Source organism: Falco rusticolus, chromosome 1, assembly GCF_015220075.1.
Source record: "Falco rusticolus isolate bFalRus1 chromosome 1, bFalRus1.pri, whole genome shotgun sequence".
In the NCBI taxonomy this organism is placed as follows: domain Eukaryota; kingdom Metazoa; phylum Chordata; class Aves; order Falconiformes; family Falconidae; genus Falco; species Falco rusticolus.
The window spans coordinates 57,966,040-58,254,397 of NC_051187.1; the positions used below are offsets into that span (position 1 = coordinate 57,966,040).

Consider the following 288,358-nt stretch of genomic DNA (forward strand, 5'->3'; position numbering starts at 1 on the left):
TATTCATACACACAATTTATTTCTGCTTGCCCATGGTCCATGCCTGGGGACAACACTCCCAAGCAATCAACCTTTCACTCTCAGCTCCTGACCCCATTTCTCTTCTCCTGTCCTTTTACATTTTCCAGCCTTCTGGCCATCTCCTAATCGTGAAATCAGCTTTTTTTGCTGGCAGAGCCAAGAGAAGAGGCAGTGGCAACGTGCCCTTATGAGGAAGAAATTGCCTCTTGCCATGTTTTCTACCTGCCCGAGAAAGTCTGCAGCTGTCTGTCCTCCTCGCCCTAACCTGCTCCGTTGCAGCTGCCCACAGCCATGTTTGTAAGGCCACAAGATGTGGCAAGCTCCAGAAGAACACCTCGTGGCTCTAGCTCACATCTTGTCAGACTCCCCCTGCAACTGCAAATGCACCCTGAGCCAAAAGCCTATTTCAAGTCGAAACCTAACCTACTGACATATAATGAGTCCAGCAACTGTTAATGGTAGATTTTGAAATTTGAAAGGTTTTCCCTGCACGTTAATGTTCTTTTCCCTCTACCTAATGAGTCCAGCTTCAAACTCCGTCCTAGAGAGGTGCTGAAAATAAGATACTGTGAGATATGAGCAAATCAGAGCTTCACCCATTGGCACAGCCCACGTGTTCCACCTCCCTCCTGGAGCTCAGGCACTGACTTCAGAGGTGGCAGGACTAAGCTTAGTGTTACTGCTACACTAGGAAAGTACATTTACATAAATTCAGCTTATAGCAAAATTATAAGAAAGGTTTTAATTCAAATGGTGCTATACTGGTTTTTCATCAGCTGATTTTCCAGCTCATGAATTCCAGCATAATTCATTTACTCAGAAATAATATTTAATTCTCATTTATATGTGAATCACAAAACTTATTTTGCTTCTTCCACATCAAACTTAAAAACAGGTGATGGGTTGCAGAGCTCTCTAAAGCTGAACACTAATTGCTGGCTGAGAAAACAAAAACCAAGAAGTTATCAACAACTTCTGGCTAATTTCAGAGGGCAAAAGGGAAGAACTTCATTCAACAAAAAAAAGGCAGCAAAATCCCAAGAGAACAAAGTAAGCATCTTTTTCCTCCGGTCAACATGCTTACAATAATTCCAGTCATTTATCTACATTTCTAGACTCTTTATTTATTCTGCCAGACATCGGAAATGAAAAATAAAATCAACTTTTGCTCCCCTCTGAACAAGCCACAGTGAAGTGCATGAGACGACAACCTGAACACACCTCTAGCAGGCAGCCAATTCCAATACCACACCTTTATTTATATAAGAAGGACAGCACATATATGTATATTTTATATATTTTAATATATATTTCACTTCTAAAAAATATGCTTACTTATATATTCAGGTAAAACATGTAACAAGGGTTGCTTGAGAAGTGCTGCCAAGGCTGCCAAGTGCTGGGCCACCGGGACCTCCTGACCTTCTCCCTGGGGCTTGCGGGGGGAGCAGGCGCTACCTAGGAAGGAACAACCTCCCCTAGTGACAGTTTTTCCCCATTTCACAGGTGCAAATCCTCAGCAGTTTGTCAGGCTGTGCTTGTTTTAAAAAAAGCTTTCGGTCTCCTGACATTTTAAAAGGGTTCAAAGAAACATAACATGAGCTAGTTAAAAATACCATGTGGAAGGAGTATACACCCCCACCCCACTCTAGAGCCAAAATCACAGAAAGCAAAGTTTGTACAGCCTAATAGCTCATCCTGCCTATCCCCTGCTCCTGCAGGACTCCTCCAAAACAGTATCTGCCCCGTTGCCTTGCCTGGTGGGCTATGAAAGCCCCAGCTGAACCCCATCTCCCCAGCAGGCATGCAAATGGTACCCCTGCACACGCCCATTTGTGGCACAAAGAGGCTCTGAGCTGAGCTGGGCACCCCCAGGTACCTGAAGTAAACAGACACTGCAGAGCTCACACCGCAGCACTTTTCCTGACCTTCAGCTAATTTGAAACTCCTCTTCTTGGGAGACCACCCAAAACGTCTTTGTACAGCTTAGGTTGTGTCTTAATCACCCAGCCAAACTTGTGTCCCGCAGCTCTTTTGATCTTTCCTGGTTAATCCAACTTCTCCGTCCCTTTGCCACTGTCGGTGGGGATTCCTCTCACCCCCGGCAGCTGCAGGGAGTGGGGCAGCATGGTAACTGCAGGCACCGGTGCATTCCCACACCTGACACTAATACAGCCCAGCGCTCAGACAGGGCTCACCAGTGGAGCACAGCAGCGCGAGCTGAGGTCCCGGTTGCTATTGCTAGACTGCTTTTGAAACTGGAACAAGATTAAGGTCTGTCTGTGCCACGATGCGGTGTGGACACACTGTTTTATTACCAAATCCATTCCCAAACATCAGTTCACAGCTGTGTGCCTGCTTTGTTCGTGGCACAGACGACATTAACTGCTTCTACAACAACTTTAAATGTCAGAGGGCTTAAGCACACCCAAAGCCCACTGCCAAGCCATTCGGTTACAGTCCTTGCTCCTCTTCCAGTTCATGCTCAATCTATTTCCCACAGCCTGGGAGAACCAGGGCCAGGGACTGCTTCAGGGAGAAGTAAAAATGATCAAGAGACAAATGACAAATAACAACATGCAGGTAATGCAAGTAAACCACCACGACCAGTATACAGGCTCTTTGCTGGGCAGATTCCACATATCCCAGATTTCCCCTAATGCTGAACAATTACACAGTGGCATTTTATATTAAAAAATAACATAAACTACACCACCAGTCCTACTGTATAAAATAACAGAAGGTTACAGACTGTGCACTGAGTAACCAGGCAATGAGGCTTCCTGCATGACAGCTCTGCCATATTTTGACACTGTGCCAAAGCCTGACAGAAGCCGTGGATTACTGCCTCTTAGTGATGCCTCCAGGCTGCTCCTCCTGCCACACAACTCATCATTGTCCTACTGTCAGCATCAGCATGCTCTGAACGCCAAAATACCAAGTTTGGGATTAGGGTGTGTTTCCCGCTACCTTTGTGCTGATGCAGAAGTGATACCATGAAGCAGTGGGAGAGGAGGCACTGAGCTCAGACTAGAAAACATCTAAAGAATTGATGGAGAAAATCCTGTAAAAGATTGTTTTTGGAAAGTCAATAGCGCCCAAATAGGTGATGCTACAATATTTAATACACTTTCATACTGTGCCATAGTGATCCATGAGAGATCTTACATGAGATGCTGTATGCACAGGGAGATTTGTGTTCAGGGGAATCCCACCTATTATGTCATTTGCTTGAACAGAAAAAAACCCTGAAATGGTGTTTTCTTCTCTTCTTTAGGTTATTTTTCATCTGAACAGATTCCATTCAAAGAAAGTGTTCTATGAAAAATGACTTAACCCTTGTAATACCCTCCTGACAGTGGTACAGTGCAATCCTTCAAAAGAAACTTTCCCCTCAGATGAATTCAGCACAGCCTGCTGACAGCAGTTAAGGCATTGCTCTCTTCATTGAGCATTATAAAATTGTCTCCTGAATACAAGAGTTTCATTTCACGTCCTGTCAAGGTTAATATGCAGGATAAATACTCTCCTCACTCATAATTTAGGATATGGGATGTTGATTGCCATGTTTTCCTACATATTACATAGCAAACTTCAGGTGTTTAAGAGAGCTCCCACTAGGCCATGTCAGACTTCAGAACGCAAGCAGGATTTTATTTTAGCTACTCTGTTCTTACTTTCCTCTGATACTAAAAAGCAGCAATCCTCTGTAAATCTGAGATACTTCAATTCACAACAGTGCAAAAAAAAGAACTCCGTGTTTCTTACAGGGATTGCTCTGAGCAGAGCTTTAGCTGAACAACAGCTGTCACACCAGCGTCCTCCATGAAAAGTGAAGTGCCAGAAACCGAGGAAAAGGAGGAAAAGAGAGCAAGAGAGGAGAGAGCAGGCAGCAGAGAGAGGAGAGCACGGGCAAGAGACAAGAGAGAGAACACCACCAGCCACCCCCCACCTGCCCCCAGACAGACACAGATCAATTTTGTCCCTCAGAATACCTTCCCTAAGAATCATTTTTCCCCCCCATAGAAATAGATATACCTTTAATAACTTAATAATAACACTATCAGTATTTATTTTTAACACTTTGCCACAGAAACTCTGGGCCACTTTGAATAGTTAATCTTTTCTCCAAATGAACCCTTATGTTTTCGTAGCAGTTGTATATGCCCTGATAAAGTACAATGACGTCTCTCTGAAATATAACTACTGTGCATTTTATTCGGCAAAAAGGTGGAATCTCCTTCTGGAAATTGTTTATAATTCGGAAATCTACACACCCCTCAACATATCTTGGTTACTCAAGTTCATAATGACAGAGAAGTCATTCATAGAAATAATCTCTTAAGCCCAGAGCAGAAAATTCGTACCTGAGGACATGAACCACCACATGCATGAAAAGACGACGCGAGTTTATCTTGGTTGGTCTCGCATCTGTATGGTTTTGTGTCAATCTGCAGAGTTTCACTGTCAGTACAGCTACTACTGTCTGCACTACCAAGCTAGAGCAGACTAATTAGGTCTAGTTAACTCTGAATCCTGCCCTCAATGTGTCCAACAAACCTCCTGACAGTTAGGGAAAAACTTGCCCATTTTCATTTTCAGCAGCAGTATGAGCTATTGAGACTTGTCAGAGATGTCGATATTTAAATATGCTTCACAAACTTCTGAGTTTTGGCTGCTTCACTGTATTTCCCGAAAGCATTATGCCTGCAGTTTTCCCCCTCTGAAGCACACAGCTCATCCATGTCAAAATAAATTTAACACCTATTAATTTCCATCCTTCTGCTGAGACAATTATTTCACACCTCCAGCAGACAAGGGCAATGCAATGGCAGGGCAGCAGGTTGCTAACCCAGCGTCACAGAGAGGGTTACAGCCCTTTCCCCCCACTGCACTGTGCACACTTGGCATTCCTCTGACTGTAGGTTTCTGGCAAAATATAAACCAGATCTATTTTTTTCAGTTTTGAGAGAGGTCTTCCCTGAGTTCATCGACTTGGGTGTCAACTTTACCTCTTTCCATTTAAAGAGGGATGCAGTTTTTCTTGTTCTGTTGTAACTGATGAAGGCTTTTTTCCCAAAAAACATTTAACAGGGAAGTTAAACCCTACATAGAAAACACTTCATAAATGATGAAAAGCTGTCACCTTTGATAATTCCCTTTTCAAGAGAAAACAGCAAAACAGAAAACAAGCATGTTGTAAAGGAGCAAGGGATAATTCTTAAAGGAAACTAAATCCATGGATCTGACACAGCAGCAGTACAGCTGGCTAGAGCTCCACTTCTTGACTTTCTTTCCACATCAAAAGTAAAAAAAATAAAACAAGACATTTTCTAGTGTGGAGTAACTCAATCTCTCACAGGAAAGCTCTCCATTTGATTAAAACCACTGCATCCTGTCTCTTAGCCAAATTAAACTCAGCTTTAACTGGAATTCTGCTTTACGTTGCCTCCTTGTTACAATCAGAGTGGGTGTATTTTTCCACGAGAAAGTACTGGCACAACTGCAAAGGAAGCGTAGTTATCATCATGCTTCTACCCCAATGCCTGATTAAAGCAAAAGCTGAATGAATTAATTGTTCTTATATTTGGGAAATCAGGTGTTCAGCACCAGCCCTCTCCATCTGAACATCATTTGACACTGCTGCCACTGGTCAGCGGGAAGCATGGCTGCTTACTGAACACTGCTCTGCCAGCGCAGCTCTGCAGTCTCTCACTCGGAAGACATTAATTTAATTAAGAGTATTTTAAAACAGACAAAAGGCAACTAAAAAGCCTGTCAGCCACTGCATACATTTTCCCAGCTTCTGTTCTTCGAATATATGAGCTCATCACAGACCTGCCACTGATACAACATGCAAGCTATCAGTCCTCTTGACTGTACAATGCCAGTAGCACACAACGAACCACCTCTCCACCTTGCATGTTACTCAGCTCAGTGGCAGCATCTTATCACCCCAAACTACTTTAAGGAGGTGGTTACTTTTTTGAAACTACCCAACAGACTTCAGACATGGTTCTTTTTAAAAATACACCTACAGGATTCCTTCTGTAGCATGAAAGAGGGTTAAAACCGTGGACACCTGGTGAACACAAGTAAAATCTTCCTTCCAGAAATCTAGGTGAGCAGGGTTTAGCACTGTTGGATGAAGAGCTGTGCTTTGTCTACACTTCTCATCCCTGAGCCTTGAAGGAAGGTGCTCCAGGGGGACCACGGGTGTAGAAGATACCTGTTAGCAGTACCTGCAAACCTGTATGTAGACATCTGACAGTTGAGGAACACTCCTCAAGCCACACAGAGCAAACGTTACAGCAGAACCAGTGATCTGCAACTAATTCTACTCTCACTTTTGGAAGCCCCACCCCAGGGAACTCTCCAGGCTGCTGCAGAGGGTCTAACAGCTCTTAGGCTAGACACACACCGAGGACCTTATGCTGTGATCATTACAATGGCAGCTGCTGGGTTTATATTTTTAAGTATTGTAACAAACAGGTAAATGTTTAGTTCTGGATCCCCATACAAATCACTGGACAATTTAATCAGCAATACTCTATTTCTCTGCATACAAACCATGATACTGATGCTGTACTAAGGTAGACAGTCCTCGTAGTCTCCGTTTACTGGAGTTACTAGGTACAGATTCAGCCCAGAAAAAATAATTCCATGATGGCTTTTCAAATATTGGTATTAAATGCCTTGAAACTGTAATTTATTCATCATTTGAACTACAACAGCATCTAGAAAATCAACTGCAGCTGGACCTCGCATAAGCATATAGGAAAACACATCCATCTCCCAGCTGGCATATGCTTTAAAGTCAGTCAAATCAGGCACACACTGAAAAAGGAAATTAAGTTCTAATTAAGTTAATTGAGCAGCCTCCACTTGGTGGCAGAGGCAGGAATAAACTTTCAGTCTCTCCAGAGCAGTTTTGTATCCATGTGTTCATGTTCTCTCACTGGTGGTTAAAAGAAACGGTGGTGAAACATCATCCCCGGCTCAGCACAGCTTGAGAAATATGATTCTCATAGCTCACACAAACATCAGTTCATAGCACATGAGGGAACTTCAACATTGCTTTTTAATGTCCAGTCTGTTAAAGTTTCATACTCAGCTAGCTCTGCCAAAATTGTGGTACCAAATGACAAATTATCATATCATCCCATTGATTTGCACTGGAATACACTCCCTGAAACATATTCAAGGAATGCACGTACCCAGAAGCTGCAAAAGTAAAAACCCCAGGAAACAAACAAAAAAAGGAGGTAACAATAGCAGAATTCATTGCAGGAGCAGCGGCGTATCAGAACAATGACAGAAAAACAAGTCTTAACAACGTACAGAAGTCATGCAGGACAAACATGACTGCTATCGTTGTGCTAGAGAGCAGGAAAGACAGACAGATGAAACACGAGCACACAGTCAAGTTTCCTCCTACCGTTAAGTATGGAAGTTTCTGGCCAAAACAATCTTATTTACTACCAGCCTCAGTATCTCACCTCAGTGTTCATTCAGGAGCAGATCAGATTCAAGCAGTTTTCTGTCTAACTGACATTTTTTGCTCACCATGAATCCTAATAAAAACCACAGGGAATGAGACACATCCAGAAAAAAACCCAGTATGAATTAATTCATTTTACTTTTCTCCTTCTGGGTCCCAATCTACATTGCTGCTCTTAGCAGATGCATCTACCAACAGGAGACAGTGACCAGCTTGGTTCTCAGCTAACAACGCACAATGATCTTCTTGAGTAGGACTATCAGATTTGCTCCAGTTTCAACAACAGACTAAGCTACTACTGTAAAGGTAGTAAATTTTTGCAGCTACTCACTATCAAGCTTGCTGCATTAATGTCAGAAGGTTTCCTGTGTTCAGTTTTAGCCGTAAAGAAATCATCAGGCCTGATCATGGACTGAGTGTAAATAACATTTATATCTTCAGAGGCAGTAAAAAGGAAAGAGAAAGGAGACAATAAATGGCAGAATCTGTGTCGCAGGGGAAAACTGGAGACTTGCATCCCTCTGTATTCTAGTTAGCACTCTGCCTTTCAGCTCCAAGCTGAATGCATTGCCACTGGGAGGTACTGAAGTCTTGCTCAGTAGCTGTATACAAATCACAAGGACAGTAAGGGAAACAGCAGGATATGAAGGCTGGCTAAAACCAAAAACCCCTAGGCACAGGGTTTTTGCACAAAAACCCTAGGCACAAAACCAACACAGTGCTGCCAGCAGTGATACATCTTGTAAATAACAACTGAAATAGCTGATGGTTGCTTGCAAAAAGGTGGGGGCAAAGACACTGGAAAAGACAATCTGCTATATTATATCAAATAAATGTCTTATTTCTCAGGATATCTTCTGTATGCTTAAGTGTGCTACAGTACACGTGCCATGTTAAATGACTTTCTGCAACATGTAAGTGCATATCTGATAATATTTTCTTTTGCTTTTATTTTCTGCATGTCATGATTTGAACATCTTCTGAGAACCTGAGCTGTTGGTTCACTCAATGAAAAGTGTACCTCGTTCACGCATGACTGTGCCTGAGATTTCACAAAGGCCAGACCTACCAGTGGGTCTCTGCAAAGCAAACACAGTAAAGACAGTAAACACGTGAATACCTCTTAAATAATTACACTAGCGCAATACTGGGAGAACAGATGCATTCCAGACTTGTACACAGTTCAGAGTTTCTGGATAACAAATTTGTTCAGCAGTACTTGACATTAATCCCTTTGTTCTCTGTACATATTAAGTTTCTCCCATATGCTTTTTTGTAGTTAGCAGATAGAGTACGGGGAGCTGTCTGTTAGCTGCAAGTACTCTGAATACTGAACAGAGAGCACAATTTCTACTTTTTTTTTAATGGCAAAAAGCCTTCCGTGCTGACAGTACATTCTGAATGCCTACACAAACAGTTTATTTGACTTTGCAGCTCTCCCAGATTTCCCATAGCCCTTCTTTCCCCTTTGAATGGGTCAGAAGTTCAAACTCTTCAAGTAATACCCAACTGTAACTCCCACCTGCACTGCCAATATTCTCCAGCTCTACTGATATAGCAAGAGGCCCACTGGGAGCCTGAAGACTCTGGATCTTTTGGATTAAGGTACAGTAAAATATTCCTTTTAATTAAGCATAATTCTTTATAATTAATCTGCACAGAAAGCATTAAGTTATCTTGCTATCTCAGATTTCCGCAGAGAAAAACTTTACAGTTCAGATGATCCCATATCTATCGTTATAAATCATTGTACCTTAATAACACAGCCTGCAAGTACAAAGAGCTTCCCACACACTCCTTCTAATCAAAACAGAAATGCTGCCGTATACAGCACACACACGAATTCCAGTCTTCAGCAAAAACAAGCCCTGCCACAAGACGCTCTGTAGAGCCAATTTGTTGGCATCGCTGAGGTGCTCTCCATTCACAGCTCTGGTGTTTGCCATATGTCAGCAACCCAGGAACCATCAGTACAAGCCAAGTCAACCGCAACCCTAGTGATGAGGCAGTCTAGTTTCCCAGACATGCCCTTTTTGGAAAACTGTTCCCTAAAGTCTTGTTCTTATCTATCAAAATCAAGGCTGTCTTCCACTTTTATTAAGACTGCGCAGGATTTTGCTTAGTGTACTTAAAGATGTGCAGTACACTGTGTGCAGAGATGCCCACTTCAGCACCAGCTTGGTTATCTTCCCTTGGAAGAGGAAAGAAGTACTCCACCATGATAGTAACTTGGGATTCATTTCATGCAGCATTAACAGCCCTCACCCATCCTCCCAATCCTGCTGTTGTGGTGAGAACAATTGCACCAGAGAGGGAGGACAATTCAGAATGAAATATTTAAAACTGAAAGCAAAAAGACATCTCAGGCCTTGAGCCCATGCTGGGTGCCATACATTTGTGCATTTTTAGGTTTTCTCTACCCTGCAGTCAAAGCTGAACACACGCACACAAGACACAGTCACAGGTTCGCAGTGTGTCACAAGCAGCGCTTCCCCAGCAGCTAATCTATATGAGCTGTAGACCAGACAGACACCTCCAGAATGATGTTTTCTTTCAGATAAACAGAAATGAACCTTGGTCTGTGCTGAAATGCTTCTTTATTCTTGCCTCTTAACTAATCAGTCACGAATTCTGAATAACCCTATACCATCTTTCCACAAAATAAGTCTGGTCTCCCTTATAAAGCACAGCGGCATAAAGAAGTAACTATTCCTTGTAGCAATTTGTGCTCTAAAAAAGCTCAGGAATTGCTGTCCATTTGGTCAGTATTTACTCCTACTAGCTCTCATTTGTACAGGCGAGAGCAGCACTTTTGGCAGGACTGTGTGTGTAACTTGCTGCTTTTAGAGAAGGGCAACAGCCAGTTACCCACAAGCACGCTGCTGTAACACAGGGGCAGCCGCATCACAGAAGGTACAGAAATAGTCTAACCACACTGTTACCTGGTTTGGTGAGGACACCAGCGTGTCAGAGATCAGCAGGCTCACACTCTTCGGTTTGTCCAGGAAATGGAGTTCCAGCATTGAGGGGACAATCCTGAAGAAATGCAGGGAATACGAAGTTCAGATTCCTCCTCTCTCTTTCTCCTGCACGAGAGTTTCAAATTGACTTTTGATTTCAGATAATTTTCCATTTATAGTTAATTGTTATGTCATTATGTCTGGAAGGATCCACTTAAAAAAAAAATAATTAGTTATCCCTGGGAATAACAGATAACACAACGTACTACGCAAACTCTCTAAAAGCACCATCTGGGCTTTCAGGAGCATACGTGCAGTTGGGGAGCGAGGCAGGGGAGGCAGGTAGGAAAAGACAGCCTATGTTCATGTACAAGGAGAAACCTGGGAGTATGCAGGACAGGCCTGAGAAGGAATCAGGGTTAGAGGTCGAGCACCTGGTGAATCATAATTTTTTTCCAAGTCTCAAGATCTTGACTGACCAACTGACAAATCTGGGTAGAACATCTATTATACTCAGTATCCGTCTTCTGCACACTCATTTGCTTTCACTGACATAAGTCTTCCAAACTTTTAATGACCTTGATGAAAACAACATAATTTCAACTTTCTTAATACTTCACTTTTAAAAGCTACAATAAAAAAAATGACTTTTGGTCTAAATCCTGTTTTCTTCTAAATACTCAAAAAACTGATGGGATAATTGTTAATGCTTGACTGCAAGCAAGAACAATCCTATCCTGGAAGTACCTACATATAAGAAATCACATGGTTTCTCAGTGTCCATGGTTATCACTAAAAAAACAACCCCCCAAAAAACCCTATCCACTTCTTTTAAGGTGGTAACAAAAAAAAAAAAAAAAAAGAGGGAGGGGAAAAGTACTTCTGAAATGCAGTATGTACATGTGCACTCATACACAAAACCTACCTACAGTATGCTCCTTCAGGAATTTAATGTATAGTTTTGGAGAGTTGTATATGATCAAATGTTATGAGCCTCTCCTGCAGTAACATTTGCCTGTCCTGTCTCTTCTGTGAAGCTCACACTGAACTTGAGTGTGAGGTGGGGTGGGGGGGCACGATTACTTACTGCTTTGTACTTTAGGTGGGGATTGACAGGCAAGCTTTCAACATCAGCCAAAAAGCAATCAGCAATTACAAACCGCATCGTGTGACGAAGACCATGCTGTACACATGTAAAGCGTTCTAGCTACGCACTGTCTCCTCACCAAGAGTTAATGAGATAATTTTCCTCCTTGGAGGCTACGCCACTGTTAAATCCAGAAGTAAAGGCAGCCTTTGCACAAGCAGTACCCCCCATAGAGCAGGCCCCTGAAACAAAACATTACCTACTTGCAGGCTGCAATTCAACTACTACAGCCAAGAAAGGCTCCTGTCTGACACTAACTGCTTGCAAGTGGGATGTGTTACTTGAACGTGAGAAGCTCCAGGATGTGTGTGCATACTCTCAAGGCTGTTTACACCCCTTCAAGACGTTTTTGTGGGTGGCCTTTCTCCATTTTGTTTTTGATTGTTACAACCCCCTCCTCTTTCCCTCAAAGTACCATCACTGTTATTACTATTATCCTAACTGCTAATCCTTAGCCTGATTAAGGCTCTTTGGCTATAGGAGGTATTTTTAATTTTGGTTTAATAAAACAATACAACAACACAGCAAAGAACCCCCAGGTCTTTGAGTGGATTCAGGCAAAGCTTGATGTTGTGATCATCCCTGCTAATTGCTTCTAGCCAGATCAGAATAAATTATTTAAGCCTATGCCTAACTTAAAGCTAGGAGTCATGACATGAACTTCAATCTGATGGTGCCTGTGATCTGCATAAGTATCTTGCTGAATCAGTAAAACAGTGCAGGAAAGCAACCTTCATACCTGCTAATATTTGAACTTCTTAAGGTTTCTTACCAAAAAGCACTCTGAAATCGGAAACAGGGTCAGAAGAGACTTTAAGAGAATTTTGTAGTCAGCCTAAGATTTCATGAGGAAAACAGAGGCAGAAGACAATTCAATTCCTTTTCTTTTTTCTTTTTTTTTTTTTTTTTCTTTCTTTTTTTTTAAATCAACTAAATGAAACCAGTAAGGACAAATCTCAGCAATCAATGCCCCATTTAGGCTTGTTCTATTGCACAGGCAGAATGGGTGGTCTGCAAAACAGGTTAACAATTAACACTAGATGGATAGCTCTGCCAGCATTTCCCACTGAAACTATTTACAGACTGTATGTAAATCCTCATCCTTATGAGGACAAATTTTCCAAGCTCAAGTCCAAATTTTTAAGTGTTTAGCCGTAAGTGTGGAGGCCAGATTTTCAGGAACTTGGGTCCCATTTAGACATTTAACAAAGGATTCGGATTTTAGCAAGTCCTTTGTGCAAGTAACCGAAGACTTCTGAAATTTGGCTGTGTTAGAAGCAGCAGTTTCTATTGCATGAAAATAACCTTTAATTAACCTGGTTCATACCTAGCAGCACAGACAGAGTCTGATATGTTTCTTGCACAAAATGGTAAGAGTCCAATGCTGTAGTAACCTATCAAGATGTTACACATCATGAACAGGTGATGCTCTGCAACAAGACAACATGGCATTACAGCAAGTGAACAGGTGTACACTGGAGATTACCCTAACCCTTAATGTAGTGGAACAATGGAGTAAACATGCAATTATGCCCACCAACTGGCTGGGACAAGCATCCAGTCCTTTTCATCTACTCCATACACCAGTAATGAGAGCCAGCTATGCATCCTTGGGACAGCCTACTTCAGCCAAGTTTTAGATGTGAATTTACACAGAGAACAAAACACACCTTGAACTTCCTCACACCAAGTCAAAACTCCCAGTCCCTCCTGCCCAGCTTCCCATTCACATTGGTGACCCATCACCTGCTGAACTTTCATATAGGTTGCTTGCTATGGATGACCAACCACACTCAAAAACTGTGTAGGATATATTGCTTGGGGGCTTCTTCAGCATAATTTTGTTCTCACAATACACGTTTGCCTGTGCTAAAAACCTAAAATCCTGAAAACACCAATCCAAACTGTGAGAAAAATTGCTGGACATGTTCTTTTGTAATTTGTAACCCGGAACTATTAAATGCTTTTATTGTTTCAACTCCAGTAGTAGTTGAAGGTCATAAAGAAATTAAGAGTCCCATGTGCTAGTGGCAAAGGGTCAGGGTGGGTACATGCTAACAGTGCTATCCGTAGATAAGAGCTTCTTAGCAGGCTGCCGCCCCCCCCCTCGGGATCTGCAGCACCAAGCTCCTGACTGAAGCTAACACCAGTTCTGAAAAGTTCAGAAACTCCTTACCTTTTACAGCATGTTTAACAGTGGATTTAAGCTCCAGTTCCTGCATTTATTCAGGGCTCAGTCACCATTTCCTTAGAAACACTTAAAACAAACGGGTAAAGGCTGCAATCTAAAGAACTAACGCTTCTTCCCATTTTCTTAGACTGACCTCACCTCATTTTTGGGGACATCCCCTTGACTATGTGCATGCATTTAATACAGAGAAAGAGGTAGATACATGCACTGCACTACATTCATCAGATGAAGGATTCTCAGTGTTCTTGGCAAATTTAATCCTGTCACCCTGCAGGATGAAAAGCCTGGTTGGGGGTCACTTGTCAATGGAACTTGGAGAAGAAGGGTTGGAACTGTGGTGGAAAGCTGGTTTTGGAAGAGCTTCGGGAAAGCCAGGCCTGCCCTCCCTCCTTCCTCAGGGGACCAGAAATACCCAGTGCTGCTTCTAGGAAGATCTCTCCACCCCCGAGAGAAAGGGCAGTTCTGGCTTTCCAAGACTGGCAGAAGGAATGTGGCGAGTTTTCCTGGACAACTTCTCCTTCTGCACTTTGGCAGGCCCTCTCCCTCCTTGGACACACACACATATATACAGGTAAGGTATAAAAATGAGGAGTATTCTGTTTACATACCTGTTTGTATTTGCACAAGACCCAAAGGGAAAAGACTTGTAGGGCTCTGTAACTTGCAAAATTTCCCTTTGCAAAACACTAACATTCTGTTTTGTGACATGGCATCCTAGTGACCAGTCTGTCACAGCCGGAGTGTGGTATTTAATCAGCCTTAATACTTCAAATTCTCAGCAAGTTTGCTGGGCACACGAGGTCTGTCCTACTGCAACCTTAACAGGACTCATGCAGTCCTAGATTCATATGGAGGGGTATTACAGAGAAGAGATGAGAAAAAATGAGAAGCTTGAATAAAGTGGAAAGTGAAGGAATGCTGAGGTTCCTTTTTGCTTTTGGCATTCACCAGATGACCACCAGAAACTCAGGATATCTTCAAGTTCAGTATAATAAATTCCTAACACCCATATTTAGATTACTTGCTACTGTGACAGTTTATTGCACAACTTTTATGTGCAGCACACAAAGTAGGGCTGCTGGCTTTTCTCACTGCCTGCCTTTTTTCCCACTACTTCACAAAAAAAAAAAAAAAAAAAAAAAAAGGAAAAAAAGAAAAAAAGGAAAAACGAGAAGACAAGGGAGCAGGGAAGGTAGCCACCTTATCTTTGCCAGAACAGGAGGTGACAGTTCATGCCACTGTCCCAGGATGTGATAACCCAAGAGCAGACACAGTCCATGAGGGATGTCGGTACTTCTGTAACAAGCAGTGAGCAAGAAGCAGTAGTCTGAAGCACAGCCCTAGGTGTCAGTTATTCTACCTTGTCAGAAAAAAGTAATTAGAGCATAACTCCCTGTTGCCTTCAACTCTCTCCTGCCACCCCCACTGGTTCTCATCCATCATCATGAAGACTTCTTTCAGTGATTTCATTATGACAGGCTGCCTTTCCAAGGGAGGCACTGAGAGGAATTTTCCACTTCTCCCTCCCTCACTGCACAGCAGCAATCTCATTTCATTACAAGCCCAGGATCCTAACGTCAGTGGCTTCGCACAACTGCTAATAAGGAACAAGCAGTTTCCAGGAACAGGAGTCACAAAGAGTGCATTAAACTCTTCCGAGAAGGAAAACCCATCACATGTTTCTGATAGGGAAGGTGAGCAGAAGGTAAGGGCCTGTGAAAAGCTGAATGAAATCCTGGAGGGAGGGACGGTGGGCCTGTAAAGTACACAGTAAAAGCACTATCAGGCAGGATGAAAGACAGGAATGAGCAATTAAAAAAAGGTAAAAAAGAGCAAATACTGGTTTGCCTACAGGACTTTAAGAAGAAATGCAGGGCAAATATATATTTGCACATATAGTACAAAGAGACGCAAAACATTTCAAAAGCAGTAAGAATATTTGACAACTGAGCTCAGATATATTGCAACAGCACTACTAGATTCTAACTCTACCCATTTTACTGGTTTCTCCTCAAAAATAATTGCAATCTCTCTGCTTGAAGTGGCAAGAGGACTTGGCTATTTTAGCAAAGCACTGAGAGTCATGTGTACATGCATGCAGTACATGTCTATACAAATATTTCAAAGGAGGATTTTTGTTATTCGAGCTTCACTGAGCTATTCTAGCTAGGTTTAGAGGGTCCTCCAAACAGAGTTGGCAGTTTTTAACAGCCTCGTCAGTTTAAAGAAAGCTGTTTGCTAACTATATTGTTATAGTTACAATATACATAGCATATAATTATATACTAAACTCTCCGTGTTCATTCTTCCAGGTACATACTGTAAATGGGGCACCTTTCCAGACCTGGAGAAGGTTGCTGAAGAGCTGCCATCAGATGTCATCTATTTCTTTGAAGCTGGAGAAACAACATTGCTTGAAAAAACAGCTTAACTTGAAATAACGGTTTTAAATCAGAGATATCAGCTCATTCAGGTTTTGAAGTGTTTGAGAAAAATTGCATGTAGGGTAGGAACTGAATTGAGGCAAATCTGACTAATTGACCTAATAGCAAGACAGTCAACACTTCTGTGGAAGCTGAACGTTGTGTGATCACTAAAAGTATGTTTCTGAACGTCCAGGTTTGAACAATATTTTTGAAGTAATAATTACATGGCAGAAGACAGACTGTGCTACTCTTGTGCTCACTGGTGCCAGAATTACATACTAAGATCCCAAGAAGGTAAAGTTCTTTCTACGGATGTGATTGAAAAAGAAAGTACAGCTCTGACTTGAGTCAGCTTGCTGTGAGAATGTCAAATGAGGGAAGCTTAAGGCTAAAAACATGTCTTTCAACAGCTGTTAAAACATGTCAGGAATACCAAGAGAATGAATGTATTCAATTTGTATAAGAACAGTGACAGTCTGAAACTATGGAAAACTGAGTAGTAACAGGATAACACATGTTAATTTATCTAAAATGATGACTTACTAGCAGTGGCTAAATGATCAACATGATCGACTGCACGACATTTAGTTCCAAAATTCTGGTCTAGATTTATCTGTTAACACAAATCCTTTGTTCCTTATCAAGTCTTTTTATTAGAGATCTAAATTGTAGAAAAGGTGGATGGGATAGGAAGAGAGAGACATCCAAAAAGTTTGAAACTTCCCAGCTTGTGATATTTTAGTGTAGCATATAAACACGTCAGTAACAGACCTCCCTGCTATACCTTCCTGCAGGCCTCAGTGCCTGTATTTCCCTGTTGAGAAGCTGTGAGAAAAATGTTAGCAAAAAGAATTTGGCATTTTACTAACTGCTGGGGCAGGCAGAGTTTTTATGCTTTAATAAGCCATAGCAGGGCACAAAAGCACTATACAACTGATCTCCTTCCACTCATAACTTTGTGCACAAAACACAAATTCACTTGAATTGCTAAAAGAGAAAAAAGAACTGAAAATAAAAAATAAAAATACTTTCTTATTATGCTCTGACCTCTGCTTTATAAGAGAGGTTATGATTTTATTGCTGGTACTCTGCAGTTGTAAAGTCTAGCGTTTGGTTAATTTTACAGAAGGTGCCAATCTTTTATCAACGTTAAAGAAAAAAATATATTTAGCAATTGAAAATACATCATATTTTATTACAGTCTAACTGCACCAGAGTGTTTGTTATACACTATTAACATGATTAACACTATTAACATTCAATGATGGAATGGCTGGCTGGGTAGATGAGGGGAGAGCAGTGGATGTTGTCTACCTTGACCTCAGCAAGGCTTTTGGCACCATCTGCCATAACATCCTCATAGGTAAGCTCAGGAGGTGTGGGTTAGAGGAGCGGACAGTGAGGTGGATTGAGAACAGGCTGAATGGCAGAGCTCAGAGGTTGTGATCAGCAGCACAGAGTCTGGCTGGAGGCCTGTAGCTACCGGTGTTCCCAGGGGTCAGTGCTGGGTCCAGTCCTGTTCAACTTGTTCATCAATGACCTGGATGAGGGGACTGAGTGCACCCTCAGCAAGTTTGATGATGATACAAAAGTGGGAGCAGTGGCTGACACACCAGAGGGCTGCGCTGCCATTCAGCGAGACCTGGACAGGCCAGAGAGCTGGGTGGAGGGGAACCTCATGAAGTTCAGCAGAGGCAAGTGTAGGGTCCTGCACCTGGGGAGGAACAACCCCCTGCACCAGTACAGGCTGGGGTTGACCTGCTGGAAGGCAGCTCTGCGGAGAAGGACCTGGGAGTGCTGGTGGACAGCAAGGTGACCATGAGCCAGCAGTGTGCCCATGTGGCCAAGAGGGACAATGGTACCATCATTGGAGGAGTGTGGCCAGCAGGTCGAGGGAGCTTATCCTCCCCCTCTGCTCTGCCTTGGCGAGGCCGCATCTGGAGTGCTGTGTCCAGCTCTGGGCTCCCCAGTTCAAGAGACAGGGAACTACTGGAGAGGGTCCAACGGAGGGCTACAAAGATGATGAGGGGACTGGGGCATCTCCCTTATGAGGACAAGCTGAGAGAGCTGGGCATGTTTAGCTTGGAGAAGGCTGAGAGAGGGGATCTTAGCAATGCATACAAATATCTTCAGGGCGAGTGTCAAGAGAATGGGGCTAGGCTCCTTTCAGTGGTGCCCAGCGAACAGGACAAGGGACAATGGGCACAAACTGCAACACAGGACGTTCCCCCTGAATATGAGGAAGATGGTCTTTACTTTGGGGGTGACAGCGCACTGGGACAGGCTGCCCAGAGAGGTTGTGGAGCCTCCTTCTGCAGAGGCATTCCAGACCTGCCTGGACGTGGCTTTGTGCAACCTGCTGTAGGTGAACCTGCCTTAGCAGGGGGTTGGACGAGATCATCTCCAGAGGTCCCTTACAACCCCAACCATTCTGTGATTCTGTGATTGCTGGATGTAGCTAACCAAAATTTATAACCAGCTTTGTAATATGAGGGCTTCTTCATCACTAGTGCTATATTCTTGATAGATGCCGTGAATTGTTTGTGGGAATGCTGAAATTCATTCATTCATATTTCCTAGAGAACGGATTTTTTAAAAAATTAGTCATTACAACTCATGTTGCCACCTATCTTTGGCTTCCCAAGGAAATGGTTTGTTCCTAGGAAGGATTTAGTGTTTGCATTGTCCTCATACTCACATGTTTTAAGTGATCATAGTACTCACTATATTTCTTTTTCCTACACTGAGTAAAATTAGGAAGTGTTATTAGCCTCACTTTAGTGAGGGGAACTGAGCCACCTAGATGATGGTAAGATATCAAAAGTTTATTGCAAGGCAGGCAATAATAGCCCCATAACTCGATACTCAATTACTGCCATAATCACTGCATCTATTTAAAACCCGTAATTATTCCACGTACCTGTTCTGTACTCACAGGACTTTTACTCCTTTGGCCAGCTCAGCTGGCAAGAGCTGATATCACCAGATGCTATGACTCTCTAAAATGACATAATGCCAGATAACCCTAGACAGACAAAGAAAAGACAAATCTAATACTGCTTCAGTTAGCAAATACTAATTAAAACAGTCATCCACAACTTTTCTCAGGATTGTTCCCATTGGATACACATTGATTACCGAGTTGCTCTACTGCATCTGTTCTTTCACATAGATTACCGTGTCTGGAAGCTTGGTGTTTGTGCATTATAGAATACAGCTACTAAAGCACTTAAGGACCCGTCACCACGAAAGTAAATATGTGAATTACAAGAACACATGCACTGGGGTCTCTCTACCTTTATGTGCAAGACCAACACCAGAGGTTAATCTGAACACTGATTTATATTATGGTTAAACACATTTTGGGAAAAAAGCTTTACATGAAATATTCACAAATTAGTTCAGTGGTAATAACACTACTGATTTTATTTTTTGGACCACTTCCTTTAAACTCTGCATAATACTGGTTTACTAAACGCTGATATGACAGCCACACTGCAACATTGAATTATGTTCACCCACATGCTTATGGTAGTGTGAGATGAATTTGTCAACCTAAATTAACGGAATACAGCCTCTGTTGTCACAGAACTCAAACTTGCCCACTAGGTGTTTTCGTGTTACTATTTAAAAGGCACCACCAGCAGCAAGCTTCAAGCCTCATGGTTATTTGAAAGGCAAACGAACCTTTGAGCTGGGATTCAAAGAAAAAGGAAATCTGTAGTTTTGCTAGTCAAATACACAGGTCTGATGTTACCTCAGTCAGCACAGATCAAGTTTCAGTACTTGCCCTGGAAAGAAACAGTCTTTTGGGAGGAATAATAATCTTTCAGTCAGTCTTCACTAGTTAGGCTTAGGAGAAGGAATTAAAAATAGCAAGATAAGACTGATGGCAGTAGTTAAGTTTCTAACATAACAGTGGGAAAGGCCAGTCTGACTCATCAGCAAAGAAAAGATAACTTGAAATGGGAGATTAAAAGGCCACACTCATTCTCACACAAATTCCCAGACCTTCTAGTAACTCACTCTGAACACTGTGGAAGCTAAAGATATAGCCAGCTTTTGTATTAACTGAAGAAACTTGATAAGCTACCAAAACTGAATATGTTATCTCTGGAAGGGATATTCTGGACAACATTCCTGCCCTGCAAATAAGAACAGTAGTATGTCTCAGGCCAAAAAACTAACAGGCTCTCACACCTCTGAATAATGACTGATGCAGCTGCTGAACAGCTCAAGTGATTACAGTTGGGGTTTTTTTTTTGTTTTGTTGTGTGTGATGCAGCTCTGAAGTCCAGCTAGGGGATACTCCAGTATCTTTCTTAGCTGGCTAGAACAGCAAGGGAAGTCTAAATACTGATATCCAGAAAGTCATATAAATAACATGGCACCACTGTATTATGCCTACACAGATTATATCAGGCACAGAGGAATGGCAACAAATTGGAAGTGTAGTGGTCTTGTCAGTTAGCCTAATAGTAGATTAAAGCCTGGAAAAAGAAATAACAAAAGGAGGGTACTGAAATTTAACCCTTCACCCACTCTGACAGATTATTTAGCCCTTCATACTTCTAAAGATTATTCAGGAGATTGGAAAAATAAATGACCTAAGTGAAAAAACACCTGTCTGCCAAGCTGCTACGGTTACTGTTTCTACTTCAGAAATATCAGAAAGACTGTCTACCAAATACCCTAGACTACTGGGGGGAGAACATAAATTGAAAGGGAAAACTCATGCTAAGTTAAAAAAAAACAGCAACAAACCAGAAGTACCTGAAATGAACCACGAATAAGGGTTCATAATGAAACCTACAGTGAAGTAACCACTAACAACTTCCCTCCTTTCTGTTACATAAAGTGAGTTGTTCCCATCCTGAACTGGGAAGGTACCACAGAAACGAGGATGACAAAGGGAAGTAAGATGGGTCCAGGAATGGAGATTCCTAGGACAAGGACAGTCTTTGCTCAAAAAAGTGGACTAAACAGGAAAAACATCCACTTGTATAAAACCCAAAAAAACAACCAAGAAACTTGAAAAGTAAAATAAGAATCTCAAAGGACTGTATCTTCTCTAAAGAAGGACACTATAAACTATAGTTTAACAGCAATTATTTCATAGTATGCAATGACACAATAGATCTGAGATTGCCAAAACAGGGTTTAACTCCTTTGCTCTGTTCTCCTTAGGTGCCCACCTGGGTACCTTGTGGGGAATGCGGCTGTCCTGGCAGGAAGCTATAGGCCCAGGCGGGTGGGACTGATTCAGGATGGTTTTAGAATGGTAAGACAAAACAGACTAGGAAAGGCTGCATTTTCCAGGCCAAACAGCGGGAAACATTTAGTTAGAACATCTTTCTGCTAGCAGTAGAAGACATCAGCATGGAACATTAACACTATTTTTTTTTTTTCCCCTACTAGATCTTTATGGTACCCAGTTGCAGTCTAAAACAGAATGACAATGGTACAGCTGGACAAACCATGGTGCTAGAAAGGTATATGTTTGGAAAACCCAGCCTCCAGAAATATTTCAAGTGCTCCACAAAACCTTGTAAGTGCTTGCTCCACTACAGCAGTGCCAAAATTGGTGGGGCAACAGAGCAAACACATTTTGATGCTCTACAACTGGGAAAACGCTGCAAAACCTAGATAAAATTATTTAATAAGAAATTACAGAAAAATGGAAGAATTTTCCTTGCCTATGGAAAAGGAGCTCAGAAGCTAATTTTGTGACTGAGTGCTTGTCCTACATAATTGAATTAAAACATGGAGGCATAGTATGCCTATTTACAGGCACAGTTTCAAAAATGCTGACTAAAGTAGTAAGTGCGGGTACATCAGCAACTGGCAGCTATAACCAGCTGTTAGCTACAGAACTTTCCAGGTAGTTTTATTTACATGGGAAAAAAATCCAATACTATTTAGCAGTTTTTGACATTTCCTGCTCTTACATCCTCTCTCACAATGTCTCCTGGAAAATACATGTAAACGTTATAATGTAAACTTTTACTTAATGGCAGCTTTTAAGTCTTCCGTCAAAAACATATCCATACACAAACGGAATACATAGGCTTTAAACCTTACTCAGCTAAACTGAAAGACTGAACTGCATTGTAGCAGAAATCTACAGATATTCTACATTTTAATACTAATATCAGTTGTATTTGTCAAAAAGAATTTATTGAAGCTGTTAAATATTAAGCATTTTTCACTCAAAAGTTAACTTGGCTTCTCCAAGAATGAAAATATCTATAGCAGATAGAGAATACTTCCCATCCTCCCTACCAAAGGAAGAAGTGGAGCGGTATTTAATTTAATATCCTGCTTTTTCAAAGGCATTCTGTTCTCTGTGCTTACTGTCCTTTTCTGAATACCTGTGTAAAGTAGAAGGAAATATCAAGCTGGGATTAAATATATCTCACCTGAACTACTGTGCTGGGTATAACCCAATATCCACTTATGAAGGGCAAATGCTTGAAAAGGGATTGCAAGAAACAGGGTGAAATCTTTCCCTAGTGTATTCTCCCAGCCTCTTAATCAACAGGTCAGGAAAGGCCAGAGTCAAATACTGTTTCTCAGCCATTGTGGTTAATAGTCAGTCAGAGACAGAGCTTTTCCACAAAGCTGCCTAATCCTTCTTTATGAGTATTTTTATAAACTGTTGGCCTTTTCTGGTGACAAATTCCAAATTTTAAGGGTGCACTTTCAGCAAAAGGTGGGATGTTCATTTTGGTTGCCTCTTCTTCCAAACTGAAGAGTTTCAGTCAACATGACTAACATCATCTTATTCTGACTCTGTTTTGTGTCCATTCTAATCCTGTGTATCTTTTTTTTGCATGATAAAGCACCTGTGCTGTGTCCAAAATGTACGACATGGGTTAATTCTCTGATGACATAACTTGTTTCCTTCCTTCCTTAAAATTGACAATATCCTGAGCGGCTTTCTGGCTGCTGTTATGCATTTGTAATTATGTCTTATCTGTCAATGAATTCACCGTTGAATACAGTTGAAACTGTCGCTCTCCAGAGCCTCACGTGTACCCTTCCCTAGTGCATCTCTCTGACATTGGGTATCAAAAGGTCTTTCTCATTCTTTACGCAGCCAGGCAAAACTGATCACTGTGAATGATTTTGTAGGTTCAGGAAGCCTGTTTAACTTCACTGCTCCTCTCCATTTCCAGGCCACTGTTATAAGTCAGCTGGGTATCATGGGCCTCAACACTGTTGTAAAAACCCTCCGCTAACAGGGGAACCAGATGATTTGTCCAGTTTCATTTCTGATCCCTTACTCGGTCACTCTGCCAGGCATCTTGGATTTTTAAAGTCAAAAACTTCTCGAAAGCTTCAGTATATTATGCTGACCTTAGTCCAAAGAAAGCCCATATATATATATATATATGTGTGTGTGTGTGTGTGTGTGTCAGCACGTTGTAATTCCACCTTTTGTTTGTTTGTTTAAAAAAAAAAAATCACAGCTAAGATAAAAGGAGCTAAAAGGTGTCTTTCTTCCTCCATATTCTTTTCCCCCATCATACTTTTCTAAGAGGGTCTCAAAACCACCGCTGTGGCAAGAGAATACCTCTGTGGAGACAGCATCTGAAGATTCAGGATAAAATCTTCCAGTCATCACACAAGGAAGAACGAAGACTTCCTCTTTCAGCATCGTCCACAAGGTCTTATTTTCCATGGTTTCAGTTCAAAAAAAGCCTTCTAAAACAACAAAATCCATAACCCACCACCATCACTAAAAACCTCCTACAGAACAACTGATCATTTTGCCCGTGATGTACACAGACTGTTCACAACCTTCTCATTGATCCCCTTTCTCTTCTCACAATTGTGTCAGTTTTGGAGATCTCTTAGAAGAAAAATGAAATAAAGTTAGATGCTGCATTGTTCCTTTGGCCAAACTAAAAACTACTCATGATATAAGGTCCTCAACTAAGGCATACGATAACCGTATCTTTCAGAGTAAATCCTCATTAGCCTAACACTGAGCTTGTATCGTGTAAACTGCCATGTCCCAGACGATGCTGTAATAAAAAGCAAAGTGTCAAATTCACAATGCAAGCTAATACGTTACTGTAAGCAAGTGAATAGATCTTTGGTATCATTTTCATTTTACAAAACACACTTTAATCCCTGCACTTCAGTGGCTATTAAAGCCTCTTACCATGCCAGTGTTTTCTAAAGTTTAAAAATGTAGAAAAGGAAATCTAGAAGTTTGTCTTCTAAAATAAAATCTCCCAAATTTCCATTTAATTTCAGAGCCATACTGTCAGTCTTATATTATCACAACTGGTTTTCCTGAATTAAAGGTACTATTTCCAAGTAGCATTCCTGAAGACAGATTCTTTTATTTTCCTAGCCTTTTTTTTGCCCCACATAATTTTCAGAATTATGGACCCAACATGCTAGCAAAGCTAACCTAGGATTTTGAGGGGGAAGAAATTAGGGTCGGGATTTTTAACACATCTCCTGAAAAGTAGTACTTACCTGAATCAAATTTATTTCTGGCTTCTTGGCAACAGAGAGATGCCAGTTCCTGTTCCTGTTGGTGCTTTCAATACTTTCAGCTTCTATATTGCAAAATAATTTCCATGTTTCTAGTGCACAGTCACCTTATGCCTTTTGTGGAAGCCTGCTTTCACTCACCTACAGCCCTTGCATCCAGTTTAGAAACAGGTTTGCTGCCTTGATCTGTCGACAGTTTTAAAGTTCATCTTTAAGAAACAGGAATTAAAAAGACGACTTTGACACCACTAGCTAGAAAAGTTGAGAACAAAGAGAACTTTGCATCTCCAATTCATATAAGAGTGATTACTTGTGGGAAAACTACTTTGGGACGGGGAATCAGAGAAAACTAGGACCTAAGAGAAGCATAGTATTACAGAAGCTTTTTAGGGTAAAATAAAGCTATCGCTTTCAGGTGTCACATGAAGAATCCATGAAGAGATGTCCACTGCTGAGCCAATCCTTGTGGTGAAATGACTTTCCTCAGATATAATAATCTCACTGTAATACCAACGCACACCTCCATCCCAAAGTTACCGGCCTCCAAGGTACTACTACACTGGGCACGTGATACCGATCAGTAACAACAATATGTATGACTAGAGTCACTCACACTCCATCTAAGTGTGAAGGAAATGGACTACTCCTGGACTGAAATAAGTCCAAAGGGGGCGAACTGTTGTCTGAACTCCCAAGTTACCCAATTCTGTTTTAGTGTTCACTAAGTTAGGTCATGCTGACCCACTCTCTAAGCTGTTGTGAATGAAGGCACTTCTAATCAAGGGAGTCAGCCTTGGGAAGGATGAGAAACAAAGAACAGATAGTGAAAAGAACACTGTTACCTAAGTTATGTAGAAAGAAGCCTTCAAGTGAGGAAAGTTCTGGCTATAAGAGAAGACAGGCTGATAAGGTGTTGCAATCCACTGATATCAACAGAAAATCAGTTGAAAACAGGACAAAAATAATTGTGGTAGTGAGAGATCATGACCTCCAACTCAAATCGCTCCCCCTCCAAAGAGGGTAAAGCCCCACTTGAGGAGCATGCATAGTTAATAAAGAACTTCAGTTGTGCTATCTGAGGATGTGTACTAATTTGCATTAGAAGTGAGAAACTTGTAACCAATCCTGTGTACGATAAAGGAATATGCAATGTACTATGAAGGATAAAAACTGAACAGGTGAGGGAAGAAGTTAGGGAAGACTCCATCTTAACTTCTGGGATCAGTCGACAGGCTGAACCTGTCTTCTCCCCTACAGGGTCACCTGCTGGGTAAGAACTTTATCTTATACATGCTAAAGAACTCATGCTACCTATTATTAGTGATTATAGTTTGGTTATATATCACTTCAAGTTTTGGGTTTTTTTTGCAGACAGCCCCCTACCACTGGCAATCACAAACCTTAATTTGTCAGTCTTAAATTAATAAAGACCGTTATTGTTAGTGTTAGTCCTTCATGGGTGCTAGCAGTTGCTGGCAGCAGGTAATATATTCAAGCAAAGTGGAAAGATCTGCTGAGGGGTCCCCTTTATGCTGTTGGCATGTTTTCCTGGAACAAGTCAGTCCAACTGCCCTCCGATCCAGCAGGACTGTTCAGTGAAGGGTCCCTATAACGGGATGCTGACAGACTGGTCAGGCACAAGGGTCTCTGCTTTCCTGGACCACCGATAGACAGGTCAAACAGTAGGGGTCATGAAAAATCTCCCCCCCCGACACCTTCATGTGACATTACTCTAGAAAGTTTTCATATGAAAATTCAAATTGCATTGTTTCTTTTTAAGGCATGGGCATCTAAAATGGAAAAGCACTATTATTTGCAGATTAAGTAATCTGTAGTCGTAAGACATGGTATTGTCAAAAGCCCACCTTTCTGGTAAATGTAATTGTTTCAGAAATCGTTGCATTTGCTGTGTTCATAGAAACAGAATGTTAAGTTCTCCACAGAGGGAGGAGTAGGCCTTCTCCACTTCCGCGTGATATGATACAGTTTGGATTGACTCAACAGCAGCTCTTACAGTGACTTCCAATCTTTATTTCCAATCCAGACGAAAAAACGCTTTCTCAAAAGGAAGGTCGGTCACAAGATACAGCAATGATTCTTTGGAATATTAGAGAACACACTTTTTCACAGGGTACGGTTTCAGCTTGTTACTTTCAATGTTCACAGTAAACTACTTTTTGAAAAGTAATCTATTTAAGTGCAGCTTAGAGCTGTCAAGTGCCAGTTTATTTTGTTCTACAGAAATATTTGTAAGATACCAAATGCCAGCTGAGTTACTCTTTTTGTGTTCAGACTTGCTCAACTAGTTGTGCACTACAACAATGCTGAAAGAAGTTTCTTAAAAAGCTTGAAGCTTCACAGTTCATTCCAACTGAAGCTCTGTATCAAAGAATAAATGCAAAGCTCCTGTGCTCTAGATCTGCAGGATAAGACACTGATCATCAGGATAGCTTGTACAGTGACGATGCCATAATGCCCTTTGGGTTCAGGATATCCCGGTTGTACAGTAAAACTTTCCTATTCAAACAGATTGTCCTGAGTGTTTACAGTCACTTAAATTTGTGGAGAAGGAACAGTGAGGAGACCAGTTGGCTTGATCTTGTTGATCCCTCCATCTAAGATGCAGACCCTCGGGTACTTGTATTTCACTAGATGAGCTGCAAACTGAAACAGATACATTGTTAGCACACTGCATATTATAGCCCTTAAATCGAAATTACTTTGTGTTAAGTAAGGCATGTTAAACAAAAGAAGAAAAAAAAGGACAAAGTTTGTTCTTTGAACCAACTAGTCTAACACAGGAACCCAGGCTTGTCTCTCAAAACAGCTGCAATGAATTTGATGGACATGAAAGTGTCACACTGATAACCCTGAACTTCATTTATCTCTGTTTAGGCAGGATTTTACCTCATTCTAACAGGATTATTTAATCTCAGAGCACTCACTGAAACCCCTCTTAAAGCACGAAACAACAGATATTTTTCTCTGCATTAATTAATTCCCAGCTGTTTTCTGTAGGTTCCCAAGTGTACAAGCATCACAGTTTGATGCTATAGTCATTTGCTTACCTGTCAAACTTGTCTGACATGACTTTCACAGATGTCGGATAAGAATTTGTGGTCTAGTAGGTGTACTCCCCCCTCCCAGTCTGCCCACAGGCAGGTTACATAGTGCAAGCACACACACCCCTACACAACCCACCGCAAACACCCACCCACAGTCCTTGAAAGCCTCTCTCCACAATTAATTCATTCCATAAACCAAACACAGCAGTTGCCAGTTTCCATGTAGCAACTTAATGAAAAGTTGCTACACTGACAAACTATATTTTGTATATAAAAGCAAAACCCAAATCAAAATAGCAAAAATTATGTATCAAATACCAAAATCCAAACCCAAAGGAACACTATTTTGTGTATCACATATGAAACTTCCCTTTTAAATACCGATCATGATACATTCAAAAGCAAGCCATCAAAATGGATTAGTCAGAGAGAAACTACAATAGTTTTTCTTTATTTCCAATAGCTGTGAGAAAGACTGCTGTGTCACCAGTCTTTGAGATTGTTGCTTTATACTTGATTGACAAATCTGTACCATTTCTAAAATCCCCGAGTGCTTCCAAATGGGCTATGTAAAACATTTGTAATTCCTTTTTTGACTCTTTAAAACTATTTCTGATACTATTGCAGAACCCTGTGCAAGCACGATGTCCGGATAACTAGCTTTGCATGACCAACTAAATTACCAACTCAAGAACAGCAGTAGACACCCCATCCAAACTTAGTACATGGGATTTCTTTTTACATTTACATTCCCTCTAATTACCTGTGATAGTATAACAGATATTAAGGCAGAACAAGATGTACTACATGATTACCTTATCAAGTACAAGTACTGAAATAATCTCTTTAACATGCAAGAGTTCATATCAGCAAAGTTTTAAACTCCTTCCATAGCCAGAACTTCTGCTTCACACTGAAGGGATTTTATATATGCAAGGAATTTATTTCTGTCCACTCATGTGTCAAACACAGCTACTGCATTCCTCTCTCTGTGCTTCAGGATGGATGTAACCAGGGAGTGAGCAACTAGTACATTATCAGTAACCGCTGCAAACTTCTTGAGGCAGGGTAAGAGGTCAACGTGGATCATTCTGGACATTTTGGCTGTTACGTTTCTTTCAGGTACTTGGTTTTTAAGGAAGACCAAAAGAAAGTTCAGTCATCTCTTCCCCCATTAGCTTGGGTCAGTCAGTGCAGGATTCAAGGGATCAAACTAAAAAATCCCCACAACCAACCAAACCAGCTCATAGGAAAGTTAGACCATGTATGTATGCCAGTTTTCATGAGAAAAGTAGATGCCATGATTTGAGAGAGGCTCTCTGATACAGGTGGTGTAATATGCACAGAGACATCACCAGGAGAGTCCAATTTCCTCTTGCTATAATCACAGTCCATAAAGACGTGGTGTATAGTAAAATAGAGACAAAGATATTTCTCTTGTCAAAAATAGCACTCAGCTGTGCATACCATGAACTACAAAAATAGTATATATTCCTAGTGAAATACTCCCACCAGACAGCTTTACTTCATATGTTGCTCTCCACCTATGACTAAAGGGTAGCACTCTGTCTTGGACACCGATGCTGCTTGTAGCTGGCAGAAATAAAAAACAGCAACAAGCATTCAGATGGGCAGGAAGCAGCATGTTACTTGCTGAGTACAATGTCCCATGTGTCAGCAGAAAGGTTCCACTCTCCATCTACTGATAATTTTACACTTCTGATAATAAACTGTAAACTCTGCTCCAAGTTTTTGGGTGTCCTAGCCATAATATAACTACCATTCCATGTAATCTGAAAAGAAAATATGCAAACAAATGCTTTGTATTTAGGATTTGAGCATTAAGGCCTGTATCCTACTGTATTATAGAACGGCTTCAGTAACCAAGGTATGGCTGGAAATAAATTTTCTTCACTGCATATGACATGAGGTACCTTTGTAAACTTATGGTGAGGAATCTCTTGCTTCTTGCAGGGTCCCTGCAAAGCAAGCACTGCAGAATCTGTGGCCGCTAGCAAATGTCAGGAAGAAAGCACAAGATGAAATTTTTTTTTTATGTTGACCTAGAACTGTCTGCAGTTGTCTACATAGCTTCAGTGAGAAAGACTGCAAACACAGTTCAAATATTAGATCTGAACATCCTGGACAGGGAAAATCCAGTGAGCAGGGAGTGTACAACTATTGATACCTCACTACTGTGGGAATTAGAGCTGCAAGTCAGGGATACAGAGGCATATATATTGCCATAAGCTGAGAGCTGCCATCAAACTCCAAATATCAGCTTCCAAGAGCTTTGCACATACATCTGTCTCCACACAGTAAAGAAGAAAGAAGTCAAGGCTTAACTCATAGGGTAATAGGATTTGGTATGATTAAAGGCATTCCTAGTTTCACCTCCTGTCTTCTCACATTGTGTCACTGAACGTAGAAACATAACTTTTGGTAAAGATTTAGAAGTAGTCTCTTACTAGCTTTGCAGTCTTCCTAATTAAAGCTTTGACTTTCTCTAGTTCTGTTCCTCAGTATATCTGTGCCTTCTACTCCCAGAGTCGTCCATCCATCACAAACTAGAATGGGAACTTGCTCACCATGTTTCTGCAGACATGGCTTAGTATCTTTCCCGGCCAAAATACACTGTATGAAGCTAGTATTTTAAAAACACATTAAAGTGTTATTTTTGGCATGTGCACTGATGGAGGGGCATGAGATAGAAGAATATTTGAAATAGTTACATATATTTCCTCCCCAGTGTAACCTTCATTTCTGTTCAAATACCAGTAACTTAAATTCAAGAAATTAAGACAGATCAAAAAAGAAATAATGTTTCCTAAAAAGTTCAATAAATCAATGATACAAAAAGAGCAAAATTTCATGCTTCAAAAAGAGCCCAAGGTGCTCTTCTGAATTAATGCCACAGACTTTCTACAGCAGAAACTGCCACCTTGGATTTCACACATGGGCTCTATTTCCTTTATAAATGCTATCATAAAGCGTCAACTAGAAGTTTAATAACAGGCACATGAATACGTAATGTGTAGTCCAATAAATACCTGAATTTACTGAGGTGCTCTTAAGACAGAAAATAACATGGTAAGGAGATAAGCAAATGGGCTATGTCATCCTTAGTAACCTGTAAATCACCTACATTTTAAAGAGGTTTATTGAAACATATAAAAGTAGGGCGCAATTAAATTTCCATTATACAGGTTGATTTTAAATAGAAATGAACCTCTGTCATTTATAAGGTGATTATACTTTTTCAAATTTATCAAATGTTTGTGTTGATATTACTTCTGAGATATATCTGTTTTCCCACACCACCAATGGATCACAATCCTCCCGTAATGCTTCTGTTTTCATTTAGACAACATTACCTGCAGGAAACAGTTACACTTATCTGAGGTAGAGGATTAAAGGGATGCTACAAGACTAAGTTTCTTCCTTTCTGCTGCAAGTGGCCTTTCCTCAAAATGCACTTCCCAAGTTCAGTTACTGTGTTTTTACTGGCCACACCTAGCATTTAAATTGCATTTCCTCTTGCTACTTTCACAGCAAATATTACCTATGAAAGTATCAATACATGAGCAACTTGTTTAATGACTATGTGACAGCTTTGGTGAACACTTCGGAAATACCGTTCTTCTATTAAGTAATGCATCAATCGATTCCAGACAAAACACCCTTCCTGGTGAGGATAACTGAGCCAGAAAACTGTAATTTGCATTTGAAAGCAGTCAGCTAAGACTCATGCAGATACAAGTCAGGCTCTCAAAGACAGACAAGATCACAACAAATACATCACAAAATCTAGGCAAATATTACACATTTTACCCTGTATTGGCTCTCAATACAGACAGCAAAACAGGGCTGCTCCTTTAAGTACCATCAAGAACCTTAATAATCTGCACATCACAGCATTTATCAAAATGTTTCTACTACGCTGTTCCAAGCAGTAAAATCACAGCTTTCAAGAGTGCTGAATGAATTACACCAGGGACGCCACATTTTTAGACTGTGTACAGCAAAGAGTCTAGTAACACAATAGCTTGAGCAGCATTGCTCCCAGCAGCCTTTGGGCTAGCCATCAGGTTGCTATGTACACATTATTCACTTTCACAGACATTCTTGTGACAGGTTGTAATTAAAGGGCAAGTTGGAAGGGAAGGAGGAATAACATACTGTACCAGAATACCAAAAGACTGCTGTGACAAATGTTACCAAGGTGTAAATGTTCATATCATACTCTGGAACAGCCAGAAAAAAAGGAGATACTTTAGAAGCTGGAGGAGAAATATCAACCAAATTTTGTAGTATACATCCATTGCCACAAAATTATTATTAGTTTTTCATATGTAAACACACGCTACACAAACCTTTCAGGAGCTGCAGTCCGTTTTGCAGTATGATTTCAGTCAAGAGTTCACCACTCTGAAAGCACACCATAGCCAGGCTGATCAGTCTAGAGCTATTTAAACAACACTTTCCATATGCCACAAAGACCCAGCACACAAGATTATTTTTAGTCAGCTGCTTCTTACATTAAAGGGTTCTAGAAACATGAAATGACACTTTAACACTAAGGGAAAAATAGGCACCTAAAGCCCCCGTAGCAAAACAGTGCCTAGTTAATGCTTACAGTATTAGCATCAACTGAATGGAAGTATAAAACACAAAAAGCACAACCTTGTGCAAACACATAGTATGAAAAAAAATATTAAAAAAAAAAAGCATAGAACTTATTGTACTAACAAGATCAAGGAGAAAAATCCTTACACACAGACTTGGCCAAAAAGGAGCACTTTCAATCAGTACAAAAATACAGCAGTAACTTAAAGGACTTACATGCAAAGATTGCAAAATAAGCCTACACAATCAGGTATTTAATAGCTGGTTTCAGAATAAATTTTACTGAGAATTAAAGTAAGAGTAAACACTCAAATTTCTCCAAGTAATAAACTTTAAAATAAAGTTTTAAACACCTGCACTTTTAGTTTTGCACTTAGAAAGTATATATTAAAAAAACACCCAGCTAAGAGCGAGCATTTGAAAATGAAAACTCAATTGCAGAGATATAGCTGTTCTAACACAGCTAATTTGTACTGACCAAAATACACATTCCATGCACCCAATACAGTTGGATGGATTATAAAATTAAAATGCAGAAAGCAACCCTATTCTATTTTTTATTCAACAGAAAATAAAAAAGCTGTTAGTGAACAGAAACAAAAAAAGAGCTGCGTAACATTTGGCTTGAATATAAAGAAGAAAGCATGAGTCTTTCTGAAAGATTCTACCACTCTTCAAGTCTAAAGATTGACCTAGATGTTGAAAAATGTTCAAAGAAATACCTGACAGTGAAAAACTTTTCATTGTCATTTGCAGTACTTTTTACTAACACTACCCAAACTGCCAGTTTGGTAACGTTTCTTCTTGAACTCCAGGACAAAAGCCTTTGGACCTCCTACACAATGGACACATTCCCTCCTGAAGCAGTCAGCCAGCCAGTCCTCTTCAGAAGCTGATTCAGATATAGTTTAGAAAAAAGCAAAACAACATTGCTAAAAGACAAGCAGTATTGATACTGGAACTGCCAAATTCACCAACATCATTCTAGCTGGCAGTATCTTTACACAAGTCTCCTGCACTTTTAACACACGTTTATTAGTTCATTACCATCTCTATTTCAGTTCTCACCACTATCAGATTCTCTGATATATATATATATACACACACACACACACCAGGAAATATAAAAGTAATATAAAATGTAAAAGAGCTGAAAAACAGCCCCAGAAAGTGATAATTCTATGTTATAATGCAGCAGCCCTGAGTGATATGCAACCAACCTAATCCATACAAGCTCAGGCAAGGACAAGGGTACTCTTTCCGAGGTGCAGCCCACAAAGCCAGTATAACCACAGCCAAGGCTGACATGCCTGAAGGAAACTCTAGAGCCTGACAGCACCACTCCAGGATTCAGGTTCACCGTTTCCCATCTTCCCTGTCCTTACAGATCTCCCAGGTGATCAAAAAGAGCAGAGATCCTACTTGCAGGATCTCTCAGAAGTCAAGCATATTTTGATAGGTGAAGCTGAGGGCTCCGCAATTCCTCATCTCAGAAACATCCAAACCTCTGTGTAGTAAGGCACACAGATGGGCCAAACAACGTCTACATCAAACCACCAACTAAAATTTCCAATGACTGTAACTATCAGGTTTCAGCAAAAATTAGAAAAGGTAACCTATTTGGAGATGTAGAAATAGCTTGCTTTCCTTTGCACCTACTTCAGATGAGGAAAAGGAACACTCAAATTCTGCTCCTGAGCCTCCATCTTTTGTTTCCCCCCTTTCCTCTTTCATACCTAGCTGGAAAGGGGAAATATTTAGGTCATCAACTGGAAAGGGGTAAATATTTAGGTCATCTCTGCTGTACCTGAGGAATTCAGTGTAAACTAACCAAAGCCACTGACAGGTGCAGAATTACAACAGCGTAACACAACTCCTGGCTGGCAGCCCAAGTGTCTTTCTCATGCCATGTGAAGAGCAATGTACTGGCAACAGCAGCTGAGCTACTTTCTGTTGATGAAGGAAAACATACATACATGTTACAATAATAAATAAAGTAATATAGACTTTACAGAATAATGAAGAGTTGACCATGTCTTGGGTAGAGTTACAATCAGTAGGATTGTTGCTGACTGACTAAGCCTTTCAATCGCTTCAAAATACAAGGTTGATCTCTTCCTTTTTAAGGGCAATGAAGAAGTGGCTGATGATTCCAGCAGGCTCTGAGTCTGAATGCGGAAGGGAGGGTGGTGCCTTAACAAAACAAACACAAAAAACGCCCATTCTGGGAATCATAAGGAGCTCCTCCATCCTTACAAAGAGAAAGCATCCTCAGTTTTCATTCTACTTGTTCAATCACTTTTCTGCAGAGAATATTTACACAGAAATACAGAATCTAAAAAGATTTATGAGTGGAAACATCTCAAGAAGTTTATTGCCTAACTTCTATTTAATTTCACTCCAGAGGTTTCATTAGGCCCTTCTAACTAAACATTATCTGTCTTTAGAAGCATGAATGCAGCTGCCCTTTATAATTCTACGCAACACCTAATCTTAAGATCACCCTATGAAATTTCATGGGTATCCATGTTTTTAAGACAGGTTTATAGAAAGAAACCAGCTTCAGGATGCAGGGGCTTGCTTCTCTGGCAAGGCCCTTTTAAAAGGCCTGAGGAGGACGACAACAGAATCACAAATTCAGTGGTAACTGGACACTTTAACCTATGTGTCTCAGTCTTCATATAAGAAAAGCATTTTTGACGGTGGGCTGAGAGAGAGAAAATGTTAATTTCATATAGCTTTTGTTTTTTCCCAGGCTAAGAATATGTTATACAAAAAGAATCTTGAACTTGACCCTCTCCCTCTTGCCTTGAAAAGGGTCAGAAAGATCTCAGAGAGAAATCGGGACTGCTTGTTTTTGCTTTGGAGATAACTCATATATTTTATCTATTAGCTACTGTGATGCAATAAGAATTATTACTTTGCTTCAGTAACTTGTAGAAATTGCCTAGACAATGTATTTATAGCAGCATAACTTATCCAGGAAAAAAATAATCAGCGTAACAATTAGAAGTTACCATTTAGAATTTACTTTCCTGCTATAAAGACAGATGTTTTTATAAGCTTTGACTTACAGCTTATCTTTTTCCAAGGTAAGAAATAAATGAGTTGCTAATTATTAAACAGATTAAAGTGTCCTGTATACTTTAATCTGTTAAAGCATTTAACTGACAATAAAACACATGTATTAAACCACTGGGGAAACACATATGTATTAAACAACCACATCACACAAGTGGAAGTGTGTCACTGTCAAAATTGAGGTACTGGAGCATGTTAATATCAGGTAAGGTATTTCTCCTGTTCTAATTTCAGTCAACATTGCAGTAATACAGACAAAAAAATTGGAAACAGAAACAGGTAATGTCTTAGCACGTCAAAGCTGAGGGAAGGAGAGGAGATGAAGTAATGTCACCCTTCCAAAAAACAGACCCAAACCAGTCCTCACCCTACATATGCGTAACTATGATCCACCTTTGCACTTGCTGTATCTCAGACTTTGAAAGTGACAAAAATCAGGAGACATACTATTTGCAATGCAAAAAAAAAAAAAAAAAAGGAAGAAAAAAAAAAGAAGCTACAGTTAGGCACTCGTTGCATATTTAACTATTGTACTCCCAACTGTAATGATCCCTTGCCCATACTGGAATTTGCAAGGTATATATTTATCAACGGATGTGGGAAAGGGGAAATTAATTCATTTAAAAGATGCTGCACTTAACATATTTAAAAGTTAAAAATCAAAACAGAATCTGATTGATTAGCTCCAGCATAATGACTTTTATGTAGAGGTTTCTTGCTGTTTCAAAGACAAACAAGTATCTGCTCTGTAAACAAGTGCCCAGAATCCCCCAGGAGAAGAAAGGCTGGCGCAAAGTCGGAACCAGTCTAAAGGAAGCAGTATTCTGCAGAGAAGTGTGAGCCAAGCACCACCACACCATGTCCAGTGCAAGCGCCTCTTTACAATACCTTTATGCTGTGAATGGCACATTCAGTAAGGCTCTTGTACACCGGCCAATCTATTCATTTAACTTTTAGCATGAGCAAATTAAATGGCTTAACAAGCAGGATTACCCTGTTTTAATTCTATCCTAAGACTAGAGCCAGAGCTCTGCTGAAGCCTGCTGCACAGCTAGCTTCCTTTGCCTCCTGCTGCAACAGTGCTGTGGTAAAGTTTTCAGTTTTCCCTCTCACCTATCGAGTTCTAGACAGCATTTTCTTGCCAATTTAAATGTTTTATCATCTGGCACCAAATCAAGTACAAAAGATAAAAAAAAAACGTGTGAAAAGGGGACAAAGGCTTTTTCTACATGTCTGTTCAGTACCTTCAACTTTGCCTTTTTTTAAAAAAAATTTTTATTTAAATGATGCCAAGTAGGCTACTAATACAAAATGCAGTTGAAAGAGCCAATCTTCTAATTACAAACAGCACCATAAATAATCAGTTTTTCACACTTACCCCAACTTTCTCAGTCTTGTAGAAATTTAAACCGAACATCTAACAGTACTAATCTCTGTATTTTTAACAGAGTAAATATTAGTAAACACTTCTGAAAAATCTCCTTTATGGTGGATGCTACAGTTTGTGGGTCATTCCTTTCCAGTTGGAAATACATAACTCTGTTTAGAAAAAAATACATTTTAAGCTGAACAACTTATAACATTTCTTTGGACAAAACTGTTTTTGTTTCCACACATTCACTTTTGCAACTTTTCAAATGATTGGATTACCTAGTAGAATTCAAAAAGTAACAGCTCTTGTTCTTCTCAAGCCTTAAACTACATAGTTTTGGACTAGTTAATTAATACTGGCAGACAGTTCTATGTAGCCACACAGAGTAAAACTGAATTGGCCTTAAAAAAATAATCCACAAAACAAAGGAATTTTATCACCACAGTCAAATTTAGGTTGGTTTTTTATGTACTTTAAGGTGTGACAGAGGTGGTGAGTCCCTACTAGCATTTAGGCTCCAGTTTAATTTGTGATCAGACTGGTCAATCCAGTATTTTGCTACTATTTAAAACTCTACACTCTTTAGACAGACTACCAAGAACTCTAAAAGCAAATAAAGAGACAAAGCACCATTTCTCTTTTAGGGAAACCTATAATATTGACAATTCCAGGTAAACCAGGTCAACATTGCCTCAGTTGCATAAAGTCTGCATTTAGAGGATAAGGCAGCACCTTCTCACATGACTGAAGTACTTGCACTTACTAAGCACACTGCAAGTTTTCTTTAGCTGCACTGCAAAGCAAACATTCAATTTTCACTTAACAAAATGTTAAAAAAAATAATCTCAGTTTGCAGAAGTGTCACTACATTACAGGAGAAAATTGTGTCTTCTTAGCTATGGTGTAACACAGAATTTGCACTGTAAACCTCTGCCCTTTCTTTCCTTCAGACATTTGTTTCTTTGTTCTGTTTTAGACAGAATACTTACAGTGCTCCTTTGTTTCAGATAAAACATTTCTGCCTGTTCCTGGAAAACAGCTCCCAGAAAATGACTTGGTAGTATGTGGGATGTCTCCCATAAAGACACTCATTAGTGAATATCAAAGCACTTTTTTTCCTGTTCCTGTTCCTCAGGAGGTTAGTGAATGGTTAGGCTCTTACTGGGATAAATTGGGATGTTTGGTGTTTTAAAATGTAATTGTTAAAAGCAGCTGCATAACCCACCATCAAATGTGTAAAGCACCATTTAAATCACCTCCATTTGGCTCTTAGCATTTAATGCATTTTGCATTTACTCCTTTGAGGGGGAGAAGATACACATTCAGCATTTAGTGAGTTATTGTGATTATTCAAGTTGATTGATTTCATGTTGAAATACTTATCATGAACTTACCCGGATCTTACGCACAAAGCTAGATATTCACTGACTGAAACTATCTGAGATATGGCTATACAGTCTCCTTTATGCCACCTCTGTTACTACATAAGACACGATACATATCACAAGTTGATTTTCTAAATGATGAAACACAAGTTAATGAAAGGGATTTCTCACACTACTTACAACTCCCTATATGTATAAAAAACTGCAACATGTCATGCTGATGCTTCTGCTGTCCATAACAAAGACCTTTTAATGGTTCATAGACCTCCTTGTCATATCAGGATTATAGTTCATGCCCCTGGAGTAAAACAGGCTTAAGAAACTGTGGTGAACTAACAGTATACCATACTTAAGAGTAGGTCTTGAAAAAAACCCCAACAAAATCCAATCAAAAGAACCCTCAAAAACCACCCCCCAAAAATTACTTTCCTTCACCTGAGAGAAGAACAGCAAAAGAATTATACTGCTGGTCCACGACATCAATTATTTAGTTATAAAAAGGAACGGGCAAGTCTGAATATTCTGTCTAGTGAAGAATCAAACAGAAGTTAACAGTAGGAATATTTCTGCACTTCACTGAGCACAACTGCATGAGCTAAGTTATTCTAAAAACCCCTAATTAATAGATTGGTTTTTATTACCTAGAATATGAATTATATCTTATTTCCTTTGGACTTCATAACACATCTGTCCCCACTCCACTTACCTTGTGTGCACTTAACACCACAGAAATTAAATGCCAGTCAGTTTTGAAAACCAGGTATTACTGATGCACGTTAGAAGTGCTGATGTCACTTCTATGACATGCCAAAAAAGAAGATTTTAAACCTGAAAAAGGTAACGTTAAATAATTTCATTTCAAAACTTCAACTGTCTCAGATGCTGATTACTTGAAGAGAAATATGTCTTTGTCTGGAAGCAGAAAAGAACAACAACAAAATCACCCTAAAACCTGTCATCATACCCAAAGTTACTAATCTGAATTATCTAGACTAGCGTTTATTTACTACTGTCTGTATTCATGCCATTGCTGTATTTCTAAGAATAAACATATATGTTATAGCAATATACTTACGGCAGCTGTGTTCTTCACTGCATTTCCTACAATCACCACAACTCTTCCTCTAAAGCTCTGGAGCATGGCAGTTGCTGGGCACTGGACAAGATCCCCTTCTGCAGTAAATGCTGACGCAAATGGAACATTGATGCTGCCAGAAATGTGGCCACGGTTAAAGCTTAGGAAGATCAGTTAAGGACATTTGAAAGGCAGAGACATCTGTGGTAGCCTGTAGGATGAACCTGCTGTAGGATGAACCTGCTCTTCACCCCGGCTGTCACGATACAACAGTGTTGGTCTTTCGTGCTAGTATATTTTGACAAGCCTCATTTACAATTTAGTCATATAGAGAAAATAACTTCTGACACTACACAGAAAAAAAAAGGACAGAAGAGTTGTTTCATAAAGGACATAGCACACCACTACAGAAACTGACCTGCTAAATGAAACGCTTAGTGCTAAAGAACCAGTATCCACATACATACGATATACATATTTCTGTGGATTTTACTGCAAATCAACTCTGACACAGGAGCCAAATACCAATAAGCAGCTGGAGCACCTCTTCCAGAAGAGTTTTATGTAAAAGGAATGAAGCACTTACAATGAGAACCAAAATTAAACAGGGATCATTGGGAAATTTCCTTAAACCTTCTGCCAACCCCCATAAGCCCCCTACACTTTGATCCAAACTGAAATTCTAATGTACATGCGCTCAGATTCCCAAACAATGAGTATCATATATATTATCTGGAGTCCCACTAACAGTGAGCGTATATTGGGTCTTGAAAAGCAAGCAACAGGTGAGTGCCAGCAACTCTGATATATAGTTAGTTGTGCTTCACTTTCATAGGATGATCATTCCATGGAGATTTTATGAACAAATATTGAATGTGAGTCTCTTCAATAAAATTAAGTTGGACCACTAGTACCTAGCTTCTCATGAATTTGAAAATGCACCATGACCTACACAAACTTCTGAATTACTTTCATAGACTGTACACACATGCCTGGAACACTCCCCCAACAATAAACAAGAATAGCATTGAAGAGATGGGAAACAGCAAAGTTCTGCAAAAATAGACACAATATAAAATAACCAGATTAGTCACTCTTTATTACTGTACTTGCAGAAAGCTAGTTTAATTTATAATTAAATCCCAGGCTCTTTTTCAATATAGGAGCTGCCTTAAATAAAGGTAAGATTTAATTGACTTAGGTTAATACTAGCATTCATTTCTCATGATTTATGTAACAGTTTCAGCTTTATGATCATCATTGTTAACTGTGGGAAAAATGTGGCTATATATAAACATTTGAATGAACAAAATATGATCATGTACCATTCATTTGTGTTGTCAGTTTGCTTCTATTTTGAAGGCGAAAATTATGACACCCCTCCTTCACTAATTTGTGTCAACCTCCTTTTCCCCAGGGGAAACTACATCACTCATTGCTACTAACGAAGGTAAAAGTTCTGAAACTATCACAAGACTGAAAATTACTTTGGACAGATTTAGTTGCTCACACTCATGCCATTAAGAATGCTTAAATGCTCAGAGAAAGTTGACTTAATCTCTTAACAAAGACATACATTTGATATCAATAGTACCAAACCAGATAGATCCAAAATGTATTTGCTGTCATTCACATTCTCCCTAATCTTAAGTGACCATCTTAAGCATTCCAGTACTAAAGACAATTAATGAAAAAGCCAAAGTTTTGTGCTACAGACTGAGAGACTGTAAGTATGCAGCTTAGCTATATATATGTGTGTATATATATAAAGCCAAATAACTTTGCTAACAGGTATGGAAGGCTGCCATGTTTCTGCTAACATGCTTAATGAAATGAGCCTTAGATGAATTGCTGGCCAGAGACACTGCTTTGAGTATATTACCTTTTTATTAGTCTTCTGTTACAAAGTTGTCTATTGGGAAAAAGGGCTAGCAGCTCTCAGCCTTGCAACGTGAGCTTCATTACAAAACAATACCTTAGCTTTCAACTGCATCCTAGTATGAAATATGAAGCATGTTTGATACATGTTGAAAATCCTCTCATGCTTTTTTCAAATCACACTGAAAACAAAGTGAGAGTGAAGTTTAGCATGACAGGCATCGATGATGAGGAAAAACTACTGACAAAAACGATCACATTTTTGAAACGCCTCATAGTGGTCTGTCACATTTTAAAACATGCCACAGTAACATACAGATTGTCTGATCCCATTGCACAGTTTGTTGAAAGTTTGTGACAAACACAAAAACTTTCCTTACTGCAAGAACGAACAGGACACTGAACACAGTATTCCTATGGCTTCCCATGTACATTCAGAACTGCTGACAGCTTAATAGTTTTCTATACATCGTGTTTTCTTTCTTCTACAACTGACATACAAGCCAGCCCACTCAAGGGGTAATTTTACTACCTACCAGTCTTTTTAATAAAGACATTTCCAACCTACTAACACCAGATAGGTATTAGGATTTAAGTCCACTCTTACTTAAAGGACAGGACATTTTAGTCTCCCACAAACTCCAACCAGACCAAAACAACAGCAGCAGCCATCACAGTACACTGTTCAAGCTATGGAAATTTTCTCTCTGGCATACCTCCTCATTCAAGAGCTACAAATGGAAAACCTGATTAAAGTTTTGTAATATGAAAGGCAGCGCCATAAAACTTCACAACAGTCAAATGATTTTAAAATAACTGAAATTTTGAATCCACTCTGCTAGAGTAGAACAGGATTTATACAACAGTAGAGTAGAACCTATCATCAAGCTATAAGGAAAGCTATGGAAACATTTAAGCAAACACCTTGCCTTTGATCCTGATTACAATATAAATAAATCCACTATTATACACAGATAATAGCCTTTCAGTGCAATGATTGTAGTCTCAGCATTTTATATTACTTGCTGTCCTTCTGCATTCTTCTTGATTTCTAGGAAGTAGCTTAAATAACAACAGAAGGATGCATGTAGACACAGAAACATTTAACTCAGTAGTATCAAGGCCTTCTAAGCAGTAACAATAATGTTTTATAGTTTTTAATTCCAGGGACATCACTTTTAATCTGAAGTCTAAGAAGTATTATCTCTTGATGAAGAATTTATCTCCCAGAAAATAGGCTGCATTTTTACCATCTTCTGAATAACGATGACCACATTTTCAACAATTTAGATCCAGGAGTAAAGCAGCTGCTGGAGTCCAGAAAATAAAGAGTCAAACATCTCAGACACATGAATCTCTACTTAATTGGAATCCTTAACTGATGCATGAAATTAATACATGCAAGTAAAAGAAAAATTACTTTTTTGTGTTTCTTTGACCATTCTGTTTTATCTACACAGTGGATCACATCACAGGCTCAAGTCTGGCATACAATAAAATTATAATTCCTTGAAAATAACAGTATTAATTTAGAACAGTCCAATTATACTACTCTGTTTACTATGTAAATAATAAATTTACCTCTACATAGTAACAATAGTATTAATTTTTCTATTTCACCACACTTTGTCATAAATATTGCTAAATATTTAATAGAGAAAAATGTTAGTAGCAGTATTTTTCTGCATATACAAATATCTTTACAGTGGTATTTTAACAAACTAGGTGGAAAAAAATGAGGTCGAAACATTATTTATTTTTTTACTATGTATTTTAGCCCAAATACTGGCATCTGCCATTTCACCATTCACTTCACTGCCTATAATTCACACATTTCTAATACAAATGCACTATGTTAGCAACATTTGTTAAGACAGTGGAGGATCTTTTCTAATGATAAAGATGTTGGGAGCCTGTTGAATCTTTGTCATTGGAGTTCTTTAAGAACAAGCCAGAGATAGGCAAAAGAAATGATCTTCCTTTCTCAAAGAGGTGGACTAAACCTCATGAGTCTTTTGTTATTTTTCTATTGAGTACTGTTTTCCCATTAAGAATTATAACTTGTGACACAGTAAGGTGCTAAGAGTACATCTACAATAGAAACAACTACCTACATCACCTTTACTATTATGAAAGGAGCAATACTTCAGAAAAAATGATACAAACCAACAGCAAGTATTTTCCAAAATACTTGGCATAACGTTAAGAGTTACCTCTAATAAAACTCTTGTAATTATTCTCGCTTTTAGATGGATGTTAATGAAGATGTGTGTTTCTGGCAAAGCACACTTGTATGGACTCCCCCTTCTAAAACCTAACAAATCCAGCCCCATAACCACACTGTTCAGAAAAACAGTAAAAAAACCAATAATACTCCACAGGCAAAGAACTACGTATTTGATAAAGAACAAATGGGTAAGGTATAGACAGTGAAACAACCTTGATAAAAATACAGCTTCAAGACACGTTTAAGACTTCTCTGATTGTAAGCTAACTAAAGAATGTAAGTTAGGGCAGCTATATGGCTGCATTACCTGTCAGTAGCAAAAAGGTACTCAATGAGCATTCATTTTCCACTGAGGGATTGGCAAAACACATGAGCTATCAAGTCTTCTCTATGTCCCTTCCACTTATTTGGAAAGCCTCACACCATTTCAAAATACTGGTCATATTAAATGGGGAAGGTCTGCTGACAACACCTGTCACAAAAAGAGGTAGTATTAAAGCACTTACGCTACTGGTACAAAGTGGTTTCACTAGACCCACAGCTTAAAATGGGAAGGTAAAAATACATCTGTCTGTCCTCCTCTCTGCAAACCAGACCTCTCCACGACAAAAATCCTTCCACTGTGCCTCTACCACATCCCTTTCCACTAGTTACCATTCTAATATCTTACTGGCTGCACACCATGAGGAAGTAATGGACACAAGCATGGCTTGGCAAGGCTGGCACTCAGATTTGAAGGATACTCTTCACTGTTACGAATGTCTACCACCAGCAGCTTTGGCTTGCTAGACTTTGTTTTCTTCACAGGTGTTTTGGAATGACTAGGTCCTGTCAACTCACACAAATCAATCAGATCTTCTGCTGAAATGCGGGGTGATACCTCTGCCTTCAGGTCATCCAACTTGATGGAATCCCTAGACTTTAAAAGAAAAAAAATAATATTAGAGGTGACAATTACAGACATGGTGTTCTTTGAAACCTCTACTTAGTTGACAACCTCGAAGCCTAACAACCCAGTTAGACAGAAACAGATCTTTTCCTTGTAACTCTGAACTAGTCTGAGTTAAACTAGCCACACAGAGAAGCTCCAGTGCACTACCAAATGCCTGTCTTCCCTATTTTCTGTTGAAGTTGTTAAAAAATACAATTGGTTGATCATCTGTGCAAACTATTTTAGTTTGTAATTTCTTAATGAATTTTAATGAATTATTCACTGTGGTGAGGGGGTCATAAAACTCACAGAAAGTTTCTCAGCATCAGCAATTAAGTAAATGAGCTAGAAAGCACTCTCTGAAAGGCCTTGTGCTTGGAGGAGGAAAGAAGGGTAGCCATTGGAGACTTGACACAGAACATGCAGGGATGCCTCTGCAAGATACAGAGCTATCTAAACACCAGGCATTACCCCAGCCCAAAGACTAGGCATAAATCAGGACACCAGAAATGTAAGAAATAGCCCTGTATTATAACCCAGAAAATCTGTTCCTTTGTTTTGTGGGATGGGAGAATTGGGGGACACAACAGATAATGACAATGCCACACACCTGGTAGTACTCAAGCAACTAGTCTTGATAATACTTAAACTGCTTTTCATAAAAGAGCCTTCACTGTGAATTATCTCAGAATTATCTCTAAGTGCTAGCTTTTCTTCATTTCACATTCTTAAAAGCCCATGCGTATCTAAGTTAAGGAAAAAAAACCACCAACAAACCTTCCTTATTTTTGTGAATAACACGAGAATGCAAAAATCCCGTATTTTCATTAATTACCAACACATACAAATCTCTGAATTGCAGCAGAAAAAGTAAAATATGGTCACCGTAAGACATTGTGAAGTGTTTGAAGGCATGTCTCCACCTTCCTTCAGAGGTTTTACACTGCTGAAACTTTTAAATGCCATTACAATTATACTTTCACCCAAAAGAATTAGCTTGGCTCACTCAAAAAAAAAAAAAAGCATAAGGGAAACCTTCAGCTCATTCATTAGGGTAAAACTCTGATTCTTTATAAGTGATAGGCAAGAAGATCTGCAGTATGCCCTAGGCTTTTCTCCCTGAGAACACTGCGTTTGCAAAACCAATGTGAAGATCTGAAAGCTGAATGACTGCTAGTCACCTTTGCTATTATTACATATGCAAACATGAGACCTTTTTCTTTATGGTCTAAGCTACCCTGGTGGAACTTTCCAGAACCATACTTACACTAAAAGGTCCTCATATCACTTCAATTAAATGTTGAAAGTACTTTTTTTTTTTAAAAAAACTTTCATACACTATGTAATTAAAAATACATTAGCATGCACAGTAAAGTTAAGGAGCTAGTAAGTTATGCTTATTTATAGCCTTCTGCAGCAAGAACTTTTTTTTTTCTGTTGGTGTCTTTGCCATCACAGGTAGATTTTTAAAGCAGCTTGTTTTCATTATACTTTAATTCAGCAGATACAGAGTTAACAGATTGGTTACATATGCAAAAAACCCCAAAACATTATGGAACTCAACTTACTGCAAGAGTTATGACGTCAAAGATACATATGTACATCAAAGATAGAGCTTAGTCATCTTAAAACAGAACTGGCTTGTCTTGTGCAGCCACTGTGCCCTGTTCAGCAGGAGGTCAAATAAAGGCAAAAGTTGTTTATAACTAAGTCCACAGCTGTTTCTAGTGAGTTATTCTGGCTTGTCAGGAGACAGGAACAAACAGAATAACTAGGATTGGTTACAGGGAGCATCTTGTGAAAGATCTTCAGACTGTTTAGATATCTTATCCTTGAGGAAGAAGGCCTATATTACTGAAAAGGCCAACCATTTCATCATAAAGATTTGCTTGTGCGCTCTGCAGTTGTTCAGAACGAGCACAGGCATAGAGATGGACTACAGAAAGTGAAAAATAAAAAGAGCAGATAAACAGAACAAACAGAATGAGTCTATACAGTGCAGTCAAAATATAGGTCTTTTCTAAGAGCATCACAGTAGCAAATTTTCTGCTTTGAAAAAATATTGCATTTCTGTCACCTTCTTTTAGACTGCAGTGACCACACCAATTCAAGACACTATGTGCTTATAATCCATGAAACAGATTCAAGAGAACAGGAGTAACACACTGAAGGAAATGGAGGCATTACTAATTTGTATTAACCCAACTGACTATTGTTAGCTCTAGCTTTTGTTTTGGCTTCTAAACATAATAGTTTGTCATTTAAACTGAGGACTATTCAAAGTTTAGAGAACATGCTAGAAAGAATAGAGAGTCATACATATCTTTTCCTGAGTTATATCCCTGAAAAAAAAGACTACTTTGGCAGTCCTTCTGCAGTTAGAAATACCTCTGCTGTAAAGCTGGTTATCAAAAAGCACTCAAAATTAAAAAGAAAGCCAATAATTTTAATTCACGGAATATATTAGTCCACCAAACTGCCTTTTCCATTGTATATGATAATATTCAAAACAAAAGAATTTACAAATTGCTAGTCTTAGCATGTAATTTTCTCCCAAGTTCAGAATAATAGAGGTTGTGATGCTTTATAATCAGAAAAATGCTTGATTTTATGGATAATGTATTATTTGTTTAAACATAATAGATAATACTCAAGGGAGACCCGTTTCCATAAAAATAACAGTATGACAGAGGACACAGCCAACTCCCAGGTGCTGTCTAAAGTCACTTGGCAGCTGAGTAGCTGAATTTCCCCAAGGAGTCCAAGGAAATGAATTGCATCAAAGGGGAGGAAGAGGAACAAAGTAGTCAAAATCTTCTCACAAACTTCTGACTTGCCAAACAAATCTAGCAGTCCATGTCTAGGGGCTTCACAGCAGACACAAACTTGCAATATCCAAGAAAGGTAGTAATGTAGGTAGTGATTACCTAATTACACATTTGGCTGAGACAGCTTAATTTGCCTGGTGACTAAAACTGGCAGACATCACTACACCCTCCTGCCGACAGCTTCTCCCTCAGGAGAATGTTTGTGGAGCAGCACCGAGGGAAGGGAAGCAAGTCCGCTGCAAAAAGAGTTCAATCCTTGAAGCAGGGTCAGAGGATTACAGGGAATAATAAATACTCAGGTAGCAAAGTCAGGCATTATAAAAATGCAGACTATGCCAGTGAAGCTGGCTGAGATGACCTGAATTAAGTCTTCTGGAGAAACATTTACATTATGATGGAGTCTAGTTACACAACCACTTACTACTTTTATTTATAAAATTCTTGCCTAATTCAGCAGATGGGATGAATGCCTCAGGAAACAATAAAAGTTTAAGAGGAAAGCATGAAGTCTACAGCAGAAAACAAACCAGTGAAAACTCACCTATACTAATGTGAAAGCAGTTTCTCCTTAGCCAAAAACATAAAAGCCACAGGAAGTGCTGCACAGGTAGATCCTATTTGTCATGTCAATAGTTTTTAATAACCAGGACAAGGATTTTTTTTTTCCCCCCTCCTTTAACTGGGCTGAAAATAAGGAGAAACAGATTCAGCTGTGAATTTGAGAACCATCTTTGTTTTGCTTTAACCTAGTATGTCCAGATCTGCCTAAATGGTGTATGTTCAGTGACACAAAGCTGCAGCCTAAAGCTCCTTGACAGACTTGCAGAAAATAGAATTACTGAATAAATTATTTTAACAACTGTTTTATGAGACTAATTTCTTTCCTTGAAATTGCAAAGTGAAATAAGTGCATGCGCTTATAAGATCATCTTTCCTAACTACATTTAAAAATTTGACTTTATATTCTGTATCTGGTAACAACTATATTTCATGTCAGAGATTTTCTCACAGGAATTTTCCAATGAACTTTCATGCAGCACAAGCTGAACACAGCTAACACCAAGCTGTCAATCATTCTCCCCAGTCCTGCTCACACCTCCTTATCATACCACCATCCTGCTAGACATACTTGTAGTTTGGCATTGGACTTGAGTTCAGAGAGCTCTTGAGACGGTCATGGCCCCTGGGCACCCAAATCTTGCAACTTCTTTTGAAACTAACACCTTTCCTACTCCTCTCCGCAACAGTGTTCCAGCTGTTTTCTACTACCTCACTGAGTACTCTCTTTGCCTCAGCCCAGCCAAGTAAAAGGAGATGCATGAGATGCAGGCTGACATTTTAAGACAGGAGGCTTAACATTTGTCCTGACTGCTGGCTTCAATTCCCTGTTTAGGCTTTATTATGTCACTCCAGGCATTGGTTTCTGGCTGGGAAACAACAGGTGAAGGAAGGGAAAGGGCCCAATTTAAACCTAATCCTTTGAGTAAGGTTAGCTTCTTTTGGGAAAAGTTTATGGCACTGACAGTCTCTTAGTAATTATTTACAAACATCCAACAAATTGTGAAGAGCAAGTAGTATCCAACTGAGATTTTGAATCCAGCTAAATGAAGTTGCAGACAGTCACATCTCAGGACATCTGCTTACAATATCTGGATCAATTCCTCATCTGCAATTTTTTGTTTGTTTTAAATAATGAAGGGAGTATAAGGACTATTCTAAAAACCTGAACTTCCACACTAGAAATACTTACTACTTTATTGCAGGGTACAAACAGATCAGTTAACAAAAAATACCCAGGATAACAACTGGGAAAAGCTTAAGTCGAAATAGCATATCACATACAAAAGACACTTGTTTCTTCCCTTCAATTATCCTTCTCCTGTGATCTATTTACTCTTTTACAAGGCAAACATGGTATATGATTTCTAAAAAAACACCCCTTACTCTTTCTTAAAAAAAGGCAAAAGCTCTACTTTAAGCACAGTGCCAGAGGGTAGTTAAAAGTCCAGTTGCACATTTGTGTAGCGCTCCAACAGTTTAGTCAACGTACTCATGGTTTTAGAGGTAACGTAAGAAATTGTATACTGACTACAGCACTAATATTGAGAACTGTGTTCATATACAGAGATAAACTGTCATTACTTAGAAAAGGTAAGAATTATCAGAAAGATACACACACATTTTCACACACATGTACATATGTGCTAAGATACTGAGTTTACTACTTAAGTTGCTTTCTCTGTTTTCCTGCAAAGAAAAAAGACTTATTTTAGCATATCCTAACTTCAAGCATGAATCTTCCTTTAGACTAGTCATCTAGAAGTTGTTTATCAGGGAAGACTGCTTAATCAGTAGGCTGGAAATAGGAAAAAGAGTAATTAAGCTGAAGTCTGAGGTCTACTTGCCTCCTAAAAGTTTCTCTGACAACACCCTAAATTCTTTACTTTCAAAGTACTTATTCTTCTCACCCCATTAATTTTCAAATAGGCCTGGGAATTGCTAAGCCATATGCATTTACTGCTCTTAATAAGAAGAAACAGGCATTAAGAATTTAATATTTTTTTTTTTAATATTAAGAATTAAAGCTGCTTAAGCACTCTCAAATTAGAAGTCAAGCTTCGGAAAGATTAAAGCGCTCCAAGAACATGAGACTGGCACAATCATAGCTCCTATCTCTTGTTCCATTAGTCTGTAATCTCTTACAGGCATTTCATCCTGGCTATTAAATGGAGATATAAAAAGTTTTTTTGAGAAAATAAGCAAGTATCTTCAGTTCTGCTGAACCTGAACTTAACAGTCTCATCTGATAAACACAGAAGCTGTAAAGCAACTTTTTATCCATGTGAAGGACAGCTTTATCTGAGTTGAAGCAGGGTTCCCCTGCTTTTGTCTTTGAAGTTGGCAAAACTTAATGCCGCAAATATAATACAGAAGGAACTTCAGCCTGAAAGTCAGTATAATTAAAATCTGGGGTTCAAGTAAAATAATCTATTCGAAGCATCAAAATCCTTCATAAAGAAACATGCTTCATGGAAGATGTTATTCCATATTTTTGGAACACAATGTTTCATTTCTAAATCAATGTATGCACGTATACCTAAGAATAAGATGACAAAAATATTTTAAAGCCAGCTTAGAAGATAATGGTTTCAAAAGATTTCTGAAGAACTAATCAAACAGAGAAAGAGACAAAAGCAGATTCACATAGCAACCACAGACGCAACTCTGAATCAAGGGTCCACTAGCTTGTAACAGACATTGCTGTTTGTGTTTGGTTTTAGTTTAAAGAACCATAATGGAAGAAAACTAATACATTTTTTACAGTGAATTCCACCTAACATAATATTTAATGTCATGGTGCCATCATATAAGCTTTGGGATAAATATATTTATACAGAGTAGTGTTATTTTATACCAACTAAAATATAGCAGTCAGATGAAAACAACTGGTAGAAATGAAGAGGGAGAATAAGCAAGAACAGGACACTTCAGAACAGCTTTGTAGACAAAGCCACTGCTATCATGTTTTTATCAAAAAAGCAGTTTTTATGACAGGCAGAGTCAGTTTTCAGGAAGTATCAGAAAACAAGACCAAGGAAGAACACTGGATTTTACCTGCATCATCTAAAAGGATTTTATGACTGAAACTAATCATTACTAGTGTGTTTGCACTAGTATTTTCTATGTAAATTGTTTCGTTTATATCCTTCATAATTAAGCAGATGAAGGCAGCGCTTCATTCCCTAGGAACTTTGCATGTTTATTTTTGGCGGGATATTTTTGTTTGTTTGTTTTTAAACAAAGAGAATGACTCCCATTGCTCCCTTGAATTCTGATGGTCAGATAAAAAGTACTTAATTCCTGCACCAATGGAGAAAGAATGATGCTTAAATCTACTGTTACTGACAGAAAGAGGCCTATACAGGAAGGGAAGTAGTCTAATGATCATAAACAAATAAAAAGGAATACGTGTCTTGAGACACTCCCTAATCATATCCTCCCCGGCTTTCATGACTGTTATTAGCAAAGGATCACACAAAAAGGCTTCAATGTTTTCTGATGTTCAATCAAGACTACTTATAAAGTAGCAGCAGCCACATTTCCAGATTTCAGGAACTGGTTTCTCAATTTTTCAAACGCTCAAGAACCACTTCTCTACACCATCTCTCTAGCAAAACCATTCTTACACTTCAGATTCAGTCCTCCCTTGCCATCCTGTTCTACTTGTCACATTTCCAAGTGAAAACATTGGTGATTACCTTCTCTATGTTCCCTATCTCCCTCTACTTCCTAATTCTTCAGTTTGCAGTTTGCTCTGTTTCATTTTGCAAGCGGTATTCTTCCACCCCCTCTACCACCCTGACTCCCCCACAAGGTGCCCTGCTCCATAACCCACACCTTAAGGAGTGCACAAACAGCAACCTGTAGCTAATTATCATTCATAAATATCCTCCAAACATCTTCAAACACCATTGTAGGCAGTCTACAAAAATTTAAGTGAGCTCTGCTTGCCAAAGTAGCTCATTATTACAGAAACTTGTCTCTTTTCTCCCTGGAATAACATAATTGAGTGAATAAGCTGAGTCAGCAGAGCAGAAAGACAAGTTATTCCCTTTTGCAGCTAGGCAGACACGATGCGAAATGATAAAATGGGTAAACACTTCTCACCACTGCAGGGAACCATTCTAAAATACAAAGCTGAGCCATAATCCAGCTCTGCCTGAAAATACCCACAAGATGCTTTAACATGAAATAAAATGAAGTAAAATCAGCAGCATGAATGATCTTGCAAGCCTTCCCCACTTCTCATCAGTGCCTCTTTTTTTTCCTTGATAGATGCTCTCTCCTTGACATGTTATTACTTTGCTTTGAGAAAAAATACTACAGGATGTTAAGAATACAAACTGTCAGAGATTCCCTCGCTTTCTTCAAAAACAAAACCAACAGGAATTTAATATCACATCTCAATGCAAATGGCAACTGAAAAAGGAACTTCCTTTCCCTCACAATGTGATCATGTATGTCACTTGGTGTCAAAGACCTTGGATTTAGACAATCCATCTTTTTTCAGGATTCAATTGCAGTTGCTATTCATCCATGATTCCTGTTTTCTGAACAATGGCAGCACAGCTGAGAGTTATTTACCACTGTGAAGCCTGCCAAAGAGCAGAACGTACTGTTAAGGCTCTACCTTAACAGGTGACTATTAAGAGGAGTGCCGAATTTGAGCAACTGTCAAAAAGTTTGATAATTTGGTTAGCCAGACAGTTACACTGTAAGCTGTATGTGCTTTTCACATCAATCTCCTTGGATTTCTGTACCACTCTGCTCATTTTAGAAAACTGTGCCAAAGTTTTGGTGAGATACATGTAAGTCATCATTTTAGCATCAACAGAAACATTATGCCCATCTACTTAAAATGTGTTCATTCATGTGGCTCCGTGACTACCACTTGCTGCAGATTCACCTTCACAATCAATGCGTACTCTTTTTTCTAGTTATGCTGTCACACATATTTGAAAATCAGATTTTCCACTGGCAACAACGGCAGATGAGAAAATACATTTACATAGCCATAACCTTTTTACGAGCAGATGAAGATGATGACACGATCACATAGGCCACCAGCCAATTTGTACTAGCCCGTCAACTGCAAGAACGCAGCAACAGCACCAGGCAAAAGAGCTGTATTCAGGAAAGTATTTTTCATCATCTCACTGCACTTCACAATAAAGTTAGATCATAGTGACACTGCATCTTGACCCAACTGAGAAAATGCACAGCACTTAGCCTGGCCTGAGGTGCATTAAGGGATGCAATGGAATCCTGGATTCGAGGTTAGCCTAAGGTGGGCTCCTATAGAGACCTATTTAGAGGAAAAGAATAGGGTAGGACAGAGGACTACAGAGTAGAGAAAAAAAACACCTTAGGCCTTTAATAGAAATAAGTGTCTCCAACATAATACATCCCCACCCCATATGGTGAAATTTCATTTTTCTTATGTCTTCTCAATAGCACTGTTCCACAGCACTGTGCTCCAGGACATAACTTCCACAGCAGGAATATATGGCACACACACGGGATAGTGCATGCTGGAATTAAGAGTTGCTGTGAGTGGCAGGAGGTAGCTATGTCTGTGCACCTTAGCATATTTGTCTGTGAAATAAACTACTAAGATTCTTGAGTTTACTTCTTCTCCAAAACCTGACTTCAAAAATTTCTCCCAAACTCCACTGCCTTGTAATGCTACAAGAATACACATCAAAAATGTAATACCAAGCGGACCACTTGTCTCTGCAGTATCTAATTGTACTTAATGCTGAATAAAACATTAATCTTCTTAGATCCATGCTGATCCTAAACCTAATTTTAGCACACTCATTGGGTTATTCTGAGTGTTACTTTTCTCTTTTTTCACATACACACTGCACTGCTTTTTAATTTTCCTTTCTTTTTAGATGTAGGCCACTATTTTTTTTTTTTTTGGATAAAATATGGATTATTTAAGTATGAAATAAAACTATCACCCATGAAAACATACCAAGTATTTATAATGGTTGCCAAAAACTTATTTCCACTATAGTTCTCCCTCTCAAAGAAGTCCGGAGTCAGTGCTATAAGATGTGGGAACAAGCAAAATAACTGTGTCTTCAGCCAGACAGCCAGCTTGCAATTCAGGACCACAACAGCCTGAAATTGTTCTCTCCTCAGCAGCTCATGAGCTGATCTCTTGATGTATTTCTCAGGAGAAAATTCTAAAGCATCCCTCACAAAACATTAACTTTACATCATATTGTCAGGAATCCAATAAATAATTACCTAAGGTATTTATATATATATTTATCATTCATAAATATCCTCCAAACATCTTCAAACACCATTGTAGGCAGTCTACAAAAATATAAATATCCAATAAATAAAAAACACTAAGGTGTATGACTACATCCTAACATTCTCCATGCACTGTATGTGCATAAACAAAAACAACAACAAAAAAAAAAGTGTTTGAAAAATAGCTTACTGCTACTACTCTTTAGTGAGACAGAGCAAATTTCTGCTTGCTAAAACTTAGTTATAACGTAAGGCTTTGCTCCAGCTGTACTTATGGAAAGAAACAGTTGCACAACATCAAGCTTTTAAGAATGGAATGATACCACCTCACATATCACAGAGATCACCATCAATAATCAGTGAGAAAAACTGGCATCACTCAATGCAGACAGAAAAAGCACAGGTAAAAGCCACCGTGCTACTTTTGCAGAGCTCAGGATCAGATTGCCAGCTGAGTGTTGAGTACAGCTGGGCACATACAACACTGGCCAGAGAGAACTCAGAAATTCTGGTTTTCCTCCATTTTTCATTTGAATCTTCCAATAGTTTACTTTGGCAAGGACTGACCTCAGACCACATTACCACTACTACCATATGCATTTCAAACAGTGTCATCACACAGGATACCCTCCACAGGGGCTAAGATTGGGTGCAGAAAGGAAAAACAGAGTTGGCTGAAATCCAAACTATTTAACAGCTGTAGCAAACTTGAATGCACTCTTCTGTTGTGTTTATTACTTTACTATGGGTCCAAACCTCTCTTTATCTTGTAAACAGCTCATTTGTCAATAAATTCCACACATTAAAGGGTGGCAATGATAGCTGCTATATTTCTTACTCTGCTATATAGTGCCTACTGTTTATGATTTTTTAAAGTAAAACTTAAAAAAAAAAAAAGACAAGTGAAACTCCCAATATTTAATTGATCAATTTCACAATCTGATTTTAAACTCAGAATCTGATTTTAAAACAATTTCCAAATCAGGAAAAAAACCAAAACCCAAAACTGAAACCACAACATTCCCACAAGGTGCAGAGAAAGAGAACTGGCTAAATTTTTTAAAAATTAATTTGACAGGTGTAATTATCCTCACCTCACCCACCCAGCACATTCGTTAATCAGTCATGGAATCCCAATTGTAGGAGGTCAAAAAGGTCAAATACACCCCACTTTCAACTTCAAAGTGAGTATAATTGCAAAGACTTGTGAGGAAAGACTAGGTGGACAATCAGTGAATCCAGAACCTGAGCCTAAGGCAGCAGAGTGCTGTGGCTGCTCCAACTGCCCCACTTAAATACACCCCAGACTGACTCAGAAACAAAGTGTCTACAAGGTATGTTTACAAAATATGATCTAAGTGAGTATCTAACAAACTATTAAAGCACCATGTAAATAATATTTACATTATTATAAACATACTCTAATTCTGCCTCAACTAAGAAACAACACAGCACATTTGTTCCAATGAGTTTACATTCAATTAAAATAACTGGTATTTATATTACAACTTAAAAAAAATCACAACATTCATTAAAGACTCTTAAATTAATATTCAGGATCAGTTATTTCCTAAGCCATATATTTCTTGTTTTATCCACTCTGGTAATTTATTTAATACTTAATCTTCTATCAGAAAAAGTCCTAAAACATAAGAAGATACATTCACATTTTCAAAACCAAGCAGAGTAAAGAAAGTACTAAAAAAGGCTTCCTTCAGCTAATTTAGCCTGCAGAACCAAAGCACTGGAAGAAGAAGTTTCCTTACACTCCCCACTTCCCGATTGCTGGCTGCCTGGCTTATGAGTATTGTAAAAACTTAAAAAAGCTAAAAAATATACAGAGAAAGTTTTAAAGCTTGCAACAATTCCTAAAAATATTTGCTAGAACTTGGTGAGCTTATGACATGTCTAATTAAATAGTGATTTGTTTATTCACTCATAGGAGAATGACATAAAAGGTTTATTTTAACCAACCCATCTCAAAAATTACAAATAAACCCGATTTCTCACTCAAGCTGCTGGCAGCTTGCTGGCAGCTACAATCAGAAAACAGAAGCATCAGAGGCATGTGCAAAATAAATTAGAAACATAACTTAGATCTTGGTCAGTTAATGCTTTAAACAACATGAACTAAAGACATCTGAGGAATATCTTTCTGTTGAGGCAGTCATAAGACCCTTGAGGCAGAATATATATACCAGCCATTATGAACTGCATGGACACTGCACCACTGCACTTGGACATCTCCTAGCTTGTACAATGAAACAGAAATCTTGGTATACACTACTCATCGTGCTTCTTTTAGAAGAACAGATAGACTTCACACACCAATTATTTAAGGGCTTAATATAGACCCAGTCAATACATATGGACAAATATATCCTAGGTGCACACAGCAAATGAGAAGCAACTGAGTACTGGCATATTTATTGCACATGGGGCCGAATTCCCACCTGTAAGAAGTCTGTCATGCAAGCTATCCTTGATTATCTGCAAAGAAAAGTTAGCATCAGGAAAATTTGCTCATATCATTTTTGGTAAAAAGAAATGTTCTTCATGTTTGCCTTGTTTCATCAAGCCATTAAAGTCACCTTCCCACTTAGGTATTCATCAAAACCAAAATGATGAACTGGATTGGTGGCATTTAAATTGGCTCAAGGATCAATAATAGTAAGGTAGACTTTTCTCCCGTTGAATGCTTTCATTCCCCAACATTCATCACGAACTCCCACCCTTGAAAAGAGAATTGGCAGTAGAAGACCAAGATGAAGGCATAATTGTATCAGCCTCGGGATTTCTGGGAGTCCACCTGCCATACCTGAGCAGACATTGATAAAGAAACTGCATCATTCTCTTGTTTTTATTTAGAAAGAGAAAGAGTATATCTACCATGTCTATAATAACAGAGATACAGACATAGCAGAAAATCGTTACATGACAAGTGTTACTTGTCTCTGTGATTCCCTGACATTCAAGAATAACACTTTTGGAGTTTCCAGGGGATAAAGGTAAGTTTCAGAAAGAGTAAGAAAAAAAAAATCATCCATGTACTGGTCAAGAAAAAATTACAGACACAAATTTGAGTAGACTACTATTAAAATTCAGTAGTGAATTTAAAGAGGGTTTTCTGTTCTTATTTTTGACATTTTATCTTTCTCAAAATAAACATGCAAAACCACTTAAGATGTATATTCATTCTCTCTGAGACTATTTCCTCCTTGAGATTTTATCTCAGTAGAAATATGCTCTACTGGTTGAAAGAGTAAAAGATTAAGCAACACACAAGTTCAGGAGGGAAGACAGCATCCAAGCCTACTTATGAAGTTACAAATAGATGCCACTAAAATGAATACTAAGCAATGCTAGTGATAAAAAGAGTCAAAACAGTTCTGGTTTACTGGCTGTTGATTTAGGGAGAAAGCTGCTCACCCAGGGGCAAATACTTCTCATGTTATTATTAACCAAAGCACTATAACATGAAGATACACACAAATATTGAGTATCCAATAAAAAGCACTTAAACTGAAACAGTTTAGAAGGAAAATACAAATATAGGAGAAAGCTGGTGTTTAGATTTAAATACACTAAACAATGTTTCAGAAAGTCCTAAATTCCCTTCAGAAGCAAACCTACAGCTTTGGTTACAAAGGAATTGTTTCCTACCCTAGCCACCCTCAAATACAGAGGTGACTCACAAATATAAAACTGGAGACACAAGTATAGTGCAAAGAGCTTGTCCAAATAATGGCCAACTAAACAGGTGGGGAAACAGCAAAGTAATTTTTTTAAGAGCTAGACTGACCAGCAAGGACACAATGGTGTTTTAGGAAATCCATTAAAGGTTACTATGTGTACTAAAGATTGAACTCAGATTCTACAGCTTTCAAGTATAAAAAAAGTTCCCCCCCGAGGGACCACCAGTAGAGGACATGTCTGAAGAAACAGATCGATAGCTCAGGATTAAGGTTAAAAAAAACAAACCCAAACCCAAAAAACCAGATACCTTTGGGTGTAAATAGTGTATTTCACAAATACTTTCAAATTTGTTTTAGCAACATTGCTCAAACCCCTGAGAAACGTCATCTTATAAAGTCAAATATCCAGAAGTGCAGAACTGGTCACAAATGAGGAGTAACTTATCGGTGGCTCACATTATGCAGAGTTTTCAAAGTCTGAACTATGGGTCCTGACAGAACCATAACATACATTGCTTGTACGTGTCTGTCTCAAAATCCAACACACAAAAATACAGCACATGAAAGCAACCGTATTTGTAGACTATAACTTGATAGATGAATCTGCTTCCTTGTCATTCAGGCGTCCGTGAGATTACTCTGCTACAGAAAAAGTCTGAATGTGTTCACATATTTCTGATATCACATAGTGCTGCTCCATATGATGAGCTAAAAAACACCACTACAGCAGTACCCAAAAAGTGCAATACACTTCAGCTTCAAAAGAAATGAAACCATCAGATACACTGCAGTAAATGAAGAGTCCTTTGCTGTTAAGTAGAAAGAAGTAAAAATGAAAGAGAAGGCAACAGAAGTTACGTGGGGTTTTTTTTGTGTGTGGGTTTTTTTCTCCCCTTTCTCTACAACATAGCAAAAACATTAGCTTAATTCCTTAGAAATTATGGGATGGGTGAGCCTAGTTGCTGGCACCATAAACAAACACAACTTCTGGTATGTAAATAAAATTACTTTTGGTAAAAAACAGCCCCAAAATTTCTAGGAAATAGAAGAATACTGAAAGAAACTTTGCTTGACCCAAAATAATGGATTTTTATCTCTGCTACACATACAAATCTTTGTTCTGTTTACAGTTCAGTAGACATCACTGCTTTATCCTGTCTCCCTCCTTGCTACTTCCAAGTCCCTTCACTCTTGCTTGGACACAGAAAGGCACAAGCACAACCTCAGAACTGAGAAGACTTGTCTTTTAACTCTTTATTGTAACATTAAGAAAAGCTAGCACATACACAAAAACATTTTCACTGTGAGCACTGTCAGACATTAGATCAGGCTGCCAAGAGAGACTGCATAATCTCTTTCCTTGGAAGTTTTCATGACCTGATGGAACAAAGCCCTGGGCAACCCCATCTGAATTCAGTGTTCAGCCTGTCTTCTGCAGATGACTTCCTAAGGTCTTGTCTCAATTACTCTATGAATGTGCAGCCTTTAGCTCATTCAGAAAGTCTCTCCACATCTTTCTAGAACATGTTGCTCAGCAGCAATTGTATTGGCTATACTTCCTGTATGACAACAACCAGTATTCTTCTGTTATTTCATTTTTCTTCCCAATTGCCTTTCTATATCCACCTATCATTTCTTAAATCCTGTAAGCTCTTTGGAGTTTCCTTTTATTCTGCATTTGTATGTCTAACACTTTGAGTCCTGAATTTGGGCTTAAGGCTTCCAGAAAATACAACAATAGAAAAAAAAAATATCAAAGCTAAAGTAAAAAAAAAACAAACCAGAAATAACTGAATATCAGACTCTGGTTTAAGTAGTACTTAAAAAGTAAGATATGCTCAAGTGACAATACAGTTTTTAGTTTCTTAGTAGTTAGGAAAAACAGATGGGAAGACTAAAACCTAATGCAATTGACCAAATAGATATGGCAGGTCTATATATACTTCCCCTGTTATTCTGACATACTCACATGAATGAATTCTGATTGTAGGAAAAAATGGAAGGAAAAAAAAACCCAAATAAAACTGTTTACTTTTTAAGAGACTGACTAGATTTACACTGCTGAGAGGAAGGAAGGAATATTTTCAAATTGCCATTTATCAGGTAGTGTATTTGACAAGAGAAACAACCATCAGATTTTACTGGAGAGAGAAGCGAAAAACATTTTTGCTAAACCAAGTATTTAATGCATATATACTCTTAGCCACTAGTAATTCTTTGCCAAGACAAACACTAGCATAATTCACATACTACCTCTCAAAATAATTTGAGCCATACATTTAACCTAACATGCCAAGATGGAAAAAGCTGCCAGAGCTATCTGCATCACTTTCCAGTTACCTATTTCTCGCTGGCAAACTATTCTTTTTATTATTTTTCTCCTAAGATAAACCCTGTTTGTAGTTCTGCAGGTGAGTTTTGGACATTGGTCTGTTGTGGTAACAAACACCACAGAACCAAAGGAGCAGGAGTTGGGAGAGGCAGAAACAGGGCACAAGAAGAAATAATTTTATTGGCATGTACATCAAAGCAGCGGAGGTTCAAAGCAGCCAAGTTAAAAAAACCACAAAACTGAACAACCTTTCAGTTAATTTCCATTCATTGCATTGGATCGTTCATCAAAATTAATAACATGGCATAGGCTCTAATGCTGTGCACTAGCCAACAAGCAAACGTGATCATCAGATGAATGTGTCAAACCCCTGCACTTGGAAGTGACAACATAAATGCCAGTAACCGAGGTTTGGTGGGTATTTTCTTCTTGATTAAATTTTAAAGAGAAAAAACCACCTAAGGCAGGAGAAGCACACAATCTGAACAATTCCGCCCCCCCCCCCCCCCCCCCAATTCTCAGGTCACTTACTAGGTCACTTCGAGGTGTCTCCTGATAGTCTGCTGAAAAGCAGGACATGGAACTTCTTGTGCTGTTGCTCTCACTGGCTTGCTGTGGAGGCTGGGCATATTGCCTGTATGTAGCACTTTTTGGTGTCCAGCGAAACAAGTTGATTGACTCACGAACACAACGCTCAATATCAATCTCTGATCAGGGGTTTAAAGAAAAAACAAGAAACGCAAGCATGAAAAATCAGTAAAGCCAATTAATCTAGCTATTACATTGCTAAATATACATCCACCCATCCATAACTCTGTCCTCCCCCCTGCCCTAAAAGAGTATGCAGTTCTCAAAAACGTTTTCCCATTTGAAAAAAAACACTTAGATTTTTTTTTATGAAATGCTAGCAAAGACATTTTCATTATTAATTTTATCCCTAGTTACATAGGGAAATCTGTTTAAGAGAAGTGCAACAGAATTTTAACCTGCAAAGACAGGAATATAATCAAAACCTAGTCATTTTAAGGCATCTTCATTAAATGTCTTTGCAGATCAGGCTATTCACTCTTAAATGTAAGAGATGCAGTACATCAAAAGTACATTTCATGCAGTGTAGGGACATCAGGATTTTTGGATCATCTGAATGTTACTATAAAGCAGACTGAAAGCTTTCAGTTGTCAAACTTTGCGTGGCTTGCCATTTTAACAAAGCTACATGTTATCTACTTGGGAAAACAGGAGTTCTCAACACTAATTTGTGCTTGATGGCAAACACAATGTATTTGTTTTAGAGCTTTTTTCTGGTTTTTTTTTTTTTTTGTGGCGCAGGGAAGGATGGGACAGACAGACAGATGAAACCAAACCGCAAAAAACAGTCCAAAACTCGACCAGGCATTCGCAGTGAAACATTCTGGCTGAAGGAGTCAAATGTCATACGTGATAAAATATTACTCAACTTGGAAGCAAAGCAGACACCCATCAAATGGGAAGCATCCTAAAATAAGCTGTGATCAAATAAAAATTGCCAAAGCATAATGAAAAACATATGTTAAAAAAGAGTAAACTTATTACATATATAATTTTTACAACGCTAAGCATCCCACATGTATCTATACTCTAACAAGATGTAATGTAAAAACCATTTACTTTTCTCTCACTATAAAGAACTGGTTAGTTTTGCACCTCCTGTCTGCAGTTTCATGAAGAGAAAAAGTTATCCTAACTTGCATTTTATGACAAATTTAGTGTAGTTCATCAAACAACAGGCATATTATCACTTCTTGTGTCTGTCCCAAGCATCTTGGAGGATTCATTTCAGCACTCACAATTTAGAATGTTGAAGCATCAGCTTCTATGAAGGAAACAGAGGCACTCTAGCCAGGCTTCATCTGTAGATCTCAAACAGAATTTATGCATTGCCATCAATCAGGGAGTTTACTCCAGAAACCTCAATCATTACCAGGGTGGTGAGTGAAAGAAGCTGAAACTGGCTCTTGGGGCAGAGTATTTCAGTTGGACAGTATTATTTACTTTGTTTAAAATCGGAATTAATTATGTGATCTATTAATCTTCCACTCAAAAAGCTGCCTGTATTTAGGCAGAATACAACCTGCAGTATATACTTTTAATTCCTTGAAGGCAACATGCTCACGTGCTATCTTGCTTATGAAATTAAAAAATCTGGGACTAAAGCTGTATTTTACCTAATTTTAATTGTAGCTCTAAAACTTTTTTGTGGATGCGAAAGTAAAATTTTCCTTAACCATACCAGGCTCCCTAGCTACTTGGGATATACTTTTCAGAGAAAAATGAACAATGTGGTGACTCAACAGTAATTAACAGTTTTTCATTCTGTGATGAAAACATTAGATTTTTCATTTTGAATATACTGTAATGGAAGGTTGTCAGTTTAGTATCATTCCTTAGGAAAACCCATGCAGAGAATTTTACAGAATTTCTAAATTCAGGTAAAGACAGCAGATGCCTTTCACTGGTTATTATTCCTAGAGCTCAGAATACACTCCGAAGCATAGTCAGTAAAGCCACGCTTGCTATACATTTCCCAAGACTCATTTTATTTGGAATTTGAGAATTTCAGTTCAAGCCTGTAGGACATTTACGTTGGGTGTTTTTTGGGTTTTGGTTCCCCCCTCCCGCCAGTAAAGAGACGGCTGTAACTGTGAGTTATACCCCTGTCTGAGATTCTTAGCTAAGGAAATGTTTGCAGCACTTTTGTAATAGGTAGAAAGCAGAATTTAGCCAGAAAAAAAATAAATAGCTGAAACCCAATAATTAATAGCATGAGAAACATTTTATTGTGAGAGGGCAGAAAAGCCTACAAATATCGAAAATTGAAAACAGAAAAATGGGGGATGGAATAGGAATGCTATGCGCAGTAGAAAGTTATGAAAAAGCTGAAAGCAGAAATCAAGATTGACAGAGTTAAGCACTGAGACTATAAAAATATTATTCCTAGAAACAAGCTCTGTAATGCCAAAAGAAATCCATTTAGAGAAGTGGAAAATGCAGCAATGGCAATGGGTCTCCCTAAAAACAATAACCAGTTCTCACATATCCGTGTGTAAGTAAAATATTTAAGAGTCTGTTGTTCTGTGATTCTTGGCTGTTTGGTTTCTCATTTCTTCTAAGCAGCATTTCAGGAGGACAGTGGCCACGGCTGAAAATGAAATTCCATGGAACAAGAGGGAATTTTAAATGGTTTGGGAGGGAGGCCATCAAAAATCTAATACCCATTTACAGTGTGCTGATTATCTGATCTGCTTCTAAGTAACAAGGAATAAAAATGTAACAAGGAGATTGCAGTTTCCACAAATAGTAATAACATGAAAAAAAAAAAAGGTACACACACAGACACATATATGTCAATGGTCAACATTTATCACCCACAGCGAGACAAGACTATCAGTAGTAAAAGAATTTACTTGCATTCTTTTTTTTTGAAAAAAAATTAGTTTCAGAAAACTAGAATTTAGAATTACAGTAAACTGGTGTAAATATTTAAAGAATATTTGTTATCCACACTGCATGAACAGGCTTCACACTTGAGCAACCTTCAAGCCCGTCTTGAGAAAAATCATTTCCTGTCAGTAACTAAAATGCAATGCAATCTTTTGCAGCCTTGCTGAATAAGATCTTTTCTCCTCCTTTTGGCTAATAAGTAAGAGTCTGCTATACTACTTCAATTCAGATTTTTTCCCATGCCCTTTCAAATATATGACAAATGAGCCAGTCTCCAATCAAAAGTCCATCTTTTGTTATTGCATCAAGGCTTTGCATTTACACAGCCTTGTCCTGTTTGTACTCTTCCTGCTCCTAAGTTAACTGTTATCAGCCAGAAAACATTAAAGCTTACACATCGTTAAGAACATACTGTTGGTATGTCAGAAGTGTAAATATATCAAGTCAGTGCCTAGGTTCTTGAGCAGGACTATGAACAAACAAACAGAGATATCTCACCAGGATGCCAGACTACTTCATGTATGCAAACAATTTAGAAGAACACCCTTTCGACAAGAGCAGGCTCTGTATAAATCTCAAGGCATCAGCAAAAAAGTGAACAGAAACACTTAGAAAGGACAGGGATGGCCTGCTTAGCCATGGAGATGTACATGCAACATCTCTGTGCTCTCCAAGGTCCCAACTCTGAGGTATTTGTAGTTTAAAAAACATGTGCCCTTTGCTTTTACTCATACAAATTATTTTGCTGGAAAACCTGTAACGAAAATGTGCTGACGTAACATGGTATCATTAACTGTGAAGCTTGCATGGAAAAAATGCAAGCCTAACCTTAAACATAACACTATAAAAATAAGTTCTCATTTCAAAATTTAGTGTATCTTCAAGCAGTCTGGTTTTCAAAAAGTGCAGAGCACCTGCATTTCAAACAGCCAAAGTTGGCACCCAAGTACCCAGAATTAAAAATCACAAGTTTTATTTTAAAACACTGGTTTTAGGAGTTCTGGCTCAACTGAGCTCAAGTATTTCAGTCAAGCAGCACCCAAGCCCTACAGGAAACAATTCTATGGCACTAGCTAGTTAATCCATTTACTTGGCATCAAACGACATTTCCTGAGATTTCTAAACATGCAAATAATAGAGGAATTGAAAAGGCAGTGGTGGAGAAGTAAACAAAAAGTTATCTACCATGTGATCTTGCATGGCCCCATCCTAACATTAAGCCTATTGAAATGCTTTGCTCCTTCTGTTAACTAAATTTCCTGGTTGCTCTAACACATTATTCATTTTGCTTTGTTTATGGCAAATTATCACTCCCAACAGACCTCCTGCCTCCTTCTGTCAACAGCCTCAACAGAAAGGATGGCTCAGCCTGACAGAGCTGCTTTTTAAATTACATATGTTCAGTGTTTGTTATTATAGATACAGGAGAGAAGTAGATTGCACTTGAAACAGATGTTAAAAAAAGAACACCAGTTTAAATGCAATACACCTGTGACAAAAGCACATAGAATTTTTTATTTTTACAGCAAAACCGGACATGCATATGTTGTTCACAACAAGCGAAAGCAAGTAATGGAGGAAAATATAACACAAACTTTTTTTCTTGATGAAAATGTACACAGACCAAGTCTTTGTGTGCAGTTAATCAGTTCCAGAGCCCCTTCCTTGGGTAACAGGACACCAGTTAAGAAATTTGGCCAAAATAAACTGCTTCCGCATTTTGGAAAAAGCTCAGAATTATGTGCTTGGTTTGACCCCTCCATCACAAATGCCCTGCCAGGCAACATCAGCTTTCATCACACAGCCACATAAATAGACCAGAAAACCTCTGTGCTATAAAAGCTGGGAAGCTGAATAGGTCCTTCAGTTTGATCTCATGATTCCTGCTCTCAGAATAAATAGAGGTGAAAGGTCATATACCTTTTATTTTCTGATGACATACAGTAAGACATTAATAAGCCTAGATATTTACAAGGACAAATCTAGGAAGAGAAGTGACACTTCTTCTGTCCAACATCTCTATCTGTTGCTGCTAGAAGGTTGCTATAAATGGAAAGGTCAATGCAAAATTATTCTATGTAATTTATTTCATCCATTATAGGATAGTTGTGTTATTTCATTGTTTTGTGGATATTAATTTACTCTTATTTACACACATCACTATCCCTTTCAGTGCATCTTGGGCAAAATTTCAAAGGCCACAAATGTTAGTCATTAATTTTAAAATCCTTCAGCTAATACAACAGAATCCTTTGTTCTTTCTACACGGATGCAAAGTGTGCATCTTTCAAGAGCTGCTGGGAGGACAGGTGCTGTTAATCCAGGAGCCATCATACTTTTTATGTAATACAGCAGATGTACAGAAGCTGCACTTGGCTAGAAAAAAACAATTGGATGCAGAAGCAAAGGAACAAACAATAGCACTGTCTTCAGACAGATTTCAAGTTGCATGGCTGTAATAAGGATCAAAAATTTCAATGCTGCAGTGACAGGTGACCTTGTCTGACACATTACTCTACAATTCTTTCAGTATCTTGGAATAAAAGATTTCTCTAGACAGTTCCCCACAGCCAATATAGTTTACTACATCTGGATGACATTGCTGTTTTCAGCATACATGCAGCAGTTATCTTGCTGTTGGAAAGGAAAAGCAACAATTTAAACTACTCTTGAGCCTGAATGCCCACAAGCAGCAGTTAGCGCATCAAAAATTAAATGGTCCAGGCCCTTCCTTGGTAAAAGCACATCAACCATTTGTACCAGGGTTCAGAAATGCTGGGAAAAGAATAACTTTTGTTTGTATGTAATGAAACCAAATACAATGTCCAAAGAGCAGTAGTAGTTTGTGGTCTCTTGCCTTCATCCATAAATGAGATGTCTGAGGACTGAGAAATTAAGAATGCATCCAGATGAAAAGTTCTGTAGCAGAGGGTGTTATGAAGATACAATTCAAGTAGAAAGGGCGTATCTATGTGAGAACAACAGTAGGTGTGTTTGCAGCCTGTACATAAACAAGAGAAGCTGAGAGAGGAATTATGGGAAGTAGAACTGTCATAGTGCCTGTAGTTATGTAGCCATCTGGACCAGTTCATACAACACTTAAAGCAGGGAGCAATAGAGAGAAGCAGCAGTAAATACGGTGAGTTATTTCCTAAGACTGCATGAATCCTTTTCTTACTCATGACTGTAAAAATTGCTCTGACGCGGCAGTTTAGCAGAAAGATTTCATAAAAAATGCCTTCCTGTATGGAATCATGTTGTCCTGCACTGAAAAAGATAAGCAGGGAAGACACAGAATGACAAACGACTGTACAAAGAGTAAAGGTTTACTGCAAGTGAACTACCAAATGCCACATGCTATGTCTTACTGAGACAGACGACCAAATAGATTACAGGAAGACTTCAATGTTGGCCAAGCTCCGACAGTGAAGTGGGCTTTAAACAGTTTTATGAGGTGTGCCAGGGGTGTTTAACAGCAGACATCTCTCAAACTAAACAAAATGTTTAAGACATCTGGACTGGCCCCAACATCAGATTAGGATATTGGCCAATGACAGAAGGACAGGAATTCACACTATATAATGGAAATAGTCTGACGAAGGCTACTATGCAAAAACAGAGAGATACAAAACAATAAAGGAACAGACCAGCAGAAGACTGAAGATTATTTCATAGCTAGATGACAACCATGTATAGAAGATGCATAAAAGGGCAGGTTTACAAAACTGCAGTGATCAGCTTAGAGAAGAAACTTCTTAGAAATACACGGAGATGAAGAACTTGTGCCACCAACACAATGTCCAACAACATTCAATTTTTGAAGGAAAAGTATTTTTTTGGCTTTTCTATATTGTATTTTTTGTTAAAATCTTTCTAAAACAAACTCAATAGACATTTAGCAATCTCAAATACTAGTGAAACTTACCTCCTTTATCCTAACCCTGTGTTTCACAGAAGTAATATGCAAGTATTGAAGCTCAGTACGCATTAGTAAAAATCATGCTGTTTAAGTCTCTAGCTGGGTGGTAACTACAAGCTACTTCAGCTGTTTCCCAGACATAACAGGTATAAATTTGTAAAAAACCTCTGCCATCAGAAACTCTGACCAGACTAAATGCTTGCAAGACTGATCAGTTTCTAAAGAGCCATAATTAGAAGACCTGTGTATTAGCGTAGCCTCTTGTTAGCCTTCAGGATATTTTTAAGGCAATAATATGAATTAACTTAGAATTTCTGTTTTTGAAATAAGAGGCAAGTAACCTTGAAAAGGAGTACCTGTTACCATGAGAAAAGGATGAAAGCTTCTCATTTGACCTGTTTGTTCCTAGACCAGTAACAGAAAAACTTTGGGTAAAGCTTAATGTAGATAAGATACCTAGATCTGCCTAAAGAGTATTCTGAACCATGTAACACCCACAAACTACCCCAAAGAAAGAAACATATTATTCAAGACTGGAATGTTATTTATTTCCCACAAATACAGCAACCATAAATGGGAAGAATAATAACCATTTTGCTTATGTACCCATGCTTAAACCTGCTTTCATTTCTAAATGAAATTTCTAATAGATATGAAACATTCAGTGTTAACCGTAAGTTAAGTCTATGTTAGCATTTCACAGTGCAAAACTAGTAGGTTAAAGTATCTATCAGGCCAACCTTGTAAAAATAAACTTTTAAATGAGTTAAAGTTTGCTGTCTAATTAACGTACTCAGAAGTCGAGGAGAAAAGTTCCCTTATTCCATGAAAAAAACTTTCTAACAGCCCCCATCTGAATTTACACATGAAAGTATTTAAGTACTACAATCCTAAATACCCTATTTTTATAACAAAAAACCTAAACTCCCATCATCTTTAAGATTTTCTAGGTTTGTGTCATTTCAGGGTTACATTCCCAGCAGACACGCTTGTGGTTTATACTCTGTCAGCTTACACAATTGCTGAATTTGTTTCCTTAGAACTACGCTATGGTATGCTATGCTGGTGAGAGGGGAAAAAAAAAAAAAAAAAAAAAGTAGTGTTTTGAGGTTTTTTTTAAAGCATAAGCACTGAAAAACCAGCAAGAGGTTGTCTGGCTCCTTGCCTTACTCTCAAGCCAAATGATATGTGACTAGCCTATCTCCTACAGATGCTTGTCTAGACTTTTCAAATTTTTGCAGTGACAGAAGTTTTACCTGAAACACCCCTGATGGGTACTTAGCCCTTTACCACCATTTTCAGAATACAGACAACATTCTTCACATACTATGATAGCTTTTCCCAGTTAGGATACCTGTCCCTCCTGAACAGGTTTTACCCTTCAATGCTAACAATCCAGTTCTGAAATTTATTCCAAGCTTGCAATATCAACAAAGTGTTAGCTTTCGGTAGAAACACTACTCTAGCTCTCCATGTTTGGTTTTGATCATTTTGTTGATTTCTACTAAACTCTAGCTCTCAGTATATTAAGAACAAATAAATTTGGACAGACAGAATCAAATACATCATGCAGATTTATATAGCCAAGAGTTTAAGTTCTTTGAATATGGGAAAGTAAACCAAAGGGAACTGACAGCCATCCTGAAGTATGACAGCACTAAGGGTTCACTTAAACAGACCTTGTTTCTCAGCCCGTATTTTGAAAGAAAGATTATTCTAGCTCTCAGCCTACACTGCCATTCCAATACTATATTTAAGCAGGTAGGTGTATCTCTACTGACAGCACTGGAAATACACACCTACAAAATGTATCTTAACAGCACTGGATATACACACCTACAAAACGTATCTACAACCATTTAGAGATGTGCTGCTAATACACATTTTAATCAAGGGATTTTAATACTGCAGTGTTTGTGCAATGCATTTTAAAATCCTCCTCACTTAACAATTAGAGAACTAAAGCTTATTGAGAAGTCCATTTATACCTGTACAGGCAAACATGCACATTCAGCATAACAAAGATATAGACAGATATCCTATTAGACACCTTTCCCTGTCAGCAATATTTTTCCATAATTATAAAAGGGGAACCCCCCCCCCAAACATCTAGTGCACACTCTTGCTTTCTAAGCTGTAGTCTAATCCTGAACCAATTGTTATGGTCATAATTTTAACGAAACCAAAACCACCCCCACCCCCTACTCCCCTCAACAAAAAAACCCGACACAACCCCCCAAAAAAACCAAGAGGGAAATATTTTCCCAAGACAATTTTGTAAAGAGTAGAACAACAACAACAACAAAAAAAAGTGTAATTCACCAAATCTAGAAGCAAAGCTCAAATAAGAGTGGCCTGCTTTTTGTCCTTCCACCCCTAGAAATACTAGTATGTTTGACAGTCTACCTTCTTGTACTTTGATTTTATTCCAGTGTAAAGGTGTACAAAATCCTGTATGACTAACAGGTGGATTATTCTATTCTCTGAAGTCCCCTTTAGCTATTAAGAGTACCTACAGGTTACATCAGGAAACACAAGAAATAACCTGTGCATGACGGTGATCTTAAGACACGCACTAGGAAAGTTTTACAGAGGAACTCACGTTTTATGAACCCTTTTCATTAAATACCACCTGAGACAGACAATCCTTTACTAAAAGATATATATTTGATTTTCTTCTGTCAATGAAAACTACAGACTAGCAAGAACACTAATACGAATAAATACAGGATTTTGGCATTTTTTTCCCTTAGTGCGTCGCCTACCACAGCACTTCTCTTTAGTCTGAAGAGCGCAGAATCTATAAATAGAACTGTATTTTGTTCATGTCACTACAAGTGGAAATATATAATTAAAGAACTTACAGCTTCAGGTAAAATGACATCAACCTTACAATGTTTGACACTATAGAAGAGCCTTGGTGAGCAAGTGTGCCTTAACAAATTGCTCTGCTTCTGTACTGAAGCCAGCTCCCAAACCAATGGCTGTAAGCCAAGAACAAAGGAAGGACAAAAAACCAACCCAACCCAAAAATGTCAAGGGGGGGGAATTAAAAATGTAAGGGGAGGGGGGAAGAAAAAAAGAGAAAATGAAGGGGGGACAAAAAGGAAGATGGAAAAAAAAAAAAAGAAAAAAGGAAGAGGGGGAGGAAGGAAGGAAAACCCCACTTACTAACAGCTACACATTTTCTGCATCATAAATGACACTATTTAGCAACAATAATCTCCAGGAATTGTACTATGAAACACATCTGCATCTACAAAAAGCCATCTAACGTAGCAAAGATGAGGAATATGTTTTTAGACGATGTTTCCATAAATATCAACCTGACCTACATCTTTCAAGAAAACCAGAATATTTTTTTTTAAATTCTGTTGTCTTTTAGTATTTCAAATCCATTTTTTTTGTGTCATAGTTACAGCACCATTATCATGTGCATCACATGATAGACACCAAATTGCTGTTTTTCTTCAGCTATACGGCAAGTTGAAAAAGCAGTCCGCCTTCACTAACTCCATGATAAGTCACCTTGCAGTGTCACCTTCCATAAGGGACAGTTTTGAACTTGGGCAAGGTACAACAAAGCCACACATCAAAATTCCTTTGATAAAGTTATGAAAAATTTTCCTTTTAAAATTAGTGTTATAACTTCTATTCCACAGAGCCTTAATCTGAGCAACAGGACATTTTCAAAACTGTATGATAAAAAGTCAAACTAATAAAACCACCGTATTACCTTTGTTTGTCTACTGCTCACTGGCATATGGAAGACCTCACTATTATCTCCTTCAGCCTTTTCAAAGTTGGTGTTTTGATCTCAGATAATTTTCATTATAGAAGTCATAAAACAAATGAGAATGGGTAACAAATTCAGTGTGGGCTTGGTGGCCAGCTACTATTTCTTCCTCCTACCAAATTTTAATTAACTAAATGCTGAACCACTAGAAATTCTGGCACAATAGAAGTGTATGAATCACAGATGTGGGTAGGCAAAGAATTTTCAGGAAGAAAAACAACAGAAAATAACACACTAGCTACCTAGGGTCAGATACGTGTCTAAAGTAGAGTTCTCTGATGTGTGTAATTCCGTTGCTGTCAGCAGAAAATACTCCGTTCAAGACCTCGCTGTACAATTTTATTAGTGTAGAACTTCCCCTATTTTCTAATCTTTAATCCATTACTGAGCTGGATGTAATCCTTATAAGGATCACCATTATGGGATTCAGCATTTCTGCATGTCGCTACAATGGCAACCAATGTAACTGTTTCTCCCACGTTAGCAAATCACAGAACCATTTAGGTTGGAAAAGACCTTTGAGATAATCAAGTCCAACCATCTACCCAGGACTGCCAAGTTCATCACTAAACTATGTCTCTAAGCACCACATCTATGCATCTTTTAAATACCTCCAGGGATGGTGATTCTCCCACCTTCCTGGTTCCAATGATTGACTACCATTTCAGCAAAGAAATTTTTCCTAACATTCAATCTAAACCTCCCCTGCTGCAACTTGAGGCCATTTGCTCGTCCTGTCATTTGTTGTCCGGAAGAAGAGACCTACTCCACCGCCTACAACCTACTTACATGTAGTTATAGAGCCCAGTAAGATCCCCCGAGTCTCCTCCCCAGTTCCCTCAACCGCTCCTCATAAGTCTTGTTCTCCAGACCCTTCACCAGCTTCATTGCCCTTCTCTGGACACACTCTAGCACCTCTACGTCCCTCTTGCCGTGAGGGGCCCAAAAGTGAACACAGGATTCAAGGTGCAGCCTCACCAGTGCTGACTACAAAGGTACAATCACTTCCCCTATCCTGCTGGCCACCCTGTTTTGGATACAAGCCAGGATGCCATTGGCCTCCTTGGCCACCTGGGCACACTGCTGGCTCATGTTCAGCCGGCTGTCAGCCAGCACCCCCAGGTCCTTTTCCCCCAGGCAGCTTTCCAGCCCCTCTTCCCCAAGCCTGTAGCGTTGTGTGGGGTGGTTGTGACCCAAGTGCAGGACCCGGCACTTCTCCTTGTTGAACCTCATACACTTGGCCTCGGTCCAGCCTGTGCAGATCCCTCTGCAGAGCCTTCCTGCCCTCAAGCAGATAAATGCTCTTCCCAACTTGGTGTAATCTGCAAACTTACTGAGGGTGCACTCTATTCCCTCATCCAGGTCATTGATAAAGACATTAAACAGGACTGGCCCCAACACTGAGCCCTGGGGTACACCATTTGTGACCGGCCAACAGCTGGACCTAAGTCCATTTACTTCAGGCTTGGTCATCCAGCCAGCTTTTAACCCAGCGTAGAGTACCCCTGTCCATGCCATGAGCAGCCAGTTTCTTCAGGAGAATGTTGTAGGAGACTGTGTCAAAGGCTTTTCTAGGGTCCAGGTAGACAACATCCACAGCCTTTCCCTCACCCCCTGGGCAGGTCATGTTGTCATAGAAGGGGATCAGGTTCATCAAGCAGGACCTGCCTTTCATAACCCCATGCTGGCTGTGCCTGATCCCCCAGCTGTCCTGCACATGCTGCGTGATGGCACTCAGGCTGATGTGCTCCATAACCTTCCCCGGCACTGAGGCCAGGCTGACAGGCCTGTAGCTCCCTGGATCCTCCTTCCTGCCCTTGCTGTAGATGGCTGTCACACTGGCTAACCTCCAGTCTCCTGGGACCTCCCCAGTTAGGCAGGACTGTTGACAAATGATGGAGAGTGGCTTGGTGAGCTCCTCCACCAGCTCCCTCAGTACCCTCGGGTGGGTCCCACCCAGCCCCATAGACTTGTGCACACTGAAGTGGAGCAGAGGTCACTGACTGTTTCCTCCTGGGCTGTGGGGACTTCATTCTCCTCCTCATCCCTGTCCTCCAGCTCCGGGGGCTGGGTACCCAGAGGGTACTTGCTGGTCTCACTGTTAAAGACTGAGGCAAAAAAGGCATTAAGTACCTCAGCCTTTTCCTCATTCCTTGTGGCAATGTTCTCCTCCGCATCCAATAAAAGATGAAGATTATCCTTGGCCCTCCTTTTGTTTCTGATGTGTTTGTAAAAACATTTGTTGTTATCTTTTATGGCATCAGCAAGCTTAAATTCTAGCTGGGCTTTTACCTTTCTTATTTTCTCCCTGCATACCCTAATGATATCCTTATATTCCTCCTGAGCGGCCTGCCCCTTATTCCAAAAGTAGTAAATTCTTCCTCCTGCCTCACCCCTTCCCAAGTTCCAGCCAAAGCTCGCTCTTCAGCCACACTAGTCTTATTCCCTGCTGGCTTGTCTTTCAGCTCATGGGGACGGCCTGCTCCTGGGCCTTTAATATTCCTTCTTGAAGAATGTGCAGCCTTCCTGGACAACCCCTTGGCCCTTCAGGACTGCCTCCCAAGGGACTCTGTCAACCAGGCTCCTAAACAGGCCAAAATTGGCCCTCCAGAAGTCTGAGGTAGTAGTTCTGCTGACCCCCCTTTCCTTACTTCTCTGAGAATCTAAACCTCTCATTATTTTCTGATCGCTCTGCCCAAGACAGCCTCCAACCACCACATCACCCCCCAGTCCTTCCCTGTTTGTAAACAGCAGGTCCTGTGGGGCGTCTCCCCTGGCTGGCTCCATGACCAGCTGCAGCAGGAAGCTGCCTTCTGCACACTCCAGGAACCTCCTAGACTGTTTCTAAAGAAACTGTTCCTTGGATAATCATTTATTTTTGTGGTTGATCTTTGACTACATGTCACATCTTAAAGTTACATGCCTGTGTCTCACAAAGTAGAATTCTCTGTGTTTTCCACTTCAACCATTCTACTGTAGCTCCTCATTGCACTGGATTGCTTTTCCACAGCCAGTCTTTCTGGACTTCCTATCTGAGGCCAAGGTTCTCCCCTTTGAAGCTCTTACTAGCCTGGAGTCAGCAAAAAGACACATTCCTGAGGGTGCACAGCATCAAAAGAATATATTTCATCTCCTCCAAAATAACAGAAGATGAGCTTGCGTAAACTAACCTAAAAGGCTTATTCAAAGGTACATTTTTTCTCATATCTAGGCTTAGTGTTTCCCTATTCTCAAACAGCATCTGTCCCCATCTTTTTTTGTTAGCTGCCCTATCCCTTCTCAAGGCCGTAATTAATCTCTGTATGTCAGCGATGATATTGGCATGGATCTCTGGAGGAAGGTGTTTGCCAGGCCCTATACTGCACCCATTCCAGGTGGGAGTGAATTGGTCTGCGGGTTCCTTCAACTGTTTGCAAAGAGCTGTGCATATCTGGATCTTTCCTTCATGGGTTTGTTTCTAACAAAAGGTGCTGGCGACTTTGTACTATTTGTAATGAACTCAGTAATCAAGCCAAGCTACAGTAATCATATATTTTTGAGTTATATAATGTACATTATCACACAAACTTATGGCAGAATGCTAAAAGACTGAGCTATAAGCAAAACTGCAAGTTTTAAAGTAAAGTCACTTATACATTTGGCCCTGAATGAATGAAAGAGCCTTCTGGGCTGCAAATTTGCTGACATCTAAGAGGAAGACGTACCCAAACTGTCCTAGTACAAGTCAGTACTGGTCTGAAAGCAGGTTCCTTGAGTCCTCCAGGACTCGCATCATAGTGGTGCCACTCTGACCATCCTCATTTTCCTGCCACAGTCTCCTGCTACTTGTCAGACTTAGGCAAAGGAAAAACAAAGGGAATGCATAATGCATTTGCTCTCTCTGCATCACCCAAATGAGATGAGATTTAGTAAGTCTCAAAACTACACATAAAAATCAGCAATGACTGCAGGGCTGGTTTTGTTTGTCTGTCTCAAATACTACCTCTTAAATCTTAGCTCTGATATTTATATTGTTTGAATAAAGTTTATACTTAACAGAGATTCTTAAACATGAGAAAAAAAGATATGAAGAAATGAAAGAGAATACAAAACACTTTGGGGTAGTAATTTCCTAAACAATCTAATTCTATTTAACAGTTGCTTATATGTCCCATTTTTACAGCCCCATAAGGAATGAACCAAGACATTTGTTACTACAGCAAAGGGATTTTCCACTATTCTTAATTAACCAATTATTTTATCAAATACTTCAAATATATTTCCTAATATGCTAGAACCTTGTTAAAACTATATAAAAACAATTAAAAATTTCCAATAGGCCTCCTGAAAATAACAAGTAATGCCCAACTGTACTGAGTCTATTGATAAAATACGGCCAAAGCTTTGAGACAAGCATTGGAAACAGTTTTCAGAATCAAGTAATCAGCAATGGCACTGTGCCCCTCTTTTTCCTCACATCATTAACCTTTTAAAATAGTAACTGAAACTGTTACATGCTGTGAACTGGAAAAAAAGCAAAATTTTTTTACTTTTTAAACTTTTTTTTAGCTTTAAATAGACATTTTCAAAAATTGCTACTGTAAAAACAAGAATTCTTAAAAAAAAGTGTTCCGCAAGACTGCAGTAAAATAGCTTTATCGGTCTGGAAAGCAAGCCACTTTCACTGGCAGCCTGAGATAAGCCATTCCAACACACAAGAAAGCTCAAAAGCCACAGGAGTTTCAGACTGTTGAGCAACAACTGATTTTTAGATTGAAATTATCGCAAACATTTTGAACATCATAATCTCTTATTTGGGGTGACCCAGTTTCAGGTGAAGGTTGTAAATTACTTTCAGAAAATTCTCAGGCATGACACATGATTTATGTTAACCAAAATAACAGAAGTCCTGTTTGGAAGACAGAGGTGACAAAAAGCATAAGTAGTCAATACTTCTTAACCAGAAATAAGATTCAGGTCAGAAAGAGAAGGCACAAGGCTATGATAATTATATGTGAAAAATTACTGATTACAGATGTCTCAGCTAGACCAGTAACACTTAACTTTTTAGTCACACTATAATTGTCGTCCATCCTCACTCTTTTTTCCTTAGTAGTCAGTTTATGATATACTTTGGATTAATCTCACAATATTCCGTCGTGCCACTGCTGACATCCAAAATATTGCAGACATCACCAACACAAAAAAAATAATATATATTCAGAAACACCATTTTACCAAAACATTTCCTACCAGGGTATCAGCAAAGTTGTCATAAACTATAATCAGCAAAAAGTACGTATATTATAACACACAGATTTTAGTGATTTCATTTTAATATATAAAAAGATACATATTATGAGAACTAATGTGTTCTTACATTGACCTCAGCATAAAGTATTCAACTGCCAGTAAATCAGCTGGTTCAAGATAAATTTGAATACATAATTTAGAACCACTCAAGAAAAAAAAAAAAGGGGGAGAAATTACCTTAGGCAAGAAAATAAGTTAAATATTAATGAAACTATATCTAACTAAGACATACAGATCATAGAAGGGGGAGGAGGGAAGGTGGAGAAAGATAGTCTTTTAGTTTAGCACTCACCTTTCAGACCATCTGAAGATACACAGTTAAATTTAATAAAAGCATTTTAAATGACTCAGCATATAGACTGAAAATGAAAAAAACCCACACCATACAGAATGGCCTAATTAAATTTCTTATAACTTGAAAAATAGAGTAGCAATTGCATAGTATATACTAAACTGAAAATAGCAGAAAAGAAAAATTTAGAAATCTGGACATATGTTCAAGGGCATACAGTAAGAGACAGAATTTGTGACAACGGTATTTACTGAAATTACAGAGCTTCATCTGTGACAACTCACTGAACTTCTGACAGACTGACTTATGCAACTATGAACTTAGCCTCAGCCTGCTTACTACCATATCCTAGACTACTGCTAACCTCTGTAAACTCTACAGTAGTGGAGACTGCCACACTTAAGTTTTTAAGCTTAAATGCTCTTCCAAACTTTATTCTCTCATGCAGTTCTTCTGAAAAAGAATTACTTGGTTTAAAGGAATTCTAACAGAATCACAGAATGGTTGGGGTTGTAAGGGACCTCTGGAGATGATCTCGTCCAACCCCCTGCTAAGGCAGGTTCACCTACAGCAGGTTGCACAAAGCCACGTCCAGGCAGGTCTGGAATGCCTCTGCAGAAGGAGGCTCCACAACCTCTCTGGGCAGCCTGTCCCAGTGCGCTGTCACCCCCAAAGTAAAGACCATCTTCCTCATATTCAGGGGGAACCTCCTGTGTTGCAGTTTGTGCCCATTGTCCCTTGTCCTGTTCGCTGGGCACCACTGAAAGGAGCCTAGCCCCATTCTCTTGACACTCGCCCTGAAGATATTTGTATGCATTGCTAAGATCCCCTCTCTCAGCCTTCTCCAAGCTAAACATGCCCAGCTCTCTCAGCTTGTCCTCATAAGGGAGATGCCCCAGTCCCCTCATCATCTTTGTAGCCCTCCGTTGGACCCTCTCCAGTAGTTCCCTGTCTCTTGAACTGGGGAGCCCAGAGCTGGACACAGCACTCCAGATGCGGCCTCGCCAAGGCAGAGCAGAGGGGGAGGATAAGCTCCCTCGACCTGCTGGCCACACTCCTCCAATGATGGTACCATTGTCCCTCTTGGCCACATGGGCACACTGCTGGCTCATGGTCACCTTGCTGTCCACCAGCACTCCCAGGTCCTTCTCCGCAGAGCTGCCTTCCAGCAGGTCAACCCCAGCCTGTACTGGTGCAGGGGGTTGTTCCTCCCCAGGTGCAGGACCCTACACTTGCCTCTGCTGAACTTCATGAGGTTCCCCTCCACCCAGCTCTCTGGCCTGTCCAAGTCTCGCTGAATGGTAGTAGCACAGCCACTTCTAGTTTTGTATCATCATCAAACTTGCTGAGGGTGCACTCAGTCCCCTCATCCAGGTCATTGATGAACAAGTTGAACAGGACTGGACCCAGCACTGACCCCTGGGAACACCGGTAGCTACAGGCCTCCAGTCAGACTCTGTGCTGCTGATCACAACCTCTGAGCTCTGCCATTCAGCCCGTTCTCAATCCACCTCACTGTCCGCTCCTCTAACCCACACCTCCTGAGCTTACCTATGAGGATGTTATGGCAGACAGTGCCAAAAGCCTTGCTGAGGTCAAGGTAGACAACATCCACCGCTCTCCTCTCGTCTACCCAGCCAGTCATTCCATCATAGAAGGCTATGAGATTGGTCAAGCATGATTTCCCCTTGGTGAATCCATGTTGACTACTCCTAATAACCTCCTTTTCCTCCACATGCTTGGAGTTGACATCCAGGATGAGCTGTTCCATCACCTTTCCAGGGATGGAGGTGAGGCTGACAGGCCTGTAGTTTCCTGAGTGCTTCTTCCTGCCCTTTTTGGCTTCCTCCAGTCCTCAGGCACCTCTCCTGTCCTCCATGACCTTTCAAAGATGATGGAGAGTTGCTTGGTAATAACATCTGCCAGCTCCCTCAGCACTTGGGGGTGCATTCCATCAGGGCCCATGGATTTGTGGGTGTCAGGTTTGCTTAAGTGAGTCTCCTCAACCACGGGAAAGAGTCTTCCTTTCTCCAGACTGTCTCTCTTGCCTGCAGGGTCTGTGAATCCTGAGGGCTGGCCTTAGTAATAAGAGTGATGCAAAGGAGGCATTCAGTAACTGCTTTCTTGTATCCTTTGTCACCAGGGCACCCACCTCATTCAGCAGCGGGTCCACATTTTCCCTAGTCATCCTTTTGCTACTGATGTACTTGAAAAAGCCCTTTTTGTTGTCCCTGATCTCCCTCACCAGATTTAATTCCAAACAGACCTTAGCCTTCCTCATCACCTCCCTGCATGTTCTGACAACTTTCCTATATTCCTCTCAAGTGGCTTGTCTCTTTTTCCACCTCCTGTAAACTTCCTTCTTCTGCCTGAGTTTTTCCAGGAGCCCCTTGCTCATCCATGCAGGCCTCCTGCCTCCTTCGCTTGATTTCTTGCTCACAGGGATACACCAACCTTGAGCTTAGAGGAAGAGATGCTGTAATATTCGCCAGCTGTCTTGGACCACTCCCACCTTCTAGAGCCCGAGCTCATGGGATTCTTCTAAATAGGTCCCTGAAGAGGCCAAAGTTAGCCCTCTTGAAGTCCAGGGCTGTAATCCTACTTACTGCCCTGCATCCTCCACACAGGATCCCAAACTCCACCATCTCATGATCACTGTAGCAAAGGCTACCCCCAGTCCTCACATCCTCAGCCAGTCCTTCTTTCTTTGTTAGTACAAAGTCCAGGAACACACCTTGCCTTGTTGGCTCCTCCCCAACCTGTGTCATCAGTGCCTTGCAGGAAGCTCCTGGACTGCGTGTGCCTCCCTGTGTTGTCTTTCCAGCAGATATCAGGATAGTTGAAATCCCCCATGAGAACTAGGGGCTATGATCACAAAGCTACTTCCAGCTATCTGTACAAGGCCTTATCAACTTCCTCTTCCCGATCAGGTGGCCTACAGTAAACGTCCACAACAGTGAAACCCACATTGGCCTGCCCCTTAATCCTTACCCATAAGCTCTCGACTCATTCTTTATCAACCGCTAGGCAGAGCTTGATGCATTCCAGTTCTCCTCTCACATAAAGAGCGACTCCACTACCTTGCCATTGCTCCCACCGTGTCTCTGTAACTGCAATGAGATCATGGCCCTGTGACCACTCAGATCTCTAATCCTTCCTGTGTATTCCCCATGCTGCACGTGTTGGTGGACAGGCATTTCAGAGAGGGAATCAAGCACACAGGTTTCCCAGGAGGTGTGCAAGTGGATACACCATAGCCACGCACACACCCTTGAGGTGGCTGGCCTGCTGGTGCTTATCTTGGGAGGCAACTAAGGAACATATATCACTGCTCTGTTTGGCCTGACTTAGTCTCCAGTTGGATGTGATGGCATGAGCACTGCCACTTTGGGACCCCACTGCCAAGTCCTTCAGTTTAAAGCCTGCCTCACAAAGTTAGCCAAAGATTCCCTTATCTCTTCTAGACAGGTGGATCCCATCCCTCCCTAACAGGTCATAGTCATCAAAGCACGTCCCATTGTCATAAAAGCCAAAACCCTCACGATGGCACCAGCCACAAAGCCAGAAGTTGATTTGCATATGTCTATTTCTGGCTGCACCCTTTCCTCTAACTGGTAAAATGGAAGCAAAAATAACTTGGGCACCAATATTTTTCACTTGCACCGCTATGGCTTTATAGTATTCCTGGATTCTGCCTAGATTCTAGCTTGTGGCATCATTTGTGCCCACATTAAAGCACAGCAGTGGATAACCGTCTGTCCTTCTCACAGGTTGGGGCACCGTGTCAGACCTTAACTCCTGAACACAGCACACCTCACATGACTCCCTGTCAGGCCGGCAGGTGGATGCCTTAGTGCCCCTTAGCAGAGAGTCACCCACTATGAGCACTCGTCATTTCTTAAGTATGAATTATTGAATTGCACACATGGTGTTCAAACAGAGCCCGCTGAATCTATAATTAGCCCAACAATTACCCAAAAGTTACAGTTACTTTAAGAAAGTCCACACAATGAAAACAGTGTCACCACTTAACTAAGACCTATATTATGTTAGTATAATCCTGGGTTGGAGAGGGGAATTAATACAAGAACATAAGTATGTTCTGGGTGCAGTAGCCTTCCAATTCATATGTTATAGAAATATTAGTCCATCACAAATGGAAACACATCTTTCAGTTGACAGGGCTTACTCAGTTCAAATGCATTCTACTGACTCACTAGAAACTTGCTCAGAAAGAAGACCCAATCTTCATGGTTAACTGCAATTTTTTTTTTTTTTCTTTTCAACACTTGCTTTTATGGGTAGGTCAACTATCTCCCACTGAACAAGACGACAGAACTTCTGTGCAATGATCATGTAGCCTGCAATCCAATTTTGAAGGTTCTTTTGAAAGCTTTACGTTTTGAATGGAAACCAATTTAACACAGAACAATTCCAATAGCTTCTATACTGCTTTCCCTAATCCTTTTACATTAACTGTTTCCACAGCAAAAGTTTAATTATTTTTGAAAGGAAAACAGGCTAGCACCAGCATCAAAGTGGAAAAGCACTGTTCAGAACATCACTGCATTTTTTTCACTATGAAATCGCTATCAACTGCATTGTTTCTATACATTGCATGTCTACAAAACAGTTGCTTATGAATTATTTAAAATTGTTCTAAATTTCACAAGAAAGTGCTCCAACCTTCACCTGGAAATAATAACAAGCTCACCCAATTCTTGCTGATGACAGCAAAAAGACTTCTAACTTCATCAAGCTATAGTCACACTCTGACAGTTAATTTGCCTAAATCCATGATTTCAAAACACATGTAAGATTTTCAGTATATATTCATGTGCAAGTACATACTTTCTTCAGCAACACACAGGGGAAGACAGAAAAAGGGAAGAAATAGTTTTTTCTGTACCTGGCAAGTCTGAAAAAAGGAGAATGCATTCATTGAATCCATTAGCCAGAAGACGATCCCTCAGCTGTTGAAGTATTGCAACTCCAATACAGAACGGGAAGGAGGAATTTCCAAGCAGTAATGTATCCCACAAGTGAAAAATTTTGTGCAAAGGAAAGACATCTGCACAATGAACAAGCACAATAAAAAAACCCAACTCTATAAGCATATAAGTTGATAAAAACATATACACACACACACTTCTAAGGAGTTGCATATATACTTTTTTCCTCTCCAATTCTGGGGTTATTTCTTTTTTACTTGGGAGCAAAAAGGACTCAAGCTGTTTAGAAACAGATTTGCCTTCTATGCAGTTTGAATATTCTGGAAATCATCAGTGCATTCTTTCATGATTAAATACTCAGAAACACGTAGGTTTTCATATTTCAAACAAACAAAATCAGGCAATTTATTTTTCTTTTGGTATGGTGCAATTATACATTAGGATATGCATTTCATTTTTTCCAATAGTATAAAGACATTGATGAATTAATAAACTCAACTACTTAAAATTATGTAAAAAAACTTAACAAAATAGAGCAAAAACTGGCAGAATAAAGGAAAGACAAGGAGAAAGGCCTGTTAAAAATAGCAACACTTTATATATAAAGCTGAAGGTGGCTCTCCTAAAATAAGCTATCCTCCAACTAAATAGTTTTAACATTTATTGCAATTCATTGCCAAGGAAATCATCTCCTTGGTTTTCCAAAGGTACTGATTCTCATGAAAGTTTTAGAATGGACAACTTCAAGAACCAGTGCTTTACAGTCAAGATCTTCAGAAACTGCAATCAAGACTCTCACATTAAATTATTTGATATTTCATCAGAGAAATAATTCATCAGCTCTTTCCGTACTGCCACTTTTCTTTTTTTTCAAAGACTGCCAATGTTGACATGACATGAAAAAAAAAAAAAAAAAATCACAGAGATCTTTGAGCAAAGATTTTTAATTGCTTTCTAGACTTTATTAACTTCATCCTCTTTCACTAAAAGCTCACCAAATTATAAAGGTCTTGTTGTTCCTAACATACATGAACATGTATCTTGGTAAAATACCGCTAGCAGAATAACAATGCGTCAAGGTGCAATAAAAAAAGCTTGTTTTCTTGGTCTTCAAAAACAAAGTTACTCTCTCTCTGACATTATTTGGGTGAGGGCAAGGGAAGGTGGTAAGGTATGGGTTGTTTTTTTCAACTATTATTGTATCTTTTTCCAGTAGATAACAGCTTCCTTTGCATACCCCCTAAATACTGTATATGTAAAATAATCCAGTTCAAATTTAGTATTTTTTTTTTTTAAAGTTAATTATTATCATATCAGAGCAGTAAGTATGTGACAGGCACTGTTGAGACTTAAACCACAACACACATCCTTGCAAATTACAAGCGATCTACTGAATGATAGACACATCAAACCAGTTGGGAAGGCTTTAGCTGAAAAAGTGAGAAAAATTATGCTTAAGAAATAGAAGAACATTTAATCAGAGAAAAAGAATGCATACTCACGTGTAAACATTGTAAGAAACCATGGAATAGCATAAAGCTGCAAAAGGTGATGATGGGGGGAAGAGAATAAAAAAAAGTTTTAAAAGCTGAAGTTGTTTGTGACAAGTGACAATTATGTACTACAGTAAAGATTGTCTAGCTTGGCATGAATGTATTTAAAATGGGAAATAACTGATTGGCAGAACCACTATCACACAACTTTTAGCCCCTCTGAGAAGCTTTTTTTTCTTCCCCCCACCGCCTCCCCCCCGCCCCCCCCCCAGCCCCAAGGCCCCCATTCTCATCTCTTTCAAATTCCTAGTTTGTGATACTGTATTGAAAATAATAACAAACCCAACCAACACCCTCCCCAGGCTTCGGTTTGTAAAAAATAACCACCAAAGTCTTAAAGAACTCAAACCCCTGCTCTATTAAACTGTCACTGTTCTCACCTTAGTGAAAATTAGCAAAAGGTGCCTGAACAAGGGTAAACCAACTTGATTCAATATATATTTTTGACTATGGAAAGAACCTTGGTTCTATATAAATAATTTAAAGTGCAAAACACAATCTCCATTAAAAAAACCAACAACCATATCAACCTTTTTCTCCTATGTTGACTATGTTCCCATGTCAGGAAAAGCAGTAAGAACTATTTCATTCTTAACAGCATATAGTGTCAGTTACTAACAAGTTAAACATTTATGTTGTGCTACTGTGACCTTTAAAGGCAGGTGTTAACTGAAGACTTTGAGACTGCTTCAGTATTCCTACTACTATGAGACTATCTAAGAACTGGTGCTGCTGCAATAGCTACAGAAAACCTTTAGGTTCTGTGAACTTTCACATTCATGTCATCATAGAGAAAATTCAGTATGCTTTAGAAGAGCTAAGCATTTATATATATTTAACACCTTCAGAGTTTCTTAGTTTTCAGTGAAGTACTTAGTATGTTGAAGGCAACAGAATCTGTTCTTAAAACATCGAACTGCACCAAAAGTCCCCACAAATTAGGAATGCAAGAGCGAGACAATCATTGTTAAATTTTACTTAGTTGCACAGCTCATGTGCTCTGTTTTCCACTTCTGAAGATTTACAGTTAGACATAAAGCTTAATATATTACTTTTTAGCTCATAAAAAGTGCAAATTAGTCTTCCTATTAAGCTTTCCCTGGAAGTAAGCACATGAGAAGCAGAAAGCATAATTGATATTATGTTAATAAATTACTACTTATTCCATAAACACTTAACTGGGTTATGGCACCGACTAAATGATACTCATATTTGCCAAAAAGCTCTTTAGCACAGCTTGCTCTAGATTTTATTCCTGTATCTTCATCTGAGCATTTGATAGTATTTGAACCGTACTATTCATAAAACTATAAAAGCTGTGATGACCAACTGTTCACCACTTTCAAAATTCAGGCGGCTTTTATGAAGTTTAGTCTCCAAGACACCAATAGATTTTAAGGGTTCAAAAACCAGAACAAATCCATTGCTGTCACTATTTTAATCTTAATATACAGTCATTCTACTTGCCCGGGTATATCTGTCATGCCTTCAATAGCTGTCTCTACTGAATAACAACATACCCTGTGTTCCCTGAAATATCCTCAGCAGGGGCAGTAATCAGCTAATACCTATTTACCTGCTTGCTTGTATGCAATATCTTGCTTTCCATGCAGTAGGAAAACAAATACTTCTAATAGCCTGAGACTCCTCTTTGCTTGGAGGTACATATTAAGTGGACATCATTTTGAACTATGTTACTTCCTTGGTATTTAAAAGCAATTATTGTCTCCTTTTCATATATATGATTAAAATGTTTCACCAAAGCAGGTCCACACTTTCTCCTAATTTCACAAACACCTCTGTCTTCTATGCATCTACATTGAAATACACAAGAAAATACACAAAATTTACAACATTGAACAGATTATTAAGAGGTAACCACAAGGCAAACCACCACTTTGCTCCAAACCATTCTCACCAAACATATGAAGTGACATGAAGAGTAGGTCAAACTATTGAAGTAGAAGGTATCAGTCCAATTTTTACTGAAGGGAATTCTCCCTCTGACTTTCATAAATCTAATATTCTAAGACAAGGAGATCTTGGTAAACCTGAAGAGGTTACAATTACTATTAATGATCAGTCAAAAAAAAAGCCACAACACTGGTGGTATTATTCCACCATGCAAGTCAAACTGAAAAACTCAAACAGATAGCTTACCAAATTCGTTTAATTAAACGAATGAACTTTTAACATACTATTAGTCAATACTGCCCTCTAGCAATCACCGGCTGGGAGAGCATCGTGCAAGGCTTCTGTACCAACACGCTGCTGTTCAAGAAAGAGGTTTTCAACCCTTCACTGCTGAACCCTGAAATGCAATGGGGTTGTATTTATTGTTCACACTTAACTCTCCGTAGCTGGGAAGCATACCTAATGTTTAATCAAAGTAGCGTTTGAACTGCTGGAACAGCCTGAGAATAAGTCACCAACGCTTCACTTTTTTTAAAAGTGAGCTTGAGATCAGCAAAGGCATAATTATCATTTTGCTTCGCTAGTAAAATACAAGAACTTTTGTGCTTTTAAGCAAGGACTTAAGGACATTTCTTACACATGAAGAACACAGCAGTCCCCTAACATCAGTTTCCATTCAGACAATCTGAATAAATCCACAGGGGTTTTTGGGGGGGGTTTTTTTGTTTGTTTGTTTGGTTTTTTTTTTTGTTTTTTTTTTTTTTTTTGTTACAATTGAAATCTCTTGTCCTTAGACTTGGTTTCATTTTCCATCTTTCTTTTATCCCTAGCTAAAGTTTCCAATAGTACTCTGCTAGGACAAATTCTGCTCAGTACCTGAGCTTGGAGATGCAGTTCATTGTTTTTCAACAGGGTGAAGATGTTTACGTGTCCATAGTTTGATAGGCATATTTTGAAAATAGTGCATCTCACTTAGATGCACTTAGAGATATCTGCTCAAATACCGATGAAAGCCTTTTCCACGAGGATTTTTTTATTGCCTATTATTACTGTCTGGATTGTTTGATTATTTGACTGTTCCTCCAGAAGAAGGGAGTTTTACACACTTCTGCCTACAGAGAGTAAGATTTCAGTTGTAAATACAATAGTTCTTAAAGAAATGTAGGCTCAGGGGATTTTATATTAGAAGGGATAGCAATGTGAAAATGAATGCTAGCATTTGTTGGTGGGGATGGTAGGGAGTATCAAAAGGCATGCACAAGCTTCTCACTCAATGAAAAGTCTGTAAGAATAAAGTGGCTGTCCTGTATGATTGAGATGCACCTTATGAACATGCTAAGGCAGCTACAGTGAAGCCATATACCTTGTTGCAGGATAATGAAAATGAATTATTTAAAATTTAAGGTTTGAGTTTTCAAAACATCAAAACCACCTACATTCTTCACAAGTTCTTGTTAGTTATGCATGTATATAACAGTTTACAAAAATCTCTAGGAAAGTTCAAAAACTCTTACGTTCACACTCCACATCTCATAGACTTACAGACCGAATAGCAACAGCTTTAAGGATAAAAAATACAATAGAAATAATCATTATTCTTGCAATCTTTTATAAAAGAACCCTCACCTGACCATTTGTCATTCAATGCAGTATGTTAAACCGGTAAACTGTCTTCATCATTATTATAAAAATAATTTATAGATGGATGACAAAAAAATGTGTTACCATGCATTTTTTATGTTATTTGTTAGCATGTATTTCACACTATTTTCAGTGTTCAAGACTTCATTACGTTGGAGCCTTTCCTTCTCAAAGCTGAAGTCACACTTACAGGAATACAGGAACTGGATCAGGAATAAATGGCAACATGGGTAAAAACATTCTACCTCCACAGTGATTAGCTCTTTTGCTTCAGAAGAACAGGCTAAAAACCCTGCAATGGACAGTTGTAAGGTAAGTTTGTCCACCACGGTAACCTGCTTTCTACACACTTTAGGCATGCACTAGCTTAACTGACAACAGAAAGGATTTAGGAAAGGTATCATGTATTTCTTTTCTTATTGAATTGCCCAGTAAGATTCCCAGATATTGAAGAACTGTTAAGTAATCCAACCTTTCTTTCCAAGATTACTAAACTAAAAGACCATTTGACATACTACACAGAAAAGTGGTCAAACAAAGAAAGAAGGAATGATCCTCAGTTAAAAGGATGATCTGCAGCTACAGGGAATCCTTTTCACCCTTGGGAGCCCCCCCCCCTTCCTCCTTTCGCACCCCCGCCACTTCCCCCTTCCACTGTGGTCACGCTCACCAAGTAAAGTGAACCCTGGCTCCAGGTCCCCTGCACAGTGAACGTGAAAAGATTTGACCCTTAGCAGGAAGAGAAACCCCGCATTTCCCCCACAATCCTCCTCCCCACCCCCCAAAACTTTAAGGCCCTGCTTTCTTTCTTAAAAGCAATTTAAAGGAAAATCTGTATTTTTTTATTTACATTTTATATTTTTGTACATATTGTTAGGAGGTCTGCTATTTTTAAGTGATTTTGGATTGACCAAAAGGGGGCCTTTGAAGCATATATCTCTCTTGTTACTGATCTCTGACTTTACTTGGGGTGTGACCAGGCCCAAACCATTATCTCAAAGGAGAATAAAACAAAACCTTTTGAAAAAATAAAAAACCCCTGAAACATAAAAAAAAAATATATTTATAACTTTATTCTGAGCATTCCAGTAACCTTTTTCAATGTACTTCAGCTGTTCCATAGATCGTGGTTTGTATGAGGTGGCAAGGCCAAAGATAAAAAGTTGTTGGGGTTTTCTTTGTTGTTTTTTTTTTGTCCTGTTTATAAAGTTGTTTATTTTCATTTTTTTTTTTTAATTTTTTTTTTGGCTTGTTTAATGTATGTGTGAAACAATGTTGTCCAACAATAAACCAGAATTTTATTTTGCTGAGTCATCCTAACAACGCTGCTGCCCCAACGGCTGCTTTTTGGTTTTATTTTCACTTGTTGAGAAAAAAATTTTTTTTGCTCTCTACAGCTTTCTGAGGAGGGGAAGCCGAGAGGGATGTGCTGATCTCTTCTCCCTGGGATCCAGTGATAGGACACAGAGGAACAGTTCGAAGATGAGCCAGGGAAGGTTTAGACTGTTCATTTCTTTACAGAGAGGGTGGTCAAACACTGCAACAGGCTTCCGAGAGTGGTGGTCGATGCCCCAAGCTTGTCAGTGTTTAAAAGGCATTTCAACAATGCCCTTAACAACATGCTTTAATTTGGTCAGCCCTGAATCGGTCAGGCAGTTGGACTAGATGATAGTTGTAGGTCCTTTCCAACTGAAAGAGTCTATTCTATAAAACCCTGATCTTCCAGCTTCATGTTCTGTCTTTGTATAAATACACAGACACATACAAGGCTATATGTTGCCCAATCACATATGTAATTGCTACAGAAAGGTGCAAAGATGTTTTGATGACTGGGGATGTAAAGAGCATGCAGACTGAGTAATTTTTCAGATTAGATTCTACACACCTGCATGTACCTACACAAACAACATTTGAAGAATGATCACTTTACTCACAAGATAAAAATACCAGCAATACACCTCTTCCCCAGATTCACCACTAAGTAATTGTGTAACGGAACAGAGATGGAGTACTTCAATCACAGGATTTTTAATTCTCAGTTAGAGGAAGCCCTATTATCGACATTTCCTGCATATCGCCAAACCCAAGCTAACCTATCTACCTATGACAGCAGCTCCAACACAATGATACTAAATAACTGCAGCCAGACTTTTGACCTTTGTTAATGGCCAGCTGACAACTGTCTAGCTTCCATAACTTGCAGCTGAAAGCTCTTTAGAAAAATATATGGCTACAGTTACCCTTTCAGTAACGTTACACACTTGTTTTTCTTCAGTTCAGAATGGTCTGCTGTTGAAGTCCGAATTATTCAGTAAAATATGAAAGATGTTATAAAGCATTTTATAGAGTGGGGACCATTATAAACTTTGGGAGAGTGCGCAAAGAACCACCATCAGATTCATCGTATATATATCCCCCTATTGACATGTAACTCACACAGCGTACTTAATCCAGGAACCACATCAGCTAACAATATTCACAACTATTCAAGACTCAGCAGTGTTCAATATTCTGAGAGCTACGTGACCCAAAGCAAAGGAGAAGGGTGCCAGGAAACACAGTCGTTCCTGCAGCTGAGCCTGTGTTTCAGTGATGAAAGATTAATCAGGTTTTACTTTGATAGGATTAGTACTTGAGCATGAAACTCCGGTTCAGATCTCATTACTACAGTGTATATCCTTCACCTCGATGGATCCTGTGCTGTCTTGTTACAGGTGCAAAAATCACTTCTCTCACTAATCTAAAAGGCAGAATAACTTTTACTTCTAACAAAAAAAGAAAAAAAAAAGACTATTTAGAAAGGAAAACCTCTCTTCAGAGGTTAGTGTTAATTTTAGAACTAGCATCTGTATTAAGTGAAAGTTTGGTTTTTGTTTTTGTTTTTTTTTTTTAAATATACCTCTGTTTTGCAACTATGTACTACATTACCTAATCATCTCTGACTATAAAACTTAGATAAGGCTCATATTTGACTATGCGCTGTCCAATGACTAACACAACACAACACCTAAAATATAACAAAACAGGTGATTCTAAACTATTCCAGCTTACTTGCATCTTCAGAGTTTTCACTTGAGAATTGTGACTGTACAAGCAAACACTAGGAGCTGCAGAAAGATGAGCTAACACCCAAGATGGCTTGCTACAGAGCTCTTACATAGATTAGCAGCAGAAATGGGGACCTGCAAGACGGTCAGGGAAACTACACCTCTACCTCTTCAGTGGGAACTAGTATCCTGGACAAAATACACAGACAAATTGGTTTGTTCATCCACAGCCTTTAACAAATACGTATCAAGTGCATTTACATAGTGATGTTGCAAAATTGATTCTCCTTCAGGAACTTTAATCTTAATGTTACCCATGCCCTTCGTCCCCACAAACATTTAGGCTTTCTACAGATTAACATTCTCCCTTCTCCCCACCTTCCCTTCAAATTCCTCCCACTCACCCTCATCAGATGTGTTATCAGCAATACGTGTGGCCTTCTCAAACATCTCTTGATAATGCAATACACTCACTTTCTTATCTGCTCATTTTAGCACCACAGTACCTTTTAAATTTGTATCGTTCATAAACAGCACTACTACATTAAAAACATCTCTACAAATGAAAGCATACATTTGCTTTTCCATTACGATATTTGTAAACAGTGATAATGAGTATCTGCCAGTCCCAAAGACACACAAATTCACCCAGAAATTGTGTACAACAAATGACCTTCAGAAGCTTGGCCTTGCTGCTTCAGCTTAAAGCATTTCCTAATCGGCAGAAGGCTTTTCTAATAAAATAAGCTTAATCTTGCTCATAGAAAAATGCATATTACATTTCTTAGCCATAAAATTTCTATTTTACATCAACATCTCCTGACTTGTTTCCTTCTTCCATTTTAACCTCTCAGTCATTATCTGCTCTTGTGACCACTTGTAATTACTGGATTTCTAAATATCAAATATATCATGATATAGACTGTATCAATTAACAGTGTTCTCACCACAGCCTTGCCTAAATCCACTTTTCAGAAACATCAGAGAAACTTCAATAATGCTATAGTTGTAGGCAGACAAACATTTTTATAGAGTACTATCTTGGCTCTCTGGACTACACACATCTTGTTAAAAAAAAAGGAAGAAAGCATAACTATTTACAGTAGTAGCTAAAAGTGAGGAGCTAAAGGTGGCCTTGTTTTGCTATGTCCAGCATAGCTGTCCCTCTCTACTACATTCTGGCTGTGCTCTCAGTTTTCATTTTCCTCCATCATCTTCTTCCAATGAAAGCATAAAACAAACACAAGTTATGCACTTGTTTGGTGTTTTTGATAAGATTCCAACGAATGAGTGCTAAGCATTTTCCAATGTCTGACATACCTACAAGATTAACCACACTTGCATATACTTCTTGTGTTACTTGCAAATGGATGTGTCTTTTGTGTTAGCCAACACAGCATTTAATTATTTTACATAAATTTTGCTATTAGTCATTCATGGCCACATTAATTTTTGTATATTAATCCAAATTAAAAAACGAATTATATATATCTTTTAAGATGAACCTGTAACTTATAATAAACTGACTAGTAGTATTTTTGTGGTATTTACTGTGCCAACAGAACGGGAAAGACCGAGGTATGTAAAACAACAATAAACATTTTACCATTTTATCAGTGTACTCAGAAAGTCCATTAATATACAAGTTTCACTTATGTCAAAATGCTGCTGAAACAGTCTGGAAAGGTATCTCATCCTAGCTGCCCTCATTTTCAACTTTTTACTTCCTTTGAACAATAATTATAAGAACCCTTAGCACTTACATCAGGAATAAACCCAATTTCATTAAGGTGGTTACTGAGCTCTGGATCATGGAATGCAATCATCTGGGAAAACACCGTCAGATATTCTGAAATGACAAGCAAATTCAACATCATCATCAAAAATGCAAGCCACCACAAGCTGCTAGCCCACAACAGAGCTGTAGAAAAGGGAGAATACTAATTTTTTAAAAGTATTTTTTTAAACCTACAATAAAACAGCAGTTGAATACCACTGCATCCTCCACCCCATTATATTCAATACAGAAGAAGAAACAGTGCATTTTTCTTCCCTAATACTTCTCACTTTGGATTTTCAGCAATGGCTTACTTGCTTCATACTTAGGTTATGATGTAATTTGACATGCTAAGTAAAGACTTTTCAGTATGAATACGAGTTACAAGATATTGATGGAAGCAAATTAGAAGACTTGCAAGGATTTTTAAGATCCCAAATGTTTTAGAGATACACAAAGTTAATACTCTAAATCAGGAGTACTCAAACATTTTAAACAGGGGGCCGGCGCGTGGATGAAGTGGCAGGCAGTCATCTGCGGCTGCTTGGTTTCCCCCCCCCCAACGCCCGGCGGGGGGGGGGGGCGGGAGTGTTCTGTAAATACCGGGGGCCGGATTGAGGACCTTGGGGAGCCTTATCCAGCCCGCGGGCCGTAGTTTGAGGAACCCTGCTCTAAATTATACTCTGTGCTGTTTCTTTTCTACAAATTTTTTAACTTGTGTGTTTTTTGTTATATATACACATTATATACATACACACACACACACATATATATATACACAATTACATTAGAAAATGGTATAATTTTCCACACATTTTATAATCCAGAAGTTGAGGTTTTAAGGTTACCATTTTCATGATCAGTAACATCTTAATCTGTATTTTTTGGGACAGAAATAGAGAAATACTTATTGTGAGACACAAAATTTATTAAATCTTCAGCATGGCACATTAGGCAGATGGGTACAATTTCATTAAGTTGTCTAAATAACACTTGCTTTTAACTGGAAAAGCAGCAGACAGCAGAACACAGACACTGGCAGATTTCTCCCTCTCTCTGTTCTGCCCCTGTCCCAATTTTGTCCACACTGTCATATGCTGCCTTAGAAGGAAGAGGAAGAGGCAATAACATTGCAATTTTGTAACAGATGGCAATTCCTTTTCCTCCATGCTCTCAAGAAAAGAGTAAGTAGGGTCCAGCCAGCTAGTTGAGGGGAGGAAGAGAGACAAAGAATGTGAACCAGGGTTCTCCCAGATCAGAACATGCTGATACCTCAATGCTCCACAGACTACTGTCCCCAAATATCAGCCCCAAACACCATGTCCACACAACTCCACAAATTAGATGTCCAGAATTGCCATTGCTTCCTTTAAAGTCTATTGTAAGGACTAGATGCTTACTAGATGCTCTCTTGGGGAGAGCAAATAAGTCCCTATTACTTGGTTTGCCTTCATCCCTGAAGTGACAAAATTCCAATTCCACTGTTAAGAAGCAGTTCTCTAGGCTAATTCCATGCATAGAAACCTTTACTTAAGCACAGGAGTGGATCTGAATGTATACACTCCTATCTTACTTAAATCTTGATTTCCTGCCCTCAAGTTAACTCCTCTTGGGTTAAGCCAGCAAATTAAGAACAATCAAACTGTAAAATAATTCTATTTAGACTAGAAATTTTAAAAGTTGATTCTGCCTCAGGAGGACTCATAATGCTCTCATTGGGGCATGAGGGAACACAAGGAAAACAAGCCATAGTCCTATTTAAAATCATACTTGAAAGGATGCCTAAATCTCCAAGGTAAGTTGCAATAAAAATTAAGACCTCTTGAGCCTATTCAAGAATCTCATAACTTTTGCTTCAAGCTACAAAGACAAAGCCATCGCACACTAAACCTCTTCGGAGGTTTCTGGCATCTTAGGAGTGCCAGCCTCTCCCCTCTGCTACTGCACCTGTATTATGCCACAGATGCCCTGGCAGCACTCAGCCTGGGAGTTAAGTGGGTAAACAGACCCATGCTGAGTTTTGTGTTGCCAAGGCCAGATTGCTTTGGAGCTTCTCACATATCTCATGTTTTCTCAGTTTCAAGCCAAAGTTATTCTTATTCACATGCAGACAACTTAGGGAGATAACTGAATCCACACTTCAAATTCATACTACATTACCTGGCAATAATTCTAAAAACCTGCATCTCTAAGATGCATCCCACACCAGTTTTATTCACAAAACAGTCATTAATCACAAGTCAGGCATGGCAAACCAGTAATCCTGCACATTTCTACACATTCAGCCCCGTGTGCTGATGAAACCAATTTCACAATTAGCTTCCCTGAAGCACGTTTATTTGAAAAATGAAAATTCAACCCCATGATGGTTCCCTACAGATATACTAAAGGTTGACAAATAGCATCTTTATCTGACTAGCCAGTCCCATAAAATATAATTACTGTGTGGGATTACATGGTTAATTAAGGGTCCATTGAAAACACAGATCTTGACAAAAACATATGGCTTAGGTCCAGCCAATTGCTGTTGCTTTGAATTTATTATATGAATTTTTGGTTTACATAATTGGACATTCCATACCCAAATCACTTTAATTGCTCTTGCTTCCTAGTTCATCTAGAAAATTTATCTGATAAGCTTAGAAAAACCACCTGTCTTCATTGTACAGGGCAAGCTCAGAAACAAGGCATGTCGAACCCTGCAGTTTGAAAGATTCCTCCTGTCCACCCCTACATGGAAGACGCAAGGAAGCGAAGATGATAAAATCGCAATAGGCAGTTAAATGATGCATTCTTAATGCTTTTAACCCAATAAAGCAGGGAAATCACACAGAATTTTCCTTTAAATCTCTATTTACTCTTTGCTGTTTAACATATGGCCCTAGAAAGGCTAACATCAGAATACTGAAAGAATCCTAAAAGGTCCAGTCTCCCTGAGCCCTTGATGATGCCAGATGTTGAACAGGAACTCAGGAACACCTACACTGCTTTGATTCACAGAATCCTACTGACCTGTATTTCTAACTTTGACTGATACATATTTTTGTAAAGCTCGTTAGGAACAACATCAGGGAACTCCAGAGAGCAGAACTATTATTTTATGGAAGAGTATACCTCCTTGAGAAAAGTCTTAACCAAGCTATTAGTCTTGAAGTCTAAAGCAGCTGTCTTCATAGGAGCATCTGATACAATATAATCTTTTCACCTTTAGATCTTTATGCTCTTTTTGTTTTCCAGCAAGCACACTTTCTTTATAGACAAAAGGCTGCAAACAAGTTCTCTTGAACAGTTTTTCTAAACTATTATTTTACCTTTTAGGTTCATAACACTTCTTACCCATAGTCTTTCACATATAAACTCTAACTGCTGTGTTCTCTCCCTGTGTTAGATCTCTCCCTATTACCCAGTATGTAACTGCTTTTATGTCTAATTAAATTTTGTTGATCAATTCTTAATTTCCTTTCATTTTTTGAAGACAAAAACCCGATATAAACTCTAAGTTGAGGATTTCACAAGTTATCTAGAAAATAATTTCTTTAAAAGAAATACAAGGACAGAAAGCCATGCTGAAACCCAGTATTCAATAAACACTCATAACTACTTGCAATTAAAAACATGCATTACCTCCCAATTTTTTAAACTACCAATGGCTTTCAAACAACTATTTTTGGTTTTTAAAAACTGTCTGCAAGACAAACCACCTTTCCAACAAAGACAGTGCCAAGGTATCTTTCTAGGTCTAGACAATTCCTTCTTTGTGTTTCCACAAAATTTACAATTAACTTGCAAGTAGAACAGACATTTACCTCCTGGCTATTGTTTTAATTTATCCAAGTTACCTATATAGTTGGTGAAGACTGAACTGTGGAACATTATCCTTCAGGGTTCTCCAACTCCTTTATTGAATGATATTATCTTCTGTTCAGTAAGGAACTCCCCTCAAATTCCTAACTTTCTAAATACCGTAACTTCCATTTTCTGAGGAGTCCCTAGTTTGTACTGTTGCTCTTCATTTTCCCTCAGTATCAAAATAGCTTCTGTAACAGTGTGATTTTGATCACCTGAAGAGTAGGTCTTTACAGTCTGACACTGGAAACACTATTTCCTCATTTTACAACTTTGCATGATGAACTAAGTCTTACCTTGGCTATTACAGAGAACACATTTGGTTGGTTTTGTGTGTGTGTGTGTGTGTGTGCATTTGGATTTTTTCTCCTGCCTGAATCTTTACCCACTTATTTTGTTCCTGTTTTTCTTGCACAGCTGTTACTCTTATTTATCTACAATAAAGCTTTTGAAAGAAATAAGCAAGTATTTCTACAGTGTGGTTCTAATTGTGTTCCATTTGTACAATCATTTGAAAAACACGTATTTATATATCCAGAAACAATTCTACTTCTCTTTGGACTTTAAAAAACAAAAAAAAAGGACTGACTTACCTTGAATAACATGAGAATTATCCTTCAGAAAGAAGTTATACAAATACTTGGGGATAAAAGCAGACATGCAGGCATATGCCAGAGCTGAAAGAATTAGAAAAATGGATGCAACTACAGGGGTAGAAACGTAAGTACACCTTAAAAAGTTCATTATTAAGCAGATAATAAGCATAAGTACTTAAATCAATCTATACACAGAAATAATTGTATGGTCAGTAGGCATAATAGGAGTAATTTTCCCCACACACAGACCTTATCTAAAGAAAGCCACGTGCAAGAAAATAGAAGATTGGACAGGACCTATTCTGAAGAAATTGCATTCTAAGATGATAAAGGCCACGTATCATCCAAAGCTGGTCTGATAAGCTTTTAGGCATTTAAAACAACCACCAGCTCTTCTGAAAAAAGCCAGTCTGACACGTTAACAATTAGGTTAACAAATCACGCATTCGTACTAAACAAGGCTGAACTACAACTTCACTGAGAAAATATTACAGAAGCTTTTCCTGCTTTTCTATAATAAAGGTTATTTGTGGTTTTTAATATATACTAATTATTGTACTTGGCAATAAACACAGGGTTTGAACCCCTGCTTGAAGAGCAGTACACCACATACGCTTTTCAAAATCCAACAATTTCTTTTGACTTGTGGCAACAAGAGCTTTAAAATTCCTTTGTAGCTACAGAAAGTTTCCATCTGTAAGTGGGTGCACACATGTCTGTCTACAACTAGATACAGATGACAGACCGTGCTTCCCCCTTCACCCCAGCACAAAAAGGTACTCACCTTCATTGTTAAAATTCAAGTACAGAAATGGTGCACAAAGAGAGTCGAGACCTAAAGAAAGAAAACCCATAAAGAAACAGTATAAAGAGCTCATTTACTGAAATGGACAAGATAAATTAATTAATCATGAAAATTTGCATACTTTATACTGATTATAATTCTGCAATATCAGGCTTCACAGGTGATGCTCAGAACAACTGTGAAATCAATGCATGAAAACAGAGAGGATTTCCAATTGTTGAACTATAATGCCGAAGTGATTATTCTGCCAAGGCTTCAAAAAAATGCAATTTACCATCCCAAGAACTCACTCAGTAACTTTAGCAGATTTACCTTGGAACTGAACAGTAAGCGACACTTATTTTAAGGAAAGTGACTGAAACTTAAGGATAGTAAATATGTAAGAAAGGAGTGGGGCAATTTCACATTACAAATTAAATATAAATTAAATTATTAGGATCTAAATTTGCAATAATCTACAGAGTCATTCTTCAAAGGAAACTGAAAGGAAAGCACTCAAATAACCCTTACACTTAGGGGTATGTCGGGGAAAGACAGGGAGGTATTTGTAAAGTCAGTCATAGCTTTCCAGTTAATCATCTGACCTTGCCAACTAGTCAAGCTTACCTTGCCAGTACACCAAATCAGGATGGGAAACAACCCAGGCCTTCAGTACACGTCTAAACTTTGCATGACCCTCTGGAGATGACAGTAATTCATCATACTGATGGCAACGAGGAATATCAACTTCAATCTGCACCACAGACAAGCATATAACAAAGAAACACCATCATAAACACAATCTACTTCCTCCATCACTCCCAAAACCAAAACTGAAAGGGGACAGTGGACTAACAGCCCTGTCAAAGATTAAAAATAGAGATTTTTTTCTTTTTTTCAGTTTCCTATTTTTAAAAACATTCTAACACTTGGAAAAGGCACAAAGCAGAGTCCAGTTATAGTTTTTTCTGGCCCAGCTTTTGGACTCATTTCAGGTGCTAATATTAATTTGCTCTAAATCATCATCAAATCAGAGTTCTTGGAATGTTGTACCCAATTTGATGGAAAATATTTCTTCACCCAGCCAAAAGGAACAGCTGTTGTCCACGATGTCTTTTTATGTCTGGCAAGACTTCTTGGAGATTCAAATTGCTCAAGAACCCATTTCTGTGGAGCACAGCGCACCTTACAGGATCTCAGGGTACTCCACAGTATCCGATACATGGTCCAATAGGCAAAACAAACATTAGATAAAAACAGGGCTTTTAACAAGGTATCAGTAATACTGTTCACTACACTCTGCTGCTACAGAAACAGTGATTCTGAAGCAAAAGAGGATTTCGCTTTCCACACGTTATATAGCATAATTTGAGTTAAACTACTTATTCCTACTTGTTTTTCAAGATTCTTGCTACAGCATGAATAAGGTTACAGGATAGGGGGAACCCTATTAGTGTTATCAGTCACATCTCCTGTAACATGCAAATGACTGAGACTGGTGGAAAAGATATTTGTGATACTTAAGTGACAATATTTGATAACACCAGAAGTCTTACTTGTCTGTCTGTAGGAATTGGTGTGTCTTTATCAATGGCATCATATTTTGCTTGTATGGCACCCTAAATGGGGAAGAAGAATGCCTGAATTTAGAAAGCCCTTACTAACATAAAAGCATATTACAATGTACACACTGACATACAGAAGTTGACTGTTTTTGTTAGGTGGTTTAGTCAGTAACCTTTTTTTCCTAAAAAGATTTTCCCAAAGTACAGAAAATTCTTACATCTGAGTTTTAACAAAACCATCTTTATCCTGTTATAATTAAGGACATACAGAACTTTCTGTGACCTCCTCAATACAATCTTCAGTGATTTTCAGTTGTTTATGCAGAAAGCTATGTACTTGATACAGTTTTTCATTTTCAAGTCAAGAGATGCTCTCAGTTTAAATTCAGCGCTTACCTCAGCCGCTGGCAAGTGGGTTTCAGCACCCTGTCTCTAAAGGCACTGAATCCAGCTGCCTGTTAATTAACCAATATGCACTAATCTTAAGTAGCCTGTCCCTGCATAAATCCAGAGACAGGCATGCTAACAAATCCGTCTTAAGTTTATGGGACAGGGAATCACTACACAAACTGTACAGATGGTAAGCTGATGAAGCCTGAGAACTGACTCATCTCCCAAGACCTAGGCTATGACCCTGACCAGCAGTTCTTTACCTTTGCAGCTTTTTTTTGGTCATATTATATAGCGCTCAGCAAACCGCATCCTAAGCTAAATATCCTAAATAACCTGAGAAGTGTTACCTGTAAAAACCTCTTTGCTGCACTACTGCAGCCTGCAAGCAGGGTAGGTGCAAAAACTTGGTAGTCAAGAAATCTCAGCGAAGAGTCCTCATGTCTGAGACATTCCTTTCAAGCCCTTGGTTCATAAGAGTTACATTTAATTTATTTATTCTCCAGTCATTGGAGGAAGTGCATTGACTGGTACATGAGAAAAATAAATTTGATATGTTTTTCATCCTGTTTTGCCCAAGTATTGCTGACTGAAGCAGGATTCTAACTGCATTTGTCAAAAATACTAAAAATAAAATGAAAAACCTGTTAGCTACCAACTGTATTTTAAAAACCCAGCAAAATTTGCCTGTATGGGTAGTATTCTTCCATCCCAGAAACAAAATTAAATGTATAGAAGTTTACATACGTTCTCTGAAATCAAATAATATTAGAATCAAGAAGCAAGTTCTCTGTCTTTGTTCGCACAATTTCATAACTCATTTTGTTTGAAATTCCAGTAATTCTACCTGCCAAATTCCAGCTTCCCTGTCAATCCCATTCCTATCCCTGTACCAGTCAGTACTGGGACTACCGCAAATGCCCTCCCATTTGCTTACCCTTACCTCAACACCCAACAGGGCAGCCCACGTTATGCCTCTCAGAAGAGGAGGGATGTCAACCCTGGCTTCTTTCCAAATTTGGTTTTTCTTATACGGGTAGGCCTTCAAAGAGAAGAGATTAACAGCAAAAATATTACCATGTAACTGAAACAATTCAAATACCAATTGTGGGATGGTCTTTCCCCCAAAGGACAAATGCTGTCAGCCTGGACAGCAAATGCAAGTTTTACAAGTAAGTTTCATTCCTAACTGGAAGGCCTGGATGGAAGACTACTGTTTGATGTTAAAATAACCACTCCTTCTCATAAACATATTCATGTGCTTTGGTATATATTGGATATATAAATTTACTAATCCAAATTTTTGTTAGAAGTTTTTTCTTCGTTATGTTTCTTTTCACAGTATGCATCCAACTTTTTTTTATTAAATATTTCTAATTTATACCTTCCTAGTACTGTACTTGATGCTCATCAGCTCTCATTCTTAAGCAGGAATCAGCTCTCATTCTTAAGCAGGAATCCATCTCTCTGCATGTATGTAAATTAGGGATTGGTATTTTCTCCCCGCAGTACAAAACCCACATTTCTTACAGTGAAGATTGGTATTGTTTTCAAGTACCTTACTGCTTGGAAACGCAGAAATGTTACAGGCATATTTATACATATAATAGCTTAGTCTGTTATGAAATAAAGCATGCAGAAGTATTTTCTTCAGTAAATAACAGGTATTAGCAGCAGCTCCGTTTTCATGTGCATACGCTAAAACCTACTTTTACATTCACCACTACTGAAAAGGACCAATTTCTCATATTTCCATTTTCATTCTTTTATACTTCTGTAGAGTTTTCTTCCCCCTTTCCCACTGTGGTCTCTTACATCTCTGCTTCATTTTTCAATTACTTGGTCATTTACAAATCCTCTAATTAAACAGAACAAGTCCTATTATCCAGCATCAGAAAGATTCCATACCTTCAACAGCCTGTCAAACAGGACGATTCTATTTAGCTGGTACTCCGTGTCCCTCTCCCGGATGATCAGAGGAAGACTAGCAGCTGCAGACAACTCATTACTACTGTTTGAATGAGGTAAAGTTGACTGGCTGGAAAAAGAGTTTGTATACTAGTAGTGAACAGCAAGAAATACAAATCACTGCAAAAAAAAAAAATTAATATCCTGTGATGCATTTCTGAGTCAGAAACAAATATAAATGAATACCTTTGAATATTCAGCACAAACAGCTGATTTCCAGAACAAAGAAACAGGCTAAGATCCTCAGTTTGGTATCAGGGCCCTAAGTCAGTACAGAGTGCTTATCAGCTCTCATGGACTTTAAGAGCCAAACAAGGACATGTTACGTTTGGTTCTGGAAGGCAGTTCTGTCTAGCTGTGCAGTGTGACACTCAAATAAAACTAATTAACTCAAAATTCAGTCTCTTGTATATGTACAAACTTACACACACACTTACTCATCTTCAAGCAATGGATAAAATGCTTCTCCACCAACATCTTTCAGTCTCTGAAATGAAAAATTAAAATAAATTATCAGAACGCTGCTCAGAATTCAAGTGGAAATATTTAGCAGAATACGAACCCCATTAATTAACAGTTCATTTGCCAAATCTAGTAGCTTGCCTTGAGACCTAAGCATTAGCTCAGTCTTCTATCAGTAAAGAAACATATAGCCTTTAACTCTAAAATCTTTTGCTAATACAAGCTTCTTGAGCTGATGGAAGTTCTGCCTGAAGATAATGCTCCTCTCATTCATAAACCTATTTACACACACACGCATTAACAGATCTACAGTATTATGCAGCTCTCTTTCTTTTCCTTGTTTTTCTACATGGACTTCCTATCCAAGTAGCTGCAGAATAATTGCACAACTTGGGTTTATGTTTTTAATCAGTTGAAGAGTTATGCAAATGTGAATTCCTTTTAGTAGAAGCATCTGAAAGCTGCACAGAAATACAGAAACTCTCTGGAAAGGTGACAGACAAGCATGCCTTGACTTTTGCATGAAGTTTTCAGACAAGTTTGGTGCATTGCAATTGATGTTTAATATCACCCTCCCTGCAGCGCTCTGTTTTGCAGATCAGTTCCTAACTTAAGAGTCATACAGCAGGCACACAGCCTGTTCCTCCTGGGATTGACAGAACAGTTCATTCACTACTGATCCTCTTTTGATTATAACTATCAAGCTCTGCTCTATAAAAGGTGCTTGAAGAACGGCATAAGTTTAAAAATTTATTTCAACTAACACTGCAAGGTTCAGGCTTGTGTCTTCCGCAAAATTAAACTTCATTATATATTTGCTGCTGTACTTATAGAAGTAGGCAGCAATATCCAAAATTACAGATCAAGAAGTTTAAGAAAAAGCCTTAAAAGCTGCCCTTTTGTAAGAACAACAGTACGTAACAATAAGAAAACTCCTTAACACCAGTGTAGCATTATGAAGCAGGAATCCTTTCTTGCAGCGCCCTATGTACAGGGGATTGTTCCACTTAACATGTATGCCATATGTCTCATTCAAACAAAATTATATAGTCCACACATGTTTATGCATTACATTTCTCGGAAAAAATCATACATATTAATTCAACAGGTGGTACTACGTTAACTAAGCATCACACATGCTCCTTACAGGTATCTCTAAGACTTCTAAGGGGTCTCGAACAATACTCGATCCCATATTACAGCTAACCAATCACTGAACCTTAATTTAGTTCCTTTATATGAGACAGCCCAAGGAGAGTACAAGGTTGTTTCATCAGTTACCGATACAACAGTCTCCTCAGCGACAGGAAGTTTTAAATGACTCTTTCCCTCTTAGCATAAAATTACATAACCAGGGTTGGTTAGCAATCTCTCCATAGTGATAACATTGAAACAAACAATACAGCTGCAAAACTAATAATATAGAAGAAACACAGTAACAAAGCTAAACCAGACTATACTACATGGTAACAGTAGCAGCTGCAGTATCTATATTGCCTTTAAAATAGCTGCTGCATATTCTTAACCTCACCCCCATCACTCCACAACCCACCAATCAAGCAAACCACCAGGTTCTTTGGTCTGTCTCCATGCCCTTATGTGAAGTAATGCAAGGTTCTACTGTGTTAACAAATTTCTTCAGTATTTGCCACACTGCCCTCAAAATTAAGGTAATGGTGGCAGAGGTCAAGACTTCAGAAGTCACCTTCCTGTCTGTATTGACCCCTGTAATCATATGGAAAGGTTTTTTTATAAAGACTGTGACAGAATTGCATTCACTACTATAAAAAGCAAGCTGCAAAGAGTGCAGCATAAACTTCTAATTCTACAGCAATAAAGCTTTACACGTGCAAAGAATGTGAACAATTAAAACATTTCAGTGATATATGCAGTAAATCTTGTAACTCATCATTACATCAGGCAAAATTAAGGTTATCATATGTTGATTTTGCCACTGAAGATGGAAGAAAACTGCATTACTGCCTTCTGGCAAAACGGTTTAAAGTGATCTTTTGAACTAGTTGTTTCATAGCTATATATTCCAAAGATTAGTAATTAACTACTAGAAACTTGGTATCCAACTTTAAGTATAAAGCCATTAAGGAGCTGCAGCTGAATTGTGTTGATCTTCCTTTTGAATATTGTGAGCCACTGACAGACAGGAACTAAGGAATGCAAGACGACACTCACTATCCAATTAGTTTATCAATTGCGGAGGATATCAGGTACTATAGAACTCTTCCGGCTACATCAGAACAAAGCAGTACACAAAAATAAGGAAAGGGAGGGACACAGGAAGGGGATGGAGGGACCGAAGAAAATCAGATTTAGTAAGCTTTTGCAAAGCAATTTATTAGCATAGATCAGAATCTGACTCAGGTGCCAATAAAGTTCTCTTGGAATCAGTAACACTGTCACTTGCAGGAACAGCAGTATGAGCTGCTGTTCCATATATCCTTTAAACAAATGTTTCTGCAATGAAGCCATAAGAACAAGTGCACAATATTCCTCTTACGTTTCGGAGTTGGCATAGGGACAAAGTCACAGTGGTGTCATCTAGGAGGGAGCTTCTATCTCGTCCTTGCCCAAAGCTCTCACCATCTTCTAATAAAAAGCTTCAAAAGGGAGAAAAGTAAAAAAAACAACAATCAGGTCATTTTATAACACAAGACTTGCATTAGAAAAAAAAATTCTTACATCAATCAGTTTCTTCCTTAAAACAAAATACTAGCGCTTAGAAGTATACTGTATTGACTCTGTATGGCATGAAACCTGCTACCAAGGGAATCACCTTAAATTATTCATTTTTTTTCTGCAGAAAGGCACATTTCTGGTTTTCTGTAACTTTGGTTTGCACACAAAGGAAGAGTAATGAGAGTAATGAGATATGGGATTACTGTTCCCTTTTATTCCTTGACCTGGCACAGACCAGGACTGACATTTATTGTGAAAAGCAAAAATAAAACGTTATTGTCATATGAAAACCACTTCCCACCATGACAAAAAGCAGAAGTCTGACCCAGACCTTTTCTTTTGCAGTCCATCTAAGGATACAAATGAATCCAGTACATCCAATATACACAAATTGTCTGCATTACCACCAATTTGGTGATACTTTTGAAGTAGGTAACAAGAAATTGATTTCCAAAGTTAAGCTTGCATTCTAGGTATTGCTTAGCAAATGGAGTTAGATTGCCTTTTTTAAATTAACACCTCACCCTCAAGATAGATAGTATGACTAAAAATGCTTTCCCCTTATAATTCAAATGCACACGCATTCACCAGTGGGTACAGAAATAGGCAATCCCTCAAAATCTCACAGTAATTTTACCACCAAAACATCACTTAAAATCTAGACATGACACTTTTTTTTTTTTTTTTAAAGCTACTACATTTTGGCTGTACACTGACTTCATGTGTCTTTAAAACACAGACCAGGTAATTGATCTACATGGATACATAATTAGGGTTATTAACATCAGATTGTGGGATTAAAACCATATAAAATTGCAATGTGTGCAGCAGTAAGATAAAAGTAGTAATGAATAACATGCTGTTACAGATCAAGTCATAAAAATAAGCTTTTTTTTTAAAGAAAAGCAGTCAGCTGATCTGCTGAATAATCAGGTTGACCATTCAGCACTGCTGCTCTGTGAAAGGAAATTCAGAATGTGAGAATTTGCTACCAAATTTATTAAATTAAACTGCAATTACAAATCTGCTGTTGAAGCACAGTGAGACATTTTTACTAAAACTTAATGCTACTGCAAAGTGTGCTTAATTTAGGGACTTCCAGTTCAGTATTTTGCACTTCATCAACATTTCTTCTTATTTTACAAAACATATGAAGTACAGTTAGGTGAGAAATATAAGGCATTCAAACAATGCCTTAAATTGGGTAAGAAGGGAAATGACAATATTTCCCCCTAATCAAGAATACTATCTTCAATATTTTGCATACATACAGGTCTTGAAATGAAAAACAAACCCAAAAATGTTCTCTCAGAACCAGTGGCCTTCTCCATCCATCCTCCCTTCCCTTAAAGGGCTTCTCCTTCCTTACTTGGGAAGCGTGCAGACAGGTGGCTTTGATCGAATGATTTCCTTGTTGACAAGTTCTTTCTCCAAGTCTCCTCCAGCCAAACACCAGAGATAATAAACCTCTTCAATTGATCTTTCTGCTAGGTAGTCACTATCTTCACCTGTTAGTAGAAACCACATAAAAATGAGGTACATTTTTTAGGCAGCTTGTACTTCTTCCATTCTAAACAAATACTGTTGAAAAATAAATAATTATGCTTGAAAAGTCCTAGACCTTCATGTGAAGTTAAGAGGAAAAGTGATCTTCCCTTTTGAAGTGCCATTTAAGAAGATTTAAGAAAATAGCAGCAGATGGGCAGAAGTCAGAAAAAAAGCAATTATTTCTGCAGTTTGCCTTGGTGCCAGAAAAGAGAACCATTCAGATAAATACACTAAAGTGTGGACTTTTGCCTACTGTGTCTTTAAACCCCACACACCCCCATCCCCCACACTATTTTGTACACAACACAAAGCTAAATGTAAAAATAAGAAACTAGTGATTCATACTGAGTAGTTACGATCCATCTTCCCTTCACACATCATACCATACCAGTAACAACAAGGTATAAAATCTTTATCTCAAAAAATTGTACAGTGTATTCTAAACATGTAGAAATCTGAGTTCAGAAAAAGTTAACGAGGACTAGTAACACTTCCAGCATACTGTAGTTTCAAATTCAGAAATGTCATCTTTTTATTCTAGAATATGACCTTTTTCACAAGGATTTAGTCTTCCAATACGTGCAAAAATAATCTCATACTATGACCCAGCAGAATCCAATTACCAATTCACAACACAATTTAGTGTAAGAAACCCTACCTTACACATGCACATCTCCAGATTCTAAAGGCAAAAGATGATATTGATATTTCAACCGTTCTTGAATACTAATGATAACTTTTTAATCCCCGAGGCTGAAACACAAAATCAAGATGCCCTCCTTTGACTTGCACACATTCCTTAAAACATGTTTGCCTATATCTCTGCCCATTAAACAACTACTACAAGAATGTATAATTGTAGCATGTAATAGTTTCTCTCCAACAAAGTATTCAAAGAAAACCCCAAAACATTTTCCTTCCCCCCTCCAATGACATTTATCCCACTACCTGCTTTTACCTTTACATAATTGACTTATGTCTTCAGGAAGCGTTAAATTAGCACACCTTGGAGAAGAAGAGAACAGACCAGCAGGTTTATGGAAGAGAGGATATACTGAGGATACTTCACTGAACAAACTGTCATGCAGCAGTTCCTCTGGAGTTGGCCTTGAATTAAGAAATGAGAATAAAACACTAAGAGTAAAGTGCTTCCAAAAAAAAAAAAAATCTTGTATTTCAGTAAGAAATGGCCCCCTAACAAATATCAGCAAGTTATTTTAAATTATATTGGATTTCAGAAATTTTAATAGCAAAAATGTCTACCAATTTTGTTCAATTCATGATGTTTAAAACACCATGCAGTCTGTTTACAGATCAAGTACAGATCTCACCTTAATTTAATGTACATAGCAACAATATTATTAATCCCCTTTAATTCCTCTAAGCAGAGATGGAAAGATGCAAAGCCTTGATTGAAGTACAAAAGCATACTTTCTGCTTTTCTTTGCAAAAGACAGTTGTGGTAGACTAACATCATGAAAATGTACTTTGAAAGAGGAAACTTGAAGAAAGCAGCCCTAATTCTGGCTACAACTGAGCTACATTAACCACCACCAACTTCCAGACACTGAAGCAGTAAAAACTGTGAACTTAGAACTACAAATGCATGAACAGTTTTTCCCAAAAATACTCAGGTTCAATCTCAAGGTTTTGCACACTTGATTTCCCCTCCCTCCACCTCCCCCAATTCTTTTCCATTAAACACTGAAAAGCAACAAAACCAAGAATTTCTTAAATATAGCATAAATCATCATTACTCCAAAAAAGGCTCAGCAACAGGTCATCTAATTTCATAGTATCCCAGCAGAGTTTACTAGGCATTTGGACTGAAAACTTGCCTCTTAGAAGGTTGGAATATAAGGCATTTCTTCAGCAGAGATATGGTATTTTCAGAAAGGCCCTAGAACATAAGAAAAATATGTAGGAGGTCTGTTTATTACTGTCTTAATTCAGCATTAATTAATTTGAGCTTAATTTAGCTCATACTTTTAACATACAGGCTACTCCTTTGAAAGCAATATAATTTCACACCTACACATACGAAGTTAGTTAAAATGCTGGGGAAATTATTCTTCTCAACCCTCAGCCCTCCATTTGCTTTTGGGGGAAAAAAAATTGCAATGCATGCAGCTTAGCTTTTTATTTTTATTTTTAAATTTAGATATTCTGTGCCCAGTTTGAGACAATGCAGTACCTGGGAACTCCCTTCTGCTAACAGTCAGAATCCTTTCACATAATGTCTCAAAATACAGACACTAAAATTCAGTGAACAATGTTGGGAGTGAGGAGGAGTTGAACTGTATAAACCTACACTATCAATAAGTATAAAGTGGACCAGATAGAAGACTAAATCTCCAGAAGAAAAGTTCTTAACCCCCAACACTTTAAAGAATTTTTTTCTATCCAGAGAGTGTTAACATTTACTGAGATTGACAGGAATTTTAGCAAAGAATGAATTTTACCAGTACTGGTTATTTGAAGGGATCTTAGATAAGTAGTTTAGACTTCAAAATTTTTCTTTATACTGCAATACATCAAGTGACTAAACAAGTTAAAAAAAAAGTATATGAAATACTATGCAACAATAATAAAACGTTTTGGATAAGACTGTATGGAAAAGTAAACTAGTTCCACCAACCTTAATAATATCAAGGCAACCATGTTCTTCAGCCAATACAGTTACAATATCATCTACACAGCCTTTGAAAAAACAAACAATAAAGAGTTCAAGACTTTGAAAAAAATGGTAACAATTAAGCAGTGAATCAGATAAAAACCCACCCCAATAAAAAGCACTTAACTTTGGGTTTTTATTGACATTGTCACATCATATAAAAGTGAATTCTCAAAATTAGAAATGAAAATTATTATCATCACCTATGCAGACAGAAAATCGAAGCCTAAGGAAGTTAATCAGCACACCTCATTTAACAGTGAAAATATTTTTGGAGGCTTAGTAAATCCACAGTGTCAGTTTCTGTCAAATAATTTAAAACAGTGTTTCCACTTCTAAAAAAAAATATCCCTAGAACAATTTAAATATCTGCATCTAGAATGTCAAGGTAATTTTTGTTTTATTGCTACCTGCAGATAATACTAGCGGTACTTCATAACTTGTTTTCAACATGTTATTGAGAAAATAATTCCTAATTCAGGACATGAAGGTTTTTCAGTGGATAAAGGTTACATGTAACTTGCATTCAACTTGAAGGGAACTGAAATGCTTCAGGACGCTTTGTTAACAAAACAAAATTTCAGCACCCAAGCACTAACTACTGAATGAAAACTATGTTTCTACCAACAGTAACTAACTTCAACAGTATTGGTATTTGCTCTAGATAATAACTTACTGACAAAACTTTAAATTGCAAATTCATGTCCTTTCCCTCCACATGGTTTATACATAAATTCTACAATAAACCAACTTTTAAAGGCCACAAAATGTACCCACTTCCAGACTCATTTACATTAAGCAATAATTCCATGTCTACAGTTATGTTTTATAGTTTTTAGGTGAATCCAGAAACATAAGCCTGGATCCAGTAACACACTTCTCAGCTCTTTTTATTTTCTGTCTTCCTATTTGAGTCCTGCTTCTCCCTGCTTGGGATTTGGTACACAAGCACTGCTAGTGCACGGACAGTTTTCTTTAGCATCATAAAATTCCTAACTCATTTCAGAAACCTCCTGCAACTTAAAACAACAAATAACCATCAAAAGTACAACCTTTTCTGAGCAATTTTTTTTTTTTTTATATAGTTTGCCCTTTCTCTAACCTACTCACAGTTCTGCAAATGTATTTTTCCTGGCACCCACCTCTGCACCTTCCCTAGACAAGCAACCATATTTCAAATGCCTATTTAATTCTGGAGATGAAAGCTGACAAAGATAAAGTACCTTAGGTCTGAACATCACAAGCTGACTAGTCTGTAAAGCTCTAATTATAGAGCTGATTAGAAACCTGAAAAATTGATTTTGTGCTACTTACCTAACATTATGATAAATTTCAATCTTTCTGCTATCTCCAAACTCTGGAATAATTTTCTCCCCTAAATGAATAACAAAATCAAATCAACAGTTGAATGTCGCTACATAAAAATATTTAGATACCATACACACCCATCTATATACAAAGAGAGTGAACTAAGCTTCCATGCATGAATTTTAGATTCAGGAAAACTATTTACCTCAACTATAGCAGAAACCATTTCATGCCATCATAAAGAAAAAATGTATCATTTATAAAGTCTCTTTCCCAGAACAAATACAAAACAAACAACAACAACAACAACAAGGCAAAACAAAGTTCCAAGCTGCCTTAGCAAAACTGCAAGCTTATTATTAACTCAGAAACAGGAAACAGGCTTCTAAGAACTGTACTTTCTCCAACATAAACATGAACACAGGTAATTCATTACTAAACATGATAATCATCATAGCTTGTATTATCGCACGGTGTTTTTGAAAAGTCACCTGAAAACCCCTCTAAAGGTGTTTCAAAGAATACCATCATCACATTTTAAACAAAATGTACTTATTCAAAAGAATAAATCATGATCTATGAACACTACGCAAATTTACAGTAGAATATGCAAAATAAGACTGTTTCCAATATCCTGATCTAATCACTATATAAGACAGATTCTTGACCATGCAATTGTCTGACAATTTAGTTATATAATGAGACTAAATATCAACATTGAGGTATTTGTTAGATCATACCTCCCTACAGAATGTTTTTGTGTTTGAATCAAAGAAGGCCAGTTTAACATATACAAAGAGCAAACATAAAGAGCTGTTATAATGTATTTCAACTTCTAGAGTCAAGTAAGCATTTTCCAAATTAAACCTGTAATTCTGTATAGAAGCTCTTTAAGCTCTGACAGCAAGAGAGACTCTCCCTTCTCTTCCTCTCCATGCAACTGTATTAGTTTCTCAACCTTTCTAAGGAGAATGAGGGCATGACAAATATTCCATGCTTAAAAGCACAATTAAACAACAGATTATCTAGAGAGACTTCCTGGTTCAGAAGCTATTCCTCACTAAGAATTCTATCATGCACTCACATCACTGTAGCTTAACAGGCAGCTGCCCTTCATGGTTAACACATACACACATACCAAGTCAATACGCACCCTACTACTAGAACCCCCACCAATACTGTCCAGGTAGGAATACTAACATATTCTGGTATTTGGACTTGAGTAATAGGCAAAGTGTCATGAACCCCAAACTCAAGAGCAACCAAGTTAATGTAACTATTCCCCAAGAGTCACAATCCAGAGAATCATCCTCTTACATACCATGCAAAGCTCAAATAATATTATACCAAGAGACCAGAGATCTGATTTAGGGCCAGAAGGCTGAGGCTTCTCACACTGAGTATGATCACTTGGTTTTACTATTCCCTGTGCAATTACTTCAGGTGCCAGATATGATGGGTACCTAGAAAGATGCAGCAACGTTAATATCCTGTCTGTCCAAAACCCTACCTTTCCAGTTACAGTAATCAAAATAATTTTGCATTCTGAGAAACTAGAACTCATAGCAATGTAGACTGTTCTATTTTATCCAGTCAAAACCTACACATAACAGCAAAGTTTCCCTCCAGTTGTATAATACATAGTGCCTACTACACAAAAGGTCAAATCTTAATCACTAGCTCTGACTTTTTGTGCTAGAAAGTAACAGCAGCTTTCAAAATAGTATGCCTACATATCTCAAAGAAAATATGTATTGTGTTCTAGCACTTGTACGTTAGCTAAATGTATCCTAGACCCATACTGGGTCTGTGGTGGCAGTATTCTCCTCCACTGACAGCATTCCCATCAAATAACTTCTGAATTTGTAAAAAAAACCAAACAACAAAGGTGTTGAGGACATACTTTACCTGCTGCTAGATGATTTTAAAACAACACTATTGATTTTTCTATAAACAATTCATTATAATGCTTAAAAAATCCCAAAATCTGAAACCACCTTTTGAATGGAAACATCATTATTTCTTTTGGGCATATCTTCAAGAATCAGCTCAGTGTTTCAACTGTAAACAACATGACACCTCAAAAAACGGCAAGGAAACCCTGTAATGGCACTTCGGCTAGACAGTAAGATCACTTGAAAACAAATCACAAAATGATAAAGAGCAAGATGCCTACAGCAGTGTGCAACAGCAAAGTGCTGGTTGTGGTTTCTCCTAAATTTGAAATTAGATTGTCTGAGTCCCAGGGAACTACTACCATTTGAAGGCAAATCTAGGCAATAAGGGCTGACATCATATAATTACAGTAGTATGTTTGTGTGGTATCCATTCTCTTTCATTAATTTCATCTAGTCAGATGATAACCTCTTCAGTGACGTTATCAGAAGCTTCTGTGTAAGGGATGTATGCAACAAGTATGAATCAAACCAGCAACCTATAATCTATGCATACAACACATTTTTGAAGATGATTCCTCAAAGCATAAATTGTTTCCTGAAAAAATATATCCCTGACATATCTGTACTGTGTAGCTACTACCTTACCCTATAGGAAAATCAACATCAACACCTTGAGCAGTCATATGGTAGAGTCCAAATTTAGCCAACTTCACGTGTCCCTGAAAAGGAAAATAAAAAATGATTAAGAGCAGCAGAATCTGATCCTGGAAAAATCTGTGTTTAAGCTAAAAAAAAAAAAAAAAAAAAAAAGAATAAAAAATTAAAAAAATAATAAAATATTCAAGTTGCATTAGCTGCCAGAAGACAGATACCTATAAAATCACCTTCTTACATTTCTGTCTCATCTATTATGTAGAACTCCACGGCAAGTTAATAAGGTGCTTATTTCTAATACTTTCACTTTCCAAGGGCATTAAGTAATCAGATTGTTTGGAATGCATAAGAAAATCAGAACTTTGTAAGTTACAGTATATTTTCAGTAAATTAAAAAGGCTTAAATACTCTACTGAACATTTCTCCTGTTTGAAAACTGTTCAAAATCCTGTTTGAATCCCAGAACTCCCTAAGTATCACCAGTATTCCCTCACCTTTTCTATTTACCCAGCCTTGCTCCTGCAGTCCTTCCCATCAATTCATTACTAGCTTGCTCTACTTAACTGTGTCAACACATATTCCAAAAAACCCCAAGTTTTCCAGGTGCTTGCTTTAGTTCTGTGGAGGCAGAAAGTTAACACCAAAACAACAAAAAATAGGTCCAGAAGTTATGTTAAACTGAGACATTATTTCTGCTGAATTTTGAATTATACTTAGCCAGCCTGCAGATCATTCAACAGTGAAGGCTACATCAGCAAGCTATTGAAAGTGCAGGGGAAAAGTTTAGAAGTTTATGGTCTCATGGCCTGCTTTTGTTCCTTTATTGATTTTAGGAGTATCTTAAAATCCTAAGTACTTTTGCTTGTTGAAGTATCATTATGATTTTCATTTGTTTACAAGTATATTAAAAACACCGTTCCTTCCTTCCAAGGGAAGGATCTAGCTATTCTATATAAACAAAGAAGGGGAAAGAGAGAGGGGTTATGCAGACAGACCAAGCTCTTTAGCTGTCAGTTCAGACGAAGCAACTGCTCTGCGTATAACAGCAGCTATTAATTTCTCCCAGCTTTTATGAAAAGAACCTGTATTCCACACTGCAAACTCAACAGTCTGTGACAACAGATTTGAAAGACACAGGAATTTTAATAATTTAAAATTAACAAAGAAATATGTTGGTATCTTAAAAGTATCAGATTGCCACGAAACACAAGAGATGTTATTAACTGCTAATTAGCCAGAAGAAATATTTTCATATTCCAACAGCTAGGAAGGTCTTTTAACTAATCACAATGATGACAAGTATACTTAGAATACCACTGTAAGAAGAAAAGGGTGAAAAAAGTGGTTTGGGATAGAAGAAAATGCGAAAAGAGGAAAAATCTGAAATACATTTGAAATTTAAGAAATGGGGGGAAACTGTAGTTTAAAAAAAAGCCCAAACAACAAACCCACAACAAAAACGACCACAACATCTTTTTCCCCATCAGAAAGGCTGTGACTGCCCAATGCTCATATATGACATAGCATGCTGCCCATTGGCAGCAAGAGGAAAAAACAAAAATCAAACAAGAACCAGACTAATTTCTGCAGCTGTACCTTTCGATCCAAAAGAATATTGCAAGGAGAGAGTGCTCGGTGGACCATTCCATGTTTGTTCATATACTGCAAACCCTGCAAAACCTCATATGCTATGCATAAGATCCTTGAAGAACTGCCAAAAAAAAAAAAGAAAGAAAGAAAAAAAGAAGAATGTTATACTGAATCTTTCCCTTTTTAATTTGTAATAATGTGGCATGTTCCACAGCTATTCCAAACACAAGTGAGACATTTGTAAATCCAGAACAGTTTAAGGGATAGACATTGATTACAGTAGGGTATGTTCAGGTCCACACACAACTGTATCCCACAACTAGGTTTCTTCAGCCTGAACTGGTCCTTCAAAACAGCAGAAAATTATGACAAAGTATAAAATATTCTTTGTGATAGAAATTATGAGATATACCTCAACTAATAGCAAAACAAAATATAAATCCCAACCCTCCTTCATTTCTATTTGTTCTTCCTAAGTCTGCTACTGATGTTCATAGAAAAGTTCAACTGAACAAAAGTTCTTGAAACTCAGATGCTAACTGGATCGTGACTAGTAGATAGTGTAGAGGCATGGCTAGATCACACCTACAGCCTTCAGCCAACTCAGCATCTAAACCAGGGAACAACAGAAAGGGCAGAAAAGTTCACTTTCAGCACATTCTGTTTCACAGCTTTGGAAGCATCAACCTTACTGTCTTTGGAAAAAAACCAATGAAGATTACCATTCAAACCATTTTGACTTAACAATGTATTTTGAAAACAGTTACCATTTACTCTAAGAACTGATAGCCCTGAAGAAAAAGTGTTTGTGTAGGGTAGGCCTTTGTAGAGACCACCAACACTAGGCTTCCAAAATGCATCCAAAATAAGAACAAAAGACACAGATCTAACGTCACCCAGAGTGATTCCTTGGAACTTTTTACCTTTCTCATGTCCTCCCTACTCCCCTCTGAGTACATTTCAGGTGTCTTTGGCAACTTTATCTCTGAAGACACTAGTTTACAAAATGTCTAGAAATCAAAGCATATCTACTTATAAAGGCTAAACTTTACATCTGCACTTTTTGATTTCATTGTTAAAGAATGACATGCAACAGCATTCTGCACTAGGCTCACCACCTTCTTTTCCTCATTAAAAATTTGTGTAACAGTAAAATGAGGGGGAACGTTACAGACTGGCGAGAGTGACAAGCCAACTAAACACCAAAATTGATTTATTAAAACTTTATTAGCTGCTATTCATACCTGACTGAATGCCAAAACTTTGTCACAAGAGTACATAGCTAGATTTTGACAAAAACAAGACAAATTCCAACAAATTCTGAGACTATGCAACACAGAAATACTGAAAAGAGCTGTTTCAGTAATAGTCTAAAGCCACCATTAAATTACCTTACATGGAGCCAGATTCTAGACTCTAATCTTCTTCCTTGAAAGGCAGCTCTATACTACTTTACACTAGTTGTAAATACACACTTTTAAGTTAAATTTTAAGCACAAAAGGAATCTATTCTAACAGATACCCACACTGCTGTACCTTAGATCATAGCATTCAGAAGTGATTCTCAAGGTCTTAGCAATTCAACCAAAACCACATGGCTAATAACCACAAAACCAAACCAAAATCCCACAACTGTCTTGCTCCTCCCTTGCTGGCACTTTTTCTTCCCCATCACTCCCACCGCCAAGTTATATAATACACCACAGCATCTGACACCACTAGCTATGCTTCCTCCCAGTCATTCTTGGGCAGACATATAACTGTGACCAAAAATTTACCTCACAAGCATTCAGCTTCCCTATATAGTTTTTTGCCTACAATGCAAATATTAATGAGAATAATTGCAAACCAGAATAATTTCTCTCACTGTTTGCACAGCTTTGTAAAAGAAGACATAAAAATAAAATTTCAATGATCAAGAATTCATGTTTCCAGTAAGAAAGCAATTTAAGGCAAACAATTAATACACCATAAGGAATCTTAGCCTAAAAAGTGTTTCTTTACATTAAAAAATAAGAGTAAATATAAAGTGGCCGTTGTGCCTGAGGAGTGCAGTGTGCTCTGCTGGCACTAGGGGGCCTCAGCCACCCATTAATTCTCCACGTTCTCTTGCAATTCATAAAAACGGAACGCAGGCAAATGCCTGAAAATACTGCTTTTGGATTCTTTACAATAAATCCTTCATAGCATTACAATGACGAGCAACACATGAATGATAATTATTTTTTCACTGCACGTAATTATCAGTGTCTTAAGCTCCTGATGCCAACCTGCTGGGCAGATGTATTCAGCCAAGTACCTCACCTTCAAGCTGACACACGTACACCACCAACCCAGGAGAGAGAGAACTCTGTAATACAAGCTCCTCATTGTGCTGTTGCACATTATCTAGTTCTTATTTCATTTATTAGGCCTGACAACAACACTCATCACTGTTATCAAGCACAAGAAATATCTCTGCTTTAAATTCTCCAAGGCCAAGTTCATAAGCAGTCCCTGGCCTCACTGGAGATGACTACCAAGGCTATCTCCTTGCTTCAGTGGGGCTCAGCTCTCTCCCAGTTTCTACAGCCACTATCAACACTGCAAGCATTACAGTGGGGTTCTGCAAGGGCAGGAGGGATACTCATGGAGCTGCTTCCAGGCTTCAGTTAAGTTGACCTTTTAGAAAACAAAAAGCCAAGAAACCATACATAGAAAAAGAAAAGACAGTCTTAAGTGAGGAGGACATTTACAATACCCAGTGCTCGTGGTGAGGTCCGAGCAGATTCAGACCCTTTTTCCCTGATCAGCTGGAAGCCAGCTTTCCAATCGACTTAGCTAGTTATGATAGATCTAGAGGAGTGTTTTAGCCACTGGGGGTCTTGAACTGCAGACGTTTCAGCACCCTACTTTAACAGCAGGTGGGGGAAAACCACCACCAACAAAAGTACTAGAAACAACAGAAGAGAAAGAGCAGCAACATGGAGGTGTGGGAGGTTCAACACCATCCATGCTCCACCACTGACCTAAGGAGAACCATAACGACAGTCATGTGGCATGAAATACTCTGTTTATCTCAGCAGCAGATGATCATGGATGTGACTTTAAACTATTGCGAAGCAAATTATTCCACTGATCAAGGCAGATACAGTAGGATGCAGTAAGCAAAAGCATGAAAGTATGAGATGCACTACAAATGGCAGATCTGAAGGGGCACTCGTTATCTTCTGTTTCCTAGCTCTGCTAACAAGACTTGCTTTAAGATTCTTTCTCCCATTGGTGGAGAGGAAAAAAAGAAGCAACAGGAGCTTCTCTACAAAAGGAACACTCATGGACAGAAACAAAAAAAGCATGATCTCTCTACAGCTACCAGCACATTTTAAAGGTGCAGGCTTCATTTTAATCCTCATTCGGGATACCACCAATCTACTCAGCTGTAGCCTACTCAGCTAGGCTTTCAAAAAGGGGTTCTCTTCAAGTAAAAGGATTACACACATGTAAAATCATACTGCTTAGATTTAATCATTGCCTGCTTTTTTCCTGGTTTGAAGAAGTAATGTAGCCATGAAAAGGGGCTATTTTGTGTTTCTTCATTTTAGAAAGGAAGAATTTAAAGAATACGGATTAATACCAATACCAGGTTTAGGCTCTAACTTGAATTTATTGAATGGTAGCAAAGGAAGCGCAAAGGATAACTGAATTCCTCAAACTTGTCTTGTAAGGGGCAGGAGGAGGCAGAATCTAGAAGCTGATATAAGCAAATCCAGCCAACAGCACAAAAGTAGCATGGCTAAGAAAGGCATGTGCATGGCATTTGTGCGTGGAGAGAGAAGGGAAGACAACTTAAAACCCAACAAGAATGAGAATTGTTTTATTATCTCCAGAATTTGTCAGACCAAAAGCTATGCCAGACAAATGACTAATTTCCACACTGTAATAGTACACAGGTGGCTGCATTGTGCCTTCACAAAAAACCATTAACTTTTGCACATAACAGTCAGCTCAGTCTCCAGCCTGTTAAATTGTTACTGTTTAAGGACACAAAGCCCTTTTCTGGAAGTTTACCTCAGGAATAACGAGCCTAACCTGTCAGGAAACAGATGTTTTAGCAAAGTTTGAATCTCTTGTGGTGCTTCAAACCCACCATTGAAATAACCTGACTTCTTAGGACACCTCCCTCACTTCTTGGATTCAGGGAGATGAGAAAAAAAATAAATCTTCTTAGTGCACCCACTATAATCTTCCATCTGACTGAGAACAGGAGCCAGGCCAAGGTGAAAAGGAGTTGTACTAGAAGAAATTGTCCTACTCAGAGACCTACTTTTCTTCAAAAGGATCAGATATTAACAAACAGCAAGGGAGAAAAAGAGATTTATCAGGAACCAAATAAAGGCAGTAAGCCCCTAAAATAATTAGTAAAATCGAGAGCTGAGAGTGAGCATACTCATCCAGCTGACAGAGCAGTACCTGACAACAGACATCTAGGGAGAGCTGCCCAAGCCATAGCTCAGCATAAGCACAAGATCAAACAGAAAAGGTTGAAAACGTTTAGAAACTGACAGAAATGTAGGATTCTGAACTCTTGCAAAAAAACCCCAAACACTCCAACAATATTGCCTATGTACTATTCAGACTGATCATGATTTATTAACATATTATTTGTGATAATATATTGGGATGATAATGCAACTGCTTGTAGAACCAGAAAGCTGGACTCCATAATAGGATGCTGTAGGTAGAAACAACTTTCTGCAACTGATCATGTCCATTTTAGGTAAAATTAATGGTCTTCCAAACCCTACAAATTGTCATACTAGCTCAGACCAAAAACTATTAAAGACCACTATTCTATTTCCAAAAAAAGATGACAGGCAGATGCCTAGGAGAGAAGGAATACAGAGCAAGCGTATATGAAATGCTCCCTGATATTTTCCTGGCTTCCAACCTCTTTAAAAGCTTGCTTCTGGGTCTAAAAGAAAAAAAGGAAAAAAAAAAAAAAAAAGAAAGCTTGCCTCCTGAGTATCACCTCTGATAATGTCAGAACATAAGATAATCCCTACAAGCCTCAAAAAGTTGTTGTAACAAGATACCCATTATTCCAAGTCTTTCATCCATAACTTACTCTGGAAATTAACAGCCACCAAGTATTCTGTTGATAGAATGTCCTTGCCGTTGCCATCTATTTTACCATGAGGTTCTCCTGATGGTGCTCCACTGCTCTAACTTCCAAAAGGCCAATTTTAAATTTCAGCAAATAAAACAACTGCTTAACTCCACAGTACAAAAAGTGATTTTGGAAAAATGCATTTGACCATCAGCAGCAGTGGTCCCTACATACACCACAAATTGCTGAAAGGAAAATAAAAACTACTTGATGCATGACATCTTGAATACTTAAGAACAAAAGGACTGTAGATCAAACAGGTGGAGATGGGTGGGGTCAGGAGACTTGACCTATTAAACTGTTGGAATAAAAGAACTCCAACATGAGATAAGGAACAATGAAGAAGGGATAAAATTTCAGCATTCATGTCAGTATCATGGAAGTTACAGGTTCACACAAGTTTCTTTTCCTCCATTTTAAAGGAAAATTAATGCCAATCTGTACCTGAATTCACTCTATTCATCATTTTCACTTCAGAAGTGCATTCATGGCATTAACCAGAAATACATTATCTCCATTCTTTTTTGCTGCTGCAATTAAATACTTTACAATGAAAGAGTAATTGGGTATTCCAAAAGATCTTCCTTTGCCTACTTACTGTCTCCAGTCCTACTGTCTTCTAGACAAAGCAATCCCCCCTTTTTATGGCTTTGATCCAGGCAGCTGTAGTTATTACAGTGTAGTTAACCAGAACACATAGATGTACCTGGACACAGTACAGGTGCCAAGGTAACTGGGGCTGGAGAAAAGTAGCAGCAGCAAAATCTTGGGGAGAGAAGAAACATTTCTGGTTGTTACCAATGCATTTGTTATATTTTTAACTGGTAAAGTTACAACTGGCCAGCTGTAAATTTCACTTGCTTTTATGCTATTGTAACAGTTGACACAGTGTACCTAATTCATTTTGCAGAAGGAAGAAAGCTGTGCCTGGAAAGTACTGACAGTGTAATCAACACCTAATGGACTACTTTGAATAAGAGCATTTCATCTAGTGAAACGAACAGAAGCTCCACTGGAATTTGAAACAACAGAGTGCTGGCACCAGAGAGCAAGCCTCATCATCGTCTACTTAATTGTAGAGAACCCTGTAGTTCTCTACAATTGTAGAGACAAATGTACTACAAATGTAGTCATGCTTCTTCAATGCAGTGGCAACTTAATGCAAGAGGAAACTGATAACAAAACCTGAAACTAGAACTATTTTTACTTTCCTCAGGAAGGCAAAGCAAGACCAAATAGAATAAAATTTTGCTGATGATACCATGCTCCAGTGTCTACAACTCATGGGTACACAGAAAGGTACAATTTATACAGAGAAATGCATGTTTATGGAAGTCCTTTATCAAATCTGTCCATCTTGTTATAACGTTGTATTATTGCTGTGAAGTAAACTCCAGAGGAAGAGAGTCTCAGCAACCAATAGTCTTAAGAAGCTTATGGCACTGATACACAGAAGCAAAAACATTTATTTGTTCCTCTTCCAAAGAGGAGTGTCAAACAGGGTCTGCCCTGATGAAGCACAGAAGAGCAACACAAACCAGTGATGTCATCAATCACTACCCCAGAACTTGTGAAACTAACAGGCATTTGCATTCAGGAAGGAGATTCATCACAAAAAATTGTGTCTGTTCAAAGTGGAACAGAACCAGGTTGTGAACAGATGTAATGTTTCTGAACTCAAGAAAGTGACAATATTTCAATACAAGCAAAACTATAAAACAAAGAAAATTACATTTGCAGTTAGTTCTATTACCACCAACAATGTGGACAGAATGTTTAGGAGTCGTGTGGCCAAGTGGTTACAGCAAAGGATAAAGTTTGGGTATAATCCCAGCTGAGACAATCACTATGTTGACCTCAGGAAAGCCATCTGACCTCCTTATGCCTCAATCAACCAGCTGTAGAACTGGATAAAAAGCAGGTCTGGGTTGAAAACCAGATGTGCAGATAAATCAGGTCTTCCTGGGTAAATAAATTACAAAATATCCTATACAGAAACATAAAGAGTTTGATGCAGGTGGGAATGGTTTATTTAGCACTTTATTATGTGTTTGATTAAAAAATGGCACTAGGGACTGAGATTGTAAACACTGCCAATCTACTTGGAAACGCATTCACATTATCAGAATGAAATGAACTAGAAGGGAATGCAACAAGGAAAGAATGCAAGACAAAAAATATGAATTTTATAGGCAGAGTCCTCAGGAAGTCTCTAACTCATGTGCAGAGGTATTTCACACAGGATATCTTCAACAAGTTCATATTGCTCATCTGAGGAAACTTGGTAAGTCATTTCTTTTTTAAAGTTCTAAGCTGCAAGCATGACTTTAAAAGCAACACAAGTGATGTTACATTTTTATGACGGTCTCAACTTGTAACGTATGATAAAAAAGTCCATAAAACAATGAATGATGGCACAGATAAAGAACAACTTCATATACAGAGCAGGTTGCACACAATTTTTAATAGGTGATTTTTCAGCTCATTATCACTCTGAATGATTTAAGTGTATCTGCTCCTCATCAAGCAAAAATTTTAACGTCACACCTTGAATTCCTTTACAACATCCAGCTTTCATCCCATAAATTCGAGGAGCAATTGAACAAAGGCCTTTTCAAAAGTAAGCACAGCTTATAAAACACCATTGTAATGGAACCTCTAGTGCCATCTGGTTTAATGCACAGAAGGGGAAAGACATCCACATTCCCTGTTTTTGATCTCCCACTGATTAACTTCTGAGATGTCACCTTCTGCATCTTAGTCTCAGCTCGCTAATATGTAAAAGGTGTAATAATGATACTTTTTATTGGACCAAAATGTGCAATGAAATTAAATTTCAATCACAAAATGTAAAGATTAGGTAAAATAGCTCTCATTTAAAACCAGATCAGACTCAGCATTCTTATCAGACTATACTTTCTAAGATAACTAACACAACAGAACTAGAGCCACAGGTGACAATAACAGAACAAGAGCTGAAGGGATGAAAACCAAGACAATGACCTCAAAATATATATACATGTATCATACATCACTTTTCCAACATAAAGGAAACAACACATCTCATTCTCCTCTCCCTCTCCAAAAGGAGTGAACTGGTAAAATGCAGAAGTAGAATTAGGATCAGTTGAAGTCAGATCTCCAAAAATCTTTATTTTGTTTTCTTCTGGACTTCATCTGAACAAATACATGCATCTTCACAAGACCACACATTTTGTGACCAACAATTCCCACAAGGTCTCTCACCATCTGACAGACTCAGAAAACTAATCAGATGACATATAAAAAGCAAATATGGGAATTAACTGCAGCTAGGATACTCTTCCTTTACAATAAAAGGCACTAAACCATATCTTCAACTGCTCAGGCGTGTCTTGTTAAGTTAGTTCCAAACCATGCATCAAATCCCATGCTCTAGGCAAGGACTATCACTCCTTCATACTTCAACGCACCAGCATCGACATTTCTAGGCATAAAGTGTATTAAGTTTCAGCTCTATGACTATAGAGGCCTTGAGATTTGTCTATTACTATGCAGTAAACAGTACAAGTAGCAGTGCTACCAGAGCCTTGCACCATGCAATCATTGAAGGAAAAGTGTCTTCTAAAGATGCATGATGAATGGTCACACAGTAGACAGCACCTATTCCTTACCTTCCTCCACGTTAAATAAAAACAGTTGCTGTTTGCATGCCGAAACGCCAACTGGCAACTGCAGATCAGTGTCTTGCACGGACCCTATGCTTTCTAAGTCACCTAAGTAGTCTGAAAGTGACTTTTGTAGCAGGCAAACTTCACTCGCTTCCCAAATCCTGCCCTGTCACAACTCTTACATACTAACCATCTTTTCAGAGTAACACATAATATGACATGCTTAAATACAAAAAAGATGATAGAAGAAGTAGTAGACCCAGCAAAGATCACATCTGAATTATTTCAGTTTGGAGAGTTGAGGGTATAACAAAATCATGGGTTTGGATTTTTCGCCCTAACCTTTGTTATAAAAACAAAACCAACAACTTCATACCATGGGAATTAAAAAGCCACCAGGTCTACACATTCATGAAGCTGACTTCAAAAAGAATAGTTCTACTACTACTACTACTAGGAGGAGGTGGGAAGGATTGCAAAAGCTCATGGTTACAGCTATATAGGTAAGATTTTTCTCTCGAAGAAAATATTCTGAAGTAATATCTAAGCAATCGAACTGTACTAACATGGCATTTGAAAATAACACAAAATGGTAGTTACAATACAATGGCAAGAGTTGACAACACTGACTTTGCAGTAAAAAAAAAATCACAGAAAAAGAATACTATGCATTACAAAGTCTGTGTGATTCCTGTAACTCACTAGTGACAGCACATCCTTTCAGCATATATGGCAGTATAAAAGGTGGTTATAGACTTAGGAAATTGGGTATCAAGCACAAAAGCAAGATGCTGCACAAACATTATCATTATCCCTCAGCCAACTACTCTTCACGTAGCTCATCGCAGCATTGCACAGTTGAGAAATTTTGCTGATGCACAACTCAACAGATTCTGGATTTTTGTAACGTAGGAAAGTTGAGCTTGAGGAAATCTATTTCCCTTTCCTACAAAAAAAATCTCCGAGGAACATAAACAGCAAAGACGAAGACTAAGAAGTATTCTTCCTGTTTTGGCATCACTTTAACGACAGAAAAGTTGAGATTCAGTTAACACAGGTTAGTGTCTTACATATAACCAGAAGACTGTGGAGGTCTGGAATACTTTCATATCTGAGAACACACTTATTTTAGTGGTCAAACCCTTGCAACCTCCATTCAAACCAATGATCAAAAGTCAAAGTTCCCCTTCATATCTACACTTCACACACTTGCTGTGAAGGCATTGTTTCCAATGGCTGAAGTTGGCATGTTAGACTATCAAATATAAGTATCAAGTCAATGCACTCTCTGCACAAAAATCCTATTTTGAGCTGGGGATCTCTATCCAGCATTCACCTAACAGAACAGTTTGGCCTACTGTTCTTTTCTACCACTACAGATCTTTCGAGGCTATTACCATACAAAATAATTACTTCAGTTAGACTAAATTTACAAAACATCATTTTCTCACATCTTCCCCTCAAAAATCTATCATTTACTTTAATAAATAAATCAATATACTTTTTAAAAAGTTTACATTACATTATGTATTGTCAAGTTCACAGTGTGATGTAAGCTTTTTAAAAAAATATAATTAAGTCTAAGTGTTGACCTAATGTCAATTATGGCAACACTATGTTGACATCAAGCATGTTTAAAGTGCTCTTTCAAGTGGAAGAGCACGATAAAATAATTTTTTATAGTCATCACAATCATTTACTATGCAAGTTTTAAAAAATATTATTTCCACTCTCCCTGTTTATGGTCAGAGGATTTCTTTAATGATTGACGAGTCCCTGCTGAGTAACACAAATACTGTTTAATGCCCAAGCATTAATTTCTAATTGAACCAAATTATCAGAATTTACAGTAATTAATCAAAACCACCCATCCTATGTTGTTAGTCCACCCAATGCATATCCAGAAGTTACTCAAAGCTTTCAATAGTTATAATATACACAACCTTGGGCTTGTGCAGCAGCAATTCTGTAAAGTCTGCAAGCCTTAATACTATTTGCATTAGTCACTCAAAATTACTGCTTTTCAAATGTTTGCTGCCAGTATACTGCTGATTAAGTTCATCCCTGCTTTTCTGCCTCCTCCCATTAAGAAAAGGTAATATTGCACAGTTTGCTAGTATGGCCTTTGCCAGGAAAAAAGGGAAGTGGGCTGGATGGGCAGATTTTAGCAGAACTGTCTTACGGTGCTACAGTTAACTTAGTGCAGCTTCCTTCTACAGAAGGAAAGAAGGACAGAAGGAAAACATCTTCTTAATCAAAGGCACAGCCATGTACATTAGTACGTACAGTATTAGTGGGCCACCTTAGATTGCATGTTTGAAGCACTGTCTTAACAAAACAAATGTTCATATGCTCAAGGTACATTATTTTCAGATACTTAAGTAGCCTCTTTTCACCCTGAACTGCTATACCATTCAGGCTTAGCTCAACATAATGACAGAAGATTCTTCTGCCACTGCTGTCTTTATCCAGACAGAACTCGAGCCTCAAACTGGAAGCTGTAACCTTATATCCAGTTTATAAAGATAACCATGATTTTACCAGGGCTGAGGATTCTCTGCTACAAATATCAGCATCACAGCAAGAATTCTTCAGAAACAAACAGCAGGACAGCAACATTTTGAAGTTTTCATTCTGACAGGCAGTGGGCTGTAGTCTACATTTGCCCTTAGGAACAACCCTGCAATCATGTCATCACAAAACTAAAGATCTTGTCATAATTTCAACTGAGAGCAAAGGAATTATTTTGAGATATCATTACTAAGAGGAAGACTTCTAGGAACACTTTAAAGTGACATGATTAACAAGAAAAAATTAAAGATATTTTATTTGGAAACAGTGCTTTTGGTTAAGTCTTTCAGCAGAGGGTTTCACTACTGTATTACATACTTCCTAGTTTATAGCAAATGTATTCATTGAAAAAAATAGTAATATACACAGAATTCCAAGTCTGCTTTAAGCATTCTCTATAAAGTGATCAATTTTCTCCCTTAAGCCAATTTGTTTGCTCATTAGTTTATCTGCTTTTAAGAACATGCATACGCACAGCATACACAGAGGACTGTAACAGTGGTTTTACAGTGCTAAATATTTTTTTCCCATAAAGAAAAGCAAACCCAGTGTTTTATGATTTTTGTAAATGCAGCCCTGGCAAAACAGCTGAAGTTGGCTTGTACCATTTGTTTATCACCTTTGATAAAGTTACAAGAACAGAAGAAAAATAAGATTTCAGAAATCACTAGAAAATAAAACCAAACCTGAGCTTTAAGGTAAAGAAATGAGAACTGCAACCTTCAGTTTTGTGTTTGCAGCACAGAGCTCAAGGCAACTTAAGGAGTTCTATATTAGAACCTGAGTTTGGATCAGAGCATACTTTTAAAGTATGCCCTCCTGATAAGCCCCTCCTACCACACTTGTTTCACAGGGTGGTTCTGGAGCACACAAACTGGATTCATTTTAGGTGAACCATAAGGTGGGATCCAGAACTTGCCTATTGCCCTGCAGCTGCTAATAGACATTTGGTCCAGAACAGACTGGAGCTATATGGAATCAGCAACCCTAAAACATATATATAGCACACTTTGCTTTTACACATCTGTTCCTACTGTATCACATTACTTGCTAATAAAGAGATCGTCTGAGGAAGATCCCTTTTCTTAGTACAGGTCATCCAAGGCTTTTTTATCTCATCTGTGGCAACCTATGCTCCTGGGTTCCACAAAGACACTCTAGCACTGGGGGCCAAGGAGGGTACAGCCAGCCTGAAGGCCACCCCCACAATTAAACCAGCTGCCAACCTCAGTCAGCATTTCCTGCACAAACTCCTACCTGCAGCACCAGGAAGGCACAAGCAGGAGCAAGAGCCTGAGCTGCAGCTGTCCACAGCTGCTTTGATCAGAGCCAGGGAGCACACATGGTTAGCCTCTCAAGGTAGAGCATTCTTGCCCTACTGCAACTGAGGGCCAGGTATTGAGCAGATATTTTAAGATCATAAGGGTGCTCTCTCTCATTTAAGGTTACAATGGACAACTGCATATTTTACTTTATTTTTAGGGAAGACTTGTATCTATGACATGAGAATAAGAGTTTTGCTTATTATTAGCCATACTGACTTCCTTCTTCCCACTGCAACAGAAGTGATGGGTCCCTATCTTTATTATACAAGGACATGGATTCTCTCATGCCGTCTGTGGTGTCCCAGGTAGATCAGAAAAATCTCATTAAGATTCTGATCATTGAAAATTTTTAAAAGAAAAGCAGAAAATGATGTGTAGTTACCAATACAGTTAACATTATTGCAGCTATGTGGCAGTATGAACTGAACTGACAGCTCTAGGAATCGTGACTAGCTGACAACAAATAATGCTGTCCTTGAAGCCAGACAGGATTGATTTTTTTGTTATTAATTTCTGCAGTTCTGTGAAGCATTGCCAGTGAAAAATTTTTTTTTTTTTAAAAAAAAGCCAGACAGGCCTGTTGGCTACTTCTTGATAGAGCAGCTGCAGAGCTAACACACTAGAAGATTTAAAAGTAAGTTACATTTAAAGAAAAAATGGAAAGTAATTTCAAAGAAACAAATATAAGTTCTAACTCCAGCAAGTAACATATATTAGTAGGAACAATAACTGAGCATGCTTTCTTTTTTATGAGTTATTGGATAGCAGAAAAGGCACGTAGAACTTCAGGAAACCACACTAAAGCAATCTCTACAAATTTCGCAGCCTTTGAGAGAAAGACTGCACTTTAGGCATCTCTACATGAGAGGATTAAGCATTAGCAAAAAGTCATGTTCTTAATTAACCCCCTGAAACCCACCCCCACTTTATAAAGGTGCAACAGAATTTTTAAAACTATGAACAAAAATTGCAACAGTGCAAGCTCTTCTAAAGCCAGGCATTTCCTGTAAATCAGTCTACTTTGCAACAGTGTTAACAGACAACCTGGCTATACCATACTTAAAAAAGTTTCTAAATACCTAAGGTAAAAGCCATATCTAGGTGCATTTTGGTGGTTAGCTCAAAAAATCTGGATCTCTGCATCAATGGTACAGATGCTACTCAAAAGTGAATGGCAAGTTCCAAGAGAAGAATAGTCTGCAAATGCAGGTGATCAAAGGGACTTTGCAACTAGGCCAATAAGCAATGGTGCTGTTAGGAATTTCATAGCTAACAAGTAAAATTCCAGAAGGCATTAAAAGTGCATCACTTTGATCTATATCCCAGTACACATCATCACAACAGGCAGGAAACACCTATCTAGAGAGTTAACAATAAACTAAAGTGTAGCCAAAGCAGATGACTGTGACTATAAATTGGAAATGTATTAATCAGCATCTAATTAACATTAAATTTCCTTGAAAATGAGATGAGAAATGTGATCACCAAAGAGGCAAATAGAGATGGATATAGTTGCATACAGGAGAAATCCACACAACAAAAGTTACCAGATCAAAGGACAACAAGCACAACAGGCTGTAAATGTGCAAGACACTCCCAAATAGAGATAAAGGATGACTGGCAAAACATAAAACAAGCAGTACTGGGAGTACAGGAGACCACTCCTTGCAGGGACTGGAAAGTGGTGATAACACAAAAATTAGATAATAGTAGAAGAAAGATGAGTCCACACTGGTTCTTACTTCACTCAAACTACTCTCAAAGCCTGATCACCTTGACTTCCAAGAACCACAGCTACCACTTAATTGTACAGTATTAGCTCCATGGTACGGTATACTTGCAGCTAATTTACAGTACGTGCTAAAGACTAACAGTTTTGTTTACACAGTGATGACTAATAACATGCATGAGTTAACCCTTAGCAAGATGTGTGTTGTTAATGAATGAAACGAACAGTTTTAAACCTTAAAACTAGCCTGATCTGCCAGCCTTCTAAACACTCCCGTCACAGCAATCTCCGATTCCCTGTTGTCTACCTAGCTATAAACACACCCACAAATGCACATATTCAGTCCCAAAACAAGTTCCTTCTGTCCACATAGCTGTCTGCCCATCTGAAGATCCTGTTGGTTCAGGAGCCAAGCAATTCAGTTAACTTAGTGCTGTGCTCATGATATGGTGCCCACAAAATTGCAGGGCGGGGGAAGAAGGGCTACACGATATTTCCCATAACATTATGCTCTGTAAATCTATCATTTCAATTCTGGTGGACCACTGATGGTATGGGAGTAATGCAGCTTCCAGGCAGAAAAGCAGCCAGCTTGGAGGAAAGGCACAAATCTGGGTCTATCTGCACTGTAAAACAGAGAGGCATGGACCTAAGGAGAGAACATCCATATGCACAAAAGAAATTATCTCAAACCACAATGACATTAGAGATGTTTGCAAGCATATCAATGTGTCTAAATAAAGCAGCTGTCTGATCCCTAATTAGTGACAAATGCTCCCCTGAAGACACCACTCAGTAGTTCCAAATGCAAGAACTTGCACTTTAAAAATATATTCCCTTTCTAGAAGTATGCACTGCATAGCAAGTTTAATGTGTACTAGCTCTTCCTTTTTTTCCTTCCTAAAAGCAGGATGAAGTGTCACACACTGCATGAAGTCAGAATAAACATATACTAACCGCATCATGCTCTCACAAGTCTACAGGCAATTTTTATTCTAAACAAAATGGTCATAAATCAACATTAAGATTAATAATATGACTTAAATCCAGTAAGATTTGCCTAGTAGAAATTTGACATTTGTTTTTTCAGCCATTAGCTCATTAGTAGTAGTTTGCTCACTTATGCAGAATGGAATGTTAACACTGATCCTCACACAATTCCTTGCAGAAATACCTCTGCAGAATGAAGCCACCCTCCTGCTGAGGATGATGTTTGGTCTGTTTGAGAGAAACTCAACACCCTCTTTCACTCGATACTGAAGGCTCAAAACTCTTAGCTACTTTTGTTCTCAATTAACTCAGCATAACTCATCTGAAGTTACGAAGTTCTTCTATTAAAGAAGATCTTTAATACTGCCTTTAGCACAGAAATCTGTATGGTGTCTACAAAAGGAGCATAGTAGAGCAAAAGGTTGAAAAATAATTACATATTTTTTCCACTTCTACAGACTTTGTTGCATACAGCCATCATATCATGTTAATCATGAAAAGTAGGATTGTTTTCTTTTTCCTGGCAGATAAGAAACAAGTGTGCACAAGCATGCGCTCTCTGTTATGTTCCACATGTAAGGGAGACAAACGTGTTCCGAGATGTCTGTGCGGCCATCAAAAATTGCAGCCAACTATACAAGCAAGGAATTTGGTTCCATACCTAAAAAGATCACTCAGACATCAAGAGCAATAATGTTCACCTCAACTACCTCATGAAAGCTATACCCCTTTTCCATCCCAATCATTTTCTCGTTGTGAGAGCAAAGACAGTCACAGGACACAACCTATGCTAAAAGGAACACTACAGAAAGATTTGCAGGCTAAAAACTATTTACAGAAATAAAAAAATACTCCTTTATGAAGCAAAGCATCATTGGACAATATATAAACAAGCCTGGAGTAACAGTTAATCTTTCATCATAGCTTTGGAAGTAAAGCATTGGCAAGAAAATAAAGGAAAACTACAGACAGCAAATACCCAAACTATTGACTCTCACACATGCTTAGGAAAAAAAAGTTTGTTTATTAATGCTACTTCATTTTACTACTTCATCATTTATCCTTGCTAAGTGCAGCCTCATTACGACATATGGATTTCTCATGTGAAATTCCAACACAGACTTGATTCAAAGCAGAATACTCTCAGCCCTTGAAGTTCTGCTCATATGCAGCTCTTCAAGTCAAATCATGTAAAACCTTCAGCCTTTTGATGACTTGCACCTGTCTTAACAATATTTTTTTAAGAATCTCTGGCTACTCAAAAATCACTGCACACACACCCTGCATCTAATAATCTTTTCTGTAATGTAGTTTCACTTGAAGTTTGCCAAAAGCACACTAACAGCAAGGATGGCATACAAAAATCTAATGCAATCAATGAGCAGACAACTGTTTAATACAGCCAAATAAAATGTAGTCATCCGCATCAGTCAAATCATGTTTTCTCCGAAGTAGTAAATAGCTGCAGACACAGCCTGCTTCCCATCAAATGCTCCATGTATAACAAACTATACCTTGTATCTCTGATGGTTCACCAGTAATTTTTCAAAACCATAACTTTCAAAACATATGACAACTATATTTTATCGAAGAATAGAATAGGCTTAGACTGCCCGAGCCACAAACTGAAGACCAATCCAGAAACTCTATTGTAGGTGCCAAAAGTCTGCTGAATGTCAGTATTTGCTGGCATTTTTATTGTTATGAATACAAGTGCAGACCAACTTCTTCAAAGAAGAAACACACTTCTAGCATGACAGAAAAGGAAAAGCTCACAATCCTATTATAACAGCACAGGAGCACAGAAAATAACTCCTTTAACACTGTCTGGAAAAGGTATCCCAAAGGAGTAGTTGTAAATGTGCTCAAAAGATGGAGATCCTTAAAAATATATGCATCTTACATTCTGGTCTGTGGTATCAGAAGTGCTAAAATAACTAGCAACTTTGAAAATCCAGTAAAATTTTGACTGCCACAAACATGAAAAGTATCCTTAGCGAGTGAGACTGCTGAAGTACAAAACTTCAACCCACCATAACTTTTTGTGACTTATTTTCAATTCATTCACAAGAAAAAAAATCCTTGCATGCACAAGAAGACAGAGGAAACTAGCCAGACTGAGACACATTTTCAAATCTCTGAACAGCAGTAAACTATCATGAGCTTAAATCAGGTATTTGCTATTTTTGCTTGAGTATGTACATAAATTCCTAGCCCCTTAAAAATTTAACTGACTCCTGAACATACTGCAGAGAGCTGATTTTGCCTACTGTGACTGTTACAAAGCAAAATTAAGTGCACACTTTCTCTGACTCACAGTAACAACAGGACAATAGTTTGGGAATAAACAGACAGGAAACAAGTGACCCAGACTACAATTTCTCACACAGAAGACAATGGAAACTGGGCTCATAAGAAATGGAACATCAATGCCTAAAATTCTTATCCTACCCTATCCTATCTTAAAACTCTTATCTGTAGTTGCAGCCCAAGTTCTCTGTGGCACACAACTGCAAAAGAGTTCTCCTGCTGTTACTGTGATGCCCTATAGAGGCACAGTAAAGAAAATGGGAATTAATGTCACTTTTAGAAGCATTAATTGTAGTTACGATGTCCATGTGGCTATCCTCTAAACAAAACATAGAAAACACTGAAGAATTGTACTAAATTCCTTTTTTGCATCTAGTTACCTATGGTAAGAATTGCAAAGAGCAGTCTCATTTCATCCATTTGAGAGTTCCTGAAATTTACCGGATAGAGTTCTAACAGCAACAAATGTCCTTTCTAGGATACCAAATACGCACCACTCAACAGAGAAGATAATGTGGCCATAAATTACCAAACACTTACTTGCATTACCCTTTAAAAATGTAGTTGAGCATGTTAATTTTGAAGATAATGACAAACCATGTTTGTAATTCCTGGAGACTGCTGTCACAATATTGTCACCTAACAAATGAATTCTTGAATGTATCACAAACCCAATTTCTAGAAAATTTTTGGTGGTATGCTCAGTAAAATGACTTATCGCACTGTGACAGAGCAGAGAAAGTAAATGGTTCGAGCTGTGGTTTCCAGTGTTTGGCCCTTACGTGCAACTGATTCATTAGGATTGGAAAACTTGGTGAAACTCTGAGGTTAACTGAATAAAGAACTCTGCTGCATTTTTTTTTTTTTTTAAACAGAATTCATCTATGAAGGAATGTATGCTACACTTGATACATATCTCCAGGAAAGATTAACTGCAAATAACTACCAAACAGCTGTATGGCCTGTTTTCCAGTATGTATGGAAAGATACAGTCCATAATCTAATGTCTTGAATTTCAGCACTAACATAATAGAAGATTTCCTGCTGATTTTAGATCAGCTTGTGGTACAGGTGCGAAGGACTTAGGTTACTGGCAAGCGTAAGGAAAATTAATCTAGAAAACAGAAAAGCAGGTTTTGCATTCCATAAGCAGTTTATAAAATTAATTGCAATAGCATACACATCAACTCTGGATGTGTAGCCAGCTGTGCTATCATTGATGAATACAATCAGTATACATGGAAAAAGCAAAATAACTTCCCTCCAAAGGTAATTGATATAGACAGATAACATAACCAATAACTGGAAATTGGTCCATTCAAGTTACTTCTGGAAGTTTATGGGTCTCACATAAGAACCAAAAAAGTCTGTTTTCATTAAAAAGAAACAGTAGTGGAAGGAAAACGTCAGTCTCAAGAAAATTCATTAGAGTGAACATAATTTACCTACATAATAGCTACTACTGCAAGAGCTGTAATTTACAGTATATGAACCACTAATGTCAAAGCTATGAACAGTCATACAGGCTATATTTTAGCTCTATACCTCAGGTGTTACAACTTCTGGAAGAAATCCCAATCGGCTCATTAAAAGAATGATCAGACAGTAGTGTAACTTATCTCAGTAAAAACTCTCTTAGGCCAAAACTAAAAAATATAAAGCCAGGCTTTATGCATTTACTGTCAACAGAGCCACAGCCAAAATACCTGAGGCAACTGTCATAAACTGTTTTTTTGACATGCTAAAAAGTTAAAAGTTGCATACCTTAGCAAACTTTAAAATGGGTCAAAAAATCTTTCTTGATGCCACAAAACACATGCTAGTAGAGAGGGGCATAATGGATGTGCATACAGACCACAACTGTTATTTGACAAAGTTTTTTTTATAGATTTCTGATAGAGAAACATATTCCACCCCCCACCCCCCTCAGAAAAGGACATCTCACCCCTTACAATTCCAAGGCTGCAGGATTAAATCGCAACAGAAGTTGTCAGAGAATCTACATTAAGTACGTTGTATCAAGCAATTAAAAGCAAATTAAAATAGCTACATGCATGCTTTTTCAAAACCAGTCAAGAGGCAGCTGACAGTCTGGGCTCCTTATCTGACACCAAGATATATACACACATTCAAAGAACAGTGCGAGAACTGAATGAAAAAGGAAAGAAAAGACCTTCCGATTCTTCAGCTATTTCTGGAGCTTTGCATAATAAGAACCCAATGCAGAACTGTGTGAAATGCTGTAATATATATCACACATGAAAAGCTGTTTACACCTAAATATCTCTTACGAAAAAACAAAAGCAATATTTGCCCATTTTCTCAAGCTATAGTCTGCTACAACACATACTGTCATACAAGCTTAAGTTCAAAAAAAGCTAACACACAGGCACAGGGCATTTTGCACTTAGATTTATCTCTGCCAGACAACTTCATTAGCATCCTATTTAGGGGTTGCAAAGACTCAAAAGGCTACAGACCCAGTATTAGTCCCTGCACACAATTGTGATGCGTCACAGGAAGTCTGTCTGGATAGTACTTTATTGAAACACAGTTGACCTGATATGCCTAATGTTAATCAGGAAGACACATAAAAATTTGTCGCTTATTTAATGAGTAATCATCCTCTCTACGCTTACATGAATATCAACAGATGAAATCCAATGCTTGTTGTAAACTTCTCAGAAACTAGAATGAAGACTTTGGATTTCTCTAAATGTGTTTCATATTTATAAATCTGTGTGTTCTGGAAATACCCAGTTCGCTTACAATGCCTTGCTGTCCCAACTGGAAATATTTATCTTCTTCCACTCTTCACATTTTCTATATTGCATATTCTTTATGCAAGAGACCACTTCTTTGTTCCAAAGGTAACGGAGTTTAAAATTACAGTTAATGCTTTTAGCAATAAGTCTGATGGGGAATTCGTTTGTAAAGATACAGCTCTGTGCATCCTAGTATAAAAGCAAATATTCTTGGCTTGGTTTTTATTAAAGCCTGCTGATGTGACTATATTAAACCAAATTCAAACCACTTAGCAGCACCCTAGCATATGTATATGACACCCTATCCACTTCCTAGTTAATAAATTAATACATTTATGCATATGAAAAACACACCAAATTCTGTCCTTTCTAGCAAAAGTTGTATTTCATCATCTGGCAGACATACAATCTTCAAATTAATTCTTCTGAAGATGCTTATCCTGTCATAGGTCTAACTTCATTCTTAAAAAAGAAACCCCAAAACTACCATTACAAGACTGACAGGATTTTATGAGTTACAAAGTATTTAATTTGTGAAAAAATTCCCCATAACTCTTCCAGCTTTTAGAATTGCACAAAAATGAGTACTCTCTCTTTCAGGCACGTGTTTTACCTGATAAACCATGTCTTTAGGTTAAATTTTAAGAGTAAAATTCATATAAACCAGTAAAAGTTGAAAAAAGGTCTGGGACTTCACCACAGATGCTATGTGAAATTATGGTGAGTGGATCTGAGTTTAGCTTGGCACCTTACCTGACTGGCTTTCTTTCTCGTAGCACATCTTCCAGACTCTTTTCACAGTGTTCAGCTGCCACAACCAGTCTCTCTAATTGGAAAAAAAGAAAAAACTTAAGAGGACTAGAATCCAAACAAGACAATGGGACTACCAACTTCTCAATCTACCTATCTGGTGGATGTTAAAGTATTTAGATATATGTTGTATGGAAAATGACACATAATTAAACGTTAAAGATTTACAACTTCTGGAGATCACCACCATTTTAATTTATGAGATAACGCAGATTATCTTTCCTGTTTCCTTATGCAAAGCACTTTTGATCCATCCATTCAGTAATGTCCTAACAAATGTTGAACGCCTCAGCCAATGTCAGTCAGATTTGACTTAAGAATAGAGGTCTCAAAGAAAATAAGCATATATAAATTTGCAGAAATCTGAGTGGGTTGACAAGAGAGACACTCAAAGTAACACCAGCTTTGGGAAAAGGGACTCAGAATGAGCACAGAGTTTCAGTCCTGATGGGCTAACTAGCACATTACTAGCTCTACTACCTCTTGCCCAGGAAACAGCTATAGGACTTCTGGAAGTCCCACATGTACCCAAGATCGATGGATTGCCTCTGAATACAGAGGAAAAGACAAAACAACTGTTGTTGTACTGAAGACAGCAATTATAAAGTAGAAAAAGACAAAGGTGTAAGATGTTACACTGAGGTGCAAGGTAACTCCTAACAGAGCTAAGTTTGCTACTTTCACTACTTATAGAACAGCTAGTAGTGAATGTTCAGATTCAAAACCAAATCAAACTAAAGCATTTCAAACATTTTTTACAAGATAACTGTTACAGTAAGATAAAGGTGGAAAATACTCTGAGGAACACAAGTCATCACATTAAAGCTGGAATACTTGTTACTCAGCTGTTTCTCCTCCTGGAAATCAAAGGACCACTTAAACTCTCTTTGGAAGAAAAAAAAATTGAGATTGCCTTCTACAATGCTAGCAAAGATTTACAAGTAGTTTAATTTTACAAAAAACAAACAAAACATTTAGCTGAATGTTTTCCTATTACTTTTATATTCCATTTTTTTAGGGTCTTGGGGGGGGCAGATACATACATCTAATTAATTTTGTTTGCATTGTTTTCCTAGTCTGCTTTCTTATTTCTCTCTAAAAGTAGAAAGAGACATCGCAAGGAAACAACATTAAAACACTATGCATAGGACTGACAAGGGAAAATTCTGTCACTATCAGAATTTGCCACCAAATCTGCCATATTTTTTTAAAGTAATTAACTACTATTCTAACCACTAGTAACAGAAATATCTCCTGACTTCATGGTTATAGACATTTTATTTGCTATCCTGTGGTTACTTGAATTATCAGAAGGTATTTTCTCCTTCATATTTATACATACTCATAAACCTTCATATCATTGACTCTTCATTGTCAAAAAGAGTCATTTATTTAACCCTACCTTTTATTTACTTAATGTTAACTAATGTTTCTTAAGCTTTCATCCTAAAGGGTATTGTAAAGAAAATCCCAGTTTCTGTTTCAAGAGGTACCAGCTAACACAAGATGAAACTGAACAAACTTCCCAGATCTTCTGACTGCAGAAAATGTAAAATCTTTTGAGAGCAAATGAAAACACACAAAGACCCCCATCCCGTGGAATACTTCAGTGTTTGGAGTTGGCAATATTCTCATTTTCTGGAAATCTGAAACATCCTATCATACTGCATTCTAAAGGGGAAAAAAATTATATGCTCTACTGTACTAGACCCTGTAGCAAATCAAACAAATACATACAATGCACTTTTATATGGGAACACTGCTGATTTATAAGTTAAAGGTGGCAACCACTTAAACTGCCACAGTTGTTGCAGCCTTTTTGTGGAAATTAAGTCCTGTACTCCTGCTGAGCTTGCAACAGAATAAGATCATCTGGAGCAGAAAAAAATAACTGAAGTCTTATTCAAGCTAACCGTAAGTGTGATAACAGTTACTAAAACAAAACTATCTGTACTAGAATAAAGTAATTTTAAGTGGGAGATATCTTAAAGAGCTAGAATAAAAAAAATAAGGGAAGCTTGCAGGCAAGACAGAAGATGACTGAGTCAACAAGAACAGCTGCAAATCAAGTACAAGAAACCTAAAAATTACACGAAAATGTTCACAAGATTAGAACACTGGTGTAGGAGTAAGCATCAAAAAAATCATGGATTTCCATGTCCCACACAAAGACATGGCACAGCAATCGAGTATAAGAATTTTAGGGAGTGTCCTGGTTTCAGCTGGGATAGAGTTAATTTTCTTCTTAATAGCTGGTGCAGTGATGTGTCTGCGATTTGATGTGAGAACAATGTTAGTAACACACTGATGTTTTTAGTTGTTGCTGGGTAATATTTATACTAAGACAAGGACTTCAGTTTCTCAGGCCTTGCCAGAGAGATGGCTGGAGCAGCATGGGAAATTGGGAGGGGACACAGCCAGGGCAGCTGACCCAAACTAGCCAAGGAGGTATTCCATACCATGGAACGTCATGCTCAGAATATAAATTGGGAGACTTTGGCCAGGGCCAGCCAATCCTTGCTCAGGGGCTGGCTGGGCATTGGTCAGCAGCTGGTGAGCAACTGTACTGTGCATCACTTGTTATCTTTTCTCCCTTCCCTTTGGATTTAATTCCTGTCCCCTTCTCCCTCATTTTCATAATTGTTATTATTGTTGGGTTTATTTTATTTCAGTTATGAAATTGTTCTTATCTCAACCCTTGAGTTTTACATTCCTTCCCAATTCTCCTCCCCATCCCTCTGGAGGGTGTGGGGGGTGAGCTAGCAGCTGCATGGTACTTCATTACCAGCTGGGGTTAAACCATGACAGTGAGGTATAAAAAGAAGAAAGTTCTTAGGTTTTAGCAGTTACTACAACATAAGGGGACAGACAACCAACCTCTGCCTTCACTCTGTAGAGAAGAAACAAAAGCACCAGTACTGCCAATAACAGCAAAAGCATACAGTCATTTTGAGACTGAATCATCGCCATAAAGGCAATATTCTGCTCAGTCATCCTCAGATATATTGCCACAAAAACATAACTGTAACTATATCTAAATATTCCTTACTAAACAGATACTCACCATGTTTACCTCTGGTAATGTCAACATACTGGCAAAGCCTGGGATGAGTGATTGACTTAAGGATTTGAAATCTCCCCAAAATTTTGATGGAGTTAGGTGTCAGAGGAAGGCCATTACTTCCACAAACATCATGTGGCAGAGCTGAGGCGAAGAAGGTGGATGCACCCATCTCAGTGTCTTTTAACGGAAACATCTTTTTCATACAGTCTTAAGCCCTTCAGAGCAACTTGTGTTCCCTAAAAAGAGAACACAGTAAAATTTTATCTGCAAAAGGTACAGATTCTTGTGACGTGGCTTATTAGTTGTTTACTAAATAATGCAATTAAAACACTTTTTTCCTCTGTTATGAAGGAACGGGACATTTTTTTATAAAGAACACTGTAATAATAATAATAATAATCCAGTGCTGCTGCATCATAAACACTACATTTAAAGATGAAAATATAGCCACAGTTTGAAACACAGATTCAAGAATCAAAACTATTTTTAGGAGCAGATAAATGCTTTAACACAAGGAATCTTCAGATGACCACTGCAATATAGTAAGTTATTTATTCAAAAACCAGTAAAGGCACCAAACAAGAAAAACCTCTTCTAAAATACCACCTCATACCAGTAGGCCAGGAATTCAGATTATCACATCTTTAGTGATAATCCAGCATCTATATGCTATAGCATTCCTAATATTTAAAGCTATGAAGTAACAGCCTTCTGCTCCACCACCATTTCTTTCCCTGTAGGTAACTGTTAGCTCACACACTGACTCAGTAACAAATTAAGGAAGTAATCTATGTTAAATATTTCTGTGAGACAGTCAAGTGAAATAAATTCTTACAATTTAGTTCCAGGAGCACTTAGTTTCATGACCACTTTTTTCTCCAGGAGAAGCAAGCTCTTTCCTCCAAACTATGCATTTTGATTCAGTGCGAGCTAAACATTTTTTCTGCACTTTTCCTCAACTAACCATTATCCCCATTCAAGAATATGAAAATCTAAATCATGCACAAGTAACAGACACTTCTACAGTCATCTAGGCCTCAGATAAAACTGCCTTTCCTCTTTTTACTACCAAATTAAGAATTTAATCTGAGGTAACAAGTACCAAAATCCAAACACTGAATCAAGCCTCTGCTCAGCTCATTTCTGGATTGCCCAGATGGTGACTCAAGACACTACAAGGTGTCATTAGGCACTATTAACTCTGTGCTTCCATAGCACATACATACTTGTGTATAAGGATACATGTACAAACAGAGACTAAAAGGCCAGGCTTTTAACTAAACCCTAGTCTGGAACTTGTGATGGGGAAGTAGATGGCACTCCCACATAACGTGGGACAAGAAGCCACAGAACAAAATAACCCACTTCATTAATGAGCCTATGCAGAAGAGTACCATCCAGCTCACTTGAACTCCAGAGACATTATGGCACAAAGTCTGGAGGTATCTGGGTACACAATCAACAAAAACGGTCCACTGAGGTGGAAAGCATACCTAACTCTCTTGTCAGCTATAGAACAGCAATTATAAACTCTAAAGAGTAAAAGCAAATATGCAGTTACTCCAGGGAAAGCAGAGGAAGAACTGTCAGAATTTAAAGTCCATAAAAGAAATAATATGAAAAGCTTAAAGTATAAAACCAACATAACTCTTTCAAACTAGATGTGGTAATTTTTTATTATCTTGGGGACTTCATGTAACAAAAAACAAGTAGAACAAGATTATGCATAGCACTAATAAAGCTAAGTGCTATTTTTTTATAATTCTTTCAGCCAACATTGACCTGCTGCTTTCAGGAAAAGCTTTTCTCTCAGAAGTCACACATGAGAAACTGTGTGAAACTTCTCAAAAGTTTTTTTTTTCCTAAGGGAACAACTTTGCTCCCAGCTTAAAATTCCCAGTAAAAACCTACCAAGTTTGTTTTGTGAATCCTAATTGAGAGGGTGACCCCGTAACAGGTTGTACAGAGATCCTTGTATACCAAACATATTTACTAAGTCTATATAAATGGAAATTTTAGTATCTACATTCTGGTTTAACTTATACAGCCAATTTAAGATACAAAGCAAATGTAAGACTGCTCTCATTTGTAGTTATATTTTTTCCTTGAAGAAACAAAGACAGGATATGTTCATTTAAATTCTAATATACATCTTCATATTAAATACAAATGCACAGCATTAAGAAATCAAACTTTAAAAAGTAAGAAAATAAATCTGAAGCAGCATTAAGCATTGGAGTTTTCATAGTAGTGTTTTTGTATTAGATGTCTTATTTACAAAGACGCAATGCTTTTAGGATGCCAACAATGCAATTTACAATCAGAATATTCCATTGGAAAGACATAAATCGGAGTGAGTGCAAGCACAAAGATTTATTGGCACACAGCAAGTTCCAATTGGAAATCTTTAACTGTGTATTTATAGTAAGACCCACATTCCTGTAAAAACATCCTCTCTGCCAAATGCACTACACCGTTTCAGAAAGAAAATACTTATTAACCATGAAAAAAAAAAACAAACTTCATTTGGAAAGTGAATTATAATCTTGCTTGGCACAACTGTCCTCTAATAATTGCTCCAAAATAAAAAAAGAACTTTAAACAATCAGAGTTGAGGGGAGAGAGAGTAAAATTATGCCAAACAGCGAGATGCATTGTCTCTAAAACGTTAAATGCGTAATGCACAATATATAATTTCAGGTAAGGTATGTTTTCAGTTTTACTGCAGAAAAAAGAATCTGCTAGATAATACTTTTCTAACACATTGTATCTGCATTCAGATGACATTTAGAGAAGAATTTTAATTAAAAGAATTGTTAAATATCATCAATTCAATAACCATTTTAAGAGACTAAACTTTTCTTATACTCTAGATCACTTGGCCTACAACGATGAATTAAGACTACCTGCAATACTTTTAGACTGCAGATCTATCACTCACTTCCTTTGGTTAAGAAGCACACAGACAAAAAGGAAGGTATGAGATAAGCAAACAGTCTTTCCTGTCAGCCCCTTAAAGGAATCAATAAAGAACTGTAAAAGGCATGTATTAAAACAAATTCTCTTACTACAGTTAATTCTGTGGAATTCACTAAAGCAATGAAAAAAATTCTCTCTGATGATGGAACAGAGCTAGTTCTCTCAATAGCTACCTTCACAATTAAACTCTGATCTCTGTCCTTAACTTTCAACTTCCACACATTCCAAGGACTGACTTGAAAAATAAACCAAGTAACCCCAAAACTACAAACTTGATCCTTTCACCACCTTTAAGGGGCACACGTTACAGCTTCAATAAAAGGGTTTATTCTAAACTCATTTTTTTCAGTCTAGTAATTTCTCCAGTAACTTGCTGACACCTCTAAATTGAAACAGAAGTGTTATACCTATTTTAAAAATTAATCTGAAAAGGATTGTATCTAACTATTTTTAAATAGGGGGGGGGGTGTGTCTTTTTTTTTTTTTTGATGCTCATCAAGGTCTGGCACAACTATAAACATACAGAGTGCTACATATCCTCCTCATGTTCAAGGCACACAACTTGACACTTCAAACTCACCTTTTCTATACATAAAAGACACATACTGCATTAATTTTATTATTTGGAGGAATGAATTATAGCCTGCAGAACTTCCCTATTACTCTGAAATTAAAAGAGGAAGAGAGAAAGAAAGGGTTTTATTTTAAACTGACACCAGAAACAGTTAAGGCAAATTCAATTTTAGGACTGAATCCTGGAAATTCAATTCTGATAATCCAAAACAGCGAGGGTGAAAGAGGATGTGAAGACTTGTCATATTAGTGTCATCTAAAATTACTGAGCTGTTGTTTCCAAAGCACCATTTATTCTGTTTATGACAGACAGTCTATCACATTTGCAGAACAGGTCTGGCATAAAGATTACAAGTCCAGAAATGGCCTATTTCACATCCCGCCTCTGAAGGACCTTCCCTAGCTCACTACCTCCATCCAAACCTCCCTTTTAGAAACCTTACAGTACACAAAAACACTAACCAACATTCTCAGCAAAATCCATTAGAAACAGAAGACCTTTATAAATTACTATTTAATATTCAGATTAGCACAATTCTGACAATCTTTCATTTGATAGCTTTTCCATGTCCAACGGTTAGAAATAAAAAAGGTAGCCCCTCATCTACCGAGCAACTCATCCGCTCCTCTGAATAGTTACTGCTCTCAGAGAACAAGTATTTTTTTTCTTCAGAATCTAGCATTTTCTAGCCATCACATAACTTTTTAACTACAGCAGTGCTAAGGCAATTAAGTCAATGGACACTAAGAACTTTGCCCTTAAAATACAAATAGCGAAATACATAAATTTGACTCTCAGAAGCAAATATTGTACTTACAAACAGAATCACCTGAATGAATCAATCTCGTGAAATATATCTGTGGTTTCTAAAGCATACATATGCAGAAATAAAGACAACTAGCCATGTGCTAAAACCTGTTGGTAATTTGAAACGGCTAGTTATTTAAATGCTTCCCCAAGTACCCCAGTGTAAATGTCCCTTGCCTAATGAAGGCAGCTTTCCAGAATTAAAACCTAATTATAATCAGTACTGCTACTGAATTATTTTTAAAGCAACTGAGAAAAATTTCAGGAGAGCAGTGGCCTGAAAATCCTATGCTTACAATGTTTTTCATTAAATCATAGTATTTTCAACAAAGTAGGTCATTCATAAGAAGAAATTCTTTCACAAAATCTTTTCCTCTCCTCTTAAGTCTTAAAGTATTCCTGTTGCAACTATATAAATTATTATTTTGATAAAGTAACTGAAATTAAAGATTAATTTTTAACTAGTGTTTCTACTTCACAAAAAAACACAACTGCAATTTGACTTCCACTGTCCACCATCACTCAGCTACTGATAAAGTTAACATTAAAATGTGTAACAGATATTGAAGAAAAGTCAAATACAGATTTCTATGGAAGGGAGCACAGAAAATAAGTAAGAGTTTGTTAGGACAATCACAATAACAAGCTGGGACATGCTAACTTCATAATAATAATGAAAAATACAAACTCATCAGCCTAATTTTTGCAGCACATAGGGGGACTGTGGATTAAGTGTAGTTCACCTTGCAAACCTTTTTTTCATCCGAAGTATAAACTTCTACTACAAACACCATATGATTGCTTAAAAATATAAATGCAAGCAGTATTGTGTTTAACCAAATGTTTTCCCCTGTGGAATAACATCAAAATGTCCTCTCTTACAAAATTTTTTAACATTCATCGAATTAAGAAGTATTCTACCTATAAATAAACTATGGAGTCATGGGCAGATAATTACAGTCTACACACACGTTAAGCACACTTACAAAAACAATTTAACATTGTTATTCTGTCCAAACTAATAAATTTAGTGCAGCGAAGAAACACTTCCCTTCAGATTCTAGCTACACCAATTCAGCAATATATAAAACAGCATGCCAAAATTTTCATTATAATACCGTTACTCAAGACATATGGAAAATGCAAACCAGATTTTGACAAGGCTCCAATATCATTATTTTGTCTTCAATGAATACACAAAAGGAGGACAAAACCAGACAGGTATCACGGTGGTTTTGGCATAGGTAACTAGGAAATATTTGAAGAGTTGTTTCATGACAATGCTACATAGTAATTCCTTTTCCTCCTCTTGTAGGGATAATTAAAGCATCGCTTCACTCAAGTGAAACATAAGCTGTCAGCAAAGACTAAAAAATGCTTTATCTCAGTAGTACTTGGAGAATTTTGTCATACATACATGAAAGACTCTGTATTCTATGCACGTATTTGCACAAGAAGAGTTACTGGCATTATCTTGCACATTTGCAATGTCACTACATAGATTAAGATGTTGCTGCTTTGAAAGCCAAGCATAAGAGTGAGACGTATGGACATCTTAAGTTTCATGCCTACAGCTAGAACACTCAGCTCTTGGGAAAAAATAATAACACCTGGATGGCATGATGAAAACATATAACCTCATTTTGATACATCAGGATCGACTTTTAGTCACATCTATTTTATAAACCTGTTATTTCTTGGACCTGTTTATCAATGTCTTTTGGTTACAGCCCGTCTGCCTGTCCTGCTACATCAGTGTCCCTATATACGTAAAGACGGGGGTTGTTACCATTCGATTTATACGGTACACACGGCTGTTCAGGAATTAAATCTAATAAAAGAGAAATCGCTTTTAACCAGATTGCTAAACGGCTGCTAGAAACGCTGGTAACCCCGGGCACCCCGGTAACCTCGAAGGCCCTATAACGGGACCACCAGAGGCTCCCCAGCCCTGAGGTACTAGCCCAGGCCAGCGCCCGCAGCCCACAAAGGCGCGAACCCGCACCGCCCGCCCAGCCGGCCCCGCACACCTCACGACGCTGCGGGGGACGCTCGCCCTGCGCCCCCGCCTCACTCCCACCGCGCCCGCCAGCTCCCTCAGCCCCTCCGTTACCCAACAGCCATGGGCAGGGACTGCCCTCGGCGGCGGCTAGCGGCCTAAGCTTAGCCCAACGGGGCAAGGGGAGAGCTAGGGCTGGTGTCGGGGCCGGGGGTCTACCTCCGTGAAAGAGAACCGCCGTCCCCGCTGCGCGCCCCGCCCCCGAACACCGCGGAAGCGCCCTCGGCTGCCCCCGCCGCTCCGCAGCGTCACTCCCGGCCGCCGGAAGAACCCAGGCATAGAGGCGGCCAGCGCAGTGCCTGAGCTTTCTTTTCGGGGGGACTTTTTAGGAACAAAGCATTTAACACCCCTCCATGCGTGTATGTACTTTGTCAGCACGCTGAGAACGACGTTTTGAGAGCCTTAGCTGTAAAAACCACGCTGGCTGGGGGTAGTGAGGCTTTCCCAGGCGCCTTCTTACAAACCTCTGGCGCTTGCTTGGGCAGCCCGGGGCAGAGGGGCCTTGTTACCTCAGCGGATGAAGGTGTGTGGCGGCGGCTCGGTTCATGTGAGTGCCTGTCGGCGGGCCCCGTGGGAGCTCGGCCGAGCTCCACCATGGCGTGGGGGTGGCTCTGTTTCCTCAACGTGCTCTTAGCGCGCCCGTGGGTGGCTTAGTTCGGCCGCCTTTTGCCTCTGAGGGGCTGCCCTGGGCCTCCGCCGCGGGCCGGGCTTTCTGTGCCGAGAAGGCGAGAGCTCGGCGGGGCCCTGTTTGCTTGAGCTGCCGGTGCAGTGAGGGAAGGGTAGGAGCGGGGCTGCCCTGAGCTATGCGCTGCTGTGGCGACGGTCGTAGGGAGGCCGCTACTGTCCTTCTGAGGGGAATTCCCCTGTAGAGGAGGGGCAGGATGAGGGCCTCGAATTAGAGGAAACGGCGTTGTGTTAGTGGTTTAATTTAGAGAAGGGGTTTAATCGCGGGGCTTAATATGTGCTGGGGCTGTAGGGTGGCATTGCAAGTACAGATACAGCACTTTGTGGGGAGGAAGCAAGCACGTGAAGTGTTTTTTCTGAAATTACTTGTGTTCCTTAATTCAGGCCATTGACTGAAGTGGCAGTTTGGAAGTGGGATAGTGGTGGGCTGTAGAAGAAAAGGCTGTAATAGTCTGGAAAGTACAGGCATGGAGTATAAACTGAGCTTTGTGTAGGAATGGCTTTCACTAATTGACAAGCAGCTCCTTTCTCTGTTTTGGAAAATGGTATAAATATTCATTATGCATTTCCACTGGTTTCAGTGAGTGGAAAACAGTATAAATATTTGGTGCATCCTCAGTAGACGTACTTGCAAGATTTAAAGTACAACACATATTTTGTACAGAGATACATGGATTGGATAACAGGGATGAGCTCATGATTTGTTGCTTGTTAGGTTGTAAGTCCACAGCTAACCAGCATATAGCAATATTACCAAAGTACTATATACATTGAACTAACCAGCCAGTAAAATGAAGAAAATACTACTGCAAAATAATTAATCCTTGCATTTCTTGCTCTTTCTGTTTCTTTAACTCTGATACTGTAACTTTTTTTAATATAGTCTTTGCTTTTCACAAGTACTCTTGTGGTTCAGGGTGCTTATGTGAAATTAAAGTCTACATGGGTAGACAAGAGGAGAGTGGTGGATGTTGTCTACCTTGACCTCAGCAAGGCTTTTGGCACTGTCTGCCATAACATCCTCATAGGTAAGCTCAGGAGGTGTGGGTTAGAGGAGCGGACAGTGAGGTGGATTGAGAACGGGCTGAATGGCAGAGCTCAGAGGTTGTGATCAGCAGCACAGAGTCTGGCTGGAGGCCTGTAGCTACCGGTGTTCCCAGGGGTCAGTGCTGGGTCCAGTCCTGTTCAACTTGTTCATCAATGACCTGGATGAGGGGACTGAGTGCACCCTCAGCAAGTTTGATGATGATACAAAACTAGAAGTGGCTGTGCTACTACCATTCAGCGAGACCTGGACAGGCCAGAGAGCTGGATGGAAGGGGAGCCTCATGAAGGTCAACAGAGGCAAGTGTAGGGTCCTGCACCTGGGGAGGAACAACCCCCTGCACCAGTACAGGCTGGGGTTGACCTGCTGGAAGGCAGCTCTGCGGAGAAGGACCTGGGAGTGCTGGTGGACAGCAAGTTGCCCATGAGCCAGCAATGTGCCCTGGTGTCCAAGAAGGCCAGTGGTACCATGCTGGGGTGCATTAGGAGGAGTGTGGCCAGCAGGTTGAGGGAGCTTATCCTCCCCCTCTGCTCTGCCCTGGTGAGGCCGCATCTGGAGTGCTGTGTCCAGCTCTGGGCTCCCCAGTTCGAGAGAGACAGGGAACTACTGGAGAGGGTCCAACGGAGGGCTACAAAGATGATGAGGGGACTGGGGCATCTCCCTTATGAGGACAAGCTGAGAGAGCTGGGCATGTTTAGCTTGGAGAAGACTGAGAGGGGATCTTAGCAATGCACACATGTAACTTCAGGGCGAATGTCAAGAGAATGGGGCTAGGCTCCTTTCAGTGGTGCCCAGCCACAGGGCAAGAGGCAACAGGTGCAAACTGCAACACAGGAGGTTCCCCCTGAATATGAGGAAGATGGTCTTTACTTTGGGGGTGACAGAGCACTGAGATAGGCTGTCCAGAGAGGTGGTGGAGTCTCCTCTTGGAGACATTCAAATGTAGCTCTGTGCAACCTGCTGTAGGTGAACCTGCCTTAGCAGGGGGTTGGACGAGATGATCTCCAGAGGTCCCTTCCAATCCCAGCCATTCTGTGAAATCTGTAGTAAGGTGAAGCCATAGTGATTAAATATAGCATCCTATTTTTGTACGCCTTACTGTTCACGTAGTATATTTTTCTCTGCTTATGTTTAGATAATAATACATGTGGCAGACCTGTTAGAGAGTAACCCCAAGTTTGTAAAATAAACCCAAAAGTCCTAAAACTGAATTTTTAATACAGGATGTTATTAAAAAGGATAAGGCTTTAGAAATGAGTAACTGATAAAACTTTGACAAATCTTATCAAATAGTGGGTAAAGTGGTGTTGGTTTGGTTTTTTTTTTAAAGCTAGCCTCAAGGATCTTTGCTTGTCAAGGTGACTTCATTATAATACATTCCACACACTGTCACAAATGGTCTTGTTATGTTAATTTTGACTTAAAAGAATTTTAAGCAATATATGGGTGAGTTGCTTTGATGTTTTAGCAGCATTGCCTCCTGATGGTGCAAGATGTTGAAGGCAGAGTGACTTAGGTTATAATGACTCTTAAAACTATCTTTAGCAAATTTGGGCTCTGGTATGTCTTTTGCCAGTTGTAAATATGAAGCTTATGCATATTTTCCATATATTGCTATAGATGTATTTGTTTCTTTCACAGCTTTAAATGTAAATAGAGAAGGAAACAACTCATTCCCCAGACTGAAAGTAGTGGACAGTCTGGAGAGAATGGTATGAAATGAAAAAGGATATTTGCTAAAGAAGGACATTTTAAAAACCTGAAAATAGTCCATGAGATTGGAAATAATAGGACTCTTGAGTTGCCTAGAGCCTTGAAGGCTTGATGCTTCTGATGATGAAGCATATATGAGTGGGGAAAGCAGTCTGAAAAATAAGTTTAGTGCAGAAAGGTATGATGAAGTTGCTTTGACATGATGGTTAAATTCATAGTAGATTAGATTTGTAATGGCAAGCTAACATAGGGCGTCTTTATTGAAGGAGTGCCAAACAGCCCATGGACGTTTCTTCATCCTTTTGATTTAAGAGATGTTCTCTGATGTTTTTTCTCCTAAATATGTTTGACTAAAGTCTGTTTAATACATTATTGTTATTTCAATTCTATGTTATCCAAGAAAACTAGCAATGAGGTTAACTGAATACCATGATGGGAGGGAAGCAAGCAACCCCCCTAGGGCTTCTTATGCTTTGCAAAAACCTTTAAATCAATTAATGGAGTTTTCTTAAAATTATTTCTAACAATTACTCAAAGGATTCTAGTTTACTAGAGTCTTTGACTTTGTACTGACCTGGAAGTTTCATAGTATTAATGTTTTCCTTAAAAGAGAGGTGTAAACTGTCATGTGAATAATGCTCCATTATGCAAAGCGTTTTGGTTCTTTGTAATGTTGCTTGCTTAATATTCTTGGTAGAATCACATTTTTGAAGAATGGAGTCCTAACGTAAAGAATGTTGAAAAATATATATTTAACTTTAATGTTTATTACTGAATTCTCGTGCTATATGCTGAATTCCTAATTCAAGTGACACATAGTCACAATAAATTGATCAGTGTTCCAAATTATCTCTTAATCATGGAGACCTGGTTGTTTGTGACTTTGGGAGTTAAGGGTGTGTGTTGATGTTTCTTACATTAGGACTAAAGTAGAAAGTAAAAAACTTTGGGTTTATATTAGTCTGTAAATATATTGAGATACAGTACACTTATTTCAGCTGGCATGAACCTTTAAAAACAGTTTCTGGAAATATTCTAAAAGTGCCTCAAAACATTTCTGTACTTTTATTATACAGCACATTTTATACTATAGAACTATGCTAATTATATTACAAGATAGTAAGAGATAACAAGGTAATAATCAGCTGTAATGATTTGTGCATGTTCTTTCTGAATCAACAAACCACTTGTAAATTTTCACAGAACAGCAATTTTACTAATTAGCAGTAGAATCAAATTAGAAAAGTACCAATTTCTCAGTCTGCTCCCCTTCCCCCTGCCCCAAAGTAGAAGAAATCATGTTATGGGTGTCATGTTACTCTGCTCATTTCTGAAAAAGCCCTGAGAAGCAGCAGAGTAGTTTGTACATTCTGGAGGACAAGAACCCAAATAGTGGCATCAGAATGAAGGGTGGGTGTTGAATTGGCAAGGAAAAAAATGTCTTGAGATGCAAAACAGGAGATATCTATTATCCAAGACCTGCTTAGACCAAGAGGGAAAAGAAAAACAGGTCTCAGATGCCTACATATCCCACCTACTTTACAAGTCCCTGTAAGCATACTGCGGAAATATCTATATAATAAAAATAATGCAAAGTAGTTGTTGTAAGAAGGCTTGATCAGGTGTGCAGGAAGACAAATCTGGTATCCACCGTAATGTTTTTGAACTTCTCTGATATTGATTTGATAGCTGAATGTCACAGCTGCCCTGTGAATTCATTCATTCATGCATGTCTCTTCTAAGGGAGTGTTTCCTAAACCCTAAAGAGTGTCAAATACAAGACAACACAGATAAAACTGAGGGGTCAGCATAGAGGGCAGCTCCTAGGAACATCAGACGTGAGCAAAGTAAATAGCGTTTCTTGTAACGGTATGAATTACATGTTGTCAGTCCAGCAGAGAGCCGCAGAAACCCCCGTTTATTCTCTTTCTAGTTACCTGTATGGTTCTCATTACCATCACCAAGAAACACTTCCCTTGTTAGATTTCTTGTTGTACTGAGGGTGAGGGGGAAATCTGTTTAGTTTTCATTTCCATGGTTACATTAGTATTACACAGTAAGGAACAACATAGTTTTCATGGTTAACTTAGTATTAAGCGGGGTGGGGGGAAGTCTCTGATAGCTTCTTTTTTCCCTGGTGTGTCAGAAGCCATCCCTACTCATAATTTAATATGGTTTCAAAAAGGTTTGAATACTTCCCAAAGCAGCCTTCTGCTTTCATTGTTTTGATTTTTTTGTCTTTTTTTTTTCTGTGATTGGGAAAAAGCACTTTGCTTTAAAAAAAAATCCTGTAAAATTGTTTACTGACTAGGCTTGGTGATTGCAGATCAGTAAGTCACCAGTTAGTTTTCACAAATCTTCTTTTCTTTTGGAGAACATGAAAATGTAGTACTGTCTGTGTAATGATGTTAGAGGTCAATTTCTTCAGAGTGAGTTTAGAATTAATGTATTGGGGTTTTACTTCACAGGTGGGTTTCTTTATCCTGTTTTCACAGTTAGCAAATTTTTTATGTGTTTCGTTCTCCGAAATAATCACACTTGAATATGTGGAAATATCACAATTAGAAAGGTAGGGTTTACTACATGTTTTTAAAAATCAAATGTAACTTAGGGATATAAAAGAGGGAAATAATGCGTTTCTAATGCTGGGTATAATGAAAAGACCTTAGCAGAAGAGGCCAAAAGATCTCAAGTTCATTCTAATCTATTATACCTTAATCACTTATGACAGATGTTTGACTAACCGGTTTTTAAAACTTTCCAGTGATGGATATTCCACAACTTCCATAGGCAGTCTGTTCAGTCTATTACTCTTTACTTGAAAGTTTTCCAAATGTCTAACAAATCTTCCTTGCTTTTTCCTGTCTGCAGTAGACCTGGTGAACAGTTTAGTCCCGTTCTCATATCAACTTCCTTTGTGTTTGAAGAATGAGACCAAGTCTTCCATCTATCTTCACTTCTATAGACTAAACTACTATGCCTCTTTCAAGCTTTTTGATCTTCTTTGAAGTCTTTTAAAAGTTGAGAGACAGGAAAGGAGGATCTGAACAAAAGCAAATCTCTGTGGCATTTGTGGGGGGTCATGAGTATGCATGAGTGCAATGTGAATATTGCTTGGGAAGCCTCTTGAGCAGCTGAGACAGTTTGCCTATAACAAAATGTGGCTAGCCAAGTCTTTCCTGACTTACCTCTCCTTTTGTTTCTTCCTGTCTCCCTCACACTTTTCTAGATCAGTTACAAGTTTCAGCTGCTCCCTGCCCCCCCCCCCCCCCCCCCCCCTTTAAACTGGAGGAGGGAGTCATGGCAAGGGAATAGATTTACAGGTGAGAAATTGTTCTCTATAATGTTTGTAGTGTTGTGTTAATTGATTTGTTAGTTAATTACCTTTATACTTTTTGAGCCATAGTTTTCTAATGTGGGAGTCCATAACAAGCATGAAAGATTTTACAAGCTGGTATTTCCCTCCTGAAAATGTAGCCCCTGTGGCGCCAGCCAGTTGAACAGATCTGATAGAACAAGGGAAAGCACTTTTTAAACATAATAAAAATGTGCTAGTTTGCTTGGGTAGCATGATAGCTCCAAATATTTTGAGATTGTCACCACATGCATTTAAGTATTCCTAGACTGTCCAAGCAGACAAATGCTTATAAATTCAGTATTGTTAGAAATTTGTAATCAATTATATCTAGTTTTAGGTGTGGCAATCTCTGGCATTCCTGATGACAAAATTCAATGTGCCAGATTCCTTTTCAGTTTTTAGGGGACAGTTGCTTATGATGCAAGTCATGGCCTGCTACTGGGTGACACTCTAATACCAGATGATTGGCCAACACAAAAAGAAATCGGTTTAATTTATAACCGCTGGCTGTGACTTCCCTCCCCCCTTCCCCCCCCCTTCAAATGGGAAAAGAGGATCAATTCAATAATTCAATCACTCATTTGTTCCTTTGTATGCTATTTATTTCACTATGGTAATTAATCTATGCCAATAATTCTAATGCTGCTGCTTACATTGAACTGCATTAGCAGTAGTGTGTGACCACCAATTTGTTTCTGAATTGTGTATATTCATCCTCTTGAATGTCCTTGGGTCTGTTCCTCTTCTGTTACTCAACAATTCTTGTCTCCTACCATGGGATCAGGGCAGGAATGGGGGGATAAAACTAACCAGGAAAATAAGTCAGCATATGAATAATCTTTTCTTTGAACTCTCAGAGAAGAGCACCTTCCATTGTTTACTTGCACATTTGTGGTTTGTTTTGGTTCATTCTGTTCAGCCAAAATATTGTCAGTTGGTCACTGGCCTTCTGGTAAGGGTAGGTCACCCATTCTATCCATAGAAACTAAGGAGGGAATGTTTGCCAAAAACCCCTTTTTGCCTATACACTGTGAACATTAAAAATAATACATAACTTTATTCATAAATGAATAAGCATAAGCAAAGGAATCATCTCTTCCTACCAAGATGAAAGATAAGGTTTCTCTTAAGTTACATTTACAACCTGGAGTCATGATAGTCTGAAATGAATCCATTTTTGATGATTAAATGAATCAATGGGGGCCTGTAACAGCAGCTGTAATCACTTATTGACACTCGCTGTTTCAAAGAAAATTACTTTGATACCTTACTGAAATGGGAGTTGGATAAATTCTTCTTTGCTGCGTACAATTTTCAGAGAGAAAGTTCACCAGAGTAGCTTCTGCTGACCTAGTAGTTAGAATTTTTGTTAGGCTCATAACTTTGTATACAAATCTTAAGTTCTTATGCCACTTCATACCCATTAACAGCCTGCAAACTGTGCTTGACCTCAAGAGCTAGAGAGGGAAGTTTCATCTAGTGTTCGTATTAGAAAGCAATATATACTGTGTTTAACCATCTGTTAAGCACAATTCATGTCAAACAAGTCCTTCTTCTTTCCTCAGAATGCTGGAAGAAACCTGATAGAGATTCTGTGCTGGATTAGAGGAAAATTGAATTCTTCTCATAACTGCTTCCCTGGTGTGTTGGCTCATATCCTAATTATCTCAAAGCAGACATTCTGAGATGCTTTCTGCATTTGGAAGTGGCTGGCAATGCATAAAACATCAAAAATTGCCTCAAGTTAGCAAATCTCCTCTTGAGATCATTTGGTACAATCTTTTGGCATAAAACCACCCGTTAGAGAAGACTTTTATTTCCATTTCCTTCTCATCAGGAGCTTTCCCAACATAATTTCAACTGAGTATGAATTAATAGTTTAAAGATTAATCTCTGACTTCAGGACGTTCTCTCGGAAATGATCCATGGCTATTGGATCTGGTTTCTATCCCAGAGTGTTTCTCAATTACAGTTTAATATACAGCTTTGTAGTGACATCTTCCTTCAGACTTCGAAGATAAGTGCATCTTATTTGGCCAGGGCAGCTAGGACTGCTATTCCCAGAAGAATGCACAGGTTTGCACATGGCATGCAAGAGGCATTATGTTTGGCTTGGTAGCAGCTGCTCTGGAGTGAAGGCTGTAAGTTCATATTCATGCTTGTTCTGTTGTAAGGTTTGAGACCTCCTGTGTGAAGTGCTCTAGTAATTGGTAACAGTCACACACTAAGGAAGTCACTGTTGCCAACTAGGATATGACGCTGAATTGTACACCAGGGAAATTAATCTTTTCCTAGGGGTTGAATGACCCTGCTACGTGTAGGTAAGTAATTTCGCATCCATATGACTGTCTATAAAGTAATGCTATTGATAAGAATTGGGCACAGATTTTTTTTTTTCTCCTTTACATATAGCTTATAATTAAATTTTACTGAGAACTTATCTGCAAATTTGCACTTTTTGAAGATGCTAACCCAAGATATTCTAATCTGAAATAATTGTTTTAAAAGGGTTGGGTTTTTAATAGAATAATCTGGAACATAGCAAAATTAGATTGTAGCTCAATTTGTCTTAAGCTATGGAAACAAAAGAATCTCTGAATTCATAGATGAAATACAGCTGTTCCCCAAAAGCTGCTTGGAGGATTTTTCTGTCAGTTCCTGTAAGTCTCAATAGCTGACATCAGCCCTTTCAATGTCCAGGATGAGTGCACAAGGGTTTTGTTTGTGTTGGATTTTTTTGTTGGTTGGGTTTGGGTTTTAATTTCCCTCTGCACAGATCTGGTATTAAAAGAGGAGAAAATAATATTAAACCTAAAAGTTTTAAAAGCTGTGAACCTCAGGTACTTCTCACTACATGCAACTACAAAGAGGATTCTGAAAGACAATTAGAAGGCTCCTTACTTTTTTGGTACCATTACAAGATGCGATATTGCTGTGCTTTCTCTCAAGCAGTACTTAAGTATTTATAGATGTGGTCCAGAAGTTTACCTAGACTAACATACTATCAGCTCAGTAACCATGTTGCTATTCTGACCTCTGCTGAGTTTACTTCATTAGAAATTGGGCTATCAACTGCTCATAAATACCAGGTATTTTGTAAGAGTGATATTCCTAACTTAGCTCTTTTCAGTATCAATGCATAACATTTTTGTGAGAAGTTTTTCTTAAGTGTATGCAATGTTAAATTAACAGAGGGAAGAAGCAGCTTGAGGCAGTGTCTTGTAACGGCTAGAATTTTGCAAGGGATGCTAAAAGGTAATACACAAACCTCTTTGTGTTCCCCTCTAGAATATAGAAAACAACTATGACCAAAAATAACAGTTTCAAGATTGCCCTCTTTGGTTTGGGAAGGTTAATTTCTGTGTGTCACCTAGAATAACTACAATAGTCAAATGTAAACCTCATGCAAACAAGATACATTTGATTTAATCAGTCTTGGCAAACTGATTTCAAAATGTAAAATAATCATATAAGATCTTAGAAGTGGTTCTCTGTTAATAAGAATTAAATGATTCTAAATTTAAAAAGAAAAGAACTGATAAATACAAGCAGCATTTGCTGTACAGGTAGAAGTGGTAGGGGTTTTTGTATACCGAGGACATCTCTGTAAAAATGTCTTTGTTTCAAATCAATAGAATATCTGAAATACTACATAATAATACAACTCTTTGGTGGCTGTTCATGTCTGAGCAGAAGAAAAGATAGCATTTTTATTTTGAGTACCCTTTGAATTGTTACTTTTTACACTTTATTTAGAAAAGATTGACAGGTAGTTGCTGTACAGTCTTTGCTGCAGAAGTTGGTTGTTTTCCTGATGAGAATAGTGAAGTCTTCATGTGCAGAAGTGTAAATCTGAAACTTTTTTCTTCAGAGTCTGTCTTTTATCACCAAAAGGGAAAAAATATTCTCTATATTTCTACCACACAAGTAAAACCATTGATTGAGAAGGTAGGTAGTTACAATACTTGGTAGTTATATCTGGAGATTTTTCTAAGTAGATGAGATGCATGATGCTTGCTAGGAATTTTAAGTCTCTTCACTCTGTATGTGATGAAAGGAAAGGCCCGTGTTTTGAGACAGATGCCAAGAATATGCAGAGGTAGATACTCCTGGCATGTGGTTTTGAAGTGACATATAACTGCTTCTGGCTTCTGAGGATTAGTTGTTGTCAGCCCACTTCAAATTTAAAAGTTAATTTAGACTTTTCACTTCACTGCTGAATGAATAATTTTCTCTGCACAGGGTAGGTTAGTATCTTTATAGGACATTTTCATTAAAATATCTTCCTCCTGTATTATGTGAGTAAATTCAATACTGGGTAGTACAATTATTTATGTGATGAATGAAGTTGGGTCATCGTGTGTGTGGGAGGGGTTTGCCGAGGTAAATAAGATATGCAACTGCAGGCTCAAAAGTTCTGTGAGGACTTCTTTTTCCCTTTTGTTTTTTTGTTTGGTTTTTTTTTTTTGACAACTTTGTTGCTCTCTATTGAGACATTTGTCATTACTCTTGCATCCATTACACACAGACATGTGCGCACATGAACACGCTTTTTTCAGTTTAATTTTATTTGGCCCACATAAAAGGATACCTAAAATTTCTGTCTCGGTAAATAACAGAAATCATTAATGCAGCTGTAGTTAGAGAATGTTGATTCTTTTGCCATACATCTGCATGATGTTTGCTGAATGCTTTCATGAATATATAATGGTTATCTTTAACCTTAGTACTTGCTTTAACTGAATGTTTAAATCCTGTTTTCCTTTAGCTGTGTTACAGGGTACTATTTTTACATGTAGGAAAGCTGATACTAATCTAAAAGTAACAAATTTCAAGATTATCTTCTACCACACTTGAACTGTGTGAGAAAACTAGTAGGCAGGTTTCAGACATGAAGAGTATTGTCAATTAAAACTGAAAAGGGGGATCAATGTTCCTGTGAACTGCCTTACTGATACTGGTATTTTGTAGACTGTTGCTGACATGACATATATTGCTTAATGATATTCTTATTTCCAAACTCCTCAAGCTTCAGAGGAGAAGGTATCTTTAAAATGTCTTTTTAGCAGCTAGGATTTTTGACAAGGGTTATTATCCTTATTTCTCTGACAGACCCAAGAGAAAAAGATTAGGTTTTGAGAGATACTTCTAAAATACGTTTTTGTTCTCAAGTGAGACCTGTCTTGAAGAGAGGGGGTGAACATTCAATTCTTTTTTACCTTTTTATAACTGCTGTGCCTGTTCTTAATTAAGGAGGTAGTGTGAATGCTCACTTTTTTAGTATAAAGTTCTGAAAATCAATACAATACCTAAGAAATAGTGTTCTACTTGGTATCGACAGGTAGATTTCAGTACAGTTCTGATTATTCTTCTGCTATCTGATTTATGGGTAACTTTGTAGTTATAACAGTAATCTAAAGCTTTCACTCCCCAGTAAAACCCTAGAGGGTGAACCATTGTACAGATTCTTCCACTTCCTGCGGCGCATGCTGACCTTGCAGACTTGTCCAGATACAGCTGAGTCTGCTTATATTTCTGAATTTATAGGCATATGTGTGTGTCTGTAATTGTGAAGTCCATCACCTGTCGAGGAAGTTTTATGATGATACTTTGAGGCATGAGTAGCAGCTACTTTTTTTTTTTAATATTCAGTGATAGTCATTAGATACAATGTGGTTTGGAAAATTCAGCTTTTATAAAAAAAACCCCCGAACAACAACAAAAAAAAGCCAACACAAAACAAACACCACCCCCATCCTCCAAAAACCCCCAAACCAACCAACCAACAACAATGAAAAAAACCCCACCCCAAACTCTTGATTTTTAATGTAAGCTCTCTGTTCCAAAGAATTGGATGTATTTAGATTTTGGAAATCAGTGCTTAAGGTCAAAGAAACAAGGTAGCATGTTGTGGGTGTTGTGTCTTTTCCATCATGGGATTTATGTGAGAATTCCTTCTGCACGTGGTGATAATTTACCATAAGATTCTGATAGTACTATTAAAATATTAATGCAGTGGGATCCAAAAGATACACACTGCTGAAAAAAATACATAAGGCTGTCCAACTGTTTTGGCATATGAGCTGCTACTTAAATTTCATACAGCACTGTAAGCACAACCAGATGAATCTCTACTGAATTTCCAGGGGACCTGGCAGATGTACTGGGTGTGTAACCTGTTGAGACTTAAGCACTGCAAAGAAGTTGCTTTTTGTGACCCATGTTGTGAGCTATCCATGTCTATTGAATTAATTACTGGGCAGTCTTCTCAGATTAATAAATTAAATTACATGTAACTTTGTATATAGTCTTAGTTACTGAAAAATTTTGGTAGCTCTGTAGGCAAAAATTTTGTTACAAACAGCATCCAAATTGCTTGACTTCTTTCTTGACCTGGACAGGACTCCTTGTAGTCATGTCTTTGCTTTGTTTAGTCCTTGGGGTGTCTGCTCAGAAATGGGAAAGAGTACAAAGTTAGTTCAGGATTGGACTGAGGCAAGCATTAGTAGAAACTTCTCCCGGAGTACAAATTTAGCACAAGCTTACAGCCAGCATGTGAATGAAATTGTAAATACTCTTAACTTGCGTTAGCCTTTTGAATGTTGCAGCTGTAGTGTGTTAAGATATCATGAGGTTAATAATAGGTTGTGGCATCTACTAAGTTTTGAAGTGAAAACTTGAACAAAATAATAGTCAGAAGTAAAAATTATTCCAGTTAGTTTCTAATGATCTCTGCTGTACAGATCCAAGAGATCCATTTAAATCTAAACTAAGCTTGTCATAATACTCTTTTGAATGCTTCTACCTTAATTTGTTCTAAGATATGCCTTGTCTTACTAATTCATTCATTGCTACTCATAGATTTGATTTTTTGCCCCTCATTAATGCTGTGACTTGCTTGTAACTTAGATACATCGTTACCTCTCAAGACAGACTTGTCTTCGTATTTAAAAATCGTTATTACAGAGTAATTTCTATTGCCTCAAAATTAGTACTAGTGGACGAGCCTTTTCTGTACAATGTTCCATCACATTTTTAAGAAATCTCTTTCATGCTGCAGTGTTTTTCAGTCTGAAGAAGTTGACGTGTGTTTTTGCTATTTACAGCCCTTTAAAATAGGGAAGGGTAGGCCCTTAGGACTACTAAAAGACCTGTCTGCAGCTGGGATTGAGCCTGATATATCTGGCAGCCAGAAGGGTTGGACTGTAGTCTCCATAGCTAGCAAATCATTCCTTAGGGCTGGCATTGCTGCTTGGATGGACTGTGTTTAGATATTTTAGTTGTTTGGAAATCTGCAAAGCAATTACTCTGACTCTCTTAGTGCAAAAGATGTGACTTGAAATAACATGTGGCAGAAATGTACAACTTTGCTTAATTTGTTGCTTGGCAAATTGTTTTCAGTACTGACTACACAGGAGTTTATAGTTTATGAACACTTCAAAAATTGTATTTAAGTGCTCAAAAAAAAAATAATCAGACTGTTCAACTCCTTAAAGCCCCAGTTATAGCAATCACTTGTTTGGGGAGAAGAGGAAGATAAATTCTTAGGTCTTTTTGCAATTATAAGTCTGCAAAACTGTACTGCCATATTCTACAATACCCCCTTATATTTTATGCTGTAATACCCTTTTGACTTGTATTAAAAAGAGCATTCTTTCTTTAGCAGAATACAAGGGTGATAGTTAAAATTTCATTTGATCGGTTTTAGTGCCATATATCTAGTACCTGATAGGGGATCACTCATCTAATACCGAGAGTCAAAAATCGGATTCCACAATGATTTATTTGATGATAATTTCTAGATTTTGAGTTTTTACACTACAATTTATCAATAATGCTCAAAATCTTGACAAAAAGTACAGGGGAGTGGGGTTTTGTTTATTTGCAATTTTTATGCGGTTTTTGTTTGGTTGGTCGTTTGTTTTTAAATTGTGCTGTCATTGCTAGGTGTTGCTTTTCAAGTGTTTGCTATTGTTCTGTCAGAAATATTTTGGTAGGTCTCCTTTGCTGTAGGCAAAGGACCTCGGTGAGTGCCCTGGTTTAACCCCAGCCGGCAGCTAGGCACTATGCAGCTGCTTGCTGACTCCCCCTCTGGTGGGATAGGGGAGAGAATCAGAAGAGTAAAACTAAGAAAATTTGCATGTTGAGATGGGTAGTTAAATGCATAAAGCAAAAGCCATGCACACAAGCAAAGCCAAATAAGGAATTAATTTACCACTTCACATTGGCAGGCCGGTATTCAGCCATCTCCAAGAAAGCAGGGCTCCATCATGTGTAACAGTTACTTGAATAGACAAACACCATAACTCTGAATGACACCCCCCCCCCCTTCCCTCTTCTCCCCCCAGCTTTATATGATCAGCATGATGTCACATGGTACAGAATATTCCTTTGATCAGTTGGGGTTAACTGTCCTGGCTGTGTCCCCTCCCATGTGTTCCTTTCTTATGCACCCCTAGCCTACTTTTTGTTGGAGTGGTGAGCGGCAGAAAGGGCCTTGACTGTGTAAGCACAGTTCAGCAATAGCGAAAATGTCCCTGTATTATCAACAGTGTTTCCAGCACAAATCCAATACATAGCCTCATATAGCTGCTATGAAGAAAACTTAACGCTATCCCAGCCAAAACCAGCATAGTGAGCATCTACGTTTTGATAATTTACATATATTTGCTTAGGGCCTTAAATCGTATTTTTAGTTGTGTAAACTGACTTTGACAATGTGCAATTCAAGAAACCTACCTTCTTCCTCTACAGACCTAAAAATATACTTCATACTGAAAGACAGGTGAGCTGGTTGTTAAATCTTAACTGACACATGCCCATCTTTTCAATGTGGATGAAATAATATTTAAGTGTAATGGAGTGCACTATGTTTCTTTGCTGTACTATAACAAGAAAACTAGGGGTTTGATTGATACTTCTGTTTTCTTTCTCAGCATTACATTGCTGCTTACTGATACCATGACATATTTGTATATGGGTTGCAAAGGCACAAATTTTGAAACCTATTTGTGAACAGCTTCATGTTTGAATTTATTTTGTGGTTGAGGAATTACTTTTTTCCACAGATAAAACTGTGGGAAACCTGTGTTTCCAATAAGTAAATCTGATTCTTCTTTGTTTATTGAAGCCTAGAATAATTCAATCTTTTAGAATTGCATTTCCTGAGGAGGAAGGAGTGTTTGAGTGTAAAAGCCATGATTGCATTTTACAATGTGTAACAGGTATAAAACCAGTAAAACACTCTACTTTTGTGGTAGTGATAGGAAAGTCCATGAAACTTACTGAATATAGCTGATTTCCAAAATGTCCTAGCAATAGAATTATATCACTGCAAATTTCTAATTAAATATTACAGACCATTGCATCCCTAAAAACAAATTGAGAGATGCTGCTAACCTTCTGTGCTTTGATTAGGGTGAAGCAGGGAGATGATCAAGTCAAAACCAAAATTTGATCTCAAAACTAATTAGTTGTAGCTGTCCCCTGTTTTGGAGATTTTCTTAGTAGTTTAAATTGTCATAATTTTGAAAACAAACCTTAAGTTTTTCTACAAAAAATGTGAAATCACATCAGATATTGTAAATATTAGCCAAAGACCTTTACAGCATCAGGTCTAGAATACTTCATCAGAAATTAGGGGAAACCTGCAAGAGAGAATTGAGATTTTTGATTTTTTATTTTATTTTATTTTTTTTAAGCATGAATCCCGATTTTCTGAGACAGGGAAAGATATGACAACTTACAACAATTTCTGAATTGCACAGACACTTTGTTTTAGCAAAAAAAACCCCCATAGTTGTACTCTTTTTCTGGTTTGATCTGCTCACTACAGTTCCTTACTTCACAGAATGAAAAAGGTGTGATGTGAGATTCTTAAACCTGATTCACTGTGTCCTGACAGTTCATAGAAGTGCAAAGCATAGGAAAGCAGAATCTGGCAAACAGCTGGCAGATTCTGTTACATTTATGGGGTTTTGTAAGATTGTTTGCCAAAAATGACCATACTCAAAAAAGATGCTCAGATAGAAGTCTGAACACACTTGCAGAAACAAGTGATTGTTGATACTTTCTATCTTTTACAGAAAGTAGAATCCTTTGCTGTACAAGTTGGCCACAGTAAAGTGTCTTGAGACATCTCCCGAAGAAGAAAAGGAGTTTAATTTGAGAGCTTCTCGAGGCTTAAGACCAAAAACATAGGAAGAGGAATTGCTATTAAATATTTTTCTGTAGCTTAAATTAATAAACTTTATTTAGCATTGGAGAAATTACCTTTGTGTTGTCGATAACTTTTAGAATAAGGCTGATCCCACTGGTTCTGCTTTGCAGTAACAAACTCGTTATTCAAAAAGAGCGTCTCAACTGAAAACTGAACATGTCTTTTTACAGACTTTTTTTTTTTTCCTTCTCTGCTGGCTCCTTGCATGATACTAAGTCTTAATTGGTGGCTATTCCTAAGCATGGCATTCTCTGTAAGGCATATGTTTGTGCTGTCAGGGCCATCCTATGATTGCTGTCTGTTCATTGCTAAAGATCAGTAGGATTGGATTTGCTGCAGAAATACCATATTCCTGCATAGTATGCACAAAGTGAATAGCAATGGTGGGTCAGAGGAGTTGGTGTGTATGTGAGACAGGAAGAGAGGAGAAGCAGGGAGTTGTGGTGATTTTATTTCGTTGTGCATCATTTGAGACAAAACTTGGCAACTTTTTGTCTCATCACGTGCTCAGGTTTACTAACAAATGCACAAGTTTTGGTTGTGTTACGTTAAAGCCTGTGGGAAGGAATGAGACCAAAAAATAAGACGCCTATGACCTAGGAGAGCAGCATAAAATTATACTGAACTGAAAATGCTTAAATAAAGCTGCATCACTGTCATAGATGTACTCAGTGCATACATGGGTAATATGTTGGTCTGTAGGCAGCAAATCTTACTAAGCAGCCTGCAGGTTAGATACCATAGTTCGTAATCCTACTTTGTGTGTTGACATGAACAAAGCATTGCAAGAAGACTCTGAGAACTTGGAAGTACTGAGCCTTTTTAAATCTCCAGCTGGAAAAAAGGAATGCTTAGAGCTAATTATTTTAGGTTTTGGGAATCAGTTGGCTTCCAATTTCTGGTTTTGTTTTGTTTTTGTTTTTTTTTTTTTCAAAATGATTGCTTTCCCAATAGTGAAAAGTAATTGGTTCCATGTTTGGACTGTGAATAGATTCCAAAAACAGTTTTTAGGGTTTAAGTTTTAAACCTTGTCGTTATTTTTATGGGGGGGGGGGGGGGGGGGGGGGGGGGGGCGGTGTTGGCTTTTTCTTGCTTTTAGAAACAGAGAATATTAATATTGAAGAGTAAGCTACAGCAAGTTTTGTGGTTTTAGCATCTTCTTGGTGTGTTCATTTTTTCATCTGGATATATTCTAAGGTCAAAGCCAATGTTGATGGACCAGTATTTGAAAACACGTTGAAATTTTGGGGTAATTTGTAGTGTATGAGGAGTCTTGATTTATTGTAGAGTTTGCCACTTTGAGGACCCTTCCATAGTACATTTTCTTAAGAAATGAAGTAGAATAGTACCTTTTTATTTCCTGTGAGGGTACAGCAGCTTCTTAGAAGACCACAGGGGGCAGTGCTTTCTGTTTAAAAGAAGATAGGCAACTCTTAATCAGGAAGTAAAATGATGAGAAATTATACGATTTTTATGTGTTGATATGTAGCTTCATGAATAACTGCAGAACTTTTATCTTTAATTTGAAAATTGAGTTCCATTATAGTGGAGCAGTTTTGGAGTAGTTCCAAATGTCTTGCAGGTAGCAAAGGAGTCCTCAGAGGTCTGAGGTTAAAGTTTTTCTTAGCTGAGCAACCAGGTAACTTCAGGAGGTTACCCTTTTCAGAAGGTCTGAATATAGCTACTCCTTACTTGTTTTTCAGAACTGCTTTTTGTTTGAAGGGAAAGCAGCTTATTAGGCACAATTGTATGAAATTACTACTTTCAGTTGGCTTCTGGATCAATTTCTGGAAAACAGCTCAGAATTTATCTGTAATAAGATACGGTTCTGGTTTTAAGCTATAGTATTTCTGATTTTCTTACCCATTTTTAGGTCGTATATCACCAATAGGAATTGGTGTTATACAGTAGGGTGGGTTTTTTCCTGTATGGAGTGGGGAGGGTGTCAGGGTAATAGAAGGCAAGGAAAATAAGGGAGAGATTTTTCAAAAATCGTTTACTATAACCTTTGATTGTTGCAGTGCTGATATTTTTAATGTGTTTTGTGTTTATTATAAAGGGTAGATCTTTTTTAAAAAAATATGTGCCTTTTAGATACAATTTTATTACTGTGCTGTATGGGTTCCTATGCCTTTGCAGCAGTTAATTTCAGCCTGTTGGCTTTTTGTATTAGTATTGGAAATACCTATTCCTTTGTGTTATTGTTATAATACTTGGTTTACAGAAATTTATTTGACAAGTGGGAAGATGTCTACCCATTGTAATCATGTAACTTCATTTCCAGGTCTTCAGTTCATTAGCCAACTTGGCTAAAACCTATAGAATGTACCAGTTGTATTCACTTTGAAGTTTTAGTAGCATTTCTGTTGTTGTTGGCAAAGTTTCCACTGTTAGGATTGTGCTCCCCTGGGAGAATATGTAGCTTGCAAGAAATCTTACTGGTATGCAGACAGTAATACCCCAGGCTTTGTATTATGCTGTGTTGTGCCTTAATAGTTTTGTGTCTATTTCCATTTGACATCTAAATCAGTAACTTATTAGAATCACTGCTTTTCATTTAAAACCTTCTGTTTTCAGACTGCGCATGAAAACAAAATTATTTTCTTATTAGAAGAGATTAATTTGAATATTAAAATTACTTTAATTGTCCTAGAGAGATGATATTACTGCTCTTCTCTCCATGAGTTTGTTGTTTTTTTCTAAATGAAAAATCTGTTTGTGGGTGAGTGGAGGGTGTGATGGCAGTAATACTCTTGCATCTTTAAGCATAACAGTGTGTGTAGAACAGACTTTGATTGTATTAGATGGCAAGAAGGCAAGATGTTGGATCATTCATTGCTTTTGCAGGAGTAATATACCCCATGCATCATCTGGCTACTGTATCTCTCTCTGGCTTCATTAATTTTACTTTTAAGAACTTCTAATTACATTATTCTTGATTCATTGTCTTTTGTACTGTGTTGTGTCTCCCTGCCACCCCCCCCCACCACCCCACCCCCCCAGTTTTTTTGTAGGTAATTATTGTGGAGAATTGAGTTATTTTAATAGAAGATCAGGTATCAAATGTAAGTTAATACTGAGAGTGAAGCAGAAGTGCTATGTTGGTACTGGCATGAGCACGATTGTATCTGTTCACCTTTCAGTTATTTCTAAACCTGTTTTGTCTTCAGCATGGCTTTTGTTGCAAATCCCAACAGCGAATATTCGTACATTAAAAACATTAGGAGGTCATTGTGTCAGAATAATCTTGCAATAATATAGGAGGTTTTCTGCAGTTTTGATATGAGAAAAGGCATTTTTGGGCTCTGATAAAGTTGTGGAGCCAGTGCATGCATCTGGGTTGTCATTGTCTTACCAATTGTTCCCTTTGTTGCAGTTGATGGGCAAATACATGGGAATTATATCACCGATGCTTGTGAAGATCTGCAAGGTGTTTTTTCTTCCTACCTATAATCAGTTTTCTTGGTATACAGATGAGGCAGCTGTTAGTACAGATCCTTTCTTCATCTAGACACTTAAGTGTGAGGGTGAAAGCATTATATGCTATGATATGAGTGACTGTAACTGTATTTTATCATTCTGTTGCTACTATTTGAGCTTTTATGGGTAGACACAAATGTTCCAGACACGAGCGTTTACATTTTGTTAGATTTCAAGAGATCAGGGATGTACAGAAGGCGTGCCTAGTTTCTGGAGCATTAGAGAAGCCCAGTAAAAGGAGCTGAATGTTCTAAAAGAAGGTTAGACAACATTTATTTGTACTCTTGCCTTTACTGATCTTCTGTGTTTCCTGCTGCTTTAATTTGTTACCTGTGTGCCTGGCCTTCCATTTTAGTGAAGCAAAATAAGACAATAGAAATTGGTGCTAAAATAACTCTGAAGGTGTAAACCTGCAATAAAAATTGTGTTAATCTGAGATGAGTAAAAATACTGATGAATTCTGATTAAAAGTAAAATACAAGTAAATTCTTAATGTAGGCACAACCACAACGTATGAAATATTCAGTATATTCTGAATTAATTCGTTGGAAAAGTTTGGAAGTGGGATGTTTCTATTTTCTTAGTCTCATTAAAATTCTTCTTACACATAATACATTTATCATCTAAAGCCAGGATATGGTGTTCTCCTGTCCAACCTTTTCCCTTTTTATTCCCCCCCACCCCACCCTCCCTTATTTATTCACAACTTTCTTTCTGAGAAGGTGGAATTTTTTCTGTTTCATGAAGGAAGAACATGTTTTCTGCAGCTGGGAAGAAAAGCAGTTTTTCTTCTAAAATATGTGAGAGCAGCTGTCAAACATCAGATTCTATTTGTTTCTTTTTGTTTGGGTTTGCGTTAGGAGGTGAGAGCCTAGCTTGTTCACTTAGCAAATTTTCTTATTGAGCAGCTGATTTTAGAGCCGCTTCAAGGCGTAAGAGATGGTAGCATTATTACACTATGAAGTCATTAATTTTAGACTTTCTGTTGTTTATATAGGTTTTCAGCCCGTTTCTTGGTAAAGATGGCAGCCAGCAACACAGTCCTGAACAGACTGGAGCAGAAGGGTGCAGAGGCTGATCAAGTTATTGAATACCTCAAGCAACAAGTTGCTCTGCTCAAGGAGAAAGCTAGTAAGGAATTATCTGTCTTACGATAAACTTGTTAACCAGATAGTTAACATTGAATGCTCATAGGAAGAAACAAGAACATTGGTGCTGTCAGCCTTTTAAGTGTGTTCCAAGTTCTTCAAGATAAAGCCTGTAATAGTAGCACTGCTTCTCTGTCTTGTGGTTTGTGGATTCTTTTGAAGCTGTTTATTCTAAAATAGAAAAGGCGTGAGTGAGGAAGGATTAAAGACATTATGGAAATTTGCTAGGACACGATTCCATTTTGGGGGGAGAAATGGAGTCAGGAAGAATATGAGACTATGCATTTACCTGAGTGTGTTACTACTTTTCCACCACTATGGGATTCTTCAAGAGCATCATACCTTCAACTTGGATATTTTGTACATATCTGTTAGTGATTTAACGTGCTCCATATTGCAAACATGTTTGAGCTTTTTCTAATAAGTTTCTTGGAATTTTTTCTTGTGAGTCTCTTTAGGGAAGTGAGAAGCTAGTATATTGAGAGGCAACTTGAGTACATAAGTATTATTGAAAAATAAATAAAAAATAATAGCCATTTCAACAAAAAGGGTTCCAAAACATTTCTGATGATCTGCTCCTTGAACATTTCCACTGTTTTGGTGGTTTGGTCACCATGTTTAATTTTCTTTAAAACAAAAGCTTTGTTTACCAAATGATGAATGCGAATTGTTGAAACCTGTTGTTTTTAATATAGTGTCAACTCTAGTCTTGCAGGCATCTCTCCGAGAAGAGAAGAAGCTCCGTGTGGAAAATGCTAAACTGAAGAAAGAAATTGAAGGGCTGAAACAGGAGCTGATACAGGCAGAAATTCGAAATGGAGGTGGGGGAAAAATTTCCTATCCTCATACAACATAAATATAGTTAGTTTTGGTCATATGTTGTGCTATCTTTATTTTTGACGTTTGTCTTACTGTATATTACTGTGGCATTTCTTAAAAATTCTGGATTTTCCTAGGTTCCATGCTTACGACATTCCAGTATTTTAGTAAGCTGAAAGCCTAACGGGTGCATATGCCAAATCTTAATCAGCCATTGGAACTGGTTCTTTGTATGTTTTTGTAAGTGCCTTTCATAATTAGGCCTGAATTTGACTGATTAAAATGGCTCCTTATAATACCTTAGAAACTGCTGAATGTCTTAACACTTCTTGATATTCTGAATATTTAATCTAGCATGACTGAAAATTCCCAATGGAAAATTCAACCGTAGTTCAAAGTACAGATGGGCCATGACTTATTAGAAAATCTGTGGTAATGTAAAATTAGAAACAATGTGTTTTGAGTTTTTTATTTCATGTTTTAGTAAGACCAGACTTTCATTGCACTTTTTCCTTCTGTGAGAGGTTCAGCTCACACCATCATTATATAATTCAAATTAAAAAAAGAAAGAAGAAAAAACAAAACTGAAGTGTTTCAGATCCAGCATATTGTCTTTGAAACTATTTCCAAAGAAAGACTCTTCTGCCCTCAACAGCTATTACTGGTTTTACCCACGCTGTCAGTATTGTAAACTGGATGAGAGAGTATACAGTATAGCTGGCTGCTAGCTTTCAGTCGTACCGAATGTTTTACTGCTAAAACAACACATTCAGTCTTCAAAAGGACTAGCATTTTATAAATGCAGGGGATTCTTTTTCTCTTCTGGTCATGAGTAAAGTCCTTTCATGTACTAAACCAAACCATTAGTTTACATTTCTTCATTGTCTGTTAGTCTGCAGCAATTCTTGACGGGTATAGGATATTTCACAGGATCTCTGTTACGCTTGAGAGAAAAGTCTCAAGATGTATGATTTTTTCCAAGATGGGAAAGGACAAGGAAATTAACATTTAGCTTGACACGCATCTTCCTGTATTTAGCTGGTTTATCTGAAAGGTAGTAAGACAATATTCAGATCTTTTCTTTTGAAGTAAGTATGTTAGCTGTGATAGTATTAAGTAGTTGAGTACCGAAATTAGATGGACACAGAACATCAAAAAAATCATTTGAGTGATTTTTTTTGAAAAATCTGAGAAACAAAATCTTCCTACAACTAGCAAGCAAAACAGTAAGCAAGTGGTTGTTTGTACAAGATTATCTTAGATACATATGATTTTTAAAAGTTGTTTATAAAAACTTAATTTATGCAAATCACTTTAGAGCAGGAACAAACACAGTACAGTTCAGGAAGCGTAATAAATGTCTGAAGTGTAAAAAGAAGTGTGGATGCAGAATGGAGAACTGCATAGTAATGATGCTAAATGATTTGTCAAACTAATTAATCATAGAACAACTCGGGCTAAAAGGGACGTCGAAAGATCATCTGGCCTAACCTGTCTTGGGAAGAGGAGCCTAGATGACATTTAGTGCACTAACGATGCCTACCCAGTACAATGATTGGTAAAAAGCCTTAATGAAGTTATTGAAGAGCAGAATGTAGAAGTGATGTGATTAGGCTTTCACGTGGTAAGACTGATAGTGAGATGATGTCCAGTATTCTGTATCAGCAGTTTAAAAAGTAACATGAAGGTTAACATGGAGAAATTAGGGAAGGGAAGAATCAACAGATTGTTTTAGGGCTGCAGGTAGTTTCTTCAAATCTGATTATCAAGGCTCAATTTCTTTAGTTAATTGGAAAAGAGAGTCGAGGAATGATTGACTACAATATAAAAATCATTTTCTCTAGCACATTATGGAATAGTTTCCAGTACGACAAGAGCTAGTAGCTAGAAACTGAAACTAGACAAATGCAAAGGAGAAATAAGGAGTTACTAGCAAAGATAACTAGATTTTGAAATAAACTACAAAAAGAGATGGTGTTTGTTTATGTTACGTTTTATTTAGCACTTTCATTTAAAAATTTATAGTCAAAGGCATTTTTCTTAATTGATCAGAATAATCATATGTAGGTTGAATTCTGAAATGTGTTTTATAGTGTTGTGCTTCATTACTCAACAGTTGTGGTTTAGGTATTTAAAGCAAAATTTTTAGTTCTCTCCACTTTTATTTGGAAACTTAAAACATAAGTGTTCAACGTTCTTGTACCCCTTCTAACTTTTGTGGGTTTGATTTTAGTAAAACAGATTGCAGTTCCTCCTGGTGCAGCTGTTTCTACAACTTCATTTAGAGATGATGTTCCCCCACCTACGGCAATCACATCATCTGGTTCCAAAGATCAAATTAAAGGTGAAGATGAAGAAAAGAAAAAGAAGGAAAAAGTAGAAAAAAAAGGTACTTTAGTTTTCTTAGCTGTGATAGACAGTTAAGGTATTTAATTTATGCAAGTGCTTTTATGTCAGTTTGGGCACACAAAAGATCAGTTCGTGCAGCTACAGTAGGAAGAGTCAAGTGCTAGTTCTTAAAATCTTGGAAGTACTTGAAGCTAATGAAGACCATCAAGTAAGCTACAGATTCTTACTTAAATGGGATACATACCAAATTTCTTTTAATGTCCCTGAACTTCCTTATTTTAAAAAATATAACTAAAAAAGCCCCAAGCCTGCTGCCTCGGAAAACCGACAACAGAATACACACAGAGAAAGGAGAAGAGGAAAAAGTAGAGGGGAGCGGGGAAGGAAGATGAGGACACAAAGTTCAGAGAAGTTTTTTTGGCAGACTGGATGGGTTTCTGTTCTGAGGCTTGTGTAGATTTTTTTTTTTATTATTGTTATTTTTTCGCCTTCCATGGAAACAGTGCAAGCAAAAGGAAAACACCAGCTCAGCAAAATACATTGCAAGCATTAGCAGCATAACATAATACTAAAGGAAGAGTGTTAAATCAGTTTTCTGCATCCTCTTAAGTATGCTGCCTTTTTTTTTTTTTTTTTTTTTTTTTTGGCGGGGGGGCGGTGTTCCTTGAAAGATTCTTACAGGCAGTGAAGTTCCATCAGAATTGATCAGATACATCCGTGTCAATGCTGGTGAAATTGTGTGGCTAAGAGGAAGTATTGGGTAAAGGACACAGGCAGATAGGTTTTGGCAACAGGGTGGAAATGTAGAGAATATATATATGTTTCCTGTGTATTGATTTCTGGTTAATAAACTTCTTTAACAGAAGACAAGACATGTCTGTTACATTTGCACAGAAGTACACCTGTCTATCTTGTGACTTAAACTCATGTTTTGTGTGACAGAATGATTGTAAATTATTAATTTGCTATTAATTGATTTGTACAGTTTTTCAAAATTTGGGTATTATGTGGGGTACTGTATCTCTTTGATTTTTCTCATGAGCTGTGTGCAGGCTTATAGGCTGTTTCATATTTTTTGATGTACTGTGGCCTTTGACATATCAATATTCCACAGAGTTGTAAATATAATAGCAGAGGCCACATGTCATATCAGGTAACTTAACTGTTTTATGCAAATATTCAGAAACTAGTAATAGAGGTAAGGAAAAATAAAACTTTACTGTATTTCCTCTCATCTTGTATAGATAGCTTAAATTTGGAAAGCAATCTATTTGACGTTTTCCTTTCAATGACTATATTTGGGAAAAGGTGAAATATGGCATTAATATTAAATAGTAGACCTGAACGCACTATTTCTGTGGAGTTCAACATCTACTGTACGTATACTATTTAACAATCAATGTGACCAATATGTAAAACTTGTTTTTTAGTCTTAAAATTTATGAAATTATGTAATATCTCAAATCCCTTTGCTTTCTGTCACCTATCTCATCTGTTTCCTCTATGGTCATTTACATATTCTTTGTTTCACTTCTTGCAAACTTAATCTGTGGTGCTTCTCTGGGCTGACTGACACTGGCCAGAAGAGTGCCGTTCTCTCTTTCGCCTGTGGCATTGAAATGGATGTTTTCTGTATGTCTGTATATATGCTATGTATACTTTATCTTCTCTTTTCCTTATTTGGTGACAGACTTCTCTCTGAAGTGTAATAGACAATGTGCTGGAAGCTGATTTTCTTGTTTTTTTGGCTCCAGGCTATTGTAGAGAAATGTCATTAAGTGGAGAGTAGTGAGGAATGATACCAAGAATAAAGACAGCAGGTCTTTTGAAATAGTCTTAGATGTTTAATATTAACTATTTTGACAGTATTTTTTCAGTTTCTCTTCAATTATTGTATATATGGCTGGTTTTATTAATCTAATTGTAATCTATTTACAATTAGGTTAATAAAACCTAGTCATAAATGCTTGAGATTTTTTATCATAATGAGCTGAAATATTTTTGAAGAGCTAATGCTTGTTCTGTTGAAGAGCTATGTTAAAAATATACTGCCTGTTTATTGAATGCATTATTTAATTCCAACCCTGTATGATAGCAATGGTAAATGAATCAAATTGCATGCTCCACTTTTCCTTTTTTGCTTCCTAAGGAAGGGATCTTAGCTTACATATTAATGAAAACTATCTTGAATGAAAAAATTCACAGAATATGCTTGTTTTAAGTAAGCACTTCTTAGATATCTCTCAATCTCTCAGAGGATGTAGTTGTTAAAAAAAATCTTGAATGTGTTTTAAACAGGACAGTCTTCTATACAAACTGGATCTAATAACTTGCTCATGCTGAAAAGATTATCTAAATAAACAGCTAAGTGTGGGGAATATTGCTTCACTGCAGTTTTATGCTATACAGTGCACATGGGTGGTGATAAACCCTTACATTGCCATGGATAAAGACTCTGTATCAGTGGAACCTCGTAAGCCATGAGCATTTTCACACACTGGTATGTTTGGGAGTGAAGAATGTTAGCTAAGGTCATCTTGAAGGGTTGCTTTGCAACTGTAACAGCATTGTCCACAGTCATCTGTTGCGCACTAGTAACCTGATGACTTGTGATTGTCTAGTTTCCCTTTGCTGATGAAACACCATCGCAAGACTTACTGGTAATTGCTAATTATTAAAACGGTACTATTAGGGTTATTGATGTGTCCTTTGGCAGAGTGTATATGTCACTTACATACAAGTTACTACACTTAAAGTTCAGGATGACTTCACTTTATAAATTATTTCCAAATATTTCCAGAAAATACCTCTGTCCTGAGGTGGTAATTACTTGGAGTAACAATCTAAATTGGAGACTGTATGATGATTCTCCATTGGAAACTAGTAATAGAGGTGCTAACTCTACTCTTCATTTGGGTTTTATGCTGTATTTGCACTTCTAAGATTGTAGCTCGCTTTTCCCTTGCAGTAGTCATATAGATTATTTATACTTTTAAAAATGTTCATTACATGAACTTAATTTTCTTTAATAGGTGAAAAGAAGGAGAAGAAACAGCAGCCAGCAACTGGAAGCGGTGATGCAAAACCTGTAGATGTTTCTTGTCTAGATCTTTGTGTTGGCTGCATTATTACTGCCAAAAAGCATCCAGATGCAGACACTCTGTATGTTGAAGAAGTTGATGTGGGTGAAGCAAGCCCTAGAACTGTTGTCAGTGGTTTAGTGAAACATGTTCCTCTGGATCAGGTATTGAAAAAGTTACTTACTGAGAGCTTTTCCTTTCCTAAAGTGTCTTTAAGACCTCAGTCTGTTTACTAGATGTGTTTTCATTCTGCTAAATGATTTTTACAGTCATGAAAACAAAAATAAAATGCAAATGGAAGTAATGCTTAGCAACATTTGCCAGTAAATGGAAAAGTACTGTTACCACAAATCAGTTTTTCTGCTTGCAGCTTCTACCCTGGGATCTTATTCTGACTCCTCTGTGATGCCATTGGTAGGCAGTGGACTCCTAAACCAAACAGATGTGACTCTTCCTATTAGGTTTTCTAGTATGTAGCAGGGAACCCATAGAAACTTTTTTGCTCTCATCCAGACTTTTGAAACCTTTGCCTTCCATCTCCCTTTACAACCTATTGAAGTGTTTGGTGTAGAGCAGAGCAAAGAGTATGTAAATTTAACTTGGCTGGCAGTGAGTGGCTTAACAGTGGAATACAAAATGCATGTTTTTACTTCCTTGTCTGGAGTACAGTCTGCCTCCATGCTTTTTTAATCGATACACTTCTGTATTTGACATGGTATACGTATGTCTGTGGAACAACCTAGGACTTAAAGATTACATTTTCCTTCACACTTCTAGAAGGTTAGTGGAAAGGAGGAATTGACTGAAGGCTGCTTCTTACATTCAAGAAAGCTGGGCAATTAAAATAATGTTGTATAGAGCAACTGCAAAATGGGTCATAAAAGAACTGATCTTGGTGTGGAAAAGCTACATTTTCTCCCATGCCTTTTCAATCCCTATTCATGTCCTTAACATGTCCTGTCCCTATGTTAAGACTGGAAATGTAGGAGTTGTGAATGTTGTTTTTAAGTTACAGAAAGTTACTGAACTGAAAAAAATGACTGAATCCAATAACTGTTCTTGCACTGATCACCTGATAGTGTCCAGTTACTGGATTTGCAGTGGGTAGAAATCAAAATTGCTCATTTTTAGCAGTCTACTCTCAAGAAAAAACATTTTAGAAGACTTTCTAAATAAATTGACAGACATGAAGTTCATAATAGAATGCAGGGGCAGTAACAGTCCTTTCACTTTAACTTTGCTTTCTGTCTGGCAAAAATAATCTAAAGTACGCATTAACAGAGAATTGGGTTTTGTTCTTGCACATTCTTCGGGAACAGTTAGTGTGTCTTGGTTTTGGCAAGTACTATTGGGCAGTAGATTCTCAGTCAAGTTTCCATATTTTTGTGGGTTTTGAGGTGTTCAAAAATGTGAAGGCCTGGCATGTAACTATGTTGTATATTTAAATAAAAATGTATATATATCAGATCAAGCACTATAGATGTAATTCATATATTCAACTATTTATGATAGAAGTGTTTGAGGCTGTAGTATTTGTATACTCTCATACTACTTTTGGTTAGGAAGCAGAACGTGTATCTTCATTAAAACTTCAGTATGCAGCGCAAGTTATCTCTGGGTGCAAAAACTTCTTACATGCCCACTTTATATATGGTACATTGTGTTTTTGCGCATCACTGGTAGTGAAGCCAACTCTGAAGTTGCACCCTCAAGTATCATGTATAGATAGATACGTGTGTCATCAGTCATAGGGATATGGAGCTGAAGCATGGAGTGGACCGTGCCGATGCTGAGCTCTTTCAGGAGCTGCTGGGGACAATTGGAGAACATTCTGAAATGTCAGCAGCAATTGATAGCTTTTTGCCACTGCATTTGCTTTTTTGAGGGGAATCTCTTGTGTGTTCCTAACATCAATACCTGTCTCAGGCAATCATTCTTGAAATTCAGACAATTCTCAAGTATTGCTTTTTTTACCTCCCGAAATTCCCTCTAACCTAGGACATCTTGATGTCAGTGATCAGAAGTGAAGGACAAGAATGGAGGGCATGTATCTTAAACTTAGCAGGAAGAAAAGAGGCCACCATCAGTCTCCAGAAACACTATCGTACAAGCATTCTTTCTGAGAGGGTGCATTACAGCTATATCTGTTAAAATATATAGTCTTATTTTTATAGCAGAAACTTTTTCTTGCTACTTAAATGGCTTCATCTTTTTTCTTTCTAGATCACGATTTAAGGGCTAATGTTGTTCACCCAGGAATTAACAAATGGTACTGCAATTCCAATTTCTTTTTTTTTTAGCTAGAAGGATAATTACATTCTTTATACATACTTTTGAGCTTCAGTTTGTGTATTCTGCAGGGAAAACGTTTCTATAAATCTTAAGGAACAGTGACTGCAGCAGTGACCCAAAACTTACTGATACATTCAGTGTAATGTAAGACACCTTTCTTACAGCAAAGATTGTTTTTCCTCTGCTTTGGTAGAGTTATGCTTCAAGGCTATATTAAATGCTACTGTTTCTTTTCAGATATGAAAAAAAATAGAAATATGTGTGTAACCAAGCTTGTGACTTGTAAATTGTGTTTTGCTGGCAAACTCAAGATCCAGAGGAGCATGTATAATTGAGAATGACTTTTTCTTGCTGTTGGCATTCCAACGCACTCTGGTTTTGAAGGCATCACCATGTTGGTTTTACTCGTTTTCACTCGCCATTGCAGTCTGTCACAGTATCTGATTTTGAGATACGGAAGGATGGTTAGTTGATAATCACTTATACAGGTAACGTCAAGAACTACCTAAGAAAAAGAGCAATTTAACACTTGTGCTGCAAGAATAAGGCCTTGGGTTTTCTGTATGGTAAACTTCAGGATTGCATTGTCTTTGTTTGAGTTTCTTTGCTTTATTTCTTCCCCCTCCCTTGCTTCATTCTACCAGTGTGTTGGGAAAATGCATTGTTTTATTTTGAATGTAAAGTAGCTGGGTGTCCAACCACAGAAACCGTAACAACTAATATTTTTGTTGAAACTAAATCAGTTTCTTACTAGTTGAGTTGTCAGTTTTGAAGTTCCTGGATTTCTGAAGCAAAAGGACTGGCTCTTTGGAATACCAGTGGAGGTTGTTACTGTTCTAAGGAGATAACATTTGGATTTCCTTTGCTTATTCTCAGCTTATTTATGTATCGGACACCTCCGGAGATACCAAAGCCTTATCAGTTCCCTGTAGACAGAGATTTGCTTTTCTTTGTTTCCATTTAAATGTAGAAATTTGCCCTGTTCTTAACCAGAATTTGCTTTACTGGATAGTAACGCATATGCAGAAGGAAACATGCACTTACTGTCTGTCTGTGTTACCTTCAGCTGCTTTTCAGTAACACCCTGCATTTCTGATAGAACTTTTCATGTAGTGGGAGTCGGGTTGTTTCTTCTTTTTTTTTTTTTTTTTTTAATTTATTTTTGCCCAATCCTATCTATCTGTGAGGAAACTCCCCAATTTATTTCTATACTGACTTTAGAGAAACTAGATTTTCTTCTATTCCTCTAGTTTATGGGGTTACAGAGAATAGCCATCAGTAGAATTACTGGATCTGACTCTTTGTAGCTGACACATGTCAGGGTTTTATTATTTACTGTAAAAATACCTCTGAAGAGCAATGCAGGTAGAATGATACCCAAACATGAGACTCTTTGATGGTTCATAAACAATGTGGCTTTTTGCACTTATGTGTGAATACTGAGGGGTTTACTATTGCAATTGAAGCCCTGTTTTCTGCAAACATTACATAATAAAGTAAGTCACTTCTATTAAATTTTTAAATGTTAATTTTAAATATTTTTCAATTATTTAATATCAGTAGATATTAATTACATAACTTATAAAAATAATAAATGTTGAATTTTAAACAGTAATTAAAATTAGCACAACCATCTTTTTTTTAAAAAAAAAGAAAACCACTAAAAACTTTTGCATTGTTAGGAAGCATTTAATTAGGTCTAGTTGCTTACTTAAGGAATTGTAATTTACCTAAAGACAGTTTAAAAACTGAGCCATTTATAATAAAAAGGAAAGAAACTCCCAACCCTTGAAACGGTTTTTGGATTTCTGAATTGCACATTTTGTATTTCCCTGGTAAGTGTGTTACAATTCAGCATTTACTCCATTTTTCACTGGACAACTCTTAAGTGGTTTAAATGTTGTTTGTTACTGGTGTCCGGTTATTAAAGTTGTGCATCCGTTGCTGTGTGCTTCTCTCATCCATGTCAAGGTCTTTTCATTGTAATTCTGTTGTTATAACAAAATAATTGGAGTCCCCCAAAGCATGTGGCATTTAAGTACTCACATCCTTGTTTTCCTCCCACCAAGATGCAGAATCGGATGGCAGTACTACTCTGTAACTTGAAGCCTGCAAAGATGAGAGGAGTAGTATCTCAAGCAATGGTGATGTGTGCCAGCTCCCCAGAAAAAGTGGAAATTCTGGTTCCCCCAGCTGGGGCAGTACCTGGGGATAGGATCACTTTTGAAGGCTTTACTGGTAAGTAGATATTTGGGAAATTGGAGGAAATGGGTATGCCATGGTGACCTCAATGCTGAAGCAGATAAAACAGTATTTTAAAGTTGGCTGCCTTTTTTGTCGAGAATTTATGAATTGGTTATATTCAAACTTATTTATTATTAGCATGCCAAGATTGTGTAAATAAAGGACTAAAAATATCTAACCACCTGCCAAAACTTGGAAAATACAGGAAGTAGCTGTAACTTGAAAAAGTTGTATAGTACTTTAACATAGAATTAGCCACTTTCTCGATAAGTCTCAGTAAGTACTTCTGCTTTTGAAATGTATGGACAAACATATTTGCCTGTTGCAAGTTACAGTAAGCAAATCTAAAGCATCTTTCCCGATGTCTTTTCCCTCTGGTAAGGGATGAAGTAGTAAGTTCCTGATTCTAGCTTCTGGCCCTAATGAAAGTGTCAGAACTCGAGTTAGGCTTTCTTTTTTTTTTCCGAGGAGGAGGAAGGGATGGAGAGGACTGGAGGGGGGTGGAAATCTCCTATTTCTGAGAGAAACGTATAATATTCAAAATATCAGGGGTGTTTTGTTTGTCTGGGAGGAAATGACTTTTTGGGTATTCAAAGACAGACATTGGACTTCTTCTCACTTAATTAAATCAATAAATCTGTGGGTTTTTTTTTTTTTCAGATTATAAGTAAGAAAATAATAAAATTTAAAATTTCTCAAAAGATAATTTTCATCCATTTTACCACTTCGGCCTTCCACTCATCTATGAAAATTATTAGTTTTCAGTCCTGCACAATGATAACTCAAAAAAAAAAAATCACAGATGTAACATGTTAGTGAATCTTTCCCTCCTACCCAAATGTTAGTTCATTATTCTCACAGGCTGAAAGGGATATGGTTGGATTCAACTTCTCTTGTTGCTCTCTTTCTTAGCGCTGTTATCTTGTTATCTTTATCATGGTTTTAAGTGTTTTTCATCAATAGGTGCTGGTTCATTAGGGTCCCATTAAGAAAGGTGCTCAGACTCTGTGAAGTGTCATTTAAAATGCTATTTCTTCGAGCTGATGCTGAAAAGAGAGAATAGTATAAATAATCTTAGATTGCACAGATGATGGGAACCCCAAGTTAGTGCAGCATCAGACAGGCTTCTGATCAACATGCAGCATGAGCTATGGACAGGGAGCGAAGAGATTAACTGGTTTTGGTCATTCAAGATATTGTATTTTCATATTCATTTTGACTGTCAGACAGAAAGGAGGCTTGCCTGAGAACTCGATGTTGCACTGTTGCGTAAAGGTGAAGACATGCAGGTGGCTTAGGCACTGGTACCACTGGGAGCTGCCTGCAGGCTTCTCTTAAAATCAGCTGGCTAGGTTTATCCTTTGCCCCAGGAATTCGTGCAGCACAAGACAAGTTCAGACCTACTCAGGTCAATTATGTGGACCACAGAGATGTTGATGAACAGTGGTCTTCTGGTCAGGATCACTGCATCACTTTACCTTAAGAAGTGGTCTAACTCCCAGTATTTCCCATATTGGCTGGAGTTCTCTGTGTGTGCATTTATCAACAAAATATTTGGGATGAATTTGTTGCTCCAAAGTTGACTTTCATGTCTGTAGAAGATGGTGTAGCTTTCTGTTTTCTACATATTAACCTTTTAAGCTATTGCACCTCTGAGAATTTCTAGCCATACAGCAGTGGTTTTATTTAGGAACCTCTTGGCAAGCTTTATGCTTAAACAAATTTGCATGAAATACCTTTCATAATTATATACTTATATGCATATATATAGATGTTTTTGGACTTCTCGTGATTGAAACTGATACTCTAAAGAAATACTATATTTTGGTTGGCGTATGATAAAGGAAGCAGTGGTCTAGGTGTTTTTAAACAGGAGGAAAGCTCAGCTTGCTGTGGTTTAATGGTGTGATTGAAAATACTTTAAAATAATACTGTGTTTAAGAAGGAAATCAGTCTTGAAGCATTTTTTCCAATTTTAGTTTTCTGTATTAAAAGTGTACCAAGCTTGCTAGTTGAGATACAGAGTTGGTAATCTGTGCAGAAATCTGAAAGGCTTCAGCAATTGCCTTGACTAAACTGTAGGAATACTCACTCATAACTTCAAATAGTTACCCACCTACCCATGATTAAAGAAAGACAGATTAAATGTTGGATGTGTGACCTCTGTTACATGTAATGGTATACTCATATTGCATTCTGTTGCTGTAGAATTGAATGTGCAACAGCTAGCATCAAGCTGTAGAGTAAACCCTTCCAGTGCGTAAGTCTGGTCATCTGGGTTTTATGAGAGGTGGGGGAGGTCTTTTTTGTTTGTTTTTGTCTGATGCAACCTTACTCCAAACTTACATCTCAATTAACTTCATATACCTGGTATTTGAAAACAATGTGAGAGTAGTAGTGCTAGTCTCTGTTTTAGCCAGCATATCTAGTTCTTGCCCATTGCTAATGATGTAAGTTTTCTGAAAGTAACTAAACTATTTGACTCCAGGGTTTTTACAGCAAAAAGGTTTTCCTGGAGCAAATCAGATATAGGAATATTGGTTTTAAAATTATTCCCAGCTGTTAAGGTATACAGGTAGTCTGTTGACGTTTTGATTCTTAAAAGTCAGAATAAGCTAAAGGTGATGTGAGAGTTGTACTAATTCTAAAGTTATGACCTGCAGTTTGAGAGACAAGGTTTCATATACTTACATACAAACTTTTGTCAGTTTCATTCTTGACATGGAGCTCTGTCAAGTGCCAAATGAAGGCTCTTACAGTCCCTTTGGAAAGAGTATATATCCAGGGCTATAGACTGTAGTCTGAAATGACTGCTGTTTCCTAATGTTTCATAAATAGCTGCTCAGAAAAATCGGTAGGTATGAGATTAAAGCTAATAATTCACTTTGAAAATATACGTAATGCTTAATAGTGCAAAGTGAGTGATGCATCTCCCAGTTATGTAAAACTTGAACAATTTTAAGACTTGTGATTTTGTTATTTTGAAGTGAGTAGGAGAAAGCAAGAAAAGCATTGATGGATGGAGACTTAAAAAATCCTTTTGACATCTGCTTCTGTAACAGTTTGTTGCATACTTGTCTTTTGCGTGTTGTCTTTGTAAGCAAAGATATTAATACTGTTCATATGTAGGCTTTTTTGTGTCCTTCAGGTTATTGGGTTTTTTAAAATCTCTTAGCTAGAGACTAAGATTGTTGCCACTTACCAACTTCTGGTGGGTTTGGTTCCCTGACTCCCCTCCTCACCTAGTTCCTTTTTCATGTTTGGGGGGTGTTTGGTTTGGTGTGTTTTTTCTTTTTTTTTCTTTTTTTTTCCTCCTGAGGGAGGGAAATTCATTGGGAGACTAGAAAACTGTTTCCCAATTTTTAATGGTGTTGTAAATTTGTATCTTCTACTTACTGTTTTTCTGTTCAAGTCTTAGGTGCTTCTTAGCTGCTGTTTACTCAAAGGCAATGTGGCACTTGACTGATACTGTTATCAGGAGGATAGAATCCTTGCTATGTCAGTTGTTATTTAATTTCAGTGCTTAATTGTAAGCATTTATATTCTGATCTAATTTTATTCTCTTTTAAAGAGTAGTTTTAAAGCATAAAGATTCAGTATGAGTCCTTGAAATCAAAATAGAAAGGACAGCTGGGTCTTATTTTAGTTTGAAGTATGAAAGCCTATGAAGCAACAGAAGCAACAATAAAGCAACTCTAAAATGCACACAGCTGTTTATCAGGCAGCTTGGAATCAAGTTATTTTTAAGCCTTCTCTTTCCACCATATGAAATATTCATGAGTTGCAGGCTAATTTTCCTTGGTCATTTTAGTCAAAGTAAACAAATGGTATCTTGATTCAAAGCAATTGAACATTATTTTTTTTTCTCCTGCAGAAACATGAGAGTTTCCCTAGAACCATCTTGAGTGTTACAGAGGAGTGATTTGATAAGGAATGCTGTTTGTCTGGAAGAGTGTTATTTTTTGTTTGGTTATTTGGTGTCATTGCCCTTAGGGGAACTTTAATACTGTTTTATCCTCCAGTACTTGAATCTTCAAAATCTGTTGGGACATTTATGTATTAAGAACTTTACAAACTTTCTAATTTTCCGTTGAAAGGGTCTGATTTATAAGCCATAAAAAATTTCTCCATTGCATGTCTATACCTTCATATACTATATACTCTCATATGCTATCCCTCATATATAGTAATTGCCATAAGACAGCAATAATTGTTGGAGTTTTCACAGCCAACTGTGAAATTTTCTTTCTAATTGCAATATATTTGACACTGACAAAACTCTGCCATGCAGAAATACCACAGTAACAAATCGGTTATTTAAGTTACATAAATAAATAATTATTCTGGTCCAAGAATCCCTGGCAGTTCAGTTAATAACTATCCATTTAAAAAAAGTGCTACAACTGGAGTGCAGTGGTTAGCCTGTATTTAACAGGTTTCTTTAATCAAAGCTTTGGTATATGGGTGCTTTCCTTTATTTGCATAGTTACATAGTTGCAGTGTGCTAAGTGATACTAACTTCTTTTAAGATTGTGTCACTGCATCTTTTTTTTCCCTCTTCTTACACTGAGATATATTTTTTCATTAGTTACTAAGCTGTTACAAAGTAGAGAGGTTTCTTGCTTATTATGATGATTTCTTTTGTAATATTGAAACTGGTAGACTGAATGACGATTAACAAAATTTGGGACCTCTTATTTGCTTCTTTTTATGTAAAGAGAGTGGGAAGCTCATTAAACCATTACAAGTTTATATTTATTTTATTTATAGAAATCCTTCTAAAGAATATTTTCTGGGAAGAAAGAATTCAATGAGGAGAAGTCATAGGAAAATGCACAGCCTAAAGCTCTGGTAGTATTTAAAATTGGTGCCTGTGTTAATCTAATATGAGCTCACCACAGATCCCAAGGGAGCTTGATGCAGGATTCCAAAGAAATTTATTAACATCCAAAGCGTGTTTTTTATAATAAAAGTCAGGGGTTTTTTCTTACTGAAAAAAATCACTTGCTTTTTATATTTGAGGAGGGGAAAGGAAATGCACAATGGATCATTTTACATTCTATTTAATGATTTTATTAGTTCGTATGCACTCACTTTGGTCTAAATCCAAGTTTGTCTTTGTTCACAAATGTGAACATTGAGCCGGATTTTTGTTTTCGTGTAAATGTGCAATTAGCTCTAAATGTTTAATCTATTAATGGTATTACTGATTTTTCTTTTCAATATTAAGTGCACTGTGGTTGTGAAATAACTCGACTGCATTATTGAATCTTGCTCTGGCAAACCGTGCTTAGTCTGCTTTTCTTACACAGTTGTAGAAGCTACAGAAGTTAGGTCTATCTACAGGCACAAGTAACTTTTGAGAACATTGAGAATGTGGGTAGACTGAATCATTGAAAACATTTAAAGGAGAAAAACAATAAGCCGGGCTGGAATGAGAGAAAGCTATTTAACCGCATGGTGGTCAGCCAGTCAGGAATACACCAAGCAATAATGAATTTCAACTAGCTACTAAAACACATACGTTAAAATCCGTATAGCCTTACAGTTTTCCTTCCTGAACCTTTGGGGACACTGAGTAGTGGAAGATGAGAGTACTTGACGTTCTGCTCACTTGGATAATTATTTTTTATTTTTTTTTTAGGAACTTCTGGTGCCTCTGAGAGGACCTCAGGGAGGATATGTTTACTAGGATTTGTTTTTTGATTATTGCTTGTTCTGGAGCTTAAGATTTTAATAGTTTTTGCAGAATGGTGCCAATGTGGCACTCCAAGCAAGTAAAATTGCATCTAGAGAGAGTATATCGACAATGAAATAGCATTGGATCCCTTTCAGCATTTAAATGTGCTCTAATGGTATTTAAAACAAATCTGGTGGTTTTTTCTATTAGTCCTGCCTATATTACACACAAGTAGTCAAGAGCACCCAACACCATTATGATTAAATAACTTTTTTAATAAAATCACTTTTCTCTTAAGAGAATCTGCATTGTATTAGAATTAAGATATGAAATTTACTTGACTTTTGAACAGAAAATTATTTTACAGTGAATTGGTTGTCTTGCTTTTTCTAGATTGTCAGCAGGCATCAGTTTATTCAGTATCTTTACAGCAAGAGAGCTTATTTAGCTTAGTTGTTTTGTTCCTATATTTTGCATTCCATGCCTATTTAAAAATAGGAGAAAATATGACTCTGAAATACTTCACTCTTCAATGTAATTTGTTAACAGTATTTCAAAACATTAGTAGAAGAAACCTGCATTTTGTGGTCATTAGAGATCCCTAAAATAGTCAGATTTGCTAATGTAGTAAGACTGTCAATACCTCTAGGCGTAGGTAGCTTATCCTGATGTATACATGGAAACAGGGAACTGAGATTTACAGAGACTGGGGACATAATTGCTAAACTGTAAGCTGACCCTTGATGCTTCTGTTATTTTAGGCACCAGAGCTTGTCATCAAATAGTACAAAGAACAGCAGAACAGTGTTAAAACTTGAGGCTAAAATTATATGTCAGTATCCTAATTTTGGACTATTCTTAAGTACAGTATTTCTCAACTGTAGGGGCACCTGCCAAATGCACTTACTATTAATTGCTTATTAAAAAATCATTAATTCCTAAATTAAAGATGCTGATGAACCTGTGTCTTGGTGAGTAGTGTATTTCTGTGTTCCACATCTACTTAATTTTTAGGAATCCTTTTGGTCTCTAGTAAATCTTGTAAAACAACAGCCAGAAATGGTTTGATTTCTTCCTTTTGCCAGTATTTGTGCTCTGTTACTTACAACCTTTTTTCCCCCTGAAAAATCAAGATTTTGAGAGAGGTTCTGGAGATGTTTCCTAGACAATCCTAAGTCTAATTAAAAGTTTTCATTTTGAGAATTGCAGGTGTTTCCCCCTCCCCTTAAAAGTGTGTGCAGTGATGCTATGTGGTCTGTTACATGTGTGTGCATACAGAGAGCTCTTGCTCTGCCTTCTGTGTTGCGTGCTATTAGATTATTCTTTGTTTTGAAACAGGAGATCCTGAGAAGGAACTTAATCCCAAGAAGAAGATTTGGGAGCAAATCCAACCTGATCTTCATACCAATGACCAATGTGTTGCTACATACAAAGGAGTTCCATTTGAAGTGAAAGGGAAAGGAGTCTGCAGGGCAGAGACCATGGCAAACAGCGGAATTAAATAAATAAATTGTTATTAGAAGCTTTTTCAGATGTTGAAATGGAAAGTAATGCAAGCACAATAAAAAAATGAGTATATTACCCCTCTGAAATGCATGGCTAATACCCTTTTTGTTTGACACCTCTTCCAGAAGTACAGAATGTGTTGTGCCTCCAACGTTTTCACAATTCACTCATTCACCATGCTTATTATCCTTGAGGTTAAATGTTGTCAGTTTGCCACTCAGTGCTCAAGACTTAATTGCCAAGGCTTTTGCATGATAGAGCAACAGGAAGGCAAGCATATTTTTTGACAGCTAAAAGGTTAAAGGATCTGTGGAGCAAGAACATCTAAACAAGGGAAAAATTCTCCCATGTTCCTTCTCTGCTAGCTGCTCTTCAAGAGGTGTAGGACTAGCAGTTGGTCAGTGAAGACCACAATTATCATTCTTCTAGTAACCTTTTAGTAGCTTTTCTCCTCTTCTTCCAAGCAGTTCTCATGTATATTGTAAGCCTCTGCAGCTTTGTTCTTGGCTGTGCTGTCTCAATAGTCTGCAGACTACAGTAATGGGAAGATTAAACTGTGGCCTGTGCTCTAACATATACAAATGGACATACTTTCATGTCCCACAGTTAATCTGTTACAATGTCAATAAGATTAAAGCTGTCACTTTGCTGAAATACTTCTACATCTAGTCCACCTAGGTATTTCCTTCCAAGTGAATAGGAAATAGATTGCCAGAGCTAGTCAAATACTAACAAAAAAAACCATTTCCAATGCCCAAACAGGTATAAAAAGTTTGGGGTTTTTTTTGGTATTAATGTGTTTTTATGCAATGATATTGTATACAAAAGTTGTTTTGGTTTTAACAGATACAGGTTCTTCAGTTTTTACAATTAGAGTTATTCCATAATAATGTAGTACAAGTAGTCATGGTTGTTATGGTAATAGCCTCAGATTACTTATTTTAATTCCTGCCTTTTAATAACCTGAAAATAACTTTTTTTAGATAAATTTACAATAAACCTTTTAAGTAACTATTTAGAGATACTTCAGATATTTGACATATATTATTTAATTAACTAGTTACTTTCTAACCACTGAAACAGTAAGTGCTTTTTTAACCACTGAAATGAAAAAAATTTAGCCTTTTTTTTTTTGCAGGCTTTGAATGTCATCCAATAAACAGAGAAAACAAAATGACAATAACAAAAAAACCCAAAAGGAACAGGCACAAAACATGAGATGAGCAGATTTCTTTTTTTGAATCAGTTTTGTATGTGCCTATAAGCTGTTAAATTTTTATGTATCTGGAAATAAGCAATAGCAATTAGTTCTTTTAAATGTGCCAAATAGTGTTAAGCACATGGGAGCTATTTTATCTGCCTTGGAAACTACATATCCAGTAATGCATTATTAAACAAAATTCTTGAAGTTCAAAAACTCAATTCTAACTAATTTTGAATCAAGGTAAGGACATACATTTACAGTAGATAAATCTTAGTTTTTAATACTGGAAAGCTCTTTTCAAACTTCGGAATTCAGAGAAACAACTGAAAGCTTGAAGAATTGAGCAAAGAGCCTCCTTTACAGTCTGAACTCAAGCCTTTTTTACTTTTTTTTTTCTTCCAGATGTGTGTTTTCTATGAACTGCAATATACAATCTGGTGTAGCATAAAATCTCATTTGTGACTACATACGTGTTAGGAGTGTGATTTAGAGCACTAGCTTGTTCTGATTTTGTGGTTGAAGCTAGGATTCTGGATGCAGCCGTGTGAGGTACTCTATGAAAGGCAAGTAGTTTGGCAATCTAAAGAGATATATCTAACTGTGTGTTCAAAGGTATTTGGTATGGATTTTTTCCAGTCAATGGCTTCTACTCTTTTATTTCTATTAAATGTTACTTACCATAGAAAACGGACAAATGAGCACCTGAAAACTAATTTTATTCCTTGCTGTGTTTAAGTAAAAGCACATGATAATTATGTCTTATAAAATTCAAGAGCTTTCTTAAGACAATAGCTCTTTCCTCTAATTATGCTCTTCTGGTTGTCTAGGAAAATATATTTGTGCTGTACTGATCACAAAAGTGACAACAGAATACCTGAGGCAGTGTGCAAGTACGTTTCCTCACTGAATTCAGTCTCTTCTGCCTTGTCTGCATGAGTAAGTAGAGCTGCAGTGAAATCCTTCCATGTGGGATCCAGAAGTTGCTGTAATGAAAAACAAATCTTAAATAGTTATCTTTTCTTGTTAGTTTTCCCCACTCCCACCTCATACACTTATGTATTAACAGACCAGTTATATGTTCTTTTCCTGGCAGTAAACCGGTTCATGCTATCTGAGTTGCTGAAATTTCTGGGGTTTTTCACTTTCCCAAGAAAGTGGCAACCACTTTCAGTGGAAATATGTGGTTGTGCAGTACTAGCGGTTCTTGGTTCTCTTATTATGGATGTTAATATAATTTTTCCATTTTAAAAATGTCGGTGTAAATAAGGAAAAATGGTTGTTTAGCTGTGTCACACGTTAGTTTACATCAGTAGTTTCCACATACCTGTATTTCTACACTTTTTACAGGTTTTTGAAAAGATTTTTTTTTAAATCACCAAATCACCGTGTGTTGAAAAAATGAATGATGAATTTCTGTGTAATACCAACTGCATTTCCAGCTGTATCCCATAAAACTGAACTATTCTCAGCAATTCAGGAAAAAACACAAATCAAATGCATCAACCTAAGTGATGGTCTGGAGAGCTTATCTTTAACTGCTGTGATTCATCAGATGGAGGGAAATGGAGAAAACAGGCTGGATTTTTGCCAATAAAAAGAGTACAGAAATTGTTAATAAGAATAAGAGATCGAGCTTTCATTTACAGATGTAAATGAAATCATTACCAAAGTAGGCTTCTTGTCACACACAAGAGTTAGCATGATTGCACTGAAGTTGTAAAGTCCACTTTGCAATGACCTTGACTCTTTAACCTAAATATCGAGGTGTATAAAACCGGATTAAAGTATATCTTTTTACTTCCGAGATAAGCAGGAGTTGGAAAAACCTGCTTAATTAATCTAAAAGGTTAATCTGTTTTAGACGTGAAGGGTGAAAAAGAATTAAATCTCTAATAATTTTTGGCATAAGTTACCTAAGGAAGTGTTGGGTTATCCATTTTTAGAGAGGACTCAAAGTTGATGCTAACGTTAGTTCTGAAATCAGTTATCTGCTACTCTTTGTTCATTAAGCTATGTTATTGAAATAAAAAAAGTCCAGAGAGATTTAAATGCTAGTAGTCCTCTACTGGTAAGCCATCTTCATTGATATGCTGTCTGTGATTTGCAGAGGATCATTGGGAAAAGTCCTGGTTGCTAAAGGTGTTCTTTGTGCTAATGTCTTCTTGGAATGACACAGTGAAGTACAACCATTACTGTTCATATTCCTGGCACCCAGGCAGCTGTCCTGCCCTGTTTGTTTGTGGCTGATGAAATCACAGCATCTGGTCTTTTAAGGGGAAAATAACTAAAAAGCCAACCAGTATATAAGCTGAGAGCCAGTTGTAATCACGAAACAGAAGTAAATGTTGCTTTCTTCTTATTTTTAAGCATACTTTATTTCCTGTAGGTGTTTTAAAAGATCAGTTTAAAGAGAAAAGGCATGGTGGCATCTCTTATACTTTTAATGTCCACATGGACTTAGTCCTAAACAGTCTCAAACTAGAATCATGATGATTTTTCATTGGCTTAGAGTAAAAATAGTTTGAATAAATAGTCTTTTCTCTTAAATACTGTGAAGTATAAAGAGATAGAGAGTGGTATAAGGGAAAAGGGTAACACTGAAAACAAATATATGTAAACTGTACTTTTTCCCCCAGGAGCTTCAAAATATTTGCTTCAAGTCAGTTTGGCTAAAAAAACTTTAGCATGAGTAAACTTACAGTAACTTTCTAGTTATTGTCTCTTGAACAGATACAGCAGTAGTGACGTGCAGATGAGAGATGAGCATCCTCTTCCCAGATCAGTCAGATTTTCTGTGTGATTTTGAACCCATCACCCTCTGCTTTGTTCTTATACAGAGCACAGGAGAGTGTGGTAACCTGACTTTAGTTTGCTTTAAATAGCATTTCTCTTCAACAAGCTGTATCTGTCATGATACAGTGTTAACCGTTACACCTGCGAGAAAAAGCTTACTTGATAGGTACATTTAGTTTCTAAATTTCTTTGTGTCGAGCCCATGTACAAAAGAGAGCAGTGCGTACCTCTCTTCTCAGGTTTAGTCTGGAAAGTGTTCAATTTTTCATCTGTATTTCTGTATTTCACTTTTGCATGGCTATGGTCACCTGAAGACAAGAGTTGCCATTAGGGCTGAGACTTCTATTTATTTATTTGTTACCTGGATGAACTGAATTGTGTGATCACTTTCATCCAGACACAGAAGCAAATCAGCCCTCAGGACCAAGAGAGATAGATACAGGGCTTCCTCCCTGAAGTGGGGCAGCAAGGCTGATGTCACTGGTGTCTGTCACCTGCCCTTTGCTCAGACTGCTGTGAGGGTAGCTTGGAGTGTCAAGTGCTCAGATGTGGAGAACTCTTATAGCCATTTCATAATATAATCCCCAAAATGCAGCAGCTGTGTCCAAGGCTGCAGCATGTAGTCACAGAGCTTTGGGAGCAATGACTCTCAAAAGTCTGAGCTGCCCAGCAGGCTGTTCCCAGTAGCACTTTTGCCAGTCTTGAGTTCTTCCAAAGACAACAAAGTTGGTGGTCATCTCATTGCTCTCTGTCATTGTCTATGCTTTAGTGACAGGTTTCTGGACAAAGTGAAGAACAAATAACATGAACAGTTTCAGGTAACTTTAAAAATCCAGCAAAAATTTACAAATTTGATGTCTTTTGAGTGTCCTTCCCTGCCTAAAACGTTTTAAGAGGAGGTGTGGTGTAGACACATTCAGTACAGCACATACACCTCTGATCCGAGGACAGATCTTTGCTGTCCTTCCCAGTCTGCTGCTTAGAAATAACAAGACCCCATGGAAGGTGTCACAGCTACAAGAGCAACGTAACAGGCTGTGCTCCTACACTGGCACAACTGAGGAGCTGGGAAAGAATCAGGTGTGAGAAGAGTTATAGAAACAAGTAAAGCAGATAAAACTAAGGACAGGCAACACAGAAGGGAGGAGTTGGGAAACAACAGTGCAAGACAATATTGACATGCAAGGAGGGTAGGTTATGAAAAGGAGGAAAACTAAGGAAGAAGAGAATGGTGGAAAATATGTGCTGCTGTTAAGTGACCATGTTCCAGGGAAACAAATGGATAGGGAGAAGTAGCTCTTAAAGGAACACTTCTTCACAGCAGAGAACAGATGAGCAGCAGCTGATGAAAGATGTGTTCTGAGCTCTCTCATTTTCTTTGTGCTTTTCTATAGTCCAGTATTTTAAGGGGGTTTGGTGCATGTTAATTGTCCAACAGGAATACTGGCTGATTAAATAAAATCAGAGGTGTTTCAGATGGAAAACTGTATTGCCAGGTAAGTAGTTGATTTTAATTTATCAGTGACACCTAAACTTCAGGAAGATTTTTTTTTTTCTTTTTTTAAGAAAGATACTATGTTGGTACTCAGAGAGATCATAGACAATTGTAGAATGGGATTTCCTGTGATTACTGGGTTTAGATTCTTGCACGTGTAGTTCAAGCTTTCTCCCTCATATTAAATCCATGCCCAAATCAATCTTGAAATAACTTCAGTACAAGGCCAGATATGCAAGAGCTATCAACATGCTGATTTTGTTACAGGCAACGTTAAATGCTCTAATGCTGTACATGATGATGTTCCAAACTGAATTCACAGTGAGGTTTTTGTGGATTTTTCAATGATTAATTGCCTTTTAAAAAAAAAAGAAAAGAATACCTTTTTAAAAAGACACCTTTTGAAATGGTTGTCATCAGTTATCCATTGTCTAGATGTGCATTGTATTCTTTCTCTGTAGCATAGTAATATGACATAGTAGGCACACATTTGTGCATTCCTCTTAGATCATGATCAAGGATTTGTTTTGGTTTTTTCCTGTAAGTAGTCTATGCATAAAGACTTAGATTAATTTCATATTATGTCACTTATTTTCCCTTAAATTCCACTCTCATTCAGAATTTATTCATAAATCACATGTAGTGTAAAAATACATTCGTATGTGAACTTTGGAACTAACAGCAGCAACGTACCACACTGACACTGTTATGTACACGTTAATCTGTTACTGATAGATCCTCATTCAATTTGATATGTTTGGTCAGTAATTGGCACTGCTGAATTTTTGCAGCTTAGTTCAGGTACAGTTTTTGCAATCACTTTAGTGATTGCATGAAGCTGGTATTTTTGAAAGTGACTTGAGTTCTACCAGCAGTTAAGTGTGAGAGTGATAATGGAGGTACTGGGATTACTTTGGTGCGTGTTCTTGAACGCGTGTTCATATATGCATGTGAAGAGCATATGCATTTTCTCTTATTACTGCAATGAATTAATAATTGCAATATTTTTAAAGCACAGTATATACCATATACAGATGTAAAGCAGTTTGCCCGACAAAGATGGATTTAGGTGATGAAAAAATGGATTAAAATGTAGAAATTATTTGTGAATCAGGAGGCAAACTGAAGGCTTGCACCACTGAGTCATGTGCATTAGCTGTTGGCTTGATAGCTTGATACATTTCTCTTGCAAGCGTAATTCTTTGCCATGTTATAGTAGTATTAAAACCAGGGATAAAGAGATTGTCCAGAAAAGACCTGTCACTTTTTAGACAGTTGCCCACAAGTGGGAAAGTAACTGATTTGAACTCTTATGCCTTAGTGGAAAATAAATATAAATTTGTGCTTTAATGACTAGTTTTTAGTAGTGGAATGAAAGAGTGGAGTGAGCCCTTCTTGTCTGTTCACAAGGAAAGGTTTAGATAAGCCACATCTGACTGTAAATCCCCGGTGGGTGGACACACATGTTTACTCCAAGGGTATTAAGATATGAGTCATTACAGTGAGAACAAGAATCTGGTATGTAGGCTGTCTATTGGGAGGAAAACAAGGTGCTTTCCAGAGCACAATCCTGCTGGGGACGTTGTCATCCAAAACATAGCTCTCTGAGGGAGCCTGTAAGTACTGTTTTACCACACTACCAAGGCTGTTCCCGTGTGCCACAGCAGTGGAGTTGAGATTTCAGTGCCTCTAGAAGTCCGTCTCCTGCTGTGATGCCAGAAGTGCAGCCAGTGCTTTGGCAGAAGGTAGGAGCTAATGGTGCATTCACAGCTTCCTCACTTAAGTTCATATTATTCACCACGAATGAGTTCATAGTTTGTGTTACTTGGCTGTAGGTGGCCGTGTAATAATTTCATTGCACTCTCTTTTTAAGAGCACATAGACAAATTACTTGCTTTCAGACAGCTCCCTGCTCTCAAGCCTGCCTATTGTGGTGAGAGGTGAGACATTAAATCTTTTCTTGTATGTGTAGCTGAGGCACTGTGGAAAGCCTAGCGGCTCAGTGCCATGCACAACCTTTGTGTCTCAAGGCATATTTATATATAAAGTGTTAGCAAGGTCCCTTCATTTGCTACTGGGTACAGACTCAAATAAGAGCGGATTGGGATGACACTTGCAAAGCAAAAGGGTAGGTCAGTCTCATAAAACTATGAGTATCATGAAGATAAAATCCACGTTCTTCCTTTAAGTTGCCTAGAAGTATTGACTTTGGTTGAATTGTCACAGTCTAGCTTTGTACTTTTCATCAGATTGTTCCTATGCACAGTAATCCCTCTCATGACATCTGAGGCAGTATATGTCCTAGCAGTCACATCCCCCTGAGCCATCAGCCTGCCAAGGAGGTTAAGCAAGCTGTGCATGGACAAGGATTTAGACTACCAAGAAAACTAGAATCCCAGAAGCAGAGGAGTGTCGTATGCAAAATACAGCTTGCCCAGGTGGGTGCAGAGCAGAGCTTTATGCTGGCAAGATGGCTGTAAAATTAAGAGCAATGTAAATGAGGCACTGTTTAAATGATATCTAAAAGTTGGCTAACCAAACTTCCCTGCTAAAAAACTCATTGTTTTCCAGTGTTGTTATGAATGTAATACAGCCTGAGTTGGGACACATCTGGAAGGTCTTACAACAGTATGGGCAGAGGATTTTAAGAAGTTGTCTTCCTGGGAGGATAAGATGGAAAAAATCAAACTGATTTATCTGACACTTGCTAAGACTCCTCAAAGTACATGGAGAGAGTCCTCCCCAAGGTGGCAGTATCAGCCTGCTCCACAGGTGCTGTACAACAGCTGGTGTTCCCTTGCTCTGGAGTCCTCTGCTGAAATAAAATATCAGGTCAGAAATGGGTGAAAGCATTAGAAAATCAGAATAATTACAGGAGTCTTCCAGCGTCTCCTGAAATAAGACATGTATAAAGCATTTGTCTCTCCACTGTCATAAGAAATGTTTTTTACATTATATATAAAAATGCAGTCAGCATAGAACCTTAATGAATTTGAACAGCAGTAATGGAAAGGTAGAAGTTAAACTGAAAGTGTTATTATACTGTCCCTTATATGATTCTTTTTCTAATCAACACCTTTGTTTTCACTAGCTTTTAAGTTGACTTGGGGCTTTGTTTGAGATCTTAAAATCTACTGTCAGAGTGTGAATTTGCAAAGAACAAGTACAGAGTACAACAATTTTGCCTTGGATGCTTTTTAGCACAGCTCACTGCCAGTGGGTAAGCTTTTTTTCCTCTTGTTTTTATATAACTCTGTTTTTGAAATGGCAAAGAGAAAACCAAAACTGAGCCTATGCCAGACTGGCAGGCAGAAAGGCTTCCTGTAACTGGTCAAGGAAGCCTTGTACACTGCTCCCATAGAAATACCAAGCAAGTCTAGTGAGAAACTGTCAATCTAAGGAAGTAAGGCCCCTAATCTAACTGAAAATAAGCAGCATTTGGGTATCCAGCTTCTTTAGTTGTCTTTGAAAAACTAAGGCTAAAATCATTTGCAAGTAAGCATTGGGCTTGTGTGTATCTACGGAGTTAAGTAGAGCTGAGCATCTTAGTCACATTACTGTGTTGGCTGCTGTTCTGTTTCAGTCCCCGTGATCACCTGTTTGGTTTGCATGCATCCAAAACAAGCTCTCTATGATGCTTACTCGGGTATACCAAGCAGGCTAGATCTTGTAAACTAATAGCATAGTTTCTCTTTAGACACATGGCATCCCTTACCATGTGTCATCTTTCAGTTCCCACGCCTTCCCATCCCTTACATCTTCTTTCCTGATGCGGGCTCTCATTTTAGCCCAAGATGATGCCATAATAAGTAATTTAAGATGTGCTTTGATGAATTTCTCTTACTTAGAGAAAACCCAGTGAAGCCATTTTATGGATTGCCACACACAGAGGTGGGTTCTTAGCCTTCCCAACAACATGAGAAATCCAGGAAGGTAGGCAGTCCACGTAGTTAGTTTGTTCTCAGTTCTGTTAGATGTGTAATTTCTAAGAAGCACCAGGCATAGCACTGCTGTGAGACAGGACAGATGGAGTGGTGCTCTAGTCCTTTGGACTGCATTCACAATAAAATCTTCTGTGCTAGTACTAAAGGAATACACACATAAAATATGCTAGTGTTTCCTTAAAAACACAATTATTTTTTCCTTTGTTTAATCCAATCCTTAGGTTTTTTGAACAAAAGTAAGCAATTATCAGCAATCTACAGTATCGCGTTTCTCTTTGCAGTATAGGTGGCTGTGTAGGTTATGGCATTGCCAAGGGGAAAGGAGGTGGGATATAGCTGCAGACTAATGCTGCCAATTGCACCGGCTTTCGGACGATGTCTGTACCGTTGTGGAACCAGCCTCTGGTTCCCACTGTACTTACTGCAGAGTATGGGTTCAGGGCAAATATTGCTGGCAGAGACAGATCGAAGACCTGCCTTATGTTTAAAAGGTGATTGAGCAGAACTGCCAGCACAGTAAGAACATCAGCCAGACTTCTTTTTTTCTTCTCTCTATTCTCCCACTGAATTACCAAGATGCACAAGATATCCTTTTCCTTCATCCTCTGCAAGTAATAGACAACTTCGAATTAGAAACCAGTATCTTTGACATGCTGATCTAGTAAGTCTCTGCTGTGTAAGTATTGCGTTTCTTGGCAGGAATGATACTCTTCCAAGTGCTCTGCTTCTCAGTGCACTGAGAACAGACCACTGTAACAAGTCACAGGAACAAAGCCTCTTCTAGTTTCCTGTTAGTATGGTTTGATGTGACATGGCTTTTCAAAATGCTGGGGGGATGCATGGAAAAATAGGGCATGTCACGCTTGCTGTAGCAGGCTGCCAGTTTCTTAATTGTCTTACTAATCCCCACTTTCTCCAATTTAACTAATGATTTTCCCCATGCCACTGTATCAGGGTTTTTTATAGTATGCAAGGAATTCTTTTAATTCACCGTATTGTGCTGTACTGTCTCTTGAGTAGATTACTTAAAGTAAACATTTAAACTGTTTAATTTTCACCCATGTTGCCAGGATATGTTTTCTTTAGTATAAAGGTTGGACAAAAGTCACTAATGCACAGGTTTCGCCATAGAACTATGCTGCAAGGCTGATGTGTTTTGTGTCTGTTTACTGCTTCATGTGAAATATGCAAAATATCCAAAGAAATAAAGATATTGCAAGTAAGACTATATACATCTGTAAATAATATTTTTTTTTTAAAAGTGGAAAAATGAGACATAAACTGTTGATTTCAAAGGCATATGGAAGTACAGACTTAAGAAAGAATACTTTTTCACTTACACATACTTAGCTAGATGAACTCGGTGGCTGTCCCCATATATCTTCTGTTGTGACAACATGAGTCGGGGTGCCATACTCATTCACCTTCTTGTGATTAGCCTCAGAATTCATCCATGTGTGTAAAAACATTTTGCCCCTCGGGCAAAAGTCCTGTGAATGGTGAATGTATCTAGAAGCTCAGTAAATCCAGATCTGGCTGCTATTTGTGTTTCCTCATTCTGAGAAGCTGCGCAATTTCTCAGTTTTCCTATCTAAATAGTACGGGGAGTATTCACCTCTTTTGGAGATGTGTAGTGGGATTGATTTAGCTGAAGGGAACAGATTTCTGTAGGGCAATAATGGCATTGATTGCATTAAAAAAAAAGGTATTTTTATCATATGTAAAATGCTCCATAGGGATGCAAATGACTTAAGTTACACTTTCAAAAAATATTCCTATGATGCCTGAAAAGGGTATAATGGTTGTAATAGTAATAACCACAGAAGCTACACTGATACACTGGTCACACTGCTACTGTTATGCACTCTAATCCTTAAGAGATGTTTCATCAAGTGTCAGAAATACAGAACGTATGAAGTTTCAACTCAAGGATATGTGAAAATGACAACTTTCTACTCAATAACATGGATATCCATGTGTATTCAGGACATATTTAGTACTCAGTTCCTTCATTTTCTTATTTTCCAGGTTTTGCAGGGTGTTTGTTTCTATGGATTCAACACATGTTGAGGACTTCTCTTAAAATACCCAATAGCTAACAACTCTATTTTTTATATTTAATTCTGATTATGAAACCTTCCTGTCGTCTCTTCATATAACTACACTTTAGAGGCAATACTCTCAATTGCGAAAAGCATTTCTTAAAAACACAAGTTTAAGAAACTGCAATACTAATTAGAAATACTATACTTTCTTGGGTTTGATAGTCATGATAGCTTGTGGACTTCAAGCCTGAACAGATGCTTTTTATATTTTAAAACGTTCCAAACAAGCTGAATCTGAGGACATGCTCCAATATATTTCATGATGGCAAGCTGTTGAATATGTAATGTCAGAATAATGCTGTAAAAGTTGTCTCACAAGCCAGCATGGCTGGTTTTGGCAATGTGATTGTTTAGAAAAGTGGAATTGCTGTAGATGGTTTATTAAAGTTCTGAATAGTGTGTATAAGGAAAGGGTGCAAAGTATATGGTTACAAAGATGATATGTGGTTTGGGACTGTGAGCCCCAGACTCGGTAATTAACCCCAATGCTTGTAACTTTCCAATATCAACTGTCACCAAATACTGTGAAGTTGGAGATTTTTGAATCTCTGTCCTTTCTGCATGAGGGGACAAAAGGGGCAAAAATCCCCACCTGGAAAGGAAAGGTTTTAAAAAATCTGAATACTTCCTCTCTTCAATGCTGTATGTAATGTAGCATTTGTAATGTGCTGCATTCAGGAATGTGGTACCTCTATAAACTGGAATGTATCTAGGATCTTTCAGGGCTTAAAGCATGGTAGACTGTTATTTTATTTAGTGGCTGGAAATCTGCTGGTTATTGATGCAAAAATACAGAGCTGCACACCACTTGCTCTCCTGAAATTAAAGTTTTGTAGGTACAGACAGGAGAAAAAATAAGTGCCTGTACAAACACTGCAGACCTGAAGCCTGGTTCCAGTGAGCACTGACATAACAGAGAGCAATACAAGTCATACTTGAGCTTTGGATATAAGAGGGCCGAGAAGTTGCAGGTTGATTGGATTTTTCTCTGGGTTCCTTGACAGTTATGTCACTGCTTGGCAGACTTCATCTGCACATGTTGGAAGCCTTCTGTGTATCTTCAGGTAAAACGGCCCCAGGTCTGACACCCTACACAGCACACAGGAAGTGTGGACCCAGTTCCTTTTGATGTCATACACCTTACCACATTAAGTCACCCAGATTTAAAGGCTGGAAATTTAAAGGTATTAATGATACACAAAGAAACAAATAGGAACCAGAAGAAAGTTTTCAAAAGTCAGTTTACATTGGTGTGGTTTGGTTGTTGGGTTTTTTTGTTTGTTTTTTCTTGATGTCTACAAACCAGTTTGCCACCACAAATTCAATGAGTACACTTGGCTCCTTCAGGTCCTCGAAGTCTTGATGAGGATACCTCCTCCCTCCACCTGCCTTCCCATCTAGGCTTTGCTCGTTTCCTTCTCCATGTGACTGCCTTTCCAGCCATTTGGAAGAGCTGGGTACAAATTTGATCCATTTATTTCCTTAGTTGATGACAACCTCTGTCCCAAAGACAGGTTTTGGGTGGATATTTTTCCCCCACTCCTCTATCAGACATCTGGCATCCTGGAAAAAGTTGTTTCTTGCCAGTGCTTCCAGGTATGATACAAGCCTGGGCGGCTCACTGTACAGAGTGGGATAATGGGGCAGTTGGGAAGCCTGATGAGTATGTGGCCACTATCAAGTTCATGGACTCCGATAAAAGTGTTGTTTTCCCTTCACATAGTCAGCTATGGTTTTTATCCAAATAATTAAGTCTCTGATGTATTTTACAATACAGTGCACTAAACCATGAGACGAGTTTAAAATGTGGTATCATGCTGTGAATAACTTCTGTGGGAGAGATGAGAGTATTCCATCTGTAGCACAATGCAAATCAGCACTGCTAGTGGAAATTCAGCTATAAATTTTTGTCATGCAATGTTCAATAGGCCTTTTCTCAGAACAGGGCTGTACAGGAGACAGCTACATAGCAGGGACCAAATGGTGACTCCCAGTAAGTTAACAAATTTTTTTCTATCTCCCAGTAAAGTGAACCAGCAGGAGTAATTCAGGGCTTCAAGTAAAGTTAAGTTTTAAATTGGAAAAAATAAACTTACATAGTGAGTTTATGTTTTTATGTTAGCTTCCCTGTAGCTCAAACAGTACTTGCACATTGTCATCAGCTAAGATTTTACAAAACCCTTTTTCAGTCAGCACAAAATCGCTGATGGGCTACGAAGAACAAACAAATACTAATTTTTTCAGTCTACACCCACAGCTCTTTCTTTAGAAATGGTATTTGTCTCAAATGAGAGAATGGATTTTTTTTGGGGGGGGTTGTTGTTTTTTTAATTAAAAAAAAAAAAACTTAATGTGGGAACAAAAAATTTCAGCTGTCAGCATTTCTGTAACCTCACAAGACCCAATTTTCATGTCTTAATTTATAAGACGTATTCTTGGTGCAAAAGGAAAACATGTTTTTGTTTTTCCTGTTTCAGATTTGAATAACTGGATGATTATATATAAATTTACTACATTTGTGCAGAACATGTGTTGTTTTTAACATCTGTCAAAGAGCTGCATTTAAAGTTCCTTTCTGTGATCATCTTTTGGGTGTCACTTTCTGGTAAGTTCGGGACTTTAAACTGGTTTTGAGAATTCTTATTGTAGCAGAAGGATAAACTCATTTTGATTCAAGAAAGTACTCCTTCTTTAGCATGTATACAATTAGGATTCAGTGGCTAAATTGCTGGTTTCCTTAGAAAAGACAAAGTAGTGACAAAATTCAACAGTTGGTTAAGTTTTGGTGCGTCCTGAGGGGGTTCTGAAGGCCGTATGAGATGCATGTTAAATAGGTTGCAACAGAGAGACAGCCTTGAACAGGTGGTAGAGCAGAAATCCTCCTTTTAATTAGGAGAAGGCTATGTATTAAATTGGTACATCTTTGGTACCATCACTTAAGCTGTTTGGATATAAAATAGGTTGTCTTCTGGTAGGATGTGAGAGAGTTCACTGGAGACTGGGGGAGAGTGATAAAGACTTATTTTGTAAGAGCTCTAAGCACAGCATTTTTGCCACATTTTCTCTGTCATTAGAACACACAACTTCTCTATAAGGATAAATACAATAGATATTTTCTCAGAAATGTTAAGAAGTAGCTTTTTAAAACTGCAGTTCTTAATCTAGCGTTAGCACCAGAGTTCCACAGGCAGCACATGGAACTGACAAGCTTTGTGAATGAATGTGTCAGGAAAGGCAGAAATCTGCCGGAGCGTGCTGAGAAAGCATCAGAAATCATAATATGGAAGGATTTACAAAAAAAAAAAAAGTCTGCTTTAGTAGATGGGAGATTCAGTGGTTATATGAAGTAAATGTGCACTATATCATGCTGACTGGTGCTGCATTGTCCATGTCATGGTTTGACCCCAGCTGGCGCCGAAGCACCACACAGACTCCCCACGGTGGGGGAGAGGATTGAATGAGTAAATGTTAGAAAACTCGTGGGTTGCAATAAAGACAGTTTAATAGGTAAAGCAAAAGCCATGCACACAAGTGCTGCCAAATAAGGAATTCATTCACCACTTCCCATGGGTAGGCAGGTGTTCAGCCATCCCCAGGAAACGGGCTCCATCACACGTAATGGTTACTGGGGAAGACAAGCAGCTTCTCTCTGAATGTGTCCCCCCACTTCATTCTTTTTTCTCCAGCTTATATACTCAGCATGACATCAACTGGTATGGAATATCCCTTTGGCTAGTTTGGGTCAGCTGTCCCAGCTGTGTCCCCTCCCAATTCCCCGTGCCCCTCCAGCCCTTTCGCTGGCAGGGCCTGAGAAACTGAACAGTCTGTGATTTAGTATAAACATTACCCAGAAACAACAGAAAACATCAGTGCATTATCAACATTGTTCTCGCACCACATCCCAGACCCATCACTACACTAGCTATTAAGAAAAAAAATTAACTCTGTCCCAGCTGAAATCGGGACAGTATCCACCCCTTATTCCATACCGTTTTGCATCATGCCGCAATTTCCAATACAACCTCATTAACTACCACTACCCTTCCATCCTTTGTTAAAATACAGAGATATCAATGTCTATAGGGATATGTAACATCTGTAAAATGCCCACAGAATGTCTATTGAGTTCATTTAGTCCATGACTTCGGGCACCATCTGTTATGGTGGTCACTTAGGACAGGAGAGGTGGTGTGTCACTTGGAGTTATTGGGCACCAAAGCCAGGTCAGGTCACTGCTGCACTTGTACTGCTACTTCTAAGTCTTGTCCTCCACTGATGCAGGTGGTTCCTGCCATAGTAACTCCTGTGACACACACCTCAAAGTATGGGTTACAACAATTTAAAGGTATTTCCATTACAGTCTCCACCCCTGGTCCTTTTGGACCAGACCGTAAGGTTTAACATTACAATGAAGTCCTCTTCTTGTTCCTGCTCTGCCTTGGACTTACCCACAGACTGCAGTCAGTCCCTTAGGGTTGTACCTGCTCCAAGTGGAACCTCATCTATGAGCCACACTCCCTCCAGGGCTATACCTTCTGTGGTGTAGACTTATCCACAGCCACAATCACTTTGAGGTGCACCTGTTCCAGCATGGCCTTATCCATGGGCCATGACTATGGACCTGCTCCAGCATCGCCTTACCCACAGCCACAGTTCCTTCAGAAGTAAATCTGTTGCAGCATGACCTCGTGCACAGCCACTGATGCTTCAGGCTGTACCTGCTGTATCATAGACTTATCCACAGCCATAGATGCTTCGAGGTGTACCTTTTCCAGAGTAGACTTGTCCTTGGGTCACAGTTTCTTCAGAGGCATACCCACTGTGGTATGCATGTAACCACAGCCATGGATGCTTTGAGATATACCTGCTCTGGCATGGACTTATTCATGGCCACAGATGCTTTGGGGTGTGCTGCTCCCACATGGACTCATCCACAGGTCACAGTCTCTTGTGACTTGAGTTCACGCTGGAGTTCCAGTCTGTCCAGTACAGCAGCACAGAAACAGCAGCGATGCCCTGGCCATCTGCCATCTCGGGCGCATTGTCACTGCTGTTACCAAAACGTTCCCGGGCACAGCGCAGTAAGATGACAAGCAGTGCAGCAAGCAGCGAGAGCAAAAAGCGGCCACTAACAAGCACTGGACTCTTGATACACAATAAGGCAGGCAAGCCCATGGCAAGCACAGAAACCAGCTGATTAATAGCTAAATAGCAATAACAGTGGTATGTTTAGACTGGCACTTTCCAGTCGAATCTGTTGTTATCTCAAACCCTTTGAGCCCCACATTGGATGCCAAAAAGGACTCTTGTGGTTTAAGGCCAGCCAGTAACTAAGCACTACACAGCCATTCACTCACTCGCCCCACAGTAGGGCAGGGGAGAGGATTGGAAGAGTAGAAGTGAGAAAACTCATGGGTTAAGATTATCTATCTTGCAGTTTAATAGGTAAGTTTAATAAAAAGACTAAGTTTAATAGGTAAAGCAAAAGCCACGCATGCAAGCAAAGTAAAAGAAGGAATTCATTCGCTATCGTCCATCGGCAGGCAGGTGTTCAGCCATCTCCAGGAAAGCCGGGCTCCATCACACGTAATGGTTACGTGGGAAGACAAACAGCATCACTCTGAATATGTCCCCCTCCTTCGTTCTTTCCAGCCCCACCCCCAGCTATATACTCAGCGTGTCGTCATAATATATGGAATATCCCTTTGGCTAGTTTGGGTCAGCTGTCCTGGCTGTGTCCCCTCCAGCCCTCTCCCTGGCAGGACCTGAGAAACTGAGAAGTCCATGATTTGGTATAAGCACTACCCAGCAACACCCAAAACCATCAGTGTATTATCAGCATTGTTTCCATGCCAAATCTGAGACACAGCACTGCACCAGCTACTAAGAAGAAAATTACCTCTATCCCAGCTGAAACCAGGACAGATCAATACTAGTCCACAAACTGGCATGCTGTCTCACGCCCTGTGATAATCAGTGCTATGAAGGACAGAGCCTGTGGACCCTGGCAGCTGAAAAGAGAAGAAGAGTTACGCAGATGACTTCACGCTGTTTAGAATTTCTGCATTTGGGGAATATTACGGAATTGCTAACAAATTACTCTTCTTTAATTGTAGTGGCATGTATGCATTTCCTGTCCCAACATGTTTATGCTTATTCATAGCACACCAAAAGAATCACAGAATTTTTTTTTTGGCCTTTCAATACAAACAGCATGAAGAAAGATTATTTTCTAGACATCAAAGAGAATGAAGTAAAAATGACCAATTCAAACACAGAAAAACAGAAAACTCAACAATCTAAATACTGGCCTGTTTTATGCCGTTTAATGATAACAAGACCAGCTATTAAAGAAAACAGAGTAAGAAGGAAGGGAAGAGGGGCTTTCCCCCCAGTTTGTATTTAATCATGGAGAAAAAGTTGGTAGAAAATTGTAATTCGGACTGTAATGTGGTGAAAACAGCCTTTTAGACCTTAGTACAAGGACGGTGTGGTATTTCAGACTATAATTTGAGTAAGACATATTGGGTACTTAAGTCTGCCTTTTCTTTAAGTGACCTTTATAGCGTTCCACCTTTCAGATTCCTTGGATATGAACATATCTAACCTTGCTGAAACACAAATTTAGACATTGAAGTCACTTAACTGCAGCTCCATCAACAGCGAAACACAGCAAACCAACAGTTTAAGTAAGAAGGTTTTTATATATATATATATATATATATATATATATATATATCTATCTCAGAGGAAACTGCAGGATTGTAAGGGCAGACGGAATTTCTTGCATGGAATATTACCAAGGAATACCAGCTGTTTGCAAAAATGTCATATGAGCATGCTTTTGTTATTCATTCTTCCCCAATACCGGGTTTATACAGTATAAAACAAAGAAAACCAAACAACAACCCAAACAAAACACACATTAAAAAAAAAAAAGGGGGGGGGGGTGAGGGTGGGGATGGGGACACACACCCCCAAACTGAAAGGGAAGAGTGCAGGCATATGTTGACCTTTCATATGAGAGAGTCCTGCATGTCTGCAGGCCCAGCAGAAAAAGACAAAGTGTTGCACTAGTGAGGAAAAGGGACCACAAAGGTAGGGCAGAAGCTATGAACTGAAAGATGTGTTTAGCCTGGGTGATGCAGGAGAAGGACCCTGGCTTGTTCATGGGTTGTGTTATTGGTCAGAGGAGTCTAACTTGAGTGTAAAGAGTATATGAGTGTGGAGGAAACAGACCTGGTGAAACAAATAGTATGACTGTACAGCTTTGCTCAGTGTAAGTTAAAATAACCACACGGGATTTTTGGGGGTTTTGTTGGTGGTGGTTTTTTTTAGTCTTAGAAAACCTGTGTGTCTATTTGCATCTGATATCGGGAATGTAAATTCAGAATATCTGTAAGGTTAGGAAAAGGTATCCTGCAGCTGCTGGTGACTCTCTCTGAAAATTAACATTGGTCCTGGGGCAAAAAGCAGCTGGAACTTCTGAGACTTAGGAAAAGAGTGTCACAGAGGGATGCTCCAAGTAGTCTGCTCCTTTGCCCCCTAAAGAACATCTCTAATTTCCAGAAGTGCTCAGGATCCAAGAATTCTCATTTGAGTCAGTAGAAAGGGACAAATGTTGCAGTTTTGAATTAGAATTTTAAATTTAAATTGAAGTGCTTCAACATGGATGTAGCAAACAAACTTTTTATCCCCTTCTTAAAAAAAAAAAAAAGGTTCCAGGTCCCCAGTCTAAGCTGCTAAACTGGTCGCAGATAACAGTGCAGGGGTAGTGTCTGGGCTTTGGAACCTGGCTGCAGCTCCAGCAAATCTGCATCGTTACTCTTGGAAGGCTTTGCAGAAGTGTGTTTCAAAGGGGAGACTTGCTTTGAGTGAAAGGCCATATTGTTTACAGGAAACTTGATCCAGCTTCCACTGGCCTGGATGGGAATTTTAGCACTGAATTTGTCAGCTTCTCCTCCAAATCTTACAGGTCTTGTCCTTTTCTTGTGCATTCAGCTTTATTTTCTTTGACAAGGTCCCAAATAGAAAGAGCATCCACTGGCTACCAAACTGTGCCCCTGTTCAGCTCTTTCCTATGTTTGTCAGTCTCCTTTGAGTTCACCTTGAATCTTGTAGACTCTCTATTCTACAGCTTTTCAGATTCACCAACTGCGAAGAGTATAGAAAAGAGTTTCAAGCATAAAATTGTGGCTGTGACAGTAACTGAAGAATACTGGACAGGATTTGATACACAGGGGTATTGAGCAAAAGCAGGATGGAGGACTTGTGTGTAGGCACTGTTAAGCTTATTGAGAAAAAAGCAAGTACGTTGCTCTTGTGTTGAGCCAGTAGAACATGACAATGATAAAACATCATTAAGATTAGTTTGATTTCCATGCATAACAGTAACCCATGACTCTTGCAAATACAGCAGATCAAATTCCTTTCAGCTGTACCCCAGAATAACTCTGTTGGGTTTATTCGCTATACCACAACAGTGCTCTTTTGGTTGGGTATGCTTATAAATCATTTGAGTAATGCTGGTTAAAACTGAAATAACATTGATGTAAGCGAGACCTTTCACTTCAAATTGAGATGGCAAAATATGTTCAGCCCCTTGAGAGGAAATGACAATGAGCTATGGCATACTAAAGGAAAGCTGAGCATTGTAGCTCTGGGGATCACGTTGAGAAACCCTTTGTAAGGCCATGGCCTCTCACTTCATATTTTCAAGTGTCCAGACTGACTTCAATTCTCTTCAAAAGGAGGACACTCAGACTTTTCTTTTTCCTGCATGTTTGCATTCTCATTTCTCTCACTTTCACAAAGAACGTTACCTCAGAAACATTAAATGGGAAACATATGCTTCAGGGCTAACGGTATTGCTGCTCTGTAAGGTCAGCTCCAAAGTCTCAACATAAAGGCTTTGTTAATCTAAAGTGAAATAAAAGCAGCTGTCATAAAGCATGTGATATATAAACTCCCATTTAAAGTTGTATTATATTCCTCTTATTATTTTTAATAGTCTGAATTGAGAGAGAGAAAAATATTTATTGAAAGGATAAAAAGCAGCACTTTTCTAAACTTCTCAAGAATGAGCAGACAAATATTTTGTCACTGATAAAACACACTATCTTTTAAGTGCCTTTACCCTGCCCCCCCCAGTACTCATTTCTCTTAGGCCATATATTCTGTCTACAAAAGAACAAGGAGTGTTGGTATTCTGTGACTGAGAATAGCAGACAAGATAAATTTCACAGCTTTTTCAAGCCGATGAAAGAACATTTTTCCTCTTTCTTATTAAGTTCTCATTCCATCACTCCCAGTCAGGGATTTAATTTTGATTGGTGGTCCCAAGGAAAGGAATTCTCCTTTTTTCCTACTTTATTTATCTGAGAGTTGCAGTCAACATTAAAAAAAAATCAAGCATTGCTGTTCACATCATGAGACCTCTGTGTGTTGATGAATACTGGTGTTTCTCTCACTGCAGATTTAAGTTGCTTCTGTCTTCTACTGACCCCTTCAATCCCTAGCTCCTATCTCATTAAGACTAAAACAAGTTATGAGGTTGGGTTACTCCTTGCTGCAAATGATCACTCGGTCTTTGTTGGAAAAACTTTAGATTTTGCACCTCAAGGCCCAAAGGCAATGGTTCACGACACAGAAGCTGTGTTTTGGATATGCAGTGAGGAAAAGTGATGGTCTTGCTGGTTTTCTTGACAGACAGTTCTCCCTATGAAATCCACTGCTTCTTACCTTCCAGGACAGAGGGTCAGCAGTTGCTAGATCCAAGCAATTATCCTGGTGGTTTTCATTTTGGGATTGTATCTATACAGCTTTTAAGATGCATGATGCAAGAAAAGCTGCTGCTTTTCATAAAACTATGGGTCACTGCATGTGTCTGATTTTTCTTTCTAAAGATTCTTTTCCAAAGGCATGTATTTAAAGCAGGACCCTCAGACATAACTTGGAGGCCAAATTATTTAATCAAGAAATAAAAATTTCTTGACAAAGGTAAACTGTGAAGCTAAAAACTAAAAGTGAATGCAAGTGTTGGGTATGAACTTTTTCTGAGACTATAATGATCATTTGGCTATATCAAATTACATTATGAAAAACATAACGAATGTGTGAGCAGTTTATAAGATACTGGTTTGGATAATGTAGCTCAGAAAAAAAAAACCCCAAACAAAAAAAAACCCCAAAATCCCTGAAGAAACCTTAAACTACATTTTCTTCATTGCCTTGCTGGTCCTCATCAAAGCCATTACCCTGGCAGTCAGAAAACTTGGAATATCTGTAGGGAATTTTGGGTTTTTAAAAAAAGTTTATGTACATTTCTAATGTGTATCATGGATGTTTATTTTTCTCTTGGTTGTTTTATTCCTAGTGCCCAACAGATAATTTAGTTGGGATATAGCTATATAGTCTTTGATAGCTTAGCAATAAAGTATAGTGACAATTTGGGCAATCTACAGAGAAAAATAAGACTAGAAATGGTATTAGTAGAAAAGTAAACTAACAGTTCTATGATTTGTAAGCAGCACAGTGCTTTCCCTCTCAGTTCCAGATGTCTTTCAATTTTTCTAGCTTCAAAATTCATTTCTGAGTTTATCTTATTTACTGTTTAATGTATTTTTCTTCCTCACATTCAGCAAATCTTTCTGCATTCATTATAGATCTTTTTAAGAGAGTGTAATTTTATGACATTATAAAAAGCCTTCATTTCCAGTGTGCAATTATAGCTATTCTTTATAGAGCCTATACCCATTTCATAACATACATCTTGAGGTACTTGTTTTGGTGAACTTTAACTGGAATATCCTCAAATCCCTTTTATAACTCTTTTGGATATCTTTCTTTTGTTTTTCTTTTTTCCTTTCATTTTTTGGGAGATCACAGTTTCTCTTTTTACAGTTCTTCAAGAAATCAGAAACCTTATTAAAAACTGTCACAATGGAAAAAACATGTTCTGTGAAGCCAGAATATCTAAGGTTTTTTATGGTCCATTCTTCCTTTTACACAAGATCAAAGCATTAAGGGACAAGAAAATAGGGTGAGAAAAGTCAATTCAAGCTTTCAGAAATCATGCTCAGGCCAAATATTTATCCAGTGATTCATTAAAAATGTTGCAAAATGTAGTACTAGATTTTTAATGATCGCAGATTTCACTGCCAGTTCTTGTAGGACATCCTGTTTTGGTGCAGTGCTTTTTTTTTTTTTTTAAAAAAAAGGTAAATACATTAGGTCAAACCATAATTCAGGGACAACTGGAAGCCACTAATGGGATGGACATATTTCATTATGAAGTGGTGGGTTTTAAAAGAATGTAAATACTTATAGTGGTGGTGATAGAAGACTCACATTTAATTTGATTGTACAGGAATCTCTTGTAATTGAACAAGTTCCTGTTTCTGCTCCCAGACTAAAAGGATTCCTCAAGAGTGAGGCAAGTTCAGAAAAGAAGTGGTACAGGCATAACAACAGACAGCTCTCACATTTCAGTTCTTCTGAAATAAAAAGTGATATTTCAGAGTTTCCAACCACGACATAGTGAGCAACAGGTTACTTGTTAGACACTGACGTAGTTTATAGGGATCCTTGATGCATAGAACAAAAAGATACACAGGAGAAGCAAACAGACCCTGAGCTCTGTTGGCAAATTAGGCATTGGTTAAGCAAGACAGCGATAGTAGAAGACAGTAGAGAAAATGTGGTGAAGCAGAAAGGTGTGAATCAATATCAGAGAAGTTGAAGGACAAAATAACTGTGCATGCTAGTCAAGGTCTATGTAACAATTTATCAAGTATAAATGAAAGATGTCTGCATGAAATCAACTATTTTGCTGAAGGGTTTGTTTCAACAATTTTTTCATATCAGGAATTGCTGTATTTTAGCTGCTGCCCTTGATCCCTCTGTAGATGGCTATATTTCAGATATAGACCTGTTCTTTTTATGTAAGGAGTAACACTACATGAGGAGCTCAATCTGTGGAGAAGAGGAAGGGCCTTGAAAGGCTTCAGCTCCTGAGGCATTTTCCTAAGTGCCTTTCCATGGCGCCCTACATAAAAGTGAAACCAGTCCAAACATGCTGCTTTTCACGTAACCACAGGTACTTTCCACCATGTTTCCTACTATACCATGTATCAAAAACTTATTTTTTTTAGAAAAAGTAGAAACAGCAGAATGCACGTAACCTATATATTAATGAGATAACCATATGGATACTAAGAGAAGAGTAGATGCTAAGAGGTAACTTCAGAAACTCAGTTTTTTGAAGGAACAGAACTGCTACTGAAGATAAGTTCTGCTAACGAAGCCTAGGAAGCCTGCTATTCAAACTACATATCACATGTCTTATCCACAGCTCACGCTACAATTTATCTTAAAACCGATCCATGACCTTTTTTTCATATGGTAGTCTTAAAAGTGAGAATACGTAGTTCAGTGTAATGGACCATAACGTACAACCACATATAACCACAAAGGTTATATACTAATGAAGGTATAAAATAGAGAACAAAGTCAGAATGAAATGCATGGGAAAACTTTGGCTCTCATAGTACATGGAAAAAGGCAAGCAGATTTGTCTCTTGTGAAACATGAAGGAAATTACATAACTGAAATTTTAAACATACAAGTTTCTTGGCTTCTTCTCCTTCCAGGATTACTGAGGCAATGAGGATGGGATTTTTCTCATGCTTTTTAAAATGTTAATAATGGCATTCCTGTTTGCCAATGGAAATATCTCTGCAGACTCCAGATAGACTGTATTCATTTCTTTTGGAGCTTTAAAACACTGACTGTTCCCAATCATCTTAAAGATGCCTCTTCTCAGTCACTTCAGGAGACAATTTCCAGTGAAAAATCAATCAAGCTTGACACAGCGTACATATCTGTGTACATGTAAGCAAGAAGAAGCACCCAGGCTCTCTAATGTGATGACAGCAGCAAAGCAACGGGCACATGCTACTCCATGGCACACATCCCCTTCTCTAGTGCTGCTGCTTTGGAAGTGTTTTCACTCTACTTATCATAGACCAGCAATGAATATTATTTCTAATGGGGTATTTTCACCCTGCAGTTAAAAACATCAATGCCAACAAAACATGCATTTTAAGGAAATGTTAAATTCTTACTTTACCAGTTTTCCACATCAGAAAGCATGGATAAGTGTAAGGAAAGTGTCTCAGACCGAGTAAGCTGGATAGGAGTCACAGTATAGGAAGAGAGCCAACTAGCTTTGATCTCTTGGGCTAATCCTTAAGACCAAACAGCAGAGAGACAATAGAAAAGAAGATTTGACAGAAAAGAGAACCTGATTCCCACAAAGAAAATTATAGCCTTCTTGCATTTTTTTTCTTTAGATCATGCACCAAGAAGATTCAAGGAAAGGTTGGATGTCGCAATCAGAGTCCAAGTCACTTTTCCTCACATGGGGCACTAATTGTTGTAGCACAAGCTATCAGGCTGCAACAAGGCTTTTACCTTCAGTCAGATTCTACTGTCCATACTGTTTCTCCTTCCTCTAGAGGCCAGACCACACTGCTCTTCCATCTTTTCACTCCTCAGTGCTATTTAACTAGTTAGAAGGAGCAAGCTACAGCTGCATATTATCAATGATAACCAACCCACTGCCTTCATTCCTCTGCAGTTGGAGAGTTTTAGCGCTCTGGGAGGAAAGCCCTTCTCTCTTCACTTTTAAAATAAATTATTTTGTTAATGCCCTTGCAAATAAAGTAGTAGAAAGAAAATTAGTGGCTTGTTTTGAGACACGCAGAGAAGTAATTATTACAGCTGTAAACATTATTGATATGCTGCTGTTATCTTTTTGAACCAGCAGAAATGTGGCTGAGTGGTGATTTAGGCTTTGATTCCTACCACCTGTGCTACACAGGTGATGACATTCAAACAGCGGGTGCACCTGTGAGCTGCTGGCATGCCATGGGAAGACTTTATTCCATTGTTTGAAGATTTGTGTGGGTGAGCATAGGCTTGCTTTGTATGGGATTTTTTTTCTTGAAAGAAGCATCGTAGTTAATAACAGTTAGTTATTTTATTTTTTCTACACTGCAAACCTAAAAGAGAAGCAAACCTCCGATGAGGAGCGGCCTCTCATTTCCTGCATTGGATAATGGAAGCGAGTGTTGAGGTATGGGAATTAACTGAGGTTGGGAAGGCGTTTTCCAAATGTAGGCTGGGGAAAAAGAGGGCATGGATTGGGATAGTGGAGAAGTGGTGGTGCTTGATAGTTTAAGTGGCAGATACATGGATGAAATCCTGTTCCCTGCCTACAGGTGCACAAAAAGATTTGGGCAGCTCTCTATCCCTGTAGCTATCTTCGTATTTTCTGGTACTTGTTGCCTGTGGAGGAGGCATTTCTCCCTGTTTATCTTAATATGTCTGTACCCTTTTGCTCTTCTGGATGAGTTGGGATTTAGAGGGCTTGCTGCCTTTTTCAGGAGTATCTGAGGCTCTACATCTGATTAGCAAAGCTCGTTCTCATCTAGGCTTGGGAGCATTTCAATGAAGCTGTTTCTGTACATGTCTAAAATTCACCCGCTACCAAATAGTTTCAGTTTTTAGAGATTTGTCCTAACTTGTGAGCTTTCTGGGGAAGCAGTTGTCAATTTGGTTTTTAGTTGGGCTGCTATGGAGAGATGCTAGTCATCTGGATCTGTGTATATGGACAGCTTTCTGGGGGAGAGCTGGAGGAGATGAAAAGCACAAGAAGCAGTGTTTGATGCTTTATGGAAAGGCTAGTGTATCTGAGAGTCTGGCTGCCATAATATTGACCTGAGACCTGGCGGTGCTGTGGCTGATTGTTTAGGGGAAAGTTATTAATGTCTGCCACCATAGCTCTTATTGATCTCAGTCTGTTAAGGGCATCTGGGGAGGTGGAAGTGGTGGAGCTCAAAACTGAAAAGGAACTTGTAAAGGTGTGTGTGTAGGTTAGTGCTTTTCAAAGAGCTACTCCTTTTCTGTTCACACGGATCTTAACATGCCATGTATGAATAGGATGAATGGTTAAAGTACTGTATGTTCTTAATTCCTATACTAACTTCATTTTGAATTCATGCAAATAGATCATCCCCATAAGTTTTGGGGTTTTTTTTGCTCCTTCTCATGAAGAAGAAAGAATTTTACCAAGTTTAAAAGAAAGAGAGGTTTGTATGGAAAACGTTAAGTTGGGGTAAAGTAGTCCAGCGGTTGAAACAGTCTTTATTCCCAGTGAAACTGCACCAGCTTGAAGATCAGTGTCTGATACTGGTGTAAGGCAGGTGTGCTCGTAATTAGAGTATGGATGTGAAGTGTGGTTCTGCTGCCTCAGTGGATCACACTAACTATAGGAGGCAGAGAATCAGCTGGTATCAATTAGCTATCAAGGCGTATACCTCCAGCTGGCTTGCTGCCTGCCACACGCCTGTTCAGTAACAAGAGACAGGCAGGACTTAGGAGTGCATTAGGAGACAATTTGACACAGAACTGAGCAGGCAGCACAGAAGATGAAACAGGGAGTTTTAGAGGTAGGCGTAGAGTAAATTACCAAAGTATTTCTCTTTTCCATGTGTTTAATTTGAGCTCTGACTTCATAATAAGTGATCCCATGTGGTGCTTCCTTAAAGTAATACTTACCTATTGTAATCCTTTAAACATTCTGAGATGCCTGAAGTATGAAGTCATTTTAATCTATTACCTGGAATGTACTAATCACACTCAACAAATTTTTCAATAGCTATTAAATATTTGAGTGTCGTTTTTCCTTCCCCCCCTGCCCTCTGCTGCCAGGGATGGAGATATTACTGTTTCTGCAGCAACCTTGGTATAGATACAGCTGTATCATGTATAACTAACTTGGTGGTGAATGGTGGTTTAATAGGATGTTTTAGCTGAATGTGTATCTTTGGACAATATAAATCAATGGTCTAACATGGTCAGTAACTTTCTCAGTTCAGCTGGTGGTTTTTAGAGAAAGTATTACTATGGAGGGGCAACTTTTTTCTTTTTTTTTTTTATGTTTTTTTTTTCTTCCATCTAATGTATGATAGACATAGTGACTGTTGCTTTTCACCAGACAAGCCCTGGCTTGACTTTTGATAAGTGTCTTGAAATCTCACTGGTTTGATTGTACTTATTTTGGTGATGTGAAGGAAAAAAAAAACCCCAAACCCAATGTTCTGTGCTTGTAGGTCTTTTTGCAAGGAATAGCACTGAGAAACACAGGAATGCAAGAGTTTTCCAATAAAAACATCACAGTAATTGCATTAAAGGAGTGAATCATACATGTAATCTTTCAAATATGCTGGCATGGAGCAACCAACTTGGCTAGTGTGATAGGTGCTATTCTTTAGAAACATACTTAATTATAATATAGAGAACTTGTCTGATGTCAAAGCAAGGTAGAGCCAAGTGAGGCTAGATCTTGGACAGGAAACATCCTGGGACACAATAGTTTGCAGAAGCAGATGCTTTTTATTTGGGAGATGCTGCACTGCTAGAGCTGGTCTTTAACTAGCATTGTGATGCTGGTAATCTGGTGACACTAATAAAAATCGGTCAGGTTGAAAGGACCTTAGGAGGTTGCCCAACACTGAATTCGGAGCCAGTCCAAAGTTTCTTAATTAAGGAAGCATAACAGTAATTGGTATGGCTGCATAAGCTGTTAACCTTTGTTGTTGCCAAGTTGCATGGGTCACTAACCTCTTGTTCACCAGGACCCCAGTGTCTTTGCAGTGGAGCTGTTAGCCACTCAGTTACTTCCCACTCCAGGCCCTGTACAGCTGTTTCCTTGTAAGAGAACTAGATTGCTTGAGAGACAAAATTCCTGCTCTTACTTGCCCAGCTGAGCTGTGATTTACGTTAATAGTCTACTATATTTTTCCTATTATAATTGGTATTATAGGGTTGCTGCTGCATACTGGTTAAAAAGTTGCTGTATTCCTCTACTAAAAGTATTGCATTTTAGGTCAGCAGCAGTGGCTGTACAGTTTAGACCTGAGAAAATGTGGAGAAAATCCATTTAATCTTGGGGAATGCTCTGAAGCTTTCTAAACAAAGAACACTAGAGAAGTGCAATGCATAGGTGCAAGATCCAGTTTGCTGGTGTGTCCAAATATTTTTCTTGGAAGTTTTCCATGCACAGCTCTTGATCAGGAGTAACCCTGCTAAAGTAGGGGTTTGGACTTACTTAGGAGCTTTTTACCCAACTATTTGGTTTTATGTTTCTATTTTACCTTAATTTTCCTAAGACTCATTGTTATGGGATTCTCTGTATCCTAACTAATACAGTTGAAGTTTTCATTTGAATACAGGGTGACTTGCCCAAACTGATAATGAAAGAAGGCATGCTTGTACTGAGTAGTAAATAAGAGCTTGATTAATTTGCATACAAACCTAGGCTCAGAACACAGGTTAATACTAGTTATTCTATATACTGATATATAAAAAATGCTATAGTACATACTATGCATTATTATTCTATGTACATAAATAGTATATACTATGAACTTTACATTTTCTGTTGCTATAGGGTACAGCAGGTTGTTCCCACCCAGTGAAGTGGAAATGCTTTTAAAACAGACATTCATTTCTCCATTTACTATATACATCCAGTGATCTTGTAATTGTGGAAATAAATTGTTTGGGATTTTCTTTCTTCAGTTTCATTTCTAAATCATACAAAAATCATGTTACCTTCTATTTCAGTCCCTTTCAGGGATGTCTTTAGTGCAAATTCTAATACATATATTGCTTGATTAGCTCTTGATGCTGATGTACAGGTGTAAGCTAATTGTCCAGTGCTATTAATTTAATGAAATATGAGACTTAATTTCTAGCAATTTGTTAGAGAAAGATATTTGATTTCATCTTCATCTGTTTTTTCAAGCAACAAATACACAATGTATATAAGAAAGCTGGTACTAATCTAGGAGAGAAAATATGAAGAATGAGAGAGTAAAGCCCTCACCAATGAAAATGTAATTAAATATTTGAATTCTATTGATCAGAATCAAAACAGACATCTTTAATATATATATTTCTGTTCCTAGCCTAGCATTATTCAGCCATAAGATCCCTGTGAACATTCATTTATATGTTGTAGGAAATTCAGCCTCAAGAACCAGGAGGCTTCCTGGCTTTTACTTTTTTGCATGACTGCAGAGAAAGATTTCATAAAGTCCATAGATCACTTGTAGTGTGGCTTCAGGAAGAAGTGATGAGCAAAAACTTGTTTGTTAGTCACAAGTTATCAGGCAATTTTTCTTCTCTGGAGACCCTGTTCATCCACGTAGAACCCCATAAGGCTCTTTCGGAAGTGTGTGAAAGAATCTTTTTGGTAATAGTCATATTTAACATGTCTTTCCATTGGTTCATCTACCTGTTAGGGTTGATATCAATGTGGGTGTTGGATCTTTGCCCTGTATTCCCCTCGTTTGCTGTGTACCATCTAAATTCAGTCCTTTAAAAGTCTGCTGGATCCCACAGGTGCTGGAGATACAGATAGTCCTGCTTCCTTCCTCCCCATCATCCCACTTGGCTGGTAGTGCAGTGATCCTGTTGTACTGGGACCCCGGTGCCTTATGCAACTGCTGGTAGCCTCCAGCCAGCGCCTGTGCTTGGAGGCTTTGCCTGCGGTGCCAGTAGAGCAGACCAAGGGCTGTTCTCTGGTACTCAGCAATGGCAAACCTAGTCAGGAAAAAGCCATGTTTGGAAAGCATATTTCTTCTTGGTTTGTGCTAATGTGTCTGCATTCGCCTTCACCCTTCTATCAAGATTCAATTTAAGCCTACATTTAAGCAACTCTTAATTGCTTACTGTCACTGAGTTCACAATTACCATGGATCAATAGGGCCCAATTATGACAAGTCCCTTGTCATTCTGCAAGGAATAAAGAACAAACGGAGGAAAACCTCCTTGAAAACATGAACCTGAACTTAAACTTTAAGACAAATAAGAATCCCTGCTTGTTTGTTTTTTCATCTTTTTTATTTCTTTTTTCTCTCCTCTCTATCAATAAAAACTTTTTCACTCTATTTTTGGAACCGAGTTCACTATATGTGCATGCCTGAGACTGGCCTTACTCTTGGTACAAGTTTTGGATTGTCAGTCTACAAGTGGTGAAGCTACTTTTTAAACCTGTAGCAGTGAATTATTCCCACTCCAAATGTCAATATGATGTTTATATTTTGGCATATTCTTGGAACTTGAGTTTGTAGAAGTATTTCTCAACTTCAAGTAGACTATGATACCATTTGGTTTTGTAGGTAAGGATTTCTATGAGATTTCAAACTTTTTATGTTGTCTTCAGGCTCGCTTCATTACCGATTATTCCTCACCCCCACCTTGGGTATATTTTGCATTCTTCATTTTGATTTTTGGACCATGAATGCAAGCAAGTAGTCTTACAATTGAGGAGGTAGGGGCTCCTAGTTGTTTAGAGGAACCCTCTGCCTATTGCAGAGTCATGGCGGTTATTGTTTGTTGACATTATTTGTAATTTGGGATTTAGGGTGACTTACAGCCTTTTAAAAATAGTAGAGAATGTATTTGTCCTTGCACCTTCTTGGTGCTAAGTGTTTTGTTAAGGTAGTTGTTGGAAACTGTTGCTGCTGTTACTAGCTTAGGTATACGGTAGTAGAGTAGCTCAAACCAGGAATAGCTTTCTGTGAGCTATCTGCTAATGCTTGGTTCATGCAAGACTTATTCATACTTGCTTGGTTCGTGCAGTTCCCTGCTCTGTGAATAGTTCAAAGAACCTCAGTGGCTTTCTAAATTGGCTTAAAGAATGCTGGAAAAACATGTCAAAATCTGATGTTAACTAGATTGTCTTTGTTTTCCATTTGACATTGTTTTACATTGGTTTTGAGTTGTGGTAACTATCCAAGTAGATATGTTGGTGTTTGGAGAGGGTGAAAATAATGGGAAAAGTTAACATGACTTTAGTATTCAGAAAAGCTGGACTTCAAACATCTATTCCAATTCTGCAAAGACTATTCTGCATTCCAGTGGACTGTACAGTAACATTTTCTGTATGCTCTTCCGTCTTTTAGAGTAAGAAATTCTATTAGATTTTTTTTTTTTCATTTCTAAATATGTGCAGGAGAACTCATAAGAAATCTGTCTAGTTATCTTATTCATAAAAGTTGGTGGGAGGGGAGAAGACGACAGTCATCACCACCCCCGCCCCCTGCCCCATGCTCTTCTCCTGAAATGCCCATGCCTCTGTATTGCATAATCAAAACAGGATGTAGGCTTTTTATAGGAAATTAGGAAAGCAGTCAATGCATAATATGGCTTTAGGACATGTTGAGAAATGCTCTAAGAATGGGCAAGGTATAATGTTACTCTTGGAAAGCAAAGAAAAAGATCTGTCCCCTCTTGCTACAGAGTACCAATGCAGTCAGTTGCTTAACAGGGGAGAGAGAGCAAGGATTGTTCTCAAGAACAGGGGTCCGTATAGCTGGGAAGTGGCGTAGGACTGCAACAGCCTCCTGAGTGCAATGTGAAACTGCGTTATTTAGTGTGTGTGTGTGTGTATAGAGAGGGAGCTGATACTGCCATGAACAAGAGGCATAGGAGCAGGACTGCGATTTGCTGCTGGCTAGACTGGCTCCAGAGCGCTGTGTTTTTTAATATATGGTAGATTAATATTTTTGAAGAGAATGTTGTCTGGCTGGACCACCTGGAAGGATAGTGATGAGAATCTCCCAATTAAGTGAGTTGTAGAGACCAACAGTGAATCTTGAAGAGAGCTTCGTGTTGGCCATAATGCATGAGGGCATTTTGGAACTGGGTACAGAGGCCTGGAAACGCTTCTGATCATCTGGTTCCTTGGGAACAAAGACAGAAAAGATAACACTGAGAAAAATGAAATATTAACTGTACTTGTGTTTTGTCTTGATGATTTCTTGGAAAGTCCTGTCAGACAAAAATGCATCAACAGAAGTGTTTAGCCTATCTGAATGGGAGCGTGGGTAGTGGTTCCATCAACTTAATCTCTTTATAAAAAAGACCACAAATTACATTTGTTTAGTAATAATTTAGTGGGAAAAGAATAATCCCAAAACCTATACGCAGTTCTTCCTTTTGTATTTTATTTGTGGAATCATTAAACCAGCCAAACCGCACTCTCAGTAACTTAAATGCATCCAGTTCCTGAAAAATTTAATATAACTGCAAGAAAAAGAGGCTTGTCACTCTTAAATGTGATGAGCAATTAGGCCAATGAAAGTCTGGCCACTACTGCATTCTTTCTTCTAAGCTGCTGAATTTTAAATATAAAATGAGCCTTTAAACTATGCTAGATGCAGTGTAAAATTGCCTTACCAGTATGGCTGCTAACCTGAAATATCTTAATTTTAATAATTAATTAATTAAAATATTTTTCAATCAATGGCAGAGTGCTGTGAGATTATTTCCTTAGCATGGATACACTGGGCTGTCTGCCAATGCCATCTGGGGGAAGCTGGTCTGTGAACTTTTCCTGGTAACTCTGGTGTACGATGATGGCTTCATAATGAACACAATTAACTGGGCTTTTATCAGAATCAAGAATGCTCTTCAGTTCCATTTTAATTGTTAAGTAAATGAGATGGCTTTAACTGGTGTTTGTTGGTTCAGCCATGGGTGAAAGCAGTATCAGCCAATGAGCCGACATGTAGTGGAGCAAACTGATAGGGAGTTTGCAGGTGGTAGAAAGCAGCGTCCCATATAGCTAGTGATCATTTATCTAGGTTGAAATAAGAATTGGTTTGCCAGCCCATAGCATAAGGACAGATATGGCTTGGTATTATAACATCTCTTTCACCTGAAAACCTCGAAAGAACAAATTGATGAGGTCTCCCAGTATCATCTTGTAAAGCAGTGCTGTGAACTACAGTGGAATGTTGAGTTACTGCTCAATCTGTCTAAAAGCCAGAGGTCAGTTGTGTTGCTGTATGACAGGAATAATTCCTGAGCTCTCACTAAATTCTAGGTCATTGCCACTGCCGAACTCTCCATGTTATTGCATGTGAGCTGGACAAAATCTTGCTTGTAACAATAGTGAGATCAAAATCAGAATAGTCAAAGATTCAGTGCTGATCAACCCTGTTAATTTCATTGACTGTACCCTAGCCGCAGGTGTGCTTGCTTGATGGATTTGTGTGTTCATGGAATAGATCCAGTCCATTAGAAAGACAGGAAATGCAACAGATTTTGAAGTTTCCAAGCTGCTGTTGAGTAGGAGCCCATGTGAAAGAGATATTTGGAGTTACTGTAGAAATAGAGACAATGAACAGTGCTATTTCAGCAAACTGATCAAGTAGGAGCATATAGATGAACTCTTCTGTAAATACCAGATCTCTGGGACCTCTCATCTTTCATTTTTCCTAACTAATCAGATTCTTTTAGCATCAGTGGAACATGAGAAGTTAAAGCAACTTGATATCAGCCTAAATGTTAACTATATATAAAAAAATTAACGTAATCAGTGGGAATAATATTTTTTTCATTATGCTGATAACAAGACAGGTTTAAAAATTAATACAGAATTCAGCAGTGGTGGGCAGATAGCTTTAACCACAGCTCTTGCTTGGGCTATTCAGTGGCATGATCTAAAGATCTGTTTTAGAAGCATATGACCTGTAAGTGAAAATAGCTGTAGTAATAACCTAAATGTTGAGGGGTTGCTAATTCTGAAAATTACTCTTAACTATATTGGGATATCTATTCATATCCAAGTTTCACAAGAAATGTGTTTTACAAGTAAAGTTAATCGATGCAGATGTAGCCATTAGAAGCTTCATCTGAGTTAACCCCTCCCCCCCCCACCACCACCCAAAAAACCCCCCAAAAACAAACAAAAAAACCCCCACAATGAAGCAAAATGACCACTAAAACTGCATTTTAATTTCCAAACACATTAAATATTTTGTGTTACTTGGGAGAAGGAAAAGCAAGATGCTAGCTGATTCCAAAGACTGTCACGAAGACTTGAGGTTTAGTGAATATACTGAGTGTTTTCAGCAATGCCTTTGAGGTTCACCCACTAACAGTACTTCTGAAAAATGTCTTTAAAGTCTGCATCTTATTCTTTTGATGGATTACCAGAATCTTAGGCTCATGCCTGAATTTAGTGCAACATAAACTGCAGCTAAGGCAGAGAAGGAGGAAATGAGATGAGAATGCCTGAAGAAACTTTGAATGTCCTTGCTTTGATGTATTTCACAATCTTAGCATGACTTCATAGCTGGCAGTGTACAATATATACAAGTCTTGGAGAGCCAACACAGCATGACAGCCTGAAACAGAAGTATGTATTATATATCAAGAGAAAAGTGAACTAAAGATGTCAGGAATAACTGCAAAGTTCTAGCAAAGTTGTTGTGAAAGTGCTGATTGTGGCTCCATACTTAAGAATTAACTTGCCTTTTATTTCTGAAAGATATTAAGTCCCTGTGATATCTAGAAAGACTTAGAGCACTTTCACTCTTGGATTACAGCAAAAAATAAATAAAGGTTATGTTGCTTTTCTGTGTAGTGTGTATATCTGCCTCTGTGGTTTTGTGCCTTCTGAAATAACAGGGTTTACTTACTGTTAGACTTGGGAGGTTTATTGCTTTCATGTATAAACCTCTATAAACAACTTGTAACTAGGTCTAAGACTAGTGGAGACCCTTGCTAGACAAGCACACTATGAATAGAGATTGTTAGACCCCTGAAATATTACAGGGAGAAGAGTAGCTAGCTATAATGTATCTTGCTAAGTGAAAAAATTAAGATTGCCATGAATCGAATGGTAAACAAGTGCTTTACAAGATTTTCTTTCAGGCATATGTTGCTGTGATGGGTGCCTCCACCAGTATTTTGCTAATGAAGTTAAACATCAGTGGGCAGTAGTAATGAACTTTGAATTTTTTACATAGCCACCTGATCTCAGGATGAGTGTGGACACTTGTGCATCAGAGATCGTTTGCTGTCACTAGTAAACCTGAGGACGTCATGAAAGATGCTTAGATTTCTTTGCAACTTGCCTAAAGGGCAAAGCACAGACAAAGGCGTCGCTGGTTCTGCCCCCAAATTCAGCAGATCTTTGAGTATTCGGAGCTTCTGAAATTCAGCTGTTTAAATAGCACTCCTGGCACATCATGGAGATTTTGCTGTTCATCTCTACTTAAGTCTGGTGGCTTTAGTGACAAAAATGTTGGTGTGTTAACCACATTTTAACAAATGCTTGCAAACACTAGAGAACTGACATACCTGAGATAGCAAGCAGCAGCTTCTTGGACTGACCGTCAGTGCCAATTGTTACAAAATCTGCTTGCTCACTTTTGTGGGAGTAGGAATTCTGGGAATAACTTGGAAGTGGAATTAGAAGACAGTAATTGACTAGCAGAATTCTTATTTGGCATACAAGGTGGATGACTCTTCTCTGCTTTCGTAACAAGTCAGCCAGTAGAAAATACAGCTTTATTTGGCAGCATTAGAAATCTGATCCAGGATTCTTCTACCCTGTTTTTCACTTTCCTGTGGGTGTCTGTGCTCAAGTGTATGCCTGCAACCCAACCACCAAGTAGAGTGCAACCTTTTAGTGGTAGAGGAAAAAAAAAAAAAAATCTGTCCTGGTGACTTAAGTTGATGCTTCTATCATACTGGATGACAAAGGACCAAGATCTCCACTGGTTTTACTTTACGGACTATAGTTCTGTTTCATCCATAGACAGGTTGGCTTCAGAAGGGAATGTGTGGCCCTGGAACAGTACAATACAGTGACCAGCACAAAGGATGAGATGTGATCTCAGAGGCAGGTCTGCTATTGCACCATAAAGCTGGAATCTTCTTTTCTTGAAAGATTAAGATGCTGTCACTCTTACAGCAGTACTTAGAGTTGATTCTGCCTTCTCAGCCTAGTATCTTTTGTCAAAAGCATTCATGACGAAGGTAAAAGAATGAAGGATTTTGCTGAACAAATAGTAAGAAATGAAAGACTATTCACGTTCATTGTTGTTTTAGGTGGAGATTAAGCTACCTAAACATGCCTTTAATACATAGTTAAACGTAGCTTTGGTATTTTATTTTATTTTATTTTTATTTAAAGTGTATTTGCATGTATGATATGGCTTTTTAAATTAGCTGGTCACACACTGTATTCATTGTTTAAGAAGCAGCATTTGATAATTTGGGAAAAGTGTATTTAAAATCTTGAATGTAGCTTCCAGTGCCTTTACTCAAATTCAGTATGATCCAGTATATTATACTCATAGTGGGGGAGATACTGAGAGATGCAATGATGAGCAAAGAGGTTTCTCTCTGAGTTAAGTAGTATTATCCATTCTATACATAATTATAAATTTATAGCAAAGGTAGGGTAGATTAGGTTAAGGTAAAAATATAGCCAGCTGTACAAAGGCTGAAGCCTAGTATGTGAGTGTAGGCAGAGTAGAGGCTAGGCCTGGCCAAAGAGGAATTTCTCCTTTTCTCAGAGGAAGGAGGCCTTGTTCCCTGAAATGTAGGTGTTCTGCTTATTTAAAAATCATTAGGAAGGCACTAAACCCATAGTTAAGACTACTGACTTGCAAACTGAAAATCCAGATTTGTGCACTGTGGCAAATGCAAGAAGCTCTGTTTTGGCAAAGAACAGTAGCTGTACTATTGCAACAAAACATCAGAACACAGCTCCCTTTTACTTGCTTCCCAAACACGTCATAACTAGCTCCTCACGTGCACAACAGTCCTTAACTCTGTTAGCTTTAGTAAACTTGTTTATGGTGAGCAACAGGGCTGAGTTTGGGTTGGTTTTGTTTTGTGTGGTTCTTTTTTCATGGAGGAGATGAAGTGATTCTGTGGCATTAAAAGCTCTTATTCCTCTTTTCTCAGGTTACTTTGTCAAACAGGCAAGCTTGATGTCTCTGGGGAATGCAGAATTTCTTTCCTGTGCGTTTCACAAGTTCATTGAAAAAAAAAAAAAAGATAAAATTTTTTGGTTGCGTGTTACAAGACAACTAGTCATCCCAAACAGCCTTTTCTGGAACTGAGGAATGTCTTCCTCCTTCTGCTTTGCCTGTACCTCTGCAGGACTTAAAATACATTGTTTTGATAATAGGCACTGCTGGGTAACTAACATCTGGGAATGTAAAGGATTTATTAGATCTGACATGGAGTTAGGGTACATCTAAGACTGGGCCCAGCAACCTAATTTTCAGTATAGAATCTTTGGGTTCATTCCTTGTCTTGATAGTATTCATCCTTGCAACTAATTTCACATAAATTGCCATAAATTCCTTCCTAAACCTTTAAGGTAAACTAAAATAATACTGAAAATGGGTCGAATTTGTTGTTCTTGTAACTTTTTGCATGTGCAGTACTACTCCAGGATTTCCAAACTGACTCAACATCTTTTGACAAACAAAATGCAACCTTGATATATGAGCAGCAAATCAAAACAACTACCTTTCCATTTGAACATCCTCTGTTAACTCATTGACACTCATGTAAAATATTTCACAGACCTACTCAATACGAGTAAACAGAATGTGCTCAAATGAGAAAAGTCCACAAGTAACTTGTAAGAAATGTTGAATAATCTGCCATGCAGATAACTGATGGCTGTAAAATAGTAACAGAAGAGATTAATGAAACAGTTGTGTTATGAATGAATCAAATGTCAGGATACAGTCCAGAGTAGTGCGGAAGATGGTCTGAATGTACTGAGGCAAAGGACTGTGCCAAATGTAGTTTACAAATGTCTCTGTGGAGAGCAAAGGATTGAGCTGATTTCAGAGTACCCCGATGGCTCTGTTGTAAGTGATGTCAGATCTGGAGAGATTGTTGACTCGACAGTCTTGGTGTGAGATGGTATGCTTCTTTCAAAGCATTAGTAGCTGTGAATGGCATGCTGGCAGTGATTTATTTACCAGAGGAGGCAGTGATGTGAAAAGTCACTTTAGAAAGAACAGGTATTTGAACCTCTGTGGAAAGTGTGCTGTTAAAAAGCAGAGTTAAAATATTCTGTAAATTTGGATCCCTGTATTACTCTTAGGTTCCCAGCCATCACCATAACTGGTACATGTGCCCTGGGTTCATACCGTGCTGCTGATGAAATGACCTTGGGTTGTGGTTGGTGTTTTTTTTCTTAACCCCTCCTGCCATGCTCATACTGTCCAATGTCTTAATCCTGAGCTCACTCTTTATCAGAATTTAAAATCTCTGGTGGCAGAAAACATGCTGAAATTTGAATGGGGCATTGTCTCACCCCACATGCAGTATTTGGCAGCCTCAGAGTGACTGTAATCACAGCTGCTTTCAAACTTGCTTGCTGTCAGAGGATTTCCCACAGGCCCTGTGAAAGCCAACATTTAAGACCAGAGCAGGAGCAATAAACTTCTGTCTTCCATGGTTATAGACATCCCAAAGCCTACTCAAAGGTGTGCTTAAACTGTAGCCAAAATCATCGCTTTTCAGTTGGAGTTGCAGAGGTGGAAAAAAACTTTTCCCTTGATATTGTTAATGCATCGGTGTTGAAGAAATCTACAGTGTGGGTGATTTACTTACTGGTTTCGCACTGTCTTCAAAATTCTTGTGCTGGGGAAATACTGATTACAGCTAAGACCTTTTTTCAGTGTGTTCACCTAAAGAACTTTTTGGGAGACTTTCCACCTGTAGATGTTGGGTCCCCTCTTCCCATCCTCGTACTGTGCAAAATTATGCAGTGCTGTCACCCTGTAGTAACTTCACCCCCACAGGAGTGTCGTGATCAGACCCCATGAATAAGTATGACTCTTGCAGCACGTTGAAAATATGACCAAACCAGTTACTCTTCTGAAGAACTTGTAAAATTTAATCTGAGTCTTCAGACTCCACACGAATTTTTTTCTTTTTTTTTATGGGCTAGTTTTACAGTTGTTTTCTTTAAAAGGAAAAAAAGGAAAAGGAAACAATTAAAAAAAAAAACAAAACACCAACAAACCAACCTAAAAACCTAATGAAAAGGGATCTCTTTCCTTACAAGTGGTTTATCGCACTGCTAGAAAAGGATGTAATCCAGATGACTCTTTCAGGGGATAGGAAGGACTCTTGCCAATATTCCTGTATTGCTGAAAGATTCACCATGCAGCCTTCCTAGTTGGGAGAGAATGCACTATTGTACCACTGTTAGTTTTACCTCCGGTCTTCCACCCCCAGTCCCCCTTTCTGAAATCCTTTGTGAAACAAAAAGACCAGCAAGGGTTTAAGTGAAGACCTTAAAGGAATTCCTCATTAGTTTGTAGAAAGTAGCTTTGCAAACTTTTGGTAAAGCACTTAACTGAAACTTGACATTAGGCAGCTTATTTTCATTTAGTGCTGTAAAGATGCGGTGAGAGAGTATTGCCATTTTACTAAAATGTATCTTTAGCTAGATTCCAAAAGGTTTGATTTGAGGGAAATAGAGTTGTCCAAACTTAACATTTAGTAATAAAGATTTTTGAATAGCTGAACTTAATCTCTTCATGTGGTTTATTATTTTTTTAAAAGCAACTATTTTCACCAGCTTTAATATTTTTGGCTTTATTTGTTTCTAAACATTAATTTAGAGGTTGGGGGCAGCCTTATGGCTGTTAAAAAAATATAGTGGACTTTGCACCCTTTCAAAATCCACATTTTCTGAATCACTTTTGTGTTTGTATGAGTGTTAAAACATTGTGATTAATGTTCTACCACGATCATAAAACACTGTTTCCTCGTCAGGGATTTCTTTGCTTACATTTTGTTTATTCACTGTTTCTTATTGCCAATTTTAGTAACACTGTGCAAAACATACCCTGCTAAAGCTTTGCTTCGTGTGAACTTCTTTGAAACGTAGACTTGAGACTTATTTCGAGTAAAATGTAATTAATATGTAACAATTCTGATTGTACCCATCCTTTGCTTCAGAACATCTTCACAATCTAAAAAAAAACCAAACCCCAACTAAACAAAAAAACCTTCAAATATCATTCAGTTAAAAGGGAGTAACTTCTTTTGGCTCCCTGTTGGGGGTGCACAACTGAAAGGATTCTCCTATGCTTGCTGCTGGCTGACATAACAAACTGACATGCCTGCATTCATAATGGCAGAGTCTGATCCAGCATCCCTTTCAAAAAAGAGCTGGTCTTTCTAGATGTTCTCTGTGCAAACTGTGGATACAGTGCTTTAAATCACTGGATTTTATCTCATTCATTTTTATTGCAGTGTATATTACTTTCTCACGTTACGTAGCCTTATTTCCTGTGAGCAAGTCTGTTGGTTAGCATTTCATAAAATAGCATTCAATGCATAAATACTCATAATATGGTCCTCTGTGAATTCAGAGGTAAGATTAGCACAGAATCCATACATCGAGCCCATCTCCCTACAGCCTAGGCATTATATGAAGTACAGTAGACAAAAAATACATCTTTTGAGTGTTCTTCTCAGTGGAGATCAGATAGAGTAGCAGGAAAAGCACAGGCAAAAATATCTGATTTCAGTCGGCATTAACTTGCAACAGCTCGTGGGCTATTTTAGGAGCCTTCTTTGTATTGCTGGGGCTGAGTTTCAAAAAAATGAGTGCTCTTGGCAGGCAGAAAAAATTCCCCAAATTAGAAGTGAAATTAGACTACTATAAATAGTGTTACAACAATAAGATTAATCAGGTAAGGGCATCATTTGTGGGAAAGGATTTGTGGAAAGGATGAAAACATCAGCGCCAGAGATGTTCCTGGAGTACAGATAGTGCAGATGATACTTCACTGAAAAGGAAGGAATGGGAAAGTCTGTTCTTCTTCAGTAACTGTAATACAAAGCTCTGCTGCTTTTGTGCTTGTACATTCTTTTTCACTTAGCAGCAAACTTCTTGGTGAAGATCAGAAAACTCTTTAAATAACCACTTCCTGGTATGTCCTTGAGATGCTGATAGCTCAAAGGAGAAGGTTTTTTTTCAAGTGTGAGTATTCTGTTCCTGATCATGGCTTGTGTGGGAATGTTTGTGGCTGATGAGTATGTATAAAGTGTAAGTAAAAATCTTAATGATTTGTATATGTACAAAATGATGACCAAATGCCTTTTTCTGCTGTCAAATGTCACACAGAAGTGCTTAGAAATAGCCACCTGACTTAGAAATAGACCTTGTATATCCTTAGTCTGATATTCTGTCTTCATTTGTGACAGTGGATTGAAAGGGAGATGCACAAAATTCTAGTGTTATGTTAAAGTAGGACAGGTTCCAGTTCCTGTACAAACTGTAAGTCTTTTTCTCAAAAACTATTTTAAATATATTATATTATTGCAAGATGTCATACTGGTATTTTGCACAAGAATGTGTCACCATTTTATAAGGAAAAATCAAACCAACTTGTCTTTAGGAACAAAATTTCATAGACTAAAACCAGTGGGAATTGAATGTCTAAGTGAGGAACTGCCAGCAACACTTCAGTTGAAGTGTCAAAGCACTGAGTTGATGGCTTTATCAACTTCTACCTCTGGTTCTTCATCTCCCTGGATGAACAGCTGAGGAAAAGCTGTACCTGCAGCATCCACAGCCACTCCTGAATGTGTCTAGTTACAGCTGCACAGTTTCTTCCTTGATGAAAATATCCTTCTACACTGCTAAAAGTACGTCTAAACTGCAGGTGTTTGGAGTGCCTTCAAACTACTATGCCACAGCGTGTAGTTGGCTTATTTCAAGTCTGTTTGGGGTAGAATAAGGCATGGTGCCATCCCTCCTGCCTTTTTTGCATCAAAAGGAGTCCAGACACATGGGCCAGGCTCAAGGCATACACAGTATGCAGTCCAAGGTGGGGAATAAGTGTATGGGGGGGAATAACAAAACCCCAAGAATAAATATCCTCTCTGTGAAATGGTATTTGTGTCATTATTAACTAAATAAATAAAATTTTAAAAAAATAAAAAAGGTAAGCCAGGTGCATTGGACTTTTAGTGATTCAGAAAATAAATGCTAGTTTCTAACCAGCATTTCTGTTGCTAACTTGTTAAGAGTCCCTGACTACTATTGCACATCAATGTTAAGATCTTCAAAACCACCTAGCAAAATTTGTTCTTTCTTGCATGGTTGTCAGGTCACAGGGGAAGATTAGAAAGGGCCGTTTTCTTTAAGGAAAAATCTGTTGGCTACTGGTTGTCCTACAGAGGCTCCAACAGTCCCTCTGGCAGTGAAGAAGGGAGAAAATTATGGAGTCTTAAAATAAGAGATTAAAGTTGAAGGTAAGAATCTCTTTCATTATAGATCTTCAGCTTCTTGTTTATTCTTTTTGTGCTTCAATTGTTAAACTGAAATATGGTAGCGATAGGGTTTTACGTTCTCTCTTAATGTGAGCTGCGGTTAAAACCACACAAGAGCTGAAGGTTAAAGCTGAAGATAAAGGAAACCCAAACAAACCAGGAGGTCATTTTCATAACACAGTGCCTCACTGTAGTACCCTAAATAGGACAGAGGAGAAGAAAAGAAAACTAGGGCTACCTTCAGCAGACTGAGGGTGGAGAGTGTAGAAAGCTACAGGTAAAATTGCATTTGATTGTTTTATACTAAATTTGTATGTTGGCCAGAATCCCTGATACAAATTCTTCACACTGGAAAAATGTTTCTCGGGGGAATCTATCTTATTACTTTTTTTTTTTTTTTCAATTTTGATGAAAAAGGTAATGATATGATGTGGAAAATGTCAAGCAAAATTAATCTAAATTTTGGCCTCGTGTAACACAATAGAAAACACATTTTACTGTGTGGCGGTGTTATTCACTAAAGGCCTTATGTACAGGTGTGCCACACTGTCAGGACATTTTTATACAACTAATCAGTTTTCCTTTGCTAGAAAATGCTGCAGTCCCCAGGACTTGTTTTCCCCTTGGACTGTGATCTAGAAAAGTTTTTAAACTCTTGTTGTGCAAGGCCCACCGCTCCATTCGTTTTCCTCCCTATCTACAGTCCCAAATGGGGATGTTTTCCATCTGTGTGGTGTGGTCCTATTACTGCAGTGCCTAAGCATCTCACCTGGACCATTTCTGCTTTCTCAAAGAGAATAGTGTGAAAGTGAGGGACAGACACTGTAGGCCAGGTGTGACAGCTGCATTCTAAACACAGACACGGTTTGCTTTTGTTGCATGTCTACAGAAAGTCTGTTCTGTGTGTGTCCTATCCCCAGCATATGGAAGTAAAGCAGGAGATGGAGCACCATTTGTAGTGGGTAATGGAAGTCTGCAGCTGGAGTCTGCTGCCCAGGCTTCTTGAGGGTGTCCCTTGGGGACCTCACTAGAGAGCACTTTTTTTCCTAGGTTTAAGATGCTATTGTTGTACTCCAAAACAGAGAGTTTCTTATTTCATTAACTGGAAGGTAGATGCTTAGATGCTTCCAAGTCAAGCAACTACTCTTTGATGAAAGTTTGATGCTAAATTTGTTACCAAGTTTGATTTTTGGAATCCCTTCAGTAATGTAATCCAAGTTACACTGGAAACCCTTGTGAGAGCAAGAAATCAAACCCATATTTGCAAGTCTTGGCCAGTTTCCTAAATGCTTGAACGTCCTCCCTCTTGCAGTCTGTTTTTTTCTGAAATGGAGCACTCCTGATTATGTGCTGTTTGGATAACAGCTTGAGAAATTTCTAAGAGGAATGAAGGGTGACCTACTTGCATCTTAATTTTTTTCTGCCACCTTAGTGAAGATGTTCCAGTTTAGTAGTTGATTTTAGTTTAATCACACATTATCTAAAAGCTCTTTGTACCACAAATAGCTCTTTTCCAAGTAGGAATAATGGATTTATAGTAAGACAATCGTGACTGATGCGTCCAGCACTGCTACTTAGTTACTGCTCTTTATATATGCTTTACATTGTTTTGAAGAGCTTACTGTCTCAGGTCACCTTCAATTCTTGGTTAATAATCTTTTGGGCTTTTGCTCTGATGGACACCAATCCTCTTTCTTAAATTTTAAACTTAATCACATCTATACACAGGCATATTAATTTGTTTGGTGTTGAAGGTGGATTTTAAGAATTAAACATTGCATTGTGGCCATGGAGTTTGATTCTTTCAAGGTTAGGATATATAGTGCTGGTCAGCAACATTCTCTGAGGTATCTTTGTTTCAAGGTCCATGCATTTGTTAATAAATAAACATCTCTATGCATATTTTATGTCTGTAGACTTTGATTGTTTCCCACTGGTGAGAATAGCTGGCTTACCTTCAACATACAACAAGCAGTCAATTTAAATACAGTTCAAATTTGTTTCTGTTTCTCTTGGCTAATGAGTAGCAAGTCATTTGCCAGCCCTAATTATGGTGTTAATGTGTTTCCAAGAGGCACAGAGAGAACAAATGCCATTAAATTCTACAGTGGCTTAAAGCAGTTTGGTGTAACTGCGTTTAAACAAAGCAAAATGCAGCCTTTCTTTGTTACATGCAGTCAGTGGCAGCAGCTGAGGGTTTTTTTGTATGACAAAAACCAGGCAAGCTAAACGTCAGGTTAGAGCTGTCCTGCAGTAATACATATAACTAGTGTTTGGGGGTTTTGGTCTCTTGTTTTGTTTTTTTCCTGGTTTTTTTTTTGTTTGTTTTTTACAAACTTCAGAAATGCATGTTTGCTCTCTGATGGCATGTGACGTTCAAGGTTGTGCAGTCAACTGAGGAGGCTGTATAGAAAGTAGAATCAAAAACTGAGGTTCTTTGTTGCATATGCTAGAGCTGAGTACCAAAAAGTAAGTGTGCAAAGATGAGCATGGGTCTCTTTATTTTTAGGTCGTTGGTTTTTTGGTTTGTTAGAGGGGATTTTTTAATGCACTGATGTGAAATTGCACCGACTGACAATCCCATCACCTGCAACTTGCTTATGTGGCATGTCAAAAATACCCTGTGTAAGTACAGCAAATACTTTCAGAGGGTACAGCTGGCTTGAAATGAGCTGTTAGAGAGGATTGTTGTATGGGCTGTTGCATACAGAAATCTCTTTTCCTCTTTTTATCTCTTCTTTTATTGAAAACGTATTAGAAGCACTGAGTTTGAGCTTTCCTTGAAAGCTTTAAAAAAACCTTATGTTCATATAGAGCAACTTATGTTTTCCTTATGTAACTCCTGGTGCCAGAGGAATTTATAAAGTGCTTTTAATGACTTAAAAGCCCACAAAGTGTAGGATAATCCCTCCCTGTCTTTAACACAGTCCAGTATCCCTTCATCAGCTGTTCTAGTGGAATGGCTTCTTATCATAGTAATAAGTCTTCTACACTGTGGATTCATTCAGGCTTGTAGATAGGTCGAGGCTTGTTCTGACAAATTTATCTTATTTTTCATCTTACTCTTCCCTCTAGAAGGCTGAAATCATAAGACCTTGTAGGATCTTTCTGAGGCTTGCCTGGTAGTACCCGGACGAGAAAGCTACTTGACTGTACAAAATTCTAGTCACTTCTTGCAGTTTTGTTATACCAGTTTACAGGCTTTTCAAATGTGTGATCTGCTGACACGTACAGCAGAGAAATACCAAGTGTGCTGTGTTTCTCTCAGCCAATAGCAGAGACTCCATCACCCTCATCTTCTAGAAGTGATTTCTGTCGCCGGTTCATGTGTCATTTTGGTTTACCATTTTGTTCTCTGTCCTACTCTTAATAGTTCCAGTATTTCTAGAAAGCCTCATAATTTTATTTTTCAGAGCTATAGTGCGAATGGCCAGAAAGGAAGCTAATGATAGGGTAAAGCCACACTTAGGTTCCGTCTCCTTCAGCTTAAAAAGAAACTAAGGCTGGAATTGCACTGAAAGTATTCAGGAACCTCACTTAAGACACCTAAAAGACATATTGTGAAATCCTATTCCCAGTCTGTAGAAGTTTCTTTTGCCCTCATGCTACGTGTTTCTAGCCAGGTTTCACAGACTGAAAGTAAAGCAGGGAAGTTAAAATCCTGGTCCAGCAAACCACATACTATAAAGTGCTTCTCTGAATTGGGATGTGAACCCTTAACTCCACTGAAAATTCAGTATTCTAGCCGCCTTTTGAGGATTACTGTGTGAGTGACCTGTCTGAAGGTGGTGTTGCTATAGCACCAGGATCAGAAGTTGGGAGATTCTGGTTCGCCCTTGTCTAATGACAGTAAATAATAGCATCTCTCCCCTCACTTAAACTGGATGGTGGCGGGGTCTTTTCCACTCCATATGGAAAACCCATTTCACGCTTTGTCTTACCTTGTATTTCAGACAATGGCTGGGGAAAGACTTCACAGTGGAAAATGCAGGAAAATTGGACTCTGATACTGATCTGTACTGAAATAGTCAGGAAATACCATATTCTAAGCTTAGTGGGCGCTGATGACTACTTTTTTTTTTTTTAGAGATCCTTAGTATTTAATATGACCCATATTAAAAAAATATCCTGTTAAATTCATCAGCTGTTCCCCACATGGTCTTAAAATACTTTCCAAAAAGGTATCTATGTATGTAACTTTTTTGTTGTTGTTGTTTTAATAGATTATTTAGTGTTTTCTTTTACATGTCTCAAAGTTGGATGTTTATCTGGAAAGGAAAAGATCTTTAATAGCAGGTGGTATTCCCAGGCTCAAATAATATCTCTTGATTTGAAACTTTATGCAGTGATGTAAAATAGAAGGTTATTTACTAGAGTCAGATTTAGTGAATGGAACATTTTCCTCTTCAAAATTTAGACATAAACCATAATGTTACATTTTGGACAAATGAAGTTTCTGTGATTATTTGGAGGTAGTGTGTTCTCCTTTTGTCATGCTCAACACTAAGGAAAAAAAATCCAGTTTATGAAAGTAAAATCTAGGTGGTTTGGGTTTTTGTTTTGTGGTTGTTTTTTAATAGAGGGTTGTATTTATTTTCTGGCTCAGAAAATCTTTAGGCAACAGATACATCTCAATGGAGTTGCCTCCAGTTTACAAAGAAAGTACTGAGTCACGGCCAAACAAGCTATGTAACTGCTTTTCTTAAAGCTGTCAGAGGCTAAAATCAGGAATAAAACACAAATCTCCCCTCTCCTTTTTTGTGTCACTGAACCACCTTACTACTGTGTCATCTCTAGCATCTTCTTTAACACCTTCCTTTTCACTGAGCAGGGAAATTAACCTTTACCTGATTCTCAGTTTGGGTGGTCCTTTTACATATGGCAGAGATATAAACAATGTGAAAGTTTAGCTGGTTCAAGGAACTATATTATATTACAATGCACGGTTAGTTTAACTTTGGCACATGATCGAATATAAGGGGTAATTATATTGTGGAGTTATTCAATATTTGAACAGCTTGGAAAGAACAATCTTCAGGGAGGTGGAACGCTCAGTTTGATTATAGAGCTGCCTTATTTATGCCTTATGGGACTACATTGTTTGCTGACTTGTCTCTGATTTGAGGTGCAAAAGAAACGAAATACAGACATAAAGATTTGAGTTAGAGTAGCTGAACACCAATAAGAGTATTTTGTTGGACAGTTGATTTGATGAGCGCATTCAGCCATGTCTGCGGCAGAAGGCATGGTCTCACTGTTCCACATTGTGCAGATTCCTTATGTGTAAGAAGAGGAGTGAAAGGCTGGATGCTAGTTTTATACTGAAAAAACAAATAAACATTAATTCTGGATGTGTTGCCTGCAACCCTAGGTTCGTTCATCATTTCAGTTTCTACTGTCTGCTTATGACAACACTTTCCTGTAGGTCTTGGCGATGTGGCCATTGATCCATCACTAAGAGTTTATGGGCAGCATTTGACCCATCAAACATATTTGAAAATTAATGGGTATCTAAATAATCCAGGCAGCTTTCAAATCCCCATTCTTAATGTTTCTGCACTATTCACTATCTTAGTTGTGGTAAGATGCGGTGGTGAGGAGTGTCTGAGGGCCTAAGACCACACGTCCATTATTATTTGTCTTTCATTTTGCCTACATAAGGTGTGTTCCTCTTTTTCTGGAACTGTGTTTAATATGTGGTAATATTCAGTCTGCTTCTCTGAGTTTTCTGAGGTAATGCTATAAAACATGTTGTCCCTTGAGAGGCCAAGGCAGATAACTGTTCGAGGGACATCTGAATGATATGATCTGTCCTGCAATAAATGAACATCTGTTTCAAGATTCTCAGCATGCTGGGAATGAGTGTCTTGAAATGTATTTCACTCTGAGTATCTGACTGGCACTAAATGACCATCACCATTTGCTTAAAAGATCTCTCTGCATACTCCTGAGCTCTTAGACAGAAAAAAACAAGGTAAATGTTTATCTTCTAGCAGCACTGTAATTTGAACACATAAGTGCATAGCATACAGCATTGTTATCCCCCTTGGGACTTCTGAATGCAAACTTTCTGCAAATGTGTAGGCTTGCATGGAATCAGTAAGTACGGAAGGTGATTTTCCAAAAAGGTCTGACATTATTGAGAATCAGGAGAAAAATATTTGATCACCATTTGTCCAGGGATCCAGATTCCTGAGAAAACAGAGAGGTTTCCTGGCTTGATTGCAGGTGAATGAGGAATTTACCGGCACCTCAGCAGGTCAACAGTGTGTAGCTATTGAATGCCCTTGATGTGAGGGTCTCATTGGGGGTGGGTTTGCATGGTGCTGTTGCACAGTCTGAAGTGCCACAAATGAGGAGAGTGAGATGGCAGAAAGTTGTGAGTAAATGTTGTAATTTTCTTTTTAGGTACTAGCTAGAAACTCTGTGGCTGACTTCAGAATAACACCCATCCTCACCACAAAATGTTTTGAACAGCAGGCATGAGTAGAATTCCCTGTCCAGGGAGAGCCACTCTGAAGGGTGGGAATCTGAGAAGTCTTGAGGAAGAAGGGAGCAGGGCCATAAGAAGAGAGAAGCAGCAGCTACTTTAGTATTCTCATAGCAGTGCATAAAATCCACCTGGTTTTGTGAGCCTGGTTTTGTGAGACGTGTGTTTTGTAGACATCAGTGAAACCTGGGAATGCACAATGGAAAAAAATACAAGAATTTGTTCAGCACCTCACTGCAAGCGTTTGCAGCTTAAATGGCAGACAAACAAGGCATTTAAGACCATTGATCACTCATACCAGCTGGACATTCAGACAATACCGTTTTTCATCCTGTTGTTCTGAGGACATATGATGGGCAAAAACTTTTGTTCTGCGTTGGTTCTAATTTGGCTGTATAAGATGTTGATTTATCTGGTCCAGTTCATAACTCTAATTTTTTTTTAATTTTAGGAGAAATAATTTGCTCTTAAGTGCTTTCGAGGATGGAATCCATGTTCCTGCCATTCTCTGAACCAATTTTACTCTAACACTAGTGCATGTGTATAAGTGGCCTTAGGCTGCTTGAAAGAGATGTGTGAGGCCAGTTGGTATGACCCATTGCATTCTTCCAGTTGTTGAGAATTAGCCGGGTGGGACTAGGCAGCAGATGGACCCCTTTCCTAAATCCAAGGGCCAGCTGCCATCACTGACACAGTGAGGACAACCTCTTTCCTCGCAGGTGATTCTTTGTTCCTTGCAGCAGATTCTTTTCCACCGCAAGAGGCCTTTCTGTACTGCATGAATACCATCAAGACTGAGCCATCAAAATCAGCTTAAAGCCCTTAAACCCAAGATGTCACATCTGTTTTACAGAGATTACAACAGGAAAACAAGATGATTTAAAAAAAAGAAAAGAAAATAATGTAAAAATAAACATTGTAAAAACTTAGTGGAAACACATCTGCAGTTTTCGGATCATTACAGCAGTTTGTCAGTTAGGTTGTGGAGAATTTTTGCATTTTTTCCCTTGAATTTATTATTGTTGCCTTCTATTTCTAAACAGCATCATTTCCTACCAAGAAAGACTTAACTTATGCTGATGTCAGCAACAGCATGTAGCTGTTAGGCAAGGTATACAAGAAGTCTGAAATACTGGGAAGAATGTTTGCAATAATTAGGACAGCTTAATAAATATGAAAGACAACATTTACAAGGGCTTGTTCTTGTAAATTTTCTTAGAGGGTGGAGATGCCTGAAGGGAAAAAAAAAAAAAAAAAGAAAAGAACTTTCTAAGCTGCTAGAGCAGGTAGTGGAAGAAGCAATGATGTTTTTTTACATGCAAATAAAATATATCAAGCATAGTCAGATTTTGAATCGGGAAAAGTGTTACATGTATGGCTGTACTAGAAAAGGTGGCACTTAATATCCAGGCACAGGTATTGGAAACAATGTAGCTAAAGCTTCATGGGGTGGGAAAGTTGTCTGTATGAGCTAATTATATCAAGAAGCGGAGCTGATCTGATCACACTGAACTTAGCTGAAAATGCTCTCCCTAAACTATTTTTTGAACTAGCTTGCAAACTTGCAAAAGCTAACAAGGTGGCTTACCAAAACTGCATTCCTGGAGAAACGGAAGCAACAGCAATGCTAAGCAGGATTGCCCGAGTGCTGACACGAGAGCACTCATAATGCTAAATGTTATCATGGTCACTGGTAGGACTTTGGTCCTGCAGACCTTCCAAAATGCTTTATTTCTTTATGAACTGTTTGCCAGCTCTGCAGATGTGATTGAATGGCTAATAATGTCACCATTGTGACAGAGGTGTTTGCTGTCTCCTTCTCTCAATGATGCACAAAGGGAAAGATTTAGGAAAGCCGGGGTTCACAGAGAAGTCTAAAGCAGAATAGTAAAAGTGTAAGTCACTCTTGGCAGATTCTTGTGTACATTCAAAATGTGCTTTCTTGTAATGAACACTTGAATAGAAATGCTGCTACTGCAGGAGTTGAGTCAGTCACTAAAAGACAGTGTTGCACTGACTGGCTTAACTCTTTAAGGTTCTGGTATAACTGAATGCAACCCTGCCCCTGATTAAGCAAACCTGTCTCTTTAGTTGTGATGTCCTGAAGTACTTGGTGTAACTTGTAACTTGCAAAAACACAAAACTTGACTGCTTTCCAGTGCCCAATGTCACATACGGCTTTCTTTAGCTGACAGAAGACAGATGCTATTTTACTTGGACTACAAAACTAAACAAGGATTGATTGCAGTGTGAAGGATCAGTGTAAGGGCTAGGTTATGAGAGTGCTTTTTGGGATTAGCTCAAGGCTCTTTATCAGACTTCACATGGCAAGTGGGGGGCCTGTAACAAATCTAGTAGGATGTGCTTTAGTTATTTTACAGCTGGAAAACAAGAGCTGAACCATCAAGCAAGCAAGATGTCTGATGCTAGTGTAATATTCCATTAGCTTGGAATCAGCCTACACCCACTGATGCAGAGCTCTAAGTAACTTGGCATGTGCAGCACTCATTCAACATGCATCTGAGAAGTCCCTGTAAATTCAAGAGCAAGCGGGCTTATTAGGTTTGCTCAGAGTTACCCAGGTGATGCAAATGCACTCTGTGAATAGATTGCAGTAGTCAATTTCCATACCAAGTAATGTAAATTAATGGGGAAAAATGATAGCTCAATCTTGATAATGCTGCATAGACACAAAGATTTTATCAGATACATGTAACGTGGCCAAATTCAAGTAATATCTACCAGCTCTTTCTTGGTTGAGATGCTGAATTTCTCCATGTGTGCGCAGGAGGGAGTCTGTACTTTGCTATTTAATGTAGATTAATATCTATTTTAAATTGGTGTACATGCATAGATATTTCTTTGCTGGACAGGGAGTATATTGTTCGTTGTCCTCCTTTCAGGAACATGCTGTAAGAATTTTGCCTCTCTGATTTTATGTACCTGAACCTATTCTTAAGCTGAGATAATGTGGGAAACCTGTGTTCCACATTCAAAATGGTGAATTAGAAATGCTTCCAGCCATGCTTAATGCATGAACCCTTGTCACCTTTTAGCTTCAATCAGTGCACACAGTAGCCCCATGCTGTATGTTGAAGCAGGTGGCCTGTGCCACCTATGAATGCAACCTCAGTGGGCGAGGGTCAGAAAGGCTGCACCGCTGTAAGATGGGATGTGAAAGAGTTACCAGTATGGCTTGGTGCTAATGGGAAACTCTGGGACAGTGACAAACTGTCCACAGAGAGCCTGGGCAGGATGACCTGGGTTTGGCATACCAGCAGCAGTCTTCAGAGAGATCTGTCTGCACCTGTAGCACCACTAATTTGTGAGGCAAGAGAGCAAGATGATGATATGTTTGCATGTATATATGAGAGTTGTGTATGAGCTGATTGTGGGTGCTCCACGTATAGGGACAGACTTAAGAACTGGCTTATTTGAGGAGTCAAGCAGGAAGGCTGGGGACCTTGTTTTGCTCCTGCTGAAGCAGGGAGAAAGCAGCCATTGAGAGAGAGTTGAAAGGGGAAACAGGGAGCAAGGGGAAATAAGAATGGAGACATATTCAAAAACATCTATTCATATTGTATGTGTATCCTGGATTGCTGAAAACATCATCACTTCGCTTAGTTGAACTAGTGTTTACTGGTTTACAGTGCAATATTTAAGTGTCAGTGCATCGGATATCAAACCCATCATTGTGACGTATGTAATGGTTTAAGTCAGCTAATGTTGCTTCTATGACTGCAAAGAACTAATGGCCAAACTAACAAACTCACGGAAGCATGTGCCAATTCAGCAACGCAATCAATCTCTTTCCCAAAATGGTCTAGAACTCAAATACTGTGAAGAAAGCCCAGAACCTGCACCCAGTTGGTCTAGCTGTAAGCAAATTCTAACACATTTACCAAAATGTTTTGTTTATCTTGATGCTTATAATCAGACTCCTGCTAAACCAAAACAATATTATGTCTGTATGGATGAAATCTAGCAGCAACACCAAATGGAATAAAATATCACTTCTGTGGTAAGTCAGAATATGTTGACGAGATGTGGTTGATCTAATTTATAACCAAGTCTCCTTACTTAGTTAACAGGCTTTCCCCTCATACCATAAATGCCCTATTTGCTCTCCCCAGATCTACTCCCATGATCTTTTTCCATATTTTATATTCAGAGTTTGGATGGTGTGGAGATTGGGAATGGGTCTCAGCCGAATTCTCTTCTTCTCTTTCTCTGCTCTTTGTTAGTCTTTCATTCTCCCTCCCAGACTGGTAGTGCAATCTGCAGTAACTTGTAATGTTTTCCTTTTCTGTGGTTTAGAAGTTCCCCTTGAAGGCATGTTCTGGAAAAAACATAGTCAAGGAAGAACCTGGAAAGAGTACTTAAGCGGAGCATATGCTCGTAGGGGCAGCAAGCTATAGTGCAGGTGACCTTCACATCTAGTGCTCCATCTGAAGTTGTAGGATGGAACTCTTGGTCTCTTTGGGGAGAGGTAAATATGCCCTCAGAGGGAGAAAAATCACAGGAACACTCCACAAGTCAAAACTGGTGGAGCTTCCAACCTGCTGTCTGTGAGTTATTTCAAATGGAATGCAAATTCATAAGATTGCAGTTGTTCAGATTTTTTTTTCATACACGGGTCCTTTATACTATAGATGAAGTGGAGCCATCTGAGTGTATCTACTGAAAGTGATCAGATTCATGAATTTGGAAAAAATGCACGGGAAACGAATACAGCTGCTCGATGTTTCCACAATTTGGTGGCTTAAAATAAAGAAATAAATAAAAAAAAATAATCTAAGAACTGATTTATATTATGGGGGGAATATAACAGGAGTAGCATTGGAAGGTTAGTCTTGAGTAACAAAATTGTCTGAGATTCCACATTATGTCTTGGGAAAATCATTTTCCTGTACTCTGGGTGTAGGGGAGTGCTAAATGTCTTAAGGTGCTCTTGTGGGAACTGTGAATCTTTAATTACATTCTCTATTCAAGGCCTAATAGTTGGATCTAGCTTGCAGTAGGTGCTCAGAAAAATATCAGTGGGTCCTGTTGAACTGGTGAGTTCTTCTTGAGATAGAGGTTATTGAAGCCATAAATAACTTACGAGCAATAAACTCTGCCATCAGGGAGTTGTGATTGTCTGTTTGGGTCTCAGTGCATGAACAGGTCAGCAGAAACAACTTCGAATCCTTTCTTGTCTTTCGGATCTCATTGTCTCTGGCTATAGCAGAGTTTCCACATCTGCAGTTCTGCAACATGTTGTGCCAAGTCCTGTGCACTCTGCTCATGTGAGCTGTCACATTGACCTCGACTGGATAGCTCCTGTGAGTAAAGTGAATGCAATTTGGCCCACTGCCAGCACAAAGACTAATAGCTAGTCCCTGTATCTGGACTTCACTTTCCTTGGTATTTCAAGGTACCTTATTCTAGCTGCTGAGTGTACAGTATCTGAAAAACACGTATGTTGTTACTTGAAGGCCAGCAACCAGACAGTCCTGAGGACTATTGCACCACGATGGTTATCCCAGAAAATGTTCCATGTTATGCAAAGGCCAAAGATTCCATGACTTCTGTTGTGGGCTCTCTTTCAAAATCAAAAAAATGTTTTTTATTTCAAGAAGACTCTTTGTTTCCTAAGAAAGCTTTTAGTGATATGTTTATTCATGTTGATCAAATGAAAGTCATGTGGCACACCTCCCTTTCTGCTGTGGCGAGCCACACAGTGTTTGATATAATCCCACTATCTTGTGTGAAAAAAAAAACAAAACAACAAAACACCAAAAACCCAGCTGAATATCAGATGTGCATTGCTTGCATGTCAGTGAAACAGAAGGCATGTTACACAAGTCACCACACTTTACAAACTCTATTTTTATTTTGGAACAACCCTCCCTTCAACTTTTTCCACTCTCTTTCGTTAGACATAGGGTGAATACAGAGGTAACTGTATGAAAAGAAAATGTAGGCACCAGGAAAGACACCTGTATACCCTGACTTTCCACGTGGCTTCTCATGTTTCTGGGATTAGGTGCCCTGACTGCTTAGCTGATTTTATGTTCTGGAGATATATGAATGTGATTTCTGTAAGGGACTGTTAAACTGTTAAGTTCTCTCCAATACAGGAAAGTCAAAACTCAAGTGAAATTGTGTAACTCCAACTAAGTATTTGAAAAGTATCTCATTTCTACCAGCAAGAGAACTTTGCACCAAGAGACTAAGATCCTTTTTGTGTGCATGCTCATACATACATTGCTGGTATAGACATCTATTAGGCATGTGTAATAAGCTAATGAAGAAAACTGATGCAACAAGATGGACTGTGATATGCTATGCAACTGGGTAGTTGCTGAGCTATTGCTACGTTTATCAGCTTAGTCTGGTACTGCCTGTTTTGTTTTATTTTTTTCATGTGCATATTTAACTAATTCTTCATAAAGTTAGGCATGCAGGTATCCCATTCACGGTGGCTGGAAAGTTCTGAGGGCAGCCAAGTAGCATTGACATGAAAATAAGTGTTGTGTTAGTAAAAGTGACCAGTGAACGTGAAACAAAAGTATCCCAAGATGATGGTTAGTCCAAATGACTAAAATGTAAAGAGGGGCTTTTTTATGGGAATAGGACAAACATACATCAAGTGAATGAAACATAAGGTCAGAGAAGTCTGTGTGTGTAGAGGATGCTGGTGCATGTGCTGAAGGAGGGAGAATGGCAGTACTGTAGCTCCTACCATCTGAATAGCTCTATGGGTGGCCGTATTGGAGGAATGGTAGGAGAGGGACAAGGCCTGTTTGGCCCCACTGCCCAAAGCATGCATTCACAGAAGGAGCTGTATGGCCTGGTCAGGCAGGAGTGATGCTTGTAGATGTAGCACGTTTTGTCACCCCAGAAATCTGTATCTTCCTCTTAGTTATTTTAAAACAAATTGCATCATATTTGTAGCTCTGTGCATCTTCAGGTGAGCCCATTTAGTCTTGGAACATTGCACAATGTTTATTTCAGTGCAGAATTTGTCCAGTGGGGGTTATTTCTGAAATAAAATTATTAACTAAGTCTATTTCAGACTTAACTGTTAAGGTATTAGTACCCTGTTTGCAACGGACATCCAAGTCTGAAGCCAGCAGGTAAAAGTGCTTGGCAGGAAAACTGCATTTGTTTTACCCGGTGCAATGATGACTTCCAGTTAGCAAAAAAAAAAAAACAAACCAAAAAAAACAAAAAACCTGTGCCATCCTGCTGCTGAGAGGATAAGAAAAATCAGATACAGACAGAAACAGGAGAAGGACAAAGGAGACAGGTCATGGGAACACTGAGATTCTGGTTCTGAATCAAGTCTGTTTTGTTGCCTTATTCATACCATGCCTGAAACTTGCAAGTTTTCATGAGGACAAAGAAATTAAGTAAACTTAAATACAGCTGGTTATCCCTCTAGGTACCATTGGATACATTTCAGTGTAATTTTTTACTAAAAAGTGAAGGATTATTTGTTTGATAGAAAACAGACAAAAAGAGGGAATTAACATCATAAGTGAAAGAAACATGCTCGCTCTTAGCCATGGTATTGGGCTACTGTACTCTGGACGTGACTGCTGCAGTGCATGATGTTCCCTGTTCCGAGTATGCCCTGGGCAAAGAGCAGAAAACCACTGCCTTGCAACTGCTGCTCCTGGTGAGCACAGAGCTGGAACTGGCTGGTTTGTACTGTCTTGAAGCGAGCTGTCCTACAACTGACTTGTTTTGGTGGGAACTGCTGCTTCCCTGACAGAGGATGGGGTATAAGGAGTGGCCAGGTGACTGCTGCTGTTTAGATGTGTTTTGTCATAGGATCATAGAATGGTTTGGGTTGGAAGGGACCTTCATGGTCATCTAGTTCCACCTCGCCTGCCATGGGCAGGGACACCTTTCAGTAGACCAGGTTGCTCAAGGCCTCATCCAGCCTGGCCCTGAACACTGCCAGGGATGGGGCATCCTTATAGCTGCTTAAGCCAGAAATCTTAGCTGGTTATGTAAAGCAACTTGAAATCACTTTTCTTCATGGTATTCTTGCTTTCCTGTCCTCTAATCAATCTGTGCAGTCTACAGTAATTTTACTCGTTAGTACCAGTACAGTACGCAGCTTTCTTCTGTGAAAAGCAGGTGTTGGCACCCTTACAAAGACCTTATCATTAGTTTCTAACTGAGCAGCCATAAACTTTTAGTTTATGTGCTTTTAGGACTGGTTTGTAGGTTGGTTTGTTTTTTTTTTTTTCTTTCTCCACCTGTATTACTCCATATTGCTGTTGGAGGGAGAGGGCACTGTACCGATGTTCATGCAAAACTGAGCTGTAGGCTGCTTTTTTCTCTTGACCTCCACAGAGGTAGGAGTGAACTGATACAGACTATCTGTGATATTTGAAGTACAGAACTGAGCAGAAAGTTATTTTCAAATGTGAATGCATCACTTGGTCAGAAAGCCAGGACATCTCCTAGTGGTCTTGTGACACTAATGCAGCGCTCAGGCAGGTACTAAACAGAGGGCTCAGGGTGTGCTCACAAGAAAAGTTACCCAAAGAAGAGGCGCTTTACTGTTTTTCAAACTGGAAGGCTGCACTGGTGCAAAAATAAAGTGAAAAGTTGTTTTATAGCTGGACACCTATCCAGAGCTGGATGACCCAGTGGCTCCAGGAAGTCAGAGCTGCTGGTCCAGTCTGGTTAGTTCTGGAATTTCCACACACACCCCCTCTTTTTTTTTTTTTTTTTTTTTTTTCCCTCCCCCCTGCTTACACACATCATCAATTTCTAATATGAAAACCAAACCATTTCCTTATTTCCATCATTTAATTTGGAACTGGATGGGACTGCTCTCTGTGTCCTCAGAATGATGAGGGCAGAAAGCTCATTTATCAAAGCTCTGCAATGAACAAAGCCAGAGCAGAGCAGCATAGGCATAATTAACAAGGAAAAAATGGAGCTTGTGGCTTGATGTTGATGGATACAGAATGTGCCACAAAGGAAACAAAGCTTTGAGAATGCTTTGAACATAAAACCAGTCTCACAGGATCAACAATCCCATGCCAGAGAGTAAATTCAGGATAAGATGAATAAGCTCCACCTATCATGGTGATCAACAGCCATAATGCTGCAGTGGTGGAGAATCTAGCCACTTCCTGGACATGTTTTGGAGTTGTTTGGGAGGCAGGAGCTGGTTTGTTTACTCAGTTCCCCTAGGTATGCTCCAGTTAGATTAGGCATTATTGTCGCCAGTTTTATAATGGCAGAGGTGTGTGCTGCAAAGGGATTTGTCCATAGTGAAATAGCATGTATTTGTCTGAGTTGTCATTAGCTTCTCCCTGCAGAAGACCCCAAAGACAAGACAGATATAGTTAGACAGCCTCTGTTTGCATACATGATCACAAACCTACTGTAGCCTGTCATGCAACTGAGCTCAGTGTTATGGGAAGCACGTTTGTCTTTTTCACTCCAACGGTCCTTGAAAAAGAAAAGTAAAATGAAATTCCATTTGACTGCTTCTATTGGAAACACTTCATAAAGGATCCAGGGAAAAAAGCTTTTAAAAATGTGTGTCTTTTCCCTGGAAAGTTTTTCTTTTATCATATTTGCATTTTTGTTTTCCTGTTGACTTAGAAGCCTTTAATACTCAATTCCTGAAAAAATGTGCTTACATATTCCTAACTCCACAATCAAGTGTTGGACTAACCAGTAACAGAGTTTCAGCATGTACAATGGAAATTAACTTGGATAAGAATAAACAAAACTTCTCTCCTGAATAATAGGATGGAAGCACGAACATGCAGAACAGAGCTAGAGAGTGGGTTGCAAGTCCTGCTCTGTGGCAGTCCTAGCAAGGTCAGTGAGGGTTCCTATAAAACCCTCAGACACTGCTGTATTTTTAAGAATGGTGACAAGTTCTAAAGCAACAAAAATGAAAAGAAATGGATCTCTGTGCTTCATCTATATGAAATAGAGCTCAATGGATTAAATATAGGGCTGTTTCTTAAATGCTGTGAAAGATGAGGAATTCAATTACTTTACACTGCCTTATGATCGGTGTCTTATTTTATATGAGTAACCTGACTTGGTCAAGTCAGCAAAACAAGCATATTTAATAAACCTTTTCTCATCTTTATGAATAAAACCATTTTATTATAATGCAAGCTGGTTGAGGGTTGAAGAGTATCTGTAGACAAAGTGATTACATTACTGTGACTTTATGAGTAACTACTGTTCAGCAATTTTTTTCATTGACTGTGTACCAACTGTTTGGCTAGTATGAAAACAAACCAGTATTAATTAACGGATTTGTATTTGTGGCATCTTAGGCCAACATTTGATTCAGCAATTTCAGTGAATTAAAAATGTGCAACTTAAGGCAGTAACATGGTACATTGTGGAATTTTTCATGCTTCTGAATGCTTATGAAACAAGATAAATTTTCAAGACAAATTACAGGTCATCTGGAAGATCATTTGTTCACAGTGTTGGAAACAAAAAAAAAATAAACATCATAATGCTTAGGGTATTTAAAGAAGTTGATGTGTTACACTTGTTGGCTTATATGTATGTTTACAGATTGCACATGGTAGAACTCATCCTTGTTGCTATCAAACTTGAATTCTGATTAAGTCACTGAAAGGGGCCTATGAGGACTTAGTAATTCATTAAAGTTCAGCAATTTTCATGGTGGCCTTAATGATGTAACTGTGCTGTCTTGCTGCTTTTTTTCTTAAATGTCTCTAGGCTTTTCATCCACTAAATATTTGTGAAACTTAAGCTTGCTTTAAAGTATCTGTTCTTGGCTTTCTTGCAATTGCGCGTCTGACACTGTTTCCTTTTGCCATGTCTCCTTTTCTCCAATTTGCACCAAAATTTTCTTTAAAATTTCATAATTATTTTCCTAGTGTTAATGTTATTTATGGTTTTTGAGAATCAATGCAAACCATATGTTTCAGTGAGGTAATGTGACAGTATTCTTTTCCTTTATGTAAAATCACACAATTTTCAATTTCAGCACCTTTCCACAACTAATGCTTTACTTAAATCTCCACTTCTGCCACCCCACCCCCCACGTTATAATAGATCATAATAGTTCTATTATGAGGAATATTTGGAAAATCTAAGTCAGGAGGGGTGTGGGGGGAGAGAAAAAATAGGAGATACTACCTGTTTAGTCACAGCTATGGTATAAGTCATGACATGTGATCTCCTCCTTTTTTTCTTTGCATGCTTCTGACCTGGAAAGATGACTGCCTCTAGGGGAAGGAGATAATTCAATTTCCATTCGTGTCAACTTTCATCTCTCTGCAGAAAGGCAGCAGATATGTTTCAGATTTTGTGGGATCATGTATTTTGCTTCAGTGACATAGCATATCTCTGCCATAGGACTTAGATTAGACCACCATGTTTCCTTTGCTTCAGACCCTTGGTGGGCATGAAACCAGACTGTGTAACTTTGAGCAAAAGATCATAGCCTGTAGACTGTCCAGATACCCATGTAATTTTTACTCTGATACTTTCATGAATGAACTAGTATAACAAAAGACCTCAGGAAGGATGAGGACTAGAGGAATGGTGAACAGGGTAGAAAAGGAATGGGAGTCACAGGTTGGGTTTTCTGTTTTGTACTCCATGGGCAAAGGAAAGGGCTAAAACTTGCTTATCTTAAAGGCTGATGTTCAATAACTGGAAGCTATTCAGAAGTATTGTATGCTCAACATGATCCTGAAAGAAAGTTGTTAGCTAAAATTCCTTAGGGAAATTATGATAATTTCATTACCATTTAGAGTTGGTTTGTTTGGTTTTTTTTTTTAATAATCATTAGTTCCTGGAATCAGTAAGTCTTGCCAAATTAAAAATCCTGCAGTCTTCTCAGATGAATTGTTAGATTCCTAGAATGAATTTTAGTCTTTTTCTTAATGTTCATAGCTCCCTCTTCAATAATTTGAAACTGTGCTGTTGGGTCTTTTCGAACTTCCTCCCCTCCCACCCCCCCCACCCCCCACCCCAAGTAGGAGGATTTCTGAACTGAGTTTAAGGACTTGAAGCCCCTCCCCAATAACAAACATGCCATTTTCTGCATGAGTATGTGACTCACAGATTGTACTAGCTCTAAAACATGTGAATAAATTGTATATCCATAAATGCTGCTGTCTCTCCGCAGTGAGACCATTGTTCCTCATCAGGCAAGTCACATTTACTTTGCTGCTGGGTACTCATATATGTGTCACTGCAACCAAACAGGTCTGACTACAGGAAGGAAACATCGTGCACTTGGGTCAATAAGCAAGATAATTATCCTTGTACTAAAGCCCGAATGTAATTCCTTACTCCAACCACAAATTTCTGTGGAGGATGAACCCAGAACAAAAAAAAACCCCAAACATCAGTTCTGTATTGCCTCCCTGCTTCCCTGAGAAGTCTTGTATCCACATGGGAATTAGCATGTCTTTGGGTGAGAAGGCTGTGTTCGGTTTGTGGACATCCAGTTGATGCTCACCTAGTGCCTCGCAGGTGAGGCTGTAATGGTGGAGACAGGCTTGACATGCATAAAATGTCAGATGTGGCCATGTGTTTGGTGCTGCAAGTGAGCTCAGGGTAGAGATAGAAGTAAGGATATATCCGTGCTCTTCCAGAATAGCTTGGAAATGTCTGGTTTGCATTTTCTTCAAACCTCCTATTGGCTCACATGAAATATGGGCAGTTTTTGACTCCAAAGACGTTTGTCACAAGGCGATAAGCAGTGCCTGAATATCAACACTGACACATGTGATGGCTCTTTTTTCGATAGCTTTTTGCCTTTAACCATTTGGTGGATTGTCATTTCTTTGGAAATAAATGGGTTTCTTATCTCTTGTAGTATGTTTTTGTGTTTTTGTTTTGTTGTTTTTTTGTTGGGGCTTTTTTGAGTTATTTAAATAAAAGAATAATCTAATAGTCCTTTAATGTGTAAATCCCTGGTAATTATTTAGTCTTTTCCTTTCATGGGGTACATTAGGTGCTTGGGTCAGTTAAGTATAGGCACTGCAAGCACTTGTTAATGCAGAAGAAAAATTCTGCCTTGCAAATGAGGGTCTCCTGACCATAATCTACAGCTAGCTTTGGGCCAGTAGGACTCTAATATTCAAGAGCAGTGGAGCACTAGCAACCATATTGATGCCATATCATATATCTGATTCTAGAAGATAATGAGCTGGGCCATTTGGAACAACAGCCAACCTCTAGTTGTGGAAATAAATGCAGCTGCTTCACTGTCTCAGCTTTCCATGGTTTTTAACTCTTGAAGGTGACCAAATAATCATCAGTGTGCAGCTTTATCCTGGGTGCAGTTTTCAGTCTTCCTAAGTGTGATCTAATCTGATATAGATCTAATCTATTCTTAATGCTATGGTGACCCTGGGAGGCTGGGGTGCACCTGTGGGGTTTTTTGTTTTGGTTTGTTTGGGTTTGTTTTTTTCCCTATCTGTAATTTCCTGGGAGTGTCTTGCTTGGTAAATTTCTTAATAGAATTCAGAAAATACATATAAAGTATCTTAATAAAATGCTGCTGGAGACCTATAACAGCCCCCAGGCATAATGCAAACATACAGATGTATTAGCAATCAGCCAGGAAGCAATAACTTGCTATGTTTGGAATGTACAAATATGCTGAGATCAGGTGTTCAAAGCATTGGCTGTTGTGTACCACTCAAGTTTCTGGCTGTACCTGAACAAGCTTGCTCTGTGGGATCATGTTTTTGAAGACTTACTAGTAAGTGCAGGACTGGGACTTCTTGTCCATATTCACGCTGAAGCTCATGCTGTAAATCATAGTGGGCGTAGCACTGTTCTCTTATTTTGGGACAAAGGAGCATTTTATCAGAAAACTCCTCTTTATACTGGGGAGAAGCTTCTCTCAAAGCTCTTGTAACTTGTCTGAACTTTTTTTTTTGCTTTTAGTTTGAGTTAATGACTTTTACTCCAGCAATGGTAAGCCAGTATCACTCAGCATTTCTCCTCTACAGGCAGAAGACTTCTAAAAGGTGACTTAAGTTTTCTTCATGTAACATACAGTCAGGTCATAAAATCTTGTGAATTTTTGCTTTTAGAGTTGCCACGCAGAGTGATAGCTTGGCCTATAGCCCCTCAGAAAGGAAGTAAATGATATATAAATTAATTAAGGCTGACAATACTGAAATTGGTTTCATGATGTTTCTTTGATTATACAGTGGTGTAATCAAAAGATCAGATGGTTTAGTAGCTCAGAGGAATGTAGAAAGAGCATATATGAGTGGCATTTTGCTTTTGTTAGTGTAATTGCTGAGTACTTACTGAAGTTACGTTTGATCTGTTTTGATACTGTTGTAATCATGAACAGGACCTATCTTACAATTAATTTTTTAATAAATATGAAGCTGTTAGGCCAATAATGATTTGGGCAAAAATAGGTTCTGATGGAAACAGAGATGCTAGATACTGTATTAGATTTGATAGTATGCAGAGCATGTCTAGTTTCACTGACATTTCAGGTTGTTTTTCTTAAACACTAGATAGCTACTTTCTAAGCCTAGGAAACAAACACGGTCATTTTTTAAAAATTGGGTATTCTTTTGTGATATTATTGTACAGTGAAAAGTGTGGAAGCTGTAGCAAGAAGTGTTTGAGGAAAAACAATCTAGCCTTGCAAAATTATTAGACATGGGACACTTCTCTTGGTCATTTGATCACCTTACCTTAAATTGTTGAGGTCCTAGACTCATTGCAAAAAGGTGGGAATTCTCTCATTCCCTTCTCCCCCACTCTTGCCAAAAAAAGATGTCTTGCTGAAATACCACTCACAGCAGGAGGTCAGAAGTACTCTGTGTGTGTAAATCCTTCATGTTCATCTACGTATTGGGAAATGCAAGGCTGGAGCATAACATTTTTTAGTTCTGGCCAAGCATGCATAACACCGTTGAAGATTACATATTCGGGTGTGGAATCTGCAATAAAGGGGGATACAAATACACAAGTAAAACCACATGAGACCAGGATGTCTGTGCTCCAAGGCTGGCAGAAACATTACTGCATCAAGCAAGCAAGGTGCCTTTTAAGTAGTGGGCTGCCATCCAGTTAAAGACGTTCTACATCAATTGAAACGTCACTTTTTTATAGGACAGAAAATTGTATGGCAATTCCCAAGTTAATGACAGAAATGTATCAAAACTAGAGAAATAGCATGTTAAAAAAAAAGTTTTTAATATTCCACTCAAGTGCACAACATCAGTCCTTTTGTCAGCCCAGGTGGTAGGAAGGTGTTTTAGAGAGAAACTAACTTGGATGGCTCTACTTGCTGGTTCAGTTAGGTGGAGGTAAGTGCTCTGGAGGGGTGATACAAGTCCCCCACTGTGGTGGAGCAAAAGGGACTGTGGGACTGGATGTGCTCCTGTGAGCACTGTTCATGGTCATCCTGCTGGCTCTCCAGAAATGTTGGTTGGTGTGTGGTACTCTAGACAGTCTTGGTTCTGCCCAAGTATTCATTCTCCGATCTTTTTTTAACCATACCATTTCAACTCCCTGGAAAAAAGATGTATTTAGAAGCTTTTACTTATAATCCATGTACTTGACTTGCTTTAAATAAATATTCTTCCCTTTTACCTGTAAAAGAAAACGATTCAGCTACAGTTCATCAATGTAGCTACAGAATAAGTGAATTAATCTTGTAGATGTGCGACTGTATGCCTACAGTATTAACTGCACAGTAATAAAGCAAATGTTTTGCGAAGCTAACTAATGGGGGATTTCTTAAATAGACCTGAGTTTTCCCCTACAAGGAAAAAAGGAAGCAAATTTCAGCAATCTGTCCTAGTATGGTGAGGAACTTTCTGAGCACTGGGGAGAAAGATCTTGCTCTGACCATGAAGGGTCATGTCATGTCAAAGAGCCTTCCCAGAGCACTTCCTCTTGGGAATTGCTCTCCAGATCTAGCAACGTTTCTTGCTGATCGCCTCTTTAATTCCTGCTTGACAATGATGATTGAAGGACTGCAGCTTAACTCAGCAAAAAGGGAATTACCCTGCCTTGAGCACAGTAAATTTAACTTGCGTATTTCATGAATCTTATCCTTTCCAGCAGTTTTAGATTGGCTTATGTTTTGATGAAGCCATGTATATTTTGAGGAAGCACATAGATAAATTTCAAGTATCTAGAGAAACTAGTGCAAGCAAGCATACATTTTGAAGGTCTTTGAATGTGATATTTATTTCTATATTATTATAGCTTTATAGTCCTTAGTAAACAGTGGCATGATGGTGATGTGGAATTGGTAATGTTCAGTTTGCCTCTGTGACTGCCAAGCACAGATGTGGATGATGGAGGGAGAGAAGTAGTGATATCAGGAGATATCACTTAATTAAGAAATGAGGAATTAGGCACTGCGACTTCGATAAGTGACCTCTTGGGTAACCACCTCAAATGAGACTGTCCTTTTTAATGGGAAACATTGCTTGTGCTGTTTTGTACTGTTACTATAAACACAGGAGTCCGCTGAATGACTCTGTCCATACCTGTTTAAAATTATGGGACATTGAGGGGAAGGGGTGTTTTGGAGTTTGGCCTTTTTATCTTCCAGTTTCTAGGTTGACTTTTGCTCCAGAGGAATTGTGTCTGAGGCTTTCAGTTACTGGAGAATATTGGATCTTTCCAGTCTATCCCATTGAATAAGGCAGATGTGGTTCTGGCCTGGTTTTGGTTCATTAGGAAATAAGGGTCTTGAGACTGGGTTGCTGTGAAGTAGGGATTTGGGGCATAGAAATCATGAGCTATGTACATTTTTAAATACCAATGTGACAGCTCTTGTATTTTTTCCATGGTTTTTATAAGCAGGGATTTGATAATATCCTGAAGCCTTCTTTCATCGTTGTAGAATGGTATTTTTTGTTTTCCTCTGTGCTCACAAAACAAGCCTTCTCAGTTATGCTTTTATGTTTAACCTTACTGGCAGCAAGCACACACAAAACCTGATTTTTAGAACCTGTAATTTTAGTGTTGCAGCTGTTACAGGGTGTGCTGGCCACTCTTTCAAGTACAAAAGCCACAGCTAGGAGTTAAATAAGTTATGTGGGATGTACTCAAATATATAGACTGTAACCACCTGTAGCACAGTATGTGGCTAATTGCTCAGAGAAAGAAATTACAAACCATTATATGCGATAAAAGTCACACTTTGCCACAACTCAAACTGCTTTCATTTGACCTCGTTTCTCAGATCTTCTGTGCTTGTGACTTTTGTGTCTCCGGTTTAGCCATTAAGATGCTGAGAAATACCGGACTGGGTCATCCAGGTAAGGTGGAGGGGAGCAAGAGCATTATTGCAGGCTTTCTTTTTTCAGTGAGGAATTAAAATGAAGTAAAGCAGTGATGTAAGGTGATGTATGTGCACTATAGAGAGCCCTTTGTTGATAAAAGGTAGCCAATAATAGGCTTCTGAAAAATTTAGTGGAACCGACTTAAAAAAATAGTTCACAGGGGCGTGCTATGATTTCTTCTCAATGTCACAAGCACGGTTTGTTCATGACTCTGAAACGATGTCAGGACTATGTAGAAGGGGCACTCACTTTTCCTGTCCCTCCCACAGCTATCTAGATGGATAAGTGGCTTGAGCTTAATGGTAACCTGAATTCTAAAGAGAGGTGCACTGTTATGTTGTCTGGCAGCTCCTAAAGAGTCCTGCAGTCCTCAGACCTAGGAATGGGGTAGCTGTTTTCCACTGGCTGCTTCATTTGAATTCCTAAATTAAGCCTGGGAACCAAATAACCAGTTGAAGCTGGTTTTTATGTCTAACACCTGATACGTGTGTCGTGCTTTTTCCTCAAGGGTAATGACTGCTTCTTATTTACTGCTTGGGAGTGGATAATTAATTAACAGGGGTGAGAATGTGCACACTTGACTAGACACTAAAAAATCACATAAGTGATTCCTGGGTTTGAATAATGTTATTTTTTTAGTGTCATAAAACAGCCTTGAACTGGGAAAGTTCTATTGTCGAAAGTATGTGCTAAAAGTTTTATGTGTACGTCGTAATTTATTTTTATTACAAATAGTGCTTCTTTTAGTCTGTTAAGAAAGATATTGAATCTCTACCAGTAAAATAGAATAAAATCTTTGCTATAGTTATTAGTGGCACTTCATTGCATAGTATTAAGGATTATTCAGAAGGTGTCTTAGTAACTAGTTTAGGTGCATGGAGGTAGGTGCATGAATAGATTTTAAGTGCCTTTTGTTCAGCTCTTGTAAGAAAATCTTGGTGAAGCATATGACTATTTAGCCAAGTGGACAAGGCCATCAGTTTGCAAGGTGATGTTCCCTTGGTACTTACAAGAATTTAAAGATGGCTACGTTTAAAATATATGTACTAGAGCATTGTTTACCAGCAGAATTGTCTTCTTAATTTATACATAAAATGCATTATGACTGAAAAACTTATTTTGTTTGGTAGAATGTTTTGGTGATGTTTAACTTGAAAGCTATAGTAGAGGAAATCAATGGAGGGTATTTCTTCGCGGGCAAGGCTCCTTATCCTGGGCATATTCACAAGCTACTGATAATTGCTAATTAATATCCGAGACTCAGGAAGTCATGAGTCCATGGCTGAAGACTAGAGTTCCACAGATCACTGTGAATGCTGGGTCTAGTTAATTAAGCGTAGTAAAATGTTGGTTTTAAACCTCATTGTTCTTGCATGATCATGTTTCATTGTTGCACTCTCCAAACATTCTCCAGAGAGATATATACCGAGAGCTCATCAGTGACACTTCTCTGGCTATGTATTTCTAAACAGGCTGCTTGAGCATGCATAAAAAAGCCAGGGTGAGCTTGCAGTGTAGTAGGTCAAGCACCATCAGTCATGGACTTCTGATGTGAGAGTGCTCTCTGAGTTTGGCAGTTCATATGTAAAGTTCCAAAAGGATCTGTCGCAGATGTTGCGATGGTGTTTATGACATTAATATTTCTTCCCAACGCAGTCAGATCACTGAAAGTGGCCATCAGTAAGTGTATGTGTGGAACGCTTACATGTGTGTTTTCATGAGGGAGGCAAGTCAACCATCACATGCTGGAGGAACTTGGCCAAGTAATATACATAAAACTGGACTATGTCTCAGTGCTATCCCAAGAGGACCTGCATACAGATGTTAGTGGGGCATTTGCAAAATGAAATCCCATCGAAGAGAACTAAATCAAAGCTGGACTGCTGAGACGTGAAGCTCAAGTTCTTTGTGGCACGGTTTCCTCAAGCAGTTTTTATAAACACTTCCTAAACGTTTTATGAGCTATGAAAACAGTTGGGGAAACTGTGGAGCCACAGAAAGGTCACATGCTAAGTACATTGCTGGAAAATGTTCAGTAAAGTTTGAGAACCAGCAGTTCACTTAGAATATTATGGACTTCTGACAAGCCTCTCTGCATTGCCTTCTGCTTAACTCTTTTTATTAAGACTTCTCTATTGGTATTTATTTCTTTAAAGAAAGTGCTCCACTTATTAGACACTTACCTTAATTTCATGTTATTTTAATTTGACTCCATAAAGTGTCCTGAATGAGAAGGTGAAAATTGATAGGTTTCTGCCTGTGCCAGTGTATGGTCTAGATTATGGAAGTAGGGTTTATTAATAAATAAAATTCTTTTTAAAAGCGCTATTTTCTGTATTTGATTTATGTCTGCAATTTCCGTAAACGCCAACAGTTTGTATTATGGTCTCCTACTCTTTAAGTTACTGGAGTTTCTGCTGACTTCTTTTGGGTTGCCTGTGAATGTTTTTTGATGTGACTGTACAGAATTGATTTGGTGTGCCAAAGCCTTCTCTGTGCTCAACTTTTGCTAGTTTTCTCTGCTGAGCAGGTGTCTTCTAGACATTTTGCTGATGGTCTGCCTGTATCAGACAGGTCAATTTCGTTGAACAATGAACAAAGCTGTACTAATACATCTGAGAAGATTGCAATGCTAAGAGCCTTCCAGCTAGCTCTCTTTCTGCAGTACTGTCTGTACAGGAAACCTTGGCAAACCAAGCTAGCTTGCCTAAAGTGTAAACTGAATTTGGTGTTATTTTATGTGGCACCTTTTTTTTTTTTTTTTTTAAATGGAGAATAAACTAAAAGCATCCAAAGCTAAGTACTTAGCTGAGACAACAGACAGTATGCTCATTTGCCCTGATTTCTTGAAGATAAGGCTTTGAAATGGTGTTAAGAAGACTAAATGATAAATCATCAGATGTTGGCAGTTTCAGGAGCAGCGGCTGTTAATTGTACTTCAGGAATGCTTTATATTCTTGAACAAAGTTTATACCATGAATCTTGTGTGGTTAGCCATCACTTTCTCCTCTAGTTTTTTGGCCTTACTGCAGAAGCAGTGATGTTAGCTGTGGCCTTTCTTCACCTATAAAAGACGGGGAAAGCTGGGGGAGGGTGAGTAACTGTCTTTTGGAGTGATGTCAGGGGAGACTTAATCATCTTCAGATCCCCACATAGCTTGGTGGCTGCTGTGTCAGCCTGTTAGTAATTAGGAAAGACCCGACTTGCCATGCAGGATAGCTTTGGAGTGCCTGCTCCCCACCCCTGAGGAGACCCAGCGTGGGGCCTGACTGATGCGCAGCTACTCTCCTGGATCTTCCTCTGAAGTTCAGAGCACAATAAAGGAAATATTTGTGAAGGGGCAGGGGGGGAGAGCCCACCCCTGTAACATCTCTGTGAGGCAAAAATGCTGTCAGAAAACTATGTGCAGCTATTCAGGAAGTCATATATTTTAGACAACTTGGTCTCACTATTAAGCTCTAACAATACTGGAATTTTCAATAACTGACTTCTGAAGGAGCCATGTCACCCTGAGCAGAAGGATGTAACTATACAAGAAAGACAAACTGGGTAGAGACGTTCAATTCCCTTTAATGCATAAACCCTATCTTTTTCTTTGTTTATTCTCAAACATGCATATATGTGATATTTGGCTGATATGCTCATAGTTGCCTTGTTCCCCGTGTGCTTCCTTTGTTCATTTTCCAGTTACTGTAGTCCCTGAGACTTTCACTGACTCAACAAGCAGCAAATGCCATATGCTGAAACAAACACGCTTATTTATGATATCCCTCTGACTTTCTCAAAGATGGTTAGGCTTTACCTCAACTCATGCCTATTGGAGAGACTCATAAATTAAAGGAAATAAGATGCTCAGTGGAACCTTGCTGAGTGGTTGGAAATCTCTGGGTGAATGCATGTGGGACTGAGGCATTTGGGAAACAAATTTTTGAAGCTGTGACTGTTGGACTGCAATTGAACGTTGAAGATGAGCACTCGCACTTAACTCCAATGTCAGTGTTCAGTAACATCAATCCATTACAAATCATCCTTGTTGAGTCATTAGGCACCATGGGCACAAACTTTTAAGAGCCCACCTATGCTTTGGGAAACGTCAATGGGAGCAAAGGTCCTCAATCCACATTTTCAGTGCACTTAACAGATATCAATGCAAATATATGCTAGCAGGATTTAGAGTTCTATAATTCTACCCAAGGAGGTTATGTACCTAATCAATTCTGAAATTGATTGGGTATTATGTATCTATGTCCTGTAATGCTTTCTGAGGATCTGACCAGATCCTTTCCTGTATCTATGGGTATCTTAGTGTCTTTGAAAATCTGTGAATCAAGTTCTTAAAGCTGTAAGGAGTGCTTGTAGGAGGTCTCGCAAATATTTGTGGACTATATCTCCTGCCACACCCACAGGAGGTTTACAGTTTGAATGTGTAACCACTGCTTTTGCAAATATGAGGGGAATGAAGAAAATGAGTGAATCCTGTAGTGTCAGAAACCACACCTGGCAAGTCTTACTCTTCTCTAGAGTCAAATAAAATTAAAATCATGCATGAGTCTGTGTGTATCTATAAACAGCTTGGCTGCTTGGATCCCACCATGCCGGGAAAGGCAGGAAGCTGACAAACATGAGAATGATTTAGTGAGGATGGAGCTGTTCGCTTTTGAAGAGAGGGTAAAGGGGAAAACAAAAACTACTTGCTTGAACACTTTTCCTCAATTTTAACCTAAATTGAGACTTGAATGTGCTCCCATTGACGTCAGTGAGTGTTTTATCGTTGGTTTCCCTGGGAGCAGGATAGTGTCTCCTGTTTACGTGAAGTGTGGAGGTTTTTTTCTACTCATTGTTTATAAGGTTTCTTTGTGGCCCTTACTATAGCAGTCTGAGCACCTCCATCAACGTGACTGGAGTGATTCCTGTGCTGTTCCTGTGAGTCAGATGTAGTGGTCTGCCACTTCAGAGGAAGTGAAGTGAGGCACAGGTTTGTGATGCTGTCTCCAGTAGACTGCACAGAAGGAGTCTGGCTGGCTCTGCTTGCCTTTTTGCAGATTGGAATTGGCAGACTACTGTAGTTATCCTCAGTAGAATTTAAAAGTCCAAGCTGAACTTGGAGGTGAGAAGTCCTGAATATTTTCTGTGGTCAACTCTGGACTGTTTGCTTCATTGCTTAACTGTTGACTTCATTGCTTAAGGAACTCAAAGCTCCTACTCACTCCAGCAGAACCAGGATTTCTCCCTAAAGATTTCATTCAAAGCCCATTGAAAGATTTTTGGTCTGTTCAATTAAATGTGGATCCAAAAACATCAGTTCATTCATCAATTGGTTATGCTGTTTGTGCTAAGGCTGACATTTGCTTCAGCTCTTTTCTAGTGTACATTAAATTGAAAAGCAGTCTGTACTTTGACCTTTCCTTGAGGCATCTACTTAAGGCAACTAGCTAGGACAGGAGAGCAAGAATTGGAAGACCTGGGCTTTGGTTTTAAGTCTTACTGCTTATTTTAGACCTCTGGAGAAGTTAACTTTGGTTTGTTTTCTCTCCTGTCAACATTGTAAAGTAAGCGTTAACCTTATTACACTGTGTTGTTTTGATGGCATTTCCTTTCTCCCTGATAATTTATTTTTATTATGATCTCCTCAGTAGGAAAGGACACTTGGCTCTTTTTAAGTTCAAATCCTTATAAGGCATTTAGCAAGACTAGAAGGCTTAATCTCAACTCCCAGAAGATGTTTCATTGCTAATGGTTGCTGAACTGTGCATTTCTGGGGAGATTTAGATCAGAGGAGAAGGTAATAGTTTCAGGTGCTTTGTGGACTTCAAATCTTAAGAGACCGAGCCATAGTGTGAATATTTCAGCATTTTCTGGTTTACACAAAGTCAACAATAACACAAGCGGCAGGTTTTATTTCGTGATTTATTCATACTTCAACTTCTGGGGGAAAGAGCAATCCATGAACACTTGAAAATGGCCGGAAAAGATGAACAAACTGCTTACTGGGGTGGGGTGTGGGGGAAGGGGTGGGTGGAGAATGAAAAGGCAGGTATCTTGAATGTCTACATGAATAGACTTTATCCTACTTGCTCTTTTGGGATGAAGACTCTATAATTTTTTGTTTGTTTGTTATGTTTAACAGCTTGGAATGCACTGTGACAAGACTTAGTGCTTATTTGATGTATGCTTGAATGGACTGCATACGTGGTAATGCTTTACAGCTCCTTTGTGTATATCTTGATGTGAAACATTTATGACCTTTATTTACAGCTCCTTGTTATTTTGTGTTCCAGATTGTAATTCAATTTATCTGAATCTGAATCACAAAGTACTACTCACCACTGTTCAGTTCTTGCCTGGTTTTTGTTTTGCCAGGAAATGTCATTGCTGACCGATCTTTGCCAAACCCTGGCAGCTGCAGCAAAGCTGCTTGGGTCAGTTGAAGGGTTCTCTGGTATAATCTTGGGTGTTGGTTTGGTTTTGTTGTTGGTTTATTTGTTTTCCCTGGGAACTAAGAATATTTCAAATTGTTGCAGCCAATATTCTTAGCTGGTTGGGTGGGTTTTTTTTTCAGTAAGAAATGGGTGCAGAATGGAGGCTGTATAAATTTGTTGCCCTTTTGTATATGGGATTTGAATGCTTTACAGTGCACATGGGAGAGTAAAAAGTAAATATTGTGGCTTTCCATCTGAACATGTGATTTTCAGATACTATAGACAACCACGAATGTCAACACTTATGTGTGGGTTGGTTTGTTTTTTACAATCAGTGCAAGTGTAATTTATAAATGACTTTGAAACATCAAATAGCAAACACTCCCACCTCTCCCAATATAGTTATTGATTTTATCCAGGCAGCTTCTTGCTTGATTCCTTTAATATTTTTTTTTATTATTATTTTTAACTAGAGAGCAGCTTTACCTGTCCTAATTTTGCCTTTTTTTCAACATGTTGACCAATTAATCTCTTAATTGAAAAAAGACATTGCACAAATTCATCTGTTTTTTACATTATATGCATGTAATTTATAACATATGGTGAATTCATAACACTAACGAGTGAACACTTTCAACTCTTAAAAGCATTCGACACTTAAATTAACAGTGTCTCCAATATAATCCTGTCTTACCCACAGTATTAGATGTTTTGCTTATAAAACCCATACTCTCTTTAAGACAGAGACACCATCTGTGATCTAATCTAGGTGGAATAACTTTCCAAATAAGGAATTAGTTTATTGACATGGTCTTGAATGACATGACGTAAAAAACATCTAGACGTTTGTCCATATGCTTGAAGAAAAGGGATTTTCTCCATGTTCTGACACTGATCTCGTATTTACTGAAAGATGGAGTAATTCCACCAAAATCAGTAGAACTGCCTCAGTGCAAACTTGGTGCAAGACTCAAACTGAACATTAATTGTTAAGAATCAGATGTTTCACCCAAAACCAAAAGATACTTTTCAGAAATCATGTAAGTCATGAGTGGTGGTGGTGAGGTAAGGCACAAGTGCTTTCTTTTTTTTATAAGTGAAGACTGTCCTGTGTCATAAATGTCAGCTGAACTGAAGCGTACTTTTTTTGGGTCATTATTCCTGAAATACCTGAAACACCAAAAGATGATGAAATATATCCTTAAATTAGTTTTCCTCAAAACTGATGAAACAGTGCACACTCACTATCAAAACTCACCAGGTGAACTGAAATGTCATTGCCACCTGTAGCTGAGATCTTCACAAGGAGAGGGAATTCTCCAGTGGAAAGTGGATGGTTTCTGAAAAATTATTCAGAAAGATGAGTAGTCAGACAAAATGATGAAAACTTGCAAGGGCACTGGGACTGTTGTTCATGGTGGGCATTATATACTGTTTGTGGTTCTCATTGCCTGTCTTTGAGACTGTTAGTGCGAGCTGGTCTCTTGAATGCAATATCTATTGCTACAAACACTCAAGGGTAAATCTCACTATAACTAGGAAGGAAATTCTGCAGATGAATGTTTTGGCTGAATGCCTTACGAAGAAGGCATTAGCTGAAATATTAGTCTATAGAACTTCCTTTCCTCAGCTGCGTTCAGCCTGTTAAAGTCCCTGTTCAAAAAATGTTCAGCCCACAATTTGCTGAAATCAGATGTGGAAACCTGGTAGTTCTATCTGACTTGGGGGTGGGGCGGGGAAGCTTTAAAGACTTGAGGAAAATGAAGCATCATACTGACTTGCTTAAGAAAAATCAGTTTTCCACAATGAAGAGCAAACTTGGAATACTTAAAGGAAGCTAGAAGCATTTACAGAAAGAGATGTTTCAAAATGTACTGCAAAAGTAACGACTGAAGACTGACCCAGTCATAAAACACAACCTAGGAACAATTGTCCAGTTTACTATTTAGGTGTTTACTTCCTAATTTGCTGCGTTTGACTTTGTTGATAGTTAATGCAAAACCTCAGAAAACAAAATGTTACAAAATTTCCAAGAAAATGCTGTGACACTGTAAGATTATTTTTCTCCCTCCCTTTTCGAGACACCAGTTTACTGAATAGCACGTGAATAGAATAGCAGTGACCCTGGGGACTATTCCTTGCTCCCAGCTTTCACATCATCACTGTTCTTATGATACAGCTGGGTTTCTGAAAGGTCAAACAAAGAAATTACAGGAATAAATGATTGCTGGTTAGGTTCAGAGGTTAATTTGCAGGATCGTACCATTTCCTTAACTGTAAGAGAAATTATTAGTATGGAATGCTTCTCAAAGAAGCCTCCCCTTCCTTGTGTCTGTTACAACACACGCCTTTTCAATACCCCCTGTATGGTGTTCAGCCCAGGCCTCCTCCCCATTATCTACTAACAGCCTATCTTTAAATCTAATGAATACCAAGCTAATTATTTTACTGCCACCACGGCCCACTCAATCAGGATAAAGGGCTGAGGGGAAAAAACCCAACAGAAAACAATAATGAAAATCCTACCAGGACTGTGGTTACAAGAATGTTCGCAAAGGTCATAATAACTGCACTGACATAAAGCATTCTCTCTGCACTCACTGCAGGTGCAGTATTCCTGCTCCCCGGAGAAGCTTGTCTTGAAGTCTTTTCTCCTTGAGTCTTTCCACTCAAGTGAGAGGTGGGAGGCACTGATTGGAAGCGTTTTCCCTTAAGATTTCCCCCAAAAGGTACCAAAAATGTTATGTCTTCAGGTTTTTCAGATGTTTTTCTTGGTTTCTTCCTTGACAAGTTTACTGTAAGGTAGGACACCTGTTATTACGTAGAACAGCAATATATCAGAAGGTACACAGTGTAATGGAAAGAGGAAGGAAATGAAGGAAGATTTGATCTGTCATCCTGGATAATTGATGGAGCAGTCGGTTGATTTCTTTCTCTAGAAACAGGGCTTTCAGTGGGAGAGGGACCCTTTGTCCCTATAAACTCTAACCTTCTAAACTTCCTGTACTAGATGAACTTCTACCAGATCCTGGCACTCTCCTGTGGATCTCCTATTTACCCCTCCACACACCCACTTAGTGACAGAACTCGTCTTACTCTACGGAAGGAGATGGGCATGGAAGAACTTGTAAAAATGAGTAATATATCTTACACGATTCCGGAGTTCTTATGATGGCTTATTAGTGACAGGTTTTTTTTCCCCTGATTATTCCTTGTATACCACGACAGTACTTGCTTTGTGAGAGGATTTTTACATGAATCTTCATGCTTTCCCCCCCTTAATGATACAGAACTGTAGAAAAACTTTGTTTTGTTTCAGTAAGAGTTCATGATCTGTTTGCAGAGGCTTACCTTAAACAGTGTGAGAAATGAATGGAGAAAGGTAAGTTAGGACAGAAGATTTCCTGTAACCTTTGCTCACTGCAGATGAGAGATGAGAAAAAGAGGCTCAATCATTAATCCAGTAAATCAGCAGTTTCACACTGGACACCGCCCATCTTTACAAAAGTTCTGACGTTTGGTGATGAGATTTAGATCACTGGGAAGACTGCTATGGGGAATTAATCCCTAATTTCTGTAAACTAGCCATTAACTGCTGCCTTCAAGACTTCATACCTTTCATCTAGGGTTTTTTTTGTCTCTTAGTAGAATACAAATTATTTCACTGTCCACTTGCATGTTTTAATTCCTTTTTCAGTTTTATCAAGCTTTAGACCACTTTTAAAAATGCTTTGGGTTAATCTCTGTTTTGAAAGGACAGTACCCTGAATTCTTCTGCTTTGTATCCTGAATAACCTGTGTATGAATATAATCTTCAATACCAAGCTAATCGCAGTCCTGAATGTCTCCTTAATCTGTCTGTAAGTGTGGTAGTGGCAAACTCTTGCAGAGAAGGATTCAGAAAAGCCTTGTTCAGAAAGCATGAGGCATAACAGGCAACGTTTTGGAAGCTGCCAATGTGATTTCATGGGTGCTAACTTGTTCTGCATGGTATGTATATTTGTAAGAAAAATTGCTTGGATGCAAGATACTGGTTTTTTGCATGGTGCGTATCAGTGTCTCCAGTACAACATGACTGTGCAGTTAAAAACCTGCCAGGTGGATCATCCTACGATAGGAAACTGTTAGTGATATGAACCTGTCGGTTGTGTTTCTCCTCCCTTGTGGGAGTGGAGCACAGAGAATAAGAAAGCCATGTTCCTCCCCTCCCCAGTCTGACCGATGCTCATGCTCTATTGCCATTGGCAGATACCATTAGCTACAGAAGAGTTTTTAGCCTGGAAGTACATCTTCATGCTACTTGAGCAGCAGCCTTTCTCTTTGTTACCCTTTGGCAGGTTACTTTGTAGTCTTGTAGGCTAGAGGGTTTTGCTATCCGTTCTGTGATACTTGGGCTCAGAAAACAAAGAACTTTGAACACATCAGCTTAAAATCTTAGTGTCTCTGAGATATTTGTACACTAATTCTTAAAAAATACTGGATAATAGATGCAAACAATTATAAAAGTACTTGAGGCAGAGTTGGTAGAAACTCCAAATAGACCACAGTTACATTAAATTCCAGCTGGGATGGATTTCTCACAAGTGTGGAAATATCAGATGAGGATTATCTTTCACTGGACTATTAATCATTTGCTTGCTTTCTTGTGTCATAGACTGTAACACCTCATTTGTTTCAATTCACTTAACTTATCCTTGCCAGGATATATGTGCTCTGTGTATCTGCTACCTGATATGCCTTAGATAGAATCAGGACATCTTTTGAAAGGTGACAACAAGTGGACAGGTGGAAAGTTAGATAGTTAATGTGTGCTGATGTCCCTGGAAAACAGGATAGTGAGCACAGTTTACCGTAAGTTTTATCCTGTAAAAGCTGTGTGTGGCCATCTGAGCTACTTACATCCCTGGAGGCTGCAGATGGAGGTTCCCCAGCCAGACACAGAGTGCAGTAAGGTCAGGCTGCCGTGCAGCCAAGCCTCCCCCACTCCCCTGCTCACCCTGGCTCTGCTGCCTTAGAGCTGCCTGAATTTGTGCTGGCTTTCACTTTAACAGCCTCAGGCTGATAAGGAGTGAGTGGTTTTAAAACACTGCCTGCCTCGTAATCTATTTTTCGTCTTCGCTTTCAGCCTTACTTTTTTTCCTGGTATAGCGATAGCTCTACACAGCAGATGCTCAGAAGGTATACGACACTAACGTTTCAGTGGGTCTTTTCAGGGCTCCTATGTCTCTGCAGCAATCTGAAGACAAGGGTGACATGGCTTCAGGTTGCTGTGGCTGAAACTCCAGGTCTTGCTGACCGTCCAAGCATGTGTGCAGTAACACTAGTTTCTAAGCCATTAGAGCCCTGTGCTGAAGTCTGTCTTGCTGAGTAGCTGGTGCTGCTGCTAGCTAGATCAAGTTATTAGAGCAGAAAATTCTGTAATCATCCTTCTGTTTGTCTGTATACAGAGTGGAAAGCAATATTCGAGAGAGAGAGCGCGTGCTATCCCATGGTTATGACGTTACTTCCTTCTTACCAGTGCCATTCCATTTCCAAACTTGAGATCCTCCTTCAGAGAGCTGCAATACTCTTAGCAAATCCATAAAATATCTGTAAAATCTTTTTAGCATCGATGGAAACAGGAAGTAGCCAAAAAGATTATCTTCCCATGCTGAAGCAAACATTTTTAACAATTTGATGCCAGAATAGCCTAGCCATTTCCAAAAGCAAGTTACAAGGGAAAAAATCCCAAACCCACAAACAACAAAAACTTGGGTGTTTGCAAAGTGGAGTAAAATTCATGCCTTATGTCCAGTTTACCTGGATTTTTCTGTGTACCAAGAGAAAATTTTCTTCTTAAAGAAAAGTAAGGAGGAAGTCACTTCTTCAATACTGCATGTGATTTTTATTGCCAATGTATTCCTACATTATATGGGCTTTCTTGCATGACTGACAACCTTGTAAACTATGTATACACTGACTTCTTCAGGCTTTTTGTTCTTAAAGCAAATGTTAATGCTTTATGTTTATATCCCTTTATTCCATGTATTTGGAAACATGTTGTGGTTCAATTTCTGCCTTTGAAGTGATATTGCTTGCACTTTTGGAGCAGAATAGAATTTATAGTAGGGTTGTATGTGTGATGTTTTGAGGCACAAGGCTAGAGCATAGAGTCTTCTGGATGTCTCAAAGAAGGATGTAATTCAGACCAAGGCAAATTAGTCTTTATAAAATAAAAGCCAAAAAGTACATATTAAACTTTATTCTTGCCGCAGTATGCTCTCAGAACTGTAGCAAGGGATTAATTTCTCTAGCTGCCGCAGCCTGTCTACCACTATTCCCAGGTCCGTGCCCTGTGTTGTGTCTCAGCCACTTCTTACCTGTTGCCCACACACACAGTCAGCAGCTCAGCCCCACTCCTAATAGAAAGCATGTGGTGTTGGTTGTGTCCTTGCTTGCCGGACTCATTATACTTGCTCACAACAGTTAATGTGGGCACCTTGTGCTCTGACCAGCATCGGTTCAGCCTCTTTGATGCTATAAAATCAAAGAGGAAAAGCAGCTGATAACCTTGTTCCTGAGCCAGGCACCAGCAGAGGTTTCTGGGTGACTCCTCAGCTCTTCCTTGGCCAGTGAGGACCTCCAAGGCGGTGTTCTCCTGTTTGCTATGTACACATGCCAGAACAGTGGAAATCTGGGAAGTTACATGTTTACGTCAGGAAGTGTTTGACCGCAAACACTTAAGCCTTCAGAAAGGCTGTTGGGAGCACTGTGCTTTCAGACCCCCGTGTTAACACAGTCTTCATGTCTGATACTGCTGTATAAACTTTATCAAGGGATAGGGAACTATAGGCTAAAGAGCGGCCTATGCTTACTATTGTGCATCTGCTAAAAGTTCAAAAAGAGGATTCCCCCCCCACTCCCCTGCCCCCTCAACAGGGTCTGAAATAAGGTGCTTGCCTAGCAAGGCAAATTTGAAGTGACAACTTATTTTTTATTTTTACTGTTGACATGTGGAAGTTTCATTCCAGAGCTTAAAAAAACATCCTTCTGAAATCACATAGGTATCGTTTCCAAAAATATCTCTTACTGACATTAATACTTCTACCCGCATTTTTGGAGCCTCAGAACACTTGCATTAATTGTTAGTTAATGTTGTACTGGGATGTGATGCTTCTTGTATATCTCCCTGGCTTTCCCTTCTCCCCAAGTCTGCGTAAATCTTGATGTTTTATAACTGGGGAGAATTAAATCTGCTATTGAAATGGGCTTCCATCCATCCCTAGGAGCGCCATAAAATTTTAATGTCTTAGTTACTTAGTGTGTTGTATAAGTCAGGAATAATTTTCTGTTTTTCACAATGCTGGACAATTTCTTTAACTCTGTAGGATTCCCACTCCCTACAGTGTTCCCATGTCCCCTAAATAAACTGATGCTGTCTTGTGGCTACAAAACTATTCTCCTGGAGACAGACAGTTTCACAAGAGTACACAGTGTGTGTGGTTAATATTCATGGCACATACTTCATTCATAATTTATCATTAACTTATTCATTTTAATTTCTTCCCAGTGGGGTCTGTAACACACCAGTGTTATCCCATTTCTTTCCCTTACAGCTCTGGCCATCTGGAATGATCTTGCTGCATGTCTTCACCTCAGCTACACTTTCCCATTTCTTAAAACATGTAAATAAAAATTATCTGATATAGAGTCCCAAAATTAGATACCCAATAAAAATGGCTTAGTTTTCAGTTCCCACTGAAATCTATAAACCTGCCACAATGGCCAGTAATCAGTGAAGAAGAAAGATGTGTGTCTTGTGGATATGCAAAGATAAAAAGATAAAACCTGGAGGTTTTAAGTCCTAAAGAGGGCTTAGGTTGATGCTTGCTCCTTTGTCTTTAACATTTCCATCAGTGTGTTAGTGACCTTTAAAATGCATCACCCACTCGCCCACACTTAAAATGCATTGGTGCGCTTTGTGGAACAGTATGACAGCACATAAACTGGATTACCTTCATCTGCAACTAAACCAAAAAATGCACTCCAACCTGCTGGGGGGTGTTCAGCGCACAGGACCAGACTACTAGGAGTAAGAAGTAAAGCCTCTGAATGCCCAGCAGCGGATACATCTCATCACCACCAGCCACTTACCTCTATGGATATATTTCTACTGTGCTGCACTTGCTAAAGTATACTTAGTCTGTATTCTAATTTCTACTAGTACTAATGAGGACCTTTCAGTGTTGCTTTGAACATTGAAGAAAACGTGGAGAAAAAGATTTAACTCCCCCTTTGCTCATCTAGCTGAAATAATTCAGGTTGGTACCAACAGCATTTAGCTTTAAAGCTTTGCTTGGCTTCAGAGCTGTTGTTCACCATACCTTATCTGATTTTTCTGTTAGCAGGTCTAATTAGAGTGCGCATGACTTCTCAACTGGCAAAATGACCAGTCTGATGACAGCGTCTTAAAGTCTTAAGATTATTTTCCTGTAGAAGCATTAGTTCTCACTTCTGGCAATGGGCCTAGAAGAAAAAAAAAAAAAAAAAAAAGACACATCAGAAACATGGTATGAAGGATAACCTTATTTTGGCTTTGGTTTAGCAAGGTCTGTGACAAGGTGCTGTACTTCTTCACCATCTGTAAAGCGTATCTGGCTATGTAATTATATGTTTTACTGAACAGTCTTTGACTACGCTATTTGAGAATTAAATTTGGTTCCCTAAGATTTCCCTAGCTATACATGCATAAATCCTACTAGGAATTGATGCCACCACACCTGTGCTAGTTCAAAGCACACCAAATGCTGCGTTCTTTCCCTGGGCAGCTCACCCTGCCTGTGTTTCCTCTCAGCCTTCATATCACGTAGATGAACTCGAGGCCTTTCCTGCCCAGGTTCACAGAATAAAAGGTTTTCGCACACATCGTGTTGAACGTCCTGGGGCGGGACCTGAAGAGGCACAGTCACAGTGCTTCCTCAAGATGAAATAAAAACTCATTTGGATATGTTTGGGAATGCTATTATAGTATTGGTCAGGAGATTTCATTCTCAACCTTCTGAGATATACCCTGGACTCCCATTCAGTGGCTAGTAACAGTATTCATAAGTTGTACATAACTACCTTTTGTTTCCTCTTGCTAGCTATAATTTTGTCAGTATAGAATCTCTATTTTAAGGCTGGGTTTTGCACATGTGGAACTTTACTGGATGATGACACATCTGGGGCACACTTTGCAATGTTTCTGTGTTTTTTTGTAAAAAGAGAGGCAGAAAAAGGGTGTTCTGTAAATGGAGAAAGGACACTTTTTCTCTCCTATCTAATGAGGAGTAGGAAAAAAAGGACTTGTAATTCAAAATTTAGTATGGATTTTTGAAGTGTGATGTATTTAAGTACTAAGGTACCTAAGGATAGAATACAATGTTGCAAAGGTACAGAAGAAAGCTGCAGGGAGTCTATTTGCAAAGGATGTTTCAGCCAGCTTAGGCATGGTAATGCTTCAGGGATGCCTAGTAATTACGGACCTTGTAGCAGCCAGTCTTTTACAAGCACCTTCGATGCAAGTTTCATTTCACATTATTCTCAGTCTAACAGAGCAAATGAAGGAGGTTGTCCCAGGGAGCCACCACATGCTGCTGTGTGAAGACACCCAAATGATCTCATTTACTTAATGCAGTTTAGCTGGAACAGGACCAGAGTACGCAGGGAGGAAGAGGATGAGAGCAGAGTTATGGAAACCTGGGGAGGACACAGCACTAGGAAGAGGAACAGTCAAATGGTGTTGATGGTACACAAATAGGGGAGAAAATGGTTAGCCTACAAATGCCAAGTTATAGCCAGAGGAGGTCCTCGGAGACTAGTAAGAGCAGTTGGGACAGCATAAAGGAAGAGCTATGCTGGAGTTGCTTTTTCTCGGATTTCAGCCTGCTGGTAATGACTGCATGTTCAGCTAATCTGCAGAGGAAAGTGTGATCCTCTGCAAGTGGGATCAGGACTGTTTCTGAAGTGGGAGAGCTGTGGATGCAGCTGGAAGAGGAAGTGCAATGGTTACCGGCTGCTCATCACAACCTTCCTCCCAGAGGTTTTTATCCTCTCACAGCTGCCAGCTGAGCTGGTCATGTGGATGACCCCACACCTGGTTAACCAAAAAGGATCTAGGCTAGGTTAATTAGTTTAAATTGTATGTCTTTGGTAATCTGTCTCATGTTGACTGAAAGTAGCTGGAGAATGCTCCTACAGGCCCGTCAGTGGGAGGGTGACTTCCAGCAGCAGCAGGCTGTAGGAGATGGTAACCTCTTTCAGGTGCAGTGCAACCAGAAAACCCAAGCAATTAAATGTATCAACAGCTGTGTGGATGTTTATAGACAAAGGGAAAGAAATGAGTAGGGAGTTGCTAGGGCAGGCAGGAACGGGGTAGGACAAAAAAAGAGACATTATGGGAGGAAAACAGGTTAAAAGTGGGGAAAACCACCCATGTTCTATCAGTGTGGGGTTTTGATGTGTCCTCTGCAGGGAAAGCTCCTGACCCTGTGAGAATTAGGATGTTCTTGTGATTGTAGATGCACATATAATAAATTTTCTTTTTTAAACTTGGTATGTTAATGTTGTCTGTATTAGCGCATGATGATTGAAAAAGAAACTTATATGGAAATGCAATAAAATTTAGCTCCTGTCACCATCTGAAAACTCAAATTTCAGGTCAACTTCTCAGCATTTGACTGTGGTTAGGACATATTACTGTCTACCTTTTCCCTTTGCTAGTTGTGGAAAGGTGTTTCTCATTCTTTGCCTGTCCTGCAAAGCCACCTACTGTTCTAAAAAGGCATGTAATGTAGTCAGTCACCTATGTAGTCATGGCAGCTCAAGAGTTAATTACCTCTCAAATATAATGAGCCAAAAGAAAGGGGAACCAGCATTGGTTTGCTCCATGTGCACATCTTGGTGTGTTTGAATCATTACAGTGCATCACAGGGGAGATGAGCAGAGAACTGGATGAACCTTTTCTCTAAAGCTACGAATCTTTTGCAAAGTTGTAATCAATTTCTGCTCTGTGTTTTTTGTCTCCAAATACCTTATGCACTAATGGGACCTATTGTATTTATTCACATTGGACATTTTTACAAGAAAAGCTATTAAGAGGAAGGACTCCAACTCAGTCCAATTTACCATGTATCCGGAGGCTTAACCAAAACTATTATTACATGAAAGAATAGAGGAAATTAAGAACAGGGCCTTCAGAATACTAAATGCCAGTAAATTTTTTTTTCTTCTTTTTCTTTCTGTCTAATTAACTCTGTCAGGAGTTTGAAAACAATTAGGCTCTAAAAGGGAAAAAATTTAAAATAGTTTTACCTAACTCTTCTGCGCATGTTAAGTACTTCCATGCTGTGTTACAGGCATCTTCTGGACTAAAAAAAAAGTAATTAAAAAATGGCTAGCATGAACTCTAGTTGTGCTTCTGGAACAATCTTGTCCTCAGTTACTGAAAAGCTTGATGAGAGTCTCCTAGATAGAAATGTAGAGGGCTGTAAAGGTTAAGGAATGACCTGCTTTAGATGATACAATGCAAAAGAATATGACATTAAAAAAAGAAATATTTGTCTGAGGGATTTTTCCCAAAGGCAAAAACTTGGTGAAGAATGTTTTTAAGAGAACTAGGATATTTTCTTTTGTAAGATTAATCAAGAATAAATTAGATTAGATAGAAATATCTTGAGAGCAGATAACCTCTTTGTGTTAGATCTGGTTACTAATGGCCCAGTTGACTTGGTGGTAGTGGTGTGATTTTCCTCCAGCCCCCATCCCATTTTTTGCAGTCCATGGCTCATACAATCTCAACATCTGCACCTACTTTGATCATAGCATAAAGATCGTGGACTTAATCTAATTTAATGATAATTGTAGGGGACTTCTGCATGGATAATGGTGAGAGCCTGTAGAAGAAAAGACTGTATGTTATCCAAGAGTAAAAAACATGCAGTTTTTTTGAATGTCTCTGCTTTTAATCTTGAAGTATGTGAAAAATGTCATTTTCAGCAAGATTTTAATTACCTCATGAAAATCTGCCTCTTTGTATGAAGCTCCAGCTGGATATTGAAAAGCGGAAGAGCCTGGAACCTGCCAGCACAGGCACGACTGCAAAATTAGGATGCAGTAAGTTTAAATTTGCATGTAACCCTGTGCTTATTTCTTTATTGCAAGAGCAACTGAGTATTTCCATCAAGACATACATCCCTCTTCTCTGATGTGACAGAATGCTTCCTATAGATGCTTGTGTGAGGTTCTGGTATGTGGCCTTTGGGGCCAAAGGAAATGTCAAAAGTATTCATGTTCATCTGTCAACAGAACTTCTCTTATACTCTCCATGTTAACTAACTATTTCAAGTACACTTGATGAAAATCTAACACTTTTTTTTTTTCTTTTTTTCTGTGGTTGTTTTGCCTTTGGCTGTTAATTTGGAGTGTTATTAGTTTTCTGTTTTGGCTGGGTTCTGTCTGCTGTGCCAGGCATAGTAGGTTGAAGGTTTCCTGTGAAGAATTCTAGGAAAAATAGGAAAGACTACAAATTGCCTCAACTGGCAGTGTCACAAGAGAATGTGTAATATGATGGTAAGTCTTACTCAAGTGCCATTGTGTGTTGAGGCAGTCAGTTTTGTCTCACTGGATGTCTTTTTTGACATGCGTGCTTTTCTTGTGTCAGGAAAGACTGTAAGACTTCCTTATAATGTGGAATGAGCTTTTTAAGTCTTATGTCTCCAAACTCTTGTTTTTAAATTACAGACTGAGAACATGCCCTGAATAGATGATGCACTGCAAAATAAAACTGAGACCAGCATCACCACAAGGGTCACTATGTGGACCCAGTCTGCTGGCTTAGCTGCAAAGGTGCTGAGACCCTGCAGGTTTTTTTCTGTTGTAACAAGAGTCATTATTTTGATTCTTAACGAGCATGGTGGCATCCTGGTGGTGATCTGCCTTATGGCATGCCAGAGTTGTGAATTTTGCTAAGTTTTTCATAAAAGTAGAAAGGCATTAATTCTATTCCTGAAGACATTTGCAGCTTAATTGGGCAAGACAAACAGGCAAAGGGAGGGACAGGAGATGAAAATCAAAAGCAGATTGATTGGATGTTGACAGTCACAGGAGCTCCACAATTGTTGTATTTTATTTTTTCAGTTTTCAACTTCTGTTCCAAGGGTGAGGGTTAGAGCAGAAAAGGACAGGCAGGAATTTGGGAGAGCTGAAGGGAAGTGCTCAGTTCTAATCCTTTATTCTTTAGTTGAAACCTGCTGAGAAAGGCTCTTCAGCTAATTAAACTTCTAAGGAGAAATGTTGCTCCTGAGCCTTCACTTTGAAGCAAATACGCAATCAGTCATTTGCATATGTTGGACTTGTAAATTTACTTAAGGCTTGTGATTACAGTTAAGGCTATAGATCTTTGTAACAGTAGGCCATCACTACTTACACTTGGTTTGGATGCACTTGCTCTGACTGTGGAGTCCTGAAAAAAACTCTGCCAAGAATGGATTCATGGTGGTGTACCTGGTAATAGTGCCTAGTCTTTGAAAAAAACAAATAAAATCCAAAACCAAACAAAAATGCCCAGCTCAGGGTGTACAGACATGCAGTGTTTAAATACATTACCTCAAAGTTATTGTCTACAGCTAAGCTCTCTCCGTGAATTCAGAACTAGAACTCGGTAGCAGAACAATGGATGGAGATCAAACATCTAAGGAGCAAATCCCTTTTAAACAGAATATCTTAATATAAGATGACCTTTAACAGTAACCAGTTTTCTTTCTGGTTTGGTAGAATCTTTATTTTGGCTTAGCAAATAAGTATTTAAAACAATATTTCTCCATCTTGCTTCTGTCTGACAAACAGACTTGCAAGTACATTATCTACATGAGAAAGTTCTGTTAACTTAACAGAATAAATGTGATCCTGGCTTAATACTGCTGTCTAGATGTCAGCAATCTTCATTTAAGTGTGAATAATAAAAGAAAGATTCTGAAAATTCTTAATTGGCTGGTAATCTGTAATTTTCCCCTTAATGTCCAGTAACATTTTTATTGCTGCCTTAGTGATCAGTTCATAACTCTTTATTCACAGAATTATAGAAACAGAATTATTTAGGTTGGAGAAGACTGTCAAACTAAGAGCAGTGCTTACTCACTGCTGACTCGAAAGCAGAGCTTCCTTACAGATTTTCCCACTCTTCTCCCTTCCCTGTATGTTGTTTGAAATTTCAGCTGTAGGTATTAGTATCCCCTCTGTAGAATCATTAACCTATTTTTTAAAAAACTAAGGAGAAATGGCAAAACAAGCAAGCAAATAGGCACAAGAATTAAGAAAGTGTGTTATGGACCCATACCACTTCTCAGCTGATAAACTTGTTAATTACTATCCTTTAACTGTTAAACTGTCTGAGCTTTATGGAAAGAAAAAAAGCTCATCATCTTGAAGTATTTGCAGATCTACATGATACGTGAATGATCAAAGTAGATTGCCGACTGTGCAACGTACCTCCTACATCGATTTCAAAACTGTCACAAAAATCTTTGCTCTTATGGCTAGTGTCGAAAGAAAAAGTGCAGCAACTTTTATCCCTAAATCATTGCTGTTTTCATGTTCTATAATGATCCAGATTAAGATGATTTAAGATTCTTGGGAAAAGGGTTTAATTGTTCTGGCTTCTACAGTAATGATATTTATTGCATGAATTCCTAGATTTGACTTTTAAAACATTTTAGAAACTTGCCATATCACCTTGAAGGAAAAAAAGCCACTAAGCTTTCTAACTACATCAGTGACAACTGACAGCTATGGGTCAAAGAATAGAGGGACACCCAGGATCAATTATTGATGTCTGAATTTGATTTTAATCATCTTTGCATGTCAGTGTGGACTAATTTCTTTGTCCTCCCTACAGATATTTTCATCACTGCTGAACAACACTGTTCTAATTTATGATAGGTCATAATGAATTGTTGCGAAGAGGTTGCAAGGCATTTCTGCAGCTAATTGAATCAAAAATTGTTTTCCTTTCTCAAAGCATATCTGGGAAAAGTGTGCCACAACATTTTGTCTTTAAAAAGTGTATGAATATACTGTGTCCAGTAGTGTGCATTGTGAAAATCTTACCTCTCACTTAGCATACGAGATTCAGATGGCTTGGCTATGTACATGATGTTATGTAGATTGATATGTGAGCTTGATAAAGGGATATAAAGGGATAAACTGGGACTTGCAGCAGTGAAAAGTCCTGCTGAGTGGTTATGTGCAGAACCACATTCAATGGACTTCATCTTGCTAAGTTTCATCGTATTTTTAAAAAATAGATGAAGGACAAATAACGAATGCCAGTGAGGATGATTTTGGAGTATTTTCCTTTAGATTCACTTGAACAGGTATTTCTCAAGTACAGGGATTATGTGTGTTCCGACCCGTAGGGAGGAAAATGTGTTTTCTGTAAAATTATTTAAAGTAGCAAAGTATCTGTTTTCCTCCCAGTTCTGCATGATGGATTACTTTTGCATATTTTGTACCTCCTTTCTCTAAAGACTCTGCATTGCCATCAGAACATTTACTCAGTAAAACCCAAACAGTACTACCCAGGAGAGTAAACTGTATGCTTAACATTTGCCTTTCTTTTCAGAGCTGACATGGGTTACTAATGAAGTAATATAAAGTTATCCTCACTAACTCAGTTTCACTTTCACTTTGTCCCCATACCTAAAAAAGATGGGGGTCTGTTAAATGTAGATGGGGGTCTGATAAATTTGTAGGGTTTTTTTGCAACAGTCTGAAATAATCATAGTTTGATTGTAAAGGACCATATTAAAAATCTGAAATATAGAAACCCATCCTAATCCACAAGTCAGTACATAAGTAAGTATCTTCCTTTTTATTCCTGGTAGAAAGCACTCAGCAGCTCAGATTAAATTATTTGTCATGTAGGTTGTTGATTTCTTTTGAAAATACCTTCTGGCGTAGATAAATTAGGAATGAGCTGTTGAATGCATACTACAGTTCTTCACTGTATTTGCTGTTTTAAAATATTTCCTCAAGAGGTCCCATAAAGGAGTATATAAATTATTTCAGATTTTTCTCTAGTAATTTGCTGAGAACATTTTGCTTATATTCCTCATCAGACAGAGTTCAGGGCTTCACCTTGCATTAAAGTTATAGCATGAAACATTGACATGATACTGTATTTCTTAAAAACAGAGAAGTTTTGCCAAGTATAGGGATGAAGGATGGAAACCCCTTCAGTCTGAATTCACCAACTGGAAAATAAACTGTGTCTGAGCAGCTCTGATGGAGAAAAAAATCCTTAAAAATGGAAAATAGTCTTTGTTCTTTTATTGCATTTAGTTTACAAGATGAACGAGAACCAACAGGGCAAACAGCAACTCTTAAGCGATTCCATTTGCTTTATATTTATAGTTCTACAAAAAATACAAATCCCTTCCTTTTGGGAGGATTTATAGAGCCTCTTGCCATCCCTAGAGCAGCTATGTTTTACAGGATCTTACCCTTTCTTGGCAAAAATTGTCGTGCCTTAGTCCAACAATAAAACAAAGGGTAAAAGCAAAATGAGTGATTTCTAGAGAATTTGATTCTGCAATTAATAAAGTCTTACTCTAAAAAAAAAAAAAAAAACAAACCAAAAAAACCCCAAAAACACCAACGTCCAAAGTTTAGAACTCCCACTCTGAAATGAGAAAAAAACCTCATGTTAGATATCAATTTCCACTGGCTAGGTTTTATTGTTTCTGGGGATTATAGATCCATATATTCCATTTTTTTCAACAAACTTACTTTTGGATTCAGCTTCTTTACTCGTATAATACATATAATATATTCTTATTCATATAACTGCAGGAATTCCACTGTTTTGAAACTTTTTAATTGGCAGTGCCTGATGTGTGGTGTAAAATCCTGGGGAAATGGCAAACCTCTGTTGAGTTACTGAGCAGGATCTCAGTTTTAAGGTGCTAGGTCTGGCTAGATGCTCTTGCTGAAATAACTTCACAGGTGCTGTGCAGGATGACCTCCCACTGTGTTTGAAGGAGACTGGAGAAAGGGAAATAGTGATGTTCAGCCTCCCCCCCAAAAAGCAAAGGTGATGCAAAACCAGCCATGAGTAGGGGATGAGGCTGACCTCTCCCTTCAGGCTGTGGCACTTGTTCAGATAGGTAGCTTTGAGGAATTCATGGAGCCCTTTCTGCTGTAGCTTGAATGTGTTGGAAATGGCACTACTTCTTTAGCGTTGCTCACAACCGAAGCTGGCCAGGAGACTGGTGGGTTACTCTTAGGTGTGAATCTTGTTACTGTGATCCATGTGTGTGATACCTTAAGACAAGATAACTTCATGTAGAACATAACTGTAAACCTCTCTGAATATGAGCTGGTAGTAGCATAGTTTATGAGCACCATATGTTAATGGTACTCTGTGATATGTATCATCTGCCTGGGGTTTGAGTGCTGTTTGAGTTAGTGCTGTCTATTGATTTGAAATCCATCACTTTTGAAATAACACTGCTTCGGAGTCTGAAAAGCTGCAAAAAAGTTAGTGTTAATAATTTTACTCCTTTAAGTATCATGTTCTTTGCACTCTTGCCTATTAAATAATCTGACTCTTCAAAACCATTTTTGCTCCCTCTCCAAGAAAGAATTAATCTGAAGTTGACGAACCAGTGAGCATGTTACTTTTAGGAAATCATTGCATTCAAGTTTCAGAATAGGTTTCTTGAATTCCCACCAATTTTTCACAGTAATACAGGTGCTCATAACAATAATAACTGACACAATAACAATGACACTTATACTTCAAAGTAAATACAGCTAAAAATATGCATAGAAACATTTTCTAGTATGTACCAATTCTCTAATATTATACTTACCCTTTCACTAGTACTCTTAGTCTGAAGGTCAATATTTCAATCTTGGTGGAAGGGGAAGTTTCAGGTGAGTTGTGTGCATCTTGAGTATTCTGAGTCCATCCTTGGGAGAAGTCTTTCTCCTTGCTTTGGGATCCACTTGCAGGCATTTTTGTGTTTGGTAACATGGTGTGCACCTATCTCATTCTTCACTGGTCTGTAATTGCACATTACATTTTAATTTACTATACATGGTGGTTTTGACATATGTTTGAGACTTGTTCTTTGCTCTCTTGGTTACCCCTACATCTGTTTTTACTCAGCTTCCAAGGACTCATCCCTCTCCTGGCTAGTCACTGATCACTGGTTGCCAGTAGCTTTAGCCCTGGGACCTCTGGGATCACCCTGAGTCCGTGCTGACAAGGCTATGCTGTTGCCCTATGCCCTTTATGTTGCTTTTTGGTTTAGGATCCCAAATAGTACTTACTGCCTTCTGCTACTTAAAAGTAAGCCTGCCTACATACACTTATACAAAGCTAAGCTAAAGGCTAAAGGTAAAGCAAAGTAGGTAACAGTCACCTAACAGTTATTAGATAATTGCTCTTACAACTAAACAAGCTCAAACTTGACATGTCCTGAGGCCTCCACTGGTAGCGTAATGCAAAACCAAGGATAACACTTGGCTTGTTACAAGCAATGGCAACAACATATTTGCTGGACAACAGATTTACAACAGAGAGTTGGCAAATGGCAGAAGCCAGGGTGTTTGGGATTACTGAGAAGGAAAGCTGGGGCAGGTGAGGAAGAAGCGTGTGGCTGATTCCACACATGAGGGGTGAGAATGGCATGAGGAAAGAAAGAAGTCATTGACTTCAGTTTGCTTTTGTGTATCTTCAGATGTGAAAATACAGGGTTTTAAGTGGGTGTTAGCATAGAAGCTTTTCTGGTATGACCTCAGTTTTAGAAACAGGGTGTTTGATATGTCTCGGTTACAGAACTGTGGATTAGCAGGATATAGACCAAATACTAAAGAACAAATACTAAAGAACAGGCAGTTCCAGAAGTTTGAAGACTGTCTTCAGCATGCCTTGCTGCAGCCCAGTGCTTTTTGCAGTGCCTCCTTTTTGTGTTTTCTGTAGGAGATAATAGCAGTCCTGTGATCTGCTGAGACTTCCTCCCATCTATGTGAGGAGAGTGATCCCCATGGGTCCTGTCCCATCAGTTACACCAGAAAGCATGCTTTGCTTAAATGAAATACTTTAAAGCAATCACCAAGGGGATAGGTAAGATTTTCAAAAGCACTGCAGGTCTGTATGACCTCTGAGTATTACTGCTCTTTATCTATTTTTTGTTTTCCATTTTATTACATTTTGAACAGAATATTGATTCCATTGGAATTTTGATTAGTACTTGTAGCAAACTGAGTGCCTCCTTGAAGTAGTTTGTCCACCATCTCTCTTGGTGGGGGGGGGGAATCTGAAAACTAGCTGACCAACATGTTGGTTGGGGAAATCCTTTTAGCAATGTTTCCACAGGTTTAAAGTCTGGTTTCCAGCACAGCTTCAGCCAGAATGTGGTTAGCCTGGAGTTACTGCAGCTGCAGTCTGAGAACAGCAATAGGAAAGGGTTGTCAGTAGTTTGAAGACCAGCTTGGGTATTTTGGAGACCAGGCTAAAGCTTCCTGTTCTTCCACAGACTTCCAAAGTGCCTCAGTTCCCTATCTGTAAAATGTGAGCAACAGTATTTTTTTTTACAACCAGTGTTTTGTGAGGAAAGATAAAATTATTAACTATTCTGAAAATTTAGGTGGGAAAAGAAACCATAAAACACATTTGATTGGAAAATCTTTCCTTTATTTTATGGAAAAAAAACTCAACCCAAATATTTATGAACTTAGTGGTGCTTCTTTCTGTTGTTTTTTTTTTTCTTCCCTTCAACCAGTCATTACATCAATAGAGTTACGACCAAACTTGAACCCACTATGAAGAACCTAGCAGGACAGTGGAGTTAGAACATTTTAAGAAATCCAGGACCTGGAATTCATCGCCACTAAATTATAACGCTTTCAAGAAATGCTTTGAGAAACATGGGAACTGATGAGACTTTTGTTCTTTAATGAAGAAAATCAAAGATGATGAGTTCTATAGGCAGTATTGAGCTAGTTGTCAGTAATTAGGTTCAGATGAGATTGGAGTCTTTAATGTTTCTTGACTATTCTTGGATGAGTTGGAACATACGATGAAAGTGTAATTACAGCCTTTGATATTTTGGTGGATGTCTCAATGCTTTCTGGAAGTATTCCAACAGGTTGTTTGGCCAAGCGGTTTGTGGGGTAGCCTATACAAATAAAGGAAGAAAGAGAAAACTGTTTAATTGTTCATGCAGTAAATGGTCTCCTCACATACATTTTATGATGTGGTATTTTAAATGCATCTAAGGAAAAGTCAATCTAATGAAAGAACAAATGCTTTTTGTCTTTTATGTGGATTGTGTTACTTGTATACTATTGTATTTTTTAAAGTTCAGTCTTTTTAATGCTGATTATTAAAACAATAAGTTCAGTGTGTCTGGGGTGGAGAAAACGAACACTTTAAAGAACACAGTCTGTGAAAGTGGATTCTGATAGGAGGTATGTTGGTTTTGTGCTGGTATAATGCTGCTACTCTGGGATTACATCAGTGCATTGCAAGTGTGAATCAGGGCTTTAGTGTTTCAAAACCAGTTATATATAATTTCAATCTGAAAGTTACAGTTCAAGAAAGCTGCATGCAGTTCTAAAACAAGGTCTGGAATTTAGAGGCACTGATAATTTCAGATTGTCAGATTCACATTTAATAAGACTTCAAGTAGGTTATAAATTGGAAAGTGTGGACTAGGTCTAGTAAGTTGTAGAAAGAGAAAAAATATTTTAGAAACTAGGAAAGACAGTGGCAGGTAGAAACACAAGTAGCTGTATACCCACTGTGATCAGGTGGAAAAGAGCAGGGAGTATTATCCCAGATTCTGTTCTACAGAAGCTCTACAAAGGCAGGGAAGAGATAAATGTCTCCCCTGGCTGAGATGCCTTAGAAGAGCATCAAAATACCTGGGACGTAGATGTCCCCACTGAAACTGAGTCAGCAAGCATCACTTCGTAGGGAAGTGCAGCTTCAGCTTTCTGGGGGTCAGCAGATGGAGATTTGGAGAAAACCCTCAAACTTTGTTATAATTCAGGTACAGCAAGTGGGAACTGTGAACCCACCAGATGGCAACATGTGTGAACCAGTGTTCTGGAGACCTTTGCCCATGATATGTTTTCCCTGTGCTTTGCTGAACCTCTGTGGAAGAGGTTCCACAGTGTGAACAGAGTGAAGGCACTCTGCTATAAGCTGTTTCAGGGTTTTCAAAGGCTCACTGCATGTCATACCTGGCATATACAGACGAGCATGCCTTACGTGTTGATCTCTCCTTGCCTTCTGTGATAGCCTCACCTTATACCTCTTCTCACTTGTACAGAAAGAATAGTCAAATGCCGAGTAACTTGTTTCATCAGGGTCATGTGATGAGAATTTCTGCTCCTTGTTAGCAGCTTGATCTTTGTGATAAATCCCTTGACAATAGAATTAGTGTTGCTGTTCTAGATTACATCTGTTTAAAACAGTTGTCCCATAATACTCAAAGTCTAAGTCAGTAAGTTCTGGAGGTGTTTCACAATGATATTTTACAACATAAAACCTAGACAATTTGTCTTTATAGATTTAAACAAAATTGGATGACATTATGGGAATCAGTCATAAATCTTAAATTAATCTGTGATTAACTGTCTTGTTGTTCATAGTACCTGTTGATAGTTGGCATGCCTGAGCTCTTTGGTGCAGCAGGGACCTTCCTACAGCAATCCCAGCTTCCACCTTGCAATTCAGGGAGAGTGCAGCACTGCACATTCCTCACCTTACATTTGCAGGTGGCAGTCTGTAGCTTCAGGGGTATGGATAAGGATCTGGGATCAACAGTCCATGGTTACATTTTCATTCTAAATTGCCAGAAACTTTCTAGATATGCTCAATAAAAGGATTTATATAGGGTGGATCTGTGGTAATGATTACTGTTCTGATCATCTTCTCAAGGATTTCTCTTGCATTTCAAAGCGCAAATGGTGCTGCTTTCATTGGTGAACATCTTGTTTCTTGCAGTGATTGTGCCGGGGTGGGGGAAACGACAGAGGGAGGAGGGTTGCTACCTGGAAACAGCAGAAAATTGAATTTCATGTGGACTTTTGCTCAGTACATTAGGAGATCTTTCAGTATCAGCACATGAAATGACCATCTGTAATGCAGCTATGGCTTTAGTCTAATGAATTATCTGTGTATTCAAACCATACCTGGTTAATTAAAGTTACCAGTTTTAATTAAAATAAATTAAATCTAAAACTCAACTCCCTGCCCTTAGGTGAAAATACATGGCCTTCTCCTTCTCTTCCTCCCCCTCCCTACTCTACCTCTTCTTTTTCAGATAAGTTTTGAATACTGTATTTTGGAAAATCTGTGTACAGTAAGTACAAAGCTCTGAAATTAATTTTTAGGTTTATCTTCCTTAGATATTTTAAATTATCATTATCTCAAATGGATCTCAGATCTGAAGCTTTTTGTCTGTGGGTGACAATGACGAATGTTAAAGCATTCAGGTGAGATGCAGAGGGAAGAATTAGAGACAACAACCTACAAGTCAATTTTGTTTGTAGAAACTGCATCACTGGGGACATGGTTTAGTGGTGTACTTGGCAGTCCTGGGTTAACAGTTGGACTTGATGATCTTAAAGGTCTTTTCCAACCTAAATGATTCTACGATTCTATGAAGCATATGTAAATTGTCACTTGTATAGGAAGACTAACTCTGTTTTCTCTTAGCCACATATATGATGGTAACTGTGCTGGATGCTTTTCATTTTCCTTGACTCTTGGACTGGAAAATTATAAATAATTCATCTTTTGGTGTGAATTACTATTTGCATGTATAACACAGGAATCTTAGCAATGAGTGAACATTTTTCTCACATCTGGAACATGTCTAAATTATCACCGATAATGTCCCCACTACAAATGGCTGAACAAGACTGTAAGGCACTGTGTCAAATTTAGTCCAATTCCTTCTGCTGTTAAATGAACAACCACCAAAACCCTGAAGTTGTTACTGTTCCTAAAGTCCTATTTAAAAACAAAGCAACCAAATTCAGAATAATAGCTAGTTTTAACTATGAGTTGGCTTGATTTTAAATCGCTTTCAATAGAACTTTATCCCCTGTGCTTAATCCCATGCAAAATATATTATGTATTCTGTAATAACAGCAGCATTTATACTCTGGTGGTGTTCTGCTAAAATGTGCCTGAGATCTTATGGCTGTGCTTAGTTGAAATCATTCAGTCCATGGACTTGCTTAACGTCTGAAAAATATTTCCCTCTCAAGATGCACAGAACCATGCCTCGCGTTTCTCCTACCCTGTGAGCAGGTGGCCAGCACATTGGTGCAAAACGTCCAGCCACACTGCTGTCTTCAATTAGGATCCGTTCAAAGCTGACTCATCTGTTACTATGGGGCTCTTGTCAACCTGGCTGCTTTCAACCCGTAAGTGTTAATGTGTATTTACCGCAGTGCAGTTGTCAGTCATTCACACCAACACCCTCATGGCAAGGGTTTGCTCCATAGGGTTAGCAGCGGTGATGCGGGGATGGGACTGCCTCATCCAACCTGCAAATTTGAGGACCACAGTTTTGTTTTGTGCATCTGTTCCTTTTATTTTCCATGGACTGAGTAACAATTTACCACCCAAAGAGATGAAGGGGTATATCCCCTGCCTGTTGTGTTTGGATACCAGCACAAAGATGAGATGGTCTGTGGTAAAGTATTGTGGTTTAGGAAATTGTACTGCCTATTTTATTTTTCCAGCAGGGTAAATCAAAGAAATAAATAGAAAATAAGTGATGTTTTTTAAAAAAAATTCATTTTCCGTAACCAAGGTCATACTCGGAATAATTCATGAGCATGCCTTAATACTATGCCCTCCACTCCATCTCCTGTGTGGTTTGCTGCTCTGTCCCGTTTTTAAGGAGCAGAGAAATGGGTGCTGGTTGAGTTTGCGGACTTTAAACCATTATCTGGAAGCCTTTTTACTATTGCTATCACCCCCTCTTTCTCGTGTAGATTCATCACAGCTGTTTGTGGCACAGCTGCAGCCGCTGCTCACACCCTGTAGTTGAAAGCATGCCCTTCTGCAGCCCAAAGGCAAATTAGTCCATCAGCTTAATTCTTATGGGATTGTGGCTCTTGATTACTGGGCTGCTGCCACAGAGGTGATTTAATATCTTTTGAGTCTATGTGGACCAGGGTTGATGGAAGGTCATATCCCAGCTCAGTGGGAAACATGCAAGTTTTCACTTTGGTTTTTTTTCCCAGTTTAGGCTCTGGTGACACTGATGCAATCCTCACCTTTTATTTCCCTTTCCTGTTCCCCACTTCTGGCTCTTGTAGCTTTGTCTAGACTCCAGATATGGATGGTGTGGGAATAATGGGCAAGTGTGCATGTGCATGTGCATGCACACACACATTTTGTGTCTTATAAACTTTGTATTACCTATGTGAAGTACTCCTGCCTGCATGAATAGCGTTAAATCAAAACAGGCTGTGAGAGGGGAACAACAGGAAATGAAAGAACAGCTGAAATAAGGTATTCGGCTGCATCAACTGGTTTAATAAAAACGTCGCTGGTACCTTTCTCCATATATGCTTTTCTTACTTATATCCTTAGCTCATCACAGCTAGAACAATGTGGTGACTCCAAAGCACGTTGGGAGGTGGGTTTAGGGGGAGGGGGTTACACAGTGAAGGAAATGTTACCTGAGCAAATATCTCAAGCTACTGAACCAGTCAGAAACACCATGGCCCGTGATTGCCTGCTGTGCCTTCATGCCCAAGTGTCATTTTTACTTCTGCACGAGTGTTCGTTATGGCATTGATAGGGGAAGCACCTACTACAGGCAAAGTGAAGGGGCCTGTCGGCCATCACTGCACGCTCCGTACTGCCGCAGGGTCGGCTGAGAGTGCAGGCGTTGGCCTGTTAGTGCAGCAGGGTTATTCATCTGCTGAAAGCAACCAGCAGTGTTTCTGCTGGCTTTGATGGTCTGTCTGTAGCCCTGGTTTCATTTCTATGACACCTTTCCTTTACTGGCAGCATGAGAAATAGCATTCAGATCTTTTTTTGTCTTGTTAGATCACTTGCACACACGCACACACAGAAAATATTGCCTCCTCATTCTTTTACTTGATCAGTATCTGCAATGGTTATGTCCCTGTAGGTCTAGGTCTCTCAGAGATGTAGTGGGTGAGATAATCTAGTGACTTCCAAGTAAACAGACAAGCCATTTTCGAAACCAGGATTTTTAGTGATTTGTACTTCGGTTAGGGCGTGTGCTTCAAATATACTTTCACAGGAACATAAAACTTTAATAAGCCTCTGCATTTCTGCTGCAAAGTTAAAATGCATTTTTTCAGCTGGCTTTGTCTTCTGCATTGTGTGCAAGGGTGGGAAAACCCAAATCCTGCTAACACAAAACATACCCTGCACACTCACTTGTTCCTGCGGCAGCAAGATGAGGGAGGGAAGGAACTGCATATAACTGGCATTAGTCACAGTGATTACTATGTCCTACTGGAAGGTATATTTCTCTGATGAGGCCATTACATTTTTTTTGTCTGTTTTGCACACACACAGAGCAGGGCTGCACACCTCAACATATAAGGAACTTTCTCTGCCCAGTTTAAAAGAAGTAGTAGAACTAAACTAGTAACAGCAGAGTATTTAGGACTAATGGACAAAAATAAAAATGTTTGCAAGACTTACTAGGTGGTACTTCTGGGCTTCCCTTAGTCACCTCCTCAACCTCTTCTCCTGTCAGTAGAGCATCCCTCTGTCTTTCTGCAGCCTCTTTCTTGCTTGTTCCTTTCTTTAGTTTGCCCCTCTCTTTGAGTCTGCTTCATCCCAGTATAAATTATTATTGTTTAACTGCCCTCTCTGGTTTTCTGCAGAGTGCCGTTTTCTGTCTGGAGCTGTTTTTACTCTGTTAGTAGAATGCCTTGCACAGTGGGGTCCTCTCTAGTGGCAGGGCTCCAGGGCTCAGTGGCAATGAAAATAATATAAGCATGATAGTTCATCATCATTTGCTTTTATGTTGTTGTCAGTAATAGGGCGATATAATGAACAAAAAAGTAGACCAAGTGCCATGTTTTGATATTTTGAGTCTGGTTTGTAACAAAATTATCTGGTAAAAGAGCTTTATTAATGCAGGTTATGTGGAAACCATTTGGCTGACAATAAAATGAGATCCAAAAAAACCAACCTAATGGCACCCAGATGCTCCACAAAACCATTGGGTGATCTGAGTAGGACTATACAGTCATTTCTACCATCTTAACTAGCCTGTGATGGAATATATTCCTTGGTGATCTTCCTTACTGCATGACTGTGTAAAAAATCCTGGAGCTGCAAGAGTGTTTTCCCTTGGTGTAGGAATAAATCATGCACAGGCATGGCATTATCATGCTATAGGAGAGGTTTCCAGGCTGGATTCTTTGCTGCAGCATGGTTTACTGGCCATAGCTCAGTGTTGTGATACCGGCTCTTTGTATTGCTATAGCCAGGTGAGCTAAGAGGGGTTTATGGCTGCCTTGTGCTCCTAAAGTGCTGTACATTGGGCATGGTGAATCAACACGGTAGTGAATCTAAGCCAAAATTTTAAATGTGAATATAAAAAAACATTGTTTTGTTGTGGAGTTTGGGGTACTTTTTTGGTGAAACCATCTTGATGTTTGTTCTCATCTGACAGGTTATAGTATACTTAAGTGCCTATAGTAGAATAAGCTTGGTATTCTTAGGCAGTTAAATCAGAAACCTGAACTCACTTCTGAGCTGGTGGAACAAAAGGTGGATTGATTTTAGTTACAGGGCTTTTCAGTTTCATTTAAGTGCCACCTCTCGGTCTTTATTTGCTGTCCTCTAGGTTGTACTTAGATTTTTAAGCAACTAATCTAGAATAGTTGATTGGCGAGAGCTCTACATTTAATTAAAGTTTACTTCCTTTCTAGTATTTAAAAATCTCTTAATCTCTGTGGCACTGCAGTCTGGAGGGGTTTTATTTTCAAGTTCATTTATATGTATCGTTTGTATTAAAACACTTTGCTTCAGATAACAACGAAAACATATGAACACATTAGTGACTTGAAAGCGCATGTTAGCCGTGTCTTTCCATCATTCTGCATTGGTATCCCCCAATGACTTCATTTAGAAACTGCTGTGTTGAGGTCCCTGTTGACTTACTAAATCTTTGTTCTCATGAGTGATTAAACAGTCAGTGTTTATATTGAATCTGTTTACTTATTCATTTGGATAAAGGCTCAAAAAATAATTTGTTGTAGTTGTTCTGTTTTGAAAATATGGAAAAAAATACTTTGGTCAGGTACTGTATAGAAAACTGGTATATACTGTTCAATTGCTTCTGCATCCCTTTGGGTATCTAAAGCTGCTACAACAGAATGCAAAAATGTCCATGTACTTGGCCTATATAGATATAGTAAGAATAAAACACAGTGTATATAAAAAGAAATGGAAGAGAGTAGGATGGTACGGTCAAAAAAAAAGGAAAAAAAGCTTGCTTTTTCTTAGGGCTTGACAAGATAACCTTTCCTGAGCCTAAAGAGTGGAGTGATAGGCTTTGAAAGTGGGGTTGATTTGTGGATTTGTCCCTAGCCATGCTAACTGTATGTGAAAAGGTCTGACAGAACATGAGGAGATCCCAGAAGACCTCCTGAAGATGCAGTTTTCTTCTCAGCAGAACACTACCACTTTCTTTCCTGGACTACGACTACTTAGCCAGGTTTCTTTGCGATGAGGATGGTGAGACACTGGAACAGGTTGCCTGGAGAAGTTATGGACGCCCCATCCCTGGAATTGTTCAAGGTCAAGTTGGATGGGGCTTTGAGCAACCTGATCTAGTGAAAGATGTCCCTACCCATGGGACATTGTTGCCTTCATAAATACGAAGACATGGGTAAATACCAGATAAACGGCAACAGGTTCTTCAGGAGCCCACTCTTCAGAGGGTCTGTAAGTGTGTCTTTTCCCTGGTTTTTTTTGGCAAGCCACTCTTAGCATTCAGTAGCCTGCAGGTTATGCGGGTGGATGAGGTCCTCATTGCACCCATGAAGGGTTTGGGCTAGCTATTATGGCTGGGTGAGGCTGGGTGTGCCGGCACGGTGCTGGCCTGCAGGAACTGGAGGAGAGGTGCCCTCATGAGAGGGGAGGAATATGAACTTGGAGAGGATTGTGTGCACCTATTTGTGCCAAGCACAGTCTGAAAAGCCTTTCTGCCCTGCTAGTGTTAACCGTTCTAACTGCTTGTAGAGGAAAATTGAAGTCCCTTTAGAAACTTCTCTCTTTTTTTTTTTGTTTGTTTGTTTCTTTTTTTTTTTTTTTTTTTCTAATTTAAATAGGCTGAATAAGCCACCCTGTTTTTCAACATCCTAACCCTCTCTTCTCTGATTTGTTCTGGTAGCTCTGTTCTGTTTTAAATAAATGTTTTATGAGCTTGGCTGACTGTAAGTGTATGCAGTCTTTGAAAAGAGGCCTTGCTAGTGTCTTGTACCCAGACACAAATGTTTGTCCCTGCTGGAAATTCCTCAAGGTACATCCAGGATTAGATGGCATAAACACATGAGAGTCACCCTGTGTTTGGAAAATGCAGCCGGATCATTCTAACCTCTGCCGTTTCCATCTGTAGAGCTGTCACAGTAGAAATCTAGTATAACCTTATTTCTGATTTTCTGCTTTTTTTTTGCATAATTTTTTGGGGGCATCATGCCTATCCCTATGATCACTGATTTTTTTCCCATAGGATACTCCAGCCCTCCACTGTACTTGGGCTGCTGGCAGACTCACTAGTGAATTATTCCTGTTTATGAAAATGTCACTGAATGAAAATAATCAACTCCCAGACTGAACTCTTGAGGAGTTACGCTGGTAATCTCCTTTTAGCCTCATAGTTTCGATACTTCCCCACAATTAATAGTCATGTCCGCTATGTCTTCTGCAGTCCTGGTGCTAATCTCCCCTTTTACCAGCTGAATTAATAACTTCCCGTATGGCACCATATCAAAGTGTCAGTGAAGTCCAATGGATTAGCTTTTCTGTGTTTCTTTTGTCTAGAAAAGGAATTACCTTATCAGATAAGACAAAGTATGCTAGCTGCCTGAATCATGTTTATGAGTTTGGCTGAGCCAAAGGGACGGTGCTACCATCTGTAGGATTATGATTTACTGATTTTGGAGAGTTCTTACTGATTTTTGGATAAGAACTGTGCTCAGATAGAATACTCTGCATTTTTGTTGTTACTATTGCCTAAATGTTGCCTGTAATCTGCTTTTATTATGTTGTTAAATTTTTATCTTTACTAACATGGGTTAACCACTTGAGTTCATTTTCATGGAGTTTTGTCTACTCCATATTAAACTTGGTTATCCGGTGGTGATATGATAGTAACTACTATGTGAGTGAAGGAAAAATATGCAAAATATTTAGAAGAGTTTCCTTTAGTTTACCGTGCAGTAGGAAAAAGTGTCTACGATTATTAATTAGACTATGAAATAACTACTAAAAAACCACTTGGCTCCACTCTTCTGGTTCATTTTCTCCGATACACTTTCTAAAAATAAGGTCTGCATCATAGCTTTTGCATCATCTCATCTAGTCATCATACCCCACAATTTACTACTGAATTGTTTATTAAGCGGCAGATTTGTCCTAAGGCTACACAGTCTTTGCTTTCAGTCTTTTAATAGGGAACGTCAGTCTGTTAAGTCTCAGTAACAGAGACAAACTCCTATTGAAAAACTAAAAAAAATTATTTCCACTGTGTATCTGGGGTTCTTTAGTAGTTGCCTGCAATTATCAACTTGGCAGTAACCAAGTATCATACTGCACATTCTTTGAGAAACAAATGTTTATTCGTAAAGGTTCGAACAGAGTTGCATCAGTGTAATGCACATAAATAAAGGAAATGCTACAAGTGTATTGATCCTTCCAGGGATTGATAAAAAAAATCCCCAAACCAGTACCAAACCAAACCAGCCTATCACACTTCAAATGAAGAAAATAAGAATTCCTGTAAATAAATGGCCACCAGGTAAATTACCTCTTACAACAACGAAACCACAAACTGAAGTCACCTCTGTCACTATAAACCATTTTCAGTGACAAATACGACAATGCTTTTGCTGGTTAATGCCATTGTGATACTGCTAACGTTCAAGACTCAATGTTTCTCAAGAAGAATGGAGCCAATTGTTATGCTGATGAAAATTGGTCTGGATAAATTAGATTTCAGTGATCTGTTCTCATTTTTTCATCCATGATGAAATGGTATACTGTTGTCCAAGCTGACAAATCCCTTTTCAAAAGACTGTCAGATTTTCCAGCAACTTTTCTAATTTTTTTGAATAACATTCTCTTTTTCATGAGAAAACGCTAATGGTTTGTGCAGAGAACTAAAACTGGATGCAATGGAACGATTCTTGCAAATACAGCACTTAACTCTCCGTATGCATCAGCTTCAACAATGGGAGCATTGAAAGCTCCTTGTGTAAGTGTTAGGTGTGAAAACCTATCTGGCTTTTGCAGAAGGTTCCCCCTCATCCACCTCCTGAGATTCAGAAGCTGACATCTGTTTTGGTTCCTTGACCAAGTGTTTGGTTGAGATACAATCAGTAAAGAATATAATTCTTTATCATTTATTCCTAGTGGTAGTTTGCTGAATACAAAAGCACATGCACTTGTTCATATGACTAAATGCTAAAATAGTTAAATATTGAACCGCAGAGAATCATTAAACATGAGCAGATGTAATACTTAGAGGTAGACCTGCATATTTGTGGCTGGAAGGTATCTTCTTGTGTGTATGTGTATGTATGTTTGTTATGGGGAGGCAAATTGTACTTCTCTGGACAGGTTCCTTACCAGATGTTTCTTACTACATCAGATGATTGAGGAACCAAAGTACATCTGGCTATTAAAATATCTTTATATGGTTACATGATTTATTCATAAAGCATGTTTGAAACTAATAAGTTTACAATTATGTGAAGGGCTCTTACCAGTATCTCGATAGAGATAGTAAGTTTTGGAACTTAAATTAGACAGCAGTGCTGTTCTGTGCTTACTTGCAAGGTGTGTTTGTTTATCTTTAGGATTATTACGTTCAGACAGCCTGCTATTTACTTTATGCTATTTTTGTATTTTTGCTGAGAGTCAAGAGACTTAAATAAACCCATATTCTCTATGGATTATAGTTATGTACTGTTTTATACATGCTGGAAAGCCATAAGCCTTC

General features: G+C 38.5%; 3 protein-coding genes across 7 annotated transcripts; 1 reads left to right on the forward strand and 2 right to left on the reverse strand.

Moving 5' to 3' along the window:
• Window positions 1-26,765: 26,765 nt before the first annotated feature.
• Window positions 26,766-144,766, reverse strand: TBCK (TBC1 domain containing kinase). Of its 3 annotated transcripts, none has more exons than XM_037380576.1 (26): window positions 144,662-144,766; window positions 138,084-138,319; window positions 134,963-135,035; window positions 113,730-113,844; window positions 112,125-112,198; window positions 110,903-111,044; window positions 109,588-109,648; window positions 108,238-108,299; window positions 107,438-107,499; window positions 106,558-106,706; window positions 105,421-105,559; window positions 103,873-103,972; window positions 101,333-101,382; window positions 100,836-100,965; window positions 99,871-99,969; window positions 98,529-98,591; window positions 97,600-97,726; window positions 96,973-97,023; window positions 96,186-96,269; window positions 91,733-91,818; window positions 83,317-83,353; window positions 81,772-81,933; window positions 60,615-60,790; window positions 44,210-44,385; window positions 39,362-39,521; window positions 26,766-27,421 (listed from the first exon to the last, which is right to left on the reverse strand). In XM_037380576.1, the coding sequence occupies exons 2-26, from the start codon at window positions 138,283-138,285 to the stop codon at window positions 27,311-27,313; spliced, it is 2,691 nt and encodes an 896-aa protein (XP_037236473.1). In that variant the 5' UTR covers window positions 138,286-138,319; window positions 144,662-144,766; the 3' UTR covers window positions 26,766-27,310. The 3 variants fall into 3 exon arrangements, with proteins under 3 accessions (XP_037236473.1, XP_037236484.1, XP_037236493.1); XM_037380587.1 differs by lacking the exon at window positions 144,662-144,766 and adding an exon at window positions 144,557-144,641; XM_037380596.1 differs by lacking the exon at window positions 26,766-27,421 and adding an exon at window positions 36,878-39,114 and having other exon boundaries at window positions 144,662-144,762.
• Window positions 144,767-144,926: 160 nt separating this feature from the next.
• On the forward strand, window positions 144,927-184,205 carry AIMP1 (aminoacyl tRNA synthetase complex interacting multifunctional protein 1). Of its 3 annotated transcripts, none has more exons than XM_037380681.1 (7): window positions 144,927-145,025; window positions 165,999-166,132; window positions 166,857-166,970; window positions 169,202-169,357; window positions 172,350-172,561; window positions 176,759-176,927; window positions 183,952-184,205. In XM_037380681.1, the coding sequence occupies exons 2-7, from the start codon at window positions 166,024-166,026 to the stop codon at window positions 184,116-184,118; spliced, it is 927 nt and encodes a 308-aa protein (XP_037236578.1). In that variant the 5' UTR covers window positions 144,927-145,025; window positions 165,999-166,023; the 3' UTR covers window positions 184,119-184,205. The 3 variants fall into 3 exon arrangements, with proteins under 3 accessions (XP_037236578.1, XP_037236570.1, XP_037236586.1); XM_037380673.1 differs by having other exon boundaries at window positions 144,971-145,049; XM_037380689.1 differs by lacking the exon at window positions 144,927-145,025 and adding an exon at window positions 164,933-164,951.
• A 1,810-nt stretch (window positions 184,206-186,015) lies between these two features.
• On the reverse strand, window positions 186,016-196,190 carry GIMD1 (GIMAP family P-loop NTPase domain containing 1). Its single transcript, XM_037380705.1, is given in 7 exon segments — window positions 186,016-186,126; window positions 186,128-186,306; window positions 188,478-188,597; window positions 188,599-188,674; window positions 188,676-188,770; window positions 188,772-188,816; window positions 188,818-196,190. Coding segments are annotated over 7 exon segments (657 nt in total). The 5' UTR covers window positions 188,872-196,190; the 3' UTR covers window positions 186,016-186,038.
• Between the last annotated feature and the right edge of the window lie 92,168 nt (window positions 196,191-288,358).

Bases quoted from the DNA above. Each gene is read 5' to 3' on its own strand.
- TBCK (XM_037380576.1), bottom strand. From the start codon at position 138,285: ATGAAAAAGATGTTTCCGTTAAAAGACACTGAGATGGGTGCATCCACC. The intron at 113,845-134,962 runs GTAAGGTGCCAA...TTTTTTTGGCAG, and splicing joins CGAGAAAGAAAGCCAGTCAG to TTCTTCAAGGATCTTATGCA. The intron at 60,791-81,771 runs GTACAGAAAAAA...ACCCCTGATCAG, and splicing joins CCTTTTTTCAGACTTGCCAG to AGATTGATATTGAGCGTTGT.
- AIMP1 (XM_037380673.1), top strand. The intron at 166,133-166,856 runs GTAAGGAATTAT...TGTCAACTCTAG, and splicing joins TCTGCTCAAGGAGAAAGCTA to TCTTGCAGGCATCTCTCCGA. The intron at 176,928-183,951 runs GTAAGTAGATAT...GTTTTGAAACAG, and splicing joins CACTTTTGAAGGCTTTACTG to GAGATCCTGAGAAGGAACTT.